Below are 288,358 nucleotides of genomic sequence, written 5' to 3'. Positions count from 1 at the left end.
CCTAAATATTACTTCTGATATGGTTCACTAAAGCAAATGGAATGAGCTTTCTCTCCCCCCCCCATCCCCCCATCTCTCTCTCTCTCTGTCTCTCTTTCCCCCCTTTCTCTTTTTCTCTTACTCTCTCTCTAATATATAAAATATAATATGATTTAATATATTACATATATATATTTTATATACTTATTTATACTTTACAAATCATATATTTATAAATTTATATCTTATTATTATAATTTATAAATTTATAAATAATATATTACATATATACATTTTATATATTATATATATAAATACATATATATATAGAGTGCTCATTCCAGTTGCTTTAGTGAATCATATCAGAAGTAATATTTAGGCAATGAAAGTAGCTTATATATAAATATATTTATAAAAATGTATATATAAATAGATGCTTATAAAATATATATTTTGTTTTTTGAATATCTCTGCCCAGGATGAAGGAGCGATCAGTTCTTAGGTTAAATGTTTTCACTAGCTATTCCATTATAAGATGCGCATCTGCTTTGGGTCACCAAACGGATCATGTTAAATGCCTGTGTAGCCTCTTTGGAAAACCCAAATTTTAAAAAAGTTCCAGATTCATCTGTTATAGTTATGTGTGCATGTTTGGTTTTGTTTTTACATTTTCAGAGCTCCTATGGATATGGGGACCTGTTCAGTGAGACTTGGAAGGCATTCACCGATTATGATGTCATCCATTTGAAAGCCTATGATTCAAAAACGGTACTTGACATGCCATATGTATCATGGACATATGAATAACTATGAGATAAGAGCATGTAATTATCCTTGGTATAGATCACTATTTTATCATTATAATTTAAAAATTGAACATTTCCTCTTATTGGTTATTAAAAAATGTAACTTTTAGGAAGTGTCAGTTTTTTTTAACTTTATAACATCCACTTTCACAGAAATATGAAACGATCACAATCCCCACCCCTGTCTCTGATTCTTCTGCAGAACTGGGGAGCAGAATTATATATAATTTTGATTTTTTTTAATGTATTGATTGGTTTTATTGACTTTTTTTTCTTTTTCCCATTTAACCAAAAATTCTTTGTTAGAGGGACTAGCTGTCTAGAAGGGGGAAGGAGAAGAGCTACAGTAGGAAAAAAGTGATTAAAAAAACAAAAGAAATCAATAAAATCTATTAAAAATGTCATCTGGAGGGTTGGACAGAAATCTTGGGAGACAGATGGCTGTCATTGAAAGGGACCTAAATCTGGAGTCAAGAGGACATGGGTTCAAATTCTGGTACTACCATGTAATGCTTTTATGAGCTTGCATAAATAATTTTAACCTCTAGATCCAACTTCCTAGGGAAGGAGTTGAACTAGATGTTCTCTGAAATCTCCTTAAGCTCCAGGCCTATGATTCTATGTACCTTTAGAATAAAATTCTAATTTCTCTCCCACAAAACATTTACATATAAGCATATTATATAGGCACATATAGTCCTACATTTGTATATCTATCTCATATATACATGCATATACATAAATACACAGGTATGGATGTATGTACATTGATACTATACACACATAATGTATGCATGCAAATATAGGGTATATACACACCTACATTATGCTAATTTTTTTAGTTCTATTTCCCCCCATTATACACAGAAACAATTTTTAATGCTTGTTTTGAGTTCTAAATTTTCTCCCTCTCTTTTTCCATTCTCTCCCCCCATCCCGAGATGGTAAGCAATTTGATACAGAGTATATGTGTGCTCTCATGCAATATATATTTCTATTCTAGACATCATGTTGAACAAAATAAATACTAATACATTGCAACATAGGTAATGTTACTTTGTAGTTTTCTAAACCACTAAGCCTATAAGGCTTGATACCATTTTTTCTACCAACCACTTTCTCTAGGTGTGTTTCAAGGAAGCTATCTTTTCCTTACTTCCTCGCATGAGATATGGATTGTTTTACAATACACCACTGGTGAGTATTTTTGAATAATTGGGTATATTTATTCATACCATAAAGACTTGGTTCTTGGCACCTTTCATGACGGAGGTTATGGGCCCACAAAAACGGCTTCTAGGAGGGGGACTGAGCTTGGTTGTGACAGTTGTGACTTTGATTTCAGATCTCTGGCTGCCAAAATACAGGGTTATTTCGAGCATTTTCCCAGCACGTGTTGCACAGGCTGAACATCACATGGGATGGACCAAAGGTGATCTATATACTGTGTGTCCCGAGCTTGACCTTTCCCTTTGCTGCCAAGTAAAAACCAATAAAGAAGAAAATCTCTATTGCTTTTTTCTGACCTGAGAGGGTTGAGTTCATATGAGTTTGTGGAACGGTGAGCCACCATGATGTGTTTTGGAGAGAAGAAAGCAATTTCTCCTCTAATTAGCCTCCCTTCCTTCTCTGCCTGTTGCCCAAACCAAAAAACAAAAACCAAAACAAAAACAAAAAACCAGACAGGAACAATGAAAAGGAAGGGAGAATGCAAACTCCTGTTACGATTTAAACCTCTTTAGGATAGGATGGTTTTTTTTCTTTTTTTTTAAACATTATTTTATTTGGTCATTTCCAAACATTATTCACTGGAAACAAAGATCATTTTCTTTTCCTCCCCCACCCCCCGCCACCTTTCCCTCTCCCATAGCCGACGCACGATTCCACTGGTTATCACATGTGTTCCTGTTTCTAACCCATTTCCATGTTGTTGGTATTTGCATTAGAGTGTTCATTTAGAGTCTCTCCTCAGTCCTATCACCTCCACCCCTGTAGTCAGGCGATAGGATGGTTTTGACCTTACCTTTTGTAGTCAACCTAACTAAATTCCTGTGGAATGCACATGCTCTGTCCCTTGGCTATGGCGGATGTCTTTTGTGTTCATCATGGAACCTGGAGAATTCATTGGTTGACTAATGAATTGTTTGGTAGATGAAAGGAATGCTTGAGGAATCCTGATCAAAAGAATTTTTGGAATCATTTCTAATATAATAAGTTTCTTTACGAAGAACAGGCTGTAAGTTATTATAGGCAATGTCCCCAAAGTCCGAGATACTAAAGATTAAAATGGCACTAGCGCTTTTGGGACACACTGTGCATCTGGTCAGTATTGAAGTCTAATTTTCCTTTTCTGTTTGAATGCAGGATGGAAAAATTCGTGTTACCATCCTTGCCCGCAGTACAGAATATCGGAAGATATTAAACCAGAATGAGGTTGGTTTTTCTGAATATTTTCATTATTGTCATATAAAATTTACTTTGTAGTTTCTTTTCATGTAACATTTTAATGCATAATACATACATATTCATAGTCCTATTAGAAAAGTTTAAATCAGCAGCTTTTACAAGCACAATAGAATATCTTTGCCAAGAAAACCCCAAAATTAAGGTCATAAAAAGTGAGACAAGATTGAAATGACTGAACAACCTTCCCCATCAACAATTCCTGAATTGGGCATGTCTAAAAATTATGACTCAGTCTGTACTGACTGAGCCCATCACCCCTCTGTCAGGAGACGGGTATCCTTTTATCATGGATCCTCTGGAAGCGCACTTGGTCATTTTACTGATCATATTTCTTAAATCTTTCAAAGTTGTCTTTCTTTAGAATGTTTTTCTTTTAGCAGAAATTGTTCTCTTGGTTCTGCTTACTTCATTTTACATCAGTTCATACAAGTCTTTTTTGGGAACGTAGTTGCTGGTGAATGGTGCCTGAATGGCGCCAAATCCTGGACTGAGAGAAAAGAATGTAAAATCTCTTTTGTATTGTATGACTATTGGATTGGCTCATCTGCTTTCTTCCAGATCATTTTCATGGGGATCAGCTCACATGCCATGTTTAACATCACAATGAGAAGTAGAGTTGCCCTTCGTGAGATACTGGAGTTTAGATGATCCGGGTGATGCTCTGATGCTCTGAGCATCTCTTCTCTGCTGGGCACATGCTTGCCCATGGATCATGGCTTCTGCCTAAAGGACCATGAGCATTACAGCTAAGATAGATTTGAGAAATGTTGTCATCAAATAATAGAGTAGTCGGGTGGCTCAGTGGGTAGAGAGCCAGACCTGGAATCAGGAGGACCTGGGTTCAAACCTGGCCTCAGATACTTCCTAGCTATATAACCCTGGGCAAGTTGCCTTAGAACTGATATTTAATATTAATTATAAGATAAAAGGTAAGAAGTTTTTAAAAAAATAATAGAGTAGCATGGGCAACTTCCCAACAGCAGATATGCCAGCAGCTTGGCCCTTGACATTTAGAAACAAAATGGCCCTTCTTTTGGAGCAACTCCATAAGCTAGAGGTGGAATGGAGGAAGCACCAGGCTACTGGAAAGAAGTGAAGAGCTGAATATTGTACCAAAGAATATAAGAACCTGTGCCAAGTTTTTTTTTCTTATTTTACAATTATGTATCCCTCTTCTTCTTCCCTACCTAATGGGCCATTCCTTGTAATAAGAAAAGAGAGACAAGAAAGAAAATCCAGAGGTAGAGGGACAAGATTGCTGGATTTGAGTCAAAGGATTTGGGTCTGAATTCCAACTTTGTCCCTTGCTACTTCTGTGATCCTGAGCAAGTAATCTTTTTGGGTCTCAATTCCTAATCCATAAAATGAGGGGTTTTAAGCTAGAAACTATAAACTTATTTTTAAAAAATATATTTTGATAATTATTTCATTAGAATTTCTTTCCTTTGTAATTTTATATATATCTTATTTTATGCATTTAAAATATTATTTTGAGAAGTTTATGACACACACACAAAAGATTAAGAGCCCCTGGCTTGTATGACTTCAAGATTTCCTTCCATCTCTAATCAGTGATTTTATCATCCCATGATGTCTGATTTTGTGAAAACAGTACAGTGAGACTAACCAATATATCAGGCCATTCTGACAGCATAAGCATGTTCCAAACCCTTAGGCAGCCCCATCTTGGACATGTAATAAGTGATTATTTGAATGATAAATGAGAACTAAAGATCAGATCTGCTAATCTCCTCCCTTCCTCCCTCTTTCCCTTCAACTCCTGGTTACCTCCCTCCTCCCTTCTTGTCCCTCCTTGTCCCTCCTCCCTTCCCCCCTCCTATTTCCCATTGATTTTTCAGTTGGTTTCTCTCAATCAACTCAGAGTGGTGTATCAAATAAATCACTTTTTTCTCTTCTCTAAGATAAGTAAGGGATTTATTGGGAGAAAGGTAAAGATAAGAAGATGGAGGGAAAGAGGGTTTGGAGTTACCCCAATACTAGGATAGTTCCTAGTTAGGAGGATCATGGAATATAGTTCAGATTGGGAAAATGGGTTAACAGGTCTGGAAATTCAGTCACTGTAACACAGCAGAGAAATCAGAGAGAGCTGGACTTCTGTCCTTTCTTTCTGTCCCCTCACCAAGAGACCCCTTTTCCTTTCTGTCTCCAAGGCAAAGAGACCAAGAATTTTAGGTTGACTTCTTCTTAATTGTCTTTTCCAGTCCTCATTCCAAATAGAATATTCTCCTTGATTGACGTTCTGGAGTCTTTGCTTTTCCAGCCCTGTTGCAGGCTTTTCAAATTCTCTCCTCCACAGACACCAACATTTTCAGATGCATTCATCTTCATCCATAGTTCAAGGCTGGGTGTTGTTCTTTTGCCTGTAGAATTTATGTTCTATAAGATGCAAACATATTCCTTTTAAGGAATGGACTTTATGAAAAGCTAGCTGGTCAGTACTGAAGAAATGACTTTCACTCATAATTGGGTTTATAAATCAATTATAAAATCTACATATATTAATCAAATTATTTTTAATGAAATTGTATCCTTCCTCAGAATTTAGAGAATATTGGAAAGGATATATTTTTGATGATAGCCTCAATGGTACGATTGGAACATCAGATTGTAGGATCACAGGGCTAAAGTTGGAAGGGAGCCTAGAAGTCATGTGGCCCAACCTCCTTATATTGCAGATAAGGAAATTAAAGTCCACTGGGGCTAGAAGTCTCCCTGAGGTTCCAGAAGTTGTAAGTGGCAGCAAGGGAATTTTAAATGAAGGACCCATATCTCTAAATTTGGTGTGTTTTCTAGGGACATTCTATTTTTCAAACAAGTACATTTCCAGTTGGATGTTCTACAGTGCTGGTGAACCTTTTCCAAGTTTGAGTGCCCAAAGGGCAAATTCAAGCTGTCTGTGATCCCTTGCCTTATTGAAGAAAGTTGAAGAGGGAGGAAGTGCTTGCTTTGGATGGCTGGACAGAGGAGTAGGGCATACCAAAAATGTCTTCAGGCTCTGGGAAGAGGGGGAATGGAGTAGCTCCCCATGTGTTGGCACTGCACGTCTGACATGACGATTGTAGGACCTGACAGTTTCTTATAAGTTGGCATCTTTGATCTAGAGCTCAAACCTGATTAATTATGCTATAGAAAAGGAAACTCATTCCCCAACTTATTTTGTCTTCTTTCATCTTTGATGGAATGGTACATTCATGAAAATCTTGGAGCTGTCCAGGAAGGAAAATTCTCTTATGAGCATTTTGAGGAAAATAATTTCTGATCCTGTTTTTATCATATATACAATCTTGAAATATGTTATAAAAAATCTTCTAGTTAAGGGCTTTTGTCATTCACTATTACCGGATGATAAGTGATTTCTAAATCAAGACAATATGACTGGTCTTAGTGGAATGAGACATGTTGGCTTCCTTTTGTTAATGGAGAGAGTGTTTCAGTCTAAAAAAGCTTTCAGAGGGTCTCCTTAGCAAAGAATGACCTTGGCTTGCTTTTTCAAATAAGAGATTGACATTTCTAGTATCAGGCAAAGGTACACAGCTCACTGGTAGCTGTTAAGACATTAAACCCTGAAATAGGACCATCCTGAATCCCAGCCCCTTTTTTGTGTTCTTGTTGAAATTGAGGTGAGGAAATTTTTTTCCACTTAATGATACAATTTATGATTTTAGACTTGATAAGGTTTTGGGACGGTGAGAAAGAAGATGGGAGAAGGAATTCCCAATTTAAATGTTTCTTTTTCTTCCTAGCTTGTAAATGCACTGAAAACTGTGTCTGCCTTTGAGGTCCAAATAGTAGATTACAAATACAAGTAAGTACAGAGCCATCCCTGGTGCCTATGCTGACTTTTTCTTAAATCTCATTAATGGGGAGCCAAAGCTTTTTAGACTGATATCTCCTGGCCCATTTTAGACAGAAAACCATTGATTTTTCAAGTGTTCATGGAAAACAGATTTGAATTGGGATTTTAAATCCATCTTATTCACAGTCTAAAGAACTTCAGTCTTAGTTCCTGCCTATCACACACACGTTAGTGGATACCACTAGAATGGGGTTTTACCATTCTGAGGCTAGAAATATGTGGGTGCTGCTTTAACAATAATTTAAAAAAATCCAGGTATTTATTATGCACTTACTGTGTGCCAGACACTGAAGACACAAAAGACAAAATGGAAAATAGGTCCCTGTCCTCAAAGAGTGAACATTCAACTTGGGATCAGGTACCAGACGAGGTCCTTACTTATTGTGAGTGAGACATTACTCATCAAAGGAAAAAATAGTAAGGATGTACATATTTGGCACTGAGGATACAAAAACAAAAATGAAATGATCCCTGCCCTCGAGGGGACAACTAAGCGGTGTGGTGGATAGAATATTGGATCTGGGGTCCGGAAGATGTAGGTTCCTATCCTGTCACTGACATGTATTGGCTGTGAGAACCTGAGCTAGTCACTTGATGCCTTAGTGCTCCAGGAGACTCTCTAAGACTTTGGGGATTCTTTTCCTGTAGGAGTTGGCCTAGAGGGATGTGGAGGTCCCTTCCTACTCTTCAATTCTATGATTTAAAAAACATTTTATTTTTTAAATTAAAAATTTTTTCCCCATGGTTCCATGATTCATATTTTCTCCCTCCACTCATCCCTACCCACCTCCTGGAGTTGACAAGCATTCCAATAGATTGTACCAATTCTATGATTTTTGTGACTGAGTTGTGGAGCAGGCATCATGTTGCATTAATTTTCCATATTGGGAGTTCCTCATACCAGTAAACTCATGAATTGGGCTTAAACTTAAAACCAGACTTGAAGGTAGCTACACTATCCCCTACCCCACTTCAGAGACTCTTTCCTAAGCTAAAGTAGAGGGACCTTTTAGGTAATGATTGCTCTATGACAGTGATGGTGAACCTTTTAAAGATGGAGTATCAGGCCCTGCCCTCAATCCAACCCCCAGACTGACAGTCCCTGCTCCCCCCACATGCTCAGTAACTCCCCCCCCCCACCTTTGCCCCACACAGGCGAGGGAGAAAGCACTCTCATTGGGCTGCTGGATGGAGGGGTGGTAAAGTGAGGAATGTCCTCAGTGAGTGCAGAGTAGAAGGGAAGTGGCCCAAGTGCTCTGCTTTTTTTCAGCTCTGCTGCCTGTGAGCTGGTCACCTTACCTCCTGTGCTTTCCCATTGGGTTGCTGGGCAGGGGGTAGGGGGGAGCAGGTGACATAAAAAATGTCATTAGCCACAATGGAGAGGGGGAGAGGCGCAGTTCCACTCGAGTCCCTCTGCCTTTTTATAATGAGCTTGGGGAGGGGTGTGGGGAGGAAGGATGGCCGAGTGCTCATAGAGAGTGCTCTGCATGCCATCTTTGGCACCCGTGCCATAGGTTCGCCATTACTGCTCTAGGACCTATCCTAGGATGGTGGCATGGAAATAGAAGGAATAGGGCAGATTTAAGAGAGATTTTGGTGGTGGAAATGGCACTACTTGGCAGCTCATTGAGAGTTAGCAGGGAGGAGAAGTCGAGGAGAATGACTCTTTATTCTATGATATGGGCTTATTATGTTTTATTAAATTTGAAAGTTTCTCATATTCAAGATCTAACTGAAATCTTCCTTTCCCCCTCCCTACATTTTTCTTGTATTGTTCCTCCTATTTGCAGGGAGATGGGGTTTTTGGAACAATTGAGAATCACGCACAACACAGACATTTTTATCGGCATGCATGGAGCTGGTCTGACCCACTTGCTTTTTCTCCCAGACTGGGCTGTGATCTTTGAACTGTAAGTTGGAGGGAGGGACAGACTACTCGGTTGGATCCAGTCTTCGTTTCTTACATGGGGTCTGAGTGTTGTTACGTATTGTCATCCCACGGAGATGTGTCAGGTCACTAATGAATGCCTTTTACCTAGATGAGTTGAGAAACTCAATGGTGGCCCATGGAGAACACTTTTTTCTAAGCTCACCCAGTGAGTCAATAGTGAGGAAGATGAAGGCTTCAGGGCTTTTTATAACACTGTTGCCTTTTGCTTAATGTTATTCTTATAGTTTCTCCCCCTTGGTTTCACAGAGGCATCCTGATATAGAGGATAGAATGTTGAACCTAGGGGCAGCTAGGTGGCTCAGTGGATAGAATGCCAGTCTTGGAGTTGGGAGGGAGGCCATGAGTTCATATATGCCTCAGGCACTTCCTAGTTTTGTGACCCTGGGCAAGTCACTTAACCTCAGTTTCCTAGCCCTTAACATTCTGCCTTGGAACCAATACTCAGCATTGATTCCAAGACAGAAAGTAAGGGCTTTAAACAAATCCCCAAACAATATTGAACTAGAATCAGGAAACCTTGCACTCAGATCCCACTTCTGACACTTATTAGCTGGAGGATCCTAGAAGAGCCATTTCCATGTGTCTCAGTTTTCAAATCTATAAAATGAGGGGATTTCCTAGGTCTGGGATTATATTAGGAATTTTTTTTTGGAATAATTACAGTCAGCAGTTGGGAGGCAAATTATTAAAGGGAAAAATACTATGGATTGTCAGCGGTTAGATTCTAGTACAAGTTATTCTATCTGTTCCTTGAATCTTACACTTGAGTTAGATTAGCTATGTCATTATTATTGGGTCTTCGGATCAGAATTCTAGAGCTGGAATAGACCCCAGAAAAGACTTTTAGTCCAACTCTCTCATTTTTCAAAGGAGTGACCTGAGACCCATGGAGTTTGTGCCCCATCCAAGGTGCAGTAATTACACCTTCCAACCATTTGTAGAGCTATTGACATCTTGGTGAAGTGTCTAGATAATTCAAGCAGATTGATTATCGGGATCACAATTATCTGGCTCATTGCCTCTGCTCTTTATTTCTCTGCTAGGGCTTGATAATGATCACAATAACTGGTATATGTAGAGTTCTTTCAGACTTACAAAGTACTTTTTACAAATATGATTTCATTTAAACTTAAAAACAGCCCCATGAGGTAGGTAGTAAAGGAATTATTCTCCATTTACAGGTGAGGAAGCTGAGACTGAGAGAGTTCGACAGACATGCCCAAGGTCACAAAGCTAAATTAGTGTTGGAAGCAGGATCTGAACCCAAGTCTTCCTAACCCCAAGGGCAACTAGTGTAAAGATTAAAATGAATGATTGGACGATGATTATATGAAATTATGTGGTCTCCAGTATTTCTTATATCTTGAGTCAGAAACTTATTTACAAATATTTACAAATAGAGAGGAAACAATAAAGAAGAGAAATGTAAGGGGAATAGAGAAGTTATCTATCCTGTCAACCTAAATGTTTTGCTCTGGGTCTGCTTAATCCAGGCAGAGATTAATTAGCTCTCAACCAGGAAGGCTGGTAGTGAGTAACAATGCCGCCTCCTCCAAGATGGAAGCTAGTTTCTCCAGAAGATAGGAAAGGGTCAGTCTTTCACTCACCCAACAAAGTAATCCAAGAGTCAGAGTCCAAATAGAAGCCGAGCTCCAAGCCACAGTCTCCAATTAAGCTCCCTAAAAGACTATCCAAGAATCTCTTTAGACTATCTTCTCCAAGACAATCTCCCCTGAAGGAGTTTGGGGTTTGCTTTTATGGTGTCTTTTTGTCCCTTCCCCTATTCACAGGAGCCAATTACAGTTTCCAAATTGTTTAGCACTGCCCAGGGGGAAGTGTCTGTGGGATCAACTTATTACCTTCTGGAGATTAAGTTCTCCTCAAAAAGATTCACAGATTCCCATCTGCTAAGGGTGTGAAATTCTCTAAGTATCTTGCTAGCTTTTCACCTAGCACTAAGTAGGGTGTTTAATCTTTAGTTGATTCAATTTAAAAGTAGAAAAAGGGGAGTTAATCCTGTCTTCAGTCTAGTGAGGTACTAAGTAGGGGTACTTAAATTAGTGTTAACTCAGGATAGACAGTAAAGTATTTTCTTTCACACTAGGTAGCATTGTAAAAAGAGCACTTTACTCACCCGGAATGAGGAAGACTCATCTTTATGAGTTCAAATGTGGCCTCAGATACTTATTAACTGGGCAAGTCACTTAACTCTGCCTCAATTACCTCATCTGTAAAATGATTTGGAGGAGGAAATGGCAAACCACTCTGATATCTTTGCCAAGAAAACTCCAAATAGGATCATGAAGAATTGGACATGACTGAAATGACTGTCATTTGCTACCCCCAAGTCTAGTCTTCTGTCTAGTACTCCAGGACTCATCTCTTAATAAATATGGCTCCAGTAGTTTTTAAAAAGTATCTTTACCTTAAATATAATTCAAACAATCCATTTCTGGTGACCTTTCAAGAATGATTTCCCTTTTCCTTAATGTTATAGATGAAAATATATTTGGGCTCAAAAAGTTATCTTCATCAGGTTGGATTTTAATTTTCTTAGGAATTATTTTTGTGTTATTGGATGATAAAGAAAGATTTTATGGGGACTTAATTGATGAAAATCTTTGTGTCTTCAGGTACAACTGTGAGGATGAACGCTGTTATCTAGACTTAGCCAGACTGAGAGGGATTCATTATGTCACCTGGAAGAAAAAGAGCAAGGTCCTCCCTCAAGATAAGGTAAATCCTGCCCATCTCATATTCCTGTTTTTAATTTTACCAAAATGTTAGGTTCTTCCCCCATCAAAAAGAGAAGGGGAAGGGAATATACATTTATTGATATAATTGTATATCAATATTACATATTCTTATATAAGATATATTCAGAATAATAAAATATATAATATTTTAGATAATATGATTTTATACATTAATGTTATATATCTAATAACAATTTACTAAAGTGCCAGGCACTGTGCTAAGAGCTTTACAAATATTATCTCATTTGAGCTTCAAAATAATCCTGGGAGATAGATACTATAATTAGCCCCATTTTTACAATTAAGGAAACTGAGGCAGACAGCTGTCAAGTGACATGCCCAGGGTCACACAGCTGGTAGGTAATTTCCTGACTCCAAACCCATTGAACCACCTAGATGCTTCAATCATAACTTCTTTTTCTCTTCTGCTAAAAGTTTTCTTGCCACAGCCCTCCGAGGTGGGTAGGAAAAGTCATGTTCATGCATGAAAAGCCTTATGTACTTTATTACGATATACTTTAATTAAGTTTATTTATTAAATTAAATACTCATGTACTTTAGCCCAAATAAAATTTCCTCTTCTTTTTGGTGACATATTTTGTCTTAAAGGCTAAAGGGGAAAGAGCTAAAACAAGGAAGTCTTACTAGTTTCATAGTTCAGCAGAAAGGGAAGCTCTTAGAGGTCAGGGCAAACGAAATACTTGGCATTTACTTATCTTGGTTCTGGTATCCCTATTGTATTTCCATTGAAGAGAATGTAAACTTCTTGAGGGTGGAGACTATTATTGTATTTATTTAACTGTATTTGAGCTATTTTTCCCCCCTGGTTCAACACCCTCTTCCCTTCCCCCCTCAGGGCAGGCTCCCAAAGGTTAGGCAAAATTTTGTTTCTGTGTATCTGGATGGAGGAAAGTGTGTACTAACTCCCCAACTCTCTACCTCTCTGCTTTCTCTCTTCCTGGGCACTAACCCTATTGGTACCTACTCTGGTAGGTTGGAATGGTGCCCCAGAACGGGGTAGTCATCTGCGCTCTCAGAGTTTTAGAGGTTATTCTATTGTGGGAGAAAGATATATTAAAATTGTAACTCCTGAGCCCCTACTGGTGTGTTTCCCATTTAAAAACTAGTCACAATTGTATCATTAAATTTTAAAAAAGAATTTTTATCGATATTTTATGTTTTCATATATCTTAAGTTTCCCTTTGTTACCTCCCTCTCACTCCCACAGGACTATTCCATATGACAAAAGAATTACCCCATTAGGACTTAAGTATCTTGAGAGCTAGGTCTAGAGATGCAAGGTCCTGGATCTGGCCTCAAACACTTCCTAGCTGTGTAACCCTGGACTAGTCACTTAACTCTCTCACTGCTTAGCCCATACCACTCTCCTGCCTTGGAACCAATACACAGTATTGATTCTGATGGAAAATAAGGGTTTAAAAAAAAGGACTTAAACGTGAAACATTACTAAATAAGAAGGAAAAAGTAATAGATAATAATTAATAATTAATAAATAAGTAAATAACAAACACATAAATAATAAATAAGAAGGCAAAAGTAATAGATAACGAATACATAATAAGTAAACAATAAACAAACAAATAATAAACAAGAAGTCAAAAGTAATAGATAATAAGTAAATAATAAACAAGTAAATAAACACATGAATAAATAATAAATAAGAAGGCAAAAGTAATAGATAATAACAAATAAATGATAAACAAGTAAACAATAAACAAACATATAAATAATAAATAAGAATGCAAAAGTAATAGATAATAAATAATAAGTAAACAAACACAGTAATAGATAATAATAAGTAAATAATAAACAAACACATAGATAATAAATAAGAAGGCAAAAGTAATAGATAATAACAAATAAATAAACAATAAACAATAAACAAATACAAATACAAATAAATAATAAACAAGAAGGCAAAAGTAATAGATAATAACAAATAAATGATAAATAAGTAAACAATAAACAAACAAATAATAAGAAGGCAAAATTAATAGATAATAAATAAATAATAAATAAGTAAACAATAAACAAACACAAATAATAAATAAGGCAAAAGTAATAGATAAGTAAATAATAAACAAACACATAAATAATAAATAAGAAGGGAGAAGTAATGGATAATAACAAATAAATAATAAATAATTACCAATAAACAAACAAATAATAAACAAGAAGGCAAAAGTAATAGATAATAAAAATAAATGACAAATAAGTAAACAATAAACAAACACATAAATAAATAAAATAAACAATAAATAAGAGGACAAAAGAATAACCACAAGTAACATTTACTCAGTGGAGGGATAATGAAACTAAGAGTCCACTTGTCACCCTGGGCCACCATTCTTCCACAGTGTCCCTGAGGAAAAAAAGTAAGCACCAATTCTGAGGAACCTAGCACTGAGACATATGAGGAGGGAGTTCCATGTTTTCTAGATGGCAGCTCTTGTTATCTGTGATCTCTTTAGGGGATAGACTGTGCCATACCACGCATGGCTGAGACCATTCCTGTTCTGAGCCTTTCTTTCTTCCTGGATGAAATGGGACTCATTGACTCCTCGTTCAAGAGTTCCTGTGCTCTGTCACCTGCTGCCTTGACTTCTTTTCTCCTCATCTTCTCTGCTCTTCTCAGCTTCTCTGGCTGCTGAGTCCTGAGTAGACTTCTGATTTCTAACCTCATTCGGACTCTCTTCACGAATAGCGAGTGATCCTTCTCTCACTTAGCTCCAGAAATTCAAATTCCACCAGATGACACCCAAGCTATTATATAATAGGCTCAGAGTCCCGGAACAGATCTTTGAGCCAGAATTTTCCAGCAATAAACATCAGAGTCCCAAAAAGTTAGGTTCAAAATAGCTGACGGGAAATGAATGCGCTGGGGCCAACTTCACAGCCAATCAGCGCTTTTGTCTTTGAAGAGTCCTGTTTTCATCCCGTTTTCTCAGAACTCTGTATCTCCCCTCAGTAACACCCCCTCCCCATTTTTCCCTGAAGTGCTGCTTTTCCTCTCTGGCTATTTCAGCACAGACTGTATTTCTCTGTGCTTCACACAAAATGTCCTTTTCCCCCATTTTGCTCCTTTTCAGCCAATCAAATGTCCACTTCAGAAAGGAGCAGTGCCTATCCTTGGACTTTGTCTCCCTAAAACTTAGTCTTCTCCTTCACCTAGCCTTGATAAATGTGTGTGAGTTATGTAATTAGAATCAAGCCTGGCCCGGAATAGGGGAAATGAGGATTTACCTCTTTCCCTTCTTTGCAGAAGTAGGGCACTATGGGTATATGGAGCATTGTATGAAAACAGTCAGACTTGGTTGGCGTTTAGGTTAGCTTTTCTAAATTGCTTTCTTTTTAACCTTAACCCTAAAATAGAATGTGAACTATACTTTAAATGACAAAAAAGAAAACTTTAGTCAGAAAATAGCAATATTTTACTTAAATTTTCTCTCCACAAAGAAACAAAACATGGTTATTTTAAAAGTAATTTGGGCTCCCTTGTATCCTACTCTTTGAGTAGTATAAGGATGATATTCGAAATTAGGTCTTGTTATATTAGTTTAGAGATAAGAAGTAGAGAAGCTGGCTTGATAAGGAATTGGAGTTTCAAACAGAGCTGAGAAAGAGTGTATGTAACTGCTGTATTAATTTTACAGTTGGCCATTTATTTTTATAGTAGGGGAGGGAGGAAAGCTTTATTGGACAAGGAAGATAATATAAAAACAAAGATATCAATAATATAAAAACAGCCCCTTGCCTTCTGTTTTAGAATTGATATTAAGTATTGGTTCCAAGGAAGAAGAAAGATAAAGGCTGGGCAGTGGAGTTAAGTGACTTGCCCAGAATCACACAGCTTGGAAGTATCTGAGGTAAAATTTGAACCCAGGATCTCCTGTCTCAGGCCTGGCTTTCAATCTATTAGCTTCCCCTCCCAATTACATTTTAATCTAGTTCAAGCTACCCTTTCATTGGGCTCTGGCAATGGATTTGATATCTTTGTCTTAGAGAATTGACTAAAACATGTGCTGGAACTAGATTCACATGTAATTGGAAAATATTTAATAAGATCAATAAAAATAGAGCACATCATTGATGATATTAATTTTGGCTTTTCTAAGCCAATATGTGAGCTGCATGGATCATTTCTATTTGAGTTTGCTTAGAGCACTGGAATGTTAAGTGACTATCTCAGGGTCACAAATGTATTAGAGATTCTTTATTCATAATGCCAAGTATAGGGGCAGCTGGATGGCTCAGTGGGTAGAAAGTCAGGTCTAAAGGTCCTGGATTCAAATGTGATTTCAGATACTTCCCAGCTATATGTCCCTGGACAAGTCACTTAACCTCCATTGCCTAGCCCTTATTGCTCTTCTGTCTTAGAACCACTACATAATATTAATTCTAAGATGGAAGGTGAGGGTTTAAACATATATATATATATATATATATATATATATATATATATATGAATAAATATATATTTACATGTATATAAAAATATATATTCTTCTATGTATATATTTGTAAATGAAGCCAATAAATAACCAAACAAATGTTTGTTGGATTGAAGTTTATCTCCATGACAGGTAATCGTCTTTCTGGAACTGCTACTTAGAAAGCCATAAATTACATCGATCAACGAATGAAAATTGCCAGTGACAGAACTGCATAGCTTCTTTCCTACAGGGGAAGCAAAGGTCCAGGGAACATGAGTTGTTGACAGATGTTTTCTGTTTCTGCAGGGTCACCATCCAACTCTAGGAGAGCACCCCAAATTTACAAACTACTCTTTCGATGTAGAAGAATTTATGTCTATCGTCCTTCTGGCTGCAGATCACGTATCTCAACATCCAAAGTGGCCATTTAAGAAAAAGCATGATGAGCTCTGAAAAAGAAGTGTTCATTTCCACCCCCCCCATCAATTTCACTATAGTGAAATGGAAACTAACAGGGTCTCCATAATCGAGCACCAAGCTCATGATGACTTATCTACAATTTTTCTAAACCAAAAAGTGCCATATTTATACCAAAATGCACATCTAGGATGTCGAAGTAGTTGGAGTATGGTCTTTCTTGACCATTCTTTGCAATTTCTTTGTTTGTTACTATTTATCAACACTGTTTAAGACTTTTTGCACTGATCATTTGAATTTTCCCATTTTTCTGACTGTTTTAAGGCTCATGGGAATTGTCCATTTTTGGGGCTAGTGGTAATGCAAGTTTCATGGATGAGTTACTGAGCATTCTGGCCTAAGAATCTTTAAAGATCTTTTGGGGTCATTATTTTCAGGTTTATGATATGACAGTGATTGTAATTTTAATCATCACTTTAGCTTATTTCTGACATATTTGGATTTATAGGACCATAAAGCTAGAGCCTAAAGGAATCTTAGAGGTTGTAGGATTAGAGGAGCATAAATTCTGAGCTGGAAGGAAACTTTAAGTCTAACCCATGAGAGCTAGGACACTTTGAGAGAAGAAATACAGGAGAAAAGGACACTTGGAGTCGAACTTTCATCTAAGAATGAGAATTAATTCATGAGAGAGGCTAATTCAATTTACGAAAGAGGAAATGAAGACCCAGTGAGGCTACACGAATTGCTCAGGATAAACAACTAATAAAGGTCTAGGGAAAAATTTGAACCCAGTGCTTAATGAATCCAAGTCCAAAACTCTAGCCACCACACCTTTAACAAAGAACTTGCTCTTATTCTCATGTGTTAACCGTAACACATTTGGGGATGTGAAATAAAATAGGATTTAATGTATAATAAGCCGGTGGTCCCTTCAGTTATAGTCTGATTTTTCCATCCCCCAGTGGAGTCAAGTCTCCTAAGATTAAATGGCATCTTCTACAATTGTGATATGATATAAACAACTGATAGCAGTCAACTTTTAATGTGAACTGTGCTTTGTATGGCAATTTAATTTTTTTCTGGCTAAGTAGCAGTATTTTTGTTAGTTTTTCCTTTCAGTGAGGAACCCCATTGCCCCTTCTGATTTGCAAAGTATTTCTTTTTAAAATGGTTTAAGTTCTCTCATTGGAGTTGATAAGCCCCGATTTCTGTAGCTTACCACCCCAATGGAAAGATCCAAGGTTTATGTCTTCATGTATTTTTGTTCACCCCGATCGTCAATGTGAAGAGTATATATTTTTTATAAATGAAAGAGGAAACAGTTTATTAGGCTAGAAAGATGCCATTATGAAAACAGAAAAGATCTTACTGAACTATATCTATACATGGAAAAAGTATTACGATCGACTTTGCTCTTTGTGCCCTTCGAGGACGCTTGCTTTCTGGCATTAGAATTCATTCTGCTGCAAAATGAGAAGTTTACAACTATATAAACACTTGCAGGGTTTAATTTTAGAGCCTCTTGATTGCCTTTTGTTCAATAACTGTAAGTGATTTCCTAGAGGTTAGGCCTATTTATTATATTGCCTGGGAAAGTCCAGATGAATGACTGTATAGCACTGACCAATTCACAGGTGGGTTTGGGGCCCTAGAAAAATCACATCCTCAAGAAACTCAGCCTATTGCTGCAGACTCTCCAGTTGTGCTTGTTGCTGCTTTTCTATGTGCAGAATACCGAGTAATTATCAGGAAAACATGCTTTACTCAAGAGGGAAAAGAACAAAAAACAAAGTCGCACTTTGGGGCTGGATCAACATTTCTGAGTGCAGTATTTCTGTATTTGTGTTATTACCTCATTTTACAGAAGTGTCTAGGACAGTGCTGTTTTGCAAAGTAGCACAGAATTCAGAATATTTAGCTTTTTTTTAGAGGAAAGCTATATTTATTATAATTTGCACATATTTTAGAAAGAGGGGTAAAATTTATAGAAACAGAATGCATCAGATAATTATGTTATTAACTTATCAGGCTTAAAAAAAGCAACTGAAGGAGCTGTTGTATCATTTGAATTTTTTTCAATTTTAACATGCGAAGCTTGCTACTTTTATTGATCCAAAATGTTGAGATTAACCTGTAAAAAGCCTGTGATGTCTTTTGCCATTTTGGGAGGAGGGACATGCCTTTGAAATAAATATTTTTTGGTATCTTATTTTGAATGCCTGATTTATTTATTTTGTAATTATTTCTCTGGTTGGATATTATGAGCTCATTTCCTTGAGAGTCTTGTTTAACTGGTTTATCCCACATAAACATTTCCTTGCTCAAGAGACCATGGCATGAACACTTAGCAGAGGAAAATAAGACTTTCTCATTGTTGTTGTGAAGTTAGAAGAATACATGAAATCTGGGTCCATTTTCTTTTCTATTATTGTTCCAATGGGATATTATTGTTGGGATATTGGAAAGATGGAATAATTCCCTCTTATATCACATCTTTTGTATTTAGCTTTCCTAAGGGTTGAATTCTGACTACAGTTGAATTCTGATTTTTACCTTCAGCTGCTTGTAGCTCTCCTCTCCTCTCCTCTCCTCTCCTCTCCTCTCCTCTCCTCTCCTCTCCTCTCCTCTCCTCTCCTCTCCTCTCCTCTCCTCTCCTCTCCTCTCCCCTCCCCTCCCCTCCCCTCCCCTCCCCTCCCCTCCCCTCCCCTCCCCTCCCCTCCCCTCCCCTCTCCTCTCCTCTCCTCTCCTCTCCTCTCCTCTCCTCTCCTCTCCTCTCCTCTCCTCTCCTCTCCTCTCCTCTCCTCTCCTCTCCTCTCCTCTCCTCTCCTCTCCTCTCCTCTCCTCTCCTCTCCTCTCCTCTCCTCCCCTCCCCTCTCCTCTCCTCTCCTCTCCTCTCCTCTCCTCTCCTCTCCTCTCCTCTCCTCTCCTCTCCTCTCCTCTCCTCTCCTCTCCTCTCCTCTCCTCTCCTCTCCTCTCCTCTCTCTCCTCTTTTTTTACTTTTTGTCTTAGAATCAATACGGTGTATTGGTTCCAAGCCAGAAGAGTAGTAAAGGCTAGGCAATAAGGATCAAGTGACGTGCTCAGGGTCAGCTAGGAAGTGTCTGAGGCCAGATTTGAACCTGGGACCTCTTATCTCTATACTTGGCTCTCAATCCACCCAGTGACCTACTTGCCCCTGCCCCAGATGGTTTTCTAAGACTGATGGGTAAAATGATTTCTGTATCTGAAACTCCCAGAGATACAACAAGAAAATCACAAGTCTGGCCCCTATCCACTATCCCTTGTTACTGATTAAAAGAAAGAATAAAGTTTCTATGTGTTAGAGGCAGCTTGGCATGGTAGATGGTAGGCTGGCTTTAGGAAGACCTAGGTTTAGTTCCCACTTCTGACACATAATGGCTCATGTCACTTAACTTTCCAGTGACCCAGGGAATTTTCTAAGCCTTTAAGTACAGATGAGCTGCTGCAGGTCTGTCCAGGAGGAAGGGTTTTCCATTTCCATCCTGGGAGTCCACTATACTAAGATGGTAACAGGTCCACATGCCTCTCTTGCCTCATAAAACAAAAATAAAATATGATAAAAACATAGAAAATGACAGATAATTTTTTCCTGCACTTTACTAGATAAATATTATTCAATGAAAAGTTTTACAAGAACCAGAGTCCCACTTAGGTTGTATTTTCATGATGATGCTTCAGAAATTCTACAGTAGTCTTCATAGTCTACTTCTGCAAAAGGGTAGTAGTAGTAATAGATTATTATTCACAGTAGACTATGAATGACTCTCTTGCCCTACTGATGATGGTTTTCCCCCATTCGTATTAGTCACCACCCTTTGATTCCCTTCTTATCATATGTGATTCTTTCCCATATTCTGTCATAATTTCTAGAGATCTGCCTAATGTATTGGGAGCCTTCGTCTAGTTCTTTTAATATTTCCTGTGTACCAGAGGAGATTGAGTTGAAGAAGGGACGTTTCTTCCTTAGTTCATCTATCTGTTATGCCATGTTTTTGTTACATGTAGCAGTCCATCCCCTTTTCTGATCACATTTCCTGGGTTTCTATTGGACAATGGATACATTTGTATTGAATCCCCATATAGAGTATCCCCAAAGTTAAAATTTATATCTGCACTAAGGATCCTGGGTATCACTCCATTTTATTAAATATGCTAATAAAAAGTTTCATTAAATTTTCTTTTTTATTCTGTTTGACAAACATCATCCAATAGGAACATTTCCCTTTTCAAAGAAAAGAAGAAAAAAGATTAGATATGAAATGGAAACTATTACATATAGCTTGTTTTATAAAGTATTGGTATTAGATATGTTATTATCAAATATTAATGAAAATATTAAATTTAACAGGGTAATGCTAACATTTCTCTGTCTCTTGAATTTCTTTTGGCTCTATTCTGTGCATTTTAAAATTGTTTCATTGACTTTTTCTTCATTTTTTTGATCTTACTATCATTGTCTTCTTTTTTCCCATAAAGATTTTTTCCATTCCAAAAAGAAAAACCCTCCCTCAAAATAAAGAAGCAGAGTCAGGCCAAATTGAATGTGTCTGAAAATGACAGGTCTAATAGTGGTTTTGCTGGATCAGAGAGTATACCCAGTTGTGTGACTTTTTGGCTAGAGCTCCAAATTGCTTTTTGGACCAATTCACAGCTTCTCCCAACATCCCTCTCACAATTGTCAATTTACCTTTTTTAGGTCAGCTTTGCTAAAATGATGTGTGTGAGATATGGAGCTTCAAGATTTGTTTTAATTTGAATTTGCCTTTTTATTATTGATTTGGAATTTTCCCCCCTAAGGTTATTGGTAGTTCCCATTTCTTCTTGCATATCCTTTAATTTTCTAAAGATTAATGGTTTCTTTTGGACAATGAATCCATTTGTATTGAATCCCTATATAGGGTATCCCCAAAGTTAAAGCTTAAAGCTGCACTAAGACTTTTGGGACTGCCTGTATATTTTTGGTATGTCTATTTCCAGAAAACTTGCTGCAGTGATGTTCCACCCCACCAGTTAGCTGTTTTCCTTTTGTTTTTCAAAATGATCCTACATGACTTCAATCTTGAAACAAGACTGTCTCAGAAAGATCAATGGAGAGAAGCATAGTAGGTGTTAGGAGACACAAGCGTATTTTCAACAAAAATCTACACTCACAGAGTGAAGCAGTGTCACATAAAGAAATTATAGGGGCAGCTGGGTAGCTCTGTGGATTGAGAGCCAGGCCTAGAGATGGGAGGTCCTAGGTTCAAATCTAGCCTCAGATACTTCTTAGCTGTGTGACCCTGGGCAAGTCACTAAAACCCTATTGCCTAGCCCTTACTGCTTTTCTGACTTGAAACCAACACACAGTATTGAAGTTAAGGGTTTTAAAAAAGAAAAATACATTAGAGGAGATGAGAAAGCAACACCTCTTACAACTATTCACAGGGAGAAGAATTCTTAGCCAAATGAGGGATAAAGAAGATCATAGGAAATAAAATCAGCAATTTCAATAGTATTAAATTGAAAAGGTTTTGCACAAATAAAGCCAATGCAGTTAAAGAGTTAACAGGGGAAACAGTCTTTTCAGGCAAAATTTTTCAGATAAGAGTCTTACATCCACAATACGGAGGACATTGGTACAAATTGTTTGCTGTTCATCCTTTGTTTCAAAGAGGACTGGTGACAACAGGATATTGTTTTGACTTGTGAGTGAAATGGATTTAAGTAAGGCTGAGTCGTGAAAAGTTGTCAGCCTTTTTCTTCCAGTGTTTTCAAAGCCCAATGTGAGGGCAAAAGTTAAATATGTAAGTAGAAATAAATAAGAATGAGACTCTTCCTCAAAAGAAGAAATGCAAGTTCTCAGATACTAAGTTACATGAACCTGGGCAAATTATGTAGCCTCTTTCCTCAGTTTGCTCATGTACAAAATGGGGATAATAGCCCAGGGTTGTGGTGAGGATCAATACAGTAATACTTGTAAAATAAAAAGAGTGGAGGCCAGTCTGCCTTGATCTCAATGCAGAAGGGGATTAATTTCCAATGTACCTGGAAAGATAGCATGAAAACTTTAGAAGCTCAAGAGGAATCTCTACTTTATTCTTTTTTGTCTTAAATCTCTACCTTCTGTCTTAGAATCAATACTGTGTATTGGTTCCCAGGCAGAAAAATGATAAGATCTAGGCAATGGGGGTTAAATGACTTGCCCAGGGTCACATAGCTAGGAAGTGATGGAGTCTAGATTTGAACCAGGACCTCCTATCTCTAAGCCAGGCTTTTCATCCACTGAGTCCACCTAGTTGCCTTGTTTATTTAATTCCAGTGAGTTTTTCTCATAGTGTCAGTTGATTCATTACTCTTCAGTAGGTTACTGGGAGTTGACAAAACTTATTAGGAGAGCTCTTGTAGAAAACAAACAAACTTGTGGTTTTGGGAGCAGGTTATTTAAGAGAATGAGCTCACTTGATTCTTTTCTCATGGTCAGTTTGAACAAATGAAAGGACAGCTCCTGAAAGTAATTCAGTATTCCGTCACTAGGTGTCAGTGGAAGCCTTTCAAATCTCTGCAAGGTCCTTTGGAATACTCAAGTCTTTCTCTGGGAATTCAGAGCATTTCATAGAGCAAATACTGCTTGCTTTCTCTTCCTTCCTTCCTTCCTTCCTTCCTTCCTTCCTTCCTTCCTTCCTTCCTTCCTTCCTTCCTTCCTTCCTTCCTTCCTTCCTTCCTTCCTTCCCTCCTTCCTTCCTTCCTTCCTTCCTTCCTTCCTTCCTTCCTTCCTTCCTTCCTTCCCTCCTTCCCTCCTTCCCTCCTTCCTTCCTTCCCTCCTTCCCTCCTTCCCTCCCTCCTTCCTTCCTTCCTTCCTTCCTTCCTTCCTTCCTTCCTTCCTTCCTTCCTTCCTTCCTTCCTTCCTTCCTTCCTTCCTTCCTTCCCTCCTTCCCTCCTTCCCTCCTTCCCTCCTTCCCTCCTTCCTTCCTTCCTTCCCTCCCTCCTTCCCTCCTTCCTTCCCTCCTTCCTTCCTTCCCTCCTTCCTTCCTTCCTTCCTTCCTTCCTTCCTTCCTTCCTTCCTTCCTTCCTTCCTTCCTTCCTTCCTTCCTTCCTTCCTTCCTTCCTTCCTTCCTCATCTGTCAAATGCTCTGGAGAAGGAAATGGTAAACAACTGTAGTAACTTTGCCAAGAAAACCCCAGATGGAATCATGGAGAGTCAGACATCCTCCTCATAGTACATCTTTTTTCCCTTATAATTCTAAAATACATTCTCCTTTCTTCCTAACTTCCTTATCCATAAAAACTTTATTTCTCACTCATGCTCTTCTCATCAACTAGTCAATGGGAGCAATGCGCCAATCAACAGGTATTTATTAAGTACATCCTATGTGCCAGGTTGGGGTAGCTAGGTGGTGCAGTGTGTAGAGTGCTGGGCCTGGAGTCAGGAAGACTCGCCTTGTTGAGTTCAAATCTGACCTCAGACATTTACTAGCTGTGTAATCCTGGGCAAGTCCTTTAACCATTTCCCCCCTCAGTTTCTTCATCTATGTGAACTGCAGAAGAAAACAGCAAACCTTTGCATTATTTTTGCCAAGAAAACCCCAAATGGAGTCATTGAGAATCTGAGATGATTGAACAACAGTGATAGCTTCTGACTCAAAATTCATGACTTTTTTCCTGTATGGAATGAAAAAGAGAAGACCCAAAGCCAAAGACTACCATCACAGACTCCAGAAGAAAATGCACAAAGTGGTCACAACATAGAGAAGTTTGATCATATTGAAATAGTTGATGAATAAAATAAGAAAAATAACAGGACACGTTAGACTGTGGGACAACAAAGGAGCTCAGAGGCAAAGACTGAAACTGATATTTACAAATGAAATGATCACCAAAAAAACTGGAAAGACTTCTATGAAGTGATGCAAAGTGAAGCACTCAGGACCAGAAGAATGTTATACACAGTAGCAACAATAATGTGTGATGATCAACTGTGAATGACTTAACTATCAATAAGGCAAGGATCCAAGTCAACACCAAGGGACTCATGACGAATGAGGCTATCCACTACCATGGAAGAGACAAACAGAGTCTAAATGCAGATTGAACCATGCCATTCTTCACTTTATTTTCTCCATGAATTTTTCTCTAGGGTAAGCAATATGGGTGTTCTTTCACAATAGGACAACCATGGGAATATTTATTATATAATAACACATGTACAACCTATATCATATTACCTGCCATTTTGGGAAGAGGTTGACTTGGAAGGGATGGAAAAAAAGAATGAGACAGATTTTTGGATTGGTTAATGTGAGAATTTGTTTCTTGTGAATATGGATATTTATGATAATTTATTATATATTTATAACAAATCATACATATGCTATTATTGCTCTCTTACATATTATATTGGGTTATAGATAAAAATGACAACAAAGAAAGATAGAGGATTGAAAAGTCATCAGGTGATGAGAATAACGTTCATAGATAGGAAGCTGTATCAACACTGGATGGCAGCAACCATTCAATTCTGTAGACCCAAAGGAAAATAAGCAAAGAGAAAATCATCAGTTTACAGTGTATGGGTCAGCTGGGTTGAGATGAGGAAAACCCAAGTCCCAGAGAAAAAAAGGCTTTGGAGCCACATCAGCTATTCGAAAGTAGAGACCAGCTAGTACTTTCTTACAAACCATGGATAATTTTCAGAGAGAGGACATTTACAGAGTATTTGACAGGAAATAAAGCCAGATTCATAGTCCTCCTCATAGAAACACTAGCAAGCAAACAAGTCATGGGAAATTTTTTAACACTGTTTTTTTGTGGGGGCGATTGAAGGGCTTAAAGCATTGGCTTAGAGGTGAAGGATTATGGGTATAGATCATCAGTGTTAGTTCTGCTGAACCAATTTAAAGAATCTTTTGTAATTAAAAAGATATTTTGTTAAAATCCTAAAAAATATTTTTAGGGGGATGTCTTCCTGTGTAGAAGAGGTAGGTATGATATATTCAGAAAGGAAGATGATAGAAAAACAAAAGATATCAATAAAAAATTTTAAAATCTGCATAGTATCCTCATAAGACTTAAAAAATTGTTTCTAAGATTGACTTTTGGGACAGTATATTAGGAATCTCAATGTAAGTAAATTGCCTTTAAAAGATAAGCTCATAATATGATCATATTTACTTTTTACTGGATTATATGTTCTTAAATATTCTGAATTTTGCAATTCAAATAACAGTATATTGGAGGAAAAGTTTTATGGCTGCTACCGCTTCTTGTGCAAGCAGTAAATCTTTGGGACAGGAAATAAAAAAATAAGCCCAGAGAAAGGGCCCCATTCGTTTCTTTATGGCTGTGATCTCAGATTATTGAGCGAGCTAGTACCTGGGAAAGCTGTTTCATTTGGCCTTTATTGTTCTTTTACTTGCTTTTCATTTACTTTAATATTACTATGGAAGGAGTCAAGACCATAAAATCTGGAGATGTCCCCTTTCTTCCATAGAATTGAATGAGATGGTTTGTTCAAGGTAGCCTTAGTAGCAGCTCCCTCTGGCTGACCTCAGCCCATTCCCATGAGGGTGGAACAGAATTGTGGAACTGTGTTATCTTTTTATCAAAAAAATAATTTTTGACATATATTGTTTTTATATCAAATTCATTTCTGAAAATATCCCTTTCTCCGCCCCAGGGAGCCAGAGAGAGAGGGATAGAGATAGAGAGAGATAAATGGTCAGAGATAGGCAGAGAGAAAGAGAGAGACAGATAGACAGACAGAGACACACATACACACACAGAGGGAGAGGGAGAGGCAAGGGGGAAGAGAGAAAGATATGAGAGGAGAAAAAAAGGAGAAATAGAGAAGGGGAGATAGAGAAAGGAGAAGAGAAAAAGGGAGGGAGAGAGCAAAAAGAAAGAAAATTTTAGCAAACTTAAACAATACATTGACTGTCTGATAGCCTATGTAATGTTCCACACCCACAGTCCCTTTGTCTCTTTGAAAAATAGGGGCATTTTCTCACCTTTGGGAATAAGCTTTATCATTACTTGTATACAACATTATTTTTTTTCACTTATATTATTGTAGTCATTATGCATATTGTTCCCTGGTTCTTCTTACTTTGCTCTGCATCAGTTTGTATAAATTTTCCTACAATTCTCTACATTCATTATTTTCATCTTTTCTTACGATAAATTCAGTAATATTCCATTATAATCATGGACACAGATTGTTTAGTCATTTCCCAATCAAGTAGTATTTACTCTGTTTCCAATTATTTGCTACCATAAAAAAGAGCCACTATGATTGTTTTGACATGTGGGGGATCCTCTGTGTGTGTGTGTGTGTGTGTGTGTGTGTGTGTGTGTGTGTGTGTGTGTGTGTGTTTGTCTCCTTGGGGGCATATGCCTAGGAGTGAGATCTCACAATGGAAGGTTGTAGACATTTTAGTCATCCTGATTCTGTGAAAATGTGCAGCGCAGTGAAGGGCAGATATCAAACTGTAGCAGCCAGTTCCCTAGAGCATTTCAAAGTAGGTTCAAAGACATAGAGGTGAGATGTATTAGGGCAAGCAACAGTGGAAAGATAGTTCTCTCTGAACAATCCCTGACCAATGGACATCCAGATTTTAAAGGCAAGTGATAACTCATCCTGAAAACTTAGTTTTAGTAGAATGGGCAGGTCCAACTAGATGGTCCCTGGGCTCTTTCTTGCTCCCAAAACTTATGATCTTAGTATAGCCTCAGAGGGCTGAGGCACTATTCCCTCTCTCTTTCACTGTAAGGAGTCTTATTGCTCTAGATGACTGCACACAGTGACTGGACTCAGCTCTAGGGGAGCCTGACTTCCTTTCATCAGATTTCTTGGCTTGTTTTGCCCCTATCCTGGCACTCAGATTTTGGATCCTCTCTAGTGTCCTCAAAGCGGGTAGGTTAAAGGTACTCACTGTCAATGTCAGTCGGGCATGTGATAGATATTTGTTTATCTCCACAAAAGGACAGCTGAACTCAAAAGACTCAGAAATATGTGTTGATCAGAGTGAAGCAATAAGTAACTTAAAACCTATTGTTGTATTCTTTGAGGAGTCTGAGACTTAAATATCAGAACATGAAGGTATTTGTGGGACTTTTGAGCAGTTTTTTTTTTTTACATTTTGGTTAATTACTGACCAAACAATATCCCTTAGATTCATGTATTTTGGCAGACAAGGTCAGGAGCTCTTTTCTCTTCTGCCAGTCAGCTCTTACAAATGGGCTTAGGACATCTAGATCTCTCAAAGTCTCAAGAGTTTTCCTAGCCTGGATTCGTCTATTTTGTTATCAATTTTGTTTGTGCGTTTGTTCTATTCATCTATTTTGTTATCTCCCCTGCTCAAGAAAGGGAACTAGTAAAGGAGATGTGACAGAACTTTGTGATCCAGTCTATAGCTCTTCTAGGCTAGAATATGTCCTGGACGCCATATGTAAGTAATTCACCATTTAATGATAGGGAAGTTTGGGAAAAGGGCAATCTTTCTCCTCTTCTCCATTCCCCTCTCCCTTCAGAGACAGAGACAGAGACAGGCATAGAGAGAGACAGATAAGTAGAAAGAGAGAGAGAGACAAGAAGGAGAGGGAGGAGAGGAAAAGGGAAGATACTTCTTGCCATGTAGAAAGGCAAAGGAAGAGCAAGAAAGATACAGAGGTGAAGTCACTATTTTTTTTTTGAGTCCTTACTATCCACCTTGGTATCAACACTAAGCATTGGTTCCAAGGCAGAAGAGCAGTAAGGACTAAGTTATTGGGGCTGAGTGACTTGCCCAGGGTCACAAATCTGGGAAACGTTTGAATCCAGATTTAAATCTCGGATCTCTTGTTTCTAGATCTGGCTCTCAAGTCATTGAGTCCTCTAGCTGCCCCATTGTCTGCTTTACATTTTTAAAGGTTCGCTGAGTCATTGTTCTTCCTGATCAATGGCCAATAAATAAGATGAACTCTTCACTGTCCCCAAAGCTTCCAAAACTTTCAGTGCTACAGCATACATGGTGGTCCTGAAGCAATTAAGGGTTCATTATGTGCATGTAGATGTAGTTGGATTATAGTGGAAGGAAGAGCATCGAAAGTAGGGGCAGATGACCTGAGTTTGGATTTGAGCTCCACTACTTGTTGTCTGGGTAACTTTGGGTAAGTCACTTTACTTTTCCTTTGCCTTGGTTGTCCAACATCAACACTTCAGGGATGCACTTGGAACTCATCCTCATTTTTTCATGTTGTTAATGTAATGATTTAATGTAATGAACTATGTTATTCTATGAACTTGAGGGGACAATTTCTCCTTTTAATTATTCATAGAATTTAGGTGCACATGTCTGTGTGAATGGGGAAAAACATGCATCTTGCATTTATTACATTAAATATGCAACTTTTAACCAAGTTAATGCCTCAATACAGCAGGGAGCAAAATGATGCTTCTTAAATAGGAGCATAACCAACTTTATCTATTCTGTCCCAATGTAAAAATATTGGATGGAAACAGCACCCTGAAATATCATACCTCTATGTATGATTTGTAACACTTGATACTGCTATAGCTTGCTTGAAAATGTGGGCCATCTAAGGGCACTCGAGTGTATCCATAAAGACAAATTCAGAGAAGGAAAACACATTCTCTCCCATATATTCTGGATTCTGTAGTAGGTGAGTAATGTGTTCACTGGTATAGTGAAGGAGGAAGATTCAACTAAATTTAGTTCAACCAGCATTTGTTCAATGCCTACTGTGTGTGCGCCAGGCACTGTGCTCAGCTCTGGGGATACAAAGACAAATCAGAACAGACTATGGCCACAAGGAGTTTAAAATTTTACTGGTGTGAGTGTGTGGGATATACAAGAGTAAGCCAACACAAAGAATATACAGATAAGCTCCTAGAGTAAGGGAACACTTTTTAAATAAGATATTTCATTTCCCCAATTACATGTAATAATAATTTTCAACATTCATTTTCCACAATTATCAAGTACAAACTGTCTTCCTCTCTCACTTGTTTCCTCCCACTCAGAGATGGTAAACCATTTGATTTGGGTCATAAATGTATTATCATGCAAAACATACTTCCATATTGGTCATTGCTGTAAGAGAATACTCATAGAAAATCAAAACCGCAAAATAAAACTGTAAATAAACTCATGTGAAAGATAGTGTGCTTTGATTTGTGTCCAACTCCAACAGTGCTTGAAAACATTCTCTGCTATAAGTGTTTCAAAATTGTCCTAGATCATTACATTGCTGAGAGTAGCTAAGTCTTCCAGAATTGATCATCCCACAATATTGCTGTTACTGTATACAGTGTTCTCCTGGTTCTGCTTATTTCACTCTGCATCAGTTCACAAAGGTCTTTCCAGTTCTTCCGGAAATCATCCTGTTCATTATTTCTCATAGCACAGTAGTATTGCATCACCAACACATACCACAATTTGTTCAGTCATTTCTCAATTGATGGACATCCCCTCTATTTCCAATTATTTGCTATCACAAAAGGGTTGCTATAAATCTTTTTTGTATGAATAAATTATTTCCTCTTTTTAAAAAAATCCCATTGGGATACAGACCCAATAGTGCTATTATAGGATCAAAGGGTATATATAATTTTATGGCCCTTTGGGCATAGTTCCAAATTGCCCTCCAGGATGGTTGGATCAATTTGCAACTCCACCAATAATGCATTAGGGTCAATTTTGCCACATCCCTTCAATATTTATCCCTTTCTTTTACCATTATGTTGGTTGGTGTGATAGAACTGAGGTGGTACCTCAGTGTTGTTTTAATTTGCATTTCTAAGAGAGCTCTCTTAAAAATAAATATCACAAGAGGGCAATGACTTGGTAGATATAAGCAGGCTGCCCAGAATTTTGATGAAGGGTCAATGAGGGGCAGCAGAAAAAGTGTGGGTTCTGAAGTCACAGGATCTACGTTCAAATCCCACATCTGATTAAAGTTTATGGAACCTTGGCAAATCACTTTATGTCTCTGGGCCTCAGTTTCCTTATTTGTAAAATGAAGAGGGTGGATTGGTCTCTTAGATACCTTCTTGCTCCAGATTCATGACTCTTTATCACTTGGGAAATCTATGATTGAAAAAAGAGAAAATATATTGGTCTCATGGCAAGGGGGTGAGATAAATGGCTAGCAGAACTTTCTGTTAATATGCTCAGGAGATGAAAAAATGAGGAAGACTCAGGTTTTTGAGTAGGACTCCCGATGCTGAATTTATGGGAGGACACTGACAAGGGCATGAAGGTAGGCATGGACTGGAAGAGTCTTCAAAACTGATTGGTCACAGAGCCATTTGTATGTTGGAATATCAGCAGCACTTAGCATACTGGTATATAGTGTGTGATTATAAATGTCTTTTAATTGGGTCATAGGAGTGAAGCATGTGGACTGATAAGTAAATATAATTGAGTAAATGACATGATCAGATCTGTTTGGGGGGGTAATAATTTAGCAGTTGCTTGGAGGATGGATTGGAGAAGAGAGAGAGACTGGAGATGGAGGGATCAATGAAGGAGGTAATTGCAATAGTCTGGGCAACAGCTTTATGAAGGCGTGAACTAGAGAAGAAGAGAATTGATGAAGAGAGAAGATGGATATAAGAGATACCTACTGGGAAGATATGATCAAGAAGGCTGGGCAACAGATTGAATTACGTGTTGAAAGATATGAAGAATCAAGGATGACTTCAAGATTTTTAGAAAGGACAATGATATCAACTATGGAAAGAGGCAGTTTGGAAGAGGGATGGATGGGTTTGAGGGGAATTGCAAGTACCCTTTGGACATGTTAAATTTGAGATTTCTATGGGACCTCCAGTTGGAGATGTTCAACAGGCAGACTAGAATTCAAGAGAGAGATTGCTGATCAATATGTGAGCCTGACTAAATAAGGTCTGAAGAAAGGAATAATGCATTCCTACTTCTTTGTTGTACTTCATTTACTACAGTCTTGTCTGACTCTTTGTGATCCCATTTTGGAGTTTCCTTGAAAAATGCTACCAGAGTGGTTTACCATTTTCTTCTCCAGCTCATTTTACAGATGAAGAAACCGAGGCAAACAGGGTTAAGTGCTTTACCCAACAAGTAAATGTCTGAAGCCAGATTTAAATTCATGAAGACGAGTCTTCCTGACTCCAGGCCTGGCACTCTATCCACTCTGTTGCCTAGCCTAAATGAATTCCTGTTGAGGGGCATTTGGTTTCATCCTGGGGCATGGACAAAGATTCTGATGAAATAGGAGGTGAGTTCAAAGAAATCCCAATCTTTTGTTCTTGTCTTATATGTGAGATGGAGACTTGAAGTAGGGATGAGGGGATAGGAAAGCATGAGTATGGGCAGGTGCCTCTATCTGTTGCTTACAGTCCCAACTTAGAGAGTTTTGAGTCCCTGGGAGGGAGGCTGAGAATACGGTCACAAGGGGAGAAGAGGAGAGAAGATCCTGGCTCTAAGATTGTTTTTTCTTTGGAGGGTGTATTGGGGTCTGAGCCTACAATTTTATTGGTGTAGGAAACTGTAGATTTTTAACTGGAAGGGATCTTATAGGCCATCCCCTTAATTATTAGAACCCCCCCCCCAAACAAAACAAAAGCAAAAACTAAGGTCCCTAAAGATTAAAGAACTTGCCCAGTTATTACAACCACTTCACTCATAGAATCATAGGTCTTGAGCCTGTGGACCTTAGAAGCCATTCATTCATCCAGTCATTTTATAGATGAACCAAAAACCTGTAAGTGTAAGTGACTTGTCTAAGGTCATTCAGGTCAAAAGAGACAGTCTTGGGATGTGAGTGCAGCTTCTCTGACTCTAAAACCAGCATGTCCCCCCACTCTGCCATTCTGCTTTCCTCAAGTATTTAATAAATATGGCTCTCGGTGGGAAAGCTTGTATATGGATCATAGATAAGTCAATAACTGAAGGTAGTTTGGAGACCACTGACGAACATTTTGTAGAAATATTTTTACTTTTTAAAATTGTAGCAGCCTGAATGGATCACAGGATAAAGACTGGAAGTATATGAAAAAGAATACTGAAAAGTGTGTTCATATCATTTAAGCATTATTAAATAAAATATTATTAAAATATTCATTCAGATTGAGTATGTTATGGCCAGGAAGTTAGCAAAAGTCATTCATCAGGTTGCAAGTCTGAAATAATACACAAAGTTGTTTGATGGTGGGCAAGGAAATGAGGAAATGTGATGAAGGATATATGTATAAATTAAATGTATAAGATTATTAAATGTATTTAAATTATTAAATTAAATGTATTTTAAAAGATTAAATGTATAAAAAATTGAGAGATGGAAGGATTTCAGTGACCGCGTATCTTTGTTGTTCAGTCATTTTTCCGTCGTGTCCTGTTTTTTATGACTCCACTTGGGGTTTTCTTGGCAAAGATACAAAGTGGTTTGCCTTTTCCTTCTCCAACTATCTACTTAGTCCAACCCATATTGAAAAAGAATTCCCATTATAACATACCTTCCATTATCATATAAACTGTTTGAGATTTCAGATCTCTAATTTTATAGATGAGGAAATAGACACAGAAAGACTCTGCTTATGGGGGTCTTCCTGACACCCAGGACAATGTCCCACCCACTGCACCCTACAGCCTGTTCACACATCCTACAGAGAAGGGAATGTACAAGATGATCATGAAGAAATGTATAATGAAAAATTTTATGTGTGCTGCAAATTGAACTAATAATAGCACATTTATTTTCTCCTTGTAATAAATATATATAGTCAAACAAAACAAATTGCCTCATTGGCTGTACACACACAGACACACACTTAATTCTATTCTCTAAAAGTTCATTCACTTCCTCTGTGTCGTCAGTAGCACAGTTCATCATTAGCTTTTTACAATCATTCATGGTCTTTGTAATGATTTTAATTTCTAGGGCTTTCAAAGTGTTGTCATTATTGTATAAATTGCTCTGATTTTGTTTATTTAATTCTTCATCAAACTATAAACATCTTCAGAATTGTTCCTTTTTTATATTATTGTCATTATAGTATCAATTGTATGTTTGTTTGTTTTTGGTTCTTCTTACTTCACTCTGTATCAATTCACATAAAACTTCCCATGACTTTCTGAAATCATGCATCTCCTCATTTCTTACCTATAGTAGTATTCTATCACATTCATTTACCACATTTATTCAGCCATTCCGTTATTGTTGGACAGGCTTTTAGTTTCCAGTTTTTTTCCCACCGCAAAAGAATTGGTATAAATATTTTTGTACATATAGGACCTTCGCTTCTTTCTTTGATCTTTTAGGGATATGGGTCTAACAGTGGTATGCCACACATCAAAGATCGTGAAATGTTTACTAACTTTGTTTATAATTCCAAATTGCTCTCCAGAATGGCTATAGCCAGTCATAACTCTACCAGCAGGGTATCAATGTACCTGTTTTCCTACAGCCTGTCCAACATTGATCATTTTTCCTTTTATGTCATCTTTGTCACTTTGGTGTGAGGTAGAAACTTAGAAATGTTTTAATTTGCATTTCTCTAGTAGTGATTTGGAGCATTTTTTAAAATATGGCTATAGATAGCCTGGAAAATAACCCACATTTACAAAGAACTTCAATGTTGACAAAACACTTTCCCCCAGAACAACTGTATGATGTAGATAATGAATTATTATTATTCTAATTTTATTGAGGAATCAGAGACTGAGAGATTAAGTGACTGCTGTTCCAATGGCCATACAACTAGTCAATATCAGAGTTGGGTTTTTTCATTCTCCAATTCTCCAATTCTCTCTCTCTCTCTCTCTCTCTCTCTCTCTCTCTCTCTCTCTCTCTCTCTCTCTCTCTCTCTCTCTCTCTCTCTCTCTCTTTCTCTCTCTCTCTTTCTCTCTCTCTCTCTCTCTCTCTCTTTCTCTCTCTCTCTCTCTCTCTCTTTCTCTCTCTCTCTCTCTCTCTCTCTCTCTCTCTCTCTTTCTCTCTCTCTCTCTCTCTCTCTCTCTCTCTCTCTCTCTCTCTCTCTCTCTCTGTCTCCCTCTGACTGTCTCTAATCCCTCTTTTCCTGTCTCTCAGATTCCCTTACTATTGATCTATTCTTCTCAGAGATTCTCTCTATTGACAGTGTTGTTTTTCTTGGCCCTGATTCAGGATTTCAGTATGGTAGAGGAGAAACTGTGCTAGATTTGGAATCAAAGGACCCAAGTTCATATCCTGGCTTGACCACTTATGACCTATGTGACCTTAGAAAAGTCACTTAACCTCTTTGGATTTTGTTTCTCTTCTACAGAATGAAGGAGTTCAACTCTAGGGTCCCTTCTAGTTCTGTCTGTAATGCTTGGGGAGAAGTTGATGGCAACAGCAGGAATGTATTTCCAACACAAAAGGTGCCTCCCCCTTTTCCAGCTAGGTCTCCATTGTTCATTTGCAACCCCATCACTCAGTCAAGGTATTGCCTTTGGGAGTGGGACACACACCTGGCTAGTCCTAGGATTTAAATAATGTTTCTGCAGTTAATATTTGGGTCAAGAGGACAAACCTTCTAGTTTTATACACTACAAAGAGATAACTGTATTGTTCATCACTCCCGAGATACACTCGATGGAGACTGAGGGGTTGTCTGCTCCAGGGATGTCAGTGGGAACAATTCATTACTCCATCAAGCACTTGGCATGTCAATCAATGCAAAAAAAATATGCTTTAGGTCTGACAGCTCCAAATAGGCTCTTCACCAATTGTGGTGCCAAAAATCTTGATAGAATAATGAATTATTCTTTATACCTATCATTTCATCCCATCAAACTGCCCATATAGCCATATTTGTTTGGACTGCATTATTAAAGTATACAAAATTGTAAATATAATAACTTGACAACAGAGAGACTAGAGGCATGAGGCACAGACTCAAAATGAACATTTTTCAAGAAAGATATTGAAGCTGGCACAAAAACACACAATTCAAAATGGCATGAGAAAGTTGATAGATTGTTTTGAAGCCAGCTGAAAGAATAGAATTGAAGACTGAGCACTTATTAAGCACCTACTTTTTGCAAGGTGCTGACCCAGGAACTGAGGATACAAAGATGAAAAAAGAGACAGTGACTGCCCTTTGGGAGCCTACGTCCTACCTGGAGGTCTTTCTATTCTATTTAGAGGTGAAGGAACCTGAAAGGACACTGAATTCAATCATCTCATTTCACATATGAGGAAACAGAAAATTTCTTCAACCACCTTCAGGATGTTAATCCTATTTTTTAAAAATGATATAGGAGATTGGGGGTAGCTAGGTAGCTCAATGGATGGACAGTCAGGTCTAGAGATGGGAGATTTGGGGTTCAAATTTGCTCTCAGACATTTCCTAGCTGTGTGACCTTGGGCAAGTCACTTAATGCCCATTCCGTAGCCCTTATCACTCTTCTGTCTTGGAACCAATAAAGAGTATCACTTCTGAGATAGAGGTAAGGGTCTAAAAAACTGTTAAAGGAGCTAAAAGCTTGGACTGTTAAAATATCAAATGTGGCAAACAAAACGCGAGTGATTTGCGTTCTTGTATGTGCCAGTGGGACGATACGGAACGTGATTAATTCAGGACACACAGGTGTTTCTGATTTTCTCAAACACTGTGGGCAGTGAGGCTTCGGATTCTGTTGGAAGAGAATTTTTAGTAGGGTAAATCTTCCCAATGATGGCTTTTCCCACACTTGATGCATATTTTCTTAGAATCTCATGTGTGCTAATTAATCCCACTCCTTCTGGTACTTGACCTCTTCAAAGAACCGTGCCAATAGCATCTCCCTGGAGCCCTCTGTAACCAGGGTGAGCGAATGTACGGGGTCCAGGGTCTCGCAGGGTCTCACAGGGAATAGTTCACATGGTGGCACGCATGTGGGGAAGCTTTTGTACATGGCACAAGGCATGTTTGGGCTTCAGCCGGTCAGACTGTTTTCCTCTAAAAAATACCGGATTTATTTCTAGGAACTGCAGTTGCCATTTTATTTTGTGGAACTCATTGGAATTGCTTTGTTGAAAGGGTTATTTTCAGACCTGTTAAATAATGCTGAGATACTAAGGCAATGGACATTCCGAATGCCATTTGAAAAAAATTATACACACACACATACAGTTAGACTAATTTGTTCTCAAAATTGGGTCTTAATTATTCCCCCATTGTTTAAAAACAGAGGGCTGTAGCATCAATCTACTGCAGAATATTAAACATTTCATTAAAATATTGCCTGTAAAGGACAGCTTCTTCAAACCTCCTTCATGTGCCCTTGGCTGCTAGCAATATTATCTATTTTGCATTTTTAACTATGCACCCAAAGAAAAATCTGGGCAGACGAGACCTTTTAATTTGGGCTTCAAAGAAAACATTTCTTAATGTTATGTAATAAATCAATCATTACTTGCCTAATAATCTTAATGCATCCCTTTGAAGTCAGAAATCCACAGGAGAGGCAGGGATTTTTAAAAATTGACAACTTTCTGGTCATTTGATGTAAACTGTGTTTTATTGATCAGATGGGAAACAGCATTTGATATTAACGGAATCCAAAGATGTCACAGGTTCATGGGGAAAAATGAAAAATGAGAGAAGTATCTTCTGTCCCCAAAGCCCCATCTTCCAGGAAAAGTAACTTACGAGAATTTGGGAGTTCCTGAAATTGTACCAACTTTGTCCTTGAGTCTGTTATGCCTTTACTTCACAGCTTAGGAGAAACAAACCTTGGAACATATTTTTTTAAAGCTTCAATCTTTAAGGTCATCTTTTTTTAAAATTCCTTACTTTTGTCTTAGTAACAATTCTAAGACAAAAGAACAGCAAGGGCTAGGCAATTGTGGGTAATGATTCTGATGGAAGAGAATTTTTAGTAGGGGAAATGTTCACAAGGATGGGTTTTCCCTCCCCAAAGAGGTTTGGTGACTTGCCTAAGGTCACACAGCTGGGAACAGTAAGCCCATTTTGCTGGAACCATTCTTGTATGTCTTTTCAGTCTATTTGCTATCAAGCCTTCTGTATTTTTTTTTTGTTGTTTGTTTATTTCATTCTCTTTTCCCAAATTTTATTAAACTTGGGAGCTGGAAGGGATCTCGGAGGCTATCTCACCCAATCTCCATTTTTCATGGAAAAGGAAACCAACGATGAGGTTGGTTGTGACTTATCTGCTGTTGTACTAGTAATAAGCAACAAAGGTGAATCCTGAGTGTTCTCCTCACTGCCTCAAATTGCTCCCTTTAAAAAATTATTGACTTACTAAGCCCACCCCTAATGCATTCTACATTTCAGCAAAACTGGCCCATTGCCTATTTCTTGTACTTAACAGCTTACGTCTGCCCCTCCTTCATCAACATGGCTTTCCGTAAGTCCCCATGCCCTACTTCCATTTCTTGGAACCCTTCAAGTTCATCTCAAGCCACCCCTTCAAGTGGCCATCCTCTCCCAATTGCTAGTGGCTTAGCTCCCTGCCAGGCTGAAATGATGCATTTTTTTTATAATTATAGTTTTTTGTAATTGCTTCTCTGTGTCTGTGTGGCTTCCCTCAGATAAACAAAATGGAAGCTCCTGAAGGGGAGGCATTTATTACTTTTTGTCTTTATATTCCCCGGTACCTAACATAGCATCTGATAGGGAGCAGTAATGGAAAAAATACTTACTGATTGAATAGAATACAGAGCTATTCAACAATGTATTTTTAAAAACCTTTTCCTTCTGTCTTAGAATCAAATTGGTTCTAGAGCAGAAAAGTAGTTAGGGCTAGGCAATGGGGGTTAAGTGACTTGCCCAGGGTCACACAGCTAAGAAGGGTCTGAGGTCAGACTTGAACCCAGGACCTCCCATCTCTGGGACTGGCTCTCAATCCACTGAGCCACCCAGCTGCCCCCTCGACACAGTATTTTTAGGACTTCGATTATCATCATTTATTATTAATGAAACTCTTTAACAAAAAAAATTCTTACTTTTTGTGTGAAATATGAGATGCTGACTCCATATCAGATTCACTACAGTTTGAATGATCTTGATTCAGTGAGCCCAGATAGTTTGAAGTTTACATGAAAGATACTAACATGAAGCTGATTGGTTATTAGTAAACAGGGAAATTCACCCAAACGGAGCAGATCTCTTCACTCTAGATTGCTTATTAGAATAATGTAGAATGAAAAAAGGGCACCTTTGGCTCTTGAAACTGCCCATTTAGTTAATTTCTTTGGCATATTTGCCAACTCTGGGTTGTGTAGACCTTTCTAATGTCAACATGGAATCTCAAAACCCCCAAATTGTAGCCTAGTAAGATCTGATGAACTCCAAGTTTTTGGACTAGTTTGTAAGTTGGAGACCCCAAAGCTTGCACTTGTTCCCTGTTCCCAAGAGAATGAACTCTGAAGGAAATCTAAGGATAGCAGTTTCAGACTGAATAATGGACCCTAAAGTAAAGACCATCCCAGCTAGGTGGGGCTAAATAAAGGCTGAGTGCCTTCTTCACACAGTAGGTAGCACCTCAGTCTCATAAGCTGAAGGTCCTGAGTTCGAGTCTCAAAAGGGGAATGTGGTACAATGGGAGAAGCTTCTAAAGCAAAAAGAGGCACTCAGTTTTTACTTAGCCCCACCTTACGGGGATGGTCTTTACTTTATGGTCCATTATTCAGTCTGAAACTGCTAGCCTGAGATTCTCTTCAGGGTGGATTCTCACAGGAACAGGGAACAGGTACACGCTTTGGGGTCTCCAACTTACATGCTAGTCTTAAAACTTGGGGTTCATCAGATCTTACTAGGCTACAAATTTGGGGTTGGCACTGAGGCACATTGTGAGAGTTGGCATTTACGTATCTTCTAGATGATGGGTATGATGCCCTCTAATGGCATGATATTGTTTCTGAGCCTGAAATAGGGTTAACTGGTAAGGTACATTCTCGAGAAACTGATAAGTTTTTTCTAGGAAATGCTGACTTAATGTGTTTGACCTACAATTTAGGTAGTTATTGTAGGTGGACAATGTTTCCAATAAAGGTAGTGACCCATAAGGCAAAGGGCCTGCCTCATGATCATGCCATTTGAGGATTAGTTGAAGGAACAAGAATTTTTAGTACAGAGAAGAGTATTCTTATTCAGGGAGAACAGGATTGTTGTCTTTAAGTATTTGAAAGACTTCTGTGCACAACTTAACCCTGTTTCCCTCAGTTCCTCATCCGTAAAATGAGCTGGAGAAAGAAATGACAAACCACTCTAGTATCTTTGCCAAGAAAACCCCAAATGAGACCACAGTTGGATATGATTGAACAACATATGCAAATAGGATTATATTTCTTCTATTTTATCTCAGAAGGCAGAAGTAATGGATACAGACATTCAAGTTTTGGTCTGATATAATGAAAAGCTTCTTAATCACTAGAATTGCCCCAAATGACCACCTCACATCTGTCAGATTGGCTAATATGAAAGTTTAGGAAAATGATAAATGTTGGAGGAGATGTAAAAAATCGGGACACTAATGCACTGTTGGTGGAGTTGTGAACTGATCCAACCATTCCAGAAAGCAAGTTGGAACTATGCTGAAAGGGCTATAAAAATTGTGCATACCTTTTGGTCTAGAAACACCACTACTAAGACTATATCCCAAAAAGATTTTTTAAAAAAGGGAAAAGGAACTAATTTTTGTGGCAGAGAACTGGAAATTGCTTTCTGTGTGTGTGTGTCAAGGAATTGGAAATTGAAGGGATGCCAATCATCTAGGGAATGGCTGAACCAGTTATGGGTTATGATCGTAATGGAATCTTTTTTTGATTTTTATAGCCATTTTTTACTTTTTAAAGGAAAGGATGCATGAAACTACAAACATACTTGACTGACAGTTATGTAATAGAATCCTAATATTTTATAAGAAATGCTTAGCAGAATGATTTCAGAACAACCTGGAAAGACTTACATGAACGGATGCAGAGTGACGTGAGCAGAATCAGGAGAATGATGTACTCTGAAACAACAATATGGTATGATGATCAACTGTGAATGACTTAGCTCATCTCAACAATACAAAGATCCAAGACAGTTCCAATGGACTTATGATGAAAAATGCTATCCATCTCCAGAGAGAGACCTGCTGGAATCTGAATGTAGATCAGAGCATACTTTTTTCATTTTAGTTTCTTCAGGGTTTTTTTTTTTACATCACATATACATCCCCTCCCTCCCACAACATGACCAATGTGGAAATCAGTTTAGCATGAGCACACTGATATAAGCTAGATAAAATTGTTTGCTGTCTTAGAGAAAAGGAAGAAATGGGGGAGGAAGGGAGAGATTTCATATCTCAAAAATTTGGAAAACAAATGTAAAAATGTTTTTGGATGTAATTGGGAAAAATAAAATATTATAAAAAAAGAATTGCTCAAAAATGTAATGGGCTCTGTAAGGAGATATTTGGTTCTCTATCCCTGGAGGTTGTTAAGCAGAGGTCTCTTGTTGGGGTTGTTGTAGAGTGAATTTCTGTCCAGAAATGAGTTTCATTTTTTGGTCATTCAGTCATTTCAAATGTGACTCTTTGTGATCCCATTTGGAGTTTTCTTGTCAAAAATACTGGACTGCTTTGCCATTTCCTTCTCCAACTCATTGTTTACACATGAATAAACTGAGGCAGAGAGGGGTAAGTTACTTGTCTAGGGTCACAGAGCTACTAAGTATCTGTGGCTACATTTGAACTCAGGTCTTCCTACCTCCAGGTCTGGTGCTCTAACCACTATATCACCTAGAGGGCTTCTAAGTTTCCAACTCTGAGATACTGTTATTCTATAATGTAGGTCCAGCAGGTGAATGTATTATAAAGTTGGCTAATTGAGACTAAAAAGAGGTAGAACATGATCTGACTATTTGTTTGCCTTTTTCTAGGCAATATTTTCTTATTAAAATAACAGTATCGATTTATTAACTAGTAGTTACCTATATTAATATATTAACTTAGAACTATGCTCTAAAGTGAGAGTGAAAAAAATACCACTTAGGCATAGAGAAGCTCTCTAATTTCAAACATTATGGGTTCTTACTTCACCAACTCCAGCCTTGTCTAGAATCCAAAATAGAATCACAAGAATCATAGATTTAGGACTGGAAGGGAACTGAGAAAACATCTAGTGTGAACTCTTAACTTTACAGAAAAGGAGACCGAGGTGAGGTGACTTGCCCAAGGTCACCCAAGTAATAAGTAGAACTGAGCCAGGATTTGAACTCTAATTCTCTTGTTCTGCTCTCCCCCCTCTGCCATTCTCTGATCCCATACTCTGATCTCTGATCTTCTTTGGGTAAAAAGCCCTCTTACTATATTCATTCTTGACCTTGCTTTGATGGTGCTTCAGAGTGACTCTGGCTTAGAGAGCTCTTTCTGGTTTTTTTTTTTTCTCTGAGGCTCACAGCTTCTGTTTGCCCCCGTGGCCACCAGAGAGTGATGAGATTCCTCTTCCTTGGGTTCCTTCACACTCTTGCGAGCATCCAGTTTCGAATCACTAGTTGACTTTAATTTCTCTCCCCTTTAATTACAAGGGAAAACTTAATTGCCGAGCATAGCAATTTCTACTCCAAAAATTGGTCTTTTGAAAACTACCTTCAGTCTGGCTCTCTCTTTTTCTAGTCAAAATCCAGATACTCAGGATCCATAATGGCCTGCAGAGATCTGTGCTCAGTTCTACCATGTATCTCCTTTTTGCTCCTTTATATAACGGCTCAATTCTTCTTTCTTTCTAATGAATAGTTAATTACCATTGGATAGGTGCATATTTGTAATTTACGCATTTATATTGCATACACTATTATTTTAATGGCTTCAGACCCCAACGTTGGATCATCTTTTTTTTCCTTCATGCATGCTTTAATCTCATATATAAAATAACAAATTAATAGTTAATAGGTTGATATATTGGAAAAGGCTCAGAATTGTGTGTTAGAAGTGCCAGGTTTGGTCCCCAGCTTTGCCTCTTTCTAGACACATGAGCAATATCTTTTGAGAAAATCATTTGACTTCTCGGCCTCAGTTTCCTTATCTGAAAATGGAAGATAACACTTGGATAGTTACTTCATTGGACTGTGTGAAGAAAGTATTTTATAAACTGCAAATCACTACATAATCCATGATTATAATGAACATAACTAAATGGAAATTAGCCACCGTTCCAGAGAGAGAGTACAGCTTTGTAACTGGAGAGTTGTGTTTGATTTAATAGACTTGATAGAAAGAGCAGTGAGCATTATTCAGATCACTACCTAAGTGGTTGTCAGGACTCAAACTGGGTTAAATAAAAAAGGATACATGGGCTAATTAAAAGATAACACCATGCAGTTGAACACAGTGCCTGGATAATCATTTCTTCCTCTAAGATAAGTAAATTGCAGACTAAAAAATATTAAACAAACAAACTCCCAACCAAAAGCCCCAAACTTGGGATAAGACAAGAGATCTATTTTAAGAACTAGAATGCCTTCTCAACATCATTGTGTATAATTATATCATCATCACATGGAATTAGCTCATTGATGGTTCTTCAATTTAATCTCTTCATTGCTGTTGGATGGAAAAGACGAATTTTGATGAACTGGACCAATAGATTTCTTTTTCTAATTTATCCCTATAAAACAGTTATGAATATAGACTTTGTTGGAAGATACTGTGTGGGCAAACCAAAGAAGATGAATTGTAAGGAGCCTGGTTCTAGTTTGAGGAAGGTGGTTCAAGTAGAGAGCTATGGAGCAGGTAGGTGGATCCTAGAAAAGATGAGTAGAATGGGAGCATCAGCAGAAGGAAGTATCTTTTAACTCAGGGCTCTAGAGGGGTCTTTTCTGGATTGGGCTGATACTATCTTCATGCTTTCACTTCTCACCTGTGGTGGTCAAGGTTGGGAAGGTCAAGTGCTGAAGAAAGAAATATTGGAGGGTTTCCCACTTTACTATAGTTTTCTTTTTTAAATTTAATTTTTTTAATGAACAAAATCTCTTTTTGATCCATTCCTTCTCTCATTGGATAAAAAATAAAAATAAAACCCTTACAACAAATAAATTCCCTCATTGTCTGTGTCCATGTCTCTGTGTATGTATGTATGTATGTATGTATGTGTGTGTGTGTGTGTGTGTGTGTGTGTCCGAGTTCTATATTTGACACAATGAAATTCTAGTTCAACTGGATGTAGAAAAGTCCCTTAAGGAAGAGGAATAAAGGGGAACACTTCAAGGTCCTAAGCTCAGGAGAGAGTCTGTGCTATTTGATGGAAAGACGAGGACTCCAGGAGGCAGCCAGTGTTAACAAGAGATCTGAATTTCTCAGTCATCTTGTAAACCTCACGAAGACAAAAGAATGCTTTCCTTCCGGCCCTTCTGCACTGCATTTCACTTTCCAACTTGTCTTTTGGTGAGTTATTTTTCCCCTTCAAAGCTTTCCTTGTGCTCTTTATTTGGTCTGTGCAAGAATACCTGCACCCTCCATCCTCTTGCCAGTGATGGCTTTAGGTCCCACTCACACTGAAAGATGCTCTGGATTATGATGAGACCAAAGAGATGAAAACTATTAGTGGATTTGTTTGTTGAGAGTCATAGAGCCGCAGCTGGAAGAAATCTAAGAGATCATTAGGTCCATGTGGGAGAGGGATTAGATATATTTTGCTTAACCCCAGAGGATAGACCAAGAAGCAATGGGTGGACTTTTCAAAGAGGAAAATTGAGGCGTGGGGGAAGAACTTCCCAATGCCCGGAATTTTTCCAAAATGGAAGAGGATACCTGAGAAAGGCATGGCTTCCTTCTTATTGGAGGTCTTCGAGCAAAAACGGAGTGAGTACTTGTTGGGTATAATGCAGAGAAGATTTTTGTTTGGGTGTAGATGGACTGAGTCGGCCATCTCTGAGATGCTGTGAAAAGTTAAATATGCTGGAGCCTTCCTTCTGTCTCTTGCTTGGTTCTAGCTACTGCTGACTTCAGCTCTTTAAAATTTGTCACATTACATATTTAGTAAATCAAATTACTCAATTAGCAGGAGCTGGCCAGCAATCTGGTTATCTGGTACCAGTTTTCTTCAATGTAATTGAATTAATTTGTGTAATTGAAATGAAAATAATTATGATATTTTTCCATCACTGGGCCTTTGAAAAACAGAGTGGATGGAGAGCTAGAATTAAATTGTACTGTTTGCTATAAAGAGAGAGACTTTATATAGTAACAATACTTAGGCATTAATCACGTTTCTAGGATCTAATGGCAAAATCAGACAACATGGAAGGCTGGGGTTTGTAGGATGAACAAATGTGGTTCCAAAAAATCTTTTCCTCCCAGTATTGACTTTTGTAAGTCTCTGTTTATTAATCATATCTCTGATAGTATTTTTCTGGGCTATGATCTCTTGTTTATCTCCTTGTTATTGACCATGAACTAGCCCCCTTTCATTTCGGTCCTCTCAGAGACTGACATCTGCATTTGAAGGTGATTTTTTAAAGAAGCCAGCCTTTAAAAGGTCATAAAACACTTGGCATTAGGTTCTCAGAGTGTGTGATGAATATTTTAATAGTTAAAAATGTAGCCAGGCAGCAAAGAAATGATTTAACGTTGTAAATAAATCTCTTTGTGGGATTTAATGTGCAAAAATGGACAGCAATGGCTTTAAAAAATCATTCCCTGAATGCTGAGATCTATACAATAGCACACTTTGTATGTTGGATCCATATCAGGAGGGAGTTCATTATATCTTTTTTAGATATTGTAGGAAGACGCCAAAATCATTCTCCCCTCTAGGACTTCCATCTGTCTTCTCAAAACAAGAAACCCGTCAAGTGGACTTTCTGGGAAATATCACGGATACCTGATTCCTGAAGGGGGTGTAGCATTTATCAAACTCCTTTAGAGACGGTGAACTTCAAATACACTAATTCAAGCCATTGAGTGGAAAAAGGAAAAACATTCCTTGATTCACCTCTGTTTATTTGTTATATTATGGCTCAATCCAGGCTTCTCTCTGATTTCCATGACTACTGAGAAGAGATCAAAGACTCTAAGATCAGAATGGTGAACAGGCACGTCCACTGGGTGGTTGTACGTATTCCATTCATGGAGTCCAAGGATGAGGGTTTATCATGTACCTTTCATCCTGGTTTCCCAACATGTATATGTGGTTCCTCTGAAGTGCCCTTGTCTCTGGGGACGCCTGAGCTATGAGGCCAATAACTGGTTTCCTGCAGTAAGCAGAAGAGAAAGGGCGGAGAAAATGTCAAGGACATGAAGATAATTTCTAGGTCTGCTATAATTGAACTTTTAATGCCTATGTAGAGCAGTTAGGAACTTTTTTTTTAAAAAAAATATCTCATCCAAAAGTCCCTGCCCAGATTTGGCTGTGTGTGGTATTCAATTTATCCATTTCAGAAGATGAAAGGTAGAGTTGTCTGCCAGAATTTTACTTTCAGTCCCTCCGTATCATTGTATTTCTAATCTGATGCTTGGATCGTGATGCCAGTCCCTCTGCCATCAAGACCATTTCCTTTTTTGTGATGTTGGTTAAAAGGCTCTCGGTGTGGAGAGGTTTCAAACAACATCCATCACAGTCAGCTCTGAAATTGCAACCCTTAATTTTTATTTTATTCCTTTGGAGTTTAATCTCACTTTCCTCCACCTCTCCCTAAATCCCAGGGGGTGGGTGGGGACAGGGAAAGAGGTGAATCAAAGCACTGATGAAAAAAGGAAGGGAAAAGAAGAGTAAAAAGGAAAATATTCATTATTGTGCCTTGGTAAATTTATAATTATTCTGTAGTAATGCCTTCTAATTCTTTAGATTTTTTTTTGAATCACAAGCCAAGCTTTTATTTTTGCTGCAGGTTTAGCTCACTCTCCCCATTTCTCCCCCATTTTGATGTAGACAACTGTTTTTGGGTCCCATAAGAATAAATGGTACTTAGCCCTATAAATAGTTGATGTCAGAAAGGTAATCTTTATATTCAGGTCTTACTTCATTATAGACACTGTACTGATTTACAATTAAATAAGAGGAAAGAGAGTTAGAAAAAATGGAATATATTTAATACATATTTTCCAGAGCTTGCTGGGAGAGTAATATTATAACGATAAGAAATATTACATTAAAATAAACATTCATTGGTTGGTATCATACATCATGTCTCCAATACAGATTTCAAGTCTCCGATATGAATATTTCAAGATCAAGTTGCTTTCATCATTCTCTCCCTTGCAAGAAGGAAGATTGGAAGCAATCTTCCTTAAAGTAAGCAGCTTTAATCATTCGGTTTCTAAATCAACTGAACTATGGTAGGAAAAAAAAGAAGATGGAAGAATCCTATAATCCCTGGTTTAGTTGTAATGAAATTGTTCAGGATGAGAGGGAAACAGATGGATTCTGATTAATTTCTTACTAAGACCAGGAAATATAAACTTTAGTGTTCTTGGTAAATTTGCTAGAGTAAATAGTGTCTATACTAGAGGAGATGAAAAAAAAATGGCGAGATCAAGATGAATTTCCTCTGGTTGCCGGACATCAAAAGCATATCAAGATCTCATGTTTCTATAGTGCTTGAAGGTTTATAAAGCACTTTATATACATTTCATTATGTTTGGGAACACCATGCTCAGCAATATCTTTGAAATCCCCAATATAGAGTGTTTTCGCAGATTGACCCAGTGGCCTATCCAGACTTGTTTTCTAAAAATGGCAATAATTATCATAGCTTGCTCTGGTTGGGGCTCGTTCCGGTGAACCCAATATCAGTCAAAGGCATTTCTCTGCAAATCGCCCCGCTGGTAAATAGGATGCAAACCAAGAGGATGCAATCCCGAAGTTTGAATTCCTCTCCTTCCTCCTCGACACTGACTATTCTAAGACCCCAATTGAAAACAAAGATGAACTTTAGGAAGATGTAATTTGGAATGAATGTGGATTCCTGAGTGGTCACAGTTCATCGGTTTTACGGCTGCTATTTAGGGGGCTTGAAAGATCTGTGGGGCAGCTTCCTGGCTGCCTCTCTTGCCCTTTAAAGTACCTTTTCACTGCTCTAAGCCCCTGGTGGACCTACTTCAAGTCACTCTAAGGCAGCAACTGAGTAGGGAGGAGGAATGCGGAAAGTTGGGAGGCGAGAGATGTACCTTTGGTGTTAACCTTGAAACTGAAATGAGAAATTCAAAATAGGCGAGGAAAGAAAGTGGAACTCGGCCGAGTCCCACAATGTCACTGGACTTCAGACATCCTCCTACCTCAAAAGGAAAATCAATAGTTCCTTGCTCCAAACTTAAAAATACTCCAGTTGCCAACCTTTGCCTTCTTCTGAGGAAAATGCTATTCTTTCTCTGTGTTTGTAGTTTATCTGCTAGGTGAACAGAGCCCATGGAGCCTGGTGAATGGCAATCATGGTTAACTGAACTTTGAGCCTCATCGTGAATAAACTCAAGCCACGAATGACAAATTTCAAATGGCCAAACAATCTAAATGTATGTATTTTTTTTTAAAGGGGGAGGGATGAGGGGAAAGGTTTCCATTTTAATCTGGGCAGAGAAGAGATTCGCTGTTAGAAAAATAGTTCTAAATGATCTGTCATTCAAGCCTACAAGAGCAGAGCCTTTGTTGGGAAGGGGTTATGGAGCGGTTAATAAAATATATAATAACCTGCACCTTCTGCCCTTGGAATGTGGTGAGAAGTGTATCCATTGTTGGTGATTTAACACTGGAAACAAAACATCATGGGTTATTATCTTGTCATGGCGGCTGTGACTTGGAAACCACTTCCTCTTTGGGGTCACAGTTGCTCACTTTAATGGAAAGGTACTGTTTGTGAAATCTGACCCAGAAGATCAAGTCAATTTTAGCTCGCTATCGGGATGACGTTTTTGAGGCTTTTTCACGTAGGGAATGACACTTCTTTTATTGACTCCCTTTCTCTGGATTTTGTAACTGAGCCTCGCTCTCCCTGCCACTCAAGATGGACAGGCTCTACGTAGACCTTGGGGAATGAGGGGAGTAATGAACTCTGTTAACCATAGGGGCTGTCCAGTCATCTCTTCTTCTGATCTGTTAGGAACTTATTTAGGTAAATATGAAAAAGTGAAGAAAAGGTCAGATTTCATATTGTAGTTAAGTGTATTACTTAATTAAAATCAGTTAAATCAGGTTTTTTTTTACCATTGGCATCAGAAAAATTCTTAAAAAATTTTTTTGACATTTAAAAAACGTACTTATTCTTATATTACTAGATACATAATATTCATAATTCAATAATTATTCATATTACATACATTAATATCTATTAGTACTATAATTTATCAAATACATGGGTATTCTTAATATATGTCATAGAACCAATTGGTTCGAAGGCATTAAAGTGGTAAGGGCTAGGCAATAGCTTTCTATTTTCAGGGATTAAGTGATTTGCTCAGGGTGACACAGGTAGGAAATATAGCCACCTAGCTGCCCCCAAATGCATTTTAATTTTATATATTTTAATATATATATTTAATATCATTGGCTTTTAAATATATTTTAATGTATTTGAATTTATAATTTTATTATATTTATATACAATAGATTATATATAATTTTAATAATTTAATATACTTGGTTTCTTTTGTAATTCTTATATTTTATTTTATACATGAAAAAATTATTCTGAAAAGAGATCCCTAGGCTCCACAACACTGCCAAGAGTCCAAGAGACAAAAAATGTTCCCCCCCAATTAAATAAACTTTTATTTAGCACCAACTCTGTGCTCTGGGCACACCAAGATGAAAAAACAACACAGGCCATCATCTCGAGGAGTTTACATGCTACTGTGACATGTATTTACATGTAAATAAAATTCTAGTAGAGTATCATATGGGTCAAGGAGGGATCCAAAGTATTTTAGGAAAATAAGAGAAAGGAGACAATGTTTTTGGCCAACGGGGACCAAGGGAGACTTCATGGAGTGGGTTGAGATGGTGGCCATGGCTAGTGGAAGAGCTCATATTTCAGTTGGGCTGCAATGTAAAGTGGGTGGTATTAGGCAGGAAGGTGGGTCGGATAAAGAGAATGGAAAGGCTGAAAGGAAAGATTAAGGAGTTGTATTTGATCCTAGAGGCATTTGGGGAGCAGAGAAGTTTTTGGAGGAGAGTGACTTGAGGAAGAGTATTTGATAACTCTGTGAAAGAAGAATTGAGTAGGGGAGAAATGTTTGGCAGGGAGATCTCTTAGTAGGTTATTACAGTAGAGGGTCTAGGGTGGTGGCCATAAGTATGGTGGAAGGGATTGCTTGAACAGATAGAATCAAAAGGCTTTGGTAGTTGAGTGGATGTAGGCTGAGGGAGAGGAAAGAGCCAAAGATGATTCTGAAACCCATGTGACCAGGAGGGTGGTGATGCCTTCAAAATGCAGTGAAGTTAGGAGGAAAGTCTGATTTTAGGGGGAGGGTGAGTTCGTTCTGAATGTCTTGAGTTTGAATCGACAATGAAAAATCCAGATGGATATGACAGGATTATATATTGAGAATTGGAAGGGGTTTAGAGGTCATCAAATCCAATCTCCTTATTATCTTCCAGATAAGAAAATGGATCCCCAGAGAGGGTAAGTGATTTTTTCAGGGTCCCTCAGCCCAATGTGTTTGAAGTGGGATTTGAACTCAGATTTTATGACTTCAAGTTCAGTATTATAGTCGCTATACCATATGGCCTCTATGTCCAGCAAGCTTGAAGCTGTGGTATATTCTTCTTCTAGAATAAAAACTCCACGGGGCAGGACCTTTATCTAATTTCAGCTAAATATCTTCAGTGCCTAGCAGAGTCCTCTACACATAGTAGGGTTTAATAAATGCTGGTGTAACTGAATAAATGAATGACAATAGATCATTCTGATGGTTTGTTAAAGCTATACCAAGATATTTTTGAGTTCAATGTAAAATATGAAATTGTATATTTGGGGCTCCTCTTAGATGTAGAATTCTAGGAAAAATGAACCTCATATTTGATCCAGCCTGGCACTCCCCATTTCCATATGTCCCACTGAGGCAAAGTCAAAGGAAACTGTTGTCTAGGCTGGGGTAGGACCAAGCAGGGCAGACCTCTAGTGAGCCTGATCTTTCACTGATTCTTGGAAGTGGACTAGAGTGATTTTTGACTCCCTTTCATTGGACTTCCCTTTTGGTGATCAGGAACCAGGATGACAAGGGAACAATAAAGGTGCCATGGGAAGAAAAGGGTAAAGGTTAACCTCTCTCCTCTTCATTGTCACTTTTACCCTAGATCTAAAGAGAGATCTTTGGGCAGTGGAATGGATGCATTCCCTAGAATTAGAGGATCAGAGTTCAAATCCTTTCTTTGATGTTTATTCCCCATATAATATTTTGGTTTCTTCATCTCTAAAATGAGGGGGGTAAAATTGGATCAGCTTCTTTCTCAGAGGCGAGCCAGGTATCTGTCCCAGTTGACTCAGCAGTTGGAGGACAGGGACCGTCTAGTTTTTGCCTTTGCATCCATAGAGTCTCATATAATGCTTTCCATATAGTAGTTTGTCGACGAATGTTTGTGGAATTGAAATGGAACATTTTTCCTATCGTTATTCTTTGCCTTTCCCTAACATTCATATAAAACACTTGATTGTAGGGTCAGCTCTACTCAAGTTCCACTTTCATGTCTCTCTGAGGAGTGTAGGCAGTCTTTGCTGCTCAAAGTCCAATGGAGGTCAAACTGGAAAGGTTTCAAATAGAGTCCAGTGATGAGCTTTAATAGGTCTGGGGTCTGTGGATCAGCCTGGCTAAGTTCAGAGAGATACATCAGCAGGAAGATACAGGGAGAGGAATTTTCTGGCTGCAACGACTGCTGAAGATCATCTATCAAGTGACGCAGGAGTTGTGCTTGGTGTTGGTGGGAGTAATTGCCCCTAAAAGTCCCAGATCCTTAAAGAAATGAAATAATAAATGAAGCCTAATAGAATCTTGGGATACAATTCAGTAAATTGTATCATCTAAGATCTACCTAGTATGTATCTTGAAGTTATTGGCTTATGGTAAAGTACCTAATAAATGTTCCATCTATGTAACTATATATCTATGTATGCATCCATGAATGTGTATATATATATGTATATATTTATATATATTTGTATGTTAGCTACTTGCCTCTCTGCCATTAGAATGTGAGCCCTGCTGGGCAGGGACAACTTGTGCCTTTATTTGCATTCCAGCACTTGGCACGGTATTCAGCACCTGATAAAACACCTAATAATAACTGTTTATTGATTATTTGATCGTATGAGATCTGGGGACATGAGCAGGCTGCAAGCTTACCATGATGACAATGTGCAATGGCGTCTGAGAAAACCAATGTGATTTTGGGCTACATAAAGTGAGGCGCAGCTTCCAGAAAGGAAGAGGTGGGAGTCCCATTCTTCTTTGCCTCGGTCAGACTCCGTTTGGAATACGAGGTTCAATTCTAGATGCTGTCGTTTAGGAAGGTCATTGACAAACTGAAGGACATTCAGAAAGGGGCAACATTGGGAGTTTTTAGGTCCATTCCATAGAGGCATCCATTGAAGGAAGTGGAGGGTTCAACTTGGAGCAGAGAAGAGTCAGGTGGGGCAGGATAACTCAGTTCCTGTATACTTATACATTGAATCAGAACAATTTACAGCTTCTTTTATGGCAAAAGATATGGCAGTAGCCTTATTATATCATCTTATTTTGCAAAAATAGCACAGTCTCAATGGTAGTTACTGGATGGTATCCAAAAGCTAATTTCTTTATAATGACCCCCATTTGTTAATAGTCTTGCTTCCATACTTAAAACAAAAGGCACTAATCACTGTTTCTGTAATCATCCTTGAGAGCCCCCGAGTCTTGAGTTTATGGATTTATGGAACAGATCCTAATGGCTGGTACATAAAGATTCTACCACCATTAAGATCTGATCGGCTGGAAGCTCCTGGAGGTCAGGGACTGTTTCATTTTTGGCTTTATACTCTCGGACCTGCACACTGACAATCACACACTTATTGGTTGCCTAGTCACTGGACTGATTGGCAAGGTCACAGCTATTGTTTATATATGGTATTTTCTACTTTAGAATGGCTATCATGGAATGTCAGTGCCCCCCAACCCCTATTTTACAGGTGAGGGAACTGAACCCCAAATAAGAGCACTGAGGTCCTCAAGGCAATGCAGCTATCGAGGTGAAGACCAGGACTGAGACCCTCTGCTTATCATGCTCTCTCCTTTATAGCCAGTGCTGATGAATCTTTGCCCTGTGACTGCTCTTATTTTTCCATCCTAAAGTTTCGGGTCATGTCTAGTACACATCTAAAAAGTCTAGTTTGTCTAAAGACTTACTGTAGGACAGTCCCAGAGCTCTGTAAAATTGAATTTTCCTAACATGTCTGAGTGAGTAGATGCCATCTGAAGTAGTATGTTGGATTTGGAGTCAAGAAACATCGGGTTCAAATCCTGGTCCAGACATATACTAGCTGAGTCACCCTGGGAAAGTCCTTTTAACTTTCTGTGCCTCAATTTTTTTATCTGCAAAAAGGACTTGAACTTGATGGCGTCTCTCCAAGTTCCCTTCCTGTTCTAAGTTTATGATCCTGCGATTTTTTCCAATGACACCATGACTTGGTAGAATAGTTGGAGTACCCAAGATTGGCTAGAAAATGAATTCAGAAATCATCTATGAATGAGTAAAACAGCAAGAAACTCTGAGATCTTATTAAATGCAGCTTGGAGGGATGTAAGCGTAGGATGTTGGCTTAAACTTATTTCTCAGTTGTTAGAAGGGAGAGGCCTTTTGTAGGGGCCAGTATCACAGATTAAAGGAAGACTAAGACTCTGAAGCACCAGTAAACATTCAGGAAACTTTTATAAAAATGAGAGTACCTAAAAAAAGATATATATTGAACAGTTCATTAAAAAAAATGACTATTTCCAGAAAGAACTAATTAGTTGGAGAGATGGATTATATAAAACAGGGTTCTAGGAAATAAAGAAACCATATGATGTCAAATTTACTCATTTTCTAGGTATTATGAGAACTGAGAGAGATTGGTTCAAGGTTTTCCCAGAGCCCTAAAGCCTGATACCCAAATCAGAGTGTGTCAATTATTCCTACAAATGCAGTGAAGATGTTCGCTTATTATTAACTGGTAGTGTAATGGATCCTTGGGAGGGTAAGCTAACTGGAGGTTATGAGTTCTGTCTGCAAGGACAATTTAGTTATTTTCATAAGTATATTTCAAGCCCAAGATTTCTCTGTATCTAATCAACTGGTTCCATTTTCCTTTGCATTTGATGAGGGCATTCATTAACATTCCACAGGATCAGAGAAGGTTGGCTCAGAATGAAATAGTGCCTATAAGATGTTGCAATATCATGTTTCTGCAGTCCACTTAAGCCATTATTAAGCACCGTGGATTTTTTTTTCTGAAGGGGGGGGGAGGAATTTATTTACTCTCATTAAAACTTTGTATCTAAGCAGTGAAGGCAATTTCCTTTTTTATAAATCAAAATATAAGACAAACATGGATTTTGAGATAATGAATGTCATCTGCAATTCACAATCCGAGAGTTCAGACTTTAAGTAATGTAAAATATTTAGTTGCAATAGACAAAATATTTGTAATGGTTTGGCTGTTTCTCCTCAGTAAGAAATTAGCTAGTAATAAATCTGTGTTAGACTCTAACTGAGAGTAAAACCAGACTGTGCAAACCTAATTTGACTTCGAGAAAGAGAAAGGAGCTGATGAGGAATTAGTATCCTTGGATATTAACCCTGCACTTGTGGTCCAGCCCAAGATGGAATTCTGCATCCCTAACTAAGCAAGCATTTGACCATAAATCTGGTGGCTCTGAATGTGCACTGGCTGTAGCCGAAAAATACTAGATAAGGAATCTAGTTAGAGGAATGGATGCGGGACTGTCTATCCATAGTCTTCTGCCAGTCCCTTGGTGACCAACGGCACATTTCTGAGTTGGTGGCTCATATGAAGAGTGTACTCTGTGGCTATCTGTGTAAGAGAGTGAAGCCAAGGGGGCCACAAGGAACTTGAACCTGTGACTTTGGCTTTATGCATTTGATGTCTTTCTCCTTTAATATACAGCATCCCTTCACAACTAGGACTTTAAAAATCTTCCTCAGGTTCAAGGCACATTTACTGTGGGTCAGCATATAGCTCACAAGCCCCCACTGATGTATTTCTTTTACTAGGCATCCAAAATACAGATTAATTATAAAACAAAAGACATCTAATTAAAGAGCATAGCAAAATAAGTACAAGAAAGGTTTCCTCTTACCCTCCCTCCCCATATAAACAGGGTAACCATTCATAGGTTATAACACAACAAACGGAGAAGGGAGACATAGATATTTTTCTGTACTCTGATACTTTTTTCCTACTTGGCTACTTATTGGAATGATTTTTTAAAAAATATCAATTTGGGTTTTTTCTCCCTTGACTTCTAACCAATCAAATAACCTTTAAAGGATCAAAGTATGTAAAAACACCTATGTATTCCCTCTCTATTGGTGCTGTGGCAACTTTTGGGCATTGGCTTTGTGTGTATCTATGTGTACCCATGGACATCTTTCTTGTCATTTTGCTATACTAATTCCCCGAAGCCTTGTAGTCCTTTGTGATTCTTGTTCGTGTTGACAAAAAAGCACCACGTGGAAGTTCCACTCGTTGTAACAGAAACTTCCCTCTTATTCTTTTAGTATCTTGGGGATGTCAAGGGAGCTCTGAAACTGAACATCAGTTGCATCTCATTCTTGCTCACTTTCTTTTCTGCTCATGTATATCCTTGATGTACTTTAAGTATACACCTACCTTACAAGTCACTATTGATAATATTCTTCAGGCTAATTGCATTTACTATACAGCTTTCCATGATTATTTATTTAAAACATTGTTTTTTCATAAATTATTGTCCCAATATTTATGGCCAAATAGTATGCTTAGAAGAATATTGCTGTGAAAAGTGATTTTTTTAATAGTGAAAAAGAGTTTGGGATTATTGAAAGCACCGTGTAATTTCTCTAATACCCTATATAGTCTGATTTTCTCCACCTGCTCAGTTTCAGGCTCAGCTCATGACTCACCTAGAGGACTTGACCAAGATAGATAGATTGATGAAATTACTCAATGGTTACCCATTTAACAATCTTCCGTAAAATGAACCGTGTTTTTCATCCACTTAGTTTTTCCAGAATGTAGATTTAAACTTGTTAATTTCTCATTACTTTGTCCTGGATGTCCCCCATGACTATTATGGTGCACTCATGTGGAGAGCCTTAGTTTCCTTCAAAACTTATGTTCTATTTTCTACTTGAAATTTTTCTTGATCTAGGCAGTCACTCATTTCTTTTCTCCTAAACTACTGTGCATTTATGCTGAATAATATTTCTTTGTGTTTTAAAATTTTGTTATTTATTATGCTTTATTAATTTATTTGTTTTATTTATTATAATTATAACATTATGATGTTGTAAACTATTTCTGTTGTAAATATTTATAAACCTTGTTTCATCTGATATAATGTAAACCCTCTGAGGGCAGAGACTTCAAATTTTGTCTTAGTATCCTCAGTGGCTGACATATGATAGGGGTTTGATAAATGTTTGTTGTTATGATATAAGCTCCTTGAGGTCAGGGACTGGTTCATTTTTGTTTTCATTTCTTGAGGGCCCAATTTAATTCCTATAATATGATAGTAGATACATAATAAATATTTTTGGTTGATTCATTGATTTCACTAAGGAAGTTTTTTTTTTTTTTGCTTTGGAGCCAAATGCAATTAGTCAAATGTCATCTGGGAAAATGTCCAAGCATATGGAGACTCTCACCAGTTATCAGAAATCCTTCCTTTGTTTGGCCTCATTTAAGGCATTGTCTGAGGCACTGGCAAACAGTTTTGATGAACATATATGTAATTTCCTGCTTATCTGAATGGATGTCAATAACCATGTGAAACATGCAATAAAGTTCTCTTAATTGTTTGGTTTTTCATGGACTCTTGCATAATACTGCCATGTATGAGTGACAGCTTGTCTGAGAAAACACTTCAAGCTACAGTTTTTCTGGGTCGAGTCAAATGCTCTTTTCCACAAATAAAAAAGAGAGACACCTTATATTTTCCATCTCTCTCATTCAGTAATGAGCTGACAAAAATGGGGGCCACTGGAAAATTGTCTGGAAACCCCCCCTCTTCTCTCTCTGTGTTTTCATTGAAGATTATGCATAGGCTACTTTCATTTTCCAAAGATAAGAAAGAAGGCATGTAGATTGGTGGCTGGAAAAATCTTCTTTTCTGCTCTTTTTCAAGCAACATGGAGAGGTAGCATCCATCGTGTAGTGAGTAGAGGGCTGAACTTGGAGTAAGGAAGAGCCGAGTTCAGATCCTATCTCAGAGATACTTTATGCATGGCCCCGGGGAAGTCATTGAGTTGCAGTTTCTTCATTGGTAAATTGAAAGACTTAGATTTGATTTCCTCTAATGTTTCTTTCTGCTCTAAATCATAACTTCTACCATTATTTTGGAATTTTTCTCACTTTGGCCTGTCTTGAGAATTAAACTCTCCAATGCTTTTTTGTACTTCGTGTACTGATTTCTTTCATTTGTATTTGGTTAGGACAAACTGCTTTACTTGACTTCACATAAATGAACACACATGCCCAAAGACTTTCGGAATTGGAAGGAAACTCATAAGCCACAGCTGAACCCATCCATGAACCATTGTGCACCAACCAGGGGACATCAAGCTAGAATCCCTTCTACGACTAACTTGGTCTTTGCTTGAGGTAACAGCTCAGTGGACTATTAAACAAAATTATCTCCAGTCAAATCTGTAAGAGTCTTGTATAAATTTAACATATTAATGGGTTGAGGAGAGCCATCAAGAATACATTTTGTTCTACCCAGTCAGATGCTTTTAAAAGAAATCAATAAATAATAGACACAGTGGGATCTTTCTTAAGTGCCATTGCATTACCATTTCATCACATAAGGAGATGGGTGCAGAGGTGGTAGAATCCCAATTTGGCAATTCTACTTTGGTTGCCTTTGAGAATAGATTGTTCCAAAAATACTGGTAGGTCCATTCCATTTGTGTCCACTTTTAAAAATCCTTCCTATGCTTTCTTCAATAAATCCTTTCAGAACTCTGGTTTTACGGATTCTCTTGAGGTTTATTTTCTATCAATTGCCTTTTGCAAGCTTACAAAGCAAACAATCAGCTATCAGTAATTAATTAAAGGTCTGCTGTATGTCAGATATAGGGGAGAAAAGCTACTGCTTATAAGATACTCTGCATACTGAACACCACCGTGCCCACATGCCGTATGTTCCTATATTCCTCCAAACACTTCCATGGTGTTTTGCAAATGAACTTTTATCATGTTATTCAGTATTTGCCAAGTCATTTTCTGGGCTCTTTGGATCACTTTGTTAATGGGGACTTTAATCTACTCTAGGAAGTGGTAATAGAGTTCATAGGATCTTTGAATTAAGAGGATAAGAGACCTAAGAGTCCTTCAGGTCCAACCCCTCCTTTTACACCTGATATAATTGAAGTTTATAGAGGTTCAGTATCTTATCCAAGGTCACACAGCTAGTAAGTGTCTGGGACAGGATTTGAACTCAGGGTATTTCTGTTTGCAAATCCAGTGGTTAATCCTCTGTACCATCTAGTGGTTTGAGGGTTTTGTTTTTATTCTTTTTCCCATGATTGCATTCACTGTCTTCTCATCTTTGTTGTTCCTGTTTCTACAGAGTTTACCTTGATTTTTGGTATAACCATCCAACAAGCTTCCCACTCAGGCTGCTTATTCAAAAATTCCTCCTTCTGCAAGCATTTCATTTTAGACACAATGCTGTCAAAAGTCTACTTCCCTTTCCTATATTTATCAGGATCCTGACCATAAGATATCTAGATTCAAATGACAGTGAACTCCAATAATCTGACAAGATAGAGCATTAGCTGTCATTTTACATATTTATTAAGAGCTTTGTTAGAATGAATAAGGGCAATGATCAATCCAACCCAAAGCAGACCCATTTGGTAAGATACAGACTTTACAATGATAAAAATAACCAGATTGTATATAGTGTTTAGTAATAAAGATACTTATAATATCTGGTTTTATGTAGTGCTTTAAGGTTTGCTACAAATATTATCCCATTTTAGCCTCTTCAGAACCCTGGAAAGCAAGTTCTATTATTCCCATTTTATGGTAAGGAAACTGAGGCAGGGGGTGATTAAATGCTCTATCCAGGATCACAAAGCTAGTAAATGTCAGAGACTGGATTTGAACTCAGGTATTCCAGATTCCAGGTTCAATGTTCTGTGCAATACATCACTAGTAGTAAAAACACTTTTCACGAATTATCTCATTTGACCATTATGACAACCCCGTGGGATAGGTACTATGGGGTTTTATTATCCTCATTTTGTAACTGAGGAAACTGAGGCTAAGAGAAATTAAGTGACTTGATTGTCATCACCCAGCCATTAAATGTCAGAGGCAGGATTTGAACTTAATCTTTATGATAGAATTTTGATTCAGGCTTAATATTTGTGTTACTGGCTGAGAATCTCTAGAATATAGAGCTGATTTTTTTAAAAGTATATATAACCTCACACCTAGCAGACTGGACAATATGACAATAAAGAAAATAATAAGTTGGAGGGGGTGTGGCAAAATTGGGACATTAATGCATCGCTGGTGGAGTTGTGAATTGATCTAACCACTCTGGAAAGCAATTTGGAACTATGCCCGAAGAGCTTTAAAAGACTACCTGCCCTTTGTTCCAGCTATACCACTGCTACCCCAAGGAGATAATAAGGAAAAATATGTGTACAAAAATATTTATAGCTGCATTCTTTGTAGTGGCAAAAATTGGAAAATGAGGGGATGCCCTTTAATTGGGGAACAAATTGTGGTATATGATGGTTATGGAATACTATTGTGCTATATGGAATGATGAATTGATGGACTTCTATAAGAACTGGAAAGACCTCAATGAACTGATGTAGAGTGAAATGAGCAGAACCAGGACATTGTACAAAGAAACTGAAACATTATGGAATGATCAAATGTAATAGACTCTGCTACTAATAGCAGTGCAATAATCCAAGACAATCCAGAGGGACTTATGAAAAAGAACACTATCCACACTGAGAGAAAGAATTGTAGAAGTAGAAATGCAGAAGAAAAACATGATTTATCACTTGTTTATATGGTTATATGATTTAGGGTTTTGGTTTTAAAAGGTCACTCTATTACAAAAGTGAATAATATGGAAATAGGTAATGAGTGATAATACATGTATAACCCAGTGGAATTACTTTTCATCTCTGGGGTGTGGGTGGGAGGCAAGAGGGGAGGGAATGAACATGAATCATGTAACCACAGAAAAATACCTAAAAACAAACAAACAAATAAATAAATATTTTAAAAAGTATATATAAATGAGGGGCAGCTAGATGGCGAAGTGGATAGATTCCTAAGCCTGGAGGCAGGAGATCCCAAGTTCAAATATGACCTCAGACACTTTCAACCTGTATGATCCTGGGCAAGTCACTTAATTCCAATTTCCTAGCCCTTACCTTTCTTCTGACTTGGAATTGATAATTAGTATCAATTCTAAGAAAGAAGGTAAGGTTAAAAAAATGATATATAAAAATGCAATATGGTAGTTTCAGAGCTTTTTTGCTTGTTTGGGTTTTTGAACTTCATGTACTTGTCTGTGAATTTTAAAGTATTTTGTTAGCTCTTAATTTTTTTTTAAACAATGCTCTCAGGATCTCAGCTCCATCTACCAGAATCCCTGCCCCACCCCGACAAAGAAGGATCATCAAACAAAACAAATCCACAAGTTAGCCATGTCCTTAAAATGTGGGACTCATTCTCTGCCTCTAATACATTGCCCTTCATCAGGAGGTCTGTTCCATGTTTCATTGTCTGTTCTCTGTAGGTGTCATTCATTACTGAACTAATCACTAATCAGAGTTCTTAAATCTTTCATAGTTTGTTTTTGTTAGTTGTTGTAGCCATTGTCTACATTGTTCTTTGGATCTGATCACTTCATTGTATCAGTTCATATAAGTCTTCCTAGTTTTTTTGGAATCTGATCCTTTCCTTATATTTCACTGCATAATTTTCTTCTAATATATTAATATATCATATTTAATTCAGTCATCTCAACTGATGGGTGCTTTTAAAATTTCTTTTGTTCAGTCTTTTTTCAGCCATGTCTGATTCATTGGGACTTCATTTGGCATTTTCTTGGCAGAGATACAGGAGAGGTTTACCATTTTATTTTTATTTCCAGTGTTTTCCCTCCATAAAAAGGGCTATTATAAATATTTGTACAATGGATCTTTTCCCTCCAAGACATTTGCTTAGTAGTAGTAAAAATGAGTCCAAGAGTATACAGAGTTTGTTGACCTTTTGGATATAGTTCCAAATTACTTTCTGGAATGGCACAGGTCCATGGTTCCATAGTATATTTTCCTTCCTGCTCTCCTCCAAAATTGTTTTCTATTTTTGTCTTCTTTCCAAATCTGATGTATGTGGGGTGGAACCTAGTTGCTTTCATTTGATTTTTTCCTGTGTATCAGTGAGTTTGAACAATTTTTCATGCAGTTGATGATAGCTTGGATTTCTTTCCTTAAGAATTGTGTGTTCTTATTATTTGAACATTTTTCTTTTGAGGAATGGCTCTTGTTCTTACACTAATTGAATCATGTACCTTGTTCTTATATTTGATTCCCTATCTGATCTTTAACAGGGGAACTTCTTATAAAGATTTTTTCCTGTTAATTATTTTTCTTTGTATTTTACTTGCATTGAGTGTGTGTGTGTGTGTGTGTGTGTGTGTGTGTGTGTGTGTGTGTGTTTGCTGAAACTTGAGAAACTGAGACAAACAGGGTTAAGTGACTTGGCCAGGGTCACACAACTAGTCAGATTTGAACTCATAAAGATGAATTTTCCAAATTCAAAGCTCAGTGCTTTATCCTTTATATCCTTTTTTCAGCTATACTCTAGGTGATCGGGCAGAGAAGAGTACTGGACCTAGATTTAGGAAGACATCTCTTTGAGTTCAAATGTGGCCTCAGAAACTTACTGGCTGTGACCCTTGTTAGTCATTTAATCTTATTTGCCTCAATCTCCTTACTTATAAAATGAGCTGGAGAAGGGAATGGCAAACTACTCTAGTATCCTTGGCAAGAAAACCCAAATGGTGTCAGAAAGAGTCAGACATAACTGAATAAAAACATCCTAGCTTTTCTGGAAGTACCTCTTGTTTGGGGCTTTCTGGTACAGGCTTCTGTCTTGTCTTTGTTTTTTAGTTCAGTTTTGGCTTGGATGAAGGTGATGATGGAAGTGCTTTTCCTTTAGATTTCATGATCGTTATTCAGTCTGGTGATCTTGTTAGGTCTTCGCTGGAATATGTGTATATGACTGGGGTTTCTCTGTGATCATTCATCCACATAGCCTTCTTAATCAGAAGTACACACTGCCTTTATTAATGGAGCTTATAATCACAATAGCTTTCTGGGCTGCCACATCCCAGTGTTGATGCATAGAAAACTTGCAGTAATTAAGACTCTCAGATCTTTTTTGGATTTATTTTACCTCCATCATCTTGAACTATGCCTGATTGTTTTAACCCAACAAATTATAGAACCTATTATTTCCCAGAAACTTATTCTCTTGCCTATTACCCCAAGAAATATCTTCATTACATACCATGCACTTCCTTCTACCTTTCTGGGTCACCACACATTATAGGAATTTAATGATAGCTATATTATTTTGATCTGCTCAAAAAGAAATAGAATAGGGGAAGCAAGATGGCTAAGTGGACAGAGAGCTAGGTCTAGAGATAGGAAAACCTCTGTTTAAATTTGGTCTCTGACACTCCCTAGCTATGTGACCCTGGGCAAGTCACTTAACCCCCATTACCTAGCCCTTACTGCTCTTCTGCCTTGGAACCAACACTATTGATTCTAAGACAATCGTATATGTCTGAACCATTAAACAGGATGATCATCAAGACCAACCTTTTGGTGCTAGTGGTATTAATTTTCATTTTGTTGAAGCTTTGAGTAAGGGTGGGGTAGATGAAAGTTAAGACCCTGAGTTAAGAGGGAGACCTCAAAGGAGATGGGACATTGTGCACAGAATTACTTTTTACCATGGAATTAAAAATCATGGTAAATTTGGAGAGATTGTGGGGTCAGTAGGAAGAGGAGTATAGTAGGAATAAGCTAAAAAATAAATCTACCAGTTAAGATCTTGAATTCCTAGTGCCATATTTTGGCAAGGACACTTAAAATAAGTGTGTCCAGAGGAAGGCAGCCAAAATGGGGTAGATCATCAGGTTTATGCCCTATAAGGACACGGATATTTAGATTGGGGAAGAGAAACTCAAGGGGATGTGTTAGGTATTTTTAAGGGTTTAGAGTGAAAGAAAGTTTAGATTGTTCTTCTTGGGCAGAACCAGAAGGTCAAAAGTTGTGGAGATTCTGATTTAGGCTTGCTCTAAGGAGAAATTTCCTAACAATTAGAATTATCCTAAAGTGAGATGAGTTGTTTCAAAACATAATGGGGTCACCGTTATGGTAGGTTGTCCAGAGGAGGTTGGAAATTTGTTGGTAATGTCAGAGGATTCCTGTTCCTAGACTAGAGACCTCTGAAGTCCCTTTCCCAGTTCTGTGAGTCTGTGATACTAATCTGAGATCCAGGATCAAGGTTGTTACCAATATGAGACATACAACTTGGAGACCACTAAGTATTCTTAGGACATTGGAACATTGATGGATACTCTCAGAAGAGGTTTAAAACCCCCTACCTCTGTTTTAGAATTGATAAACTTATCAGTTGCAAGATCTGTAAGGGCTAGGCAATTGGAATTAAGTGACTTGCTTAGGTAGGAATGTCTGAGGTGGGATTCCAAAAGAGAGTTTCCACCATCTCCAGGTTATAGGTTTATTTTACATAAAATTTGCATTTTTAATCCAGTACCATAATACCAAACTACCCATTAATAGAAGGTTTGAAATAACTCTGCTGCAAAAGGATATGGGCCCACATAACTACAACCAAGAGAAATCAGAGAGCAGAGCTTAAAAGAGATTAAAGTTCTTTCCTTCCTGGTTGCCTACTATGGATCCTTTTCAGCTTATCAACTTTTCTCTTTCATAGCCCAGAGGATTTGTGTTGGAGAGGGAGGAAGGAAGCATTCAGAATATATTTGCTTTTTGGATTTAGGTGCTCAGGTTTCCTTGCCTCAGTGCAATGGGACTATCTAATGGAGAAGGATGTGGTATTAGTGAGTTGATACCAGGACTGGTACATAGTGGGATAGGGAAGATCTTACTTCTGCTAAATAGATTTTTTGTTAACTTTCTTAGTCCTCACTTCATCTCTAATAGCCTGCTACAAAGACTGATATTCTCACCATCAGGAAATATCCTTTGGATTAAGTCTCCGGTCTCTAGGAGACCCTTTTCATTCAGCCATTTAATTGAATTAATTTATAAAATGCCTATAAAAACCCAACCCTTACCTGCTGTCCTGGAATCAATATGAATTATAGATTCCAAAGCGGAAGAGCAATAAGTTCAAGGCAAATAGGCTTAAGTGATTTTCCCAGGTCACACAATTAGGAAATGTCTGAGATCAGATTTGAATCCAGGACCTTCAGACTCCAGATCTGGCACTCTACTTACCTACCCCTAAATGGCTATCATTTATCGGGCAATGTGCAAGATACTAGAGACACAAAGACAAACATGAAATAGTCACTATTCTTGAAGACTTTGATTATCTGTGTATAAATATACAAAATTTAGTCAATCAGTTAATGGGCATTTATTAAATTCCTACTGGACTGCATTAAGCATAGATTATGTCCTCTAGAATTTCACTGTCTCAAAAATGCCTGAAATGAATATGAGGCAATTTTGGTGAAGAGACTCTAGTTTGGGGGAAGATTGGAAAAGGCAGGGTTTGAGGAAACCTGGGATTTTAAGAAGGGAGTGGAAGAACTTCCTGAGTTGGAATGGTAAGTGCAAGCAACTGGCAAGATGGCCAATCCAGCTGCACCATGGAGAGCTCCCAGGAAGGGCTACCAGGTTGACATTCATTAACTTCGACAAATTGATCAGAGTAACTGCTTTTACCTATCTGACCCACAGTAAGCATGCTTGTTGCCTGACTGACCCATTGACAGATTGCCATGCCTTGAGAAGATGGGAATATTTCAATGGAGGGGAAGGAAAAAAGGAAAAGTCTGAGCATAGAATGCAGGATAGACCCAAATGAAGCAAAATGACTGGGTTTTTGGCAGCTAGAGAGCAACTTGAGAATGCTGAACAACTGTAGATGGTATAGGGGGAGTTGCAGAGAGGATGCCCACATGGGAGATGAGGTGTATGGAAGATAAGCTGTCTACTTCATAATTTTGCCTAGGGCTCACTATGGCTGGAATCCATCTTTGAGGTTGTTTCCATTGTATAATCAGTAAAAAAATGTTCTTCCACTGTGGTTTCATATATTCTTATTATGCTAATTTGCTCTGAAGTAGTGCTCTCATATACCCTATAAATTATTAAAGTGGTGTGGTCAGGAACAGGAAGGATGGCTACACCCACCCAAGCCTTCCTCCCAAAGATAATGGCCAAACCTTGTTTGATTTCCAGAATTTTAAAACAATGTGGACCATCCTTCAATGTAGGAAATAATAAAGAGGCTAAAAGGCTGCCCACTTCCTGGTTAAAACGGGAATCCTGGGCTAGGCAGAATAAGCTAATGGGTTTGGTTTCATATCTTTTCACTGCTACAAGTTCCCTGGTTTTCCTTCTGACCAGCACCATGGGGAACCAACCAGAATAGAATCTGATACACATAGCACAGATGCTGCTGTGTTTAGATCTGCATTCTCATTGCAAGATGGTTTATCCTTCTTTTTGTAAAGCAGCCAGTGCTCAGATCCAGCACAGAGTTAGGTCAGACAACCTATTGGAGAAAGGGGAAAAGGCTTCTTCATTCTCTATTATACTGTAGAAGTATTGCTGTAAGTCAATGAATAATCTTGCTCTGGGAAGGGCCAATACCATTCCTCTGAGCACAAGGAATGGACGAGGAAACCAGACTAAGTCAGTTGTTCCATTTATTAGAACAATTCCAGGTCTCACTCTAAGACAAGAGAAAGTAGAGCAAAAGAAAAATGGGTCTTCAAGTCTGGATATTTGCAAAGTAAACAAAGTATTGAATGAAGAACAAGTGGTTCAATTCTTACAATAAGCTATGGAGCAGTTACAAGGTATAGTGCATAGAGCAGCAGGCCTGGAGTCAGGAAGACCTCATTTCAAATTCAGCCTTAGACACTAGTTATGTGACCTTGGTCACTTAACCCTGTTTGCCTCCTTTTCCTTATCCGTAAAATGGGCTGGAGAAGGACATGGTAAACCACTCCAGTGTCCCTGCCAAGAAAACCCCAAGTGGGGTCATGAAGAATTGGATGTGACTGAAACAATTGAACAAGAATAGCTTAATAAACTATATGAAAATAATATATTATCATGTAAGGGGGGCAGGGATCTTGCCATCTCACAGTGGCAGACTATTTTGGCATACTATTGGAGCATGGGCTAGAATCTCCCCCTCTAATATTTTTTGCTACTCTCTGGAGGTTTCAGGGTGCCTGGTAGAAGTTGGAAGGACAAACAAAATTATATAATCTATATAAACATAATAAATCTATATAGCTACATATCTATATTTATATACTTATGTAAAGTCTCAGAAATATTTATCAGGAGGTACTCTTTTTGGGATCTGCTTATGCATTGAGTTGGGAAAAGGGGGAATAAAATCAAATTTCCCTAACTGAAATAGGAATGAATAATGGGAAGTCTCACATGTGTCTTTTTTGTCCCAATAGCAAAAGTTTGAAGGTTGCTCATAGATGTCTCTGGGAGAATATGACTGGTATATTGGACCTTAAGAAAACAATGCTCCCTGGAGCAATAATAGTGGAAGGGCAGCTAAGGGCCAGGTATAACCAGCAGATAGCAGCAGGTTTGTAGATGATAAGTATCAGCAGAAAGCAGATTTTCAGCAGGTAACATCTATATCAGTTGAATATAGTAGTAGACTAGTTTGATTTCCAGCCTTGTCTAGAGTGGCTACTGGATAGACCCCAAAAAGAAGCATCATTGGATAAGGCAAAGAGTGTAGAGCATAGAACAGATTTAGACAAGAGAAGTTTTCTAGCTTCAGTGACTTCCAGGGAGGTCTTCTTTCTTTACCAGCTTCTGATTTTGTAGGAAATTGTACCTATTTGTGTGTGTGTGTGTGTGTGTGTGTGTGTGTGTGTGTGTGTGTGTGTATGATGGTGAGAGTTATTGGATTGCTTGGTCTTCCCATGTTACTTATTTAATTTGCAATTAAGAATTTTATTTGATTTATGCTTCCTGTATAGTCTATTGGTAAAGAATAAGAATGGGGGCTTGAGCCAAATATCTTTTCCCCACTTTGAATCCAGATTCTGGTAGGAGCTTAGAGTTGAGTGAGAGATCCATTACAACTGTTATGTTATATAAGTGCATTTGTCTTCTCTAGTTTTTATTTGGTTATTTCTGATAGCCTACAAATGAAGAATTATGCCAGAGTAAGAAAGGAATTGGTAAAGCTCTTCTGTATTTCACTTTGTGGTAACAGGATTTTGTCAGTAGGATAGGAAAACTGGAATTATTTTCTTCACAAACACAAGCAAATCATAATGGGATGGATTAAATGCCTGGACATCCATGGGACTGAATGGGATGTTGTTATGGGAACAAATGAATAGAAATAATTCTCATTTTCTTGAAGTTTACAATAGAAAATCCAATATCAGTATGGATGAACAGGTAGAGAATACTCAAATGGAGATCTAGTTGTGAGGCATTTTTTGAAACTTCTGTGTCTCCTGCCTTTCTGTGTCCTTTTTTACATGGAAAGATGGAGAATTGGAGCCATCTCTAAAGACATTGATATGCTCAGTTTCAATGTAGCTTAGGCTGGCAGAGGGCTCCAGAGTGACTAAAAGGAACCTTTCAAAGAGGAAAGATTAATATAATGAGCCTTCCTCATCTCCTCCTTTCATTCACTCTCACTCCCAAACTGTTGAAATCTTTCCCTTCTAATAAGGCCTATCTCAGATGCCCACAAGTTTTCCCGATTCATGCCCCCACAGAGTAATGTCACCTTTCTGAAGTCTCCTCATACTGGCTATTTGTGTCTGGTCTGTGGTAGAGCCTTCTAAGCTTCTATTGGTCTAATCAGCCACAGTCTGACATACTGTGCATTGACTCTGACACAGTGATGACAATTTGGTTCTCTTCAAGTATAAAGAACAAAAACCAACCAACCAACCAACCAACCATTCAGCCAATCAACCAACCAATCAAAAAATTTGGCACTTCTCCCTTATACTTATTTTATTCTTATATTTATCTAGTTATTTATGTCTGACATATCTTCTACTAGACTGTAAACTCCCCAAGGGCAGGGGCTTTGTCATTCATCTTTGTATCCAAAGTTAAGCATAGTGATCACACATAGCAAGAGTTTGTTTAAATGTTTGTTGAAAGAATGAATGAAATTTTATTAGGACACTATGATAAAATATGAATCTTCCCATCCTGGATTATTTTAAATGCTTTGGTCTAAAAAATTCAATTTATCTGATTATTTTGGTACAAGGAACTGGCAAATCAGTGGAAACTGGTGGGTATTCTACATCAAGGCTGTTAGTGAAATATACTGCTCATATCTCCCACTCCACGATATTATCCCAGAAATAGTCTGAAGACAATATTCAAGGTAGGATAGTTTTCTCAGAGCGAGATGCAGAAAAGATCTTTAATGCTAGCTTATTGGAAAGATATCTTTTTCCTTTTCAGAAAATCCCAATATGATTTTCCTTTTCTGAATGAAAAAAGGAAACCCAAGAGATGGAAAGCTGGGGAAATAAGATTGCTCCTTGCTTCAAAGGATACCCCAAATCTCTGAGGATGTGAGACTGCTAGGATTTTTCTGAGTTTCTAAAAACAAGTACATCCACTGTAAGTATTTATCAAGTACTTACAACATGTATATACTATATGCCAGGGTTATAAGAAGAAAGAATGAAACATCCAGTATGTATAAGATATGTACAATACAAAGATAGAATTAATAAATACAATGTGCAGAAAATATAGAAGATAGTTTGGAGGGGGTACACCTGTAGTTGGGGACAGGGACAGATCCTTAAAGGCTTTTTAAAAACAGAAGCTGGTGTTTGGTTTCATCTTAAAGGAAGCGGACTCTAATGAGGTAGAGGTAAGATGAGAGTGCATTTCCTGCATGGGAGATGAAGTGTCAAGAGTGAGGACCAGAGAAAAGCCTAGTTTGGCCCGCTGGGGATGTTGTATCAGATTGGAAAGAGAGGTAGGGGCCGGTGTAAGAAAGCTTTTGAAAGGTCATCAGAGGAGTTTATATTTTCTCTTAGAGGTTCTAGGAAGCCACTAGATATGGCCCCGAAGGATAGCTCAGTGCAGAAGACTCTATAGTTTCCAGTCACGTTGCAGTCGTTCCCTTTTGGTAAAATGGGGAGGATGAATTCCTCTTAAAAGTTTTGCAGTTCGACGTCAGCTTGGCGACACTGCAGTCTTGGGCTCTGGTGGCCCACTTTTCCGGTGGAAGAGCTTCAGGCTTAAGTGTGAAAACATGATCAAAATAATATGACCAGAGTATGTGGTGAGCGCAGCTGAGAGGCCAAAGGTGCTTGGCATGAAACTCATTATCTCAGTGCAGGGGGCAATGGAGGAGGGCCAACCAGGCTTCGGGGCACTTCTCGGTCGAGGGTCTAGGAGACACGGCTATTTTTTTTTTTTAACGTGCAAGAAGGTTACATAACGACATGAATTATATATGCATGCACTTCTTGCTGCTGTGTATACTAATGCTTATTTGTAAACTGCTGGAAGGCCCAGGGCTGGCGAGGGCGTGATGTTTGCTCATCTTAAGTTCAGCTACCAGGGGCTGCCTCCAAGGGTTTTTTCCCAGCTTGAGGTAGGGAGATCGAAGATGACGCTGCCCCAGGAGGCCTCCCTCACTGTCCTTCCCCTCCTCCCCCCCCCCCCCCCCCCCCCCGGCCAGACCCTCCGGATCGTTTCCTCTCCACCCCTAGCCTGCACCAGCTCACTCTCCAGAATGAGGCTCTGTGCAGAAGGGGAGGACAGAGCAGAGGCAGGGAGGTGGGAGTGGGGAGATGAGCAAGCGGGTGGGGGCGGTGAGTGACACTACCCACGTGGACAGCTGCCGAGAGGCTGGGGGTGGGGTGGGGGGAGGTGATAGTGTCCAGCTAGGCCCTGGCCAATCAGGTGGGCCCGCCAAGGGGGCCGGCTCCAGGCAGTGCTCGCTCGGTTCTCTCCCGGCTCTAGAGTGCTCTGGCTGAGTGGCTGGGGATCTCACCAGTTCTGTTGTGTGTGTCCTCGACGGGGAGGCCGACTGCGAAGGAGGACACTCGTACCCTGGACATCCCCCTTTCGCCCCCGCGTTCTCCCAACTTGCTTTTCTCTGTGGTTTTTTACCTCACAGTCCCGCAGGAGTCGGGGATTCCCACTTCTCCAACAAGACTTGAGAACTTCTGTCTTTTTCGCGCCTCTGGTCGGGGGAGGCAGAAGATGGCAGAGCATTCTCAGGCCCCCAGTGAGGCAGTTTTCCTGGCCATTAAGCTCTCCTTCTACCTCACTCTTCCTCTATAGTCCCCGGGCTGGCATTAGGGGCTGTTCTCCCCGTTCCCTTCCAAAGTAGGGGAGTCCTGGCCACAGCGCTCCCTCTCCCGGGACAAAGCTTGCTGCCTCCCTCTTCACTGGCTGAAGTCATGTAAACAGAAGTGGCAGAGAGCGAAGGGGCTGGCAGGCAGCCAGACAGGCAGAGGCTGTGGTTGGTGGTGAGTCGTGCAGCTGTTGGTCCCGACCTTCCCTGCTACGGTCCCAGCCGGTCCGCGGCTGCTTTTCCTCTCTCAGGTAAGGAAGTACTGGACCAGGGGCTTAGAGCAGAGCGGGTGTGCGAGGCCAGTTATTGTTGGTTTGGTAGAAGGAGTCTGCTTGTCTGGAGCTGGAACGTAGGCAGAAAGGTTCCCTTCCTCCCCCCCGAATCTGGAAAGAGTATTTCTCTTCCTCCAGCGGGGTAGAGAAATTAGATCGGGTGCGGGGCTAAGAGAAGCAGCCGCGGCCAGTGGGGCGCCCCGAGCCGGCGCGCCGAGTCTTTGCAGAGGCTCTGTTGGGAAAGCTGGATGAACTGGCCAGAGAGTGGAGGGGGAACTGTGTCGTTCGTTTTGGGGAGTAGAGGTTCATCTAGCCTGCCAAGTCGCCGCGGTTCGAGTTGACTGCTCTTTGCCCTGGCGCTGGGAGAAAATCGAGGCAAGAGTGAGGAGACCTGGACAGGAGGACGATGCCCACTCCGTGCCTGGCAAAATCGTTGGGGTATGCTCCCGGATGTAGCAGGATGCACCGTCTCAGCTATTCCTGAAAAGAGGAGTCTGGGGTCGGTTTGCTGGCCTTGATCCTACATTCGTAGCCGGGGCACCCAGGGGAGCACCTGAGCTTGGGGAGAGACGCTGAGGCAGTGGTGCTGGAGATGCGGGGCCGAGCGGCAGTGGTCCTCTGTAGAATCCCCGCAGGGCTAACCCAGTTTCCCCAACTTCCCAGTTGGCACCTCAGTCCCGGAGGAAAAGCTGGACCCAAGTTGGCGCAGTTACCAGTCCCGCACCGAGCCTCTGCCAATCTCCATAACTCTCTAGCCTTCTCCCCAATCTCAGGGCGCTCCCAGAGACATTGGTTTGAGGACGATTCTGAACGAAATCCAGAGGTAGACCCCTCGCAGCTGCATTCCCTGGTCTCCCCGCTCTCCTCCTGCTCCTCCTCCTCCTTCTCTTTTATTCCCAGCTCATTCAGCGCGAACAGTTTGCTTGCTGTGTTCTCTCGCTTCCCCCCTTCTGTGCCTTCTTACTTCATAACTTTGAGACTTGTAGAATCCGAGGGAGACACACGGAGCGCCGCTTGCTTTTGGTAGAAAAGAACTTCAGCAGGCAGCTGCTGGAGGGGCTAACAATGATCCGATATAGCCCTGGCAGGGGAAGGAATGAACACGGGGGAGGAGGAGAAAGAGGAAGCTGGACGAGGGAAAGAGGGGGAGTGGAGGTCAATATACTAGGCAAGTGTGGAGGAGGGGAAGAGGATTCTGGAAGGCGATGGTGGGGTAAGTTGCCACTAGCATTTACCAGGAGTTTAATCTTTTCTGCTTCCAGTCTTTCCCTTTCGACCTTTAAGATGCTGGAAGCATCCATCTCTCCAGTCCTGTTGTGGCTGATTTGATTTGACAGGCAAAGATGCGCCGCTGGGATGGATGGATCCGATCTTTTATCCCTTGCCTGATGGCTGTGTCATATCCTGGGTAGAGTGGCTGAAGACAATAGCTTGTGCCCCCCTCGCAAACCCCAGCCCCTCCGACTTGCACAAATGAATAGCTCAGCTTTCCGATCACACAGTCTAGATTGGGTTAGACCCCCCAGACGACTAGCCCTAGGAGCGATTTGTCTGGGTGGCTATGTGAGCAGAGGTGTCATAGGGACCCGCTTGAAAGTATGTTTTCGAACCTTCTCTGTCTGTGGAACTCCCGGTGGAATGAGAATGTCAGAATGTCAGAAGCGACTACAACCTCGTAGCGCTAGCGGAGCATTCTCCCAGCCGCCCACGGGCCAAAGGCATTACAATATGGACCACGCAGGGTTTGTAAGAATAAATCACTGGGCAAGCATGCACGCCTTCAATAGGAAAACAACGCTCCATAGCAGCAGTGACTTATTTATGAGAGCAGTTTTCAGACTCATTAGAAATAATGATGACTTAGATGCTTTAAACTGACCCCAGGAGTGGGCTTGGCTGGCGCTTCTCACTTGGCTCAAAGCTTTTTCTTGGCTGCGTCTTAATTTACCAATCAGAATCCGGGGAGACCGCGAGCTTCAGCCAGGGTTTAAGTGCAGGTGGGGAACTCTTCGGCTTTGCATTAGCTGGCCAGACCTTTCCTGGTCTTCACTCCACTTATCTTTTCTCCTCTCCCTGGGCCTTCATGCGAGCCCAAATCGTAGCCTATTGCTATTGCATTGGTGCGAAGACTTTAAGTGGCCCTTGGACTGTTTGCTCCTGCAGACAGCCGCCCCATTCAGAGAAGCACTTGCTGCGCTTTTGTCTGAGTTGAGTTAGAGTTTGCAAACATACAAATAACTCGGTGGGGTTTTTAATTGCTTTCATCTGCGCCAATCTGTGGGCTTAAAAAACCACCTCCGAACAATGGGGAGGTTCTCTGGCCTCTTGTGTTTCAGATGTTTATAATCAGCTCTTTTTAGAAAGGTGTATTGTTGCATGACCTAGATCTACTGAATTTCATAATGACTATTTGCTTGCCTCTCTTTCCGACTTCCATAGCCCTTCTCAGCTGGTTGCTTTATCTATTCACTCACTCATTTAATACAGTATTTTCTTATGTAAATGATGTGTTGATGCATAAGATATTAAAACTGCATTTGTGGAGATTAACACATGAGTATGACATCATCACCAGCCAATCCTGTGACTGTCTTGAGCAAACATTGACAAAAGTCACATTATCATACAAGCAAGGGAGTCCCAGCTACTCCTAAGTAGGAAAATGGGGAAAAGTCATTATTGTAGCACTCCGTTCTTAATTAAGGGCCGAGGTGGGGAATTTCTGCATCAATGATGCAGTTTCACAATTGTGGCCTTGCAAATATAGAATGGACTTGCGGGAGTGTACTTTTCCTGTCTTTATTCAACCTCTCCCCCTTTTGCCAAGTTCCACCTCCCCTCAGTCTATGTTTGAGTCTCTTGCCCCAAAACTATTTTGATAAATGGGCCAACTCTTTGATATTGTGTCCATAGGACAGATGCAGATATTTAGTGTTATATAAATGTCATACCAGGTGCAGTGGAATTACTTTTAGCTCTAAAGACACCGTCAAGGAGGCATGCACTTATTCAATAGGTAATCAAGAAGTAAGCCTTTATTAAAATGCCTACTGTGTGCCAGGCACTGTTCTAGGTTTGATGTAACATCTTCTGGGAGAGGGTCTGATTGAGCACAGAAGTCTTATAAAGGGATTTGTGAAATTGTCTTCCACAGGTTAGCCATTCTAGCAGTTCTCTGTAATGACAATGTTTGAGAAGAAGAGCCCGGATCTGAAATGCATGCCACCCCTGATGAAGCCATGGCTGAAACTGTAGCATGTGGATATGGCCCATTGTTGCAACCTGCCTCCTGTGACGTCTAAAATCCCCCTCAAAAAATGATGCCTATATCACCTGATAATAACCATTTGGGTTAAATTAAGTCAATGCTCTCCTCTTTCTCCTCTCCTTACTCCCCAACTCACTTCAACTTCCCTTTTCTAATATAAAATAGTAACAGCTCACATATAGGGCTTTAAGGTTTGCAAACTGGATTTTGTAGATTATCTCATATGATAGTTAAATTTTTTCTTTTCTGATTTGAAGTAAGTCTGGTTTAAGGATCCAATCGTAGTTCTATAGAAGGTAGAAAGGGGCTGAGAGATCATCTACGCTAACCTTTTTATTTTGCAATGGAGGAGACTGCAGTCACAAAGAAAATGAGTAAGAGAAACAGGACTCGTGTGCAAGTCTCCTTCTTTTGCCCAATGTATTTTTCCAGTAAGAACTGTGGAGATGACACTGTTAGGAAGCTAAGAGAGTCCGTCCCTTTGGTTATGTCTATGGCACAAACCAGTTTGAATTCCTTGCCTTATGTTGCTGCTCATTCAATTACAGACAGTCATCATGGTCTTGCTTCTCTCTCTGTGGATGTTGACATTTTAATAGATTTCAGAGGCAACTATGGTATTGTGAAAGATGTTCCAGAGCTAGAAAGAGGTGAGTCGTAGGCAGTCTCAGCTCTGACACTTAGGATTTCTGAGCCTTAGTTTCCTCACCTTTAAAATGAAGATTCAATTCAATGGAATGAGCTTTTATTAAGTGAGTTCTAAATGCCTGACCCTGTGCTGGATGCAGGGGATTTAAATGCAAAGACAAAATACTTTATTTTCTATTTCAGCGTTGCTACTTATATAATCTACCTCAGTGGGTTCCTGTGAGAAAAGCACTTTGTAAACCTTAAAACCTTATGAAAATGTAAACTGTTATCACCAATTATATTAATTATTAATAATGATAACAGCAACCTAGATTTATGTTGTCCCTTAAGGTATGCAAAGCATTTTACATACATTATCTTATTTGAGTCTCACAACAACACTGGAAAGGAGTTGCTATTTATTTGTTATTTATTATTATTATTTATCTCCATTTTACAGATGGAGAAATTGAGGCTTATAAAAATTAAGCCTATCATCTAGGTCACATAGCTAATAAGAATCTGAGGTAGAACTCTAGTCCATTTTTTGGTTCCAAGTCCAGCATTATGCTGTGTTGGTAAGACTGGAATCTGTGCTTAATGGTGCAGCTTTTTTAATATAAATGTATTGCCATTGGGGAAAAGATGATAGTATTTCAGTACTGTCATTTTTGTATAGGAAGGTCAGAACCTAATATTTTAGTGTAACTTTCTTTCGTTTTCTTTCCATATTCCTTTTAATTCTGATTTTGAAAAAAGAAAACCAGAGAAGAGATCTTACACATTCACCTATGTCACTTGGCATGGCTGGGAATAATAGTAACTGACATTTATCTAAGGCTTTGGAGTTTTAGAAGTCCAAGCATCTATCGTTCCACTGGAGCCCTGCCACCATCTTGTGCTAGAGGAATGATTAGCTCCATTGTGTCTATGAGGAAATAGCCTTAGAGAGGCTAAATAATGTAACCACGACCACATATCTAGTGAGCGTCAGAGACAGAATTTGCATTCAAGCCTTCTCAACTTCAAGTCCAATATTTTCTCTATTATAGCATGTCACTTGCTGTCTCTGCACCACTGGACAGGTTGCTTACTGTCTCTGAGCTGAAGCTTCCTTATATGTAAAAGGAGGGAGTTGGATTTGATGGTCTTCTTTCTTTAGATCTGATTCTTTTATTCACTGTTCAGTATTCTGACTAATAGAGAGTTATCGTATATGCAATGCATGGATTGCTAATTTGCAAAAAGTCAGAATAATAAAATCAGAGGGAGCATAATTTATTATTTTTTGATGCTTCAGAAAGCACTCTTGAATCCTGTAGTGCCTCTGGGCCATGCTAGTCTGAGCATCAACTGTTGTTGCTCTGTAGAATGTGATAGTCTTGGTTGGTGGAGAATTCTGGGTAACTGAATATCCTCTGATAAAGAAAATAAACACTCTATCTAAACTGTGAAATACAAGAGTGCAGTTTGTATCTTCTGCTGAGATTATAGATGCTATTTCTAATACTCCAGATTAAACTTTTTCTTTGAAGGTAAAATATGGAGGCTCTCTCTCTCTCTCTCTCTTTTTTTTTGTGAAAACAAATTGATAAGGTCATCCAGTTTTTATTTGCAAAATAAAAAAGGTAACAATGAGCAACTCAGTGTTTAATTTTGGCCATAACCTCACAGGAAATAAGGAGGGCTATTGTAGGTTTATTAGAACAGTTTCCTGCCTTCCAGTTGGAGAGTCATGCAAATAGAGTCATCACTAGAGAGACTGGTGAGTATCCATGAGTGTAGTATCTGACCCTACAGGAATTCTATCACTCTTTGGAAGTAACCTTATCTTCTTTCTCATACATGGGTGTGTTGTAAAAGACTCTGACTCCCTTTGTCCACCTCAATGTAAAATCACATAGCTCCTAAGCCAGTGATGGCGAACCTTTTAGAGATGGAGTGCTGGGTCCTGCCCCACTCCCCAGGCTAAATGCCATGCCCCCCACTCCCTGAGACTTAATGTGATGTTCACTTCCCTCTAGCTCTGCTCCCCTCCAGCTATGTGCCACACTGTGAGCTATGCTCCCTTCAAACCTAGCTCTTTTCCAATCCCACCATAGGAATCACTTTCACCAGACTGGACAGGCTGCTGTTTGTGCTGCCTGCTCATGCAGCATTTGATCACCACCCCCTTACCCCCACCACCATACCCCAGACAGGGGAGGGAGAAAGCACTTTCACTGGGGTGTTGGGCAGATGGGCAGGTGAAGTGAGGAATGTTTTCAGGCACATGGAGAGGGGGAGGGGAACAGCTCTCTGGGTACCTCTGACTTTCTAGTAATGAACTCTGATAGGTGCCTACAGAGAGGGCTCTGGGCAAATGTGTCATAGGTTTGCCATCATTGCCCTAAGCCATGTGTGGACCACCCAGTAATTAGGCTGGAAGGAGTAGATCTTGGAAGGGTTACACCTTGGGGCTCATATTCCTTAGCCAGACAAGAAATAGGATCCATCTGGTGGTAGTAAGGTGGGACGAGTGATACTCATCTTTCTCATAACCTTCTTATATGAATGAGTAGGTTCATGTGATTTATGAATTTTTCAATAAACTCCATGATTAATTTAAGGTAATCTGCTACTTGAAATCCATCACTAAAACAAAAACAAGGAATGTTTAAGGAAAATTTAAAATAACTTAATGACAGGTATGTAATTAGGAGAATGCCTTATCAGGAGAAACTGATAGAATTATGACTTACCACAACAACTTTATTACATAGACAAAACATTTATTAAGTACTTATCATACTCTAGGTACTCTGATAAGCACTGAGGACAGAAATACAAGCAAAAACAGTTCCTACCCTCAAGAAAACTACATTCTAATAGAGGAAGACAACAAATAAGGGGGGGCAGGGATATGGGGAGAAGGTACTCATTTTGGGGCAAAGGGGTGGAGAAATCTGGAAAGTGAGTTGAGCTGGGAATAAAGTATTACTGGAACTTCTCATGAAATTGTTGTTCACACTAATAACTCATCAACTGACTACCGAGACCTGAAAGAGTAGGTCTCTGTATAAACTTCATTTAGTTTCTTAACAATGGGATATGGTAGATTACCCTTTCCTGGAAATTCTACTTTGTCAATCAGGCAGTCAACAAGCATTTATTAAGAGCAGACTATTTGCCAGACACTATACTAACTGCTTATTTAAAGAAAGGCAAAATCATGATCCCTCAAAGACCTTCTATTCTAAAAGTGAAATTTCATGCTTTTTTCTTCTACTTTTCTGTCTTCTTGGCTATAAAATCATAGATAAAGAGCTGAAAGAGACCCAAGAGGCTATCTAGTGTGATCCCTTATTTTACAGATGAAGTCTGTTAGTCTGAGAGGGAGAAAGTGACAGAACTTAGACTAGAACCCAAATATAACTCCTAACTAGGGCCAATGGCTTTTCCATATCATTCTTTTAATGATGAATTATTAGAATCACCAGTAGTCTTTGATCTATCTTCCTAAGAAATTTTGGCTTTATAGTCTCAGAATTCTTCAGCTACAACTGAGAGATGGATAGTACTGTAATGATTATCTGGTCTATTCTTTTCATTTTATAGATGAGAAAACTCAAGTCTTTGAGTAGTGAAGAGATTTTCCCAAGGCAGCACAGCTGTTTAGTGTGGGATCCAGGTTATGTGACCCCTGGTTGAGCCTTATTTCTATTCTAGCATGTTGAATTTGAGAAGGTTCAGCTCAATAATCTTTATCAATGACATTTGAAGGCAGAGACTTGGTTCTTCATCTTGAATTTTGAAAATAAATATAATCTTTTCTTCCTTCCTTCCTTCCTTCCTTCCTTCCTTCCTTCCTTCCTTCCTTCCTTCCTTCCTTCCTTCCTTCCTTCCTTCCTTCCTTCCTTCCTTCCTTCCTTCCTTCCTTCCTTCCTTCCTTCCTTCCTTCCTTCCTTCCTTCCTTCTTTCTCTAGTAATCTTAAGGTTCCAAATTCTGCATTTTTTGCTGGTGCACCACCTCCTCCTTTTAGATCATATGAAGTTCCTTGAAGCCCAGTGTATTTTGCACACTTCAGTGCTTAAGGGATGTAACTGGCTGATGCTGACTAGGACCGACTTCTTTCTATTCTATCTAGGGCAACAAATGAAGAGGACTCGAAGTTGGGTTACTATTTCAGCCATTTGGCAGCTCTTACAGCAACAGCCAGATTGTAATATAAACATCTGTTACCTTTTCTCTGCTTTCAGAACTCATTATGCAGCCCAGTTTCACATTGCAGACACTCCGCTTCCTTCATCTATATTTTTGGATTAATTCCTTCTCAACGCACACACATGCACAGAGACAAATCAAAAGAGCCATAAAATTGGTTACCATGGGCTCAATTCTCCCAGGGCAAAGCCCATCTCGCTCGGCACCTTTCAGATTGCTCTTTTCCAGCCTTACAGACCAGCTTGGAGCGTGGATCTCCATTAAGCAAAGAGGAGGATATGAGTCTAGTCCCTTGGTGCTAATCTCTTCTTCCATGTGTGTGCTGAATTTCCATCAACTACATATTGGAGGAAGAGATGTACAGTCTAAGAGCTTCAGAAAACTCACTGGTTAAAGTTTAGGGGATTTTTTTTTCTTTTTAAAGGCAGAAGGATGCTTTTTTCCCTCACTTCCAACTCCTACTCCCTGAAAAAATAAGGTAGAGACCCCAAATTTTTGTATTCTAGGGATTTTTAAAACTCAGGTCTATAAACTTTATAAAATATTTTAAATTACTGTCTTTCAATATAATTGGTTCCCTTTATAATCCTATGTATTTTATTTCATGGATTTAAAAACATTATTCTGAGAAAGAGACCTTCATACAGAAAAAGTTAAGAATCCCCATTTTAATGAAATTAGACTTAAAACAGTGAATTTAACAAATAAAGTGTTATTAAACATATTAGATTATTATTTTGACCTGCTGATTCAGCAGTTGGTAAGTCCTGGGTTCAAGTTCTGACTCTTATCCTCTCTAGCTATGGGACCCTGAACAAGTGAGCTACATTTTCAGTGCCCCAGGTTACAGTCTAAGGCTCCACATTGGTAATAGGTTGCGGATCTACCACAGTGGGAGGAGTTTCCATGAACAAGATCACAGATATCTACCTTTTTCTCTGTCTTTCCCTCCTCTTGTCCAAGAAATGAAAGCCCAGCTACAATGCTCCTGCCTTTACTATATAGTAATTACTCCAACAGCCAGGCAGACCATGATTTTTTAAATGTCAAGACAATTTTTGCTTGAGATGAAAAAATAACAGGGAAATAATTAAGATGAAAGATAAGCCGTAAATTTGGTCCAAACTCTGATTGAGTTATTACTCAAAAAGGAGTAGATGACTGGAGGACCTGGGCATGGTTACTAGCCAATGGAGCTTGATTTAGCCATTGCAAGTGAGGACACGTTTCAGTCCTTTTACAGAATTAACAAAAAATCAGCATCATATTGCGCTAGGGCCTATTGTAATCACTGTATGTTTATTCATGATAGTAATTACACCATGGAAGCGTCTCTGCTAAGATGATGGTTTGGAGTCAAGCAGACTTGGATTCAGATCTCTCCTCTGGCATTTATTAGCTGTGTGACCTTAGGCAAGTCACTTAACCTCTATACCTAGGAGGCAACTAGGTGGCTCAGTGGATGGAAGACCTGAAATCAAATCCAGTCTCAGATGCTGCTTATTAGAGTGACTGTGGGCAAATCACTTGATCTTTGATTGTCTGATGAAGGCAATTCACCTGAGAAGGAAATGTCAAAACAACTCCAGATTCCTTGCCAAGAAAACCCCATGGTAGCTATGATGTTTATGTGGTAATTGTGTATCCTTTGGACTTCATCTCCCAGTATTCTTTCCTCATCCCAAAATTCCCTTTTCCCTTTCTGTTTACAAGTGTCCTTTTTATTATGGTTTTTAAGCTATGGGTATGCCTCCCTCCTCTTTTCCATGTGGAAAGCTGATGAGCTCTCTCAGTTTCTCTAGCCTTTTACTTTCTCTTTGCTTCAAGTTAAATATTAATAAATATTATTAAATATAATACTTGGAGTATTGAATATAAATTTTGAAAATTGACAATGGTACATAGGATCACAAAGAGTTGGATATGACTGACCAACTAAATACCACCACCACCACCACCAACACAACACTATCACCAATAAAGACAAGAAAAAAATGAGGGACTGCATTAGGGTGGTGGTTCTATGAGTGGAGAGAAGGGAACATATATCACAAAAGATGTGAAGGTAGAAAAATAAGATCTGATAACAAATTGGTTCTATGTGCTGAGTTGAGGTGAAGAGTCAAAGATGACACCAAGGTCATAAATGATGGTTCTCTTGAGAGTAATAGGAAAATTGGGAAGAGGGGAAGCTTTGGGTTGGGGAAAATAAAAATATAAAGTTCAGCTTTGGACATGTTGAATTTGAGAAACCTACCAGATAGTCAAGATCTTCCAAAGCTCGTTGACAATGCAAGAATGGAAGTCAGGAGAGAAACTAGGGCTGAATAGATCTATCTGGGAGTCATCTGCATAGAGATGATAAGAAAATTGATTTTTGAAATTAAAACAGTGTTGTGATACAAATTTATCTCCTGTGAGCTCGCCAAAAACTTCTAGACAACTCCAGTCACAGTCAGGACAATGGGATACTATGTCCAGCCTCTTATTTCCATTCACTATAATTTGGCTCTGTTTGGTAAGTCTATGCTTTGAGGGATTTTTAATTTGGAGGTTTATGAATGCTTGGTATGGTGATGTCAATCAATTGATCAGCTAGCATTTATTAAGCAGCCTCTATATGCCAGGCATTGTTGCAGGTACCAGGGACAGAATAGTAATGTTTAGCATTTTATAGAATATTAATTTGTCATTATTTAGGAAATGAGAATTCTTAGCAAATGAAAAGAATGAAACAACCTCTAATCTCAAAGAGCTCATAGGAGTAACAAGAGACATAAAGGTATGTGTGTGTGTGTATATATATATATATATATATACATATGTATATATACTTATGTGTTTTTGTATATATATATGTATTTATATATATGATGACTTACTGTTAGGAGAAAAAATCCAAATGAATACAAAATAGTTAATTAAGTACACTGGAGTTTGGGGAAGAGGGAGGGCACTAGTAGTTGGGGGGGTCAGAAAAAGTTTCATATAGAAGGTCATATGTGATCTACATTTGGATGGAAGTGAGGGATTCTTTGAAACGCAGGTGAGGAGGGAGTGCATTCTAGGCAGAGGCAATGGCCACTTCAAAAGCATGGACCCAGTAGATGGAATATTGCTTGTGTAAGTGGGGGCCAATTTGTTGGATTGCCGAGAATGATACGAGGCTGAAAGCTAGGTGGGTGCAAAAATGTGAAGGACTTTAAAAGCTAAACAGAAGGGTTTCTTTTTTTGTCCTAGAGACAATAGGGAATTACAAGAGTTCATTAAATAGAGGAGTAATGATAGATTTTCATTTAAGGAAATCCACTTTGACAGTAGTGGGTAATGTGCATTGGAATGGGGAGAGAGACCAACTAGGAGGCTGTTGCAGTCATTTAGGCAGGCAGGTGGAGCCTGCAATGGAGAGAGAGAAGGGGCTGGATAGAAGAAAGATAGTGGAGATAGAAACAGCAAGATTAAAAAACTTATTGGATCTAGGGGATATGGAGAGTGGGGGATCAAAGATAACATGACGTTATGACCTTAGGAGATTGGAAGAATATACTTTCGATGGAGATAGAAGTTTGGAAGAAGGATGGATTTGGGGCTAAAGATTGTAAGTTCTTTTCTAGATACATGGAGTTTGAGACCTTACTGAAATGTACTGTAACATTTAAATTTGGTTTCTCTGCTAAAAGTATTATATTTTTAGAGGTTTATTAAAGATTAAGAAATAAAGAAAATATAAAATAAAAAAGCACGTGCAACCTACATTTTGCCAGCTAGGTAGAGAGCCACCTGTCCCTAGAAGTGGAAGCAGAGAGAGAGAGAGACCTGAAGTACGTGGAGAGTCAGCTTCAATACATTTTCTGTTCTCAGCCCAGGTGAGGACCTCACCTGGGATTATGGGGAACTCTGGGAGCTACCAAGGACTTCTGGGAATTGGAGTCTGGGGTTCAAATCTCCATTTTTACAGTAGGGCTTGAAATGACCCATACTCAATTAATTGGTGATGCAATACTGAAACTCAGGGGGTAAGACTGATTCTGAATAAATAGACTGAGAAATGACATACAAAGAGATGACTAGGTCTATGGGAGCTGATGAAGTCACTTAGGAAGAGGAGGAGAGGGGCCAAGATAGGACCTTGGATAGCATTTTTAGGTAGAAGTGTGTTATGGATGATGATTTGGTGAAGGAGACTGATGCATGTAGGAGTAAAACCAAGGCAGATTAGTGTAAAGAAAACAAAAGGAAGAGGAAGGGACAGCCAATAGTATCAAATCTAACAAAGAAGTCGAGAAGGAGGACTGAGAAGAGACAATCAGATCTAAGTGTTTGAGAATGGGATGAGAAATAGGAGTAGGAATGGTAGAATTTAGTGAAATTAAAAAAAAATCTTTTAATAAAAGGGAGATGGCATGTTTGAAAGTAGTCAGGAAGGAACTAATAAATAGGGAGAAAGCAAATATTTGAGGGGGGGAATGATTGAAGTTTCAATCTATTGGAGAATTGGGAAGGGATAAGAATCAAAGGTATAGCCTTGGTAAGGAGAAAGGTCGCCTCATCGTTCTAGCCCAGGTGAAAGGACGAGAGTGGGGAACTGATGTCAAGGGATTTGGAGATGAAGACAAAGGGAGAAGAGGAAGTCTAGTTGGATGACCTCAATTTTCCCAGTAAATTAAGAGATAATTATTAAAAACAGCCTTCTTAAAGTTGTGTGGGTCATCGTTAAACCCAGGGGATTGTGGGTGATAGTTTTTCTGTAATCAATATCATTATCATGGACATCTAATACTATAATGAGTAATACGAAATACCAAGGAAGGAGACCTACTGCAGGGTTTTGTATGACTGACTCTTTTTGTATGGAGGGGATTCTTAGAAACACTGGCTCACCTGAATTTCATTTTGACTCCGTATCCTGATTTGGTTCTAAGCATTTCCAGCTGCCATTCCATTGAGTTGGCTCTATGCAGTGGGAAGGCGTTTGTAATTTTCAGATGGGCTCATGGCCTTTGTAATTTTTTCTATCTCATCTTCGCTAGCTGAAGTTAGACACATTCTTTGTGAATCACTTTAATGAGCTGCGGTGGGAAGGAATCAAAAATACCACTCTCTTATTGACTTTTCTCCCAGTTTATTTGTTAACCCTTTTAAATCAATGCTAGGGTGAGTGCCAATGTTCTTGATAGCAGAGGGGGAAAAATCACCAATTGGCTTTTCCTGATGCCCACACAAACACATTCCTCTAATTATCTTCCTTATTCCGAAAATGAAGAATTAATCAGGAAAGGAAGCCCTTTCCTGGGCCTGAAAGCTAAGGTCACCCTGAGAAAGAGGCCTGGCAAGATTCCTAGAAAACACTTGTTTCACGAAGACCATTTTTTTGAGTCAAAGTTTACTCCCTTCGCATTTATAAAGACTGGCAGATCCCAAGTGTAAATTCAGATTTGGTTTTGATGTGCAAATATTTCTAAACCAAAGCATAAATAATAGGCATGAAGTTACTAGTGTTTGACTCCAGCTATATATTAGTTTCACTGTCTTCATTTGCTTAGGGGTGTAACAAGTAGTGGCTGACACTGTATACGCGACTTGAAACAATATTTATTTTCAGCCAGTTCGGTGTTCTCCGGAGTCCCCGGGTTGGATCTATTTCACCTTGTCAATCTTGTCAAGGGTACTTGCCTTCAAACTCTTCCATCCCTGCCATTCTTTACACAATCTTTTGGATTTCAGCATGGAAATGTGCCCAGCCAAATATTGTTTGGCTTGGTCGGAAGAATTATTAGGGTTTTTTTTTTTTTTTACATAGGGGAGTAGAGTTCTCATCTTCTAGTCCATTGATAAACTGGTCTGTAGCACATTCATTCTAAAAATCTTTATGTTTTTTAATTGTGAAATCGATGATTCATTTTCATACAGTGAATTGTGGCATCGTACATGGACTGCTGCACTCAGAGTCAAGAATCCTGGGTTCACAGTGGAATTGCTTGTTGCCTACGGGAGAGGGGAGGGAAAGAACATGAATTCTGGAACCACTGAAAAATATTCTAAATTAATTAAATAAATAAATTTAAAAAAATAATAAAAAAATTTGTTAAATTAAACAAACAAAGAATCCTGGGTTCAAATCCCAACTCTGTTACTTAACCAGTGAGTGACCAGTGACTGTTATTTGAGTGACCGTGGCAAATCACTTAAACTCTGAGTCTCAAATTCATCATCTGTAAAATGGGGTCGAATGGCACTCATGCTAGCTATCTCATGACATTCTTGTGAAGAAATTGCTTTATAAATCTTAAAGAAATTTCTTATGAATCTTAAATGTGAATTGATTGAAGAAAAGGAGCCCTGAGAGAAGCATTTGTTACTTCAGTTTATCTGTCCAACTTAGATCATTCTAGAGCTGAAAGAGACTGCAGATGTAATCTAGTACAACCACCTGATTTTTTATACATGAAGACATTGAGGCCCACAGAGATAAATAATTTATCTATGGCCACAGAGGTAGAAAGAAGATGATTGGATCATAGAATTAGACCTGGCACGGACCTTAGTGACAATTGAATCGAATCCCCTTGTTGTACAGATGAGAAAACTGAAGTTCTAGGATCACAGAGCCAGTATCTGTGATAGGATTTGCCTTCTGGTTTTTGTGACTGCAGGCTCAGAACTTTATCATGGTGCCGCCTTGAACCCAAGTCTTCTAACTCCAGAACCAGTGTCCTTTTCAATAGAGTCCCATTTTAAAGCAATTCTTAAATAATAAAAAAAAACAACTTATATTTATATAGGACCTTAAAATTTCCATAGTGCCTTTTTCACAATTCTGTGAGGTAAGTAGATAATTAGTGCAAATATTATTCCAGTGTTACAGATGAAGAAATGGGCTCAGTAAGATAGGCTGATTTGTTCATGGTGACAAAATGTCAGAGGAGGGACTTGAACTCTGATCTTCTGATGCCAGGTCTGTTCTTTGGGCAACACCATTCTGCTCCTTTCAGAGTTTTATTTTTGCTCAGTAGTTTAAGTCATATTTGACATTTTGTGACCCCATTTCAAGTTTTCTTGGCAAAGATACCAGAGTGGTTTGCCATCTTTTCATTTCATAATTGAGGAAACTGAGGCAAACAGGGTTAAACGACTTGTCCAGGGTCACACAGCTAGTAAGTGTCTTAGACTTATTTGAACTCAGGAAGAAGAGTCTTCCTGACTCTGGGTCTGGTGCTCAAACCATTGTGCCAACTAGTTTATTTCTTCCTTGATGTCTAGCACAGTGCTGTCCACAGAGCAGAGCATACTTAATAACTATCAAACTGAATTTCATGCATGATATTTTCTGCTACTCTTAAAGATATTTAAACACTAGGACATTTTGCTATGTGTCTTGTTTATAGTTTTGAAAACATGAAGGTCTGATCTTTCTCTTCTGACTCTAATAGATCAGATATGTAATTTGCTTACCTGCTATTTCTACAGTTCTTGCCTTGCTAAGTTGGGTCTATTGGTACCCATAGCAGACTTTTGGGTTAAGTCTCATCCTGGACAATTAGTCGCAGGCAGGCCACTTCACCTTTCTCAGACTGAATTTCCCCATCTGCGAAATGGGAATGCCAAGATCTATAGAACTGACCTCACAGGGTTGTTATGAGGACAAAATGCGAAAGGCTATGTAAAAACTCTGCCTAAATATCAGGGACTGCTATTCCTGTTGCTAGCCGGCACCAGCACTAACCAGAACTAACACCAGCACCAACCCCTCCAAAGCCACCACCACATATTTATATTTTTTAGATTATAATCTCTTTGGGCAGGCACGATGGCTGCTTCTGACTTGGGATCAGTTATCATTAAGGCCATCATGGCATAATGGATGGAAAGCCTCAGAGTTAGGACAACTTGGGTTCCAGTTCCACCTCTGATACATATGGACTGTGTAATCTGGAGCTATAGGTAGCTGGGTGGTGTAGTGGATAGAATTTCTAGTCCTGGAGTCAAGAAGATGAGTTCAAATCCAGCCTCAGACTCTTACTGGCTATGTGACCCTGGGCAAGTCACTTAAACCTATTTGCCTCAGTTTCCTCATTTGTAAAATGAGCCAAAGAAGGAATTGGGAAACTATTCTCTTCTCTTTGTCAAGAAAACCCCATATGGGATCATAAAGAGTCAGACACAACTAAAAGGACTGAACAATAAAACAATCTAGGCAAGTCACTAAACCCAAGGCAAGTTTCTGAGATGAAAGGTTGCAGAGCAGAGATGATCTATATTTGTAGAGGGGATTTCCTTCCTGGGATTTCTCTGTGCTAATGAAATAATGGGTCTGCTCCCCAATAGTGAAGACAGAGAAAACATTAAAAGTTGGTGGTGTAAATTTCCATCTAGTCTGAGAATGGTCTGATATAAAAGATCTGAAGATGTCTCTCTCCTGCTGAAGAAGCTTCAATGGCTCCCTAAATGCCAGAAGGTGCTGCCCTTATCTTAGACTCTTGTGGCACTTGAAGTCCTTTCACAATCTGGCTCCAACTTGTCTTTCAGACTGTTTTTCCTATCTCTCATTCCAAATATATTGCTTACATGCGGTTCCCAAGAGACTAGGCTGGATTTGCTCTTTCTTTCGCTTTGCATAGGTTGTCTGTTCCATGTGCTCTCTCTCCTCATTTCTGCATCTTGGAATTCTAGCTCCCACCAAGGCTCCAACTTCATGTCTTATATCAGGCCTTTCCTTATCTCCTTAATTATTGGAGATCTTCTTGCCAAATGGCTTTCCATTCACTTGGTTCAGATTTTGTGTTTACTTAACTGTAGATATGATATTTCCCTGAAAGAATGTAAGTTCCTAGAGGGCAGGGACTGAGTTTCATTTTTGCCTTCCCCCCCAGCACCTAGCCTCTGCCACATAGTAGGTACTTAAGAACTGCTTAGAGAATGGGAGTTTTAAAGACTAGGATTTAGGAGAGTAGATGAACTTCTAGGACTTAAGGGTGAAAGGAGATTTTATGGGTCTAGCCAAAGCATTGACCTTTCCCCAATTTCCAGAGTTAACACTTTCCTCTGAGTTTGGAAATAAAAATGTCTCTTCTGGCAGGCTAGTCCTTATTGCCTTTAACGAGGTTTGCATTAATAACAGATGTTTTGGAAACCCTTAGCAATTTTTTTTTATCCAACTGGCTTTGCCTTCAGATGGCTACACCCCACCAACCAGACACAAGACAGCCATTTCCCTTTGGCCCAACCTATTCTGTCTGACCCCATTCTGAATCCTACAGCGCTGAGACTTTTGGAGGATGAATCTGTTGATTTCAGTGGTGTTCTAGAGTGGTATTTCCCAACGTGAACGATGGGGCAGAATGGCAAAGCATCCCATTTCTCTACCTCCTATTCAGCTTCTGCCCTATGGAACTTGGTGGCAGCTGGTCTGAAATGAAGAGAGAGCCAGTAATGGAATGCAGGAAGAAAGTCTATTTTTAAAAGTCTGTATATTTAAAAGAGTTGATAGTTAAGATTATGTGGCTCTCTAAAAAAGTTTTCATGGAATGGACTGGCCGTTGAGAGACAGCCTATAATATGTAGAGATGATATACATCGTTTAATTTCTTAGCTTTTTTTGGTCAAAAATATTTTATTTTCCCAGTTACATGTAATGATAATTTTCTATATATATTTTCCAAAATTATAAGATACAAACCGTCTCCCTCCCTCCCCTCTCTCCCCCCACCCAAAATGGTAACCAATTTGGTCTGGGCCATACATATATTAACATTTTGCTTTTTAAAAAAAAGTTTATTAATACTATTTAGCTTTTATATCACAGTCATTCTCTAGTATACAGCACTCTTCCTCCATTGTATCCTACCTTGTGACAAAGAAAAGAAGCATCTAGATAAAACCAACATATCTGCCTATTTTTGCAATATTCCCCACTCTAGCTATTTCCTCACTTCTTTTGGCAGTGTATTACAATGGAAGAATACTGGGAGATGCTCTGAAATGATTTGCTCAAGATCATACATTCCCCTATTGCCCTTCAAAAATAAGGACCAAAGATGGTGTTGGAAGAAAACCTTAGTGGTTATCTGGTCCAACTTCCTCACTGGAAACTGTCAGAGGACCTGGATTCAATTCCTGACTCAGACATTCCCCCCATTTGTGTGATTCTTGGGTAAATCACTTAACTTCTTTGCTCAGTTTCCTTATCTCCAAATGAGGGACTAGGTGGCTTCTAATAGCCTTTCCAATTCTATATAGGCTCTTCTTGAGAAGAGTGTATCTTTCATCTTCTGTTCTGCAATCAATACTGGTCATAGCCATCAGTCTCTGCCATGCTGCTGCTGAAACATTTGAGAAGTAATGGAGGGAAATAAAGGTGTAATCAGTGGTGTGGTGATTGGGATGCCCAAAAGCCTTTTTAAAAAATAGATTTATTTATCTTTTGTTACATTTTGAGTTCTGAGTAGTTTCCCTCCTTGAGTTGTTTCCAACTCCACATTAGAGAAGGCCAACATTTGATATAGATAAATGTGTAGACCCATACAATACATACGTCTATATATCAGTTCTTACTCTGGAGGTAGATAGCATTTTCCTTTATGAATCCTTTGTAATTGACCTCGATATTCATATTACCCATATTAGCCCAGTCATTCACAGTTACTCTTTAGACAATATTGTTACTGGGTACAACATTCTCTTGGTTCTGCTTGTTTCACTCAGTATTATTATGCAAATCTTTCCATGTGTGTGTTTTTTTTTAAATCAATGTGCTCCATAGTATTCCATCACAATCATGGGCTACAACTTATTCAGTAATTCCCTAGTTGATGGGTATCCTCCCAATTTCTAGTTCTTTGCCATCACAAAGAGAGCTGCTATAAATATTTCAGAGCATATAGGTCCTTTTCTTTTTTTCCTGATCATCTAAGGAGACAGAACTAATAGTGCTATTCTTGGATCAAAGATATACAGTTTTATAACCCTTTGGGCATAATTCCAGGTTGCTCTCCAAAGTGGTTGGCTCAGTTTACAGGTCCACCAACAGTGTATTAGTGTCCCTGTTTTTCTATACCCTTCATGCCCAAAAAATTTAAGCAGAAAACATGGGATTGAATAGTGTTAAGACAACCAAAACCAACTTGACCAGTTCTGTAGGGCTTTGCCACTGGTGCCTGACCTCCGAAGCTTTCTATTGGATTGGCCAGTGGATAGAACTGATTGACAGATGTGGTGAGCCCCACTGGGGCAGTTCTTTGTAAAGTGAATTGATGGCTATGTAAATATAGCCATTAACCTTAAGCACCCCAGGCTGCTCCATCAGGCTAGGCAATTTACTTGCCCTTGAAAATGTTTTTGTTGTCTGCTGGATGCCAGGGATCCTTCCCCCCACTCCAAGTAAGCTGGTTAAATTTATGGAGCTGTATAGACACAGCCAATCACTCACTCATTTATTCACTAGATCAGTATTTACTGAGCACTTTATCATGGCCACACCCCAATGCTAGGCTCCCTTGGAGTCTGGATCCCTGTTACTTTCTGGTATTAAACATCACTTGATATTAGAAATATCTCCCTAAAGTTGTAAATAAACCAAGTTTTTATAAATTGAATGTATATAGTAGAAAAAATAGTCCTGGAATTGTAGTCACAGGATCATAGGTCATAAGCTTGGAGCTGGAAAGGTCCTTTAAGCCTAAAGAGTCCAGAACTCACATTATACAGATCAGGAAACTGAGGTTTAGGGAAGTTAAGGGACTTGCTCTAGGCCATAAAGGTAGTAAGAATCAGAGCATGTGGGTCTCACACCTTGAAATTTATTGCTTGTGTGACCTTGGTCAAATGATGCTTAATTTCCTCACCTATAAAATGAGGTGGTTGGACTAGATAGCATCTAAAGCAGGGGGTCTTAATTTTAGAGATTCTGTCAACTTGAAAGAGGGAAAAAAGACATCTTTAATTTCCTTAACCTTTAACTGAAATTTGGCATTTCCTTCAATTATTTAAAAATGATTCATTGTTGTTCAGTCGTGTCTGGGGTTAGGGGGTGACTCACATGCATGTGAGGGTGCAGTTTGGGCACTCATCTCTAAAAGGTTTGCCCCACTGATCTAGGGTTTCCTTTTAGCTCTATGGATCCTTCTTCTGAAGGAATACTTCTAACACTTAAGCACAGTACCTGTTCATAGTAGGTGCTTAATAAATGTTTATTGACTAACTGTCTGAAGGCATTAGGGGCAACTTGCATGACCTTAGAAAAAGGATCTATCCTCTTGAAGTCTCATATTCCTCACTTGTAAAATGTTGAGTTTGGTTAGGTTTCATTTCCATTCTAAGCTTTATTCTTACTGTGTGATCCTCTGAACTCTATTTAAAGAAAACTAGGCAAATCTATTTATAAAAGAAATAGTCACCCCTATTAAAATATTGGAATAGAACAGGACGTGAGAATTTGTCTCTTTTGGGTAAGCATATTTATTATAATTTATTACATATTTGTAACAAATAGATGTATTATATTGTTATATATAAAATAAAAATAAATGGAACCTTAAAAAGTAAATGCATAAAATAAAATGTATGGGATTAGAAAGACAAAAAGCAATAGCCACTCCTCAACTTAACTTACCCACTAAGTCTGAATTTTTCTAAACCATTTTTCTTCAGTTAGGCATATCTAGACTTTGGTAAAATCATCCATTTGCTACAGAAATCTTTAGGATGAGTTGGGAAGGGAGAAGTAAAGAAAATCCTATTGCCCAGTTAAAAATTCAATTGGATCTGATGTCATTAACCAGTCATTGGAGTTGAGGATAAGTAAACTATCAAGTCACTTCATTTGGGGAGGACTCCAAATATTAACAGAACATTTAGGTAACACTTTAAGGTTTGCAAAGACTTTCTTTTTAAAAGCCCTTTAAGATATTTGGTCTGGTTTTATTTTCTCCTTTTTCCAGTTGAAGAAGAGGCGCCAAGGTTGAGTAGACTATTTCCATGATACCACGCTGACTCACAAACCATTCTGCTACCTGCCAACATTGAGTGAAAAAAAGAGAACATTCTACTTCTCTATTTTTCCTACTGTAATGCTACGCTATCAATTCTTTCATTTACCTTTAATTTAAAATGTTGATTACATAAGGATTATTATGGGAAAGAAATAAAATCTCATCATTTTAGCAGGTGTCATCAAGGAACTGCCACCACTGGAGATCCCACAGCCGAATTCCCATCCCTTGCAATGTGGTCATGTTTCTTAGGAGCTGAACATTGGGGGGAAAATTCCTGAGGTGCAATGAGAAGATTTAGCGTAAAATTTTCTAGGCAAATCCCATAGGCTCCCTATATCCTGGGCTGCTTCTGTGTTAACATTGACCCATAGAAAGTCTTGAACCTGATGTGTCCTTGGACAAGATGGAAGTGGCTGATGGTAAAGTGAAACTTTGAAATGCAAAATTGAATTTGGACTAAGGTGAAGTCTCCAAAACCACCTATCATTTTATCTAAGGAGAATACCAAGCAATGACTGCCTAAATCCTATGTGAGTGGGCATTCATCCAGGAGCCAATACAAATATCGACTTTCTGTCGGAGGTGATAGAATCTTTCATTAGGTGAAAAAAGTACCACTATAGGGAATTTCCCAGTTTTTTTTGTTCATTTGTTTATTTGATTCAATTTGTTTATTTTTTATTCCTCTGTGTGTCTATACTTATAGAAATCAATTTGAATTAATTTAAAACTGTATGATACCCAGGGCATCTAGATGGCTCAGTATATAGAGAGCCAAACTTAGGGACAAGAGGTCCTAGGGTCAAATCTGATTTTAGACACTTCTTACTAGGGTGACCCTGGGTAAGTCACTCACCCCAATTGCCTAGCCCTTGTCATTCTCTGCCTTGAAATCAATGCTTAGTATTGATTCTAAGACAGGAGAAGGTAAGGGTTTAAAAAAGTAAACTTTATGAAACTTATATGTTATAACAATTAAGATATTTTATGTCTAATATTTTCTTTTTTGAGGGTAGAATGGAAGATTCTAATTCTGCGGCAAAGCCAGATATTTGCAGAGATTTGATGGGTGGTGTTAGAAGGAGCAGCTGTAGCAGAATCATTTACTTTCTAGATTCTGTGTGGTGGCAGAGATCAGGGATCTGCTCATTCATTCATTCATTCATTCATTCATATACCACATATTTGTTGAACATCTAGGATAATCTTACAATCAATATAAAGGTGACCAAATATAATCCTTGCCCCCTTATGATCTAGTAGAATATAACTAACTCTAATAGGCTCACAATTGCCCCCACCCCAAACCCCACGTTGGAAGTATTGACATCCTGAGCAATGTGCCTAATGTCAATACCTCTTGGTTGGAGGGCAGGCACCATGGTGATCATAATGATACCTACATGGCAAGCTGCTGCTGGAGAGAATGAAATAATTATAATAGCCAGTAAGGAAACCCTGGAGTCTGGAAGTAAGAAGTGAAAAGAATTGTTAAAAGCCATCTGAGAATTCGTGGAATATTAAAACATACTTAGGATTCTCTTAAGCAAATTGATGTGTGATTTATTTGATATGATTTGACAGGAAATGTATTTTTACCACCTGAAATCACTCCATTTGTTGAGCTGTAAGCTTCAATATTTCATAAACGATTAAGATTAGATAGAAACTGTAGGAAACTGTTTTCTTAAACAACATCCCACAAGGAAGAATCCTCCTCATCTATGCCAGATCTTTTTTTGGTAATTTCACAAGTTCATCGCTACTCTACTAGGTTTCAAATGTCTCTTTCTAAAATTATTATTGCTTACAATGTTCCAGGCCAATTCTGAGGACGTAGGACAAAGAAGGCTCTCCACCTCCAGAGAAAGAACTGTTGGAGTCAAAATGCAGATGAAAGTAGATGATTTTTCACTTGTTTATTTGGATTTGTGTTTTGGGGTTTTGGCTTTATAAGATTACTCACTTATAAAAATGAACAATATGGAAATATGTTTTGCAGGATAATACTTGTACAATCCTGATCAAATTGCCTGCCAGCACCGGGATTGGGGAGGGAAAGAAGGAAGGGAGATAAGTTTGATCGTAGAATTTGGGAAACTTATGTGGAAATTTGTTATTGCATGTAATTGGTAAAAAAAATCCATAAAATTGTTATTGCTTTCACTGATAGAGGGATAGATAGCATACTGGGCTAGGAGTCGAAAGACTTGGGATTAATCAGTTGTGGCTTTGATGCTTATTTTATTTTATTTTTTAGTCAATGAATTTTGCTTTTTTTATTGTTTTATTGATGTCTTTTTTCACCCCCAATATCTATACATGCTTGTTATTGTGCCTTTTCTCACAACAGAGGAAATATTTAAATAGATCCGACTGTCACAATCATTGTGCCTGACAGCATTTGCCACATTTCAAACCAAAAGCCCCTTACCTGTCTACTGAGAGGAAGGAGAGGTGTTTCATTAATGCTTTCTTATATTAGTTATGTGACTACAGGCAAATCATTTCACTTTTCTGCGCCTAAAGGTCCTCTCTTTTATGACGTGAATAATGATAATTATATTACCTCAAACCTATGCAATTATTGAGAGGGAAGTGTGTGGTAAACTGTAAATTGTTATAGAAATACAAGCTATTAGTAATCTAAAGGCATAAAAAGTCTCAATGCAAAGTCACGTTTTGCATTGGCTAATTAATAATAGCATATTATATCTGGAATCAATGGAAGAAACTAATGATATTTAACCCAGAGAAGAAAATGCTTAAATATTTGTTGAATCAACTTGAGTTAGGGAGGACATTGTCTTCAAATATTTTGAGGATGGTCCCATAGAAGAGAGATCAGATTTTAGTGTCCAGGATGAAGGCCAATCCTATAAGTTATGGGGAAGCAAGTTTGATTCAACATTAGGAATGACTTTTTAATAATTAGAGCTATTCAGAGAGAGAATAAAGGGGAAGAAGAATGGAAATAATGGAAGAAAAGAAGAAAGAAAGAGGAAGGAAGAAAAAGTTGTGGATAACAATGACTTATTTTTCTCACCTGTCATTGGAAGTTTTCAAATGGATGTCCTTTATAATCAAACTGTTGGTTGATTCTAGAAGAGATCCACAAATCAGTTTGGGAGGTGTAATAGATGGCTTTGGAATCTCTTCCAAAAAAGATGTAGTGGCCAGAAACCTCCATTTGATTGGTCAGAATTATTCATCGATCAGTTACAGCTGTAGTTCTCTTGGTAAATTATGGATGATGCTTTCTCTTCTGTCTTCAAATTTCAACAAAGTGACCCTACTTTTAAAGGCTGTATTGATAGCATGACAGTTTATAAAAGAGCTTGTCTTTCAATCAGTTTAGGAGTTTATGATAGGATCAGGAAGCGTATGTTAGAAAAAAAGGAAATATTTGTATGTGACCTGATATTCCAGTTGTGGTCTATTCTTGCTGTGATCCCATGATAGCTGCCCTTATTCTTCTGTAATAATCTGGTCAGCACTCATTTGGTTTTGTAATCTGAGCATTGGATGACTAATCATCAAAGTCTGGTCTTTATTCAATCAGATGGAAATGGGTACAGGAAGCTCCTCCCAGATGTGTAGGACCTGTAATTTAATATGATTTCCTTGGTTTGGAAACTTCCTTCATTAAGCCTGCTGCAAGCCATTCCCACTATAGCAGGTGTGTCTTGTGGAGTTGCCTAGGAGAAATTAGGTGATTTGCCCATAGATCCATAGTCAATCTTAGAGTCAGGATTTGGTCCCAGGTCTTAAGTCCAAGTTCATCTCCCTATATAACTACCTTTGAGATGGGCTTCTAATGAAAAAAAAAAGACATATCCATAAAATATTGAAAACAAAAAAAAAGATTTAAGGATTTAACAAATGAGATGGCCTCATGTATTAGATTTTGAGAAGATTCATTGGAGAAAAGGACTTATTTTCTAACTGCAGTGAGAAGCAACATGGCTGACTAACAGAGTTCTTTGGTTCCTTCATTTGCCAGTCTTAGAGCCTACTCCATATTGAAGTGAAATTGTTGGGAAGGAGGTGAAGCCCATTTCTAGGATTTTTCACTTTCTCTTTCAGTAGTCCTTTCCCCACTTTTTTGGCATCCCTTGTCCCCATCCTCATTGCCCTTATATTGCTCTTTATTTTGGTGCTGTGCATAGATAGCCCCTCTTCCTGAGCAATAAATTGACTCCAGGATTCGCTCTTTCTTCCTAGTTAAAACTTGACAATTCCATCTCTCAGTTGGATATTTTATTCTGCAAAGAGCTGGTCTCTCCTGGCTGACAATTGGATAGGCTTTTGCAAACTCAGACATCCTATGGAGCTAAGGATCAACTAGAAATCAGCTCAATTCAAGAGGCAGCTGGGTGGCACAGTGGATTGAGTGTTGATCCTAGAATCAGGAATATCTGAGTTCAAATCCATCCGCAGGTACTTACCAACTGTGTGACCCTGGGCCAGTTACTTAAACCTCTGTCTCAGTTTCCTCAGTTGTAAAATGAGGATAATATCAACATCTATTTTGAAGTAAGGATCAAATAAGTCCAGTGACTGGTGCATAAAAGTTGATCAGTAAATGCATGTTTCCTTCCCTTCCCTAATTCACCAATATTTGTTAGATGCCTAATATGTGGCAAGTATCACACGAGGCAATGGGAATCCAACAACAAAAATTAAGCAGTTCTAGTCCTACCTGGGGAGATCAAGACTTTTGAGTTCAAATCCTGGTTAAGTTGGCAAGTGGACAGACAACAAGATTTGGAGTCATAAAGACATGAGTTCCAATCCAGCCTCAAAAACATATTAGCTGTATGATCCTAGGTGAGTCACTTAACCTCTGTTTACTTCAGTTTCTTCATCTTTAAAATAGTGATGATAATAGCATCTACCTTCTAGGGTTGTTGTGAGGATCAGATGAGAGAATATTTGTAAAGCACTTTGAAAATCTTAATGTAAATGCCAGCTTTTATTTGATCCTGTGGCTAGGGTTGGAGAGCAGGAATGACTTTATTCAGTAGGTGGCACTTGAGCTAAGATGTTACCCTGCCTTCAAGTATTCAGATTTGTATAGAGGAGAATGTAACAGGTACGAGACCTCATTTCTGTATTTGTATCCCCAGGGCTTAGCATGTAAGAAATGTTTGCCAGTTGATTGATTTTAACTTTTGTTAATAGCTTAAAGGCTGGGACTTCTAAGGGTAGCTTTTTAGCCATTAACCACAGGTTGTGGGGGGTATTTTTAGGTGAGGGGGTCTTCCTGTCTCCTCAAACACTCAAAATGGTGATCGCTTCCTTTGGCATAAGGCTAGCTCAACTTAACTTTCCAATAATTAATTTATTAAATAAATAATAAAAAATATATTAAAAAATAAAAAAAAATAAATTTCCAATAATGACTCGTTAGTGTCATCCCAACTCATATTGGTCTGATCAGCCATGGCCAAACTCAGACACTGTGATGTCATTGGTCTTCTGCGAAAGAAAAGGACCCAAAACAACAAGCTCGGCTTAGATCTAGAGTAAGGAAACTGCATCCCCTCATAGCAAGGTGGAACCCATCCCCTCCATTTGTTTGCCACACCAATTCATAAAAAAATGGTTGAGAACCCCAAACTTCTTCCTTGACCTGCGTTGGTCCTGGGTGTCCTCCCTGGGTTTCCAAGCAGCACCAGAGAGAAAGGTTTCCCTTTGCTTTTCCAACTCGATTCTGTTGAAAGAGAAGAGCCACATTGCTAGGAATACATAAACAGGTGCCAACAGCACCTCGGTCCTCCCGATTTCCAGCTAAACCCTTTATTAATTCTCTTTGAATGCAGTGGCACACGCTGATGAGTGAAGATTTGATTAACGGCAGGCTGGCTGCTTGCTAATCTTGACCAAGATGCTCTCAAATGCCGGCGGGGCTGAAATGGTGGGGGGCTGGGGTGGGGTGGGATGCTCTCATTTTACAGCAAAAATAAAAACCTAATAAACTGTCTTCCATATCCCATTTTGCATTCATGTTTCTGTTTTGCATTTAATTAGTGGCCAGTAGTTAAGTCAAGCATCTAACAGATTTCAGCTGTGTCCTTGAGCCGAAGGGCTCTTTTAATCATGGGGCTGTTCCCTCCCCCATTTTTAATATAGAATATTGCAAATAAGCCAAAGGACCCTGAATAAAGGGGGTGGACTAAAATGAGGGGAGCTTGGATCCCAGCTTTCCCTTTGTGGCCTCAGTGATGAAGGAGACCCAGGCGCACAGGAAAGGTGGGGGATTGTCTATTTTACTCTTGAAAAGTTTAATTTTCATTAACGCCCATGGAGAGATGTCTAGAAAAGTGAAGAATCACTATGTGGAAAAATGCAAACCCAATAAGTGCTCTAAATGAGGGATGAATTGTATCGGGTGAAGGTAGAAATCAGGGCAAAAATAACTCTTTCTCGGCTTGTTCAGCACATTCCTTTTGGCCCTGGACTCTTCCTCGGGACATAACAGATGAAGCCCAGCTCTTAAGGGATTTGTCACAGGTGAACAGTCTCACCAGACACAAGATGGGGAGAATTGAAACCATAATTTCACAGGCCTTTGTGCTGATCCGTTTGGAAACATCTGTCTTGGGACTTGTGCTTTGCTCTCTCTTCAGTGCCTACTACATAGTAGGTACCTAATAAATGCTTTTGGGATTGGATTGGAATTGGACTAATCATGGTATTTCCTCTGAGTTTTAGCCAGTCTCCCTTCTCACAGGCGATCTGAGGGATATTTTGGTTTGATGGTTTTCTTCTTTTCATTTTCATTTTAAATCATATACATATAAACGTTCTCTCTTTTTCTCTCTCATACTTACGTGTACACACAATTCACATGCACACACACAAAAACATACACATGCCACTACTTTGATTCAATGATACAATGGAAAGAGTATTGGTTTTGGCATCAGAGAGCTAGACTTGGCTGTGTCATAATATCTAAGTGGCTTTGAGTGAATCATACATACTCTCTGTGCCTCAGTTATCTCATCTGTAATAATAATATGATGGTAAGCTTTTTTTTGATAACATTTTATCCTCAAAATAATCCTGTGAAATAGGGGCTATTATTCTCCTCATTTTATAGAAGAGGGAATTGAGACAGATAAAGGTTAATGATTATGTAGGGCCACACAGCTAGTAAGTGTCAGGCTAGATATGAATTCAGATCTTACTGACCATAGGTCTGATGCTCTATCCACTGTATCACCCATCTGCCAAAAGAAATTGTGGGTCTAGATAACCCTAAGGGTCTTTCCAGCTCTATTTTTGAAATCCATTCCACTGTGATACCAGAAAAGAAAAAAAATGAATAAATATTGTTCTCCAGAATCATCTGAAATTAAGCTGTGAAATTGTGCCCCTCCATCTGGTAGGAAGATCATTAGACTTAGAGTCTTGGGTTTAAATCCTGCCTTTGACTCTTATAAATTGTGTAGCCCTCGGTAAGTCACCTAATTTTAATGGCTTTTGAGCCTTAGTTTCTTTATCTTTAAAATGGGAATAATCCTACATTTTACTAAAGCATGGTTATGACGGATCAAGAGAAATTATATATGTAGAGAACCCTGTCAACTTTCACATTTTATGCAAATATCATGAGTTATTACTAAATCCTAGATCCTAAAGTCTGTTGGTCATCAGATGTCCTTGTGGAGTCCTCATTATCAAGACTAAACATTCAGAGACTTGAGCAACACAAGACCCAAGGGCTTTCCATTTGGCATGTCGCCATAGAAGGATAGAAGGGCATTAGGCCTTATATTTGTATTCAGGATTTGGATTTGTGACTACCCAATAAGCTTAAGTCTGAGGGAAAAGTAACCTTTTGAGGAAAGCTTTTTCAGCATCTAATTGGACACAACACCTTTTTGTGGAGAAGATATTTTTTCCTTGTCTTATGAGAAGGTGCTGCTGCCGATCCGTAAACAGGGGAGCCTCAGTTGGACCCAGATTTCTGTGAAAGAACTTGTCCCTGGAGAATGCATTGGATCTCAGTGGGTTAATCCTTCCAGTTCCATTCATCAACTGGTCTAGCAGATTTACTGCGCGGTATATTCTTAGGAGTCTTTGACTTTCAACAAAAGCGACAAAGTTCGCAGTGATGTTAGCATGTTTTTTTGGACAACAGTTATTGAAATGCAAAATCGGGCAAGGTGAAAGATCCAGTGTTTTATCAGGTTATAATGAACTTTCTTTTAAAAGGCACTAACATTTCAGCATCGACCTGTCATCTAATTTTTCCTCTTTCATTTACATACGACAACTTTGCAGTTTCCCTCCTCAGAAGCAAGGGCATGTTTCATTTGAGGGTTGGAGGCATTCTCCAAACCCTAAACCAGATAGAATAGAGATTCTTGACCTTTTGTGTGTCATCAACATCGTTAGCAGTCTGGTGAAGCCCGTGTTTATTATTGAAGGAAATGTTTGAAATGAATGAAAATTGATTGAGTTTTTTTCTCATTCAAATTCATCTCTCCCCTAAAATCTATCCACAGACTCCTGAAATGGGACAATTAAGAAAGGGAGATGATAGATTTCTTTGCCTTCCTCTTCTTTTTAGATCATCAAAGTTTAGAGCTTTAGTCTTTAAAAAAATAAAAAAAATATAATAATATGTCTTTAATTGGGACAAGGAGATTATAATGGAGAAAACCACAGAGTTGTATGTAGCCCTGGGAGTATAATCTGAGAAGACACACAGCACTGAAGCACTAGAACTTCTTGGAACTATAGTCTTTAAGATCTTTAGGATAAATATTAGAGGATCATAGTTCTAAATCAAGAAGTCTTACAGGGCCATTCATTTCAAACTTATTTTCCAGATGGGGAAACTGAGGCCCATGGAGTTTGAGTGATTTATTCAAAAGTTACTCAGGTAGTAAGAGTTGATTGTTGTTTGCTACTAAATATCCTCTTTTTTCTCTTCTGTAGTCTCATTTAAGTGCAGCGCTTTTCATTCATAGTGCTTCAAGAATGCTAGACATCTTGTTTTGAAATAAAAACCAAGTCCCAGAGAAAAAAACAACAAATAGTGCATTCTGAATATTATTATATCTGTAAATATAATTTCCCAGGTTGAATTTAAGCTCTTTGATCATAGGGATTATTTCATTTTTTGTATGTTTCCCTAGCTTCTGATACATAATAAGTGTTGAATAAATTGGTATTGCTTGTTGATAGACTGTTGTTCTGTTCTAAAGATCACAAGACTCAAGCTTTGAACACTGAAAATCAGAAGATTTTCTTGTAATAATAATCCAAGAATATCAATTCAGATTTGGAAAGGAATCTGAGAGAGTATCACAGATCACATTCTCATTTTACAAATGGGGCTTCTCATTCAAGGTTACTTAGATACTCGATGGAAGAGCTGGGATTTAAACTGAGGTCCTCAGATTCCAAACTGAGTGGCACTTGTCCCACTACATCATAGCAAAGGAGTTAATGCACACAGTCAGATGCTCTTTGAAAAAAGGGGATTTTGTTAATTTCTTTTGTTGTATTGTCATTTTAAAATTGTGTCTAATTCTTTGTGATTCCATTTTTTTGTGTAATGGAAAAATGACTAAACTATTTTATACATAGTTTTTATTTTCTTTTAATACTTGGCAGAGGGGGGAGCTGGGTAACTCAATGGATTGAGAGTCAGGCCTGGAGATGAGAGTACTGGGTTCAAATCTGGCCTCACATACTTCCTAGCTGTATGATCTTGGGCAAGTCACTTAACTCCCATTGCCTAGCCCTTACTGCTCTTCTGCCTTGGAATCAATACACAGTATTGATTCTAAGACAGAAGGTAAGAACTGAAAAAATAATTTGCAGAAATAATGAAGTGGTTTGCCATTTCCTTCTCCTTTTGCAGATGAGGAAACAGAGGCAAACAAGGTTAAATGACTTGCCCAACATCACACAGCTAGAAAGTATCTGAGGCTGGATTTGAACTTGGGAAGATGAGTTTTTCTGACTTCAGGCCCTACATTCTATCCACTGCCCCATCTAGCTGCTTCTTATTTTGTTTTATACTGTCTAGAGTTTCCCCTTCCCTCTCTATGGAAGCCATCTCTTATGATAAAGAATTAAAAGAAATCTGATTAAAAAACCAGCAAAATCAATCAACAGAATCACAGACTCATAAGAGTTGATTTTTGGTGCCAAGTTCAACTTCTGTTTGAAACATGAATTCTCTTTTAAGATCCTCACTGAGTGGTCACCTGGACTCTGCTCAAAGGTCTCTAGTAATGGGGAACAGTGCCTGTCGAGTAATCTAAGTCCATTTCTTTTTTTCAGACAATTCAAATGGTTAGAAATCCCTCCTTATATTGAATTGAAATCTGCCCCTCTATAACTTCCATTTGTCCTGGTTCTTCCCTCTGGGGCACAGTGGAATAAGTCTAATCCCTCAGGAAGAATAGATGGTATCCATAATTGATGTTCCATTAGACCAAAAAAAATTAATCATGTCCGTGTGTGTGTGTGTGTGTGAGGAGAGAGATACACACACACACACACACACACACACACACACACAGAGAGAGAGAGAGAGAGAGAGAGAGAGAGAGAGAGAGAGAGAGAGAGAGAGAGAGAGAGGCAGAGAGAAACAGAGAGAGACAGAGAGAGACATACACACAGGGGAAAAGGGGAGAGAGAGAGAGAGAGAGAGAGAGAGAGAGAGAGAGTTAAATGGAGACAGAAAGACAAAGACAGAGAAACACACACAAAGGAAAAGAAAGACACACACACACAGAGAAAGAGACAAAGAAATACACCCTTAGAGAGAGAGGTAGAAGGAGAGGGAGATGGAGAGAGAGAGAGAGAGAGAGAGAGAGAGAGAGAGAGAGAGAGAGAGAGAGAGAGAGAGAGAGAGAATCAGTCAGTCAGTCATGTTAGGCACCACAGCTAGTTATTCTTAGCCTAATATTTGAATTCAAGAACATCCTTCCATTCCTTTTCTTCTTTTTCTTTGTGGATAACATAACTCAACAACAACAATAATTAGGCACTGTATTGGAGTGTGGGGGTACAAAGACATAAAGGCAAGAGTCTTTGCCTTTAAGGAACTAATCCTGTGTGATCTATTTTCATAAATTTCTCACAGAGGAAGTCATTGGATAGAGCAATGATCTTCCTCTGGTTCTTTTTTGATGATTTGCATTCAATAAATGCTACTTCTTATCCTTATGGCTCTATGGATCATTCCTTTCTGGGTTTCTGGGTTCTCTGCTATGGGACCATAAACAACTGGTGTTTTCATACATCTTTAACTTTAAATCCTGGAAAATCCCATGGAGAACTGTAACAAGTGGCAATCAGAGTTGTGATTAGGATAATTGTAATGGATTGGTAAAATGGATGTGTTGAGTAATAGACATGGCAAGTTGTTTACTTGTACTGTGTGATTCATATCTTGAACATCTGGCCCATGGAAAATGAATTTCCTTGTACTTGCTGGCACCAAAGTCTGCTGGCTCCAGTGGCCAGTCTTTCATTTTGTCTACTAAACCGATTTAGAAAAACCCATGCATTCATAGTTTGCAATCATAGGAGCATACTTCTAGGGCTGGAAGGGATCTTATAGGCCACCTAGTGTAACATCCTCAATTTACAGATGAGGAAAATGAGTCTCAAAGGGGCATCTCCCCTAATGTCACATAGATAGTAAATGGCAAAGCTGGAATTTGAACTTGTCTTGTGGCTCCAAGTTCAGTAGCTTTTCCATGGTACTCTACCGTGTCTTCATAATAAGAAGTAGGGAATTGATATGATTGTCTAACTTGCTTAAAGGAATAAAAAACCACACTTTTGACGGGAACGCCTATCTTGGCCTGAATCATCCATATTGGCCTTTAATTTTTATTCTTATGTTCTGATGGATCTGTAATTTCACATTTGTAGATAGTCCTCCCATTGAGATAGATTGCAAATTTTCTATCAGTCAATCATTGGTAGTAGTCTCTCCGTAACTGAGGATGATGATTGTCTTTGTGCGTTTTTGTGCATAAAGACACTTGTGCATGAAGGAGATTTAAGTGGAAAAGTCAGTGCACAGGGACAGTCCCACTCTCTCGGCGTTGGAAGCCTGGGTCCAGTGGCATGAAAAAATCATTACACCTGGAGACTTCCTCAGCTGCATTGGATGGCCGTGTTGTCTTTTGTGCTCCAACATGCCCTAAGCACTCCACAGTGCTTTGCTGCGTCGCCATCTCAGCCGTTGAACCTTCTTATTGGTTTCTTCCGCCTGTTCCGCCGAAGCAGTCTTCACATGCTGGGTGAGCAAAGCCCTGGTTCACCAGGGGTCCACGACGACCCGATGGCTACCCTCACAAGGTTTAGCTGGCCTGTCGAAGCTGTTGCCCAGGGTGTGGCCACTGCCGCATGCTAGCAGCTACTGGGAGCCACAAGTGAGAGCTGGGTGTCAGGTGGGGGACAGAGGCTGGAGAGCTGCCCTAGGAGGGCACTACAAGCCCTCCATACCAGAGATACTACCCCTCCCTGAGCAGTCAATCATTAAGTATTTATTAAATGCCTACTACATGATAGGTGGTGCAGTGGATAGAGTGCCAGGCCTGGTGTCAGAAAGACTCATCTTCTCTAGTTCAAATCTGGACTCAAACATTTACTAGTTGTGTGACCCTGGGCAAGAAGGAAAAATCTTTCTTCTTTCTTTCTTTCTTTCTTTCTTTCTTTCTTTCTTTCTTTCTTTCTTTCTTTCTTTCTTTCTTTCTTCTTTCTTTCTTCTTTCTTTCTTTCTTTCTTTCTTTCTCTCTTTCTCTCTTTCTCTCTTTCTCTCTTTCTCTCTTTCTCTCTTCTCTCTCTTTCTCTCTTTCTCTCTTCTCTCTTCTCTTCTCTCTTTCTCTCTTTCTCTCTTTCTCCTCTTTCTCTCTTTCTCTCTTTCTCTCTTTCTCTCTTTCTCTCTTTCTCTCTTTCTCTCTTTCTCTCTTTCTCTCTTTCTCTCTTTCTCTCTTTCTCTCTCTCTCTCTCTCTCTCTCTCTCTCTCTCTCTCTTTCTCTCTTTCTCTCTTTCTCTCTTTCTCTCTTTCTTTCTCTCTCTCTCTCTCTCTCTTTCTCTCTCTCTCTCTCTCTTCCTCTCTTCCTCTCTTCCTCTCTCTCCCTTCCTCCCTCCTTCCCTTCCTCTCTCCCTCCTTTCCTCCCTCCCTCCTTTCCTTCCTCCCTCCTTCCCTCCCTCCCTTTTTTCCTTCCTTCCTTCCTTCCTTCCTTCCTTCCTTCCTTCCTTCCTTCCTTCCTTCCTTCCTTCCTTCCTTCCTTCCTTCCTTCCTTCCTTCCTTCCTTCCTTCCTTCCTTCCTTCCTTCCTTCCTTCCTTCCTTCCTTCCTTCCTTCCTTCCTCCCTCCCTCCCTCCCTCCCTCCCTTCCTTTCTTTGTCAAGAGCACAAAATTAAAAAATACAAAGGCATTAAAATGCTTCTAACATTTGAGAAAACATGTTCAAATGATTATTCGGGGTTTATTTTTGAGTAACTCATTTCTGTGCATGAACCCTGCATCACATGAATCTTGCTATATATTAAGTGACTGGGCAAGTCACTTAACCCTGTTTTGCCTCGGTTTCCTCATCTGTAAACTAACTGGCAAACCATTCCAGTATTTTTGTAAAGAAAACCCTAAATGACACTTCCTAGCTGTGTGACCCTGGGCAAGTCACTTAACACCCATTGGCCTAGCTCTTACCACTCTTCTGCCTTAGAACCAATATCCAGTATTGATTCTAAGACAGAAGGTAAGGCCCTAAATGGGGTCACAGAGTTGGACGTGACTGAGATGACACAACAAGAGCAATACACAAAGACATAAATGCAACAGCCTTTGACCTTAAGGAACTAATCCCATGCGATTTGTTATCCAGAAATCTTCCACAGCAATTAGATAGAGAAATGGTCCTTCTGGGGTTCTTTTTTTAATATCTTGGAAGCTAACAGTACAACACATAAGCTTTTCATGTTCGTTCTCCTTCTCATTCCATAACCACAACAACTGCCACTTACATTTGTATACTATTTTTAAGGCTTGTAAATGCTCTATATACATTTATCTCAGCTGAGTCTCCCAAGAGCTATATGAGGTTGGAGCTTTTTATATCCATTTTAAAGATGAAGAAACTGGGGCAGACAGAAGTTAAGTGACTTGCCCCTCCCCTACTCACACAGCCGGGCAGTTCCTGAGGAAGGATTTGAACCCAGGTTCTTCTTACTTTTAGGTCTAGAGCTTTATCCACTAGACCTGTACATGACTGGCTCGTCTCCTTTCCCAGTTAGACATTAATGTCATTATTGTCTTCCATGCCACTTCTTATATACAAGCCATTTTGACATTATGCTGAAGCCTCCTTCCCCCACCCCCTGCCATTGCCCTTTGGGTTATTCATAAATGTCCAATGACATTGACCAAATTCATCAGATAATTGCTCCATCTTTCCACTTCACTTAGTTGGTGCTTCAGGCATAAATCCAGAGATCATTTTGTTGACTGCTCTAAATTCTATTTCCTTATGTTTGTCGGCTCAGATATTTCAGTCCTTGAAGGGAAGGCACAGACTTATCCCTTTGAGCTTCTGACACCTGTTGTCTCAGCCCAGAGATGAGAGGACTTCCTTTCTGTTTCCCCCTTTCTTAGAGCAGTCCACCAAGGCAACTGGCTTTCATTTTCCTCCTCAAGATAGTCCGCCATCGCCCGCCTAGCCCACGTGCATTTAGAGCACGAGTTTTTAACATTGCGAGAGAGCTTTCAGAAATGCTTCTTTCGAAATAGACTTTTTAAAGGAGCTGTGTAAGAATAATGAAGCCACTGCCGCACTTGTGAGATGGAATACATTACAGGAAGTCAGTTGTAAGAGCCAGTTGAGAATGTGGTACTTCTCTATGAAACAAATTGAGTTTTTTTTTAACCTTCTAAGAATCATATTGCATCTTGATGGGCATCACATTGTGGCACTGTTGTGAATCATTTGTCCTGCTGAGTAGAAGGTCTTCCATATTGCCTTTTCCTTCTCCCCCCACACCCCCCAGATGACTCACTGTGTCTGTCAGCAGAGGATGAGTTAATAGATGGCAAGCTTCTCTTATCATGGGGGATGAAGGAGAATGTGAAGGAAGGCAAAAGCTGCAGTGATATTTCATATCTGGGTCTTGTCAACTGTTGGGAATTGCTGGATCTCTTGGGAAGCTGGTGGTCCCACAAAGGGATGTCACCATTTTGGTTGGTGGATGGCCAACATCTCTCCAGTGGGTCTTTGCCAACTTTAATCCCTTCCTAGCTAGACAATCACCCTACAAGTAGAAGTCTTTTAGTCAAGACCTCTTTATTTCTTTATTTTTTAAAAACCCTTACCTTCCATCTTAGAATCTGTGTATTGGTTCCAAGGCAGAAGAACTGGAAGGGTTAGGCAATGGGGGTTAAATGACTTACCCAAGATCACAGAGCTAGGAAGTGTCTAAAGCCAGATTTAAACCCACGACATCCTCTCTATTGGTCTGGTTCTCAATCCACTGGGCCACCTATCTCCCCGCCCCCTTCCCCCTTATGGTGTTGGTGATGATGGTATATTGGCTTTCAGCTTTTCTGCTTCTTTACCTTACTTTGTATAGAACTCTAAAGTTTTCTAATTGCTTGAAATATAGTAATTCCTCTAATCCTCACAACACTCCTGGGAGACAGGTGCTATTATTATCTCCATTTTACAGATGGGAAACTTGTCGCATATCTAGGACATAGGGTTAGAAGCTAGAGCTTTCCTACTCCCAAACCCTGTGCACTATCTACTCCGCCACTTAGATGTCTCATAATACACCAACGATGCCCAAATAATGCTTTCCCACTATAGCGAGGTCCTGATTAGTGCTAAAAATGAATTCTGGGGGCAGCTAGGTGGCTCAGTGTATACAATACTGTGTATTGATTCCAAGATGGAAGGTAAGGGTTTAAAAAATGAATTCTGGATCACATATATTCAATTCATTCTATTGAAAATTATAATTATGAGGGCAAGTAGGTGGCTCAGTGAATTGAGAGTCAGGCCAAGAGTTGGGAGATCTTGGGTTCAAATTTGCCTTCAGACATTTCATAGCTATATGTGCTTGGGCAAATCATTTAACTTCCATTGCCTAGCCCTTACCACTCTTCTGCCTTGGAACCAATACACTGTATTGAATCTAAGAAGGAAGGTAAGCATTTAAAAATATAATTTTTTAAATTTTTTATATATATATATATAAAATTATATAAAAATATAATAAAAAAATTACATAAAATATAGTTAACCTATCTATAAAAGCAGAGGGGAAGAAGAAAGGGACAGAATTTGGAACTAAAATTTTAAAAAATGTTAAAATTGTTTTTACGTGTAATTGGAAAAATAAAATATTTTATAAAAGCAAAATGTATATTAAATCTAAAAATAGTATTTATTCCAGGCTAATGGAAATATGTGGTTTGAATTAGAATAATGCTACCTTCTTCATGGAATTAATTATTCATACTAATTAGAATTTAGCTATATAGTTATAAAGGTTATTATTGGTTCAAAGGATAATCACTTTTCATAGATTTTTTCAAGCTAGCGGGGACCTCAGATTCAACTTAGACCTATATTCAGACTGGTTAGAATCTCCTGCTCCTCTGGATATAGAATTCCAATCTAAGATCTCCTCATATGGGATGGAAAAGCCTGTTGAGTTACAAACACTAATCTGAGAGTAATATTAGGGATGTGAAAAATTCAAGAGCCTACAAGATGGTGACTAGTTGTTAGCGTGTTGTAGAGTAGAGCTCTACTTTATCTAGGGTTTGCAGATCATTGAATGCTTTCCTTTCTGCAGATTGTCTCTTGTTCATCCCCCTCACCCCCTCAAGGTCTTCAGGGCAGCCTCAGAGCAGGGGTCCTTAACCTATTTTTGTTTCAGGGCCCTCTTTGGCAATCTGTGGAAACCTATACAAATAATGTATTTAACTGCAGAACATAAAATTCAACGGATCACAAAGGGAATCAGTTATATTAGAAGAGAATTAATAGACCCATTGAATCTACTCAGGTTAAGACTCCTTGATCCAGAAAGAGGGCAGGGAAGACAGGGAGAAGAAGAGAAATTCAGATCAGTTAATCTCTAGTTTTGATGCTGAGATCAAAGGCTTTGTGGGAAAGAAGGTCAGCCTTAGTGACTTAATTGAAGGGTTCAGATTTTCACGGTTTTTATTGCTTCTGCTACCTCTTTCCCCAATTACCAAGGATATTTCTCTCTTTACTGATGCTTTTTGTTTTTATCATCATATCTGATTTCTGAACCTATCATAATTCCCCCTCTCCTGTGCAGCAACTCTTCACTTGTACCAAAGATTAAAAAAGAAGAAAAAGTTCATCAAAGTCAGTGAATACATTGAGTCTGTGTCATAGGATATTTCATATTCCAATTCATTCATTCATTTATTCTCTTTTACCTCTACATTGAAGGGAGGGAGGTGCTTTCCCTCAATTCTTCTCCAGTGCCATACTGGGTCATTATAATTAAGAAAAGTGTCTCATGGGAAACAAAATGAAACACAGTTCTTTGTAACAGTAATGATTGATGATTACATAGGGATGTAAACTTTACAAAAAAGCTTTCTCTAAGGTGCCTCATTTGATTCTTATAAGGACCTCGTGAAGTGGGCACTACGGATACTATCATCTCCATTTTACATATGAGGAAACTGATGCTCAGAGTAGTTCAATGATGTTGTCCATGGTCAGCTTGCCTATGACATAGCTTTGCTCATGAACAGCTAGCAGGTATCAGAGGTGGATTTGAACTCAGGTCCAGGATTCTAGACCCAGCACTCTCAGCAAGGCTCCATAGTACTTTCAGAACACCTGCCTTCTAAGCAGCTTAATTTCATATTGTTTTCTGCCAGATCTTCCTCTTTGAAGTGGGTTGTTGACTCCTTTTGGCTCTATGGATGGGGATGACTAATAGCCCTCCCTCTTTTCCTGCTTTTGAGTTTATATATAGTTGCTTTTAGCCTTGAGAATAGTCTCTTAAGGCACAAAGTTCATCTCTTGCACAATGAAATTGTGGAGTCCTGACTTCCCATTTTTCTTAGCGGTAGTATTGTGAAATTATTTTGTATTTAATATGTATATTTTTGGTTTTATGTATCTATTTGTGTATTGTTTCCCTGAGTAGAATGTCAGCTCTTTGAGAGCAGGAACTTGTTCTTCCTTCATAAAAGGAGGCAATACGGTTCAGTGAAACAAGCACAATTCCATCATTTGGTGTTACAAGATCTGAAGTCAGATCTTGCTTCTCTGAATTTGGACAAGTGGTTTGACCTCCCTGGGTCTCTGTTTCTTTTTCTATAAAATGAAGACTCTCCAACATTGCTTCCAGCTCTAAATCTATAATCCCTGTGCCTTGCATAGAGTAGGCATTTAATAAATGCATGTTGAATTTTTGGACTTGGAGTCAAGAAGGCTCCTAGCATAAAAATATCATTAGAATTATTCCTATTCTCATCATAATATATAGAAGATCCAGCTCTCTAATGGGCAACTGCTAGGTGAATCCAAGTGTTAATTGATGCTAATAATGACATTTAATATATAGCACATAAGTCTTAGTACAGGAATCCAAAGGACTTTTAATGTTAATTCTTTTTATACAATAATGAAGAGCTGATTTGAGCATTGGGAATACATTCTGATGGTCTTAGATATTGATAAGGTCTAAACAAAATAGCTTAGCTCTATGGGGTGGCCATGGTTTCACTGGCATCACCTGAATTAAAGATAAAAATAAGCTACAGAAACAGTGTGGGTACCATGGCCAGCTCAGCAACTTGTTACCAGCTTTGGCTTAAACCTGTGTAGTTCAATTTATGTGACCTACCCCATTCTCCGGGAGAACATCATAGCAAGACTTGAGAAGACAAGGAGATCCTTCTGCAGAACAGAGGTAGAGAGTGCTTTCTGCATCTGGAATTGGTTTGAATTGGGGTGTAGATTTTGTATTTATTCTACATCCTGCGCTCAAACCACCATTTCTAAGTTCTCTTGGCTTTCTGCTTACAAACTCTGGTTCCCAGCCAAGATTTATTAGAACTTAGAATTTGTGGCTGGATAGCACATCTTTTGTTGCCAGAATATCTAAATTCTGTCTTTTCCTTTTTCCTCCTTTTTCTTCCTTTCCCCTCCTTTTCTTCCTCTATCATCTCTGCAATTTGTAGAAAACTTTAAGGTTCACAACATGCTTTATATTACCTCATCTTACCCAACCTCAAGGTCTTTCTCATCCTCTCATTTGACCCTCACAACAATTTTCTCAAGGAGGTACTTTGGGCATTATTAGCTCCATTTTATAGTTGAGGAGATGGAAGCTGAGAGACTTATCTGAAGTCATGTAACTAGAAGTTATCAGGGCTAGTATTACATCTAGAGCTCTCTTGACCTCAAGCCACTGTATGATCAAGAGATCCAGAACCAATAGGGAATGCAGAGGCCCACTACATCCAGCCAAAGCCAGCCACACTTCACTCTGTGTCCTTTGTGAAGTGGCGTATTGGCTCCTTTTGAGTCAGTGGGTAGGGATGACTAAAAGCCCTCTCTCTTTTTCTACTTATGCATTTATATACATTTTCTTTTATCCCTTAGACATTCTTAAGGCACAAAGTTCTAGTTTATGCCTTCATTTTGTACATGAGGAAATGGAGGCCTCCAAAGGTCAAACCAAGTCTACTTCAGAGGTAGAATTTGAACTCAAGGCCTTGCCTGTGTTCTTTCCACTCTATTGTGATTGAATTTGCAGAGAAGTATTGCCTTCTCATTTCCACCCAATATTCATTCTACCAACTATTTCTTCTTGGATTTTTCAAATGGCAATTAACTCAACAGTCAAGTCATTTTTGCACCTGCAGCTTCAGCTATCCTTAGTTAATACTATGAAGGAGGGAAAATTTCCCTTCAGTGAATGAATGAATGAAAACACATTTATTACATGCCTACTATATGCTAAGTAATGCATTAAGCGCTGGGGCTATAAATACTAAATTGAAACCATCTGCCCATTAGGAGCTTATATTCTAATTAGGGAAGACAGTGCACATAGGGGAATGGTGGATGAGAAGGGGGTTTTGGTTCACTGGATGTTGAATGATGCCAGAGGAAACTTAATCAACACACTCTTTCCAGAAGCAATGACAGTATTAATTTGATGGTTCCAGAGCTAGAAAAGGGTGGGGAGTTGGAGTAAGGTCTGAATGGTGGCAGGTGAGAAGATGGAGAGGACATAGAGTGAAGTGTGCCTGGCTTTGGCTACATGGGGTGGGATGTGAGAGGCACATCTGATAAGTGGGTCCATGAAGAGAATTCAAGGTCTCTGAGGACTGAGACCTCCAGGGCATGGTCTTTTGTTAGACCGAGGGTTCCGAAATAGAATGGCAAACAAGAAAATGGCCACCTTTTCTTTTTCCTTTGGCTCCCTCTGTTCAGTCTTCACCGTGGTGTCTTCCCTACGTCACCGGAACCTTAGTCACTTGTTCTCCTGAACCATGCTCTGAAGAATGTCTCTATGCTAAATCCTCTGTCTATTCCCCTGGGGCCCAATTTTCTGCTGGGGAACTGAGGGATGGATTCAACTGTTAAAGGATGCTAATATTTCTTGCCTCCCTGTTCACATTTTAACTGGGCTCTTCTGGAGACCCTTCAGCCCATTCATTCATGGAAGCATACATTCATTTAATAACCATTCTAGGAATATGCATTAAGTGTCTCCTTCCTTGCAAGTAGATGTCGGAGGAGATGTATAGGTATACAAGCCTGGGGCTCAGTTCTCTAGGAGATTACCATGGGTAGGACAGAATATATACATGCAAACGAATGCCACACAAGGTAGACTGTGATAAGTGCTGGAGAGCAACAAAGGACTAAGGGAGCTTAGGGGAGGCGCCCAAGGGTGCATTCACTGGATGACTAGTTCTGAAAAGGTGGTGTTTGAGCTGGCCCGCCGAGGCCAGGGAGTTTTCATCAGGTGAATAGGGCAGGGATGGCATTCGTGTAGATGAAGTTATGTGATCAAAAGCATGAGAATGTACATGGAGGATGACAAATCAGTCATTTTTCTGAGGATACAGATTATGTGAGGGAGACAGGAAGGTACAGTGGGGAGAGCACTAAACCTTGTGTTAGGCTGAGGACATGGCAGAGGGTCTCCCTCTCCTCCCTGTGCACCTCAGAAATTGGGTTGTCTTAGTCTTTAGAGGGAAAAGAATCCTTGAGTCAGCTTTTGGACTAACAGTGTAATTGAACAAAAGACCGGTTTTATTTTACCAGACAAAAGGCAAATCAGAAAGAACTGCTCCCAGAGCCTAGGAACCTTTCTCTTTTTCTTGTGCTTGGCCCCTTCATCTTGCCCTGGGGTTGAGAACCCCTGAAAAAAAGGCGAAGGGTCTTGGAATCCCTAGAATGGACCCCTCTGCTTCCAGAGAGTTCTACCTCTCCAAGGACCATTGCCATTTTCAAGACATTTCTTTGTAGGTAATATTCTCATATTTTTAAATGAAATTCCTTCCACCTTTAAATCAACACAGACCACCATCTAATACAGATGACAGCTAAACAATGCAACCAAGAACAGCTCAAAACAAAAGGCCCTTTGGGGATCCTAAGGGAGACACCTGATTATTGAATCCAGATGGAATAGAGTAGGAGGAATAAAACACTTGTTTAAACACAGTCCTCTTTGCTTTGCATGCTTCAGATGTATTCATCTAGCAGCTTTTTGAAGCCCTGCTTTGAAACAGCAGCTATCCTCTATTAATGAGCTTTTCCTGAGCAAGGGAGAGATGCTTGATGCTTGCCTCATAGTAAGAGCTTAGGAAATGCTTGCTGCGTGATGGATCAAGTGGTGGACTTCAGGCAGAAAATTCGAGAAAAAGACTTCTAGGACAAGGGTTTTGTTAACATGGGATCCATGAACTGGTATAAAGAATATTTCCATGACTTTATTTCCTTGGTAATCCTACATACTTCATTTTATGCATTTAAAAACATTATTCTGAAAAGGGGTTTTTCGGCTTCACCAAGGTTGCATGTGACACCAAAAAAATGTAAAAATCCCCTTCTCTAGCAGTGGGAGATTAATTGGAAACTACAGACATGAATTACCTAGGGCGTCAGGTTGCCTAGTGAATAGGGGAGTGGATTTGGATTCAGGAAGACCTGAGTTCAGATTCCATTTTTGAAGCTTGCTGTTGAGTGACTTTGGGTAAGTCATTTACTCTCTGGGCTTCACCTTCCTCATTTGTAAAATAAGGGGCTTGAGATCAATAGCCTCAAAGGTCATTTACACTTCCCCATTTACTATCCTACCATATTGCAACTTCAGACCTACCTTCATGATGGCACAAGGGATATCATTAAAGAAATGATGAATGGGAAAAAGAGGTGAGTTAGACCAGTCAAGTGTTAAGAGCAAGGATTGGTTGCTGCCCCTGACATCTGAGACATATACTAAGTGTAAGAGGAAGAACACCAGCATATTGGCTACTTCTCAATGGTGAAAGGATTATTGGGAATCTCACAGAATGGAAAGAAATGGATGGATTGGGATTTGGCCAGTGAGGGAGGGAATGCCCATATGTAGGAGATCATGCAGCCATGGAAATATCTATTTCTATAGAATTTCCTATAGATTCCTATAGAATCTATTTCTATAGAATTCTATAGAATATAGAATCTATAGAATATCTATTTCTATAGAATATCTATTCTAGAATTGTCTGAGCACCTGCCCTGCTGTGGTCTTAGGACCCTGTGGAATGACAAGGCTACCTACACCCCTGACCTGTTTGGAGAAGAAAACTAATACCCACAGAACAAATAAACAAATAATACAAGGGAATACAGTGCTAATAGGATCCATGATTTGGTATGACTAGTGGATAGAGAAGTGGATTTGGATCGCAGTGCAAGTTCAGAGAAGGTGGAAAATCTTTGAAAGCTGGAGTGAGTAGAAGCAAGTAGACTCTTGAGTAAGGAAGACCTGAGTTTGAATTTTGACATTTAATAGTTGTGAAGCCCTGGGCAAGTCACTTAACCTTTGTCTACCTCAGTTTTCTCATCTGTAAAATGGGGATCATAATTGCACTTACCTCGCCAAGGAAGAAATGAGACCATATTTGTAAAGCACTTTGCAAACTTCAATATAATTGCTAGTTATTTATTATTATTAATCACTTTGGCAATAGGGTAAAGTCTACAGTGCCTTTTTCAGAAATTAAAAAAAAAGCATAATTGAAAGAAATGCTATCTTTCATTTAGAGGCTAGTGAAGACGAAGGTGTTATTTTTTTTCTAATCTAAATTATGGAACTCCCAGAAATATATTCCCCTCTAACCCTAAATTCGTCCTTGCAGTATAGAGGGAAGGCTTCAGAGGAGCCTGTTCAAAATTAATTCCTTGCTAAGAAAAGCATTTTTTAACCTGGATCCTCCTGAATATACTCTCTAAAACAATAATCAAAGGCATATAAACCGCTTATATTGCCTATGTGAGATGCATTAGTTAATTTAACTATATGTGCATACCTACATGTATAAATACACACATAAATCCATTCAATAAGGTAGATTCAAAGTGGGTTGATTTTGGTCTCTTAGGATCTGAGTTTGAATCTTGACTCCCGTGTGACTTTCTGGTGTGAACCTAGGCAAGCCCGTTCCTGTCTCATATATAAATTGTGAGGACTGGATTTAGGTCCCTAATTCAGTTCCCAGTTTGCATCCTTTGCAGCCCATGGCCATGTGTGTGAAGCCCACAGGAGGGCACTGTTGCCACATGAATGTTTCAAACTTTACAACTGAAAATTACAGTTTTGGCAGCGTATAAGCTCCTCAATGACAGAACACAGAAGATTGTTCAAGACAGGAATGAGATTTCTCCCTCACACTAACTAAGCTACGGTTATGGTGTGTGTGTGTGTGTGTGTGTGTGTGTGTGTGTGTGTGTGTGTGTGTGTGTGTGTGCATGTGCCAGATTGCACACCAGTCTGATACCCTCTTCTTTTTCTTGTCTGACAATATTGTATGAAATGAGATTTATGAAGCTTCAAAGAAAGGCTAAAACCTGTACTTAGTACCATATAGTTTTTATTTAAAAAATATTTTCTGATCTCATAGTTGATCTTAATAATAGAAATTAAATTATCGTTTTCCTCTTTTCCCCCCTTCCTCAAATTCCCCACTAAAATCTAATGAACTTTATTTAAGGAAAGTCCATTTGTTTGGGGCTGGGTCAAAGATCTCCCCCACCCCAAATATTGTGTACATTCAGTGTAATTTTCTGTAAAATACTTGTGACACTCTGTTTTGATTACATGAAAAATTAGAAATGAGAGGAAAATTCCAATTAAAAACTGGTCTAATTAAAAAAAAAAACCTGCTGCAGTCAAGATAATTGGGCCTTTAGAGATTTATGGCTAAATAGCCATTACAGTTCCCATTTGTTAAACCCAACAACTGGGCACTTGCATTTGGACGACAAGCTGTGGGGCAGCAGTTAGTGTTGCTGAATTTGGTAAGTATTCTTTAATTTTATGGCTCCTCTTCTGCTCTTTCCTGAATTCTAGGTTGAATGGCTTTCTGTAAACCGCGATTTCGTAGTGATGATAGCTTTGTACTGTCTTTGGTTACTCATAGATTGGAGTTTGTCTTCATTATTAAAATGTTGATGTGTTCAGGAGCAGCGTCTTCTCCCCTGCCTATATAGTTATTAGAAAAAAGTCATGTTTCACTCCGTTTAAATAAAGATGCTCTGTCATTGCCTGTAATCCCTCCAGTTCTAAAGATGAGAAATCGTGAACCTTATCAGCAACACGGCACGTCTTTTTCATGTATTTCAGGGATCTGAGACTGGAACAGTCTTTTAAGAAGTCCACCATCTCATTGAAATGAGGCGGGATTGGTTAACACTTGAAATTAAAATGCCACTTATACAATTCTTTAATATTTAATAGATGCCGTTGTATTCTTTAATAGCTTATTATAAAGCATGTTGTAAAATGCACCAATAGTAAAGTCTTTATAGATGTTTTTAGGCAAGCTGTAAAAATGCATTTTATAATGTGTATATAGTTTATATTGGCAGAAAAATGGGGCTTTCTTTAACACAGAACCATAAGCATGCTGTAAATTACTAAGTAATTGCATACATTATAAAATACTTATAAATGATAGCTCGGCATAAACATTGACTACATATTAGGGCTGAAAATAGTCAAACAAGGCACGGTAACCTACTTAATGCTATTTTCCTTGCATCAGCATTGCCCTTAAGAATAAAAAGCTCACTAAACAGCCTGTCTTGTTGCAGAATTGTCATCTGTGAATAGGTTATCTCTAGCTCTGTTATCCTTGGTGGGGAAAGCATTTAAAATGCCAGAAAAGATTTGGGAGTGATTCTATTATTTAGACCAACTGAAAAAGCCAACATCTCTCCTCATTCCAGGTTAGAGAAATATTGGGCTCTTTTATATAGACGAATCTTGGTTGCTTAATATAACCACCAGTCATGGGAAGAGATGTCTCTCAGATCTCTCCATGGGTTCTTGGTTAGGAAATTATTCTGAAAGCAAGCAAGCAAACAAACAAACACCCTAGACAACGATCTCCCTTCCCATGAAAATGCCTATAAAATCTCTCATTTCCTGAATATTAAGGATGATGCTGAGGAGGCAGTGTGGTTGTTTGAAAAGAGCCAGAGTACTGTATTCTGATCCTATCCTTGTTATTTACTTCTAGTAAAACTTTAGGCAAGTTCCTTCAATCCCTGGTGCCTCAGTTTCCTTATCTGTAAAACAAGAGGGTCAGAGTTGATGGCCTCTGAGCTCTCTGAGTTTCTGCCTTTTGCCACTTTTTAAAAAAAATTCGGTTTTTTTTTTGGAGATAAATGAATAGGAAAATTTGTGCAGAAGTGGAGGGAATGACTGGTCATTGCTTTGGGCTCTCCAGGGTTTTCTGTTTGACTCTACCAGGAACAAATGTTATTATTTACCAGGACTTCCCAGTAGGCTCCAGTAGTTCCCCACCTGGGAAGGTCAAAAGTGAGCTGATTCTTTGTTAAGTCTCTAAATAGCTCATTATTTAGCCATCTCCACTTGGGATGATGCAAGAGTGAGTATAGAAATTGCCAAGGTGAATGGCCATCCGGGAAAAGGATGATCTAGACCTTGGACTTTTAAAATCGTTTTTGAAATGAACTCATCTTTTTTTAAATATTTTGCTAAAATACCTTTGAATTGTGGTTTTTAAGGCAGTGTACTGAAACAGATCTATAGAAGGGAACCTTTTCTGTCTTGGTGACAGATCCTTCCCTCGATAGGTCATCAGGCTTGGTTTTTGTAACCAAAAGTTTAGTTTCACTATCTGTTATATGTAGAGTAACCATCTTGTTTAGCCAGAACCCAAATCATGATTATTATCCTAATTATCACCCCGCAGTTACCCCTGGATTTTTCTTCTTTGGTGCTCAGCTTTTCACAGAATAAGGAAAATATTTTATTAATGTTCTAGTCAAGTAAACAGTCTGAGCATTATGGGGTCCATATATGGTGAGACCAATGGTCCCTACATCCATAATCCTGTAAAATGAAAATTTATGCTCAGAATGATGATTTTAAGACAAAATCAAGACAAAAAAATTTAAGACAAAAAAGACAAAAAAAAAGACAAAAAATACTTTGCAACATTACAGAAAAGAGGCAGCAAGGCATAATGGCTAGAGCACTGGTCTTGAGATTAGGAAACACCTTGGTTTAAGTTTTATCTCTGATCCATACTATTCAAGTGGCCATGAAGAAACAATTCTTTGTGTTAGGTTAACTCTCTAAGAAGCTACATAACAGAGGAGATGCTGATGTATATCAGTGTAGGATTCCCCTCTTGTATTGGAATCACAGGCTATAAGATCATAGCTATAGAGCTGGAATAGACTTTGGAAGTCATCTAGTCTAATCCTCTCATTTTATAGATGAGAAACTGAGTCCCAGAAGTGAAATGATTTGCTTAAGGTCTCACAGGAAGCAGACGTGAGATGTTGGATATGAATCTAGATTCTATTCTCTAGCTTTAGTATCCTTTTTTATTACAACACAAATTTGAGCCAAAAAAGTTATGATAATAAAGTGAAATAGCTCATTTAGACATATTTCTTTTTTTAGTGACATGAAAAAAATTTTTAATATTCATTAAAAATTTTTGAGTTCCAAATTTTCTCTCCTTCCTTCCCATTCTCCCTTGTTTAGAAGGGAAGCAATTTTATATAGATTATACATGTGTAGTCATACAAAACATTTACATATTAGCCCTGTTTCAGAAGAAAATACAGATAAAAAATCCCTGCCCCCAAAATAATAAAGTTAAAAAAAAAACCTCTTCTTCAGTCTACATCCAGAGTCCATCGGTTCTTTCTCTGGTAGCAGATAGCATTTTTTGCCATAAGTCCTTTGAAATTGTCTTGGATCATTGTATTTCTGAGAATAGTTAGGTTGTTCACAGTTGTTCATCATACAATATTGCTATCACTGTGTCCAATATTCTTCTGGTTCTTTTCCTTTTACTTTGTATCTGCATACATAAATCTCTGCAGATTTTTCTGAAGCATCCTGCATATCATTTCTTATAGCATAGTAGTATTCTATCATTATCATATGCTACCCAGATGATGAGTATCCCCTCAATTTCCAATTCTTTGCCACCACAAAAAGAGCTACTATAAATATTTTTGCCCATAGAGTACCATTTCCTTTTTCTTGATCTCTTTGGGGACCAGACCTAGTAGTAGTATTCCCGGGTCAAAGGGTATGACCAGTTTTATAGCCCTTTGGATATAGTTCCAAATTGCTCTCTAGAATGGTCGAACCAGTTCACAACTCCACCAACAGTGCATATTAGTGTCCCTATTTTCCAACATTTCCTCCAATGTTTGACATTTTTCCTATCATCTTAGCCAGTCTGATAGGTATGAGGTGGTACTTCAGGGTTGCTTTAATTTGCATTTACTTTAGAAAGGTTTTCAACAAAAGTTGGAACAGAAAAGTATCTTTAGAAAAGCCATTGTGTCATAATGTTCCATGACATTTCATTCCTTGAACCTTGTAGTTCACAGTTTTTTATTACATTCAGATGATATCCTAAATAATTTTGTTTCTTTTAAACTGATGCTTTAAGAAGACTGGTTCTTTCACCTCCTTTTGTTTGGAAGGAATTAGAAGTAATAGATTTTAGTATGTAAACATAGTGCAAAACCATTCACTGTTGCAAAGATGAAAATGTTTAGGGGTAATGACAGTAGCAAATATCAGAACTTTTTGTTATTACAATTATGTTATATATTTGGTTGAAAAAGACAGGTATATTGCATATGAAGAATGAGGGATAATTGATAGATTTCAGGATGCCCCATTGACATACAATATGAGGATGCTGGGAGGCATTTATGGGAGGACGTAGATTAAAGTTGCAAAATATGGTTTGTCATGGATCCGAGAATTATAGAAATCTCAGACTCATGTTTTTAAATGCATAAGATAAAATACAAAAGATTCCAAAGGAAACAAGAACTAGTGAAAGGAAATATGGAATTTCTTTTTCTCATCAAAGTTTTCAGACCTTGAAAAGACATATTAATACTTAAAGCTTCTGCCCTCTAGAGTTGCTACTTCTAAAACTAGTGCTCTTTCCTCTGTCCCACAGTACTTCCCATGAATAGAGTGAATAGATGAGGTGGGATCTAGGTTGCTGGAGGGAATACCAACATTGGTGAGGTCACAGATGCATTGTGAGAATATCGGAGCATGCTGTAGCCACATATCAACTCTAATGGGTCAGAGAGACAAAGAAAATTGGGACAATCCCTCTTGCTACCTGCGGGACTAACCCAAGAGTTCCAAGATATTTTATTTCAGTTGTCCTGGGCTCAACATTTCTGAAGAACCTTTTGTCATGCCTTGTATTCTCAAAGTTTACAGGCTCAGGGAAAAAAATAATCCAATGTTTTCTGATGAAAATGATCTGTGTCTACACAGCAGTAAATCATCAGGTGACAAGTATAATCCATCATTCAGCTGATCAGTCTTCATGGTATCAAATAACTGGGTGCAGAAATTGGCTGGTTTTTCTACATTTAATGTCGCTCCAGACAAAGGAAATAGCTTAAATGACTGAGAATCTCTGGGAATATGGTAAACGTCTGAATCCAATCTATGGAAACTAACATTTTGACTACTTTATATTAGGAGAAAACCAGAGGTGGAACAATGAAAAGACTTTTGTAACATCATATGTAATTTAGTTAATAAATTTATAAACTATCTATGATGTGTCAGACACATGTGATTTCTCAGTGGCAAATCTGTGAGTTAGAAGTCAACTTTATTTCCCCCTGGCTATTTACATATTGTAAATTGATATGGAAAACTAAATATTAAACATGTCCAGTGGCGATATTATTTTTACAACCCATAAAAGCTTCACTTATATTTCACTAAGCTAATAATAATCATCATTATTGTGCTTTAAAATTTGCAAAGCACTTTACAAATGTTATCTCATTTGAGTTTCATTATAGCCCTGGCAGAGAGGTACTATTATTATCCCCATTTTACAGATGAAGAAATTGAGTCATGAAGAGATTAACTGGCTTGTCCAGGATCACATAGCTAGTAAGTATCTGAGACTCGGTGGTTAGATCTTCCTATTCAGGTCTAGCTCTTGAACCATCACACTACTCAGTTGCCTAGAAAAAGGGACCAAGTCTCCTAAAGGATAACCAAGCAGAACCAACACTAATTGGAAGACTCACATTCTAATCCCAGTTCAGCCACTACGTATATGACTGAACACAATGTAATGAATCCAGACTGGCACCAAGTCTTTGTGTTCTTATAGATATGAAGCGAAAATAGAGAATCAACTTTTTTTTTGGTTATTATTTCCATCTCAGATCATAGGATTCTTGACTTGAGCCTCAGCTCCACAACTTACTATCTATTTTATCTTGAGCAAGCCATTTTGTCTCTCTATGCCTCAGTTTCTTCATCTGTCAAATGAAGGGATTGGATTGAATGCCCTCTGAGTTCCATTTAGCTCTGCATTTGTAATCTTATGACTTTGGTCTTCAAGGTTACTATCCTTAATTACATCCCCTCCCTCTCCCTTTCTTTTATTCCTCCACAATCCTTTTCTTCCTCCTCCTCTAATTTTCAACCCTTTTTTCTTTATTCAAAGATATTTTATTTTGCCAATTAATATGTAATAACAATTTTCAACAAAAATTCTGAAATTACAAGATCCAAGACAAGGGTCTCCCTCCCTCCCGTCCCTTCCCTTTCTTGGAGACAGTAAGTAATTTGACCAGTGCTATACGTGTCTTATCATGCCAGAGATACTTCCATATTGATCATTGTTGTAAATCTTTTCCTTCTACCTGTTGCCTGCTGTTTACAAACATGCTCAAGTGTTTCCATTTAAAAAACAACCCAAACACTCAAAGCATCCACCAGTCCCTCAGGCTATTATCCTAACTCTTTCCCTGTTCCTAGCCAAACCTTTGGAAAAGCTGTCTATACTCACTGACTTAATTTCCCCTCTTCTAATTCATATCTTCAATAAGCATTAATTGCTTGTGAATAAGGGCTAGAGATGCAAAGAAAGTCAAAAAACAAAACAAAAAAATGGGTCTTTGCCTTCAAGAAGCTTATCATCTAATGAGGGAGATGAGATACAAATGACTGAGGGCTATGAAATAGGAATGGGAGGGGATCTCAGGCAGAAGGGGCTGCTAATGGGAGGAGGGGACCAAGAAAAACCTCATGCAGAAAGTTGGCTTTGAGTTGCATCTTGAAGGAGGCAGAGTCCCAGGTGAGAAAGGGGAACATTTCAGGCCTTGGGGCCAAAGTTTGAAAAAGCAGAGAGTTAGGAAGGAGAGGGTCTTGTGTGAGGAACAGCAAAAAATCTGGTCTAGCTGGTTTATAAAATATAAAGGAAGGGAACCCCCCGCCCCCCGACTTCTCAACCCCTAGAAGTCTTGCGTCTAACCTCATAAGTGAACCATTTTGGGTATTAAACCAAAAAAGATGCCCACAAAGTGCCAGTTTAGTTCCTCAAACCTCTCTGACTGTTGGCGGATATTCTCGCTGACCCTAGACTTTCTGTCAATAACAACAACAAAAACATCACTTGGTGACCAAGACTCCAAGGACAGGGTTCTCTGGACTGGGATAGTCTTTGCAAGACACACAATCTACTTGATGGGTGGTTTGTGAAGTTTTTTCAGTTCAGTTGGACTTGCTGGAGCATCTGCAGGATTGCCAGAGTATTCAAGGACCCAGAGTCACCTCCTCGCCACAATGAGACATTGAAATAGGACTCGGGGGAGGCATCAGTTACTAAATGTTTAAAAGTGATGTGAAAGAATGAACCTTTCAAAGAAATTGCCTAATAGGCAGGCTGGGACAATTTGATTGAATGAAGCTTGGAAAGGACTGAAATTAAACTGCTGGCACCTCCTGGTCTGGGGTTCAAACCATTTGACCACATTTCTTTTTACTGATGGATCCATTTTTTCCCTAACAAATTAAAAAAAGAATTCCTAGCGGTTTCCTTAGTATGATGAAAACAAGACAAATATTAGCAAGAAAAGGTCACTTTAGTCTCTGAGAAGTGAAGAGTTCATTATGGCTGTGTAAGATGAATTGTCCTGTGCATTTCATTTTGGGTAGTAGAAGGTCAAGTTGTGCCCTTGGGTGGAAGGAAGGACAAACATCAAGAATAAAGGAAGAGGGCCAGGGAGCTGAAAGTTTGCAGGATGTGTCCCGGCAGAGCCCATAGGACTCTTTTTGGTTTGTTTTAAATTTTACAGTTTTATTTTCTGTTTCAAGTTTTCTCCTTCCAGAGGGCCACCCCCTTCCTCCCCAAATGACATTTCCCTTTTGTTGTTTCTGAGCCGGTCATTACTCAAGGATGGCAAGCTCTTTGAAAGGGGGTGGGTGGTCGTACTGCTCAGTGGGTTGGCTCTTCTGCAAGAAAGTATTCTGTGGCAAACTTCTTAAATCACTTCTTAAATCACCTTCAGGTGTTCTGAAAGAAGAGCCTATCCTAATGGTTCTGGGGAGTGGATTTGGGATGTGTTCAGTGGGATTCCAAAGTAATTAAAATGTGTTGTAAAGGCTAATTCCTGATCACATTTGGAATTTTAATATGCATGGCTGCAAGTCATTATTTCTTTCAAATCTCTACCACTAAAAGGATGGATGTAAATCAGCAACAGGAAAAATAAGACACTTTCCTTTTTTTACTTCTCAAGGAGGCTACAACAGATACTATTTGGGGGCCACTTTAAAAAATGTCCTTTATAAATTAAAAGTTGTGCAAAGACCATCTACAAGTATTTTGTGACTTGATGTTATCTAATGGGAAGCAATGTGATATGGTGAAATGAATATTGACACTGGAGACAGAGGATCCGAGTTCAAATTCAAACTTGGATATTGACTACCTGGATATTGACCTTCCCAATTTCCTTATCTGTAAAATGATAGGATTGGATGAGGTTAAAACTCATCTCTAGTTCTAAGCTCTAGATCTGAGATAACAGTGACTTTTATATGTCAGGTTGTTGTAAAAGTAAGATTTTTTTCCTCCCTTCTTTAAAAATTTTTTTTTTGATTTTTAAATTCTTTATTTCATTAGTGTAATATAATAATGCAAAATCTTACAGACTATTGAAATTCTTCTTGATTATTCCAAATGTGAGATAGTGATGATTTATTTTTAATCAGCCAAATGCAATTTGTCTAGTATACACATACAATTAGTCAAATATACATTTATACATTTGGCCTCTCAGTTTATTGAAGAATTCAGAACATTATTTCTTGAATATGGTAAAATATAAAAAAAATTTAATCAAAAGAAAATCATTCCATAAATTAAAAAAATTTAAATAATAAGAGCATACAATTGAGCAAATCTTATCTATTTCATACCTACTGGACTGGGAGTCAGGATACCTGGGTTCTGAGTCACTGGACAAAGACTTAGGAAGACATGAATTCGTGGACAAGTTATCCAAAGTTTCCTCTTCAGCAAAATGGGGATAATAATAGTACCTTCCCTGTAGGGCTACTGTAAGAATTAAATAAATCAATAAGTATAAAGCATTGTGTAAATTATAAAGTGCTCTATTGTAGTGGACTTTTATTTCTTGATGGGGAAGTTAAGAAGTTTGAATGAGATAGCTACTGATTTAGAAGGAACTGTGAGGTTCTTTATTTAACAGGTGAGGAAACAAGACAAAGAGAAGTTGAGAGTTGCTTAAAATCACACTAATATAAATTAATGGAGAATGGATTTGAACCCGTCTTCTGACTCCAAATCCTATCTATTTTCTATCGTACCACACTGTGTCCCTTTAGCATTATATGTTTCTATGTTGGCGTGAACAAAATTATAACATAGTATACATTTTGCTTTGGATTTATTCCCATCAATTGTGTTGCCATAATCCTATATCTTAGGACTCTTTTTGGTTGGGAGGAGCTCAGCTAATTTCACACCATATAGTTCTTATTTAGCTAATATGATGTGGTTTTAAAATGCAATCTTATGGCTTTCTGTGTGTTAGACCAGTTTTCCCACCCAGGAGTGCCCTGCTGTCCAGACTGACTTGCTTAGAACAGGAGGTAGCATCATAAAACAATTACTTTGCTAATAGAAATCTGTTTCATATCAACATTAAAAATTCTAATTGCTGTCTATCTGGGTTTCCTTAATAGGTAATCGTCTCTCAAGCGAAAAGGAATTTGTGAATCGCAGCAATGGTTGAGTCTAGCTGCAAATGGAAATTTGGAGCTGCTCTGAAACACTTTCTGGAATAATTGTGTTTGACTGGAATCCAATTCTTGTGAAGTCCCCAAGGTAAGATGACTTTTAACAGTGACATAGAGATGGCACTTTCTAAACACTAGAATCCGGCAGATGGGCAGGTTTCTGGGGCTCTGCTCATCTTTTCTAAAGGTCTCCTTCTTATCTGGGATTCTGGGGGTTTGGGGCTCATGCTTTTTATTTTGGGTTCTAATCTTTTAGACTCAGTTTACAAAGAGTTGTAAAGAGATAGAAGTTGTAAAGACCTGGGATTCTAGCTAAACAACGTCATTTTAACATGATGCAAGAAGAACCGTTTCGGGAGAGCATTTTTTTCCCATCTGAAAATTGAAATCTTGTGTCAGATAAGGTCAGGGGTTTACTACAGTCAGCCTGTGCTGGTTCAAGAGAACCGATTGTTCCATTTCACACCTTGGAAATCCACAAATGCTGTCAATTAAGACTTGATTTGTTGATTGCTTAAAGATAACATGATCACCCGAGAAAATGTTTACGATGTTAACAAAAGTTAAAAGGGCATTGTGTGGTGGCAGCTAGGTGGGTCAGTGTATTGAGAGCCAGGCAGGAAGTCCTGGGTTCAAATTTGGCCTCTTATACTTCTAACTGTGTGATTGTGTATACATTTCCAACTCCCTCCCAGGGAATTCTTAAATATTTACTAGCACACTGCTGGATAGGCTGGTTCAAAAGCCACAAAATAATGAACTCATATTATCTAGCATCACAGACTGTTGTGAGAGACGGCTACAGCTGTCTAGTCCAACCCATACTTGATAACATATCCGCCAAGTTGTCATCCATCCTCTGCTTAAAGATGTCTGAGGAGAGAGAACTCAGTGCCTCCTGAGTCAGCCCATACCACTTTGGGAGAGCTCTAATTGTTAGCAAGTTTTTCCTGCTATTTAACCTATAATGGCCTTTTCACAGCTCCTAACCGTTGTTCCTGGTTATGTACTCTGGGGCGAAACAGAGCAAATCTAATCTCTCTTCTGTATGACAGCTCTTGAAAAACTTGAAGACATTATCCTGTTTCCAGCCCTTTACCTTTAACACACACACACACACACACACACACACACACACACATACACATTTTAATATTCTTATTTTTCTCTCTTAGAATCAACACTATGTATTGGTTCCAAAGAAGAATGGTTGGGACTAGGCAATGGACGGGGGAGGTGGTTAAGTGACTTGCCCAAGGTCATATTGCTAGGAATTGTCTGATGCCAGATTTGAATCCCAACTCTCCTCTTTAGACTTGGCTCTCAGTCTGCTGAGCCACCAACCCATACTTTAAAGACAAGCTGATAATGAAGAGGATATCCAGGTAATGAATAGTCTGGCACCTTTTCAATAAAGTTCCTTCACCTAAGTGTTTGAAAGTCCAAAGGGATGCTAGTTATAGGACTGGCATTTGATGGTTTTATGAGGTGGGGAATCGCGTCTGGGGCCATTTTGTACTTTCCCCAAGCTAAAAATGGCGCTGTATGGATGGAGCACCAGATTTCCTGGATGTATTTTCAGAGAATCCAATGGCTTCATCCGGAGTGTTGTTCACCATTGGAGTCAGACCCAGCCATTGTGCCATCTTGATAGTGTCCTCTAATGACTTTTTATGAACTCAGTAGCCCCAAGTGTTCCCTTAGATTACCTGAGGAGTTCAGTAGGGGAAAATATAAAATACTCTAAGGCAATTGCCAACAGGGGCAGTGTGGGGCAGTGTAAAGAGAACCTAGATTTGGTATAAGCCAACCTAATTCCAGAGCAATCTTACTATGGCATCTTAAAGAAACACTTTCACTTAGTACTGGTTGGAGTAGATGGCATCTGAAGTAGTTTCCAACTCTTAGGGCTCTGTGACTATGAGAAGGATCTGTGAATTTGGTAGTCAGTGACCTCCAAAAAGGCAGATTCCCAATGGAAGAGTCATGTCTATGTCTTACTAGATCCGTCCTACAGAATTTCCCAAGGTACATAGAGTTGAAGTGCATTTGACCAGGGCAACACAGCTAAATGAGCTTCAGAGATCCGGGTCTTCCTGATTTCAAGGTCAATGCCCTCTTCTCTCCTCCTCTGCCCTCCCAGGTTTTGTGGAACTCAGAGAAAATAAGTTTTCTGGCCTTTGGATTAGTATTTTTTATTTTTCTTTGACGTAAGTAGACCAGACCAGCACGAATGATCTCTGAAGTTTTATTTGCTACACTGGACATACATAAAATTTAATGAATTCAGTAGCCACCACTTTAGTTTACTTGCTGAAGCCATCAAATGCTTAACTGTCCCACAACACCTGAGGGCCTGTTCAATAAAATTATGTCCATAGTTCTAGACCAGCCCTTCTTCATTCACAGGTGCTTGGCTTGGGAGGGTGTTCAGCATTTCCTCAGATTAAAAAAAATATGGAAACTCTGTGTGTTTTTTAAATGAAACAACTTTGAAGCATGTAGCTTTCTTAATTCATTGTTTAAAAATAATTTAAACCGAATATGATTATCAGGCTATTGAATCGAATCACAAGAAAACAAGGCTGATCTTACTCATACCTAAGCATGGAATTCACTTTTGAAACTCTTAATTCTAAAATGGATTTATCAGAAATGGAGTCAAATCAAGCACAAATTAGATTTGTTCCTTAAAGAAAAAGCTATCATCGCTGAATACCCCTCTGCCCCAGGGTAATTTTAGACTAGTCTTTTTCTGCTTTCTCCTGCCTCCATAGTATTGTCTGGCTCAGAGCCCGTTAAAGTATTGCTTCTTTATTGAACTTCATTGAACTTCCTTTCTGCCTTTAGGATGAGATTCTCTGCCAAATCAGTGCTGCTGTCTCATTGGCTCCTCCTGGTCTCCCTGCTAATGGTATGCAGTAAACTGTTGTCCGCCTCTAGCCATCATCTCCGGGGACACCCAGGTAGGAGCTTTAAACTCATTAGACACTACTGAGATCAATTAATCACACTCCTCCAACGTCAGAGCCCACTTTTTAGCCCCTGGTAATTGACCAAGCTGTGGATGGTGTCTAATAACGGGCAAAAGACTGCAAAAATATCAGTATCGTGTTTTGAAGTGCCACGAGTTGTCGTTCTTGACATTTTTCAGGGATTTGTTTGCATTTTCTCTTCTTAAAAGCTTCTGTTTATATAGTGCCTTCCCCCAAAAGGTTCATAGAACAAAAAAGCAGCTCATTTTCATTCATTCTCCTAGCTTCTCTCTAAAGTAGATTGAAGTTATCAGCTGGTCTGTATTGAAAAATATTTAGGTGCCTACTGTGTGCCAAGTGCCAGAATACTACTGGGTATTAGAAAGAGAAAAATTATGAATACAACTCTTAAGTGTATGAAAGAAAGTTGGCAAATTAAGACACAATCATGAATTATCATCTTGATGGTAATGATAATGATGAATCACAAAGTAGAAAGAACAATGACTCTGACAACCTGAGTTCAAATTTCAATTCTGATATTTACTTAAGCTGTGCCATATATGGCAAACCTCTTCACCATCATGGGCCTCAGTTTCCCCATCTGTAAAATGAGGAGGTTGTATTAACTCTGAGATCTGTTGCAACTTAATATCTTTGATCCAATAAATATTAATAACTTCACAAAGGGGTTGAGTGAAAGCTAAGCAATTTGATTAACACTAAAACAAAATTCAAAACATTTTGTTTAGTTTAAAGTGAGGAAAAACTATTAGAATTGTCTAAAAATCGTCTAGAAGTATAATAGGTTGCTTTGGGGATGTGTGGGCTCCTCCTCAAAAGACTTCGATTAAAATTAGATGTTTGTTCTTTGGGGGTCTGGGTTAGATAAGAGTCTCTGAGGGTGGAACTCTGAGAGTCAATGACTCTGAAAGGCAAGCAATTCTGATCTTTTCCATGGTAGCCTGGGTTTGTGATTTTGCTATTTCTGGAGTGAGGTCCACAGGCTTTGGATCATCAGTGGCCCTTTCTTTTTTTCATTCCCCTTCCTTCTCTTGTTTCAGAAATACACATGTGTGCTCACACACGCAAACACCATACGCCACTTTAATCACCACTTAGAGTGACCTACATTGAGATACTCCCCAAAGATTTGTGTTTTTTCCACCATAATTCATGGTTGTCAGCAGACTGACTGCCAAACAATTAATCCAGGTCCTGAGATACTGCAATTTACAACATGGCAGTCAGAGAAATTCTTAGGCTTCTGGATGAAAGACTTTAGCTTGAGTCCTAAGCTGTGCTGTCTGTCAACTTAAAAATTGTAATGTATAACCTGGAAAAGGCTTTCCTGTGGTTTAGGGATGCTAAACATTTTTATTCCCCATCCGGTTGCTGTTTTTCACTACATAACACTCGAATTCTAAGGTCATAAATCATTTTTGACTCAAGTTCATTTTTTTGAAATCCTCTAAAACTCATTTTCCCCCTCTAGCTACACATTTTGATGAAGATCAAGCCAAATCATGATGGAAGTTTGAGAAAATCAGCATAAAATCAATACCATCCGGCTGTTCCAAAATGCCGACAGCCAGCAGCTTAGCTTACCCCACCATGTATATCTCGAGATGACTTCCTTCTGGAAGACAAAGTGTTTTAAGTCATTAGCCTTATCTGATTAGTCCACATCGCTTTTCCTGGGTGGAGGTCGACAGACATGCTTGTCATCAGGCAAAGAAAACATTGCAGCCAGGCAGGTTATTAACAGCAGATTTTCAGATTTCAGAGGGCTAAGCTCGAGGGACAATGTTGAAAGGTTATTAAAACTTGAAGGAAACCGAGGACAAGGCAGAGGCTTCAGTTGATTGGGGTCAAATTCTTGCTTTGTTGCTTAGCCTTTGAATGGGGAAAATGTGTCATTTCAGGGACAAATTTGGATGGGGATGACAGTGGGTTTGAGTAGGCAAATAACAGTAATGAAGGAGGCAGTGTGGGACAGTGGAAAGAATAAAAGCCGTAGAGATTTATTTAATTAGTGCCCTTTTAGGGAGAAAAAAAAAAACAGACTCACTTGCTTTTCCTCGACACCTCTATACTCAGTCCCAGGTGCTACTGAGTTACAAAACTACCTCACTGATGTTGGAGTTATAAATACAATCTTTGATACTTAGTGAGGTAACTTTAGCTTAATCATCCTCCTCTCTGGAGCCTCAGTTTCTTTAGCTGTGAAGTGGAAGATTTGGACAAGATGACCTGCTCAGCTCTAGATCTAGGATTCTGAAGAAATGATGAAATGATACCTTCCACTTTCTCCATAGACAAGTGCCTTGTGAGAGGCCTGAGTAGTCTTAGGCTAGCATTAAAGAGCATGCTGAATAATGGCAGGAAGGAAGCAAGCCTTATTAAGCACTAACTCTAACTAAGTTCTCTCTCTCTGTCTCTCTCTGTCTCTCTCTGTCTCTGTCTCTCTGTTTCTCTCTGTCTCTGTCTCTCTCTGTCTCTCTCTCTCTCCTCCCTCTGTCTCTCTCTTTCTCTCTCTGTCTCTCTCTCTCTCCCCTTCTCTCTGTCTTTGTCTCTCTCTCTGTCTCTCTCTCCCCACCCTCTCTCTATGTCTCTCTCTCTCTCTCTCTCTCTCTCTCTCTCTCTCTCTCTCTCTCTCTCTCTCTCTCTCACTATGTATCTACTTATGTCTATTTCTCTCTCTCTCTCTTTATCTATCATCTCTCTATCATCTATCTCTCTGTCTCCCTCTCTGTCTATCTCTCTCTCTGGCTATCTATCTATCTGTCTATCTCTCTATCTATCTATTGATCTCTCTGTCTGTCTGTCTGTCTGTCTGTCTGTCTGTCTGTCTCTGTTTCTTTCTCTCCCTCTGCTCTCTCTCTCTCTGGGTCTGCCTTTCCCTTCTCTCTCTCTCTCTCTCTCTCTCTCTCTCTCTCTCTCTCTCTCTCTCTCTTTCTCTCTCTCTCTCTCTCTCTTTCTCTCTCTCTCTCTCTCTCTCTCTCTCTCTCTCTCTCTCTCACCAGACATTGTGCTAAGCATTCTACAAATATCTCAAGACAGCTCTGGGAAGTAGGCACTATTATTATGACCATTTTACAGTTGAGGAAACTGAGGCAGATAGAGGTTGTGACTCTCCCAGAGTTATATGGCTAGTAAGTGACTGAAGCCTGACTCCAGGTCCTCTGCTCTTTCCACTATATTTCCTAGCTGCCTCAAAAGCTAAACTGATGCTATAGTTTATATTTTAAAACCTGGAGTTTTGGCACAATATTCTCAGTTTATGACTTTTCTTTCTCTGTGGAAGAAAATTCCCAACATTAAAAGACTAATTTAGGCTTTACCACTTTACACCTAGACAATTAGAATAATCTAATTCTTCCCTAATACTATGTAAACTTGGAATAATCTTTTAACCTCTCTTGGCCTTAGTTTTCTTAGCTGTAAAATGAGGTCTTTGGACTAGATGGCTTATCGAGGTCCCTTCCAGCTTGAAGTCTATGATCCTGAATCCAAACTCTTTCTCTTACTCACTCTAACAGTCCTCTAAATCGATCTTGTGTAAGTAATCCACTATGATTGATTGTGACATTTCCATGATCAAAAAATCTTCATTGAGGGGGCAGTTATGTGGTTCAGTGGATTGAGAGCCAGGTCTAGAGATGGAAAGTCCTGGGTTCAAATTTAGCCCCAGACATTTCCTTGCTGTGTGATCCCTGGGCAAGTCATATAACCTCCACTGCCAAGCCCTTACTGCTTTTCTGCCTTGGAACCAGCACACAGGATCAATTTTAAGATGGATGGTAAGGTTTTAAAAAAAAAATCTGCATTGTCTACTCAAAAAACCAAGTCAAAGCCATCCCCCATTTAGCCCCAACCTACCTTATTTCCCCCCTAATTATTTCTAGTCTTGACTATTAGACATCACTTTGTTTCTGGGATGGAGAGGTATTTCCTACACTTGGAATTTGTGTTTTTCTTTGGTCTTCCTTTCCTTGCCCCCAAATGGATGAGCGCTAACTCTGGAGGCAGAGGACCTGAGTTCAAATTCTAGCTTTCTCCTTTTTTTATCTCTACAATCTTAGGCAAGTCTCTTCATTTCTCTGGATCCCAGTTTCTTCATCTATAGGAAAGGAGTTAGCTTGCATGGTCTTTGCTATCTCTTCCAGCTTTAGAGTAGAGTCCTATGGTCCTGTAGACAGATTTTTAAAGATCCATGCCAACTATAATCCCTGCCATGATGGCTTCCCTTGTTACCTAGTCAGGAATATTCTTTTTCCTGGACTCCTCCATATAACATTTAGTTTGTATTTCTCATGAGGCATTCATCCTATAGGGTTTTGTGGTGGAGATATTTATATATTGTTCTTAGATTGTAGACTCTTTGAGGGCAGGATCTGCGTTTTGTCCTGCTTTGTATCTTGAGTGGTGCCGAGCCAAGTGCCCTCCCCATAGAAGATGATTAATACATATTTGTTGAAGGAATGAATCATAACCACATGGTGATTTTAAAAACCGCAAAACTGCCTAGGAGTGACCAAATTGCCCAGTGTACATAACAGAATATCTCATGGAGACATAGATGAAATTTTGGACTTGGAATCTGGGTTGGAATTCCACCTCAGACACTTACTAGCTGGGCAACTCTGAGAAAATCATGCAGCCTTTCTAGGCTGGAAAACGAGGGAGTTGGACTTAATGACCTTAATTAATAATAATGATGATAATAATAACGAGCATTTGTAAAGATCTTTCAAATTTGACAAATGCTTTGCCTGCAATATTATTTGATTTTCACAGTCACCTGGGAAGTACTATTATAACCAGATTGAAAATGAGGGAATTGAGGCAAATGGGGAGAAGTGACTTGCCCAGGGTTACTGAGCTAGTAAGTACCTGAGTTTGGATTTGAATTCAGGTCTTGATGATTCCAAGTCTGGTACTCTATTCACTGCTCCACATAGCTTCCCTGTAGTCCTTTTTGATTATCAATTTCTAATTAAGCTTGAATAGCTTAAACCCACACTAAGACTTTGGGGACACCCTGTATATAGAACAGATGTAAAATGAAGTAAACAGAGCCGGGAAAGTCATATGATGGAATGACTAAAGTAAGTCGCGTAATTGAACACAAAAATGAAGCTGGATGCTCCTGGCCAGCCTTGGAGAGGAGGAGAGACAGTGCCTTCCTTTCATTGGGGCACAATGGATAGGGAATTTTTCATGTGCTGTAAGGCACGAGATTGTGTCTGTTGATTTTGCCTAATTCTTTTTATCTGTCTCAAGAGAAGGCTCCCTGGGTCGGAGAGAGGTTTACTTAGAAATGATTGTGATGTATAAACAAAAGTAGAAATGAAAATGGAAGGAAAAAGTAAATATGTGAGACAGAGATATATAAACATATACATAATTGTATATTTACCTAATATACCAAAATAGATATACACACATACCCATGGATCTCCCTCTCCCCATATACATCTCCATTTCTATCTTCATCTCTAGCTTCGTATTTATATCCACGTTCACATATCTATACCATTATCATCTATATCTATATATCCTGTCAGGGAAGCCTTGAAATCCCAATCAATTTTGGAAAGGAGTAACTACATTAATTATGGGCAGCTAGATGGTACAGTGGATTGAGTGCCAGATCTGAAATCCTGCAAAGCTGAATTCAAATCTGGCACTATCTAGACAAGTGTCTTAACCCTGTTTAACTTGGTTTCCTCAAAAGGAAATGGCAAATCACTCTGGTATATTTGCCAAGAAAACATCAACTGCAACGCTGAATTCAAATCTGGCACTTTCTAGATAAGTGTCTTAACCCTGTTTGACTCGGTTTCCTTAAAAGGAAATGGCAAACCACTCTGGTATATTTGCCAAGAAAACATCAAATGGGTTCACAAAGAGTCAGATTCAGATGCAACTGAAAATGACTGAATGACAGTAACATTAATTGTAGTTGGTAGGACACTTGACCCCTTGAATGGATCCATTCCATATTAGTTTAGTTCTTCGTTCCTGGCTTCTCCCATGAATGCTCTCTTGAATTGTGTGGGTACCAGCTTAGTCCTCAAGGGATCTGCTGATTGCCCATGGCTCTCCACCTTCTTTTTTGATCCTAAATTTCCTGGCTGATATTTCTTGTGCCCCTTCTGGTACAGAAACCATTGGTAGAAAGGTGATGCTATAAATTAGAAACAGCATTGTAAAGAGGACTCAGCACCTGCATCCTAGCCTAGAGAGCCGAGGAAGGTTTCACCTTCTTGATTATTAGCAAAACCTTTATAGGACAGATTCTGATATAATTCTCTGTCCCGATGAGCCTGGAACCCATCTACATGACTGTCATCAAAATTCTTTTTTTTTCCTTTCTGACTTCACAGCTTTTTTCCCCTTTCATAGAAGGAAAGACAGAATTCCCAGAGTGGCAACAATTCACTGCTGAGCACTGAAACACTCAGACAACCACCAAATCCAACTATTTAATGAAATCCAACAAACATTTAATAAATATCCATAATGTGCGACCATTGTAATAGGTGCTGGGGATACAAAGGCAAAAATGAACCAATCCCTCTATTCTAAGAGCTTTGATTTTACAGAGGGTGGGAGAGATTTGCCACTTGTCTACAAATAAATACAAGCAAGATAGTTCAAGGCGAAAGAAGACAATAATAACTTTATAACGAATACTTCATCTAGCGCAGGGCTTCTTAATTTTTATATTTTTGTGAACACAGTCCTAGAAGTCAGTGAATGATGCCACCAATTTGTTTGAAAATGTTTGTCTTACTGTATTTTATTGTTTTTTGCATTTATTTTATACATTAAAAAACACGATTCTGAGAAGAGGTCCATTTGCTGTTGTTGAGTCATTTCAGTCGTGTTCAACTCTTTATGGCCCTCTTTGGGGTTTTCTTGACAAAGATACTGGAATCGTTTTCCATTTCTTTATTCAGGTGATTTTACAGATGAAGAAACTGAGGTAAATAGGGTTAAGTGGCTCTCCCATAGTGACATAGCTGGATTTGAACTCAGGAAGATGAGTCTTCCTGACTCTAGACCTGGCACTCCATTCACTGGGCTGCCTAGCTTCCCTGAAGTGATCCATAGTCTTTATCAGATTATGAAAGGGGGCCATGCCAGAAAATTTAATATCCTTTGATCTAGGGGTAGGTACTTATGTTGAATCCTGAATGATGAGGAGTCTTACAGGTGAATGTGAGAAATTATATATCCTAGGCATGGGGGAGTCTTTATGCAGGAGAGTAGGGAGTGGGCGGGCCATGGAATGCCCAGCTTACAGAAGAGGTCAGTTTGTCTGGAATGTAGAGGTTATGAAAGGGAGTAATATGGAGTAAGTCTGCAAAGATAGGATGGAGCCAAATCATAGAAGGCTTCAAATATCTGCCCAAATAGTTTTTTTTTAAATCCTAGAGACAATTGGGAGCTGTTAAAGATTTCTGATTGGAAAAGTGATTTTGTCAGAGCTTAGGGTGGTTTTTTTGACATACATGTGGACAATATATTGGTCAGTCAGCCAACAATCATTTATTTAGAGTTTAGCAGAGAATGAAAGCAGGGGAACCCAATAGGAAGCTCTTAAAACAGTCCAAGTGAAAGACAATAAGGGCAACAACAAGGGTGATAGGAGTAGAGAGAAAAGATGGATTCCAGTCCTTTTTATCCATCAAGCCACAACCCTTGTTCAGGCCCTTTTCACCTCTTATCTAGATTATGGAAATAGCCTTCTTGTTTCTCTCCCTGCATCAAGACTCTCACCACTCAGAATCTATCTTCCACTTAGTTGACAAGGTGATTTCTCTAAAGCAAAGACTCCTTACCCTTAAAGAGGGTTAGGATTACCTTCCCCCCTGCTCAGTGAGCTCCCATGGCTCCCTATTACTCCAGGATCCTCCTTTGTCCGACATTGAAGGCTCTTTATGAGCTGTTATCTTCCTGCCTTTCTAGTTTTAAAGGTTCCTCACGTCCATGTTCTCTCTGATCCAGCTACCCTAGCCTTTGAGGCAGCTCAAGATTTTAGCAACATGTCCTTCCCTGAACTCGACACTCCATCTCCCATCTCCATGGCTGCCCTGGCTAACCCTGGCTAGTCTTTATTTTTGAAATAGTCTGCTTTTTTTAACCTTTATCTCTAGGTTTCCCTTATTTTTTCTAGATTTAGCTCAGATTCCACCTTCTCCTTTCCCTCAGTCAGTAGAGCCTCCCCTTTTCAGAATGACTTCCCATATCTTCTTTATATTTCTTGTATGTACCCAGTCATTTCTGTATTTTATTCCTCATTCAAATGTAAGCTTCCTGAGGACAGGTTGAGTTTTGGGGGTTTTTTTTGCCTCTTTTTTTATCCCAATAATAGTATAGTGCCTGGCGCATTTGTTGTTGTTCAGTCATTTCATTCATGTCTGACTCTTTGTGAACCCATTTAGGGTTTTCTTGGCAAAAATACTGGAGTGGTTTGCCCTTTCCTTCTCTAGTTTATTTGACAGGTGAGAAACTGAGGCAAATAGGGTTAAGTGGCTTGCCCAAGGTCACATAGCTAGTAAGGGTCTGAGACCATATTTGAAGTTAGGAAGAAGAGTCTTCTTGACTTTAGGACCGGCTCTCAATCTACTGCACCTTCTAGGTGCCCCAAAGGTAAGACTTCAAAAGTGCTCATTATTGTCATCATTGGATTAGAGAGGTAGGATTGACCTGGTGACTGACTGAACATGAGAGTTGATGGAAAGAGAAGAATCAAAGACGATTCTGTACTTTGGAACCTGGGTGTTCTCAAACAAAAGGGGAGACAGCTCCTGGGCAAGAGGGTGAGTTCTCTTCTGGACCAGGGAGGGACTTGAGATCTCCCTACTCCAGAAATGAGAGCTCTCACTTGTGGCTCCCAGTAGCTTCTAGCATGCAGCAGCGGCCACACCCCAGGCAACGGCTTCGACAGGCCGGCCAAACCTTGTGAGGGTAGCCATTGGGTCGTCGACCCCTGGTGAACCAGGGCTTTGCTCACCCAGTATGTGAAGACTGCTTCGGCAGAACAGGCGGAAGAAACCAACAAGAAGGTTCAATGGCTGAGATGGCGACGCAGCAAAGCACTGTGGAGTGCTTAGAGCGTGTTGGAGCACAAAGGACAACACAGCCATCCAGTGCAGCTGAGGAAGTCTCCAGGTGTAACGACTTTTCGTGCCACTGGACCCAGGCTTCCAACGCTGAGAGAGTGGGACTGTCTCTGTGCATCGACTTTTCTACTTAAATCTCCTTGCACCCGGTCAGCACACCACAGCTGGTGGGTCATCCCTTTAAGCGGTCGAAATCAAAGAAAAAACACAAAGAAACTCCTACTAGGAACATGGAACATCAGGACATTACTTGACAGAGAGAATACCTCAAGACCTGAGAGAAGAACAGCTCTAATCGGTAAAGAACTGACGCGATATAACATCGACATCGCAGCCCTAAGCGAAACACGCTTACCAGAAGAGGGATCATTCAGCGAACCCACCACTGGATACACCTTCTTCTGGAAAGGTAGAGATTCAAATGAAGACAGAATCCACGGTGTTGGCCTGGCCATCAAGACCAGTTTGCTCAAACAGCTGCCAGACTTTCATGTGGGCATCAGCGAGAGGCTCATGAAAATCCATTTGCCTCTCAGCAAAGACCGGTATGCCACAATCATCAGCGCATATGCCCCAACACTGACCAGCACAGAGGAGACCATCGAGCAGTTCTACTCTGACCTGAGTGCCGTCCTGCACTCAGTGCCCACAAATGACAAGCTGATACTACTGGGAGACTTCAATGCCCACGTTAGCCAGGACCATGAAAGATGGAAAGGAGTGCTCGGCAAACACGGCATGGGCAAAATGAACAACAATGGCCTACTGCTACTCAGCAAATGCTCAGTTTGAACTCACCATCACGAACACTGTGTTCAGAATGGTGAACAAATATAAAACAACGTGGATGCACCCAAGATCAAAACAGTGGCATCTCATTGACTACATCATTGTATGCTGGCGAGACATCCAGGATGTACAGATCACCAGAGCCATGAGAGGAGCTGAATGCTGGACAGACCACCAATTGGTTAGAGTGACTCTACAAATGCGCACTGCGCCTCGCCATCCAAAACGCGCCCAGACAGTTCGCGCATTTTACAATGTGAGTCGTCTTAGACATCCATCTTATTTGCAAACATTCCAATCCTGCCTGGATGACAAGCTGTCTGCCAAGGGACCACTCACTGGAAGCTCAACTGAGAAATGGAACCAGTTCAGAGATGCAGTGAAGGAAACATCAAAGGCAGTCCTAGGCCCCAAACAATGCAACCACCAGGACTGGTTCGACGAAAACAACACTGCTATTGAAGACCTATTGAGCAAAAAGAAAAATGCTTTTATGGAGTGGCAAAATAACCCAAACTCTGCTCCTAAAAAGGACAGATTCAAGTCTCTCCAAGCCACGGCGCAATGTGAAATCAGGAAGATATGAGACCGATGGTGGGAAAAAAAGGCAGAAGAAATCCAGTGCTTTGCTGATTTAAAAAACTACAAACAAATTTTCAGTGCCCTCAAGACTGTCTATGGGCCATCAAAACCCACCACCACTCCCTTGCTATCCTCTGACGGTGACACTCTCATAAACGATAAAAAAGGCATCAGCAACAGGTGGAAAGAACACTTCAGTCAGCTTCTCAACTGACATTCTTCAGTCGACCAAAGTGCCCTTGACCAGATCCCCCAAAATCTCTCCATTGAACAACTTGACGTCCCTCCTTCAATAGAGGAAGTCCAAAAAGCCATTCAACAAATGAGTACAGGCAAGGCATCCCGTAAAGACGGGATCCCAACCGAGGTGTACAAGGCCTTAAAGGGAAAGGCGCTCCAGGTATTCCACATAGTGCTGACCAGCATATGGGAAGAGGAAGACATGCCCCCAGAACTCAGAGATGCCTCCATCGTAGCCCTATACAAGAACAAAGGCTCATGAGCAGCCTGTGACAACTACAGAGGCATCTCACTACTCTCCACTGCTGGAAAGATCCTCGCCCATGTTATACTCAACAGACTCCTGTCATCTGTTTCAGAGCAGAACCTGCCTGAATCACAATGTGGCTTCTGACCAGATCACAGCACCATCGACATGGTCTTCACAGTGAGGCAAATGCAGGAAAAATGCCTTGAGCAGAACCTGAGTCTCTACATTGTCTTCATAGACCTGACAAAGGCGTTTGATACAGTGAACAGGGACGCATTGTGGGTGATCCTCAGCAAGCTTGGTTGCCCATCAAAATTCGTTAAACTGATCCAGCTCTTACATGTCGACATGACAGGGGAAGTCCTATCTGGTGGAGAGACTTCAGATCGCTTCAACATCTCCAATGGCATGAAACAAGGCTGTGTCCTCGCTCTGGTACTATTCAACCTATTTTTCACCCAAGTATTACGACATGCTGTGATGGATCTAGACCTGGGCGTCTACATGAAATATCGACTGGATGGCTCACTATTTGACCTTCGCCACCTGACTGCAAAAACAAAGACAACAGAGAGACTCATCCTGGAAGCTCTCTTCGCAGATGACTGTGCTCTCATGGCCCACCAAGAAAATCATCTCCAAACCATTGTGGACAGGTTCTCCACCGCAACAGAACTGTTTGGCCTGACTATCAGCCTCAGCAAAACAGAGGTGCTGTTCCAACCTGCACCAGGGAGGCCAACGAACCAGCCGTGCATTACAATCGACGGCACGCAGCTTTCTAATGTCAACACTTTCAAGTACCTGGGCAGCACCATCGCCAACGACGGGTCCCTAGACCACGAGATCAATGCCAGGATCCAAAAGGCCATCCAGGCACTCGGGCGGCTGCTCTCCAAAGTCCTCCAACACAGCGGTGTAAGCACTGCGATGAAGCTCAAAGTGTACAACGCAGCGGTCCTCAGCTCGCTCCTGTACGGTGTGAGACATGGACACTGTACCGGAAGCACATGAAACAGCTGGAGCAATTCCACCAACGCTCCCTCCGGTCAATCATGAGGATCCGATGGCAGGACCGAATCACCAACCAGGAAGTCCTCGACAGAGCCAACTCCACCAGCATCGAAGTCCTGGTCCTCCAAACCCAGCTACGATGGTCTGGACACGTCATCCGCATGGACCCACAGCGAATACCAAGACAGTATTCTATGGTGAACTGTCAGCTGGACTCAGGAAACAAGGCTGACCAAAGAGAAGATTCAGGGATCAGCTAAAGTCAAGCTTGAAGTGGGCTGACATGACACCAAAGCAACTAGAACTCGCTGCCTCTGACAGAAGCAGCTGGCGAACCCACATTCACCAGGCCGCCGCCACCTTTGAAGATGAGCGACGTCGACGTCTTGCCACTGCGCATGAACGCCGACACCAGGCCACAACCGCACCTCCCGTAACAACTGGCGTCCCAGGCCCCGTGTGCCACAAACTGTGCGCCTCAGCCTTTGGACTCCAAAGCCACAGGAGGGTACACCATAGATGAAACTGCACAAAGACAATAGTCATTCTCAATCACCGAGAGACTACCACTACTCCAGAAGAAAGTCGTCAAGGATTAGTTATAACTGTGTATGAGGTAAATCCACGGCAGTATCACAAAGGCTTTGCAATCCATGGGGGAACTGAAGCCAAACTATGATACTAAGAGATCTCTCTCTTTTTGGAGAAGATTGCTGGAGAATTTTAGTCTCCTGAGTTGGGAGATCAATGCTGTATCATTTTATCTGTGGAAAATTAGACATTTTTAACATTTATGACCAAGAGAATTTTTTTGCTTGTTGTTGTTGAATTGTTTTCAGGTATGTCTGACTCTTCTTGACCCCATTTGGAGTTTTCTTGGCAAAGGTATGGGAATGGCTTATCATTTTATTCTCTGGCTCATTTTGCAAATGAGAAATCTGAGGCAAAAAAGGATAAGTGACTTGCCCAGTGTCCCACAGCTAGGAAGTGTCTGAAGCCAGATTTGAACTCGGGAAAATAATCTTCCTCCTGATGATTCCTCACCCAGTGCTCTACCCTCTGTACCATCTAGCTCTGACTCCTAAATGATAGCAATCAAGGAAGGGACCTTAGTTTTGAAGCTGGTGGTATTGGATGGTCCTAATCCTAATAATGACAATAGATGGCATTTATAGATTTGCTTTAAGGTTTGCAAAGAGCATCCCATACATTTCATCATTTGATAGGACACATATAATTTGTCCAGTTGAAAAATACATCCCATTTCATCCTGGGTTTAGGGGAAACTGTTTAAAAAGCATCAGTTTCCAAAGAAGAGGTACAGCAATTTTATTTTTTGCCCTCCTGTCTAGGCGTTTGTTATTTTACATAAAACAACAATTTAACACCTGAATAAGGGTGCAGGACTAGGAGATCTTTGGCATGAAGCTCCCAGAAGGTCAAAAGCTAAGGTGCAGACCTTGTTTTGGATGGGTGCTGGGGCCAGCTGGGGGGTGGGAGAGCCAAGGATGAGTTCCTAAAGCTTTTTGAATAGCTTCTGTTTGGCTTTTTATAGGGAATGTGTACCACTAGGTATCTATCACTAGAGGGAAGCAAACATCACCCAAATCTGAACCAGCCGCCCATGTAGCAGAATGAAAAGGCTTATAAGGCTTGCAGAACTGGCCATTTAAGAACAGACTTTCAAAAAATGTTCAATTGAAAAGAGACTCAATGAGGCTAGAAATATTTAGAAATCTTTCCGCCACCCCTTCCCCATTATCCTGTATTTATTTTGTTTTTTAGTTCTATTTCTATTTCATGTTATATTTATATTTCTTTTGTTTGTACTTACATATGTATGAGTTGTTTCTACTCTTTGAATGTAAACGTACTAAGGACAGGTGCTACTTTTTGAATCCTTAGCCTCTAGCAGAGGGCCTCAAACATAGTGGGGGATTAAGAAAATATTTGCTGATTTTTGATGAAATGATGGAAAAGGTCTGTATCTGTCCCTGGCAAAAGCAGAATCATTTCAAAACCAGAAACTTCAGACACTACTTAACTGAATTCATCTTAGTTACTGACTGCCTTGTGCTAATTACATTTCTGTTTCCACTAAGACTATTTTTACTTCATTTTAAAAGAGGGAGCAGCTGAAATGGTGGCAAATTAACTTCATAGGACTTAAAGGCTTGGGTTCAAGTCACCTCTAAGTCCTTGGGCCTCTGTAAAATGAGAAGGTCCGACCAGATCAATCATAAGGGCTCTTCTAACTGGAGACAGTTTTTTAAACCCTTGCCTTCCATCTTAGAATCAATACTGTGTATTGGTTCCAAGGCAGAAGAGTGGTCACGGCTGGACAATGAGGGGTTAAGTGACTTAACACGGCTAGGAAGTATCTGAGGTCACATTTAATCCCAGGACCTAGCTATCCACTGAGCTACTCACTGCCCTGTTCCATTGATTTTAAGGGTTCCTAGGAACTAAGGAGCCCTATAGGATTTTGAATGGCTTTGTTATTGTAGCTATTCAATCATTTTTCAGTCATCTTACTCTTTGTGACTCCATTTGGGATTTTCTTGGAAGAGATCCTCTAAGGGTTTAGCATTTCCTTCTCCAACTCATTTTATAGATGAGGAAACTGAGGCCAACAGAATTAAATGACTTGCCTAGGGTGATACAGCTAGTAAATGTCTGAGGTCAGATTTGAACTCAGGGAGATGAGTCTTCCTAACTCTAGACCCAGTACAAGCTGCTCTAATAAAAGATATTAGAAACCATCCATTTCAACCTTCTCACTTTGTAATGGAAGAAACTGTGGTACAGAGAACAAATGACTTATTCATTGATCCATAGCTAATGAGTGACCAACATAGAATTTGAATCCAGTTCTCCTTTGTCCAAGATGTCGGCTCTACCCACTATGATTCCTCTAATGACTAAAGCTATAACTTCTTGCTTTCCATTAATTTCTTTCTTCCTACCCTGCAGTGGATAAGGATGGAAGTCCCCATAAAACAAATCTAAGCTTGAGGTAAGGAAGCATTTCCCAAACAGTAGAGCTCTCTCAAAGTGGACTGGGCTGCCTCAAAAGGGAATGGTATAGGGGACTGCTAGGTGGCTCAGTAGATAGAGATCCAGGCCTGGAGATGAGCTGTCCTAGGTTCAAATCTGGTCTCAGACACTTCCTAGCTGTGTGGCCTTGGGTAAATCACTTAGCCACCATTATTCAGCCCTTACTATTCTGCCTTGGAACTGGTATACAATATTGATTCTAAGACAGAAGGTAAGGGTTGTTGTCATTTTTTTTAGAGAGGGAAGAGAAGTGAATTCAGCTCAATTTAAGAAGCATTAATTAAACATCTATTATATTCTAGGTGCAAAGACAAAACCTTAAAAGTCCTTGAATCCTGCATCAGACATTTGTTAGATATGTAGCTTTGTTGCCTTGTTTGTACCTTAATTTTCTCCTCTGCAAAAATGGAGATAATAATAGCACCTACTTCACAAGGTTTTTATGAAGACCCTATTAAGTAATTTAATCATTGTATCCCCTTTAAGACCACTTCCCAACTCTTAATCACCCTGGCACAATCTTAGAGAGCAATTATCACTCCTCTGTGGGTCTGAAGGGTTATTCTGAGGAACTATAGTTTCTACTACTATTGCTCACAAGCCCCCACTGGCATATTCCTTATTACAAATCAAAATTAGTTAAATTCATTTAATTTTGGGAAAAGGGATTTACTGAGTAGTGATATCAGTGATATTCCTTCCAAAGCTAGTATGTTCCCTTTCCTTGTATGTATGTGGTCATTGGGGAGATTGGGCTCAAACTTAGAGTGAAATGGTAGAAAGGTGCATGGAGAGAGAAGGTTGATTTCAAAGGGTGACCACTTGACTCCCAGTCCTGGAAGTCCTTTTCTCTCTTTGTAGAGTTCTCATTAAGTCCATCTTGGGTATAGCTAGGCAGTTACCTAGGCTGCAAGGGTCAGTGCCTATGTTTGTCTGCAGCTGGCACTTCTCTCTGCAATGTGGGGTCTCATTCTGGAAAAAATTGGAAGCTATTTTTCCATATGTGCACTTCTTCTATTGTCTATCACTGCTACTGTGGTGCCCATTGCTCCATCTCTGGTAGGACTGCTGGATTTCCTAAATCAGGCCATCTGGAAATTGCACCTTTGAAGAAGTATTTAATTTGGTAAAGAAGAAACACAAATGAAATAAAGGTCTTTGACCTGGGCTTATATGTAGTCCCTTTCCGCCCCAGAAGCTTAAAGATTAAGGTAGCCCTTCTTACTCAAAGCCAAGGAAAGAAACCGAGATAGAGGAGGTGTCTCTTTTGTTTAGATATTCAGTTTCAGTTCAACACTTCTTCAGGCATTGGTTCTTCTTTCTCTACAGCTAATTAGAAGGCTTTGCATCCTCACACAACAACAATTCTTGGGCCATTCATGGCTGAAAGTATAATCTCATCAAAGTTTCTTTGTGGCTGTGTTGAAAGGGAGAGATTATCTGCATATGCTCTAAGTGCTTGGGCTTCATTAGCCAGTCTTCCTCGCCCCTTTATATGTGGAAAGCACTTTGATAACCCCAAGTGGTATAAAAATATAAGAAGACTAATTATCATGAGTAATTTATATATTGTGAGAAATAGCACACATAGAGAGAAATAAATGCAACGTACATAAAAAATAAATAGGACTTTTTTGGGGTAAAGAGTGGAGAGAGGGAAGGAACACTAAGAAGAAGGATAAACAAGAAAGGTCTTGCAAGAAGTGATGCTTCTTGAGCTAAGCTTGGAAGGGAACTGGAAATTCCAAGAGGCAAGGGGAAGGTGAAGCATTCCAATTGTAGGGGACAGCCTGGCCAAAGGAATAGAGATGAAAGATGTAACATCATACATAGGCATCAACGAATGGGTCAGTTTGGTTGGACAGTGGAGTGCATGAATCAGGTGTAACTAGCCTTGTCCTAAAGGTTTCTGGCTCATTGGATATCATCAAGCAAAGGTTAGGAATGTTAGAGAGGGAATTTCTTTTCATGTCTGGATTGGACTAGACTGGAACTCTCGATCATTTTTGCATATCATGGACCCTCTTGGCAATCTGGTGAAGCCTAGAGATCCACGTTTGTTGCTTTATTCATAAATAAAGTAAATGATAAATTTCAGTAAAGGTTTATTAAAAGGAGGATATGATATCTTTTCCCTGTCCAAGTTCATGGACTTCCCATGAAATCTATCCATAGACCTCTTGGGGTCTGTCTCAGTAAAGAATCCTCAGGTGGCTGCTGAAGACCCTTTTAACTGTGATTCTGTGATCTGGGGTTATTTTTGGTTTAATTGGGCTAGCTGTGTGGCTTAAATTAACTGGATAATTGTCTAGATCTTTACCATGTATTTTGCTCCTGTAATGCTGAGATATTAGGGGCCACACTGAGTGAGGCTTTATTTGCAGAAACGTATTAACCTTGTTAAATGGTTTTGTTTTAAAGAAATGTTGTAAGGATTATTTAGAGTAAAACAATTAGTTGGACAACTTGGGATATGTTGAAGGGAAAACAAGGACTCTTCAATTTGGGATATTGCTTTGAGATTTTTTTGTGTGTGTTTATATCTTTGACTGTCAAGTGGAAGACTCAGGCATCAAAGGATCAGCCATTATTTAACTTTCTTTAAGGCCCTGCTTGCCTTCTGCCACACTCCTCTTCATCCTTCTGTTTACTCATGTCTCTGGGCTGTCTTCTGCCTCATTCTTGGGGCAGGAAAAAAACGATGTTTATTTTAAACTAGCTTGTAAAGAAGTCCTGGTCAGGCCTTTCCTGAATGCATTTTTCTATGTTTCAGTTTTCTTGCTCACCCTAGAAGGAAATTCTATTCAGGGAGTAGGAACTGAGTCCAGGAGAGGTGTTGAATTCAGCTGCACTAAAGAATGGAAATGGTTGAGGAGGATCTGCCTAAATGTGGCAGGGAGAATGGGAGATGAAATTGAATCATCTAGGACTAAAACCCATAGAGAAAGTCTCAGGCTCATAAAGCTAGACCTAGAATGGATGTAAAAGACCACTGAGCCTGATTTCTTCATTTTACAGATGAGGAAACTGAGGCATAGTATGGCCATTTGACTTACATTTATAGGGTCAAATAGCTATTAAGTGTCTGAGGCAGAATTTGAATCTAACTCTTTTTTTACGTCAGTCAGGCACTCCATCTTTAATATCACACTGCTCCTTCATTATTTCAATAGATTAGTGTTTAGTCTCTTTTTCGGTGTAACTGATAATCTTGTTATCAGATCCGCAGCCAATTATCAAGCATTTATTCACTGGCTACAGTATATATGAGATGCTAAGTATACAAAGGAAAGTCCTTCCCCTGAAGGAGCTTAGAGTCTGTTAATCAACCAACAGAGAAATCCATTAAAAGACAAAAATGAAAAGTCCCAGTCCTCAAGGAGCTTATATTCAGATGAGGAAACGGAGTCCATGAAACTTGCCCAGAAGATCAGAAGAATCTGAAGTGGAATTTGAACCCAGGTTTTCTTTACTCCATGGCCATTGATTTATTATGCCATTATACTCATTAGTTATTCATGCCATTATGTATGTTAACATTATTCAAAGAGTAATATAGAGCGATATAAATGAATTAAGAAAGGGATGAGGCAAATTTGTGAATGACAGAGCCTTCTAGTAAAGCTTCTAGTAAAAATGGGGATATACCCAATGATTAAGAGGGAAACCAGGAAGGATGACCCCACTTTTCCTTGAAACTTGTGATGGTAAATGATGTATTAGGTGGTTGATCCTTTAAGGATTATGGTAATGAGGAATCGGATCTGCCTCCACTTCAGTTAATATAGATCTGATTGAGAATAGGGATTCCCGTATTTTTCATGCCAATCCCATCAGTGAAAAAGTCTCAGTGGGTCATCCTCTATCTGGGTCTCCATATAATATGGTAATTGTAATGTCCTTGAGATCAGAGTCTATGTCTTGTGTTTAAATGATAATTTTAATATCCTCATCGAATTCAGTGCACTTAGTGCCTTACAAGAAGGTGCTCAATATTTTCAATGAATGCACGTGAAGTTTCCCTTCAGGTGAGGAGCTCCTTTAAGGCAGGAACTCATATTGCTTTTTATTGTACCTCCATTACTTAACACAGTGCGTGGAACTTAGCAGGTGGTTACTAGATACCTGTTGACTTAACTTGTCGTGAAAGACCATGGTATTATGGATTTAGAGCTGAAAGGGACCTTGACTCCCATCTAGTCCAACATCCCCATTTTATCAATGAGGAAATTATAGCTAGGAGACACCTTTAATTCATTTTCTCTTGACTCTGAGGAAACAGAAGCTGCTTGAGGGCAGCATTAGTTTTATCTTTGTAATCCTGAAGCCCAGGGTAGTGCCTAGAACCTCTCAGTCTCTTAATGCTGGCTGATGAGCAAAGAGAGATAGAGAGACTTGTTGGAAATAATTTAGGAAGGAAATGACAGAACTGCTCATTTGAACCCAGACTCTTCAACTCAGAATCCAGTGCATTCTCATCCCACTTCAGACACTTCTCCATGGTATGACTTTGCTAGCTCCTGCCCTTCCCTCCCATCTCTGCTTAGTTTTAGCTCAGGAGTCATGGGCCACTTAGGCAGTCTGGACCTCTTTTCATAATAATGATTCAAAATAGATAGCATCCAATACATCAGATTCCAAAGGAAACTAGTTCTATTGATATACATTTATCAAAATATACAGAGAAGTTCATATATCCCAGGTTAAGAAATCTCTTTTCTGGACTCACATTCCAGATCTACTCCTTTAACACAATACCAATCCAGGCTTATATTTTCATGATTACAGTGGGCATACGAAGTGATACAGTGATATATATTTTTAATACACATTTTCCTTAAAGTATCAGTGGCCTTTTTCTTGTAGCCTCAACCCAAACAGACAGGACACAGTCCATTTGTTTGGATACTAGGGAGACTCATTCACTTTGCTAAATGGTCACCCAAGCTCAGGAAGAGGCCCCCAACTCTTTGGAATGTGGCCCCTCTTTCCAGCAGCAGCCACTGATCCTTAGATCAGAATGATCATTGTTCTTGGGGAAGAAATGCTCCCTTTTATATATACTCTTTGAGTTCCACTAGAGGGCTCTGCAAGGCAAAGAATCTCTGCATGCTGGAGGCGATTAGACAGGCACGAAGCTTGTTGTCTAATGATGCAAGTCATAACTGTGCATTTTGCTAATTAGAATTATGAGTCCTTTGTCTTTTCCTGGGTCAGACGTGGTTAGTGCACAATATGTTTTATCCCTTTGTTCCACTCAACTCCTTTTTATGTCTTAATGTTTTATTCAGTGTATTATTTACGTCTTTTACAACTTGGTTTCTAAATATAGGGGGAACCACAACATAAAGTTCTGGCTGGAATGTCAAGCAGTAAAGAGTGGGGAAGGTAACTCAGATCCAGAAATAGGATTGCCTTCAGAGGAAAAGTCCTCTGCACAAAGGATTTTTTGACAGAAGGGATATGGGGGGAACATCCTGCTGGTTTGGCGATAACTTTGGCTATTAACTCCGAAAGTTTCCAATTGCCAGGCTTGTTTCGACAAATAATTAGATTTGGCACACTCCCACTGGAGTGAATCTGATGTTAATTTGGTATTTTGTGCTGGAAAATGCAGCTCCTGGTGAGATGTGTTTTCTCCCTGCTATGAATGAATGTTCATTTTCACAGTGTAGGATGTGATCACCCAGGAATAGATATTGTTGCTATATTTCAGGAGCAAGAAGCAGGAAAGATTTACGGATTAATTTACAGGGCTTACAGTCCTTTTCAAGCATGATTCTTTATGGGCTAAAAGGGTTTGGCTTTTGAATTCCTAAATTATGTCCTTTTTTTTTTTAAAGCCAGTGGTGAAACCTTCTAACCTGAATCTATGCATTGCCTTGCATGAGGCACAGTTTGAAATTGAGAGTCTTAATATAGAAATTCATAGCCACAAGGGACCCTTTGAATTCATCAGGTTCAAATCTCTCATATTATTTTTGGGGAAACAGAGGCTCAGAGGAAGAGATAGGATTGGAACCCAGATCCCTTTGTATCTAGCCATGATCAATGCTCTTTCTACTGACAAAGTGGCCTCTCTCAACTGTGAAAAAAAAAAGACTGATGGAATCATTTTGCACTGTCATTGCCATTCCTTTCTGGGCTTGAAAGGGACTCATGGTACCTTTCTTCATTTATATTTTGCTTCATTTTCCCCTATATCATCTTCATAAAATAATCTTAACTTGGAACATTGGTACAATTACCTAAACTTTCTTTGTAACTAGATGCATTTAAATTAAACAAACAGGGAGAATGCTAAGCTTCTTGAAATCAGGAACAATCTTACTTTAGTGCCTGTGTCTCTGTCGCTTAGCACTGGAAGGCAACAAATATTTGTTGATAAATGAATTTTAGTGTACAAAGTAAATCTAAGATATTTATAGGCTCACATATCAGAGACTTAAGAGATGGAAGGGACTTTAGAAACCATTGAGTTCAACCTCATTTTATAGATGAGGAAATTGAGGCATAGATTGCTTATGGGACTTGCCTAGGGGCACATCTAAAGAAGAATTTGAACCCAGGATCTCAGTGAACCTAGGTCAACTGTTATATTCACAAGATGTCACCAAGATTCTTTGTCCATTCATTTTGTGATTTAATTATGTATTTCATTTTTTTCTGATTTTGCTTTTTAAAAAGCTAGAATATGAAAATCTTTCCAAGATTGTTTGTATAATTTTCATACTTGTTGGTCTTAATTGCAGTATAATATTCTTTTACATTAATGGGCATTACAATATATTTCTCTCTTCCCTAATTGTTAGACATTTAGGTTGTTCTCAGTTTTTGTACTTCTCTGTTATGTTTTTATGAAAATCCATAAATGGAGCTCTCTCACATTATGTGTCTTTGTATCTACCATTCCCAATTACAATTGTTAGGTATGATTTTTTGAATAACTCTTACTGTGTCCTGCTATATTGTTTCCTCCCAAACATTCTAAGCATCTGCAATACCACCAGAAATGAATCAGTGCTCCTATTCATCTCCTACATCATTGACTCTAAAATATTTTGTTGCTTTTAATCACTTTTATCAATTTGATTGGTGAGAGGTGTTATAATAGAGTTATTTTCATTTCCATCTCTTTGGGAACTGTTGACATTGAATATTAATGTGATTATTAACAATTGGCATTTATTCTTTTGGAAATAGTTTATTCCTATTCTTTAGATCATTATAGATGGGTAATAGTCACTATGACTTTTGCCCAGGTCCATTGCTCAGACTGAAAGACCTTCACAAAAGAAGTAGATGGGCCAGTCAGAGATGAATGTTACAGGCCATTTTATTTGTAAGATTAAGGGAAGGATTAAAAGGGAAGGTCATGGAGGCTTAATTGGAGATATTCAAATGAACTCATACTACCATAGCTTCCAGACCCCTCACTTTGGGGCAGTTTGTTGTCTCTACAACAAGACTGGGAAAGGGAAAAGATACAAAATGAAGGATATTGCCAGGAAGCTTCAGATGCAATGGTCTTTAGTCAATGGCAGGAGGAGGCAATCTTCTTAAACTGAAAGCCTATTCTTTGGATTCTGTTCATGACTATACTCAAATCTTGTTGGTTTCCTATAATCATGAAATCATAGATCTAGGGATCTCAGATAATCTAGTCCAAACCCCTCATTAACAATTTTGTGTTTCCTCTTTTGAAAATTGCTCATTTATTAATGAGGACACTGAAATCCATAAGGTTAAACAACTTTCCCAAGTTCTTCTAGGTAGTAAATGTTGGAGGAGGGATTTGAACATAGGTTCCCTGACTTGATAACCAGTGCTCTCATTCTTGATTCCTGGCCTCATTGCTTTAGAGTTTAGGCAGTTCTGAGGTCAAGAAAGTTCAGGTATTTTACAGATTGGAGTGGTGACTTATTTAGATGAGTTTGATTGGTTTCCCAACTCTTAAGTCACAAAGAGGAAGATACCAATATGCTCAGAAATGGACTTTTTTAGCCTGGAAATTTCCAAGCATAGGGGTTCTAGCCTATGGGGGTGGGGGTGGCTGGGTCCAGAAAAAGGGCAGGGAAGGGAGTTGGTGGATGAGGGTAATAATATCAAACTCTAACTCAAAATAAAGACCTCACAGACTTAGAAAATCACATATACACTTTCCAAGTTTTATTTTCTTTGTATATTTCCCAACTGTTTAATGTGGTTCAGAGTGTTGTGGCTGAAGGTGGAGCCTTTCATCCCATTAGGCTAGGGCATAGATAGCCTATTGGATGGAGGAAGACTTGACCAGAAAAGCCAGATATTTTCCTAGGTGATTAAAAAGATTCTAAGAGTTCTTTTGATAGTTTATGCCAGAATTTCACCTGTCATGTTTGCTGTAAATATTTCCCCCAATGTTTTTCTTATAATTATATGTTTTGAATTGCATAGAAATTTATTTTCATGTAGTTGAGAACTTCTGTCTTGTCCCTAATAATTCCTTCTTTTTTGCATAGCAAACATTAATTCCCCTCTAAAACTGAAATCGTTTATTTCATTTTCTTACATTGTTTATAGTTTTTTTATGTTTTTGTCTCCCATTCAAATATATTTTCCTTCGCCAATGTCCTCTTAATGATATTATCATAATTTTTTGTTTATTAAGAAAGTAAAGGAGAGGAGTGAGAATACTAATATCTGTGTTCTCCTTTCTCCTTACTTTTCAAATTCAAATTCAGATCCTAATGGGAAGGTCAGATTTCCAGAATAGTAGTCTGTAGACCACTTGCAGAATAGCTTTTCAATAGGAGGGAGGATTAATTCACTGAAAGATGCCCAGAGGATTCTAGGCCACTTAAATAAATTCCATAGATCCCACTGGCTGGTAAATTGGACAGTCTTCATAGAATTCAAGCATCTATTGATGATTCTTTGAGTAGTTGATTGTTGAAGGAATTTTTGATCTAGTTCTCTGCAGTGGAAGTTCCCTTCTCTCTTTAAGAAGTTTTTTTCTTAATTATAAACACAATATCAATGACAACAAACATTTCAATATGCAATGATCAGAAAAGATCATACATGAAACAGTAAACTATAATATACATTTAAAAAGTAATATTAAATTTAATGATATTTTTAAAAAAACACCCTCTACATATCCCCTGATCTGAACTTTTTTTCCTCTCTTTTCTGTGAAAATTTTGGTCACTTCTCTGCCAAGAAGTGGGAAGCATGGCTCATTATCAGTCTTTGGAAGTCATGATTGGTCACTGCTGCCTTGATCAGTCCTGAAATCTTTCACAAATATTTTTATTCATGTTATTGTGGGTTTTTTGTAAGGTGCTCTCAGGTTTCTGCTTTCTTTATTCTTCTTTGGTCAGTCTTCGTTTTCTATGAATTTGTCCTATTTGCCATTTTTACTGTGTAATAACATTGTTACATTCATATAACAATTTGTTGATTCATTTCTTAAATGATAAGTTCTCACTTTGTTTCTAGTTCTTTGCTACAAGAATAATTGTCATACATATTTTTGTGTATGTAGTTCCTTTTCCTCTGTCTTTGACCTCTTTAGGATATATGCCTAGTAGTAGTATTCCTGGGTCAGAGGGTGTACATCCTTTAGTGACTTTTGAGATATGATATAAAATTGCTTTCCAGAATGGTTGGACTATTCAAAGCTTCCACAATAGAATGTTAGTGTACTTGTCTTTCCACAGCCCATTCTTATCATGTTTCTAATATGATGTTTGATAGATCCCTTCCAACATGAAGTTGCCTTTACACTCCTGCATTTGGATAGCTGAGCTTTGACCTTGTCTTGCCCAGAACTAGGACTCTAGCACTTTTTGCCCATTTCCAAAGTATGCCAATGCAATCTTTCCTTCTCCCTTTCCTTTCTAGGTCCTTTTAATATTTTGTCTTCTCCCATTAGAATAGAATGTAAGCTCCTTGAGGAAAGGACTATCTTGCTTGTATTTATATTTCTAGAGTTTAGTACATTGTTGACACATAATAGAGCTTAATAAATGTTTTTTTATCATTTGTTCATTGATTGCTGGTAAAACCTTTTAGGGATGGTTATTTGAAGCAAAGGGTCTTTGGTAATTTGTCTATTTTTCACCTATTGCTTATTTTCTGACTCCTTCCCCTGGTTTTTCTTGGAGGTAATCCTCAAAGTTTTCTCAGCCTCTTTCCACTTTTGGCAAGCCATGTTTTTTTTTTTTACTCCAGTCTCTTTCCCATATGATTTCTGTGAGGATAAAACTTGTTCCACATTTACATTGGGTTTTTTCCCTCAGGCTTAATGGAATGTCTCAGAGACACACATATGCCCCAGCTCCCTTTATTTTTCAGTTGTCTGTTTGAGTTCCGTTGCAGCACAGGGTGTGAGTGTCCCAGCCCAAGCTAACTTCTGCCTTTTGTTTTTCTCTGATGCTTAAAAGAGGGTTATAGGGAGGGGTGAGGGGGAAGCTTCAGCTGAGGTTTATTATAACTGGTAGATCATCTTTATTGCTCAATTGGGGAAATAGATGAGGAGAGATAGAGTTAGGGGCTAGGGATTAGTGCATCAGATTATTACTTCGTTAAGGTTCTTGGTGTTCTAGAACAGAGGCATCAAATGTGTAGCCCATAGCTACCCACAACAGTGTGCAGTGCAGTTTGATTCAGCTTAAAATAAAATTGGAAAGTATTAAAAATAAATAAAAATGCAATTGAACATATGTTAATATGTGGTTTTTCTAAGTCAATGTGATGCCTTCAGGGATAGATATGCAATTTTGGTGGCCCAAGTTTCTATTTTAGTTTGATTGACTTGGTCTAGATCACTGAGGATGTTGAAAATCCTTCATCTTTTGTATACAATTGGTATGAGAGGTAGTGAATATCAGAGCAAATGTCTAGATCTCCATCTTGTTGATCACATGAATGAGGGATCCTACTCTTTTTATGAGACTCAAAGCAAGATGAGTCACAGTTTCTTTACCTGTAAAAAGAAGGACTAGACAATTGAGCTGGAAGACTTTTAGCTCTGGACCTTATGAAATGATGGTAAGTTCTGGGCACAAAGTTGTTGCTTAATAAAAGCTCATTGATTGATTCATTTATTCTATTCTTTCACTCTGATCAGTTGCAAGGATGATAGTAAGAGAATAGTGGTAACTGGAAGAGAAGGGGCAATGGACTTGGTTTTCTATTAAAATTAAAATAGGAGTGACTTATGAGGCTCTGGAACATGTCTTAAAAGCCCAGGACAAACAGCTGGATGAGTTCTATAAACAGATAAACAAATCAATAAAACGGGAACAGAAGGGGGGGGGAGATTGAAATGACTAAAACCAGTGTGTTTCAAATAATCATCCCTATGATGTTTTATGGGAGAGGGCAACTGGAAATGAATAAATGATAAAAAACACTTATAAAGCTTTATTATTTGCCAGGCAATGTGCTAAATATACAAATACAAGTATTTTTTTCTATTTAACAGAACACACTGTTGGTTTTTTTTGGGGGGGGGCAAGCTCTTACCTTTCATCTTAGAATCAATACTATGTATTGGTTCCAAGGCAAAAGAGTGGTAAGGACTTGGGCTAGTTAAGTGACTTGCCCAGGGTCACACAGCTAGGAAGTATCTGAGTCCAGATTGAACTTGCCTTTAGGCTGGCTATCAATCATTTGAGCCATCTACCTGGTCCCCCTCTCCCTCAACTCCCAACATACATTTTTATGGCAGCCCTGATGGTGTCCTTAGATTGGAGTCAGGAAGACCTGAGTTCAAATCCTTCCTTAGGCATTAATTAGCTGTATGATTTGGACAAGTCACTTGATCTCTCAGTCTCAGTTTCCTAATATGTAAAGTGGGGTATGATAGTAATAGCACTTATATCCAAGAGTTATTATGAGGATCAATCACAATGATTTTTGTAAAGTGCTTTGCAAACCTTAATGTATAATCTAAATGCTAGCTAATATTATAGAATGTGTAAGTTTTCTTTCATAGCCTCATAGGAAAGGGTCAAAAATAAATGTTGAACAGTAGGAAAATTAGTATGGACTCCAGGCTGAGTCTGAGTCTGAGTTATTGAGAGGAGAGCAAAGGGGCACAGCCTCTTCCCAGCAGACGAACCCAATTATGGACTTGATTATTTCACAAGCTTGCAGGAGGGTGAGGAGAGGGGTGTTTATTTCAAGTGTTGCTCTTAGAACATCATCTGAACTCAAGCTTGAAAAGCTGAAATGTAGCTGTCGAGTTTTCTACTTTACTGCAGTCATCTCACATCCTTTGAAGAAAGTGACAACCAATGGAGGGCAGTGAATGCTAAGTGGGGATATTAAACATGTCTTGTTGGTGGTGGCAGGCTAATCTCTTCTCATCAGACTGGAAATGATACCCATCTGCAAAGGAGAGGCAACATCTAACATTCATTATATTTTTTGATAGCAGTCTCTGGGGGGAAAAATTATATGTACAGAATGTGATGATCAACATTTCACTTTTTTTGACATCTTCTTTAAGAAATCATTTGAGAGGGACTTCCCTCCTCCCCTGCCACTCTAGGAAAGAGCATACACCCAGTGCTGGATCATACTAAGCCTGGGAATCATATTGTCTCTGCCATTGCCTATTGTCCGAGTGCCAGTGACTTCTGGCTTTTGAGTTAAAGGACCCTAGTTTGACTCTCAGATGCGCTACTTAGCAGCCATGGGACCTCGGCTGTCTCTTACCTTTCCCTTGTCTCAGTTCTCTCCTCTGTAAAAGGAGAGGGTTGTACTAGATGGTTTTTAAGTTTGCTTCCAACACAAACCATGCAGACTTTTGTGATCCTAGTTGTGAAACCAATTAAATCATTTTTTCTGTCCCAAAATGTAGAAGCCATTAAAGCAGGGGGAAAATGAAAAATGAAAAGAATACTGATACTCTTTTTAAAATTCAACTTTACTGGGTCTCATTGCTTAATTGTCTTCTGCGCCAAGAAGAGGTATGAGATTGAATTTTGTTTTTTATGAATTGTTGATTTTTTACTTGCATCTCTGGATGGGTTGAATGGGAAAGAGAGTTACATCTTTATTTCATTATAATTGATTTGTTTGTACTTTGTTTTCTGCATTTAAAACGACTTCTGAGAAGGGGTCTGTCACCTCCCCAGATGGGCAAAGGGGTCCCTGACATGAAGTAGAAGAGACTCTGCTTTTGTTTGTCCTTAGTGCATTGGATCTCTTACCCTCATCCAGTTAGCTCACATTTCATAACAGCTTATAGTTTCACAACACTTTATTTTTTATTCATTTTATTTAATTAAAAAATTAATTTTTTTTTATGGGAAATGATTTTATTATTTTTTTTTTAATTTTTTCCCTCCACTCCCCCAACACCCCTCCCATAGTCGACTTGCAATTCCACTGGGTTTTTCATGTTTCACAACACTTTAAAGTTTGCAAAATACTCTGTCCACATGACCTAATTTGAGATTCATTTGAACAACCTTGTGAGACAAGCAAATGCTTCAGGAATTATTATCCCCATTTCACAGGTAAGGAAACTGAGCATTAGTGAAAAGAAGTAATCTGCTTAGGGCACATAACAAATGGATTCCACTGTGACTTATGGTCATATATTAATTATGTACCACCTTGTGTTTATGACTTATTTCATGCTTGTATAAAATTATGTTATATTAAGTTATGCTATATATCAGAATTTGATACTATAATTTGAAGTAGGGCTTCCTGATTCCATGACAATGCCAAGTCTATTAAGTTTATCCTGTTGCCTCATAGTGCTTACCATTGGGTAGAATGGGGATTGAGCTGGATCACTACAACTCCTGCATGATAGCCTGGAAAAACACTTCAAACCTATGGCTCTGACCAATGACCAACAGGCCAGTCAACGTATCATCTTGATCTATGAAGATAAGCATAACATTTTACTATGGTCTCTGGTATTTCTATCTGGAATGTTTACTTGCAGTGAGAAGAAAACAAATGACCTCATTTTAAGTTGCTCACATGTGAGTTTCTGGTCCAATTTCGACCTTGACCCCAGGGTCCTCTTTGGTAAACCTAATGTGCCAATTTTTAGCTTCTTGACTTCATTCTGAGTGCCTCTCTCTCCTTTTAGTTTTATCTTTTACCAATTACATGTAATATTAAATTTCCACACAACTTTCCCCAAGTTACAGGATTGAACCTTATCTCCCTCCTTCCCTTCCCTTCCCCCTCCCAGTGCTGGCAGGTGATTTGATCTGGGTTATACATGTATTATCACTTAAAACATATTTCCATATTGTTCATGTTTGTAAGTGAGTAATTTTATAAAACCCAAACCCCCAAACCCAAATAAACAAGTGAAAAATCCTGTGCTTTCATTTGCATTTTGACTCTAACAGTTCTTTCTCTGGAGGTGGAGAGCCTTCTTTGTCCTAAATCCTTTAGAGTTGTCCTGGATCTTTGTATTACTGACAGTAACTAAGTCTCTCACATTTGATCATTCCACAGTGTTTCAGTTACTGTGTACAATGTTCTGGATCTGCTTATTTCACTCTGCATCAGTCCATGTAGGTCTTTCCAGCTCTTTCTGAATTCATCCGGTTCATTATTCCTTAAAGCACAATAGTATTTCATCCCCATCATATACCACAATTTTTTCAGCCATTCCCCAATTAAGGGACATCCCTTTAATTTCCAATTCTTTGCCACCACAGAAGAAGCAGCCATAAATATTTTCATACAAGCAGGTCCTTCCCCCTTCCCCCCCCCTTTTTTATCTCTCTGGGATAGACCTAATAGTAGTATGGCTGGATCAAAAGGTATACATTGTTTTATAGCCCTTAGGGCATAATTCCAACTTGCCCTCCAGAATGGTTGGTCAGTTTCACAGCTCTTAGAGCAATGCACTGGTGTCCCAGTTTTGCCACATCCATTCCGACATTTGTCATTTTCCTTTACTGTCATATTGGCTGATCTGCTAGATATGAGGTGGTACCTCAGAGTTTGTTGTTTTAATTTGCATTTCTCTAATCAAGAGGGATTTAGAAAATCTTTTCATATGATTATTAATAGCTTTGACTTTTTCCATCTGAAACCTCTCCTTTCTTTAAAGAGGGCAAATAGGATGTTGCAAGGAGCACCATATACAAAATTAGGAAATCCCATTTCAAATGTTGTCTCTGGCTTCCAGTGACTAGGACTAGCCTAGCTGAGCCTCATTGTCCCTATTACAGAATGGGAACGGTAACCTTTGCACTCTCACTTCTGGCGGGGAAGTGCTTTGAAACCTCAGGAAGACATCAGAAATCTTCAGCCAGAGGTTTCACTTGTTGGTGATGTATAGACTTTGAGACCTGGATTTATAGACTCTCAGAACTAGGGAATTAGAAAGGACCTCAGGAGTTATCTAAGTCCTACTCATGCTGGAAAGGAGCCCACACTATCACCTGCTTAACAAATGGTCCCCTAGATTCTTTCTAAGGAGAAGGGACTCTTCTCCCCTTCATGTAGCCTGCTTAGGACAGCTTTAATGGTTCGGAAGATTTTCCTGCTATTAAGCCTAAATCTGCCTCTTGGGACTTCTACTCGTGGCTTCTAACTACTCTCTGGGCTTCTAAATCTTCCCTGTCTGGAGTTGTTAGTTCACCCAAGGAACATTCTGGCCATTTGGACAAAGTATGGGGAAAAGCACATGACGAGACTTTGGTGTTTATCTGGAGCCATGGGACAGTAAGTAGGCATTCAGTTAAGTGGTGTAAAAAGGGCACTCAGCAAGGGTTGTTTTCTGTGGGTGATGTCAACTGTCCCCAAAGTGAAAACTGAGCAAATCATGTCTGGAACCATTCTGCTTTGTAAATGCCAAGAAATAGCCGGTTTACCAAATAGAGGCATGTTTCCCAGGAAGAGTCTTATCTCAGAGGGAGCCTGGAATCTACTCCTTTCCGAATGAGATGAGTTGATCAACCTTCCAACAGTCTGAAGAGACCATATAACTGATCAGTCAATAATCAAAGAGGATTTATAAAGCACCTCCTTTGTGCCAAACGATAATCAAGGCAGTAGTGATGGAGAGTTGACCTTGGAGCCAAGAAGAACACCTGGGATCACCTCCTACTTTTCATATATTGATATATAGTTATGGTCAAATAGCTTTACCTCTAAGAAATTGCAGAGAAGGTGTTTCTCTATTTTCTATACTTTTCTCACTTTTATCATCTAAATCAAATCTTTATCTCTTTCCCTACTATGTACCAGATGCCATGCTAGGAGCTGGGAATACAAAGATGAAATTTAATCAATTCTTGCCCAGAAGTAGCCATTAAAGTCTTAGGTCTTCTCAAGTAAACATTTGCAGTAAAAATTTCTCCCTCATTCAATTAAATCTAAATCAATTCAACAATGAAGCCCTACTCTGGCACATTTTCACAGAGGAAGAGAGAATGAGAAGAAGAAGAATAGGAAGATAAAACATTTGTTAGCTCTTTAGCTTTGCGTTGTTTCCTTTTTTTCTTTTGGAACAAATGTAGAGGACATCCAGAGAATCTGGTGTGGCATAGGGGACAGTGCCGTCAATAATTAACAAGCATTTAGTAAAGTGTCCACTTTGTACCAACATGCAACCATGCAGTAATAGATCAAGAACTGATTTTGGAGTCTGGATATTCTGGATTCAAGTTCCAACTTGCACATCTATTGGCTATATGACTCCAGGGAAGTCAGTTACCTTCTAAGTGCCCAGAGAAGTTTTCTAAGTCTACAAATTGCCAGGATGCCACATATCTGTGTGGGTGAGGGAGTTTGCTCATTGGAGCTTGCCTTTTATACTGACAGTCACAGGAGGTGACTCGCCAAAACTTACTGAACCACGAGATGCTCTTCTGATGTAGGAAAGCACATTCTGAAGCCAAGGTATGGAAGAGATCTTGATTATGAGTTAGATATTCTGATAAAACTCCCGAGGAAGGAAAGGGGCATTTCTTTTTTCTTATTGAACTCATGTGAATCAACTATTTGTGTCAATTAAATAAAATAATTTCCTAGGTAATCTGCCAAACTGCTTTGATCAGTTGTCATCCTAGCATACCCTGCTTGACTGCACCAAAGTAATTAAATTCAGGGTTGACAAATGCATGGTAAGTTCTCTGACTAAATGTTTCCTATGCCTCGGTCCATTACCAAACTTGGTCAAAAAGGCCATGAAAAGAAATGGCATTCTTGAAATATTATCAGCATTTTTTAGTGGCCGTTAACTACTGTCTATTTACAGGTGATTAACTCTTGCTCTGTGTACTTTATTCCAGATTATGGCAGGGATTTCTAGACTGTGTTCTGTTAAATAATAAATGGCATTAGCAAGGTCATTTTCTACCTGACCAAGGGAAAACTTTGCAGTGTAAAGCCATGAATTAAAAAATAGGATCAATACAAATGAAAAATAGGTGGCAAGTTTTCCAGGGTTTCTTAATCAGGTGTTTCTGATAAAAAAAAGAAACCTACAGGGATTAAGGCTATTTGCTAATTGCTCCTGCTTTTCTATGATTTCAGGAGAGATGGGAGGCTGTATGGTACAATGGAAAGTGTGCTGGATTTGAAGTTGGTGAGCCTGAATTCAAATCATGGCTTTATCGTTTACTACTACTATAACCCTAGGTTTGTTAATTGACTTTGCCTAAAGAATGCATTGGTATTCTAATCTGTAAAAAAAAAGAGGGTCCTAGTGGCAAGGTGGATAGAAAACTGGAAGACCAGAATTTAGATACTGCCTCAAACACTTACAAGCTATATGACTCTAGGCAAGTCACTTAACTTCTTGTTGCCTCAGTTTCCTTATCAGTAAAATGGGGTTAATTATAGAACCACTTACAGGATTGTTGTGAAGATCAAATGAAATGATATGTCAAATTCTTTGCAAGCCTCAAAGTGCTATATATGTTTGTCATCATTATCAATATTATTATTGGTAATAATAATGATAAAAAGTGATAGGGTAGGTAGGTAACTTATCTATGGCCCTTGCCAGCTCTAAATTGATGAATCCATGATATGAAGCCAAATTTGACTAAATAAAGGCACATATTCAAACATGCAATTGTGGATTTCATATGTGACACTCCACATCTGATTGGATGCTAAAAAAGCTTTGGATTTGAAAGAAGAAAAATTTCTAATACTGCGTTGACTGTCTTAGAATAGTAAGCTTAAGTAGTAAACAGTAAAGTAATTTATAAATAGTATATATATATAAATAGTAATAGTAAAGTATTATATATATAATTATTATATATTATATATTATATTAAAATATTATAGATTTATAATATCTATTATATTATTAATTAATTAATATTAAAATTATATATAATATATAATATATAAATAGTAATAGTAAAGTAAAACATTTATAAATAGTAATAGTAAAATAATTTAGAGCTAAAAATGAACCTATAAGTCATCTAGCCCAACCCTCTCATTTTAGAGGTGAAGAAATGGAGCTCAAAAGAATTGAAATAACTTGTCTATATTCATTCAGGTAGGGAGGAGAAAAGTCAGGATTCAAATTCATGCCTTCCCAGTGCTCAATATGGTATCCTCAGTATAACAACCACAGCTTTGCTTTCCTCAGATACATTTCAAGAAACCTTTAAAGTTTGTAAATTTCTTTATATATGATATCTCATTTGATCCCTATAATAACCCATCAGCGTAGGGGCTATTATTAACCCCATTTTATAGATGACAAAACTGAAACTGAGTGTGCTTAAGTGACTTGCTCAGAGTCACATAGATTGAATTATAACAGTTCTTCTTACTCCAGGTCCAATTACAGCACCACCTAATTGCCTTGTTAGTATTGTGTCAAATGGATATGGCACCAATCAATTTGTTAACCTCACTTTCTTGTGAGTGGGAAAATGTGGAATGTGATTCCTACAACAAGAGAATCAGGAAGACTATTATATCCTTCAGAATTTGCTTGATATGACCCGGACAATTGAATCCTGGATGAAATGGCCAAGTGTATAGAATACAAAAGCCACAAAGGGAGTGAATGAAAAACAAAACAAAACAACAACAACCCATAAATCTGATGACTTAAAATTTCCTGTCTTGAAGCAGAGGTAACATTAGCTACATTGATAAAAAGAACATACACACAACAGTCTGTAAAATAGGGGCAAAAAGCAAGATTGTTCTTGGTGAAGAAGGGATCTTGTGATGTCATCTTAGAGCTTGGTAAGCAGGATGAGGATCTGGAATCGGATTTTAATTGCTGCCTGAGGAAATGAGATGGAGAGAATTTGGTCTTTTGTTGTATCCTTTACTAGGATCAGAGATTTCATAATATATTGTATTTCTTTAGCTAATATGGTGTATGTGTGCATGTGTGTGTGTGTGTGTGTGTGTGTGTCTTTCTGTGTGCATGTGGCTATGCTGCTGATTACCAAGCAGCATCAAATTAAAATGGCTTGAAAATATGCCAAAGTTCTGATTATCCATTTTCTGTCCCATCTCATTCCTAAGAATATTAATCTTTAACTATTAATTTGTTGATATTTTATCTGGAGAAAATTAATTCCTAGGCTAGGGATAAATGAATACATAGTCACACAATATGAGAAAAAATTCTCTAAAATTAAAGTTAGTTGAATCTCAAAGTTATTACAAATCATTAAGCAAAAAAAGTTTAGGTGATTAGAGGTTGCCTAATTAGCTGTCTTCTGACATGATTTCCTGTTTATCCTATTTTCCAATTAGCCCATTTCCTTAGGGGCAGAAACATTGTTTTCTGGTATTTGTAAAGATCTGTGTATAGGGAATGTGTTCAGTGAAGTGACAGACTAGAATATTGCATTAAGAAGAGAGGATACTTACTAGCAGAGAGAAATAGTTAAGATGGTACCATGTTGAGCTTATGTCACAACAGGGAGGGATGGCTAAACCATCATTTGGAATCCATCTGCACTGGAAATGTCATTTGATGTTCCAATTTTTCCACTCCCAAAAGGGTGCTAGAATAGGAAGTCTTAAGAAGAACAACTTAAGTGCTCCTCATGGGATGTCGGACCAGTCTTTTCACTGCTCTAGTCTACATCTTCATATCTGTAAAGTAGGATGTTGGGTAAACTGACCACTAAGGTCCCTCCAGACTGAAATTCTGTGATTATTAAAGGGGCTTGTGAAGAGAGCTGAAGACCATAGAAATTAGTAAAATGAAGAGGTAGCTGGGTATAGTGGGGAAAAGTGTTGAAAGTAGAGTAGGGGAATCTTCATTCAAATCCTGAATCTTCCATGTTCTAAGTGCATGATGTTGGATAAAACTATTTGCATCCCTGGGCTTTAGGTGCTAGTCCTCCCTGAATACCCCAAATCTGAGGATAACTGACAGGTCACAAACCCATTGTTAAGTTGGGGGGGGGGGTTGTCCACTCCAAGCCTGTGAAATCTTTCCTTGGTAAAAGGCGTAGATGAGAACAGTTTGTTCCAATGGCTATGAAGGTAGCTGAAGCAGGCTGGGGAGTGCTGAAAGTGTGGTCAGTCATTGAAGACACCAAGGTCATCCATTGCATCCCAGTTGTCCTGACTTTCATCTTGCACTAGACTTTGACTCTAGAAGAGATATTGAAGTTGATGACTCGCAGCAACTCTGCTTTACTTAAATCCGATTCATGCACAAGTCAAGACAATGTCATCAGTCTTCTTTGAAAATGAAGGATGCACAGGCTGTGTAGTACATGCCCTTCATACTGCCACGTTTTGTAATTATCTAGTGTACACACATCCAGACACAGACACATACTTCATTTTTCTTTACAAGAATGTTCACTCTTTGAGGGCAGGTACTATTTTTGAGTCACTGATATTAGCATGAAGTTGCACTCCACTAATTTGATTAAATAAATTACAGAACAAGGGGCTAATAATATGATAAGGTGTTGATTACATGATACAGATGGCAAATTAAGAAAAGGATTTTGGAGATGAACATGGGATGGAATTCTCCTGGAAGGTTTTAAAGAAGAGCTAGGACTTGGACCTTGAAATATAGGTGCCATATAGACAGGTGGAGAGAAGCAGTGGGAAGTTGATTAGTAAAGGTTGTTGAGTCATCCAGTTGTGTCCAGGGCCTCCTATCCTCCACTGTGTCCCAGAGCCTCTCCATTGTTTCTATGACACTATTTATCTCACCCTCTGTCATCCCCTTCTTGTTTTGCCTTTAATCTTTCTCAACATCAGGGTCTTTTCCATTGAGTCCCATCTTCTCACTATGTGGTCAAAGTATTTAAGCTTCAGTTTCAGTATTTGACCTTCCAATGAATAGTCTGAATTAATTTCTTTAAGTGTTGACTGATCTGATCTCCTCACTGGCCCTTAAGAGCCTTCCCCACAGCACCACAATTCGAAAATGTTGATTCTGTGGGGCACAGATTTCCTTATAGCAAAAGTACAGAGGAAGAATTGTGCATGGCGGGGAGTAGAACATTCACAAGTTAAGGCTTAGACTTAGAAGTCTGGGATGGGTAATGAGGTTGGGTTGCTCTGATGAATCCTGAAGGTGCTGGATGAAGCCATGAGAAGAAGGTAATGTCTCCACGGCAGTGAATATAGACAGAGAAGAATAGTCAAGGGTTAAAGACCAAGCTGACTTTTGTAAATTTCCTCGAGAGGCCAAAATTATTCTTTTGGTGGTCATTACCTTGCTATAATAAAAACCATTTAGCTACAATTTTATAAGGCAATCAGTCAAAGGATATTGCCAAAGAGTGTCTGAGTTTGGGATCAGTTGATTTAAAAGCAAAGAAACCAAAAATCCCCTGCCCCATGGTTTATTTCTTTTTATTGCGGACAAATATCATTTTATAGAAGCAGCTGGTAGTGTAATGGATAGGCTGTTGGGCCTGGAGTCAGGAAGACCTGAGTTCCAATCTAGCCTCAAATCTTAATGTATGATGCTGGGCAAGCTACTTAACATGTTTGACTCAGTTTCCACAATTATAAAATAGGGTTAATAATAGCACCTACCTTTCAGGGTTGTTGTGAGGATAAAATGAGATGATATTTGTAAAAAGCACTCATCACAGTGTTTAACACATAATAGGTGCTATGTATATACTCATTACCTTTCTTTTCTCTTTAGAAATCTGCCTCTAAGGCCTCATCATAAGTTTGAAATCTCAAAAATTAGACAGTGGTCAATTCTGTTCAATCTGAAAAGCATTTATTAAATGCTTACTGTAAGCCAAGTTAGAAAGGGTATGAGTCAAAGACTTGGCCACAGTTAGAATCCTAGCCTAGCTTGGTACAGAGACACTCATTGTTAATATGGTGGCCATTATGATCATACAGTTAGAACTGGAAAGGGCATTTGAGGATATCTGGTTCAATTTCCTTACAGATGAGGAAACTAAGAACTAGGGAGATCAAATGTCTTGGCCAGGGTCACAGAGAAAGTAGCTCCGGATTCATGAAGTTCACGTAGTTTGTGCTGTAATTCCTGTATATGGGAAGCAATAGTAGTATCTCCCCCTAATAGTGATGTATATGCAGGGGAAAAAGGTTTAGCCTATATAAGCGGATGTCCAAAAAGCATCTCAAATGGTGAGATGTGTAGATCTCCTCTAGACCTGCTTCTAAGATAAAATAGGGCCAGAGGGAGAATTTCAGTCCATTTTAAATGTGTCTCAGTGCATAATTGTCCAATCATAGTTTTAAGTTCTTTGTTCATTCTTTCCTACTATTTGGAGGGGAGACAAAACTGAAAAAGGTTAATTAATATCAATAAAATCAATAGAGTCTAAGAAGAACCACCTTCATTATATTTGGGATGTTCCTTGGGCACCCCCTGAAGGGCACCCTCCCGAGGGGCATTAGCACCTTGAGTATTTTTTGGACGAGCACCATTTTTTATGTATTGTTGTTGGGTATTATCATTTTCTTCATTTGGAGCACTGTCATTATTTTCCTAATTCCTATTTCTAAAATTTTGGTTTCTAAATTTCTTATTTCTATAGTCATTATCGTTATTTCCATAATTTCTAAAATTCTGGTTTCTATGATTATCATCATTTCTATAGTTATTATCTCTAAAGTTGTTATTAAACTGTGTATTCCTTCTAATAATCTTGAGAAAAGTTCTACATTCTATCATTCTGTGGTCCTTCTTCCCACAGAAGTGGCAGGTTATTGATTTATCCGTGGATTCCTGCAAAGGGGCTATGGTTTCTCCCTTATTTTTCAATTGTCTCTTTAACATTTCAATTTCTTTCTTTAAGTCTTCCACTAACTTATTGTGTTCCTCAGGTCTTTTTACACAACCCTTATAAACTTAGGTTGCTACTCTCCTCAATTCTTCAAGGTCCATATAGTCCCAGTTAGGACAGCTAGTTTTAAAGTAGTCTTTTACCACTGAACAACAATTCTCAACAAATTGCCTATGTATTTGCCTAATGTCCCTTTCTCTGGATAAATCAAGGTCCATATATGTATTTCCTACGTCAATAAGTCTGTCCATAAACTGGGAGGGGATCTCTTCAATTTCTTGTTGGATTCTTTCAAATTTTAACCATTTTCAGGTCTATCTGAACAAGCTCTCATGGCTGTCAATAATGCTTCTCTGGCCTGGTTTAGTTTTGTGTGATCTAGTTCAACATTGGGGTTCCAATGTGGATCTTCAGTTGGCCAACAATGTCCTCTTTTACCTTGTTTCTGATTAGCCAGAGAGATGATATTATTTTTTTTCTCTTTTTGTTAAAAATGTTTCTAACAAATTCTCAACATCCATCCAAGTGGGGTCAAAAGTTCTGAATATGTTCTCTAATTTTTTTAATAATTAATATTGGTTCTTCCTCAAATGATGGAATATCTTCCTTAAATTTATTTAAATCTTCAGGGTTAAAAGGTGTGTGATGTCTTACAGATACCAAGTTTCCATCTTTATTAAAAGTGGGTACTTCCTTTAAAGGAAACAACCTATCTTAATTATTTGGTACTCCTGTTTCTGTTTCTAGGCTTCTTAATCCATTCTCCATGGGGTAGGTATGAGAAAAAGAAGGGTTGGGCACACTGAGGGAGAGGGTTTGTTGTTGTCCCATAGTGCCAGAAAGATCAGAGGTAGGAAGGATATGGGAATTGAATTGGGAAGGGTGGGAAGGAGGGGCAAAAGAAGAAGGGTCATTAGCTGAGGGGAAGGATACAGAGGTGTTAGGGTTGCATGAATGAGTAGGGTGTGAACTTAAGGTGGAGACATTAGGATAGTCAGTATGGGTGGGGTGTGAACTTAGAGTGGAGGGTGTGGGATCAGAAGCATGGGCAGGGGGAAGGGTGGGTTGTTTAGGAGGGTTAATGTCCAGAGCAAGTTGGGACAGAGATCCTGACAATGTTCTTAACTCTCTTTTAATGTTTCTCATAAAAGCTATGATCTCCCCCTGACTTTCCTCTATAAGCTCAAGCCGAGTATTTATTTCTGCATTTTGTTGAGTAGTAGAAGGAACACTCAGTTCGTTTGACTGAGAAGTGAGTTTTGTAAGGAAATACAATATTACAGCTATAACAATCAAAATCCTAAGGGGGAGTAGCGTGTTGATTATACTTTGCCATAAACTCCATGGTATGAGAAATTTCAGAGAGGCAACAAATGCGAATTGTACAAGTTTGGTCATGTTGCTGAATAGCCAGTTGTTAAGTATGTTGTGAACTGACTATATCCACATATTTCTAAAGTAAACACATGGGGAGCAGGACAAGGCCAAAAGCTTTTCCTAGGTTTCCCTTAATCCTAATTTAGGCAGTTGTTCCCTAAAGGAAGGAGATTTAGAAACAGCTCTCCTAGCCAAGACCTTAGGGCCCTGTTGCTAAGATTTAAAAGAGCTGTGTTCTATTTAATTTAAGGAGAAATCAAAATGTTTTTACTCACCCACTCTTGCAGCTGTGTTTTGAAGCTGAGTTAGCACATTTAAAAAGACTGACTGACAGAGCAAATAATAAAGAGAGAAAGGAAAGAGATTTCACAGAAATTTTTGAGGGTTTTAGTCACAACCTTCGTGGTCAGCCATAAACTGTGACCGTGAAAATGTGGGTTTCAAGACTGTGAATTGCCAAAACCGTAAAGATGATTTTTAGTGTCTTGATTTATATAAAAAATAAGTGGTCGCCATGGGAAAATTCCCAAATATGAAAATACCCAAGTCAGCTGGGTTTTTATGGAGATTTTAATTAATACAAATGAAGGAATTAAGGGAAGGGAGAGAGACAGAGTAAGAGTAAATAGTAGGAAGGGGCCTAGGCCATGCTTTAAGAGATACTAGTCAGTCTTTTATCCACTCACCACAAGATTTTGTCACAAGCAAAACTCCAACTAAGTTCAGAGAGCCAGCTCCTCCAAACTAAACTTCAAACTCCATGACTGCGAAAATTCCCTGAACTGATTTCAGACAGCTCCTTTTAAAGAGAAATTTCTCTTATGTCACCTCCCCTAAATTTTCACAACTACCAATCACAGTAGATGTTTTCCACAGGACTGTTCATTATTAGTTCACATCTTCTTTTGTTATCACTTTCTCTGGGTAGACTAAAACTTCACACCTCTTTTGTTAAGCTTGCCTTTTGTAAGTTGCTTGACCTTTTAGTGATTAATTTAACCTTCATAGGTTTAGCACCCTTTTGTATTAGATCTAAAAATAGACCACCTAGCTTAGGGTTTTTGCTCCACTCCTTCATTGTTCAGTAAGGAATTTTACAACTTTATCTTCCCCTAAAGTATGCCCAAGTATGGGTGGAGTAATGTTAAAATTCTTAATACATTCCTGGTCAAGTACCTCCATTAGTTACAATAAGGGAGTAGCTTAACCAAATCTTCTAAGGTACAATATGAGCAGTTTTAAGATTCACAAGTGGCAGGACTATTATTTGAGCCAGGTTCTCTCTAATTCCACATTCAGTATTCTTTCCTTTATGTGTATTGCCATCCTATTAGGCAGTATTCTTTGACCATGACCAACCTTGACTGAGATAGGAAATTATGAAATGACCCTCAGTCCTTTCTGGACTTCTTGCTTCCACAGCAAATCAATGATTACGAATCCAAATATAAGATCTTTGTGGAGCCACCAGTAAGTAAGTTGATAATACTCCTAGAGGAATGGAATTCCATTAGGATGAACATTCTGGAATTAATATGAAGACACAAAGAAGTTGGCCTTTGAGGGAAGGCTGGCTCAATGGTCCACTTCAAAGAGGCAAGTGAGAGATGGAAGGAGCTGGTTTCATTGTATTCCCCAAGACAAACAAGTGAGGCATTTCATGGGGCATTTGTTCTTCTGCCCTTGTAAGATAAGGTTAAGTAGAATAGCAGAGCAGTTAGGTGAACAGTGGAGAGAGTGCCAGACCTAGAGCCAAGAAAACTCATCTTTTTGGGTTCAAATCTAGCCTCAGGGTCACTTTACGTGACCCTGGGCAAGCCACTTAACTCTGTTTGCCTCAGTTTCCTTGTATGCAAAATGACCTGGAGAAGGAAATCACAAACAACTCCAGTATTTTTGCCAAGAAAACCCCAAATGAGGTCACAAAGTCTTGGACACCTCTGAAAACAACTGAACAACACTGGTTGGAAGTAGTAGGAAAATAGTTTCTACCTGTCCACCAATATGTGTTGTAAAGAATGAAGTAGAAATTCAATGGAGAACTTTACAAGATTCCCCCAGCCAAGTCAACTTGTAGCCTTGGTTCTAAAAGACTTTAGTGGTAGAGTGGGTATGGAAAAGAGAGATGGAAGGTGAGAACAATGTAGAAAATATGTTTTAGAATTAATAAATGAGACTGAAGGCTTGTGGACTAGAAATTTTATGCTTGTATATCATGAATACATTCTTCAAGAAGAGAGCTCAAAGGCCCTAGACATGAAGAGAACTGGTGTCATAAAAACTACTGCTTTGATTGATCACTGTCATGGAGGCCTGTCTAAATACATCCAGATCACAGATTAAAACAAAGGCTAAACAACCCCAGAATTAGAAGAAAGGAAGAGGTTAATAACAAGTAATATTTATATAGTATTTTGCAAAACTTTAAAAATGTTTTGTGTTCATTATTTCATTTGAGCCTTCCAGCAATCCTACAAGTATTACATACATAGTTGTTCCTATTTTACAGATAAGGAAATTGAGGCATAGTGATGTTAAGTGATTATCTACCCTTGGTTACCTAGAGGAGGATGTTAAACCCAAATGGAAATGGGGTCCACTAAACCTTTCATAAGAATCCTTGCAGGCTGCATATTGACTTAGAAAACCATATGTTAACATTATCTATGTTCTACTGCATTTTCATTTGTTTTTTAAGTCTTACCCAATTACATTAAAAAACAAACACCTTATCTATCAGTTCTATGGCAGAAGAGTGGTAAGGGCTAAGCATTGGGGTCAAGTGACTTGCCCAGGGTCATCTAGCTAGGAAAAGTCTGAGACCAGATTTGAACCCCATGATTTTACATCTTTAGACCTGGCTCTTTGTCCACTGAGCCACCTACCTACCACCTTACCTGCTTTCCTCCCCCCTTTACAGTTTGATCTACTTTGGGTCCTACTCAGCAGAGTTGCTAGTGCCTTGTGGGAAGAGTTTTGAATACCTGACTTAGAGCTAAGATCTGATGAGTTAACATATCTAAAGTGCTTTGTAAACCTTAAAGTGCCATATAAATGCTAGCTATTGTTATTAGTAGAAGTAGTCAGCATCAGTGATGAGATGTGAAGAGAGGTCTAACCAATTCCAAGATAAAAATATCAATAATGAAAATTTCTGAGAACTAAAGTAATCATGCAATTATATGAACCATCTGGGAGCTTATGAACACAATTAATCTTGTGTGAGGATGGATCCTTTGGGAGAAGTTGCCCAGGTGATAAATAGTGAATGAGTAAGTGATGGGCAAGATGATGGATTTTGGGAAGAGGACTAGACACTACCCCTAGCAAAAACAGGTAAACACACTGGCAAAAAGGCATTTCAGAGTTGTCAAAAGAAGAGCATTGAATCCAACAATGTATTCAATTCATTCATTCATTCATTCATTTATTTGGCATCTGGAAATTCTCCGAAGTCAGGTTATGACAACATATGCAATAGCCAAATTAATCTTGTTGACATTCCTTTCTCAAAAGGAATTCCCCAGGCAAGCTTTCTGGGTGGAATTCTTGACAATGGGGTAGGTGGAATTTGGAATGTGGCTTTTTTTCCAGTTGACATGCTTCATTGTTAGAACATCCCCATGCATCAAAGTTAATGTTTGTCAGATAATCTAATGAGATGGAACTGAAAACAGTCAGGCATGCTGAGTGCAGCTCAAGAAGGAATGTTTGCTGGTGGAGGCATCCGTGTCTGTGAACCTGGCAGGGGTTGTCAACCGACTCTTGGGGGAAATGGGACAGGCTTCATTATGTCTCGATGCCCCTTAGGCTAAGAGGAAGCATTACTTGTTGAATCTATGTGGGCTTGGAAAGGGTTGGTAGTAGGTGGTGGGAAGCAATGAGTGGCATCAGTGGAAGGAGGTAGAAGATTTGCTCTATTGGCCAGCAGCTGCCCTTAAACTATATGTACACTTGTTAGTCCTTATCAGAGTGAATGGAGCAAAAGCTGTCCTGACTGATGTTCAAGGCTCTTCCTCTTATGTGGCTTCTTCATCCAATCTTTCCAGTTTTACCTTAAAGACTACGTTCTCTCATGAGATTAAATCCAAATCAATACAACAAGCATTTAATGAGCCCTACTAGGTGCCAGACTCTGTAAATATAAAGAAAAAAAGATGAAGTCTATCCTCAAGGAACTTATATTATTCTCAGAAGGGACAGCTATGCAAATACAAAATATACAACCAAATTAATTCAGAATATGAGGTGGATGAGTATCCCCCTCCCCGCTCCTCCCTTCCCCCTTGGCAGGTTTTACTACTGACAGATATGCATAATAATGGCAGTAAAATATAGAGAAGAGTGCCCTTGCCTCCTTAGCTAATCTTTTTTGTTTATTTGGGTTCATTGACTTAGGCCACAGAATAGTATTTTTAAATGTATAAACAATACACACAGAATTATATAGAAAATAAATTATATTGAAATACAATTGCCAAAATATTAAAAAAAAATGTATCTCAGGTGAATGGCCCTGCATAGGATTATAAGTTATATAGAAGGATAGGAAGAAGGAATCTCCAGGAATTCCTTATATCAGTGAATTCACAGGGCTAGGACTTTTTATCTTATTTGGAATCACAGAATTCTCAAATTTAGAGCTCAAAGGGATGTGAGATGTCACTTTCTTGGGTAAGTCACTTCAGCTCAGCCTGCCTCAGTTTTCTCATCTGTAAAATGAAGGCAATAATAACATCTCCCTTCTAGGGTTATTGTGAGGATAAAATGAACTAATATTTATAAAGTATTTCATAAGCCTTAAAAAGGTACAGAAATTCTTATCATCTCCAACATTCATCTTTTACACAAGAACTCTGGTGTGGCAAAGCGACTTGCCAAGGGTTCTGTAGGAAGTGTGTGTTTTTTTTTGGGTCGCTCGATGCCCTGATGTGAGCTTTTTTTCACCCCTTATTGCCCCTACCTAGATAGTAATCTGCTTGAGGGTAAGGGTGGTTTCTTAACCTTTGAACTCCCCCAGCACAGGAGTCTGCACGGGCTGCAATATTTCATCAAATTGTGGATTTCAGCCATGATCAATATCGTTCATTAACAGTTGGCCAACCTTCTGGGGCTGAATCTATCTTGCCTGGCTTAGCTTGGCTGAACCTTGGAGAGGAGAATGTAACTGGGTCTGGGTGCCAAGTCTTTTCAGTTTGGTGGAATCTGTCAGAGCTTATGCTGTGCTGGCATACATAGCTTTTGAGAATCCAGAGTCATGTCTGTGACTGGAGGAGGCAGATAATTAGAGTTAGAATAGTATTAATTATTATTAATAATTAGTAATATGTAATAATTATATAACAAATATAATCATTATTAGTATTACTGTTATCATTAGTAATCATAATAATAGATGGAATGCTAGATTTGGAGGCAGAGGACCTAGGTTCAAATTCTGGCCTTGATCTATATTAAGTCATTTAATTTCTCTGGGTTTCAGTTTCTTCACCTTGAAAAGGAGGGGATTGGACTAGATGGTCTCAAAATCTATGATTCTTTGGGCTTAGTACAAGTCAATTAAATGCTCAGTGCCTCAGTTTCCTTGTCTGTAAAATTAATGATCTCTAAGGTCCCTTTCAGCTCTAAATCTGTGATCTTGCCCTCTGAATGACAGGTTTACATAATACATTTATAGGACCTGCTCTCTTGGGGAAGGCTCTCATTGGTACCAATCTGTCTTTGAAAGCATGAGCCATATTTGGTGTGTAGCTGCCTTTTGCTAAGAGCATGTAAAAGTAAGACAAGAGTCAGAAGTTCCACTTAAACATGGACAGCTCTGCCTTCTTCTTTGTAAATATTGCTCACTTGTTACTAGGTAAAGATATTGAAAACATGCGCCAAGAAAATAGAAGCAGATCTTAGAATTATGGGATCTCTTGATTCCTTGCTGGAGAATGCTCACACATACTGACTTAATGTCCTGTGTGAGCCCCTTTCCCCTCCAAACCCCATAATTAATCAGTAGGAGGTGACAGGAGTGAATTCTTTCCTGCCATGTTTGTTTACACCCTCTGATTGAGCTGTGGGGCTTGGAGCCTTCTGCTGTCAGTGAAGGTCAGCATGAATGAGTACAAGACAATTCAGCAATTACAGAGATTTAATGTAATTAAACTGTGTCTTTAGCTTTTTTAACTGCTCAAGATTTAGTCCTAAAAAGAAACAAAGGAATCTTCAGCATTTGGGCCATTTTGAAATGTCCCTAATCATTAGAATATCCAATAGTTCCTGTGTGGTAAGCAGCAGTGGGGTGACTACAGAGTAAGGAAGGTCTATCCCTTCCATCTCTTTCTCCACTCCTTTGCATGGACTGTTTCTTGTATATGGAATGCATTTCCTCCTCTCACCTTCTCCTTGGATTCTTTAGCTTCTTTCAGGGATTCGATGGAGAGTCTTGTCCTGCATAGTCTTGTCTTCTTCTACTGGTTAGTGCATTCTTTCTTATCTGAGAAAACTTTGAGAATCAGTAAAGGGTAAAGGATGGAGAGCTGTTTAGGACCTAGGGTCATGGGACCACAGATTGAGGGCTGGACAGTTCCTTGGAAGTCATCTATTCCACCACTCACCAACTTTCACTCATCTGTGGCTCCAAGAAGCGATAGCATGCACAGTTGCTGCACCTCATCAAACCATCTTGGCAGACAGGCTAAACCAGGTTTAGGGTATCTGGCAGATCTAAAATCCATTGGCGAGTTAGGAGGATGTCCACCCCAAACATATGAAGACTTCCCTCAGTGGAATGGGTGGATGAGAACAATTTGTCCCAATGACAGCTTGAAGCAGGTACTGTGAAATACTTAAAGCTTGATCAGACATTGGAAGACACCAGGGTCATTCGCTGCATCCTGGGCCATCACCGGTTGTCCTGACTTTGGTCTTGCCACTGGTCTTAAATGACTCTGGGAGAGAGAGTGAGGCTAATGATTTTGTGCGATTCTGCCTCATGTAAATTCAGTCCAGGATGTCATTGGTCTCTTCAGAACCAAAGATAAGCAAGTAAGTAAGCCTAGCACTATGCCTAGTATGTAGTGGTGCTTAATAAATGCCTGTTGAATGATGAATGAAAGGTTCTTCTAATTTCCTATGGCATTTATATAGTACTTTGCCATTTGTAAGGTGCTAATATGTGAACTCATATGTGAACTCGTTTGATGTAAAGACAACTTTCCAAGGTTGCGGTGTGACAGAATTCTGGGAAACAAGACCAGGACCTAGGCTGCCCTGGTAGACAATAGCTATGGTTTGAAGATCTGCCTCCTAAGCTTCATGAGAACAGGGATCTCTGCTTCACTTATCTTTTTATTTCCAGTGACTAACAAAGTAATCAGCATTTAGAAAGTGCTTAATAAATATTCTAAAAATTGTTACTATGATTTAATTGATCCTTTAAAAATATTGATTAAGGAGATTAATAGTAGTGAGGTGGATAGAGGGTTAGTTAGGTTTAGGGTACAGGGCAGGTGCAGTAGAAATATAAGGGGGCAGGTTTTCAATTCAATTCATTTCAATAAACATTTATTAAGTGCCTACTATGTGCCAGGCAGGTAAGTAGATGGGAACAGTAGATAGAATGGTAGTCCTGAAGTCAGGAAGATTCATCTTTATGAATTTAATTCAGGCCTTAGACCCTTACTAGCTGGTTGACCTTGGGCAAGTTTCTTTACCTTATTTACCTCAGTTTCATCATCTGTAAAATGGGTTGGAAAAGAAGATGGCAAACCATTTCAGTATCTTTGCCAAGAAAACCCCAAATAAGGTCATGAAAAGTTAACATATTAGCCATGTTGCAAAAATAAAATAAAAAGAATAAAAAGCAACAAAAACAAAGTGAAAAAGTGCTTTACTCAGCACTCAGAGTTCATCAGTTCCCTTGTTGGGGGTGGATAGCATTTTTCATCATTAGTTCTTTGGAATTGTAATGAGTCCTTGTACTGATGAGAGTTTCTAGGTCTTTCACAGTTACATCATTACAATATTGCCATCACTGTGAATAGTGCTCTCCTGGTTCTGCTCACTTTGTTTTGCTTCAGTTCATATAAGTCTTCCCAGTTTTTTCTGAATGAGCTGTAATTTATAAAGAATTGCTGAAAAGCTCCCCTTTCTCTTTACCTCTCCAAATCCTCTTCACCTAAGACAGGAGGGAACAAATATGACAGAGATGAAGGCATTAGCAGAGCTGTGTGTTTATGACTTCATCTCTACCTCAGTGGGTAGACAGGAGAGAATAGGTGTGAGTGAGCTCTTTCCCCGCCTAGAGGCTTACTAGAAATGATTGCCTCCTCAAATACAGCCAGGGATTGAATAGATAGAGTTGGCCTCATAAAAATCATTTGTCTGCATACTCAATTCTAGCCAGCAGTTAACTGATGAGGACTGCAACTAGTGGTAGAATACTTGTGCAGGTTCCTAAGTAAAACATAGCTCCTCCATTATGAGATAAGAGCTCATCAAACATCCACGTGGGGATTGTATCAGATCTAGCACACTGAGCATACTTCTAATTCTAAGCTGGGTTTCTTTATCCATTCCCCGTGAAATTATCCTTAATGAGATCTCTGAAATATTGGGAACAATAAAAAAATGAATTTGTGGAATCATTGCCCTTGGATTTAAAACAATGAGTTCTATTGAAATCTCGAGCACATCCCAGGACTTCAAATTAATCAGCAATATTAGTGCAATAGTCCTGGTGAGAAGTGACGAGGACCTGAGGCAGGGTGATGGCCATGTGAGGGAAGGGAATGTCTGAGATAAATGTTGTGGAAGAAGGAATAACAATACTTGGAAACTGATTGCATTTGTGGAATGAAGGCTAGAGGCAGATGTGAGGATGATTCTTCTGTTGTAAGCCTGGGTGACTGCTTGAAGGGTTGTGGTACCCTCAATAGAAATAAGAAAATTAAGAAGAGGGGGAAAGAGATGAATTCTGTTTGGGAAATGAATGTTAGTTGGAGATGCCTATGGGATATCCAGTTAGAAGTATTTGAATGAGTGATCGAAATCAAGAGAATAAAAAGAGTTTGGGATTTGTGGGTTATGAGGAGTGCCAAAGAGGCACTCAGAAAGTGAAGGAATTCTGTGGTTCTATTTAGAATCTTGGGCTCTTTGTGCCTTCCCTGATTCCCTCTCCTAGGTGAATTTTATGGATTGTTATAGTAGCTAGGAATGGTCAACAATAGCTCAACAGACATTTATTATGTGTTTATTATGTATCAGGTACTATGCTACATGCTGGAGAAAAAAAGGCAAAATCTATCCCTGCCCTTGAGGAATTTACAGGCTAATGAGGGAGATGATATGCAAACAGCTCTGTATATAGGAGATATATGTAGGGTAAATTGAAGATAATCTCAGAAGGAAGCCACTGGCATATGAAGGTATGAGGAAAGGCATCTAGCAGAAGATGGGATTTTAACAGAGACTTGAAGAAAGCCAAGGAATGGTGGCAGAAAGGAGATGGAGGTAGGGGTCATAGAAACACAGAATTTGAAAGTTGAAAGATATCTGTGAAGAAATTTATTCAGTTAGAGCAGAGAAACTCAGTGCAGATTAAACAAAAATCCTTTGAAAATGCAGGAGACTGGAGCTATTTTATTTTTTAAATTCTACTTTCTTTTCAGTTTATTGGAGGTGGCTTCCTTACCTTGTTGTTTAGCCATTTCAGTTGTGCCGAATTCTTTGTGACCCATTTTGGGGTTTTCTTGGTAAAGATACTGGAGTAATTTGCCATTTCCTTCTCCAGCTCGTTTTACAGATGAGAAAACGGAGGCAAACAGGTGATTTCCCCAGAGTCCTAAGGGTCCGAGTCTGGATTCGAACTCATATCCTTCTGATTCCAGGCCAGGTACTCTACCTACTGCATCATCTGGCTGCTGGGCCTCACCTTAGGTCCTGCCTTAGTACATCAGTACTTATTTTCATAAGATCAGAGAGCTCGAAGGGCCTTTAGACATCATCTCCTCCAATCTTTTTCAGGAATCTTAAATCCCTTCAATAGTATTCCCAATAAATGGTCATCCAGTGTATCCTTCAACCACTGAGAGTGCATTTAGATCACACTAGTGACAAAAAATCACTTTACTTACTGAAATAGCCCATCTCATTTTTCTTGATTGCCCCTAATTGTTAGGAACTTAAACCTTCTTGTAACTTCTCATTGGAAAGAAGTTAGATGACCTTGTTTGCCTCCCTTGACTTGCCCATCAAGTCTGCCCTGCACATATCTCAGCACCATTGCCTTTCTTGGGCTATAGCTAACACACTGTCAGGTCTCTTAACTCTATGCTAAGCCCATGGAGCTGCTTACTTTAGTCTTTCCCTTTTAATTGTACCCCAAAGACGGAAAAAGCCTTTGAAAAATGCCTCTGCATAGAAAGGATCAACTGATCTCAATGTCAACACTTCTAACAGAGATTGGAAAGCAGGGCCTGGGGCCATTGGGAAGAGAAAGAAGAAACCAGTGATGCATTTTAAAAGTTAGAGCAACATTTTTCAATATGAAAGGGTTGTGGATCAGATTTGGGTAGGAATGAAAGCTTGAGGAGGTCCTGACTGGGAAATTATTTCACTCATTTCTATTTGCATATATTAAGAGAAGTAGCGCATACTTCAACTATTGAGTGGTCCATATTCTTGCCATTTGGGAATGACTTTGGGTGTGCCAATGATGAATGATTTCAAATGTCATTAAATATCACTGTGATATTGTTTTATTAATTATGGATGTCATAATTAATGACTGGTTCTAAATGCCATTAACTAGCATTATACTATTAATAGTTTTTTGTGACATTTGCAATGGGTTGTTAATGATCATATCCATAATTAATGAAATATAGTCAAAATAATATGTTGTCATAATTTAAGATGGACCTAACTTACTGACCAAAGAATTCTGTGCTCATACTGTGTTGTAGTTATTTTTTTTTTGTATTCCTCTCCCTCCATCCCTGACAATAGAAGATAGAAGGTGTCTCATATTCATCCTTTTGTGCCTTCTACTTGATCATTAAGGGTATTACACAAATGCCACTTGGATTTAAATTCTAAATTAATCTCTTGGAGAATGAAAACTACATTTTCTAAGTTTCTTTGTAAATCTGTTTAGTGCCAACTGTGGGCTATGAAGAGTTTGGTTCAATAAATATGTGTCAGTTGATTGATTTATTGGGTTAGATCACTGGCTTTAGCATCTCTTTCTAGATTGAGTTTACATTATTGTCTACATATCCTGCTTTCCAGCCAAGTTGGCCTACTTGCTGTTCCCATATATAGGACGTGGCACTCCCTTTCTCATATCCTTTGCAGAGAGGCCACCCCCTCCCATGCCTGGGTGCTCTCTCGTCGTTCGTATTTCTTGGAAACTTCTAACTTCTTTCAGTGTTAAGTTTCAGGATCACCCACTATATTCAGCCTTTCCTCCTTTCAGTTCAATTTAACAGTCACTTATAAAGCACCTGCTATGGGATAGGAACCAGTCTACCCATTTGCTAGTGGACTTCTCTCTCATTGTATTTATTTTGTATATACTTTTGTCTTTTTTTAACTGCCTGCATATTATTTTCTTCCAGTGAATATAAGCTCTTAGAGGCAGGGATTGCTTCATTTTTTGTCTTTGTATCCTTGTGCCTAGTACCATCGCTGATACATAGCAGATGCTTAATGAATGCCTATAACAGGGCAGCTAGATGGCTCAGGAGAGAGAGAGAGGAGAGAGAGAAATGAGAGAGAGAGAGACAGAGACAGAGACAGACAGACAGACAGACAGACACACACACACACACACACACACACACACACACACAGAGAGAGAGAGAGAGAGAGAGAGAGAGAGAGAGAGAGATGGGAGGTCCTGGGTCCAAATCTGCCTTCAGATATTTCCTAGCTATGTGAATTTGTCACTTAACCCCAATTGCCTAGCCCTTCCATCTCTACTACTTTGGAATCAATACTTAGCATTTCCTCTAAACCAGAAAGTAGGGTTTAGAGAAATGTCCCTAGCATTGAATTGATTTGAAGCACACCAGCTATTTGAATCTCAGTTTTCTCATCTGTAGAATGGTTAGGCGAATAGCAAAAGCATGTCTGTCCCTTAATCAATTTCTGTGAGGATCAAATGAGATCAGGTATATATGAAGGAAAAAATGAATGAAGGGAAAAGGATTTATTACGCATCTACGGTGGGTCAAACACATTGCTAAGTGCTAGGGGTTACAAAAAAGGTAAAAATAAATGAGCAAGTTTGGCTCTACCCATTATGCTGTCAACATGTAATCTAGAAACCCCAAACTTGTAGCCTAGTAAGATCTGATGAACCCCAAGTTTTAGGACTAGCTGGTAAGTTGGAGACCCCAAAGCTTGTGCATGTTCCTTGTTCCTGTGAGAATCCACCCTGAAGGGAATCTCAGGCTAGCAGTTTCAGACTGAATGATGGACCTGAAGGTAAAAAACAATCCACTTTAGGTGGGGACCAAGCCAAAGCCCAAGCCAAGTGACTCTTCTTATCTCCAGAAGCCTCTCCCACTATCTCCATCCTCCTTCAGAGGATGGAAGTTGGGACCTTCAGCTTTCAAGACTAACAAGCTGCCTACTGCACTGAAGAGCCACTTGGCTTGGGCTTTGGCTTATGCAGAGGTGGGCACTACTGAACCACAACAGCAACCTGAAGGCAAGGCCAACCAGACTGGTTGGGATTTAGACTTGTTTGAAGGGAAGGAGACTGGGCTATTGAAGACCAGTACATCCATCCTGGGGGACCACTATGGCCTCTCCAGGTAATATTTACAGATGAATAATCTTCCTCTTGATTTGAACTAAATTATTCCTTAGTCATTAAAGACAGACTATGACATTTATGAGCTAATGGCATAATAGAATAGAAAATACACTAGATTTTCAGTGAGAGGACATGTGTTCAAATTCAGTTTCTGACCTTGATCTTAATCTCTCTGAACATTGGTTCCCTTGTGGCCCACATATCAAAATGTGTAAGAGAGGTTGTAGTAATACATGTTTTCTCTAATATCCCTTCCACTTCTAAAGTAAAGATCCTATGTTATCATGACACCAAAGGAGAGAATAGTTCACTTCCCTTTCAGCCTCAGTATGGTGTTTGTCACAGTGGTTGGGGCTTCAGAGATGTTAATTGACTGACTGACAGACATTAGAAGTTAATAGAGCTTTGGTGAGCACTCAGGGTGATTTGAGAATTCCAACAGAAATATTGTTTGAAGAATGACTTGTGTATGCCCACCTCCAGAGAGAGACCTGATAAATAGAAATAAGTAAGACATAGTTTTATATATAATATATCTTTTTGTCAAATGATGCCTTCTCTAATGGGATGGGGAGAGAGGTAGTTAACTGGGTATTTAAAAGTAACTATCAACTAAGTAAATAACTAAAATTTAAAAAGAGTCACTCTTCTGGTGTTTGAAATCTAACAAAGCTTTGGGTTTCTAAGTATAAGGAGTTCATTTACATTGAATCAATAACTGGATTTTTATGCAGGAAACTAGATTGAGAGAAGGCCTTGAGTCAGAACATACAACTTCTTTTTATCACTTTCTATTGTTTCTCATTTCTGATATGCTTAGGTGAAACATTGGGTTATGGTGGGGAATCTCCAGGATTCCCAGGTTTGAACCTGTCAAGAAATATCCTTTTGTGTTTGCCATATTTTGATACAATAATGAGGCAATTTACTTTGGGGGATTCTTAGATCAATTGTATAAGATACTGCATTTACAGGTTTGTTGAACAGAAATACAGTATTTCAGCAGATCTGTCATTTTTAATTGGTGCCATTCCCACCCTCATGCCTTCTCATTCAAATGTAAAGGGTTGCCAAGTTTTGTTGACTATTGCATTTGTCTCCTTTGCTCTACTTCTATGGTCACCATCTTGATTCAGAATCTCCTCATTGTCTCTTCCTTGAACGATGCCTATATGTAACATATTATTTGGGTCTCTCTGCCTCTACACTCTCCCTTTTCCAGTGCATCCTCGACATAGCTAGCTACCAAATGGGTTTTCCCAAAGCATGGATCTGATTATGCCATTCCCTTATCTAAGAAGTTTTCATGACTCCCTACTGCCTTGAAGATAAAATACAAACTCTATTGTTTGGCTTTGAAATCCTTCAACCATATTTTCAGGCTGATCTCGCATTGTTCTCCCTTATGTGCTCTTTTCTAGAAAAACCATCCTATATTCTGTTCCCCAGAGATGACATTTTGTCTCTTGCTTCTCTTTAGCAAGCTGATCCTCATTCCTGAAATGGTCTCATTTCTCATCTTTTTTTTTTTTTGTAGATGTCTTAAGTTTCCTTTCCTTTTCTTTTTATTGTTTGTGTAATCGCTCTCATCTTTTGAGATCCTTACCTCTATTCAGGGTTTACCTGAATTTTTCAGTTTCCTACAAGTGTCCGTCCACTCTACTCGCATTACTCTATATTTACTTATTTGAAATATTTATTTACTTTTCAGCATACATTTTTTTCTTCCGGTAGAATCTCAACTCCTTGAGGGCAGGGATTATTTCTTTTTTGTTTTTGTATCCCTCATGACAAATTTTGACCAAATATGGAATCATTTGTGAAATACCACAGAAAAAATTAACAGAAGTTTTTGAGGAAAATAAGCTTACAAAATAGAAGTAGCTGGATGGTACAGTGGAAACAGCTCTGGTCTTGGATTCAGGAAGACCTGAGGTCAAATCTAGCCTCAGACAATTACTGACTTCATGACCCAGAGCCGGTAGCACTTAACCCACTTCAGCATCAGTTCCCCATTAATTAAGTTGGGATAATGATAGCACCTACCTTCAGGGTTGTTGTGAGGATAAAATGAGAGAATATTTGTAGACTTTTGCACACCTTTAAGTGCTAACTTTAAGCTATAAATGCTAGCTAAGGCAGTAAAAATAGTTTTGGGGGGAGGCAACAGTAAACTCTTACACAGCTTTGTGTGAGACCTAACATTTTATCCTTAGATCATTTGTGGGTTGGAATAAAAACAAATTGGTGTGAAACAAAAAAAGTCTGCTTGTGTTTATATAGTCATCTGCTTATTTAATGACAATATTGAAATTATCACATTTGAATTTGATCACCTCTGTATCATATGCTATCAATGGAAGTAGATGACATGTAAGAAGGTGATCTAGTAAAGACAGGAACTATCCAAACTCTGAACAAATCGGTGCTGGAGGAAACACAATTTTAAAGTCATTCAGGAATCGATTTTTTAAAATTTTATAATATTTTATTTGATCGTCTCCAAGCATTATTCATTAAAGACAAAGATCATTTTCTTTTCCTCCCCTCCATCCCCCATAACCAAAGCGTGATTCCACTGGGTATCACATGTGTTCTTGATTCGAACCCATTGCCATGTTGTTAATATTTGCATTAGAGTGTTTGTTTAGAGTCTCTCCTCTGTCATGTCCCCTCAACCGCTGTAGTCAGGCAGTTGCTTTTCCTCGGTGTTTCTACTCCCACAGTTTGTCCTCTGCTTATGAATAGTGTTTTTTCTCCTACATCCCTGCAGATTGTTCAGGGACATTACACCACCACCAATGGAGAAGTCCATTACATTCGATTATACCACAGTGTATTAGTCTCTGTGTACAATGTTCTCCTGGTTCTGCTCCTCTCGCTCTGCATCACTTCCTGGAGGTCGTTCCAGTCTCCATGGAATTCCTCCACTTTATTATTCCTTTTAGCACAATAGTATTCCATCACCAACATATACCACAATTTGTTCAGCCATTCCCCAATTGATGGACATCCCCTCGTTTTCCAATTTTTGGCCACCACAAAGAGCGCAGCTATGAATATTTTTGTACAAGTCTTTTTGTCCATTATCTCTTTGGGGTACAGACCCAGCAGTGCTATGGCTGGATCAAAGGGTAGATATTCTTTTGTCGCCCTTTGGGCATAGTTCCAAATTGCCCTCCAGAATAGTTGGATCAATTCACAACTCCACCAGCAATGAATTAGTGTCCCCACTTTGCCACATCCCCTCCAGCATTCATTACTTTCCATAGCTGTCATGTTAGCCAATCTGCTAGGTGTGAGGTGATACCTCAGAGTTGTTTTGATGTTCATTTCTCTGATTATAAGAGATTTAGAACACTTCTTCATGTGCTTATTAATAGTTTTGATTTCTTTATCTTTTATCCTTTTATCCTATCCATGTCCCTTGCCCATTTATCAATTGGAGAATGGCTTGATTTTTTGTACAATTGATTTAGCTCTTTATAAATTTGAGTAATTAAACCTTTGTCAGAGGTTTCTATGAAGATTTTTTCCCAATTTGTTGTTTCCCTTCTGATTTTAGTTACATTGGTTTTGTTTGTACAAAAGCTTTTTAATTTGATGTAGTCAAAATTATTTATTTTACATTTTGTGATTCTTTCTATGTCTTGCTTGGTTTTAAAGTCTTTGCCCTCCCAAAGGTCTGACATGTATACTATTCTGTGTTTACCCAATTTACTTATGGTTTCCTTCTTTATGTTTAAGTCATTCACCCATTTTGAATTTATCTTGGTGTAGGGTGTGAGATGTTGATCTATTCCTAATCTCTCTGACACTGTCTTCCAATTTTCCCAGCAGTTTTTATCGAATAGTGAATTTTTGTCCCAAAAGCTGGGACCTTTGGGTTTATCGTATACTGTCTTGCTGAGGTCGCTTGCCCCCAGTCTATTCCATTGATCCTCCTTTCTGTCTCTTAGCCAGTACCAAATTGTTTTGATGACTGCTGCTTTGTAATATAGTTTAAGGTTTGGGATCGATTTTTTATAAAAAAGATATTTCAAAAAATGATTTCAAGAGAATTTAAAAGCCCACACATGGTACTCTTTTTTGCTAAAACTTTTATGAGAATGGTTTATGTTTACATCAAGGGTATCCTTGATGAAAACATGAGAAGGGAATAGATAGACTTTTACAATGACTTTCTATAGCAAATTGCATCTTTCTGTACTATTGACTGAGGGGCACAGAAAAGGTTAAGACCCTACTGTGTCTATCATTTGTATGTTTCAAGAAAGCATTTGAATCAGGAGTACAAAATATAGTTTTCAAGGCTCTTTCAGCAGGGTGCAACTGATTAGATCTATTAAATTATACTTATTAAATTATGTTATTGTTATATTTTTATATCCATTCAATTATGTCAGAGTCTAAAATAGATGGGGCCAAAGAACTAACAAGTCAGTATTCTCATGATAATCAATATTAATTAATGTAGAATAGGTAGATGTCTGTTCTTCTAAGCTATACCAGCATGATTGTGGACCTCTATCCTGCACAGAATCCAAAAGGAACCTGATAGAAGACGAGGAGTTATAACAATGCACTACAAAGTAATTTTCAAAAGAGAAAAACAATTTATGTAAACAAAGCCTTGAGAAGCTGAATCAGATAACTGTTGGATAAGGTAATTTACTAAAATGAGTGCACTACCTGATGCCTCCAAGTCTTCTGAACCTTTAGGAGGCAAGAGGGAAAAATCGAGCTCTTGCAACCTGCAGAAGTCTAACTTGAGACGCCTTATAGATTTCTTTTTCTATCAGTTCTAAGTATTCTTGCCCCCAGTGACCTCATTATGTCACCTGTGAGCTGTAGCACTTTGTACTTAGGCAACATTGCCATGAGGCATCTGGGCTTTGTAGTGGAAATTCTCACAAATTGGATTTCACTCCCTTCCTCAAGAAGTTAACTTTGCCAGTTTACTTAAGGCAAGAAAAAAATAAAAAGGAAATCTCTTTCCAACCTCCCCCTCCATCAGTTGTGAAATGATAAAACCCTCCTGTGTTTGTAATATGCTCCTGATAAGGGGAAATATGAGGCTTAGTTCATGAGTTTGCCTTGCATTGTGTGTATATGTACGTATGCAGGTATGTTGTTGTTGGTGGGATCATAAGAGGATGGATCCAGAGGTGGGAGGGTCTGTAGAAGTGATTTCCTCTCATCTCTTTATTTGACAATTGAGGAACCCAAAGACTAATTATGTGAAGTGACTAAATGGGAAAAGTTGCAAGGCTAGAAGAGTAGAGAGAAGGAAAAAGGGAACAAATGATATGGAAGTTCATTTTCCTTTGGCCAAATTCTCTTTTTTTATACTGTAACCTTCTATTACCTCACCCTTCATCCATCTTTTCCTCCCCCCTTCAAAAGGCAATGTATTTTATTTTTGCATGCAAACATTTACAGATTGCTCTCTCTTTGTGAGAAGTCTCTTGAAACAAAGTAAAACAGTTAGGTAAAACTAACAATATAATGACATCTTCTGAAAGTGAATGCAACATTTAACATCTGTAGTATCTCTTCCTACCTTTCTATTAAGAAATAGAAATCTATTTTCTCTCTCTCCAACCCCCTATCCCAATGAAAAAAAGGTAAGAAAAGAAACAAAATTCTTGTAACAATTATGCATTGTAAAACAAAACAAATTCCCACAATGGATTTTCTCTCTCCCTCTCTCCCTCTCTCTCTTCCCCTTTCTTCTCTCTCCTTTCCCCTCTCCCTCTCCCCCTCTTGTGTCTCTCTCGGTCTCTCCCCACCCTGTATCTATATCTAACTATCATTCAATACAGTGAGCATGATTTCAGAGAAGCAATGATGAAATATGGCATTCATTACAGAAAGATGCAGCATTTAAAGTGTGAGAATGTTGTGTGTGCGTATAGATAAATAACACATACACATCCATCCAGCTGTCAATCTACCTTTCACTTTTCTATCCATCCATCTATAATTTATCTATCAACCTATCTGTCAACTGTATTGTATGCTAAATCTTCATCCTAATTCCTTCATTATAATGAATACTATATTTCATCACTGCTTTTCTGGAATCATGGTTGTTGCATTGATCATAGTTCTGAAGGTTTCAAAATTATTTCTATAGTGTTGAATAAATTGTTCTCCTGATTCTCTCCATTTCATTCATTATTTTAAAATTCATTCATCATTCATTCATTATTTTTAAAAAGTCTTCACGATTGTTCAGTTTTATAATGTTGATGTTATAAGTTATTCTTGTGGTTCTCTTTACTTTACTCTGTGTCAGCTCATGTAAATCTTCCTATATAGTTTTGAAATCTGTTAGTTCTTTATTTCTTATAGCACAGTCATTCTCCATCACATCAAAAGACCACAACTTATTCAACCATTCCTTAAATTTTGGACATTTGAACCATCTTGTTTGGACATTTGAAACACCTCACTTTCCAGGTTTTTGCCACCACAAAAAGAGCTGCTATAAATATTTTTGTATATAAAAAGCTCTTTCTTCTTTCTTATCTCTTTTGTGCATAGGTCTAGCAGTGGTATAGCTAGGTTAAAGGGTCCATACTTTTTTCGTATATAATTCCAAATTGCTTTCCAGAACAGTTGTCTCTATTTGCAGGTCCACTAACAGATCATTATATATCCCCATATCCTCTCCAACATTTATCATTTTCTTTTTTTTGCCATTTTGGCCACTCTGATGATTACGAGGTGGAGCCCAAGTTGTGGTATGTGATTGTGATAGAATACTACTGCACCGTAAGAAATGATGAGCAGGTTAATTACAAAAAAAAACCCCATGGAAATATCTACATGAAATTACGAATTGTGAACAAGTTGAACCAAGAGAACATTATATTCAGCAACAGAACTATTCTTTGAACAATGACTTGTATATCTACCTCCAGAGAAAGAATTGATAAACACAAACAAGTCACAGAAAAAAAATATATGTACGTGTGTGTGCATAACACATATATACACAAATACATACATACATATACCTTTTATTTTTGTCAAATGACCTCTAGTGTGAGGAAGGGAGGGAGAGAGGGAATTACTTGGGAATTTTAGTATTACAAATAAATAACTTTAAAATTTTAAAGAGCTAGCTACCAAAAAATGGATCGCTGTTTAATTTGCATTGAAGTGTGGTACATTATTTTCATTATATATGTATATAGATAGATAGATAACTTGAGTTTCTTTAATTGAGAATAATCTTTTGATATCCTTAGACCTTTTTTGAGTGTGGCTCTTTTTTCTTATAAAGGTCAATCAGTTTCTTATAGAATGAGACTTTTATCAGAGAAACTTGCTGTAAGTGCTGTAAGGGAGGAGAATGATGAATGAAAACAACCTCTCAACATACTCAAATGTGTTATTGTTATAAGGGAAGAGTCTTTCCTTTTGTTGGACAAATTCATCATTGAAATGGCCAATACATTTCAAGAGTTGATAGAACCTTAGAAAGGCAGTTGCATTATGGTGGAATTCTGGATTTAAAGTCTGCCTGCCTTGCTGTGTTAGCTCTGTGATCATTGAGATGTCCCTTCCTCTCTCTCTGCTTCTGTTTTTTCCCCCTTTCTTTCTGTAAAATGAATTGATTGATCTTTAAGGTCATTATAAACTAACTCTAACTGATATGATTATTTTGCCAAGCCTTATCATTTTATAGATGAGAAAAGACTGTGACTTTTTGGAGAGTGTAGACGTAATAAGTGATAGAGCTAGGTTTGGGTTTTCATAATTCCTGACCAGCCCTCTTTCAAACACCCTGCATTGTTCCAGAATGGAAGTTCTTCATAGAACCCAAGCTCCTTGAGGGCAGAGAATGCTTTACTTTTGTTTTCTAATATCCAGGACCTAACACAGTGCCAGGCACCCAGTAAGTGCTTACTAAATATTTGTGGTTTGATTGATTTTAGTTTGCATTTTCATTGCTGATGGTCTGAGTTCCTAAACTCTTCAAAATTATTGTTGGAGATCTTATTTTCTGGCCTTATGCTGAGGCTTTAGCAGATACCTAGGGCATAGATAGGCTGTCTATTTCTCTAATACAGTCAATTGAGAACAAACCCTCAAACCTAAAGTGGTTTTTAGAAATAAACTCAAGTTGGTTCAATAGAAGAAAGTGTTCCAAGAGGTCTGGGTCCCCCTCTCAGCCTTTTTGAATTTTACATTATATATAGAGTTCAGACAAAGGCATAAGGACAACCAGCTGGTTGGCCAGTATGTAGTTTCCAGAAAAGGCCAATTTCCAGGTTAGGTTGCTTGAGCTGTATAGCAGCGGGTCAGGATTAAAATTCTTTACAATTTAGGCAAAGGCAAAATGTATACTATTGGAGTATAGATTTAAGAGCTGGATGGACCCAAAACAAGTACTCTGGCTTCCCTGGAGAGTCTCTGAGGTCATTATGACATACCCTTTCAGGTTAGATAATTTCTAGCCACATAAAGCTAGGTTCAAATAATATTAATAAACAATAAAGTATTTTCCCTGTCAACTCCAAGCCATTTGGTCTTCTGTATCTCCATGTGTATCTCTTTGTTGCAGTGATAATATTTGTAATGTATTGTATATAATCACATTTAAAAATTTATTTATCTTTTAAGGTACAAGTAATTAAAAAAAACTTTGAAAACTCAGAAGGAATTTTGAATTTCTCTTTCTCTTGCGAGCCATTATTATATCTCAGTTTCAGCATTCCGGAATGTGTTTTTAAAAATTCATTGATTCTCTTTCACTAAAATTTCATTTTCTTCAAATGAATCCTTAGAAGTAGACATTGGTACTTGCCTTAATGTCTTTCTTTCTTCATTTTCAAATTTTATATTTTACTTCTTATCCCTTTTCTGTCATAGAAGGCTAATATAAACAGTAAAGGAGTTGATAAGTAGAACAAAGCGTACTTCTTTTTTCTGACTTTTTCCTGACGTGCATAAAGAAAGGTTAATGGTGAAATGACAAAACAAGGACCTCAAGTCAATCAATAGAATTCAATTGCACAGACATAAGCTCCTATCATATGGAGATCACCATGGGAGAGTTTTGCAGTTGAGATAAGATATAATTTTAACTCAAAAACCCATATGGAATATGACAAGACTTTCCCTGGCTCTCCCTCTCTCCTCTATGTGGGCCTCTCAGAATACTATTATAGAGTTGAGGCATACTGAGGATATGGGCCATCACTGCTTTGAAGCTAAGGCCCACCAGGACTCTGTGACATGGTTCTTTTAGCAGTCGATGGGAGGATCTATGAGTTTTTAGGCAAAAGACATTTAATTAAATAGCATAGCAAGCTAAATGGCAAGCAGGTCCCTTATATGCCAAGGGTATACTCTCTTAAAGGCCATCACATCACCATTAATGAGGGGGCAGGGATGGGAAACACACAGGCACCACCTAGGACCAGGGATCACAAAAGCAGAGGCACACACATAAGAACCATATGGGCCAGGGCACCTACTTGGTGGGGGTATAACTCACAGCTCTGATGCTTTGGTGCTCCTTTGGTGAGATCATCGGACAAGTTGTGACTCTCAGTGAGTTTGAAAGGCTTGGACTGGCTGCCTTGGGAGGAGATCTGCATTACTAAAAACTTGGAGTTGTACTTCTTCCCTGCTTGGAAAGAAAGCAAGCTAATAGGAGGTCTCTCCTGGCAGGTGGGATTTTCTGCTACAGCACGTTTTAAGATTCTCTTTCTCAAAAGAAGGAAAACACAGGGAAGAATTAGGTGAGGATGGAGGGGGGTTTCCCTTTCCTCCCCAATACATGTGGAGCAACAGCATGACTGCATCATTAGCAATGGCAGTTCTCTTGCTCAAACCCATGCCTCCAAGGGAGATATGAGAGGTATGAGAGATAAACGCCAAAGAAGCCAGAAGCATGGTAGGAGCCATTTTTTTTAAACCCTGGGGGGTTCACTTGAGTGGACAGATTGTTGATGAAAAAAGTCACAGGGGAACTGGTGTCCCTTATCATCTTCCTTACCTTTCTTCATCTGGGTGGGTCCAACTGGTACTCATTTCTAATTGTGCCCTCTTATTCTGTTAAAGACTGCATCTGGCCGAGAATCTTGCAACAGCTAGTGATAGCTCTGGAAGAGCTATTAAGGTTGATCTTGACCTTTGCATTTCCCTGTGTTTATGGCATGAAAGTTTGGGACGGCTCTGGGAGCTACTGAGGAGTGAATGACCTTTCCTGGTACAGGTTTGTCTGGGATCCCAACCACAACACATTGTTAGTTGGGGGAATCATCATGAACCATTCATGTTTCATACCTATGATTCAAAAGCAGAACTATGAACTTAGACCCTTTAAATGTTCCACATGAGTCCATGGATCTTAAACCTGCTACAGCCTTTAGTGGTTACATCCTTTTGAAAAATGGGGCAGAACTGGAAATTGAAGGGATGCCTATCAGTTGGGGAATGGCTAAACAAATTGTGGTCTATGATTGTTGTGGAATAATCCTGCAGCATAAGAGACATAAAACAAAAGCAGATTAATTAAAAAAACTTGGAAATAATTACCAGAGATAACAAAGAGCGAAAGGAGTAGAATCAAGAACACCTTATAGTTTTGTATTTAATATTTGAAGAGTAACTGATGAGTGTTCACTTCTAAAGAATTAACTGAAAAATGGAAAACATGAAAGACATACTCTATATATCCATGTCTGTTTATGGGATGATGCCTTCTATGGTGTGGGAAGGAAAGTGAGGGGCTGAGATATCTGGAAATGAATTCTATTAATAAAAAAATTCAATGAGGCTAATAAGACCTGAAATACATAGTGTTGTTTTGGGGCTCAAATAAGATAATGTTTGTAAAGAATTTTGTGAACCTTGAAATATACATAAATGCTACTATTACTGCAACTATTATTGTTGTTCCAGAATGTTAGAGAGAAGTAACACAGTATGGTAAGCAGAGAGATGGCCTCCAAGTTAGAAAAAAAAATAAAATGGTATAGCTGGAAGGTACCTGATGGATCCTCTCATCCAACCACCTAATTTTATAATCAATCAAAGTTAGAGTGTTGTCTTGATTTGGTATTGGCATAAGTGTAGCACCAGCAGGATTTTAACTAAAATTTTCTGTAATACTCTAACAATCAAATTTTCTAGATGGAGAAAGCAAGGCCCAAGATGTCCAATGTCACACAACTGTTTTAATGACAGGTTGAGGTCTACTGTGCTACAAGTGTATAAACTGGAGCAAATATTATCTTCTTCCTGGTACGTTAAGAAAGAGAAGAAATAGGAATTGGCTAAGTTGAGACTCTAAGGGCACCACCATTCAGGGAAACCCTTTTTGTAAGGATTTTGTGAGTTTCTTTTGGTGGGGAGAGGGGGAGGAAAAATATTTAAAAGACTAGTGGAGTAAAGAAATAAATGACTTGGGAAAATAGTTCAATCTTCTATTAGTATAACACAAATCCAAGAATTGGTTGATATTACAAAAAAAGTATCTCAGATCCTTGATCTTCCTCCTCCTCCTTCTGTCCTATGAGTCCTTATCAGTATAATCTTTTAAATTGCATAATATACAGTCAACAAAATTGCAAAGGAAACAAATTATATAGATATAATGAGGTATTTTTTTCCTAGCAAAGTATAGAGACCCTTGAAATGTATTCCTAGATCCTTTGGATGGTCTGTGGATGCTAAGTTAAGTACCCTTGCCTTGGAGAATGCCTAGAGAACTTAGTGAGCTGTCCAGAATCCCAGAATATACATTGGAGATGGCATTTAAACCTGGGTGTTCTAGAGTCCAAGGCCAGCCATCTAATCACAAATCTATGGTATGTCTTTTCTATTATTTTGTGTCTTTTTTGGATTTGTGTGTCTGTGCTTTCCTCTACTAAGCTTATTGAGGACAAGCAAAGCATCCATTCTGTATTTGGTGCTCTAGTGCTGGGGAAATTGCTTAGCAGGGTTTCTTGAACTGAATTCAACTAAATTTTATTCTTATCATGTAATGGCAGAGCATAAGGGAAGTAACTCGAATAAGAAAGAACAGGTCAGTCCCTCCAAGAACCTATTTACTGAGTGTTCAACACTGGGATAATTTGGGAATATTAATAATAATATCATCAGAATCTATGTCTGGAATGCACTCTCTCCCCTCTGTTGCCTTTTGGAATCCCTGGCCAAATTTAACCCAAATGCCTGCCTTCTACGTGAAGCCCTTCCTAATCCCCAGCCTCTAGTAGCCTTTTCCCCAAACTACTTTATATTCAGGTTGTATATATTTGATATCTATTTAGATATGTGCTCATTTTCTCCACCATTTGAACATAAACTCAATGTCAGGGACCATTCGACTTTTGTATTTGTATCTTCAGTGCCTAGGAATGTGTCCAGCACATTGTAGAAGACTAATAAGTGCCTGCCAATGGACCAATTCCTAGACTAAACCATGTCCACAAATATTAGCACAAAATAATCTATGATAAATGTTCTATAGGAGGCCTGGATTGAAGTGAAATCTTTTCTGTCTGGATGAAAAATAAGGAACTTTAATCAGAGTGTTTATAACGTGGTATTTAAAAACTTAACTGGTAGGACTGTCAGTTTACAGTACTGGGATGCTGGCTAGTAGCTATTTACATCTCATTATGTATTTGGAGAGGGTTTTTGAAAAAGACAGAGCTTGCTTTCCAATTGATAATTAAGAAAGACAGTTATAGCAACCACAAATAAACAGGACGCCTTTCGAGGCTGTCGATAACTGCCATGTAAAAAAAGCAAGTATAGTTTTTTAAATCACGTTAACATGGAAACTCAATAGAATTGCAGAATTAATTCCAGCAGAAGCTTTCTGCCCTCTCTATTTTTTATCCTAGAGTTACTGTAAGAAGTTCTTCAGAATACCTTTCTAAGTGATGGATTTGACAGGAGCATCTTTAAATAGAAGACAGAATGCTGTTGGCTACTTTTTATGCTTTAGACTTGTCAATATTTTCTTATTTGTGTTTTAGACAAAGACATTAACCAAAAGTGAGATATCTGAATAAAATGTAATTATTTTAAATTGTCCCAACGTGACCTGTTATCAGGCCATTTTATCTCATAAGTCAAGTGAGAAAAAATGGATGGCTAGCATAGGTTCTCCATTTCAAAAAAAGCTGCCAGTATGTCAAGTGAATCTTCTTTGGAAGATATATGGGAGGACATGGGCAAGAGTCTTCCAGGATGGGCAGTCATGGAAGGGTGGCTCTCCGTATCAGTGACATCATGAAAGCATTGGAGTGCTAGAGTGTTTTATATTATCAACAACAATTTCCATCACTGGCAAAATGAGTATGATACATTTCCTATTATGATAGATTTCAGGAGAGGTTTGTTGTTGTTCAGTCATGTCCAAATCTTAGTGATCCTATTTGAGGTATTTTTTTGTCAAAGATACCAATGTGACTTGTCCATTTTTTCTTCATTTCATTTTACAGATGAAGAAACTGAGGAAAACAGGGTTAATTGACTTGCCCAGGGTCTCACAGCTTAAGTGTCTGAGACTGGATTTGAACTTGGGAAGATTAGTCTTTCTGACTTCAGGGTTGACTATTTGTTGTACCACCTAGCTGCCATTGGCACCCAATTCCTTTTGCTGAACTCAAATTTCATCACAATGAACATTAATCAACATGCACTAAAAACATCTGTAATGATTCAGTGTTTTACTACTTCAATGTGCAGATGACATTTGCTGCTATAGAGCTTTTGCCTTTCCATATCTCAGCAGACTCATTAGATTTTGTGAGTTACACATAGTTATTACCTGGTGATATCACCTGCTTCTGATGTCTAGATAGAAAAAAAGCATTTGTTATATACTTATTATATGTCAGAAACCATGCTATACTCAAGGAATATGAGAGAGAGAGACAGACAGACAGAGACAGAGAGAGAGAGAGAGAGAGAGAGAGAGAGAGAGAGAGAGAGAGAGAGAGAGAGAGAGAGAGAGAGAGAGAGAGAGAGAGAGAATGAGTCCCTATGTTTAAAGAGCTTACATTCTTTTTTTGATTTGGAAAATTTTATTTAATTAATTTAGAATATTTTTCCATGGTTACAGGATTCATGCTCTTTCCCTCCCCTCACCCCAACCCCTCCCATTGTCAATGCTCAATTTCACTGGGTTTTACATGTGTCATTGATCAAGACCTACTTCCATATTATTGATAATTGCACTAGGGTAATCGTTTAGAGTCTCCATATCCAATCGTGTCTCCGTCGACCCATGTGATCAAGCAGTTGTTTTTCTTCTGTGTTTCTATTCCCACAGTTCTTCTGAATATGGACAGTGTTCTTTCTCAAAAGTCCCTCAGAAATGTTTTGGATCATTGCATTGCTGCTAGTAGAGAAGTCCATTACGTTTGATTATACCACAGTGTATTTGTCTCTGTGTACATAGTTTTCCTGGTTCTGCTCCTCTCACTCTGCATCACTTCCTGGAGGTTGTTCCAGTCTCCATGGAATTTCTCCACTTTATTATTCCTTTGAGCACAATAGTATTCCATCACCAACAGATACCACAATTTGTTCAGCCATTCCCCATTTGGAGGACATCCCCTCATTTCCCAATTTTTTGCCATCACAAATAGTGTGGCTATAAATATTTTTATACAAGTTAAAGAGCTTCCATTGTAATGGAGGAAGGTAATACATAAAAGAGATGGGAAATGGGTGTAGGCGCACTGTATGGTGTTAAGGTGTAAAAGTTCAGAGAATTAATAGTATAGCGGGGAGAAAAATGAGAATGGATGACCTAGACATTTCCTGAAATAGCAGTACTACAAATGAGCTCAGTGAAGGAAAGGGTTACAGGGGACAGGCTTCTTCAGGATGAGAAGGTTGCTGGCACAGAGGTAGAAATATCTGTAGAGTGAGGAGCAATGGAACCTTGGATTTATTCATCCAGATGTAGCCAGGCAGGAGACATCTAGGCTGTTACTGTGATCTATGACCCAAGAACTCTAGACCACCTTTAGGCTGCTGTGACACTATCCAGGAGGCTATTAGTGGAAGAATGACAATTTAAAAGAAATGCTGTCTTTTCTGATTAACCATGCTTAGTTAGATGGTTAACTTAATTGACTATACCTTCTTTGACACAGGCTATATTTAGAAATAGTGAAAGGGTTAGAAAATAAAAATCAATTTCCTCATTTATAAAATGAACTGGAAAAGGAAACAGCCAATCACTCCAGTATCTTTGCAAGAAAATCACAAATAGGATCATGAAGAGTTGGACATGACTGAAATAACTGAACAATAACACATGGCAATGACAAGATCTGGAGCATTTCTTTCACTGAGGTGTGAAGCTTGAATAAGAGAATATCTGTAAAGTGCTTTTCAAATTTTAAGATGCCATATAAATATCAAATGTTATTACCATTCCTCTTATTAGACTGTTGCGGGTGACCTCAACTTTCCCCATAGATAGTCCAAGAAGTCTTTGTTTCTCTCCTAATTCATTGCCTGATTTTTTTCTTCTTTCCCTTCTTAAAATAAAAAGAGACAAGAAAATATTAATTATCTTGAAATTTTTCATGGTATTGAATTCATTGTGATTAGAGTTGCTGATTGTCCAGGGTCAGGGAATAAATTCCTGTAGGCTAAAATTCTTGTCATAATATTTTTACAAAGTTATTTTACATGTCACTGGAAGTATACATTAGCAGTCAAGGACTGAATATGCACTACACACATTTAGGAATGTGTATGTATATGTGTATATACATAGACTGTTCTATATGTGGCCACTTGTCCATCCATCTGGGAAAAAGAAAATAGAGGAGAAATACATATTGTATAAATTTAGACATACAGCTGAATGCATGGCTTGTGGAGTTAGTCCATAAGTACTCATATCTTGAAGAGTTTTTGGAGATGGACAATGGAATAGGCCAGGATTGAATAGTGAGTCAATGAGCTATCATTTCTTAAGCTTCTACTATGTGTAGCACTGGGCTAAGAGCTCTGGATACAAAGAAGGCAAAAGCCAGTTCCTTCTCTTATGGAGTTTTCAGTCTGATGAGGGAGACAATATATGTAAATAACTAGGTACAAACAAGAAAAAGGGGCAATTGGATACAACCAATAATGGAGGTGACTAGAATTAAGAGGGAGCAGCAGGAAAGGCTTCTAGAAAAAGGTGGAATTTCAGCTGAGACTTGATAGAAAACTAGGAAATTTATGAGGCAGAAAGAACTCCAAGCACCGAGGTCTGATTAGAGTTTTCTCAATGAGTCCAAGCTTCTCCATGTTACAAAATTACATCTTTTAAAAAAAAAAATCCTTACCTTCCACCTTAGAATCAGTATTACATATTGGTTCAAAGGTAGAAGAATGATAAGGGTTAGACAATGGGGGTTAAGTGACTTGCCCAGGGTTACACAGCTAGGAGGTGTCTGAGGTCAGATTCGAACCTAGGACCTCCCATCTTTAGGCCTGGCTCTCCATCCACTGAGCTACCCAACTGCCCCTAAATGCCATCTTTTAACAGATCAATTCTTTTCTGATACACACACACACATACGTGTGTATGTATATATATATACTTGAGCATGAATTGGATTTTAGTGAGACAAATGAAGGAATCACCCTGTAATGTCTTTGGCTCTCTTTGAAAATGAAGAACAAGCAACATTAACATGTATACATACACACATATATATGCACATATATTTGTGTACATAAGTATTATTAAAAGTTATGCTGATTCAGTCACCCATTGTTTCTAGTCCTATTTGCCACTATGTGTTGGGGAGGATGTGTTACCCAGCCTGCAACTTTGTGTTCCTTGAGATTTGTCATGTACAAAGTTACCCCTTCCTGCTTATATCTCTGGGAAAGTCCTGAGATGAAAGGGTTCAACCGCTTACCTGAGCTTACCTGAAGTGTCTTTATCTCATTCCAAAAGTAATGAATGAAAGCTGTTCCATCTTTAAAAAAATTAATTATTACATTAAAAGACATAGTTAACTCCCTGTCTCCCCACTCCCATTAGAGAAGGCATCATTTGACAAAAAAAGACATATGATTGTATAAAACGATGTCTTATTTCTGTTTATAAGTTCTTTCTCTGGACTTCGAACAATATTTCTGTTTTTGTATATTCTTTTGGTTCTGCTCACTTCATTCCTCAGAATTTCATGTAGATTTTTCCATGTTTCTCCCAAATTAATCTGCTTACCATTTCTTATGACATAGTAGTATTCCATCACAATCATATGCCACAACTTCTTCATCCATTTTCCAATTGATGAGCATCCCCTCAATATCCTGTTCTTTGTCACCACAAAAAGAGCTGCCATAACTCTTTCAGAACACATAGGATTTTTTCCCCTTTTCCCCTGATCACCTTAGGAAACAAACTAATAGTGGTATTGTCAGGTCAAAAGATAGACACAGTTTTCTAACTGAGCATAATTGCAGATTGCTCTCCAAAATGGTTGGATCAGTTCACAGTTCCACCAACAATATATTAGTAACCCCCTTTTCCCACATCGCCTCTAACATTTGTTATTTTGTCCTTTTATCATTTTAGCCAATCTGGGAGGTATGAGATGATATCTGAGTTGTTTTAATTTGTATTTCTCTTAACAAAATATCAAGGATATCAAGGGAATTTATGAAAAAGTGTAAAGGAATAATATTATAAAACAATAACTATCAAAATTATCTGGTACTGGCTAATAAATAGAAGAGTATAACAGCAAAACAGAACAGAAATACAACAAACAGTTGTAAAAATTATAGTAACCTTGTGTTCGAAAAAAGTAAAGATCCAAGTTTTTGGAATAAGAATTCACAATTTAATAAAAATTATTGGGAAAACTGAAAAACAATCTGGTAGAAACTAGATATAGACCAATATTTTATACCACTTGCCAAGATAAAATCAAAATGGATGCATGACCTAGGCATAAAGGGAGATATAATAAGCATATTGGAAGAACAGAGAACATATTACCAGCTTTATGGATAAGAGAATTCGTAAATAAAGTTGACCCATCTTGAAGTCATTTCCTGATCTCCAAGGATCAGTCCATCAATATATTTCTATCTTGACTTCTAATAAACTTGTTTAATTTCTCTTTGTCCTGAATTTTGTCTCCTTAGTCAAAGTGGAAGCCCAAATATTTTTTATTTCAACAATATGTACATATTTGCATATGCACATATGTATATATACTATTATGTTATATATATATATGACCTTTGCTGACGGAGGATACACTTATACTGATAGAGATCCCAGATCCCAGTACCTAGCAATTGCTGTATCATTGAACATATATTGGGGTGTAATATTTATTGGGAAAGGAAATGGGGAGCATATGAAAAACGGGGGATAAAGGGATGGTCCGTATGGGGTATGGGGAGTTAAGGGAGAGAGGGAATATTGCTCAGTGAAGCAAAGGAGGGTGATGCCCCCTGCTGTGATGAAACAGCAGGGGTCCGACAAGGACTGTTTGTCCTGGAATGACTGAACTGAAGTTCAGCTCCCTTTATGACCAGAAAAGATAATCCACTTATCTGACTGTGAATTCAGATAATATAAAGTTTAATAACCAGTTGGGATTGGAGTGTTTTCCTTAGCTTCAGAGTTCGGCCAGGCCCCAGGGGCTGGTGGAGGGTTCTCCCACTCCCGTCTACTCTATATCAGTCCAGTTTTGTCTAATTCACAATCTTAGCAGTAGACAGAAAGCAAACAAGAACAGTTCTGACCTTCAGAAGCCAGTGTCTTTGGGCTGAACCAAGAAGAGCATGCCACACCAGACTGGGCTGAACAAGCTCCTCTCTCCTCCAATGCCAGGAAGGAAGACCAACTGGGCAGGAAGGAAGTGCTAGTCACCAGACCCAACTGCCACTCCCAGTTGCCCTTTCCCCCACCAACTGTCAGTCTAGTTTCCTTTCCACAGGGGTAGTTAGGTAGTGTAGTGGATAGTGTGCTGAGTCAGGACTCAGGAGAAACTGGGTCTCAGACATTTACTTGTTCTGTGACCTATGATGAGTCACTTAACCTTGTTTGCTTCATTTTCCTCATCTATAAAATGATCTGGAGAAGGAAATGACAAGCCATTCCAGAATCTTTGCCAAGAAAACCACAAGTAGACTCACAATGACTTTCCTAAAGCAATGGAACAACAATACCATCTACTATTATCCTTATGATCATTATTAATATTAACAAATTAGTATTGACAAATATTCACCTATATAGCCCTTTCAGGCTTGCAAAATACTTTACATATATTATCTCTTCTGAAAGAATATTAGGTGCCTACTGTCGGCCAGGAACAAGGCTGGATCCTGTGGATTCAAAGATATGCAAGCATGAACTAGTCCTTTTAATTGAGGAATTTTTAACCTAGCCAGGGGAGACAGACAGACAACCTACACACACATTCATGCAAAATACAAGTCTATTTTTAAAAAATATGTACACACAGCTAGCCAGGAAGCTAGGAAGATTAGAAAGACTTCCTGCTGATTGTGGAAGAGAGCTCTTGATTCTGAGTCTTGAAAAAAATTAGGGATTCTCAGAGGTGAAAGTGATAAGGGATTACATCCTAGCCTGAGGTCATTCCTTTCACAGAGGAGACATTTAATAAATGTTGAGTGAATGAATGAAGTAAGAGTCATCTTCTTTTCAGAGGGATGAATGAGTGAATGAAAAAAATGAAGAAGTTCTTACTATGTGCCAGACATTATGTAAGAACTGGGGAAACAAACACAAAGTTCAAGATGCTTCTTACCCATAGGATGCTTACTTAGAGGTAGGTAGACCTGGAGTCAAGGAGACCTGAATTCCAACTTTACCTGACACTTAATAACTATATGACCATGGGCAAGTCACTTTACCTGGATTCCTCAGTTTCCTCATCTGTAAAATGGAAATGATAATAATAGCACCTCCCTCCCAGAGTTATTGTGAGATAAAATTTGTAAAAGTACTTTGTAACTCTTAAAGCACTATATACATGTTAATTATTTTTTAAAGAGGAGAATAGACAGGAATGGTGACTAGGGAGGCATGTTTTATTCTGGGAATTCACAGAGATGATGAATGGAGTCATAAGGAATTGACTGATTGATTTTCTTCAGGAATGCTTGTGTAAATTCGACTAGAAGTAAAAATGAAAGAGAAAGGTTGGCATGGCATGAAGGTGAAGAGGAGGCAGAGTGAAACTACTGTGGCCATTTTTTATTGCAAAAGTTGAGAGGATAAATGGTAGAATGGGGTCTAAGAGAGGAGAGGAGATAGATGGGAGATTAGGAGGTAGGATGATCAGGGTTGGTGACTAGAAGCAAAAGGCTATATAGTCTTAGATCAGCCTTTCTGGCAACACACCCAGTCCTTTAAGATTTCAGACATTTTCCATTGGTAAAATAGAAGTATTGGGAGAATTGGCCAAGACTCTCAAAGTCCCTTTCCAGTTTGAACATTCTGGGATTTACTGACATCACTGAATGAGGCTGAGACTTGGCAGTAGTTGGCAGGTGGGGAGGAGGAAAGACTACTTATAAATTGCCTATCCCTTCTCCCTTAAGGAGGAACAGGAGACAGCTAAGTGGTACAGTGGTTGGAATGCCAGGATTGGAATCAGGAAAAAGAGTTCAAATTTGGTTTCAAACACTTACTAACTATGTGACCCAGGGCAAGTCACTTAACCATGTTTGCCTCAGTTTCCTTATTTGTAAAATGACCTGGGGAAGGAAATGTCAAACCATTCCTGTATCTCTGCCAAGAAAATCCCAAATGATGCTATGAAGAGTCAGATATGACTGAAAAACTACTGGAAAACCAAAAAACGTTCTTAATCTCACAATTCTTTCCCCTTGGTCTGGAACTACCTTAGGGAAAGGTGAAAAATAGGAATAGGTTGGGGAACAGTGAATGAAGGAGGAAGGGGAAAAGGGTAGGTGATGTTTTTACATGTAAGGAGATGTATATGATGTATGTGTAAGTATGTGTGTAGGTATATGTGGGACTATATTCAATTTCTGTTAAGTGTAATAAACAACTTTAAAGGATATTTATGGTCCTTTATGGTGCTTTAAGCTTTGCAAAGCACTTATATACAATATATTCATTCTCTCAACAACCCTCCATAGTAATTACTTCCATCTCCATTTAACAGATGAGAAAACTGAGGCTGAGCAGTATGGTGATTTGTGCATGGTCATGTGAGCTCATAAGAGTTAGAGTCTAGATTAGAAACCTTTCCTCCCTTGATTCTATACTCAGTGTTCTCACTCCTGTCCCACTGGCTACTCGAGGGGACTTGATTTAATAAACATCGGGACTATAAACACAAAAAAGGGAATATTCACTGTCCTCAAGGGACTGCTTGGTTAAAGCAAATATGAGTTGGGTTGACTAAAATATCTCTACCCTGAATCTGATTATCTGAGACCCAATGAACATCAAGACATAAATCTGTGAATTAAAATGCTGCCAATATCCCCAGGTGCCTCAAAATCAGTATCTAATGGATGCTCTAATAGATATAAAATGCCTTCAAGTACTCTGGTAGCTCTAAATTGGAGATAAAACACACTCACAATTCTTGTTTTCAACTTCTGCTTCCAGTTTTGAGGTCCAGGAGAACATTTTCCATAATGTGTTCACCAGCACACAGTATTTGTCATTTGCTTGTTATAGAATTTCTGTCTGTTGAAGGGTTGGCTAATTGGGCAGCAATCTAAATAGGCTTGAGAGTCAGAGGACCCAAATTCAAATCCTGCTTCTGATGCTTATTACCTGTGTGACCTTGGGGAAATTACTCCTTTGGGTCATACTTCATTCAGTAAATAAGGGAGTTACTTTTACTAGAAAATCTTGGAAGCAGAGAGATGGTACAATGGATAGTGTGCTAGACTCAGAAGACCCAACTTTGTAATCCTCCCTTAGGCATTTACTACCTTTGTGACCCTGGACAAGTTCATCTCCTTCAACTTCAGTTTTGTAGTGTATAAAATTGGGATAATAATAGCACCTAATTCATGGTGTTTGGTTGTTGTGAAGACCAAATGAGACCACAGATTTAAAGCTTCTTTACAAACCTTAGAGTATTATATACATATTTGTGTGGGCAGCTAGGTGGTGTAGTGGATAAAGTGCTAGACAGGTAACCAGGAAAACCTGCATTCAAATCTGTCCTCAGATTCTTACTAGCTGTGTGACCCTAGGCAAGTCACTTACTTCCATTTGCCTCAGTTTCTTCATCTATAAAGAGATTTGGAGAAGAAAATGGCAAACCACTCTAGTATTTATGCCATGAAAGTCCCAAATGGGGTCATGAAGAGTTGGACACAAATAAACAACAACCTTCTAATGGACTGGTTTGGTGAGTGGAGCCTGCCGGATATGCCCTTCAGTGCTTCTAATGATTGCTGATGCCCTCAGTCTGTGGCTACTTGCTACAAATATGGGCTCTTCCGTGTCTTTAGGAGATGATTACCTGAATTACTGGGAGGGAAAAGTATACAACCTGGGGGTCCTGCTGCCTTCTGGTGATGAATCTCTTCCCAAAGGAGCTGGGCTGAGGCCCAGATGATGGACCCAGAATCTATTGATTGTCTAGCTAATTCTTGGGGATTGTCTGCAAACCTTACTCCCATTGTCCTCTCCTTTGCAACAACAATAATGAAAGATGGTTAAATAAAATCACATGATGCAGAGACCTCACCTGGTAGAGTATGCAATATCTGGGCATTCGTGGTACACCACCTGTTTGTTGAGAAAGAAGTATGTTCCAGCCTTGGCTGTCTGAATCACTATGGATCATCACCTCTGTTCTGAAGTCTGTATAATGGATTTCTTTTTTTTTTTGTGGAGAGAGACAGAGACAGAGAGACACAGAGAGACAGAGAGACAGACAGATGGACAGACAGAGAGACAGAGAAACAGAGACAGAGACAAAGAGAGGCAGAGACAGAGAGAGCTGTAATTTTGTCAAAATGTCATTCTAAGTGTAGAAATGCCCTTCATCAAATTAGCTATCCAGTGCACTTAAAACATTTAGTCTTAGAGACTGGTATAAAGGACAGATGGCTGGAGTTATAGAAGCTGGCTTCAAATCCTACCTTTGATGCTTCCTCTGATATAACCTTAGCTAAATCACTTTACCTTTAAGAGCCTGCTCTGTAAATTGAGGGGGTTGGATTAGATGAGCTTTAAGGTCTTTCTTATTTGAATCCAGATTTATGTGTTGCAGTGCTGCTAGATTAAGTGACCTCCTTGCATATAGGCACACAGGTTACATTTGTGGGAGAAAGAACTTGAACTCGGGTCTTTCTACTCCAAGGCTGGCTCCTCAAACACAGAACTGTGCTTTCATTCCCTTTTGATATAGCCAATTTATCAACATGCATTTATTAAACACTTAAATATGATATTAATAGTATTTACATGGTACTTTAAGGTTTACAAAGTACTTTACAAATCTCTTTTTAAAAAAATCCAAAAAACCCAAAGGTAGAAGCTGGTAATATCCCCATTTTATAGATAGGGAAACCAAGGCTGAGAATTTCAGTGACTCATCAATGCTCACCCTTTCTAGTCTTTCTAATTCTAGGACTAGTGCTCTAACCACTGCCTAGCCTAGAGAGCTAGAAGAAACCTTAGAGATCATCAAAATATAATTTAACATCACAAAGAGAGGGATTAGTTCATTTTGTCCTATTTTTTCATTGAACACTCTAGCCACTGCACTATCCACTTATCTATCAGAATCAATAAGCATTTATTAAGTCCCTACTATGTGCAAGGTGTCATTTTTCAGTTTCTCAATTAGTCAGTGCAGAGGGATGACAAACCGTCTCTTTGCCCTGGAGAAATCATGGCAGGAAGCACCAGTGTGCCAATTCCATTTGTCTTCTCATTGTGCTCTTCATTCTCATAGCAAGCTTGGTTTTTGACAGCAAATTTCCATGGAAGAAAGCCCTTGAAGATCCATTTGGAATTCCAAATTATGAAAATGTAATAATTTAATTGAAAGAAAAGGCTAACTTCTTTGACACATAACCTTTTCAAAATGGCACAACTCCATTCTTTAACGCCAAGGAAAGAAGCGGGTGACTTCCTGATTTGCTACTATGCTTCCAAAACTCACTGTATGGGGGGAAAAAGCACACAACAAAAAACTTCTGGCTTTTGCATCAGATGTACCCCTTCCCCCACTCCACAATTGCTCTGCATTGTTCAACTATTTTTTTTTTTTGGCTGCATTTCAACCAAGTGAACTTGGATGGCTTACATATTTATGATAACTTCAGGCCATCTGCTGATCTGCTTCTGATCAAGAGAATGAAGAAAAATATGAGGTTTAAACAAAGCCAGGCTTATCATGGGCAAGCACTCAGCACAATATTTATCCTCCAGCGCCCTGGACTTGCTCGTCCTAAATTCAAATTGAATTATTCTTCACTGGGTTTTTGTTCAGAATTGTTTTCTTACCAGGGAGAGTAGCAGAATGTCAGCCCTCGTTTCTTCTGGTTAACATGCAGTGCATTTGAAAAAAAATCACCAAGATTCATTTTGACCTTCTCATGGAGCATGTGAATTAGAGGGGCTGTTCAGAGCTCTAAAAGCTCTGACTTTTTTCCAGTTCATGTGTAATGCCAACAGATTGGTATGTATGAAAATGGGACACTTAGAAGCAGATACCATTTATAAAACGACAACTGGAGTAGACAAAAAAGCCTATAAAAGTTATTTAACCGGTGATTTTAATTAGAACGATGTGTCGTCTGTTGCTTAATGCTGCCGTTATCATTTTGCACTAGATTAAAAATATAATATAACCTTCGTTTGGTGTTATATGTTAAATAAAACCCCGGGAGCAGAGACATCTCTTAATATCTTTCCTTGTGTTTGCTTACAAATTTAATCGGCGGAGATACCAATGAGCAGTATGGACTATGAAAGCATATCCATCCCTAAGCTCAGAGACACAAAAGAATGGATATTCAACTCATCAGTGGGGTTAGGAGACCTCTTTAAAATTCAGATTATGTCCAGAATAGTCTGTGATCCCTTTATTGGTTTGGATCACAAACTATCTATGGAAGGAAGGAAACAAGCATTTTAAAGCACCCACGATGTGCTAAGCATGGTGATAATTGCTTTACAAATATCTCATTTGATCCTCACAATGATCCTGGGAGGCAGATGCTATTATTATCCCCATTTCACAGATGAAGAAATGAGAAAAACAACATTAAGTGACTTTTTCAGGGTCACATAGCTAATAAAAGTCTGAGGATGGATTTGAACTCAGACTTTCTTGACTCTAGGATTGATGCTTTATCCACTGAGCTACCTAGAGAGTTAGAGGAAACCTTAAAGTCATCTTGATATACAGAATACCTCCGACTGCTGCAGTAAAGCAAATAAGGTAATAAAGTGAGTCACTAATTTTTTGGTTTCCTAGTGCATATAAGAGTTATAATATACTATACTATAGTCTATTGCCTGTGTTTTATGTCTACAATGTAATTGCATTAATTAAAAATACATTTTTTTTGCTAAAAAATGCTAACCATCACCTTAGCCTTGAGTGAGTTATAATTTTTTTTTGCTTGGGGGATGCTTACCCCAAGCATATGAAGACTTCCCCTAGAGGAATGGACAGTAGGAGAACAATTTGTTCCAATAGCCAGGAAGGCAACTGAAGCAAGTGCTGCAGAGTGCTTAGAGCTTGGTCAAACATTGAGGAAGCCAAGGTCATTCACTGCAGCACAAACCAGCACCAGTTGTCCTGACTTTTGCCTTGCCACTGAATTTTGATTTCTCTGAAAGAGAAAATGAGGCCGTTGACTTCTCGCAGCTTTGCTTCACTTAAATCCAATTGAACCGCAAGTCAAGCGATCTCCCTATGATGTCACCAGTCCTTTTTGAAAACGAAGGAGGAACAACAACCACATTTTTTTCTGATGTGTAAAAATTAAATTATATCTCTAATAATACAAATATTATATTTTATATGGTTTATTAAGGATCATTAGAAATCAAGGAATAAAGAGGATACAAAATAAAAACCACATGCTCATGGCTGATGAGCCCACTTAAAATCCCTGCACTTAACTTGATGCATCATTTCAAAAGAAGAGAGCGGAGGAGGCGTTACTGCCAGTTAAATACCAATAACATGATCTCACCAATTTGGAGACTCAGGAGAGATTATAGGGAATTCTGGGAAATACAAAGGACTTCTGGGGAATGAAGTCTAGGGTTCAAATCTCCATTTATACAGGTGGAGGGTCTTTTCTTGATGTTGATGGCTGCTGCTCAGAAGGATGGGTGCTGAAAATTGAGGTGGTTGTGACAATTTCTGAAAATAAGGCAATAATGAAGTTTCATAGTTCTATTGATGCTTCCTTTCACTCGAACCCTTAGATGCCATTTTAGGGTTATTAATTGGCCTAATTTCAATATTGTTGTATTTCAGGGAATAAAGAGGTCAGAGGGGAGAGGGAGATGGGGGAATGGCTAGTTGGTGGAGCAGTCAGAATACATACAACATTTACTGATTATGTTTGTTGTCTTATATGGGTATGGCTTTTTGTGCCCCCAAAGAATTATAGTAAGAACAAAAGAGATCATCATGAAAGATAAAATAGTGAAAAAGCATGAAATATTGTGAGAATTATCAAAATGTGATGCCGAGCCATGATATGAGCACATGCTGTTGGAAAAACAGTGCCAAAAGACTTGCTTGATGCAGAGTTACCACCATAGACCTTCAATTTGCAAAAAAAAAAAATATGCAATATTTGTGAAGCCCAAATGAAATGAGGTACAATGTATTGCAGGCTTCTTAAAGTATAGCCTAGCACAAAGTAGCCACTTAATAAATGTTCAGTTAGTCAAGTACCCAGAAAGGTAATTTGCCTCATCACACCAGAATTTTATGACAGCTGAGACTTCAGTTTAGTTTCGTTCCAGTCCAGCTCCCTTTCCTTTTCAGAGAATTGACTTACTTAGCTACTGTTAGAGGTGGGATCTGAACCTGTGGATTTCCAATTCTAATATCCATTAGTCTATCTATTTTCCTACATTGCCCCTAAAAGTCAGGTTATTGGCCCATTGTTTGCACTGAGAAAATGATGCTTAAATGTTTTTGGGTCATGGTAAGAAGTACTATTTATGGGCAAGGACTGCTTGATAGAATGAAGAAGATGAGTTTGTGGCTCGTGTCCATTTCCAGAGGACAGATGTTAACAGTAGCAAATGGCTCTCCTGCATTTATGCTCTGATTGGAGCCTATTCAGAGGCTAAGTAGCTTCTTCATCTTGGCCTTTCACATAAGACACTGAACAGCCATCAGGTGAAATAGCTTTTGGTCATTACCAGCATGGACTATATTTCTTCTCTCTCTCTGCTTCTCCCCTCCCCCTCAAAACAACAACAAAAATCCATGCTTCCTTCCTTCCAGGCAGCTAAATGCACAGTGATTCAAGCGATCAGTCATTCCAGTAACAAGAAGATAGTAAATTAGGCAGCCACAATCAGAAAGTTTCTTAAAAGACTTGGTCATCCCTTGGAAAACTTGGCTGTGTTTGAATGACTTTGTTTGGGAGCACACGTCAATGAAAACCTAGATGACTGCTTCTCATTAAGTGAGCATCTCTGGGAAAAGGTAATAAAAGGAATGAGTGGCATATCTATTCATCTCTTAGCACTTATCAGAAGGGGCACTTCTTAGATAGGCCCTCAGCAAGTCATATAGCCAAGCATAGATAAGTTAATGGTGTACCCTCCACTGTCCTAGAGGCACTACTATCCTCTTGGAAGTGGTGATCCAATGGATTGGATCAATGGTGATCCAATCTGCTCCTTGCCTTTGTGGTTTGCTTTACATTGCTAACCACCATTAAAAACTGAAGGGCCGCCATTTTGATCTTACCCCTCTACTCTTTGGTTCATTTTTCATTCAGTGTCTCCTTAGTGTTAACTTGATTTCCTTTCTTTATGTGCTTATGCTCTCATTAAGTTGGTCAAAAATGCACCTGGCTGAGAACCTGGCTTCTTTCCCTCATTCCCATCCTCTTTAAGTTTGACAGGCTTTCTAATGTGACTTAGTGAATTGCTTAGAAAGGAGTCAGTGACTGCTGGGCTGGTACTGCCCTCAGAGGAGGAGAGCAAGAGCAAAATATCCTCCCTGATTTCTTTCAGAGATATAGCCCGCCATGATGGAAGGAGGAACACTAAGCTGGAAGTCCTGCTTCTAGCCTAAACTCTGCCACTAACCAGCTTAGTTTCTTCTACACTGGTTTCAGTATCAGAGGACCTGGGCTCAAATTCTACCTTTGTTCACTTTTTTTTTGTGTTCTTGGGGAAGTCATGGATCTTAGTTTCCTAAGACATGGAGTAGATCTCTGAAACCTTTTTTGTTCCAATTTGAAGCCTATGAGATTATGCTAATTATCTAGTAAAAAAAGCTCTCTGATAAGGAATTTATGCTGATGTAAGTTGGCATCTTCTCTCCAACCTGTAGGCTTAGAAAGCTGCTGAGATCATTGAGAGATAATATGATTTTTCTTATGGTTATGTAGCTAGTTAAAGATGAGGGCAGCTAGGTGGTCCAGTGGAACAGAACTCTAGGTATAGATTTAGGAAGATCTGATTTTAAATACAGCCTCAATCACTCACGAGCTGTGTGACTTTGGGAAACTCCTTTAGCTTTGTTTCAGTTTCCTCATCTGTAAAATCATCTGTTGAAGGAGGTGGCAAACCACTTCAATATCTCTGCTGTAGAAAATTAAAATTAAATCTCAATAATAAAAATAATATATTTTAAGAGATTTATTAATGATCTTCTAAATTAGAAGTAAAGGAATAAAAAGGTAACAAAATAAAACTAACCACGTGCCCATGGCCAATCATCCTCTTTAATATTCCGCTTAGCACTGCCAAGGTCGCCAATAGGAAGCCAAAGAGGTGAGGCCTGGAATGCCCACTAAATTTATCCCTTGTCTACAGGAAGTATGTAATGACAGGAAGTCAGTAGGCTCCCAGGAAATATAGTTCTTTAGGGTAATTACACAGCCCCCCATGATCATTTTTGGGGGCTAGTCTCCCCAATTTGATCATTTAATATAATCAACTTTTAAATTACAGTAATTTGGGGATAAAACAGAAAAAAACAAAACCAATGATTGGTAGGCACATTGACAAAAAGCCATTTAGGGACCAGAACCCTTTGGCTTAAGAGTATACATACAAAACAAATGCATAAAACCTCACACAGTTCAAATCACCACTCCCAAAGTTTACTCTGGATCTTCTGGTGCAGCATGTTGTCTGTGGAAGCATCTTCATGGTGCCTTCTCCAAACACTTCACTTTCTGGATTTGGAGAGGTAGCATGTTTCTTATCCTAAAATTGCTCTCAAAAGAATTTAAACTTTGTATTTTAGAATAATAATGCATTCCCCCATAAAGAGGTTGTTGAAAAACATAGGGATCACTTAGGAATGCATGGCTGAGTTATGAGGTATATGAATCAAGTGGTAAGAGAAATAAAAAACATCAAAAAAATCCAAATAAAAGAGAAAAGATAACTTCTGGATGAAATATAGAATATCAAAGTGTTATGTGTAAAAATTCTAAGTAAAGGAAAATAAACCTATAACAGGTCCTTGAATCAGGGCCCAATTAAAGCTATTTAAGCAATTATGCATCTACCCAATCAATAGCCAGGACTACAGGAAGTTTGCCACACTATGAAAGTCAGAAATGGGACTAGATTATAGGAGCAAATGGGAGCCAGGATGGAGCCAGAATAATTGATGTGTATTTTATATAGAGTGTGTGGTAAAAGAAAGACCTGCATTTAACACATGTTAAATAGCTGCAACCTCGAGTCTACACATGATCAAGTCCTTGTGCTCTTTGAGCAGAATGTCATCAATCCATGTAGGATTTGTTTGGTCTCTTTGACCTTGTGCTCTATTGGCACTATGCAAGTAGCTTTGTGCTTCTTTGGCACTGTGCAATGTTCTTTTTGTATTTCCTTCTTCTGGAATCAGACTGAATCATTAAGCAAAGTCCCATAATTTAAAAATGGCATCATTTTTATAGTTTAAAGCTTTTTGGGTATGCTTTGTACATTAGGGCAAATATATTTTAAATATTGCAAGATTAAAACAAGTTAAAGAAAATCTTCTTAATACTGGTGACATGAACTTCAAATACAAAAAAGGAGAGAAAAAAATAAAATTGAAATAGTATATTGCACATGCAAGCAAAACCAACAATAAAAAAGTTTTAAAAATAAAAAAAATATAGATTCTAATAATAGACACACTGTGTCATCTAAGAAAAGGTAGAATACAAAGGTTTCTCACCCCCAAAATGAGATCCATTTCCTTTTCAAACTTGGCCATGATCCACTGTGTGAGTGCAAATGATTTTTTAAAAAAGTAACAGTTTTTGTAAAGAACAGTAGTACAAGTAATGCACATCCAATAAGTATCAAAATCCCCAAAGTTATAATAGCGCATTTAATGACAATAGCAAACAGACCCACTATCAGTAGGATTCACATGTGTCTGCTGTATGACATTAAAAAAAAACCTTAGAAGCTAATGGATACTTGTCACAAGTTTTTCAGGTATAGCAATCTTTCAACCTTGGCTGAGATTTAAAAAAAATCTATTACTACTATTATTACAAAAATGTGGTAGAGGAGTCTAGAAAAGACCAAAGCTCTGTACTGTTGATGTTGGGTCTAAAAAATGTCACCAAAACTCTAGATCATTCTGGTGGAAGGGTAGAGTAAGCAGAAGAGTTACAAATGGGAGATGCTCCCTCTTGGGAGGCATTCAGGGGTACCATGCCCCCCTCTCTCTGTCTTTCTCTGTCTCTCTCTCCAAGCCACTTTTTTCTTTCTAAGTCCCACCTCCATTCTCCCATTCACCCAGAATGGCAACTTAGGTATCATCCTTGACTTTTCCCGTTTTTCCCCAGCATATACAAACTGTTGTTGAGTCATGTTTATAGAGCCTTTGCATCAACTCTCATAGACTCCTGTCTTGGCTCTGACATAGCCACCATCAGATGGAGACCTTCATCACCTAATGTCTGAGTAATTGTAATAGCTGCTGGTTTGTCTCCCTGTTTCAAATCCTTCCTCACCCTAATCCATCTTCATTTGTCAAACTGATCTTTGGAAAACTCCATCTGGGGGTCTGCTAAATGGCTTGTCATCAAGGTCTGGGCCACAAATGAAGGCACAGAACTATGTAAAATTAGTGAGACAAGACAAGTATAACTATATTCTTTTATTTGTCCATTTAGGATGTTATTTGGCTTTCACTATGTGCAGTGCACATTGGTACCGCAAATGCAACAATAACTTACTTTCATAAAGCCGACTGCAGTGGTTTTTGGCACTTTTTGTTCCATGAACCCCTTTCCACAACAACAAAAAATGTGTTGTTATCTCCCAGGGTAACTCAATAAGCTATTCATAATATTTTGCAATTATTTACTGCTTAAGACACAATTAAATAATTTTTTGGTAAGAACTGTTGGAATATTATGACTATCCCTCAAGGGATTTGCAAACCATTAAATGAGAACCAGTGGCCAACTGCATTGTGCTCATTAAATTTATGTCAATACAAGTGTGTAGACTACTAGAGACTACTAGAAAACATCTACACAATTGAATTTTGTCCTTTGCCCTTTTTGGATGTTAGAGCATCATTATCAGAGCTAGACATAGGACCCATAGCAATACTTAAAAAAACTCTTAGAATTGATACTAAATATTGATTCTAAGGGAGAAGAAAGGTGAGGGCTAGACAACTGAGGTTAAATGAGTTGTCCAGGGTCATACAGCTAGGAAGCATCTGAGGCTAGATTTGAGCCCAGGTCCTCTCAACTCCAGGCATGGTACTCCATCCACTGTGTGACCTACTTACTTCCTAACAGCAATACTTTTTATAAACAAATAACAGGTTTATTAGTTGCCAAGGTCTTAAATGGATAGCCTATTGGATTACTTCTAATATGTACGTAAAACTGTGTGACTGCAGGCAAGTCACTTAATCTCTGATCCTCTTTTTCTTTGCCCATAAAAGGGGGCAGAGAATACTTGTGGTACCTATACCTCACCCAATTGTTGTGAGGCTCAGATGAGATGATGATAATAATAATAATAAAAATAACTAGGCAATGATGGCCTGGAGTCAGGAAGACTTGAATTCAAATCTGGCCTAAAATCTTTACTAGCTATGTGACCTTGGGCAAGTAACTTAATCCTGTTTGCCTCAGTTTCCTCATCTCTAATATGAGTTGGAAAAGGAAATGGCAAACCACTCTAGTATTTCTACCAAGATAATCCGAAATGGAGTCTCAAAGGGTTGGACATGACTGAAATGATTCAACAACAATGACAACATTTATATAGTGTTTACTATGTGTCAGACAGTATCCTAAACTTTTATAATTATTATCTTTTTTGATTCTCATGACAGTTCTTTGAGATAGTTGATATTATTATCCCTATTTTACAGATGAGGAAACAGGGAAATAAAGGGTAAGCGGCTTGTGCAAGATCACACAGCTAATGTCTTTGGGAGAATCTGACCTCAGGTCTTCTAAGACTGGTCCTCTATTCACTGCATTGAAATGATGTATGAAGAGTGCTTTGGAGAGCTGAAAGTGCTATTTAACCCTTATTATTATTGAATTAGGAGTTTAATTTGATGATTTGTAGAATGTGGCATGTAATTAGAATGATATGATCATAGGGTTATATCTGGAAAGAACTGGGGAGATCCATAGATCAAACAGTTCATTTAATAGGTCAAAGACTGAAGCTCAAATGTCCTGGTTCATATAGATGAGTAAAGTGATAAAGTCTAGATTTGAACTCAGGTTCTTTGACTGAATTCTACATGCCTTTCATTGGATTATATTTTCTCTCTCCAGTCCTTCTTTGTCTACTTCATCTTTCTAGACAGGTGTTTGTCCTGCCTTGGTTGAAATCTGATAGTGTCATCTGTGGAGAATAGCATCACAGATATCAGAGGCTATCAAGTTGAACTCCATCAATTTATACATGACAGAACTAAGGCTCAGGGAAGTTGTGACTTGTCCATACTCTTTCAATAAACAAGCCTCAGAATTCAAACTCTGTTCTTCCTGTGTAAAAATTAAAATAAATCTCAATAATAACAATATTATATTTTAAGAGATTTATTAATGATCATTAGAAGTAAAGGAATAAAAAGGTAACAAAAAACATGCCCATGGATAATCAGCCTGTTCAAAACCCCCATGCTTACCACCACCATGCTTGTAACAGGAAGCCAAAGAGCCAGACCAGGAATACCCACTGCATAATATCTCCTGTCTACAGGAAGTACATAATGACAGGAAATCAGTGGACTCCTGGTAAATGTAGGATTTCGGGTAACAGATTTCTAATTATATACCTGCTTAGTCTTTCTTTCTATACACTATGCTATTCTGCCTCAATAAAACATGAGCAAGAATTGTTCAGGGTGAGAGAGCGTTGGGACACTTTTTTTAAAGTAGTAGGTGGAATCTCCAAACCAAATTATTGATTCACCATTATAGTATATTTTAAGTACTTTCCTAAATGGCAAGTAAAGCAGAATCAATTACAGAAATTAAATGTGTTTCAACCATCATTAGATGATGTTAAAAAAACAACAACAAAGTTTAAAATTTGAACAATATTAAGACAAGATTTTGTATGAAATCTTTTACATTTTATTTTATACCTCTGCCTTTCCTCCACATGTTTTGTGGTTTATTTTCTGAGTATGCCACTTCCCACTTACATATGTGACCTACCTTTGGGTGGAGGGCATTGATTATCAAAACAAATTGAATCAAGAATAAATGGATAGGTCTTATCAAAGTATTGAGGATATGGAATTGTTCCTGAAGTTTTTATTTATTAATTTAAATTAATTAGTTAATTAATTAAAAATCCTTTACCTTCCTTCTTAGAATCAATACTGTGTATTGGTTCTAAGGCAGAAGAGCAGTAAGGGCTAGGCAATGGGTGTTAAGTGACTTGCCCATGGATCACCCAGCTAGGAAGTATCTGAGGCCAGATTTGAGCCCAAGACCTCCCGTTCTGGACCTGACTCTCAATCCACTAAGCCACCTAGCTGCCCCCTTCCTGAAGTCTTAAATGTGACCGTGATGGTTTTTTTTCTTCTCACAATTGATTGAGGTAATGTAGGCACAAGATACATGCTGTGGTGGCAGTCAGATCTTCTCAAATGACAGTGCTGGGAGTTAGGGGTGAAGGCAGAGATAATAGTTATGTGTCACCAGCAAGAAGACCCAGACCGAGATAATTGGCCAGGTCAGAATTTTGACCTGGGGAATTGGGTTGGGTAATTGGTATGTATGTTCTACTTCTACACTCGAGTCATCCTTATTACACTAACCTTTAGTAAAAGGCTCTGAGCTCTTACTGCTATGCTAGCAACTATGCAGACAAATTCCACTCTCAGGAAACTTACATTCTACAATGGACAGTTCCAGGTGGATATGCCTACAGTCCTGGGGAGGAAAGAAGAAAAGGAAGGAGAGCTGGTAGGCAGGAAGTGAAAGTAAATGAAATCACCAGAGAGAAGTGAAGAAAAAAGATGTATTGAGAGGAAGAAAGGAATGGGTGGCAGTAAAAAAGGCAGAAATTTAAGAAGGGATTGGGAAAAGTGAGGGTTTATCTGATACTACACATTTATAAAACAGCATCTACTAATATCCTTCCCACATAGGCTAGGCTAGTTGTTCCTTAAAAAGCAATGAGACATCTATGTGACCCTGGGAAAGTCACTTACCTCCCATTGCCTAGCCTTTATAATTCTTCTTCCTTGGAACCAAAAATAGTATTGATTCTAAGGTAGAAAGTAAGCATTTAAAAGAAAAAGCAACGAGACAAAAACAGGGAGAGGGGAACCTAGGCGACTTAGTAGAGAGGGAGTCAAACTTAGAGATGGGAAGTCCTGGGTTCAAATATGGCCCCAGAAACTTCCTCACTGTGTGAACCTGGGCAAATCCTTTAATCCACATTGACTAGCTCTTACCACTCTTCTGCCTTGTAATCAAAATACAATATTTATTCTAAGACAGATGGTAAGGGTTGGGGTAAAAAGCAATGAGACTATCCTTGAAACTTTGGGAGATAAGTGCATTTTGTTGGCCATTTTACATATGAGGAAACCAAGACAGACACAAGTGAAGTGACTTGCCTAGGTCACACAACCGGTAAATGTCTAAGGCTAGATTTGAACCCAGGTATTCCCAACTCCAGGCCCAGATCTTCATCTATTGTGCCACTTAGCTGCCTAGAAATGGAAAGGGTATCAGATATGAACTTAAAGGACGTGGCCCATAGTTAGTCCTTTGACAAATGGTTATTTCCTTCCTTTTTGTACCATATTGTCTCCTCACTTCAATTCAAGAAGCATTCATGTTTCAAGTGCCAGCAACTGAAAGCACAAAACCGAAAAAATGGAATCAGTCCCTATCCTCGAGAAGCTTCCATTCCATCTACTCCATGATAATGCCTCTTGTTCATTCCATATGCCTGTTAAAGTTTGGATGGAGGGGCTGGCAGGAATAAAAAATAACTAAGACTAGGAGAAAATGTGTTAGTCAATGAGTTCATTTGTACTAGATAGTGAGGGGAAACACACTAAAATTGGTTAATATCTTCTTCCCTAAGCGAGGAAAGGTGGACCTGATTAGAAATATATTAAGTTCTACGTTCACTCTAAGGGCAGAGTAGCGCCCTTCTATGCTCACCGGAGCCTGGTAAATAATGTTTTAATTCCTGGAGATCTACGTCTCATTCCACAGAAAGAGAGGTTTGAAAATTGAGGGTCGGAGAGGTCAAGATGGGGAGTTACTTCAGAGCGAATGGAAGGTGTTTATATTCCATTGTGTCTGGAGGCAGCACCCGTCCCAATGAGTCATTCTTTGGTGAGTGGAAATGGGGAGAGCCACCCAGTGTCAGAGGCCCGCCATCATTTTTGATTAGACTATTAAGCACCATAAGCTTATGCCATGAATTCCAATGTAGGCAGGCATTGGCGTGATGGCGTTTTCAGAATCCCACTTTGTCAGATTGGGGACCTTTCTCTAAGCAGCCTCGTTTGATTCATTGTTACTGAGAGGATTACTCCTCTGTGCAAGATGCCGCTTTTAAGGCCCATAAGTCAAGGGTGGCCGTAAAGATGGCAGCTCCTTTTTTCCTTATGCTTGTAACCTCGCTCCCTCATTTAGGAAAGATCATAATTATTGTAATCTGTGACATTCCACTCAGGGAGTCGCACCAATGAGAACACCCTTGCATACTAAATGTTGCTAATTTCTCCTTACTCAGATTTAAATTCAGAATTAAAAAAAAAAAAGCATTTGGGCCATTTAGCTTTTGTGACTGATTAATGGGGGGAGTGGCAATATGGTCTTTCAGCTGGGTTACGGATTATATCTTTGATGTCACATACTAATAGCTAGCATTTATATAATGCTTACGATTTACAAAGCACTTTATATATATATATATATATATATTATCTCATTTGGTACAATGATTCTACAAAGTAAATGCTATTATTATCATTCCCATTTTATAGATGGGGAAATGGCCTGAGTGATGTTAAGTGATTTGCCCATTTGCCCATGGTCAAACAGCTAGTCTGAGGCAGGATTTGAACTGATGTTTTCTTAACTCCAAATCCAGAGCTCTCTCCATTATGCTATGTAGTTTTAGTCTGAGATGAAATAGGTCCACTAGTAATGTCTTGTATCAATGTTATCCATAACTTAATGGATGGAGAGCCATCCTTAGAAGCAGGAAAACCTGGGTTCAAGATCTGCCTCTGAAACCTCCTTGCTGTGTGAGTCTGAACAAATCAGGATTCCTTCAATCACTGAATGTCAGTGTTCCAGGCAGCCCTCTTATAATTTGTGGAGTAGGTAGGCGTGAAACCTGGTCAGTTCCTACACTTTAAAGAAGGGTCCAGGACATGCATACTCACTTTTTCATCTCTCTGGGTTTTCTTCTTGACTCTCTAGACTTCTTTTCTCAATAGACTTCTCACTTTGGAAGATGCCTTTGGCCATGAATCTCCAGCAGCATTCTTGCCCTTGAACTATGTTGGCAAGCCTATGGTGTGCCATAGGAGGCTGCTCCTCTCCCCTTCTCCACCATGCCTGAGGACATTTTTCACTTCATCTCCCCAGCAAACCAATGGGAGGGCTTCCTTCCTCCCCTGTCTGGGGTAAGGGGGAGGCTCACATGTGGCATGCAAATTAATTTTGGGTACTTGGTCTCTAAAAGGTTCACCATCACTGACCTAGAAGATCCTTCTACCTTTGTAGTCTTCTCAGTCTAGATGATTCTTCTATCCTGTGAACCCTTCCTCTGACTAATCAGTTCCTCTAAGGGCTGCCACATTTATTCCTTCATTCCTTTTTGGTCTCAGTTCTCATTTCTTTGTATTTCTTTCTCTACAGATCCCCATATGGAAACCTCCTCTTTCTTCTCCACACCCCACTTTTTTCTATTAAAATATAAGCTTCTTAAAGGCAGGTATCATCTTTCTTTTTGCTTTTATTTTTATTACTGGTGTCTGGCACATGGTGAGTGCTTAATAAATATTTGATGATGATGATGATAAGGTAGCTTCCTCCTCAGGAGTTCCCTATATCAAAGAAAGAACATGTTTCCCCTCCCCTTAATGATCTTATATTCAGGTTCAAAAATCAGCTCCACAGGTACAAGGTTGGGGAGCTGTGGCTAGATAGCACTTTATGTCAACAGAGATGTAAGAATTTTATTGTATTGCGAGAAAGCACCATATGAGTTAAAACTATTTTATGGAAGACAAGATAGCTAATGAGGTCTGAGGGTACTTTCAGAGAGCTTCCAGGAAGAAGGAAGTCATGGCCCTCTCTCTTCCACCCTTTCCAGGATATACCAGAAAGACTGAATTCCATTCTGGGTACCACATTTTTGGGAAGACGCTGATAAACTAAAGAGTATCCAGGGAAGGGCCATCAGAATGGAAAGAGACTTAGAGATCAGGTCATATGAGGTGGTTGAAAGAACTGGAGATATTTAAGCTGAAGAAGAGAGAGAGGCAGGATGATAGCTGTTTAAAAATATTTGAAGGATTAACATGTTGAAAAGGGCTTAGACTTTTGTTACTTGGTCTAAGAGGACAGAAATAGGAATAATGGGAGAAGGAGAAGACACAGACTTGGGACTGATGAAAGGAAGACATTCTTAATATTTAGTGCTATCTAAAATTGGAATGGACAGCTAGGTTGTTCAATGGCTAGAGCACTGAGCTTGTTATCATCTTCATGAGCTCAAATCCAGCCTCAGACTCCTGCTAACTGTGTGACCTTGAGCAAGTCATTTTACCCTGTTTGCCTCAGTTTTCTCATCTAGAAAATGAATTGAAGACTGAAATAGTCAACCACTCTAGTACCTTTTCCAAGAAAACCCCACATGGGGTCATAAAGATTCAGCAACTACTCAGTAGCAATAAAATCAGAATAAGCAGCCTCAGGAGGTAGCTGGCTTCCTCCCAGTGGAAGGGAAATCTTCGAGGAAAGGTTGAATGACCACTTGCCAGACCTTTAGCAGTGGGGATTCCTGCTTAGTTATAAGTTGGGTTAGATGGCCACTGAAGTGTCTTCCAAATATGAGGTTGGGTGAAGCACTCAGAAACATATTATGTATCATCACTTAAACAGAGGGTGTTTTCACGGAATAATGACCAGCAGAGTAAAATTGTTGGCTGGATGGTCTGTTCCATTTGCAAACTAGGTACTCCATGAAAAGGCTCACGCTAATGCATAATCATGAAATGGTGTTTACCTTGGGTTTTTTGAAAGTGTTGCCAGGAAAGCACAAGCTTTTGGAAAGCTGGTATATCCATTCTCGCGAGCCAGAGAGAATTCAGATATGATTTCTAGTGAGGATGGGCTATGCCTTTGTCATCCAAGGATTAGCCTCGCTATACTCAGAGATTCATCATCAGAAAGGTGGCACCTACATGAGAGACTTTTCACCCAAATCAATCCCTGAAAAAGAATAATTATGGAGGTGGAGGACTGAAACCACCCTGCTCCATTTTAGACTTAATACTGTAGTAGGGCGAGAACAGGTCTCAACCAATCAGTCCTCCAAAGAGCTTAGACTAGAATGATATTACACACAAGAAAATGTTTGGGGAGGCTGAGGACATTTGGACACACCCAGGGATCATCTACAAATTATCAAGAGAATTGAGAAGGGTTTGAATTTCAGAATCTGGAGCAAGTGTGACTTTCTAGCACACCCCTTAGGAAGGAGCAATGACAAGGGGATGGAGAGAGGAGAGGTCTAGATGTTAGTTATTATCTTTTGGCCTGGAGGATAAACTTTTAATAGTCTGGTAGTTTTGGACTTTTTTATCTGGCCTCTGGTGTCTGATTAGCATCTCCAGGTCATTTGGTGGAAATGCCTGCTCTGGGACCTAAGGGACTCATGGACATGAATTCACCATAGGGATGATCTTGAATCCTCCATATATGGGAGAAAAGGAGTTGCGAATTACTCCTTTGCTACACGTGCCATCTAAATCTGAGCCCACTTTTCCCTATATTTTTTAGGTACTTAAGGAAAAGGTTCAAAAATTATTTTGGGGGAAGCTTTATATCAACCATTCTTACTGTATTACCTTCATAAAAGTCATTTTCTAAAAAATTACTTAAGACTGGATGACCAATTTCTCAGCTCAGTTCAATAAACATTTATTAAGCACCTACTATGTGCCAGGCACTATGCTAAGCACTGGGGATAAAAAGAAAAATAGTGCCTGATCTCAAGGAGCTTACAATATAATTGGGGGAGATAATGTACAAAATTACTTGATGAGGACGGGCCATCTGAGGAGTTGAGACTGGGTAGACGTAGAATAGAGTAAGTTTGAAGCTCAATTTCTGCCTTCTATAAAGGACGGTTTGGGGAGGAATATAGTACTCTATCCTCCAATCTTGGAATCAGAGGAGAGAGTTGGGAAGGCTTCTGAATAGTCTGAATTAGGACCATAGTGATCAGATTACAAGTGACCTGCTTATCCTGGGAGGAACATCTTATTTGATCCTCACAACCACCCTGTGAGATAAGCCCTATTTTTATCCCCATTTTACAGATTAGTAAACTGAGGCATACTGATTCAATGACTTGCCCAGGTTCACTCAGCCAGAAAGTATCTAAGGCCACATTTGGAATGGCATCTTTTTGACTCCATGTCCAGTGGTCTGTGCTCTGATCTTTCTATTGCACCCCTTAGATGTCTCTTCTCCTAGTTATGGATATAGTAGATCAGAGATCAGAGGATGCTTAAAGGAAAGCTGCTTTAGGAAGTCAAGCATAATACAATTAGAAATGCAGAAAGCAATTTAATCTCAGCATTGAGACAATATTCCTTCTTGAGCTCTTCCAAGTCAACTCTGCTATAGCATGATAATGAACAGAATGAATCAGGGTTGCTTTTCCCCCCTCTCCTTGTAGACAGCCATCCATTTAACAGATATCTGAAAGTAACAAACTCATTTCACTTAGCACTTTAGCTTCCTCTTGGATTTGAGATGAAAGGACTGATTTTCATTACAAATGAAGAGAAAGTTTTGTTTCCCTCTTCATTGAACATTTTGTTTACTCTAAGTGGCATTCAACTTAATCTAGTTAATTCAAAAATGTCTTGGATGAAAATTATTTCTGCATGAGATACAGTAATTGAAAAACTCCATGAATGACATTGGAGCAGTTTTTGAAACACAAAAGTTTTGAATCAGCCAAAGCAGGGCAATAAACTCAATAAATGGATCTACCCTCAAAAGTCTGAAAGCCTTAAGTAATGTCTTTAGAGCATGTCAGCATCATATCTTTAAATATTTTAGATTAAGATAGAGTGGAGCCTTACTGTGAATATGGGGAATCAAGAATGAACTAATAGGATTTTAATTTGATTTCAAGTTTCAGCATTGATTTTAACTGTTTCCCTTGTAGCATAGAATTAGCTAATCAGAAAAATTAGGTGGTAAAAGTAGGTGTTAGGGGAAGCTCAGTGGCACAATAGGTAGAGCTACTGAGTCTAGAGTCAGGAAGACCCAATTTTAAATCCAGTCTCAGACATACCGTAGCTGTGTGATCTTGGGGAAGTCACTTAACACGGTTTACCTCAGTTTCCTCATCTCTAAAATGAGCTGGAAAAGGAAATGGCAACCCATTCCAGTATCTTTGCCAAGAAAACCCTAAATCGGGTCACAAAGAATCAGATATGTATGAAGCAACTCTATAGCAACAAAAAGTAGTTGTTGGTCACTGGCATTTGAATCACCATCCATGGTATTTTCTCAGAAGTGTAGTCTATTGGAGTAACATGGCAGGGGGTGGGTAGCCATTCTGTCCTAGAGTTTTTGTTATATGCACATGAATAAATAGAGAACTGGACAAGGATATACCTACCTATATCAGAACACCCTTTTGTAACTTGCACCAGACTTACATGTTCCACTAAAATCATAGAGATTGTCCTGATCCGCATAAATAGAGAATGTTTCCTGATTAAGGAGTACATGATATCAACAAAATCACAAATCTAATTTCCATTTCTTTCTGTTAGGAAAGATTAAAAAATGAGAAAAAGACAGTTTTTGTCTTGTCCCTTTGTGAATCGAAGTATATACTTTGTTTGTTCTGGACCTATGATAGATTTAGTTCAGCATACTCCCAGAAGAGGAAACACTCTCTGTTAATATAGATTAGAAACTCATCTCTATTATCAAATGAGTCAACATATCTAAAATGCTTTGTGAACCTGAAGAAAGTGCTATACAGATGATAGCTAGTATTATGGATAATTATTGTTATTTTATTAATATTAATTATTATATCATATGATAATATATGAAAGTAAAATGTAGAATTAATCTATTAATATTAGTAATTATTATTATCACACTTCCCCATGCCTGGAACTCTATCCCTCTTATCTCTGTCTTTTGGTTTTCTTGGCTTCCTTCCAGTCCCAGCTAAAATTCCACCATGTACAAGAAACCTTTCCCGATCCCCCTTAATTCTGGTGCTTTCCCTCTGTTGATTATCTCCATTTATTCTTTTGATATCTCATTTGTACATTGATGTTTGCAAGTTGTCTCCTTCATTAGACTGTGAGCTCCTTGAGAACAGGGACTATTTTTTTTTCTGTTTGCCCTAGTGCTTAGTGTAGTGCCTGGCATATAGTAGATACAGGTTTCCTTTCCACATTGTGACTTTCCCCATAGAGATTTTTATATGTTATGGGTTGGCATAAGAAAATAAATGTGTGTGTGTGTGTGTGTGTGTGTGTGTGTGTGAGAGAGAGAGAGGGGGGGAGAGAGAGAGAAAGAGAGAGAGAGAGAGAACTAGGTGTCTTAGTAGATTGAGAGTCAGGCGAAGAGAGAAGCTACTGGGTTCAAATTTGATCTTACACACTTCCTAACTGTGTGACCCTGGGCAAGTCATTTGATGCCCTTCATTTCCTATTCCTTACTGCTCTTTTGCTTTGGAACCACTATACATTATTGATTCTAAGACAGAGGGCAAGGGCTTATGAACCAATAAAAATAAAAGCAATTAAATAAGGAATTTCTGGAGAGTTTTGAGGAAGCTGCAGACAACACACAAAGGCCAGCAGGTGACACAGAAAAAAGTTTAGAAACTCACAAATGCACAAAATATATATATAGTACTGTAGCATATCATCATACTACCACAAATATACACAGATTGATTATTTTTTGAAGTTAAAATAAGTAAAAAGTTAAAGTTTGTGAAAAGAACATGAAAGCCAGCAGACAATACACAAAGGCTAGAAATGTTAATATTGACCTACATATTGTTTACAACGAAATACTTAACCCAAATCTTACAATAAGGCACTGTAAACACCCATGAAAGAAAAAAAAAATTTAGACTTCTCTGGTATGAAGGGAGAGCCAACAAATTGGATGTGGATTTTCCATATTCTGGGGATGGTGTGCCCTTTATCCACCTAATGTGGAAGGGATACCTGTACTTGCTAAATGCATATTGGCTTGACTGTAACTCAAAGTTGTAGCATATCACTTGGGGGAGTGGTGGGGAGATATCCTGAGATGTTACGTACTTGCTCATATTTATACTCCTATTGCATGTCAAAGGCAGAATTCAGATTTAGGTCTTCCTGGGTCAGCTGGGTGACTCAGTGGATTGAGAACCAAGTCTAGAGATGGGAAGTCCTGGGTTCAAATGTGGTCCAAGATTCTTCCTAGTTGTGTGACCCTGGGCAAGTCACTTAACCCCAATTCCTTAGCTCTTATCTCTCTTCTGCCTTGGAACCAAAATTAAGGATAAAACAAAAAATAGGTCTTCCTGACTCTAATCATTTAAGAAACCCTTTTTATGAAGTTACTAGTTTGCGAGTTTGCATAATGAAGAGACTATCAAGCCAGATGTTAATCTACTACTTCATGCTGAGCATATTAATAGACGGTATTCCTTCTTGCTCCCTTCTGCTTCCCCACTTCCCAATACTTGTTAGGAAGAAAGAACAATGACTACAAGTCTGCATCAAAAATAAAAATCATCTGTGCCTCATACAGACATAAATTTCATTCTAATAGGGCAAAAGAAAAAGAAATAGAAGATCAGACTTCAAAGAAATGTAGTAGCATGAATGGAAACTACTCAATGAACTCCCCAGATACCACATCCCCCCCCCCCCATCCATTCAAACAGAAATGCTCTAGACATATCCTGCCATCACTAATGACACTGAGTTTCAGAGTCTTTCATTAGCTACTGTCCCTGGAGAATAATATGATTGGGTCAGTGCCAGCCCAGCACTGAGTTTTATGAATGAGTGAAAGGGAACAGACAAAGAAGAGCCCTGAATGCATGTGGATCAGATTAGAGAAGATGCTGAAATTATCCTACAGGTGAAAAGAACCAGCCCAGTTTTCAAGTCTTCTCAATACTGTTAGAATTGTCCTCAGCTATATCCTTCTACTGGGCTATGCTATGGAGATACTTTTTCCCCAAATAACAATATCTCCATTCTTTTCAAAGCTCCTCTTCTTCAAAAGATTCAGTGTCAAACCTGCAATAACTGTGCTTGGGAACTCGTTAGAACGTCCAACCCAGAACGGACCTTGATCCTTTCTTTGAAAGGGATGCCATGGCACCCTCGGTGATAGAATAGCCCATCTTTTAATTTTCCACCACTTCCAGGTTGCCCACCACTCTCTTCTTTCCCCTTCCCCACTCCCATTTGCTGGACTTAGTTCCATTTTAATGTTGTGTTCCTTGGTGGAATCTCAGAGCTTGTGTCTCACAGAAGGTCACTTGTACTAATTGCTGTAGAAGACTTTAATCTCCTTATGGATGTCACCTATGACCCTTTAACCAAAGAATTCATTGTTCATCGTGGTTCACTCAGCTTACTCGGCATGTTCATCCTCCCCCAGATGGGAAGTTTCTAGTTTTTCTTTAGTTAACTCATGGGCAATGTCATTATTAAGGTGGGAAGGGATGCTCTATGTTTCCAAGAGATTTCTTTTTGTGTTTTAGGTTTGCTGATAAAGTCAGCTTTTCCTATGAGCTAGATGATGCTGTCACTTTTATTCTGGAAAAACACGAGGACAGGCTAGCATCTCTACAGTACAACTGATTGCAGTTACATACCTGACAATGAGCTTTGGGCATCTCCTTTGTCTATTTTTGTCTTTGCTATATGTAGCGCACATGCAGGTTTTATCACTGAATTCTAAGGCAGCAGGGCAGAGCCTTCAAGTTGGGAAGAAGCACAATCATTAGCACAAACTTAGATACACACTAGCTTTGTGACCCTGAATGAGTCTCATAACCTCTCGCTCCCTCAGGCAGCTCTCTTTATAATGTAGAGAGAAATTGCTGGTCTTCACTGGTGGAGGGAATTTATATGTTTGGAGTCCTTCACACTACTAAAAATCACAGAACCACAGTTTGGGCCCATGTTGGTGAACCTATGGCATGCATGCTGGAGGGGTGGCTTTCTTCCCTTTCTCTACTGCACCAGAGGACATTTTTTACATCACCACCTCTCTGCTCAGGAGACCAATGGGGGTGCTTCCTCCCTTCCCTATCTGGGATCAGGGGGCAGCTCACATGTAATTTGAGGGTGCAATTTGGGTCCTTGGTCTCTAAAAGGTTCACCATCACTGGGTCAGACCTCTTCGCCTTACCCTCCCCAATCTCAGAGACACTGGAAAAAAATGGATTCCTTTATTATTTCATGCTCTACTTCAATGGGGAACCTTTTTGATTCATATTTTGATGATGTCTAATTTTTACATTGTGGAATTGAGAACTGACAATACAACTGCCTGATCTCCCTTCCTACCCTGAAATAAATTGATTCCTTGAACACTCACCTTTGCAATAATTTTACACATTTACATACAGCTTTTGAATGATTAATGATCTTGAATTCATGCTTGGCAAATGGCTTGCTTGGAAATTGTTTCTGAGACTCGGGGGGAAAAAAGAGAGCATAGTGAATTTATGTCTACATGAAACCTTTGTGATGTTCTCAACTGCTAGTGCCTTTCTTTCCCCACCCTCCCCATTACCTTGTTAGGATTTCGTATATACTTATGTATGTACATGTTTTTTCCTCTGATACATTGTAAAATCCTTGAGGATGGACCATTTCAGTTTGATCTTTTCATCCTTCACACCTTGGACAGTGCCCAGCATGTAGTAGGCACTGAATAAATGCTTGTTGATTGATTTATCTTCAGCTTGTATTTGTAGCTTGGTATGAGCTGTCCATTTTGAAAACTGGGTTACACTAACATTGACTTTTGTGATCAACTTATCAGAAATGGACATCATCTAATATCCAGTCTTTTTGAAAAAAAAAAAAGATGCAAAAACTTCTTATCTGACATGTGGTTGCATTTGGATTTGAATTTGTTAAAGCTTTATCATTCTAAGGACTTTCTAGCAATGTATGCGTGTCAGGAGTTCTTTATCTTATCATACTTACTCATATCCTTTCTTCTTTCTGAGTAATAAAAGTAGCAGAATCCATAGATTCAGGTTCAATGTATGCCTCGTGGTGAGGACGTGGGGAGAGGCAGTGTGGTATTATGGATAGGGAGACAGCTTTGGAGTCAAAAAGCCCTGGTTAAAAATCTCACTAATGCTTTCCTTGGGAAAAGGATCACTTAACTTCTCACTGCCTCCAGGTCATTCTCTAAAACTATAAATTGCAATATAGGGGCCATTCTGAATGGATAAAGGAAAGACTTAAATTGAGGAAGGGCTGTTCACTTGGAGAAAAGATAAGAAGTCTGCCTGGCTGCAGAGGGCAGAATTAACAGCAATGGTGGAAATTGAAGACAGATTCCTTTTTTTTAAACATTATTTTATTTGGTTATTTTCATACATTATTCATTGGAAACTGATCATTTTCTTCCCCCCCCCCACCCCCGCCACCCCTTCCCTAGCCAAAGCACGATTCATCTGGGTATCACATGTGTCCTTGCTCTGAACCCATTTCCTCGTTGTTGGTATTTGCATTAGGGTGCTCATTTGACAGATTCCTTAAAAAGCTTGGTTTAAGAAATTAGTATGGCTGTCCCAAAGCAAAATGGGAAGTCTTGAGAACTAGTGAGCTCCCTGTGATGGAAGGCTCTCAAATAGAGGCTGGGTAGCTATCTGTCTTAGTAAAGATGGGATTCTTTTAAGATTAAAAAATATCTTTCTTTTAAAAATTTCATATATAGACTTATTTTTAGCATTCATTTAAAAAAGTGTAAGTAACATATTCTCCCTCCCTCTAACTTCTCCGTAACCATCAGGAAATCATGGATAGGATATCAATTATAGATGTGAAATCATGCAAAACACAATTCCATATTAGCCATGTTGCAAAAAAGAGAGCAAGAAATGTAAAGAAAGTGAAAAAAATTAGATTTTATTTAGCACTAAGAGTTCATCAGTTTTCTTTCTGGATGTGGATAATATTTTTTCATCATGGATCCTCTGGAGTTTTTGGATCTTTGGATTTTTCATCATGGGTCATGGATCATTGTATTTATCAGAGTAGCTAAGTCACAGTTGATTGTTGCTGCACTATTGCTATTACTGTGTACAATATTTTCCTTGTTCTACTCTATTTACTTTTAATCATTTCATAAAAGTCTTCCCAGGGTGTTCTTTTTCTGAAATCATCTTGCCTGTCATTTCTTATATCACAATCATGTATCTCAACTTGTCCATCCATTCTTCAATTGATGGGCATTCCATCAATTTCCATTTCCTTGCCACCACAAAAAGAGCTGGATAAATATTTTGGTGTAGAGTTGCTTTTAATTTGGATTTCTCTAATGACCAGTGAGGTAGGCTTTTTTTCATGTAATTATAGATAACTTTGGTTTCTTCTGAAAATTGTCTTTTCATATCCTTTTTTCTGTTTATGAAATGCTTGTATTTTTATAAATATGTAAATTAGACTCAGTTCTAAAACATTTTGAGTCTGGCTCAAATTGTTTAGATCTGTCTTTATTCATGTGAAAAGTGTTCTGTAAATGTTTCATATTGTCCCTATGTTTGTCTTGACAGTAGACTCTCAAGTATTTATTTTGTCTGCAATTATTTAGCATGAATTTCTCTTTCTCTCTTCCTGTTGAATTTTGTTGTTAGTTCATAGAAATGCTGATGATTTTTGTGGGGTTAATTTTCTATCCTGCAACTATTCTAAAGTTGCTAATTGTTTCAATTAATTTTTTAGTCAATTCTCTCATTCATCATATCATCTGCAAAGAGTGATAGTTTTATTTCCTCTTTTAATCTCCTTTTCTTGTTTTACTGCTATAGCTAGCATTTCTAATACAACGAAGAATGGTTCTTGCTTTGCCAGCACATATACACTATTGTATAATGCTGTTGTTAATGGACATCCTTGCCTAATCTCTGATTTTACTTCTAGCTTATCCCCATTACATATGCTTGCTCTTGGTTACTGATATATACTACTTATCATTTGAAGAAAGATTACATTTATTCCTGCGAGTTCTAGTGTTTTTTTTTAGTGGGAATATATTCTGTCCAAAATTCTTGCTGTATTGTATTATTTTGTATTATATTATATCATTGATATAATCCTATGATTTTTGTTGTTTTTATTATTATGGTCAGTTATGCTTATATCTTCCTTAATATTGAACTAGACCTGAATTTCTGTTATAAATCCCAATTAGTCATAGTGTAGATTTTTGTAATATATTACTGTAATATTCTTATTACTATTTTATTTAGCTTTTCTATATCAATATTCATTAGGGAAATTGACCTATGGTTTTTATCTATTTTTGACCTCCCTGGTTTAGTAATATACTGTATTTGTGTGATTAAAGGAATTAGGTTGGAATTCTTCTTTGCCTATTTTCCCAAATAGCTTATAGAGAATCATAATTAATTTTTCTTTAAATAATTGGTAGAATTCACTTGTGAATTTATCTGGCCCTGGGGATAGTTTTATTAGGACACTTATTGATCTCTTGTTCATTTCTTTTCCCAATATATGGTTAAAGATTCTAATTCCATTTATATTGATCTGGGGTGTTTGTATTTTTATAAATATTCATCCACTTCACGTATTAATTTTGTTTAGAGAAAGTTGTGGTCCACCAATATAATTTCAGCATTTCCTCCTGTAATTCATTTAACTTTTAATTTATTAATTTGGATGCTATGTCATTTGATGCCTATGTTTAGTATTGATATTACTTCAATATCAAGATGTAGTTTCCCTGCTTATCCCTTTTAATTAGATTTATTTTTGCTTTTTTTTGGTCTGAGATCATGATTTCTACCCATGCCTTTTTTATTTTAACTGAAGCATAATAATATTATGCTCCAGTTTTTTCTTTTAACCCTTGTGTATACCTCTCTTTTTCACCTGTGTTCCTTTTAAGTAACATATGTTTAGATTCTGGTTTCGAATTCATTCTGATGTCTGCTTCTATTTTATGGGTGAATTCATTTCATTCTCATTCACAGTTAGTATTGCTAACTGTGCATTTCCCTCCATCTTTCCCCCCACCCCTATTTATTCTCTCCCTTTTTATTCTTTAAAAGTCTGTATTGCTGCTGATTACTTCCTCTCTTAATCTGCTCTCCTTTTTGTCCTCATCCTTCTCTTATCTCCTTCCTTTTCTCCTTCTCCCTGAAGTTGACTTGGATTGGAAAAATTTCTTATTGTAAACTTTTTTTTTTTTGCTCTCTCACACCTGAATTTGATTTGAGGCATTATTTCAAAATTATATGGAAGAGACTGTTGGGAGAGCTTGGTTGCTTTCTTTATTCCACCATCTTGGCTCTACCTCTGAAAGTTTTTGTTTCCTTTTGAGTCTGTGTCTTGATTTTCTCCATCACTATAGTCGATTTTTATGGTCAGGTTCTTTTGTTGTTGCTGCTGCTAATTTTGCAGCCTATTTCTTGACTTTGAACTTAGTGTTTAAGTTAGATTCTGTTCCTCTGACTGATAGGGCACTATCCTAAGCTTCAGGCTTTTTCACTCTTATTTTTAGTCAGTTTGGGTTTTTAGAACTTTTTTGTGCTTCCAAGGAGGTGTGATCCAGGGAAATATATGGTTACTGATTTCCTGGTCTGCCCTCTAGTTCGTAGCCAGGAAGGGCTCCTATTTTCTTTTGACCAAAAGCACAATGAGTCCTCGGGGACCCAACTCCCTTGTGACTGTTTCTTCTCAACCCTGGAACTATGATTGGGAAGTCAGCATGAGCAATGGAATTGCCAAAGAGCACCCTGACCTAACCCTAGTGCTAGCTCCAGTGTGTGCTATAATTTCCTTCTGGCAGGTGTGCAGTCCCTTTATTTCTCTGGGCTAAGAGCTCCCGAGGCTCCTGCCACCATCAAGTCTAAAAGCTGGTGTTGTCACCAACTATACTCTAGGCCAATTCCCCATCCTAGTGCTACAGCCCTCTCCTGACCATCGAAGTTTTCTTGTACTGGAAAAATGTCTCACTCCAACCTTTTAGTGGCTTTGCCACTCCAGAATTTGAATTGAGGCATTATTTTAAACCTGTTTTGAGGGGAATGTTGGGAGAGCTCAGATATAGTGCTTCCTCTACTCTGTCATCTCTGCCTCTACCCCCAAGATGGGATTTTTGTTGAAGTTTGTTTTGTATTTAGTGGCCACTGGGGCCCTTTCCAACTCTGAAATTCTCTGGGGAGTCACCCCCCTGGAAAGGGTATTGTAGAATATAGCTTTAGACCTCCTAATATGAGAACTATGTGCCTCTAGTGTCTTTTCTTGTGAGATCATGAAGAAAAGAACTTGAAGAATTAATTTTTTATCACTAGATTTAATGCCAAAGAAGAAAAATCAGAGCAAAACCCCCTTTGACTCAGGATTTCATTGTAATCTCTTAACTCTGGCATTAGATGCCTTCATGAAATGACCGAACCTGCCAGTAAACACCATAGATATGAGAAGAGAGATTTTATCCTGCACTCAACATCATTTTCATGTCTTGATAAATTGCATCACACAGTTTCTGCTGTAGAATATTTACTTAGATGGATAGTTCTTTTCCTCTAGGGAAAAATGCTACCTATTTTATTTTTCATCTTTAACATACAGGTGGAATATCATCTTTCTAATTTCCATGTAACATAAATATTATTATTTCTGACTGTTGACTTTTCCTGTGTAAATGTTTGGCAAATGAGGAAATATGAAATATATCTAATTATGAAGGCAATGATGAAATTATAAAGATATTAAAAGAAGCATATACAAATTTACAAAGGAGGATTATGGATTTACAATTGGAATGTTATCTAGAGTCAGGACCAAAGAGTAGAATGGCAACCAAATACAATAGAGATAGGATATCTGGTGGAAGATGTGGGATTTGAACCAAGATATTGTGACCCCACATCCCATACATTTTCCACTATTCCACACCATCTCTCAAAGATATGGACCTTTTTTCTAATCTCAGAAGTTTTTCCTTTCTGACAACCACAAAATATCCATAAAAGTTCCTTTTGAAATTCCAAATAATTAATTTTCTCATGTATGCCATCTCCTTTCCCATTAAACAATACCAAACATATTTATCTCCCTGGTCCCTAGGAACAGAGGTTTTAGGAGGCCATGCTATGAGAGACTGCTTTAAAAGGAGGTGTCACTTTGGTAGTGTAAACCTTAAAATTTCTTAGACTTATGAATGTTGGAAATTTCCCCATTTCCAACATTAGGTAGGGAGGGTCCCTCTCCTCCCTACCTAAGACTACTTTAGTACAGAAACCTTTTGCTGAACAATGGAAAGGGTTTTGACCTATGCTTAAGCATAGAACAGGAAGTTCTTTGAGTCATGATTGATTTTAGAATTGATACAATAGAGATACTTGGAATGACAGAACCAGGTCTTGGAAAATACAATTTCCACCCTACTCAGTCCTAACAGGATTTAGGAAGGGCTGCAGCATAGATCAAAATTTAATTATTTGAGAATATGACCTTCAACAGACATGTGCAAAGCCACAGACCTCTGGGCGGTCCTTGGTTAAGCTAGAGCCACCATTGGCACAGGGAAGACATGGACAGTGATTGGTAGATGTGAGAACTGAGGGGAGGGAACTTGGATGGTTTCCTTAAAGATAGGGGGTGTCTGAGGACTAGTTGGTTGGTTGGGTGGTTGGTTGGAGAGGTTTTGCTCAGAGAGGTGGTGCTCTGAGAAGCTTGCTCTGAAGGAAGATGGAGGTGGAGGCCCCTGAGACTGTTTCTCCATTTTGGTCACGTGAGTGATAGGGACTGATCTCTTTTCTTTGCCTCAGCTATCTAAGGGCTTGGGCCTTTTGGCCCAGCCTAAACAGAGGGGGTATTTAAGCCCTATTCCCTTCTCCCCTTTCTCTCTCTCTCTCTCTCTCTCTCTCTCTCTCTCTCTCTCTCTCTCTCTCTCTCTCTCTAAAATACCTTTCTTCCTCCTGTTTGTAATTAAACTCCATAAAAGGTTGACTGCTGACTTGAGTTTTCATTTAGGAATTACATAGCTGAATTCCTTGGTGACCTTAAATTAATATATATCAGTCTTTTAAAGTGATTTCCTTGTCACAGTAGGGAGAAGAGGTGACTGACAAAGCATAGCTTAGATATTTCTTGGTCTTGAGTAGCTCTGTAGAAATACAAAAATAGTCTAACTTCCACCAAGTTAGAGGAACTATCACACTCCATCTCCTGGGAATTGCCAAGTATTCTTTTCTCCAGGTAGTCAGAGGTGTTCCTGAAATGTTAAGGAAACTCTTTTCCCCTTTTCTCTCTGGCCTGCATTTTCAGGGTTGGACTTCTAGGTCCAAAGTCCTTTCCATTTTGACATTTAATTAATGTCTTGTTTCTCAAGAAGCATTTATTGAGCATCGGTTGGGGGTATATGTAAATACACACACAGTGTTTATAGTTTATATATATATATATATACTATATATATATATATATATATAGTTTATAGTGTTTATAGTACTATATAGTATAGCACTTTATAGTACATAGGATTGTTCTAGGCCCTTAAATAAAAAGGCAAAACAGGAGTCTGCACCTCAAGGGATCTTATATTCTACTGGGATAGGATGAGGGGAAGAGAAGAATGCACCACACACAAGAAAAAGATGGTCCCATGAAACTGATTATATGAGAATGGTCAACCAATAGGATTAGTGTGCAACATGGAAGAGATGATGCATTTGAGTTGAGCCTTGATTGAAGAAAGTGTTTTGAGAAGCAAAGATGAGGAGGAAACATGCCTCAGGCATGGAGGTATCCAGAGAAGGAAATGAAATGTCAAATTTGGGGAATAGTCAATTTTGGCTGCAGTGTAGCATTATTGAAGAGTAGTGTATCTGAAGGGGGAATGACTCTGGGGTATCTTCCCAGTGCCAAAAGAATGAGAGGAAAGCTCTTGGTTCATTGGGTATATCCCATGTGGTGAACTCATGGGAGGACATGAACAAGAGTGGCACAGGATGGACTGCTGCCTACATCAATGGGGACAGTACAATCAATGACAGCATAGACTCAATGAAAAATTGTCTTTTATCTGATCCCAGATCATCCCACTTCAACATCTGTGCTGAAATAAGTCAGATTCTGTAGGCATGATTATTCATTATGCCTTCATTGGTTATTTGAGTGATTTTGCATGTGCCCTTCATTAAAAAGCCTGGAAACAATTTATTTGTTTCTCAGATCCATGAAAATTTAATACAAACATGAGTAGTAACATGAGGCTTCTTTGGGTTATTTAAAAAATGCTTAAATGATTTGCCTTACATAATACTGAACTCAAATAAAATCAATTAAACTTGCTTTGTGGCTATTTACATTTAAATAAAACCCCAAGTGGGATAATATATGCAAAGTGCCATATAAATGTCAGCCTTTATTATTACTATCATTATTATTATTATTATTTAAAAAAGGAAATTTAGCCACCCAAATGTCATAACTTTTCAGTTTCTTCCTCTAAGTCTCTATCTAGATTCTATTTTCTTTGTTTCTCCCCATTCACTTTTCTTTTTTTCTGGGTAATTAGGGTTACTCAGTTCTTCTGTTTCTACATTTCCCCTTCTTTATTTTACACATATCTTTCCATATTTCCCTATATTCTGACTCCTTTTTGGTATTAATGACCATCATATTCCATTATATACCAACTACTCTTGCATTGTTAGATATTTAGGTTGCTTCTATTTTTTTCATTTATATATAATGTTTCTGTGAAATCTTTGAACAGATGAATTTTTTTTGTTGGTGATAACATTTCCAGGTCATATTTCCAACAATGGAACTTGTGGGTAAAATGGGATTATTTTTGTAGCCTTTATAGCCTACTGTCAGAGAGGTAGCTCTCTAAAGAGAGTCAAGTTTGCAATTCAGCCAGCAATGAATGAGTGTACTTGTTTCTCTCCATTCCTCACAGCCTTGAACTTTGTTGCCTTTATCTCTGTTTGGCCTATTTCTTAACAAGCCAAATCTTTCCCATGTATTAGTTCATACCTTTATGTAACATATACTTTAGGGGGAAATGTTTAACTTTTTGGACCACTGTCATCAAGTGACTTTATGGGAGTGGTATAAGAATATGCGGTATTGTGGTGCGTGGTCCACTGTGAAGTTGGAAATGTCATAGTCTTATTTGAAAATCCATATCCATTAAACCATCATTGGTTATGAGAGTGCATTGGTTAATTTTAGTTATTTTATAGTCAAGAATTATTTATATCAACATCTATTCTGTGAGCATTTAGATAAATGTTAACTTTAATGCTTCAGTACTTTAAATTTTTTTCTAAGGTGCTTCATATGATTCAAGGCATTTGTTTATGATGCTATTTATTGGTAAACAAATAAAAATGAAGATACAGTCTCTATAAAATTCCTTAAAATGTAGTAGAAAATCTTTGGGGCAGAATCAAGAGAAAGGTGATATGACTTTCAAGAGTTGTTGGAAGCTGGCCGCATGGGAGATTTTAGATGTTTAAAACAAATCAGATATTGATAGGTAATAGATGGTTTTGAAAGGATTTTTTTGGAAGTTAGTAAAATAGAATGGGGTGTTCAGGGAAGTCTAGTACCTCTTGTATAAAGGCATGCTGAATCTTTTTCAGAACTGCTTTTCTCCTTTGGTGTCCACCTGCCACTCAGCTCTCATCTGTGGGTCCAAGATGCTGTAGCTTATACAGAAGCTTTTTCTTTCTCTTCCTTTCCTTCCCTTGCCTTCTTGTCCCTTCCATATTGGTTTGTCACTCACCAAAAAGGATTGTGGATAACCATTAAAATTACTCAGTGTAAGCAACATGTTTCTTGCTTCATACCATGAAGACAGGGAAATACATATTATATGATAATATATTTATAACTGATATCATATTACATGCTTTTGGGAGGGAAGATGGGAGGCAAAGAACAGGGAATGCAAAATGTCAGAAAATGAATTTTAAAAGTATATCAACATATAAACGGGAAAATTAATAGTAAAAGAATACTATCTGTAGTATAAATTACTCTATTGGTAATAATTTTTCTTTGTGAGATTGGTGGCTGATTACAGTGAATGGCTTCTTCCAAAGAGAAATATTATTATCAGAGAATAATGACATAAGAAACAGTCTCTGAAATAAAGCAACTTAGTGCCTTTGAAATGATATCAAGATGGCGGATTCTCAAAGCAAAAACTGGTGGCAAGGTTCCTATTGCACTTTCCCTCTTGGATTCTTTTTCTTTGGTTGAATAATATAATGATTAAATTAGTATGGTGCTTTCTTCACAAAAATTGATAAGTGCATCTTGGAGGTAGAAAGAAATATCAGGATTATTATTTCCATTTTATAAATGAGGAAACTGAGTCTTTGGGAATTTCAGTGACTTGACCTATGTTGCCTACCTAGTAAGTCTAAGTGGTGTCTCTCAAACTCTAATTTTCTCATAGATGAGGTTCTTTCTGTAAGGTGCCAATGTGATAAATATACAGAATGAACAGTTGGATTGACTCAGATGTTAACTCTTACATGAGACCTTCCCTAAATGCTAATGCCTTCTCCTACTCTCCCTTCCAATTATCTTGTATTTACTTTGTATAATTTTGTACATTCTTAGGCATACACATAGTGATTTTCTTGATAGAATATAAGCTTCTTGAGGGTGGGGATTGTTTCATTTTTGTCTGGGTATTCTCATTGCTTAGTAGAGTGTCTGGCATATAGGAGGTGTACGGGGTGTTATGGGAAGACTAACACCTTTGGTGTGAGGGGTTGCTTTTCAGAGATGTTCCTTTGCCTTTGGTGTTTGCCTTTTATCCCTCTCTCTCACGTAGCTCCAAAGAGCTGTAACATGCACAGCAGCCATACCCTAGTAAATCCATCCTAGCAGACAGGCTAAGTCAGGTTGAGAGTAACTACTAGACCTCAAACTCATCAATAACTTAGGCAGAAATCTACCCCGACATGTGAAGACTTCCCCTAGTGGAAAGGGCAGATGAGAACAACTTGTCCAGTGGTCAAGAGGGCACCTGAAGCAGGCATGTCAGAGCTTAGATCTCAAAGAAGCCAAGGTCATTACTACATCCTGGGCCATTACTAGTTGTCATGACATTTATCTTTCCACTGGACTTGGATGACTTTGGTAGAGAGAGGCCAAAGACTGTGCAACTCTGCCTCACTTTAAATTCATTTCAGAGAAAGTCAAGACATCACCCCATGACGTTACTGATCCTCTTCAAATATGAAGGACAAACAACAAGGTCCTGAATGAATTTTTGTTGATTGATAGATTCATTGATTGACTTCAGGCTCATTTGAAGTTACTCAGTTAGTTTTCTGAGTGTGGTTATATTTATTTCTCCAACAGATGGGTTGATTATTCACAGTACAATCATAGAGTCCCCCGGATGCTGAATCTGGAAGGGACCTCAGAGACCACAGAGCCCAACCCTCTCATTTTCCTGATGAAGAAACTGAGAATAGGAGGCTCACAGTTGAAATAAAAAATTCCCTTAGAGTTTTCAGATGAGACACATTAATAGTCTATTTGATAACATTTTTCTTCATACTTTAAAAATTAGTGGCCCTTTTGAAGAGCCTTTTGACTGTTACAAGAATTCATTAGCGCATATTTCTCCCATTTTGTGTAACAGGCTCAGAGATAACTCTTCCTTCATTTGCTGACCCTCTTGTGTCATTTAGTAATCTAATTAAAGCCTAATGGCCAACAGGGAGGGCATTTCCTGACAGATAATTGAGGAGTTAATTCATCTTGGCCCCTCTACACAGCTAGTCACCAGTTGCCAGAAAATGCTTGACCTCTAGGTCATTCTTGCTATTATGAACCTAATTGAGCATTTCCCCCATTTCTATGCCTGTTGACACAAGCTCTACATGTTTTTGCTGCCAACATTTTTTTTATTATGAACTTGGCCTTTATGTTTTGTAAATGTGTTTAAGCTATTGATGAGTGGTGGGAAATCAGAATCACACAATCATAGCATCTCAGAGGTAGAGGGATCTTGGTGACTGTATACTACAACCTGAACTTGATTGAAGATCCCCTTTATAATTTATTCAGTGAGTGGTCATCCAACCTTTACTTGAAGACCTTCAATGAGGGGTAAATCCAGTGTCCTCCAGAGACAGCTCTCATTATAATTATTGTTATTTAAAATATTTTATATATCCCCCCACACAATTATATGTAAAACAATTGACATTCATTTCCTAAAATTCTGAGTTCCAAATTATTTTCTTCTCTCTCTTTCCTTCCCCCATCCCTGAGATGGTAATACCTCCTTCTTTCTCCCTTTTCCCCTCCCTCCCTTCATAATCTCTTCTCTCTCTCTCTCTCTCTCTCTCTCTCTCTCTCTCTCTCTCTCTCATGGAAAAATTATATTTCCATATTGGTCATATTGTGGAAGAAGACACATATCAAAAAAGACTTTGTAATAATGAAAACAAAGACCCAACAAAGACAGCTCTCATTATCTCATTATTAAGAAGCTTTTCCTGATAGCAAGCCTAAGTAGACTCCTATCAATTTCCTCCGCCTCCCCCTTTCTCCTCTGGATGTTCAGCACTCTGGGTCAGAAGTCATGTCCTCTGGTCCCCTTATGGTACATGGTCTAGACTCTTCGTTGCCTTTCCTACCCTTCTCCAGATACTTGCTACCATGTCAATGTCTAGATCAGTAGTAAATTGATACTTTTGATCCTTTCATTCCCATTTGTCTTTTCTGTGGAGTATTCACAATTTCCATTCTGTTTGGTTATACCACCTTCACGGCGACTGGTTATTGTCCTTTGTGCTCAAAGAGGACCAAGATGACATCACTGGAGATTTCTTTTGATTCACACAGAAACTGGATTGAAGTGAGTCAGAGTTGCACAAAATCATCGGCCTCATTCTATCTTCCAGAGTCATTCAATGCTGATGGCAGGACCAAAGTCAGGACCACTGGTGATGGTTTGGAATGCAGGGGATGCTCCTTCTGTGTCTAACCAAGTCCTGAGCTCTCCACAAGGCCTGCTTCTGCTTCCTTAGTAGCCATTGGAACAAGTTGCACTTATCTGCCCATTTTCCTGGGGGAAGTTGTCATTCCATCTAAACCATTGACAGCTTTTGGGCCCGTTTGTTACCCTCACCTTTATGTAGGCTAGTAAGGGAAGCTGCTGCAGGGGGCCAAGGTACATTTAAACAGATAAGTAAACTTCATATAATTTGAGGTGAGAAAAAGCATTAACTGGAGAAAAACAGGAAAGGCTTCCTGTGAGAGGTGTACATGAGTTGAGCCAGGAAAGAAATTGAGGATTCAAAGATGCTGGAGGTGAAGAGCAAAGACATTCTGGGCACTTGGGACAGATTAGATAAATACCTAAAGTCCTTTCTAGACCTAAATTCTGTTAGGACCAGGTATGTTCCCCTACTCAGTGATAACAGCCAAGTACTACTTGTCTTTGTGCAAGTCACTTATCTTGGGCCTGTCTGCTCAGTGGTGAAATGAGGAAGTTGGACTAGTTGGCCTCTGAACTCTTTCCTAGATCAACATCTATGATCTCGGCAGGTATCAGAAGCAAATTCTCCTTTCCTGAGGCCACTTTACAGTCCACTGCATCAAGATGTCTCCTATGTAATAGGACATACATCTTTTCATTTTTTAAAAACCTGCACTTACTTTCTTAGAATTGATACGAAGTGTTGCTTCTAAGGCAGAAGAGCAGTAAGGGCTAGGGACTTGCCCAGGGTCACTTGACTAGGAAGTGCCTGAAGTCCGATTTGAACCCAGGACCTCCTGTCTCTAGGCTTGGCTCTCAATCTACTGAGTCACCTAGCTGCCCCCAACATACATCTTAACTGTAATGTTTTAAGAGGGATAAAAATGAAAATGGCAACCAGTAAAGCCTTGGAACCCAGGAATTCTTCCTAGACAAGGTCAACTAAAAGTTTTTTTTGGTCTCTTTGATAAAAACATGAGTACAAAGAAAAGAGTTTGGGTGCCCAGATGAAAATCTCCTAACCCCTCTGGCTTAGGAGTGGGCAAAGTTGACTCTTTAAAGGAGTTCAGATGGTTGAGTTATGGAGTTCTCAGTGGGATCCTAGCCTGAGGAATCTACCCACTGCTTCTTCTCCATCACTACTCCAAACATGAGAAATGTAAAGGATGTAGGTTATGTCTGTTCTCTTTTTACACCAATGAATGGCAGGGAAGGGATGTCCACAGGCATGATCAGCTTAGAACTTTCTGCCTCCTCTGATGTCTAGCAGGTGTAAACCTTAAAATTTCTTAGACTTATGAATGTCGGATTTGTAAATCTTAAAATTTCTTAGACTTATGAATGTTGGAATCCAACATTCATAAGTCTAAGAAATTTTAAGGTTTACACAGGAATAATGTGCAAGAGTTCCTACCCCAATACCATCAACTCTTGTTTCTTCTTCTCTTTCCCTTGTTCTTAAACCTTTATCTTCATTCTTAGAATCAATAATAAGTGTTGGTTACAAGGCAGAAGAGCATGAAGGGTTAGGCAGCTGGGGTTAAGTGACTTGTCCAGTATATAGCTCGGAAGTGTCTGAGGTCAGATTTGAACCCAGGACCTTCTGTCTTCAGGCTTGGCTCTCTACCACTGAGTCACCTAGCTGTCACCCTTTTTACTTCTTGAAAACAACCCTAGCAGACATTGATTTTATTACTTTTTGCTGGATTAAGCCTGACTCTGCTATTCATTGACTCACCCTCCTTATTTTGTGGGAAGGTAGAATATGAAGCTGATGGAAGTTTAGGACTAGGTTGCTGACTCTTGAGGCTTGCTTCACAGTTCCTACTCTGAAGACAGTGTAAGGAGAGAGTTATTTATGAAAGAATACAGTATAACATGTATGAAGATATTCTGAAGTTTGTTCTCACTGACATTTTAATCATCCCCCTCCTCAATTTCTTAGGGTTATTTCTAGGAATAACTTTTAGCCCATCCTTACTTGTCAAAGGTTTTCAATCAGTGGAGTCTGAATTAACAAAGTTGTTTTTTTTTTTTAAACTCTCTTACCATCTATCTTAGAATCAATGCTATGTATTGGTTCTAAGGCAGAAGAAAAGTAAGGGTTAGGCAATGGCAATGGGGTTAAGTGACTTGCCCAGGGTCACACAGTTAGAAGACACTGAGGTCAGATTTGAACCCAGGACCTACCATGTCTTTTTATCCACGGAGCCACCTAGCTGCCCCCAAATGTACTAATAGCCTCTCTCTCTCTCTCTCTCTCTCTCTCTCTCTCTCTCTCTCTCTCTGCCTCAGTCTCTGACTCGTGTCTCTCCACTGAATCACCAAGCTGGTCCAGGATTTTCTTTTGCTAGGAAATATTTAACAAGTGATTCTGAAAAGAATTGCATACGCAATGCACTTTTAAGTTCAATCTACAATATTGGCACTTTTCCATCACTTACCTAATTCTAGGCAAAACAAGAAATCAAACCAAAGTTTGTAGTATTTGTCAGTTTTTGAGGTTTAAATTCTCATACTACATAACCTGGTTCTCATGACCTGCGTAAACTGACTGCAACACCTCTTAGTTTATGTATTTATTTTGCTTTTGACCAGTAGTTTCATTGCTAATTAAAACTCCTGGGATCAGCAGCTAGGTGGTACAGTGGATGGAGTGTCAGGCTCAGAGTCAGAAAGATTCCTTTTCCCAAGTTCAAATGTGACCTCAGATACTTTCTAGCTATGTGACCCTGGGCAAGTCACTTAACCTTGTTTGCTTCAGTTTCCTTACCTGTAAAATGAGCTGGAGAAGAAAATGGCAAACCATTCCAGTATCTTTTCCTAGAAAACCCTAAATGGGGTCATGAAGGGCTGGACATGATTGAAAAACAACTAAACAATAATAACACTCCTCCTGCTAATGATGCTTGTTATCTTCTCTTTATTTTTATTAATTAATTTATCTAATTAATTACCTAGATAATTAATTAATTAATTAATTTTAGATTGAGGCAGAGAGAGAACTTTTATTATGTACTTACTATGTGGTAGGCACTTTGATTTCAAAAACAAGCAAGACAATCCTTTCCCTCGGGATACTTTTTTTTTAAATGAAAGAAGACTGTGCATAAAAATAATTTAAGTGTTGGTATTTATCTTCTCTTTATCTTATAGTATTAGAGCCCTCATACCGTGAGAGGTTGTCAGTTGTCCAATGTTACAGAGCCATTATGATCAGGTAGGACTTGAACACAGGTTTTTCTGGCTCTAAGGGCTGGCTCTTTATCTTCCGTACCATCCTACGTCTAAGTATACATGGCATTACTGTATTTAAAAAATAGTGGGGGGCAGCTCGGTGGCTACTGGATTGAGAGCCAGGTCTAGAATAAATTTGGCCCCGACGCTTCCTAGCTGTGTGACCCTGGGGAAGTCTCCTAACCCCTACTGCCTAACTTGTGCTGCTCTTCTGCCTTGGAACCGATATACAATATTGATTTCAAAGTGGAAGGTAAGGATTAAAAAAAAATTGGGGTACTACAAATGGCAACATAGCCTCATTCTTGGCCATTGCAAGGCTAAATGCCTTTGTGTATTTTTTTTTTGTCCATGCATGTCTCAGGCCACCATCAGGTCAAGCAAGGGACGTGTGAAGTGGTTGCCGTGCACCGCTGCTGCAATAAGAACAGGATTGAGGAGCGATCCCAGACTGTCAAGTGCTCTTGCTTCCCGGGGCAAGTTGCTGGTACGACAAGGGCTCAACCTTCCTGTGTTGAAGGTAAGTAATTCTAATTGATGCCCCCAAGATCTCAGTGAGACTGGAAGAACTTAACCTCCTTCCCTTGCTTGTTGACTTTTTTTTGGCTGCCTGGGATGTATAATCCTTCCTTTTGATCATCAGTGTGTGTTGATGGTGATGAATATATCACGGCATAATGAAGTCTTTTAATGGATGTGGTGATGCATCTCCTGTCTTTGCCAGCAGTATTTGAGACTCTCAGCCTTCTCCTCAGACTGGGGTACTTAGGAAGCAAATCTCCAACAAGCCTTTCTGACTTCTGGTTGGATATGGAACAAAACCATTTAATGATCAGATTATCAGTTAGATTGAGAGAGACAGCATAGTGCAGTGGCCAGGGCTGGCCTGACATGTTAGCTATGGGATGCTGGCAAATCACAGAAGTCTCTTTCTTTTTTCTTTATTATTATTATTATTGATGTTGTTTCTTGTCTCCTAACTTCATTTTCTCACCTATAAAATAAGCAGGTTGAGTCTGATGGATGACAGAAAGAAGAAAAGCCATTTATTAAATGGCTATGCTCTAAATACCAGTCTTCAGAACTGGGTATACAAATACAAATACAAGGGATGATTGTTTTGGCTCTGAAAGAGCCCACATTTGATGCTGTCCAGTTGTTTGATCCTTTCTAGGCATGCCTGACTCTTTGTGATCCTATTTGGGATATTCTTGGCAATGAAACTCGGGTAAGACGATATACAGAAGGCCTTGGTTGGTAAGGATGGTCATAGGATCATGGGATCATGAGGTGAGGACCTCAGAGGCCATCTAATATGATTTTACAGTTGAGGAAACTAAATGATTTGCCTAAAATCACAGAGACTACATGTTAGGGTTTGAATCTGTGTCCCCTGGCTACAGAGTTCTGGAGCTGAAATGATTGAATTTCCCACGATGTGGGCAGTAAGGCTAAGATTTCCTAAATTGATGACGTTATGGATGATCCTCTTGGAAAAAGCCCTGTTGGTTCATCTGCCCTTGCAGGAAGGTGTAGGGGAGAGAGCCATGGACCTGCTGTCAAAATGGGCATTGGGTCCTACTTCTGCTTCTTTCCAAATGCCTTGTCTCCAAATCTCAGTGTCTTCATCTGTAAAATGAAGGAGGTTGGACTAAAAGACCTTTGAGATCCTTTCCTGGTCTAAATCTAGAACCTGTCGTCTGCCATAATTCAGAGTTGCTCAATTAAAAACAATATGTTCAAGTGATTCTGGAGACTAGTAGTAGCATGAAGTAGGTGGCTTAGGGGATAGAGTGCTGGTCCTAGAGTCAGGAAGACCTGTGTTCAAATCTAGCCTCAGACACTTACTAGCTTTTTGTGACCCAGATCAAGTCTCCTAACTTTTTTTGCCTTAATCCACTGGAGAAGGAATTGGTAAACCATTTCCTTATCTTTGCCAGGAAAACGCCATGGACGGTATTGGTGTGATGTGACCCACCGGGTCACGAAGAGTCCAACATAACTGAATAAAAAGTAGTAGGAGACCATCCAGAAAAATCAAGGATAATGAACCTGCAAATCTGATGCTAGTAGAAATCTCCCAGGCTCAATTTTGAGCGCTTAGAGCACAGAGAATTGACTGCCAAGAACTGGTTAGAGAACACGGCTCTCAGCACAAAATAGGGAGCACCAGGCTTGCTTTATGTCAGGGTTACGAATGAGGTTTTGTGATCACAGAGACAGGAATCTGCCCAGTTCCAAAACCTTGGAGGAGATTTCAGCACACTGAGAAACGCTCAATATCACTGGCCACCTCTAAGGGACAGGCAGGTCTTCCTGCCTCCAGGCCCAGCTCTCCACCCCCCTGGCTCCTTTTTACATAGTACTTTACCTATATCTCATTTTGTCCTTGGGTCAACCATAGGAGGGAGATGCTTCAATTATTTTTACCTCCATTTTATAGATGAGAAGACTAGAGCTTCAAGAGCCTTGCCTTGGAGAGGTCATATTATCACCATCATGGCCTTTATTATACATGCGGCCAAGTGGCTAAAGCATTGGGTTGGGAACCAAAAAGACCTGAGTTCAAATCCTGCCTCAAACACTTACCAGTGTGTTTGAGTCTGGGCAGGTCATATAACCTTGCTTTTGCCTCAGTTTCCTCATCTGGAAAAAGGGGATAATAATAGCACCTACCTTACAGAGTTGTTGTGAGGATCAAATGACAAAATATTTTTAAGTTCTTAGAGCAGTTCCTGGAAAATAGTGTATCTATCATAAATGCTTGCTCCTTTCATTTTAGAGATGAAGAATTTGAGGTTTTGAGTGTCTTCCTCAGAGACTCTTAATTAGTAAATGGTAGAGTTGATCCAAGGTTTCCTCCTGTGAAGTTCACCCCAAAAAAGTGTACATTTTTTAAAGATGCAAACAGTCTAAATGTTGGACCCATGAGTATATAAAAGAAATCATAATACAGATACAGACTAACTTCGGTAGATCAGGAAATATGGGTTCAAAAACTGCCTCTGCCATATCAATTTGCTGGTGACCCTGGGGAAGACCCTTTACCTCTCTGAGTTTCCATTTTTTCTCTCTATTTTTCTCTCTTTTTCTTTCTCTTCCCCCCCCCCCTCTATATTTCTTTTTTCTCTCTATCTATGGTCATAGCAGAACCTAAATCAAGAGGTTATAGCGAGGTTCAAAGGCGACGATGAACCACAAATGCTTTGTACACTTACAAACACTGGATAAATACAAATGAAGGTTGGTCTTCCCTCAGTCTCTTACAATAATGCTGCTGCTCCTGGCTTAGCTTGCCTCTGGTTTCCTGGGCTGGCAAAGTTCCTTCAGGCATTTTAGTCTCTTCTCAGTCATTTATCCCATAATAATTATGCAGGGCTCTGCTATTAGCAGATCTTCCAGAGATTTATCCTTCACTGGCAAGATACAGTCTGATCTTAGTTGTCAATAAGGATGGGAAGGATCTCAAGTAAAGGAGATTCGTTTGGAATTTACATTTAAATTGAAATAAGGGCCCTTAAAATGGTGCCCAAAAGAAGTAATTAATGGCCACACAGAAATCAGCATGTCCCTCTAGAGTTTGGTTAATCCACAAGGAAGGTTCTTATCGAATGTTTTCCTTGCTTTTCACATAAAATCATGACTTCTTTAAAGTTAAACAGGAGGTATTCCTGCTGCTAGATTTGGTTTTTCTTCCCCTTGTGGGTTTTGATAATCTTGTGAAATACCCATAGGTCTTTGCCACGGATCATGTGTTGACTTAGCTACTGTCTTAGGCAATGTTTTTGGGGAAATGATCATTTTCATTGAGCTGCCTGGGCCCATGCTAATCTGAGAAGATTTTGGTTTGAGAGAATATTTAGAATTTGGGAACACACACCCAAAATAACCACAGCTTCTGAAAATCCTGTGTCCTTCCTTTCATCTTCATGATGTAAGTGTTAGCCTTCTTGACCATTTTTCCAAATGGAGTCCCTTTGACCACTTCCTCTTTGTGGATTTTCTCTCCATGCTGGCTTCAGAAGCACTACGTAAATAAACAGCAGGATGATACAATGCAAGCAGGGGCTCAGGAGTAGAATGTAGGCTCCCTGTAAATAGAGGAAGGATTTTTTTTTTCTTTTTTTGGTCTCTAGTGACTAGCACAGTGCCTGGAACACAGTAGGTGCTTAATAAATGCTTGTCAAATAATCCCAGCTCTATTTAACCTTAGAGAAGCCACAGTCTCTTTGGGCCTCAGTTTCCTCATCTGCCAAATGAGAGGCTGTAGTGAATCACTTCTGAGATCCCTTCCCACTCTAAATCTATGATCTTATGATTTGTCTGCCTTTCTAACTATTCCATTGTTACTCTTTCCTTCTTTCCTGACCCTTAAAAGTGAATGTTTCTCAAGGCTTCTTCCTCAGCACCTCTTCCTTATGGTCCCCTTTTCTTTTCTTCATCTCCCCCTCCCTCTACTCTCCCTTGACAGTCTCATCTATCCCAGCAGTGCTTTAATCCTCCTCTCTGCAGATAGTCCCTGAATCTGGGTCTTGAGGAATGGATTGTTCCCAAACTCCAGATTTGTCTCCTAATTATCTACAGGACATCTCTGACTGGCACCTAATCCCTTACTCACCTGAACATGTTTGAATCAAACCTGTGATAGGATCCTTGATTTTTAGAGCTGGAAGGAAACTTAGAGATCAGATAGTTCTACCCTTCCCACACTATTTCCCATTTTACAGATGAGAAAACTGAGATCTAGAGGAGTTAAATTGTCTTGTTGAAATTCACACAGGAAGTAAGTAGTACAGTGGGTCTATCTGGGTAAACCCACGCCTTCTTTTAACTTCACTCTTTCTGCTAGTGGCATAAGAAGCACCCAGCTGCCTGTGCTTTAAACTTGTTTTCTCAGTTTTGTAATTCATTAGTGCATAAATCTCTTATCTCACCTCATACCAAATCTTGTCAATTCTCTCTTCTTGATAAGACTTCCATTCATCCCTTCCTCTGTTTCAGCTGCTGCCACCCTACTACTCCCATTGTTTCAATAGCTCCCCAATAGGACTCCTGGCTTCCATTGTCTTCCCATTCTAGCTTAAGGGATCTCTCACTATGCTGCTCAATTACCCTTCCTCAGGGAAGATCTGCTCCCATGATTCCTTTGCTTAGAAATCTTCAGTAGCTTCCTGTAGTCCATTGAGTCAAATATAAAACTTTTCTCTCTGACAGTTGTTTTGCTAAATTGAACCCTGACTCCAACTTCCTATAGGACATCTCCATCTATGTGTCCCCGCGACAGCTCAGACTCTCCATGTCCACAGCTATGCTTGCTTATTATTTTCTGTCCTCTTCCTGATCTCACTGTTTCTGTCAGTGGCACTAACTTCACCCTGATCCCCAGGTATGCAAACTTGAGGTCTTCTTTCTTCCTCATCTCTCATAGTCAATCAGTTGAGCCCATCTCTGCCACAGCTCTCACCTTCATCTACTCCTTTCTCTTCCCACGGTTACTACCCTACTCTAAAAACCTTATTACAACCAGCTTGGCTTCTCATCATAGCTACTTTTCTTTTCTTCTCTTCTCAACTTGCCACACTCTCTTATACTCCAAACTGTGTATCACTGTCAGAATAATCCTTCTACCATGCAGCTCTGGTTCCAGCATTCTTCCATGCTCAAAAACCTTCACTGACTCCCTATTGCCTCCTATTTCCTTGGCATTTACAATCAAGGCTTTCTACAATCAGGTGACACCCACTATTTCCAAAGTACTCCCATCCTTTCTCCACTCCAGCTAAACTGGGTTATCCTCTATCTCCAAAGCAGAGTTGCAGCTCTTCCACCTTTCCTCATGTTGTTTCTCGTGTCTGCAACTATTCCCACCTAAACTTTAAAGACCAACTCCAGGGTCCCGTTTTCCATAAAGTTTTCTGTGATTTGCCCAGGCAAGATCATGTGCTCCTTGGCACTCACTTCATAGTTTCTTTTGAAATTCATTATGTAGTGCATCAATCATCTAGTATCGGTGTCTGTGCTCTATCCCTTACTAGGTTAGCAGCTCTCTCAGTGCAGGGCCATGGGTTCAGGGACCGTATCCTCTCTAAACTTCATCGCTCCCTCAGACACTTAATACAGTTCTCCACACACAGTGGCAAATGAATAAACAACTGTTGAGTTTGATTGAATGTCAAAGCATGTGCCGTCAATTCTCCTCTTTGTGGTAGGAAATGAATTCTAGACATTTATCAAAATACGAGTCTACCTAGATAACAGTGAATGGCCCCATGATAAAATGGAATAATTACTGGATGCAATATGAGCTTAATTCATTTGATCAAAATGAATGCTGAGTGAAATATGTTTTCTTTTGTTATGAATACTTGAGTTGTTTTTAAGACGAGATTACTAAGGTAGTCCATGGATGTAAGAACTGAACGGGTATTTTTAACAGCACATTTTTTCTTTCTTTCTAATGATTACCAGTTTTTATACTCTGAAGGCTTTTAGACTTACTTTAGTTAAGAATATAGTTTGCTGTGTGTGGCAAGGACAATTAATGATTATGCCAAATTCATGGAGAAACTAAGAATTGATTGGTATCTCTTCAAATCTTATTATTATGGTAACTAGTTGGCTCAGTGGAGTGAGAGCCATGCCTGGAGGTGGGAGGTCCTGAATTCAAGTTTGGCATGACCCTACTTATATGACCTTGGGCAAGTCACATAATCTCCATTGCTTGGCCCCATACCACTCTTCTGCCTTGGAACAGATATTTAGTATCAATTCTAAGACTGAAGGTAAAGTTTTTTTTTTTTAACTCTTACCTTCCATCTTAGAATCAATACTATGTATCAGTTCCTAGGCAGACAAATGCTAAGGGCTAGGCAATGGGGGTTGTGACTTGTGTAGAGTCACATATCTAGGAAGTGTCTGAGATCACATTTGAACCCAGGACATCTCATCTCTGGTCCTGGATCTCAATCCACTGAGCCACCTAGTTATCCTCACAGTAAATGTTTTGATCAGGACTAAATACAACTTCTATATGATTTGATGTTATATCTCTCAGGGGAAGCCCCAGAATGAATTAATTCTCTTATTTGTCACATTACAGAGCTCACAAGTTCACAGACCTAGAGCTGGAAAGGACATTAGACATCATCAAGTCATCTTTTAATTTTACTGATGTGGAATCTGAGGGCCGTAGAGATAAGAGATGACTTGTTCAACATCCCCAAAGTCAAACAGACCAGAGAGACAGGATGTGAACTCAGTGCCCCGACTCCAAATTCATAACTCTTTCCTTTGTACTATGATGTCTCTGTTTTCTCATTTTGAGACCTTTTACCTTCAGATCTTCTTTCAGATGAACTGAAGTGTAGCCACATCTCTTCCATCTTGTACTTGTGTCATTGATTTTTTAAAATAGAAGCATGAGGCTTTACATTGAATCCCCCTTTCCCATTACATTTCATCTTATTATATTAAATTCATTGTATCAGGCCGAGATCCTTTGGGATCCAGATTCTTCATCATTTCTATTTTTGTGTCACTCGAGTAGTACTGGGAGGCCCCATCATCTTTCTTTTTTTTTTAAGCCATTTTTCAAAAGTTACCTTTTTCTTAACCATTTTTATCCACATCCCTTTTCATCTTCCTAAAAACTCTGTGAGGTTCCAGCTTCTCCTTTTATGAGTAAAGGAATTATACTGAATGATTTGTCAAAATTCACCCAGCTGGTGAATATCAGAGGAGGGATTTGAATGCAGAACTTCCCTGACCCCAGGATCATACTATATCCATTTCCCACACCATTTCCCTTTTTCTTCTTATAATAAAGTGTAATGTAATTTGCAGAACTTTCTCCCTACTTGCCTCTTTGGTTAATAAATAGCTCAATAGGTGAAACTTGTAGTAACTGTGGTCAGGGCAATAATAATAATAAAACAGAAAATACATGGACATATAAGAATGTATTTCTGCAACTGTTCCTGCTTCCATGGGAAATCTATGCCGTTTAGATATCACTTAATCTTCCTGCCTGTATTTTCAGTGTAAAAAGGTAATTTTTAGTTATGCCCTAGCTCCATGTAAATGAAATTAGGCTAAATCAGCATTTGAGAAACTAAATCTTTAGTTGTGAAGTTGTTCTTATTTAGGCTAATTTAAAAGTATAACTACCCCAACGACCCCAGGAAATACGTAATTTTTTCCCTACTGGGTTATATGTTAGGAACAAGGAATAAAGGAGACAACAATGAGGAATGCAAACGGACCAGACCAAAACCAATTCGTATTTTACCTGGAAAATATTGGCCCAGGATGCCGTACCAAGGAGCAGGCTCTCCACAAGTTATGTAGAATTCATGGAGTTTTTGGGATCTGAGGCTTGTCAAAGAGGAAGTTCATTATAATGTGGCAGCACGAGTTGCCAGGCAAGGCGTACTCTCCCTCCGTGCCCCGAATTTTTATGTCGGGCAGCTGTAGTGACTTTGTAAAATTAAGAACTTCTTTATGGTTAACGGAGGCATTTTTAGAATAGAAACTAATAGATGTCCTCATTTGGAGCACTGTGCAGCATTTTGTAAAAGGAGAGAAAAGTGTATCTCCTACGCATTAATTTTCCTGTAGAGAAGAGTGTGTTAAGGAGCCATATGTTCTTCATGGTCATTAGAATAGATTTCCGCTTCTGTTCCATTGTTTCAGCTCATAGCCCTGCTCTGACTCCCATAGCTTAAACTTCTGAACTGCCAAAGCTCCTTCTTTGAGGGAAGGTCAAACAGCCCATTCCTGCTCCAGCAGAAAACTCGGCTTCTAACTCTTGCTGATGAGAAGAATTTATTTTTCTGGCGGTGCTGGTGGGCTTTCTTGGGTCTCTGTCTTTCCACAGGGGCAGTTTTGCTAGTGAAATCTTTTCTAGTTGAGCTCTTCCATTGATTGAAGCCCAGGTGTTTTCTACTTTAGTTCTAATGTGTCCTGTTTGTCCCCCAGAGGGTAAACTAGGAGCAAGGGGTGGAAATAGAAGAAACAAATTTAGACCCGATGCAAACAAATTTCCTAATCATTAGAGGTATGTAAAAATGAAAAGGGTTGCCCAGTTAGAGGTATGGTGTGTTCTGTTGTACTGCTCCCCCATTAGATTGTAAACTCCTTGTGGGCAGGACCTTTTCCATTTCTTTGTATACCTGGTGTATCCCCGGACAATCTTGACTTTTGCCTTTGGTGACTCTGGAAGAGAGAGTGAAGCCAAGGACTTTAACAACTCTACCTCACCTAAATCTAAATGATTTGTGAGGCTAAAAACATCCCCCAGTGATATTGTTTGGGTCCTTTTCCAGTATGAAAGATAGCAACAACGGCTCAGCACAAAATGTTTATTAATTATCTGATTGATTTATTCTTCCTTGCTGGAGGTCTCCAGGCACAGATTTGTTGACTACTTGTTGGATTCCTGTTCAGGCATGGACCAAACCAGGTAGCCTCTAGTCACAGAAGCAGATTCACAGATTTAGAGGTGGAAAGAACATAGAGGCCATTTAGTCCAATCTACTCATTTGACAGATGAAGAAACTGAGGCCCAACGAGTAATATGCTCAAGGTTTCATAGCAAGTGATAGATATGAGACTTGATTATAGGCCCTCTGATTCCAAGTTGACTTTATGTTCCACCCTGTCACATTACCTCTCAAGTTCCTTCCAACTCTGGAAGCCTGTATTCCCGAAAAGACATGTAAATCAAACTCATGGAAATTAAAATGCCATTTACTTTTTTATTTCTTTTGTTTTCACATTGCCTATATATCTCCCGCTTCCCCACCATATATCTTCTCTTCCCTCTTCCCAGAGAAACATCTTTTATAACAAAGAACTTAAACAATGGTACATACTTATAATTCCTTCTTTGGGGGAGGCTAAGGCTGGTGGATTGCCAGAGCTTGGGAGATCAGTACATTAAACCAATTGAGTATCTGCACTAAATGTAGGACCAATATGGTAAGTTCCTGAAGGTGGAGGTGGGGTAGTGCCAGCCTGCTTAAGGAAGCCCAGATTAGCCTAGCTGGAAAGAGCAGGACAAAGTTTCAACCATGCTCATCAGCAGTGTATTTGCCCATGAGTGGCTACTCTACTTCCAGCCTGGGTGACATAGGGAGATCTAGTCTCTCCAAAACAAATAAAGCAAAAAAAAAAATACAAAGAAAAGAATTAAAAAATAAAACCAATCAATATATTGAAAAAATCTGATGTTTATTTTTTTGTGTTGTTTCATACCTTTGACCTTGTATTAAAGCAGAGCAGCATCTGCTTCTGCAATTCAGATTCTTAGAGAGTTTCTTGGGAACATTTAAGTGACTTATTCAGGGTCAAACTACCTGCAGGTATCAAAGCATTCCAGAGGCTAATTCTCTACACATTGTTTGGGGTTATTTGCCATAACAAATAGTTTTCACTCCAAATTCATCAATATTTTTTAAAAAAAGGGGTGAGGACTTATTTGTACAAAAATATTTATAGCAGCCCTTTTTGAGGTGGCAAAGAATTAGAAATTGATAGGATGTTCATCAGTTGGGGATGGCTGAATAAACTGTAGAATATGAAGGCATTGGAATACTATTGTGCTATAAGAAACAATGAACAGGATTATTTCAGAAAAAGCTGGAAAGACCTACATGAACTGATGCAGAATGAAATAAGCAGAACCAGGACAACATTGTAATATTGAATGATGATCAGTTGTGAAAGGCTTCGCTACTCTCAGCAATACAATGATCCAGGACAATCCTAAAGGACTTTTGACAAAGGATGCTTTTGATTTCCAGAGAAAGAAGTATTGGTGATTTGTTACTTTAGCTTATTTGGGTTTTTGGTTTTATATGAGTATTCTCTTACAAAAATGAACAATATGTAAATTGGTTTTGCATGATACTATGTATAACCAAGATCAAATTGTTTACCATTTCTGGGAAGGGGGGGAGGGAAGGAAGAAAGACATATAGCTTCAGGAAGTGTATGTGGGAAATTATTACTACATGCAATTGGCAAAATAAAATGTCTATACAAAAATTAATCAATATTCCAAATCTGATAGAATATAAGATATTTGAGTCCAGGGACTGCTTTATTTTTGCATTTTATCTCCAACTTCTATCATAATGCTGTTTATAAAGTAAGCATTTGGTAAATACTAGTTGAATTTGTTGACTCTGGATTTTGTGGATCAAATTTATATGGAAGAAGAAATAATTATTTGTGCCAGGGAGAGGGTACTGAAATAACTATGCTGAATTAACATATATAAATATAAATAAAACTAAAATGATAGTTTATTTTAGGATAAGGAAGGGATGGGAAGGGAGTTGGGATGATCTCTCTAAAACCAAAATTCAAGTTGTTAATTTATACTATCTAACACTTTTCTGCCTATAAATCGATCTCTTACAACTAGTTAAATTTCCACCCCCCATTAGTTAATATATAAAGTGGGAAGGAAATGAAGATAGCAGGAACAGGGTTCAGAAGAAAGTCTCACTGACAGTTATCCTCTGGAGTCTTGAGCACCTCTGTTGGAAATCATTCTGCAGCAGCAGCAGGGAGAGGCTGAATCACAAAGAAAGCCACAGGAGAGAGAATATCTGGCTCTTTAGGTCCACCCCAGAAGAACCAGATGAAAAACCCTCCTGGCTGCTTAACTTCCAGAAGAAGAAACTGCCTCTCCCTTCTCCAAAGTTCTGGAATCTTGCCCTTGCTTCTGCCCTGCAGGATTTCCTGTTCCTGGTTTGTAGCATTGCTCTTGCTCCTACTCATTTCCCTTTAACAGTCCAAAGGTAAAACTAAGCCTACCAGGGGATTGGCTTCCCAGGAGGATCTTGGTCTGCCATCTTTTTTTGTGGGGGGAGATGACAATCCTCAGAGCTGAGGCTCCCAGTAGAGCAAATCTGGAATGGGTTTGCCAGCCTTAGGGTAAGAATCCTTGTTCTTCCTGAAAGAGCGCAGCTGAAGACTTGGGTTGGAGAAAGGAAGACCACACAAGCTGAATAGCATGGAGAAAGTGGAAGGGGCATCAGTATTCCAGGAGTGTGGCTGTTTGGGCCATCTGAGAGGGCCCAGGAAGTGTCAGGAAAGATGATGTATTGATGAAGCTCTGAATTTCAGGGTGTCTAAGCAGTAATTCTGTTATTTCCTTTAATGAAGCCCAAACCCGTTCCTTCTGAGCATGGAGAAAGTCTGCTTATCTTTATTTTAAATGGTCACTAGATCTTTATAAATATTGCTAACTGCATGTACTTAGTAGAAATGTAGTTGAGAAGAAGCAGCTGAACATTCTCAGAGAGAAAAGAAATAGATTTAACTCTGATATGCTTTGTCAGAGAATTGTGTCTGGAGATCGAGAGCTGTAGAGAGAGACAGAGAGAGACAGAGAGAGAAAGATAGACAGAGATGAGAGAAAGAGACAGAGATAGACAGAGATGAGAGAGAGACAGTGAGACAGAAGTAGAGAAAGAGAGAGAAAGAGAGGCAGACAGAGACAGAGATAGACAGAGATGAGAGACAGTGAGACAGAAGTAGAGACAGAGATAGAGAAAGAGAGGCAGAGACAGAGATAGACAGAGATGAGAGACAGTGAGACAGAAGTAGAGACAGAGACAGAGAAAGAGAGGCAGACAGAGACAGAGATAGACAGAGATGAGAGACAGTGAGACAGAAGTAGAGACAGAGACAGAGAAAGAGAGGCAGACAGAGACAGAGATAGACAGAGATGAGAGACAGTGAGACAGAAGTAGAGACAGAGACAGAGAAAGAGAGGCAGACAGAGACAGAGATAGACAGAGATGAGAGACAGTGAGACAGAAGTAGAGACAGAGAGACAGAGAAAGAGAGGCAGACAGAGACAGAGATAGACAGAGATGAGAGACAGTGAGACAGAAGTAGAGACAGAGAGTCAGAGAAAGAGAGGCAGACAGAGACAGAGAGACAGAGATAGAGATGGAGAGAGAGGGAAAAACAAAGAAAGACGCAGAGAGACTGAGATGGAGAAACAAAGAGACAGTCAATGAGAGAATTATACTTTCCTTTCTACAACTCCCTGAGCTAAGAATGAACATTTATATGAGGAAATCTATATAGACCATAAGTCAATAGTAGGGCAAATATCAATAGTTGTGACCAAACAAGTTGGCTCACCACTCTACCTCCCCTCTGCGACAGAAATGTCATGAAGGACTTCATTACTTGAAGAATTGATTTTTTAATGTGATTACTCCCTTTACTGAGGGCCATTGAAGAGTGTGCTGGTAAATGTTTAACAACTAGCTGTCTAAGAAAAAGATTGTACCCGTGATGTACTAATAAGTAGGATCCATGTTATCAATATTTTCTTAAGTCGTGGTGATCAGTAAAACAATAAATCAATTCCTGATTTGTTGCTTTTGCCAATTCCCCAAGTAAAAGTGATCCTCTTGAACTTTTAACAATCAGTTCTCTTAGGCTTGTTCAAAGCACACAGTGGGGTGTGTGTGTGTGTGTGTGTGTGTGTGTGTGTGTGTGTGTGTGTGTGTGTGTTCCATCTTACTCTTGTTCCCTCACAAACTTTCATCTTTGAGAGTTCCTGTAGGGAAAATGCATCCCCTTATTTGTCTCCTTTGAAATGAGGCTTCTTTAAGCCTAGGCTGACCTTTGGATGATAAACAGCTTTCCAGAAAGGCAGGAACCCCCAGATCTTAGCGTCCAGTAGTAGGACATCCAGGATCCACTTAGAAAGCATAATAGGAGAATTTTAATGGCTGTAAAAACTTGAAACAATTGCTCATTTCAGTCAATGAGCAGCTCAGTAGCAGGCTGCATTTTTTGATTAAATTCAGTGTCTGTATTGGCACTTATTAGGATATGAACATAGTCAAAAAGAAATTTTACCATATTTGTGATTTCATTAGTATAGAGGGCTCTCAGTGACCAAGTCCATCTACCAACACAGTACAGGTGAACTTATAGTCTGGGAGAAATGAGGCCTCTGAAAAGTTAAATGATTTGCCTAGGGTCATTACTTAGGACATGTCAGAGGCAAGATTTGAACCCAGGTCTCTGATGGAATCTCCATACCCACCAAGCAACACTGCCTTTCAAAAAAGAAGGGATTATTTCCGCTAGATATCCTTTTTCTCTGGAGATAAAAAGGTTTTAGTTGCCCTTCTAAGCTCTGATCTACAGATTTTACTCATTATCTTGTGGTTTTCTGAATGAAGAACTTTATATCCATGACAATTTCCCTCTGTAGTTAGAAAGCAGAGCTGCTCATTGTCACAAATCTTTAGTTCTTTATCCATAATAGTGCAGTGGAAAGAAGTTAGGAAATGGAGCCAGGGGCTCCCAGTTCAAAACTTTGGCTGAGCTCTTACCTCTGTGGCCTTGGGCAACTTACCTCAGTGAGCCTCAGTTTCTTCTTCTGAAAAATGAAGAGATTGGACTAAATGGTCTGTAGTTTTCCTTCTAGCTTTAGGTCCGAGCTCTTAGGATCTTTTATTAAATTTCTCTTTCCTGAGAATCTGCCACCCAACTTAAACATGAGAAAAACAAAGCATCAATATTTGTACTAGGATGTAACCAAACACACTTGGGCTACTTTTTATGTACAAATAAGTTTGACTGAATCCTCTTGAAACCATTGAATTGAACCAAACTTGGAAAATTTTTTCCAGGAGGTTGGGAGGGGTAAGAAAAACGGGGATGAATAATAGGCTTGACTGAATTTCCCCCTTCTCATTGAAGCAGTTAGGTGGTGCAAAACATAGGACTTAAGTTAAGATGACCTGAGTTTGAATCTTGCCATATTCCAAGCTGGGTGACCCTGGGTGAGTCCTTTAGCTCTGTGCCTCAGTTTTCCCACTTAAAAAATGACACCAACTTTTCAGGGTTGTTGTGAGGGTCAAATGATGTAATATATGTAGTTGATCTGTGAACTTTCAAGAGTTACATAAAACTATTAGTTATTATTATTTTAATTATTACTCATGGTCCATAGATTTAGAATTAAAAAGGATTTAGATGTCCTATTCTAGGCTCCTCACTTTACAAATGAAGGATTTGGGAAGACTCACAGAGGTTCAGTGACTTGCTCAAAGTTAACATAGCTGCTAAGAGGTAAAGTTGAGATTTGAACCCGAGTCCTCTGATTCCAAACAGGTTTTTGCATGGTACCGCAGGTTTGGACAACATCCCAGAGAGAGAGCCTCTCTTGTCCAAGCACGGGATATGTGGGTGATAAATCTTGCTCTATTTCCTGCTTTGTAGGTTGAAAATACAAATCATTTCATTAGCAGGTCCTCCTGGTTGCCAGCTGGGTAGTTGGTGAGGCAAGTCTAAGGGAGAATTCTGCAGGTGAGCTAATTAGCACAAGGCAACTGGAAAGCCAGCCAGTGCCAGGCATCCCTCTCTTCATTTGTTTGGAGTGTTTCTGTGCAATAATTGACTTCAAGTGGCACCTCAGTGATCAGAATTAGGGCAGAGAGGCTGGATGGGCTCTGTTTTATTCAGATGGCTGAACAGCAAGTGAAACGTGAAGATAGGATGGAATTTTTTAATGTGTTTTTGTCTTTGCACTTCAGAAATGAGTTTGCTGCTGGGCCCAGGTGCTTCGTGGAGTTGACTCTGCTCAGCTCACCCTGGAATGTTAATTTTGGTTGTTTTTATTCAGGCAGATGAATCTTCCCTGTCTTCCTGGCTACTGTAGTGGTTACTGGTAGCAAAAGGAAGGGAAGGATGGATGCTCACCACCTTTAATACAAAGTCTCACCAACACACTTTGGCATCACTTATCTTTCAGTCATGGAAGAGTGGACCGAGCACCAAGACTGAGTCTAAATACCTGGCAATGAGCCTCAGCTCTGCTGCATATGAACAGTGTTAATGGCTAATCACTTGGATGGCATCATAGAATCTTAGAGAGGGAAGGGACTTTTGTGACCCAAACCTAGCCAAGGAATGCAGCTACCATTTCCTTCCAACACCCAAATCTTCTCTTCTCCTGGCTCAATATTCTCAGTTCCTTCAACTACCTTTTGTCTTTCTGGGGACATTTTTTAGGTCATCCTTCAAAAGCAAAACTTCAAAGCAACTCATTAGGATTTAGTTCCCTACTCTGACAAAATCATGGCTCCTTCAGAGCATTCCCACATTTTGCAATGGGATACTTGATTCAAATTCTAAGAGAGAAAATGGATGAGTAAGCATTGGGCACATTATAGTAGAGATCACCTTTGGGTATAGACTGAAATGGAAGGTTGTTGAGGACCTTTCAGCTCTCAGATTCTGTGATTCTGTGAGAAGGTGGTGGAGAAATGGACAATTTATTCACTTTTTTGATAGTCATAGATTTGAAAGTAGATGGAACTCAAAGGTCAGTTACTTATTTCCTTCCTTCCTTCCTTCCTTCCTTCCTTCCTTCCTTCCTTCCTTCCTTCCTTCCTTCCTTCCTTCCTTCCTTCCTTCCTTCCTTCCTTCCTTCCTTCCTTCCTTCCTTCCTTCCTTCCTTCCTTCCTTCCTCCCTTCCTCCCTTCCTCCCTTCCTCCCTTCCTCCCTTCCTCCCTTCCTTCCTTCCTTCCTTCCTTCCTTCCTTCCTTCCTTCCTTCCTTCCTTCCTTCCTTCCTTCCTTCCTTCCTTCCTTCCTTCCTTCCTCCCTTCCTCCCTTCCTCCCTTCCTCCCTTCCTCCCTTCCTCCCTTCCTCCCTTCCTCCCTTCCTCCCTTCCTCCCTCCCTCCCTCCCTCCCTCCCTTCCTCCCTTCCTCCCTTCCTCCCTTCCTCCCTTCCTCCCTTCCTCCCTTCCTCCCTTCCTTCCTTCCTTCCTTCCTTCCTTCCTTCCTTCCTTCCTTCCTTCCTTCCTTCCTTCCTTCCTTCCTTCCTTCCTTCCTCCCTCCCTCCCTCCCTCCCTCCCTCTCTCCCTCCCTCTCTCCCTCCCTCCTGATTATGAGAGTAATTATGAATGAAGACATTTCACATTTGTTTACCAGTTGCGTTCATGTAAACCAATCGTGAATGCAGGTATTGTCCCTCCCTCTGCCCCCCCCCCCCCCAGCACTCTTTCATGCCTATGACTTGTGTTCTCTCTTCCAGCCTCCATTGTCCTACAGAAATGGTGGTGTCACATGAACCCATGCCTGGAAGGAGAGGATTGTAAGGTGCTTCCAGATTATTCTGGCTGGTCTTGCAGCAGTGGCAACAAAGTCAAAACCACCAAGGTAAGTATAGGAAAACAATGTCCTGAACAGAATCAATGGCTGTGGCCAGTTATTAATGATGTTTACTTTTCATGGTTTTCTAATTTAGACATTGAGAGAACTGTATTTCAGGTTGATCAAGCTGATTGTTCTTCTGCCACCCCATGGTTTGGCCTTTACTAAAAGGAGATTTCCCAGCATCCTCCTTCATGCCAGGTTTTATGGAGCTATGATTTGGTGGAGTAGCTCGTTTTTTAGTCAGTGATACTAAATTTATTTTACTTCTTTTGTGAGCCTGATTTAAAGCAGAGGTTCTCTAGATGACAGGCTAATGTATCAAAACACTACGGCAAATATCCTCATACAGATCCCTGAAATAGAAATGCCCCTTAAAAAGAAAATCATGGTTTATCTGATTGAAAATCTGATTCAAGCAATAGAAGGCAATGTTTTTAATTTATGGAAGGTAGGGAGGGGTATGGAGATTTTTAACAAGTCACATCTCCAGTCCCTGGACCTCCGAGTCTCCTCTATAAAATGAGGTTGTTGGACTACATGGCCTTTAAGGTCTCATTCTTGTTCTGAATCTAGGATCCTACTGGTGCATATTATTACTAGGTGAGATTAAATGTTTGATGATACTAGTAAATTAGAAATCTAAAAAAAATCTTTAAATGCTCATCTCTCTAGTGTCTTAATGGGAAGTTAGGTGGTGCAGTGGATAGAGTGCCAGACCTGGAATAAAGTCATCTACAATAATACAATTAATTAATCTTTGTGAGTTCAAATCTGGCCTCAGACACTAGCTGTGTGATCCTGGGCTAGTCACTTAATGGTGGTGGCTTCAATTTCTTCTATAAAGTGATCTGGAGAAGGAAATGACAAACCACTCTAGTATCTTTGCCAAGAAAACCCCACATGGGGTAATAAAAGAGTCATGAAAATGTTTGATCAACAAAAACTTAGTGTCTTACACTCACATGTCAGTGCTAAACATTGTGGCAAATTTTGGGATAGGATAGCACTTTTAGTGATCGTTCATAAAAGCAAAAACAAGGTAATGAATATAGGCCAAATGCATTCTGGAGATTAAGATTAATGAGTAACTCCGCCTCTTTGAAGATCGTCAGGTCAAGAAGCATTGGCAATATGTACTATGAGAATTAAAAAATTAATATTCAATAACTCAAGTATTGACATTTATAAAATTTATTAAAATAAAAACTAGAGTTAAAAGGGAGCTAACTTAAGCAGCAGTCTCAATAAAGAAGAGAAAGAGGGAGGAGTCCCAGCAATATAGTAACAATGCAAACGTGAGGATGCAAGGAAAGGGATGCTGACAAGAGGAATTCTGGGGAACAGAGTCCTGGGCTTCAAGATTTTCCAACTATACAACTCCTTAGCATTATTAGGACCCCACGTGCTAGGAATTGAGGCTTACTTTTATGAAACTTATTCTGTGGCAGTGGCATTTCATTGAGTATTTTCAAAAAGTTGTGATCCCATCATTCTGCTCCCTAAGTCATTGTGATCCCAAGAATGTTTTGTGGTAGTGGGACACTGGAGAATCATCCTGAAATCACAAAACTTTGTTTCCTTTATTAATCCAAGGAAGTGTGACTTGGACTGTATAAAACATTTTATGTTTTTTTAATAGAGTTTTTGCACATCTAGGAAATTTATTTGTAGAGATGTGCCTATCTTCTAGGCCCAGGTTACTGTGTGCTGAAGAAACTCCTTGTCATCTACCCAGATGCTTTAGTTTAGGTGTTCCATCTGACCTAAGACATATTTACTGCGAAGAAAAGTCAGCTATTGACCAGTTGATTTTTTCAATTAATCAATAAACATTTATTAAGCATCTACTATGTACCAGGCATTATGCTAAGTGCTAGGGATAGAAAAAAAAGGGAAAAAGAAACTTCCAGCTTTCCAGGAACTTATAATTTAATGAATGAGGAAGCATGCAACAGATATATTCAAAGTAATCAATACATCGAGCAATTAGGAAGTAATTGATAAAGAGAAGGTGCTGGAATTAAGAAAGGTTGAGGAAGGCTTTCTAAAGAGGTTGGAATTATAGTTAGGGCTTATAAGAAGATAGGGTGGTAAGTAGTCAGAGTTGAGCAGAGAGACTGTTCCAGGTATGGAGGACAAACATAGAAGATACTTGGAGCTGTTAGATGGAATATCTTGTGGTAGGACAGCCAAGAGGTGCCACATGATCAAAAAGTACATTTTGGGGAGTAAGGCGTAAGGAGATCGGAGAGGTAGGAGCGAACTAGATTATGAAGGTTTTTGAATACCAAGCAGAGCATTTTGAATTTGTTCCTGGAGGCCAAAGGGTGTGTGTGTGTGTGTGTGTGTGTGTGTGTGTGTGTGTGTGTGTGTGTGTATGGAGTTGGGTGGCTCAGTAAATTGAGAGCCAGGCCTGGAGACAGGAGGTCCTAGGTTCAAATCTGGCTTCAGACACTTCTTAGATGTGTGACCCTGGATATGTCACTTAATTCCCATTGTCTAGTCCATAAAGCTCTTCTGCCTTGGAACCCATACGTAGCATTGATTCTAAGATGGAAGGTAAAAAAATTTTTTTTTAAGTGTATCAGAATTTGGCATAAAAGATTTTTTTTTTATCAAATCATAAAGTTCTAAAAAGTTAAATTCTAATGTAAAGTAAGGATTCTTCTAGCCCTAAATTTCTAGTTCAATAACCTTACTTTGAAGCAAAATTTTCCAAAAGACCCAATTAGGCTACCAAGTATGAGAAAGTAATAGTTTCTCAATAGTGTCTTGAGGGCTGGAAGGAAAATGAATGTAATGAAAGATAAAAAGGCATCAAAACAAATAAAGGGAAAAAAATAGAGTCATTCTCAGAAGTTCCCTAGGGAAACTTGTTAAATACTAAAGAAGAAAGGGAAGTAATATATGAACTGATGCAGAGGGAAGAAAGCAAAACCAAGAAAGCAAAAATTAACAATGTCTCCAACAGTGTGAATAGAAAGTATATACATGTGCATGCATGGTGCTCGTGTGCACACACACACACAAATACGAGCAAGATACATGATCAAACAAGCTCTAGGAAAATGACAAATGACTTTGGTGACTGAATGGAGAATGGAGTGGAGTGGGGAGACATTGGGGGTAGGCAGATCCACCAGAAGGCTATTTCAGTCCTCCAGATGTGATGTGATGAAGAGAACTGTCAGACTCAGAAGAGAGAAGAGGATATATTTGATTGATCTCTTTTGCAAAAGCTTGGCTATAGCAGGGTGAGACTGTGGAAAGGAAAACTGAATCAAGCTTTGGGCCTTCCTGCCACTGAGGTGGAACAGACAGCATTTGGAATGTTGGAGTGAAGATATAGACTATGATGACAGTGGGTGGAGGGAGGGGCAACTTGGAGAGTGACAGTTGGTCTTGGGACTCTCTTTCCTGGCCCTCTGACCTGAAGGAGCTCTTGCTCCCTGTCTTGGGATAGAAGTACCTCTATTCCTGGATTTCCCCAACTGTGTGCTCTACCTGGATTCCTGTGATTGTGTCATCAAACAAAGGGGTTTAAGGGAGTGGTTTGAACTGTAAGGCTGGTTTTAAGGGGAGTCAACCCGAAGAGACAGGCCCAATCAGCTCTGAAAGTCAGAACCTTTTCTTCCTCTTTCTGTCTACTGCTAAAAACTTTGAACTTAAGAAAACTAGCACAGTTTAGCAGAGATAAGAATAAGAGAAACCCTCCACCAGCTCAAAAGCTGAGAGAGACTCAACCCAATCTGTGGCAAAGTATAGGGCAATCCTTATTCCCTCTACCCTGATATGTTTCCCAATTTGAACTTGTTATTAAATTCATCTTGAGTTAAATAACCTGCAGTCAGATAAGAGGACTGTCATCTCAGGGGGACATAGAGGGAACAGAACCTAAGGACAGTCATTCAACCGTAAACGGCCCTTATTAGACCCCTGCCTGGCAACCTTGGTCTAGGGGGAAGCTTGTCCCTCAGGGAAGCCTGTGCTTACCTGATCTGGGGTATCTTCAACATCAATCAATAGAGAAGACATCCCCTCAGGCAATAATAGTTGGCCCATTTCTCAGGGACCCCATTTTTCTAAGCCAGCCTCTCAGCAGGGGGTATCTCTTTCCTGTTACCTCACCAGCATCCATATTCCCTCTATCCCTTCAACTCCTCCATTCCCTGTTACAAACCCTTCCTTATCCCCTGTACCTCTTCAATCCTCAACAATTCCTTTGACTATTATAAGACAGAAAGAAATCCAGGATCACTCCCAAGTTGTAAATCTGAGGAACTGTGAAGAATGTGTTGTCTTCTCTGCAGTAACAGGGAAGGTGTGGGTAAAGGGGAATGAAGTAGGGTGAAAGAAAGAATAATACATTCAGCCTAGAACTGAAATGTCCTAAGGAGGAATGAAGGGCGATTTTCAACAAGGAGCTTCCCAGGTTGGAACTTGATCCTGAATTTAAATAGAAATGTGAAAAAGGTATGCAGTCATGACAAAGTCATGGTAATTAGACAGAGGTGTGGTAATTAGATGTGGGGTCATCTCTTTCATCTAAGTGTAGACAAAGGTTGCTTTCTTAGAACATTCTTTTAGAAATAGTTAATTATTTTTTAAATTCTGAATGTAATACACACCAAATAAAATGAGTATTGCCAAATATAAAGTAGGACAGAAAAAGAGAGTCTCTATTACATAGAGCTTTCCTTTTCCTCTCCTGCCTATGAGAAAGTCAACATGAAACTTTCAAAGCTATCCTACTTGTCTGTGATCCCTCCTGTCCTCCTTTCTGTTCTCTTCTGTGCAGATGCTTTGATAACCCTCTTTATTTTTTCCTTTTTGGAAACCCAATTGCTAGTCTTCCTTTTCCTCTCATCTTCATCAACTTTCCCTCCAAAATTTTTGAAAAAGCCCCCCCAAACCCAAATATGCATAATCTTGTAACCATCATGCATAATCAAGTGAAGAAGCATTTTCACATCAGCCACAACCAAGAATATGTTGTCTCCTGCTTGGTGAGGCTCTCACCTCTCTCTGTCAGGGTAGCTTGCTTTATCATTAGTGTTACAGAATCCTGGTTTGTCATTGCACCACTCAAAGTTCTTCAATACTTTTTATTTTCTTTATGGTGTTGGTATTGAAGACATAGTTCTTCTGTTTCTGCTCATTTCACTTTGAACTGGTATACACAACTTTCCCCAGCTTTTTCTGAAGCTATTCTTTTTATCACTTCTTATGGCTCTGAAGTATTCCATTCCATTTATATAACATCATTTGTCCAGTCATTTTCCAATTGATGGACACACTTTATTTTCTAGTTCTTTTCTAGCATATTCATTCTAGTGTTTTGCTTATCTTATTTTAAGTGTCCCTAGAAAAATAGCATATGCCACTTTTCCTTGGGATGAAGGTCTGGGACCTGCACCTCTCTGTTGGCTGAGTAGATGATGTAACTTTCTCCTTTTCAAAATTTAACCCCAGATTTCCCAATGAATTCCTAGATAACCTGGGGCAAGGCACTCACCTCTGGGCCTCAATTTCCTCCCCTTGAAAGTGAAGGTATTGGACTAAGTGGCCTCTAAGGTCCCTTGGTGTTCTCCATTTTGGAACCCACAGATATATGATTCTCCATTTTATTGCCTTGATCATGTTGGATCATTGTCCATTCATGGTATTTTATTAACTGAGTCATGAATCAATGGAGAAATTTGTTCTTTTAAAAAAATAGTTCTTTATGAACAGAGCTAAAAAAAGATTAGTATAAGACCAACTGCACTATTTGGTGTAAAACAATGGTGTTTTCACTAAATAATTTGTATTGTTGTATGACATTTTTCTGGAGGTAGATGGATTCAAGTAAAATCTTCATTTCTTGCTTTCACTGCCTAACTTGAATACATTAATTCATTGAATTTTTGCCTTAGAAGTGGCCCAATGGCCTTCTGAGTCATCAGAAATCCAATTCCATCTTTGTTGGAAGACCTTCAGTGATGAAGGAACCCATTAGGTGGTGCGTTAAATAGAATATCAAGTCTGGGGTAAGGAAGACACAAGTTTAAATCTGGCCTCAGATTTAAACACTTGTTAGTTATGTGACCCTGGGCAAGTCACTTCATCTCTGCTGATATCAGTTTCTTCATAATAGCACCTTATAAGATTTTGTTAGGATCAAACGAGATAATGTTATAAAGTCCTTAGTACAGTGCCTGGCACATAGTAAGCACTATATAAATGTTAACTATTATGATTGTAGGTTTTAAAGGAGACCTAGATACAAAATGTATAGGTTTTATGCAATGTTTATTTAAAGTTTAGTTAACTATTCTGAATAATAAAAGAAAAGCCAGCAATTACCTTTTAATGGTCTTATTTTGTTAGCAAAGCCAGAGGTTTTCCAAAAGAAACTCTTAAAAAAATGAATGTTGATTGCTTTAAAAGCCCAAGGCAGAGCAACATTATTTTACTCTCTTGAACTACCTATACTTTATCATTTTAATCAAAAATTATGAGAACCATTTTTGGAGGAATTAATTTAACTTGGGATGAATAAAATCATTTGATGAGCTATGAGTGTCTGTAATCTAGAAAAGCTTAAAACTTCTTTACAGCACACAAATACAGTGTTGATGATTTTGTTGTGGGAGTTCCAAGCCTGTATAAGAACATTCAGACCAAACAATGAACATAAATGTAGTCTTGGAGAGAGAAGAAATTTGGAATAATTTGAAAATATAATAATAGTTTAAATATGAATTTTAATGATCAATTATTAAAAATTAAATAATTAAAATGTTAAACATTAATATGAAATAGAAATAATTTGGAAAATTTGGGGAAAAAAGCCAGTCATCTGGACTGGAGGCAAAAGTCTGCATTTAAATCCTGATTCTGCCCCTTACTACCCTAGTGGCCTTGATCAAGCCACTTCTTTTGGGGATTGAGTTTCATCACATATAAAATAAAGTGGGAGAGTAGGATTAGATAACCTCTAAGACCCCTGTAAACTCTAGAACTATGATCCCAGCACCACAATTGGGGGGGGCACAAAAGTTACAATCTGATAGGTTTGAACACTCACTAGGTGTCTTTGGATGGCCTTTTATGAAACCAATTACACTTTCTTTGGTTCCTTGGAAGGTCTGTGATATCATTAGTGTGTGTATTACTGTGATAACCCCTCCATGACTTTGTAATTAGACCAGTAGAATATAAGCTCCTTGAGGGTGGACCTGGCACACAATAAATGGTTAATACATGGTTGGTGGATTGGTTTGGATTCATGATTTGCTTAAATGGTTAATACATGATTGGTGGATTGGTTTGTATTCATGATTTGCCAAGGGTGTCTTTCTGGTGAAGGCTCTCCTAAAGATGGCAGCCTTTTCATCACCAGATTCATTTTTGAAAACCTTTACAACTGAATGTTTTTCTTCTTGAATTCTCCCAAGTCCTTTGTCCCAGACTCATTCTAACCTGTATTATACCTATCTGTGTATGCCATAGAGTTTCTCATAGACCTTAGGGTCCTGGAGGAGAGACACTGCAGTATTTAAATTTTATATCTATAGTGCCTAGCATAGTTTATGCACAATAAATGTTGAATTGAATTTCCTAGGTATGGAACTTGCCCAGTTTTATACTCTGTTGTCATGATCTTCAGGAACCCATACTATCTACTTTTCCTAGTGTTAAGCTTAGGTGTTTCCATATTTTTATATTGTAAATACTGTGAACACTTCTAAAATTTAGTGCCCAGGCACAAAAGTCCAATGGCTCCCCATCCTAAGTATAGTTCAATGCTTGTGTTATGGTCCTGCTTTAATAATTGCTGTGGTCTCTTCCAGGGTGAGTTTTAGATGCATAGTTAGTACTTTGAGACACTCACTGCCTTTTCATTTCCTTTGTTGTAGGTCACTCGATAGCCTGGAATTACCTGTGCTTTATTGTTGGTGAGAAGAGCACGTGTGTCAACATGGTCCCACAGATGACGACAGAGACCTTTTGAGTGAATGAAGATTCTCTTGGACTTGAGGAATTTGAGATTTTGAATGGACATCACGGATGGCAGCATTTCGTACCTGCTCTAGCAACACTTGCTTTTTAGGATGCCTCCTACTTGGCATCATGCAGATTTAAGGAAACTGAACTTATCTCCTGAATAACCCATTCTGATTTTTCAAGGATTACATTTTGGAGAATCACCTAAAATGGGTCAAACTTAAGGGAGTTTTGAAAGCAAATTGATTCTTTCAAAAAAAGTGATTATTTTGATTTTCAAGGAGAAATGATTGAGTTTGAAACAATCCACAGCTGTCCATTATATATATAGTATACCCTTTCCCATCCAGTATACAGTGCATTGGATTGGGCCAAAATTTGCCCAAATGCCCAATAGACATAAAGGGAGATGCTAGGAAAGCATGTTGTCAGTGAGTTTTATGGATATGGTTCAATGAAAAAGAGGAAGTGAATTTTAGGAACCTTTAGCTTCAGTGAACTCTATATTTTGGTTACAATATGTGCAATTTCCCTCATCATTTCAGATTTTGACTTGTTGGGAATAGACTGTTTTTAGTAACTTTGTTAGATAGACAAATAATTGAATTTGAATTATTCTTCAGGTGTTGACTTCTGAATGTGAAATAGCTAGGCATTAGTGCAACATGTCTATTCCTATATTTTGTTAATGATCCCTATTAAGGGCAGATTTACAAAGAGAGAAAGTTTTGTCTAGATTTTCAGGCCTTCAATTATATTTGAAGAAGCTATTTAAAATTCAAAAATGTCTCTGTTCTAGATGAAAAAGAATAATCTCTCCTTGATCCAGTTTATGGTAGTTTATGGTAATTATAAGGATTCTGCATTCAATTCTTTAACTGAATCAATTGTTTAAAATACTCATTTTGGAGAGGAAGATAATGAATTTCCCATCACCTTAGATATTTTTTCTATTGTTTCCCCCATCAGTGCATTATTCATCTTGTTTCTGGAAATGTATCTGTTAAAGGACCTGAAACCTGAGTTCCTTTTCTCCTACCTTTATTATTTTGAAATTCAGATGCCTCAGACCTATCAAAATACAGTGATGTAAATTTGCCAATGAATGGCTGTTGACTCAGATGCCAAATGCATAATGATTATGAATATATACACACTATTCTAATACCATGCGATTGATTTTTTTATAACTTCAGAAATGCCAAAAACGTAGACTTTGTTGCACTAATTTAGTCCATTGTGCACATTCTTTCTAGTTTATAAGCAGTTCTACCAATATTGGAATGCTGTTTATAGCAGTTACAATTAAATTTCTATTTTACTCCTGTAGAATGATCAAAGTCGATTGCAGAGAACCAGCTGTGTGGATTCATTATTTGATTTTTAGGAGTTTGTATTTTAATTTTATAAATGACTACTTTTAGGATCCTGGTAGATACTGTATTAGTTAATAAGTAAAAGAAAACCTGCTGAGATTTGGAGGTTGTGTAATTATTCTAGACTGGATATGAGTGTACATGTTCTTAAACCTCATAGGCTTTGCATTTTTAAAAAAAGATTGAGTTTCACTATCTTGCTCAAGCTGGAAGTACAGGGTTTACTCCCAGACCCATCCTGTTATTGATTGACATGAAAACTTTGATCTTCTCTGCTGGGCTGATTCACCCTTCCTTAGGTAACCTGGACCTCCTCCCTCTCCCTACCTCCTGGGATCTCACCATCTTAATGCCAAACTTACTGCAGGCATAGTCTGCTGAAGCTCAGAATTCCTCATTTTGAGATCTGCCCATCTCCTATTCCTGGCAAGATTGGATCATAGATGTGTTTCACCAGTTCTAGCTTTGGGTATTTGATGAACAGGTAAAAAGAGAGCAAAACCTTCCAACCTAGAGCAACCATGCTTTTGAGAAAGATAAAAAATTTCAATTTACCAATGATAAAAAGTAGATTCATTAAAATGTACAAATACCAATCGTGTGCTTTTTCATAGAATATTTTATTCTTGATCTTCTCCATCCCCTCCAAGATAAAGCTTTCTTGGTATCATGGGAGCATAGACTTGGAACTAAAAGCAGCATTAGCAACTATTTAGTCCAACCCTCTCATGTGACATATGAAGAAACTGAGGCTGAGAAATGATATGCACCAAATCACATAGGTTGTCATAAAAGGAGGATTTTGCTATGCATACCTGTATGTAAAGGACCTACAACTTCTATTGTAGGAGAGCTCCTTGACCAAAGCCCATTGCAGTGCATCTGCCCCTTACAGTTCCAGTGAGTTTGCTTAGCCAAGTGAAATTGAGCCACATATGGTCACCCAGCTAGTAAGTATCAAATGTGGGTCCATTTGAGTCCATGGCTATGTGATTCCAAGTCCAGCACAATTGACTATGCTAGTCTACCTTTCATGATTTCAATATCATTGCCATTAATTTTTCTCTCAGAATATGGTGCCATGGACTATCTCTTGTAACTTTTCTTTGTTTAATATAAGTCCTTAATCCTTGCCACCATCCCTTCCATAGAACATTTTCAAGAAGTATTTTTCCTCTTTCTCCTGTTTCCTCTGTCTCCCAACTTCTCAGTTTTTTGAAATGGTTCACATTACTCTTTGTCAATGATTTAAGACTCAATGATCTATATCAGGTGGGTGGCTTCATTATTTGATTTTTAGGAGTTTGTATTTTAATTTTATAGATGACTACTTTCAAAAAGAATTGGGGGCATCAAACTGGACATAAGGATCTCTGTGGACAGCATATCGTCTTGTTAACATTACCTAGGTTCTAGTGTATTTCTGTTTATTTTGTCAAATATGTCTCAATTTTGATTAAATCTTAGCACTGGGGAGTTTTGAGGGCAGAAGGTTTGACAAGCTTTTGCTTTACACCTACAAGTTATGTTTTAAAAAATAAATGAGATTTAAATAAAATTTTAATTAAAATTTTAAAAAGTTAAAATAATTCAATTTAAATTAAACTAATTTAATTGTGCCAAAACATATGAATCAACATGAATCAGTCCCAAACAGGTAATATATGGAGAGGCATAGTAAGTATCTGGGAATATAATGATAAAAAAACAACAACTACTACATTGTACTCTGCTCTGGCCAGGTAGTCCTGGGTGCAATATTTTAGACAGGACATTTGTGAAGTGAAAGAGTTCCCAGAAGAAGGCAACCACCATGATGAATGATTTAGAAGTTATGTCATATGAGGACCAGTTGGAAACACTAGAGATGTTTAGCCTGGAGAAGAGAAGGTTCAGGGAAACATGATCCCTTGCTTTAAGTATTCGAAGAGTTGTTTCATGGAAGAAGAATTTGACTTGTTCTGTTTGGCACCAAAGATCAGAAGTCAGTGTGATGGATGGAAGACACAACATGATCAATTTAATCTTGACATGAAGAAAAACTTCCTTTCAGGTAGAGCTAATTGAGAATGGAAAGGGCTGTCTTGGATCCCCCTTACTGGAGATCTTCAACCAAAGGTTATGTGAACACTGGTAAAAGTATGGTTTGGGCTCGATGACCCTTGGGGTATCTTCCAATTCTGAGATTCTGTGGTAATCAGACTTATCCATTTCTTAAGTTTTTTTAATTTATTTTTTTAATTGAAAAATTATAATTAATTAATTAAGAATATTTTTCTATGGTTACATGATTCATGTTCTTTCCTTCCCTTCCTTCCTCTCTCAACATTTATTTAGGAACTATGTATACAAATGCATTTTTATTTAGGGAAAAGTATGAGCCATTAATTCAAAAGGGAGTTGTTTGGATTATGGGAGATACTTTTAAGTATGTCCCAAGACTTTTTAAAAGAAACCATACTTTTCTCTCATTCATTAGAATATTTTGGGTCAAAATACTGGTGTCCTAAGTTATCATGAATCTGCCTCAGTTTCCCCTGGATAACTATAGCTTCTGTGTAAATTTTTTGTTTTATGAATTTAGTTAATTTTCCCAAGATAAGTAAAATTCTCTGCTCAGGAAGGAATAGTCCACTAAGAGGAATCTTGCAGACTTCAAATAGATATTGCTTTCATGTGGGAAAGAATTTACACAAAAATAGAATTTATTGGTTCTAAGAAATCTTATGACTCATAAAGGACTAGGCAAAATGATAATATTTTATGGGATTTTTTTTGGGGTGGAAAACACTCTTATGGAATAAATTGCCCACTTGGGAAAGTGCCAGCTGACAGCCTCCATTGAGTAAATTATCACTCTGGGGTAGGTGTCCCCTTTTACCTAGTTTGCTAACACTGGGTTCTATTATGCCTTCACCTTTGAAAATGTATTTTGTAGCCATCATCCCCATTGTTTTTCTGTTGGGGATTAAGATAGAAACATATTTCTGTGGCTGAATTGGAATTTGAAACTGAGCCATAAATTCATGAATAAGATGCAGCACATTCTTGTGAGCAAGAATAGGTAAGTTTTAGTGTTGTGACTTTTGGTCATATCCTCTCTTTCCTATAAATATAGTATTCCAAAAAATCTTACCTTCTTCTTGGAATCAATACTATGTATTGGTTCCATGGCAGTAGAGTGGTAAGGGCTAGGCAATGGAGGTTAAGTGACATGCCCAGGGTCACACAGCTGGGAAGTGTCTGAAGCCACATTTGAACCCAGAATCTCTTGTTTCTAAGCTTAGCTCTCAATCCACTGAGCCACCGAGTTGCTCCCCTAAACATAATATTTGTTTAATGTCTTACAAGTACTTGTATTTTCAGTTTTGGAAATGATGGTGAGACACCATAGCACAGTTAGTTGGTCTCCAATATTGGGGACAAGGTCTTGTGGAAGGTCTTAGCACGATCCCAAGAAGTGTATGATCAATGCCAGTAAGAACATGGATGATAGGTCATAGCCTACTCTGCCCATGATAGTTGACTGTGAGGCTTCTCAATATCTGCCATTATTTCCCAACATTTCCCAACTCTATCCTTTTTCCTGGCTGTTTAAGTTTCCAGTTGCCCTTATTCTAGTTAGGTGTTGACCACACAGGGCAATCATAACCTAACTACTATCCAGGATCCCAGAATGCCTACTTTCTGCTCTTAGAGCACTGGGTGGCTGTCATTTGATATTGGGCTCTGAGCTCTGGGACAGGGATCCTTTATGAGCTAGAGCCCCAGCTTTTCCATCTTTTTTTGGGGGGGATGGGGTAGAATGAGTCTCATAGGATGAGCACATTTGGATGTTTTAGGGGACGTATGTCTTAACTCATTACATTATCTTTTCTGCCAAACCTGTTCTTTATTGGAACTTCCCTATTTCCATCAAGGGCACCATCTGCTTTCCAGCCACCTAACTTAATAATCAATAATCAATATAATAATCAAACATGCCATTCTCAGCTTTTTACCCTGGACATCCATTCACTTGTCACATTTTGTCATCTTTTGCAGTGCCCTCTTATCTCTACTTACCTTCACCATTTGAATTCAGACCCTCGTCACCTCTTACCTAGACAGTTGGCAGAGATCTCCTCATTGGTTTGCCTGCCTCGAGTCTCTCCCCCTTTTCAACCCATCTTCCACATAGGGATTTCCACCTCAAAATATTTTTCCTAGAGCAAATAGATGATGATGTCACTCCTCTACTCAATAAAGTTCAGTTCAGAAGAAAATATTATTTCATTTTTTGGTCAACTTTTAAAGTTTGTAATACTAACATGTTTTGTCATTACACAATTATTACTATAATACTGGTATATGACTAATAAATAAGTAGATAGATTTTTGGTGGGTGTGCATGTTAAATTTTTTTCTGATAGGGATGTACTATTCAAAAATAGAGTGGATGAAAAGGTAACCCTGTAACCCTGAAGCCAGGAAGACTTGCATCCATTAGCCCCAGACGCTGCATTTGACATTTAAGATTTGTATAACCAGTGATGGGGCAATCAGATGGTACCACAAATAGAGCACTGGACCGGGAGTCATGAAGACTTCTCTTCCTGATGTCAAGCCTGGCCACAGACACTTAGCTGTGTGAACCTGGGTAAGTCATTTAGCCCTGTTTGCTGCAGTTTCCCCATCTGTAAAATGATCTGGAAAAGAAAATTTTTAACTCCTCCAATATCTTTGCCAAGAAAACATTAAATGGGGTCAACAAGAGTCAGACATGACTAAAATGACTGAACAACAATAAACAGTCAATATTTCTGAATCTCAGTTTTCTCTTCTAAAAGGCAAGGATTATAATACCTATAGCCACTACCTCACAGCATTCTTTAAGGCTCAAATGTAACTAATTGTACAAAGCCCTTAGCAAACCTAAAGGTGTTCCCCACTAAAATAGATGTCTGTATGTATATTGTTAGCTATGATCAGTCTCATTTCATGAATGTGATATAAATATTTATTATCTCATTTCTTCATAAAGATTCCAAGACAATTCATAGCCATTAAACTATCCAGAAGAAATACATAATAGTTTTTTTCTTGCCCAAACAGTCTTGTATATACAGTTAAAAATCTATTTAAAATAGAATTAAAATACTTTTATTAATATCTTTTGTTTTGACAGCATCTATATTTCCCTCATTAGTTCCTTTCTTCACTTCTTCCCAGAGAGCCAGCCTTCATAACAAAGAGTGAAAAAAGAGGTGTGTATGTGTGTGGGGATCAGCCAAATCAATTAATGTGTTAAAAATTCTGATGTATGTAATGTTCCACACTCATGACTCCTCTCCTCTGCAAGGGAGTGTATTTGGGGGCATCTTCTGGTAGCCCTTGTCTGTGGCCAAACTTGGCCATAAAATTTTGCAACACTTTGAATTTCAATGATTGATAATAATAACTAACATTATATAATGCTTTCTATGTGCCAGATACTATGCCAAGAACTTTATAATGATCTAATTTGAGATTCCTGGAGGTATGGAATAGTGGTTGTGTTTTTCCATTTACATTTTTGTAGTCTTGTGTACATTGTTATTTTTTTTTGTTCTAATTATGCATGAATTAGTTCATATAAAAATATTTCCACATTTTTCTAGATTTATCATGTTCATTGTTCATTTTTTATATTCATTATTTCTTCTAGTACAATAATATTCCATTACAATCATGTGCCCCAATTTGTTTTTGCATCCTACAATAAATGAATATCTCTCTTGGTTCCTTGTCTTTGGTCTCACAAAAAGGGCTGCTAGAAATACTTTGTTTCATTCAGATCCTTGATATATATAACTATCAGGGGAAATTTTTGGTTACAAGGGAGTTTTAGTCATCCTGTTTGAAAATTCCAAGCTGATTTTCAGAATGGTTGTACCATCTTTAGCTCAACCAGCAATACACTTATTTATCTTTCCACAACCAATGTTGCATGGAGCATTCCTATCTTTTGTCATCTTGCCAATTTTCTTGGTATGAAGTAAAATCATAGCATTGTTTTGATTTGCATCTTGCATTTTATTAGTGATCTGGTCCACCCTTTCATAGGGATGGTAATAACCTTCAGTTTTTTTGAGAACTATTTGTCTGTATCATTTAAGATTTTGTTAGGAATGGCTTTTGGTCTCATATAGTTCTATTACTTTTTTAAATGTTTTGGATATGAGACTTTTAAAAGAAGTATTCAATACACAAATTTCCCCTTTTCCAAGATGCATTAATTTTGTTTATCCAAAATATTTCATCATGTAATCAAAATTATCCATTTTATCCTTTGCAATGATCTCTATCCCTTGTTAAGAATTTACCTTTCATGCTTGGCTATGAAAAGATATATGATCTATGGTCTGCTCATTTTTTTATGATATAATCTTTAATATTTAGGTCACCCATCTATATTGAATTTATTGGGGAACATGTTGTTCTAATCCTAATTTTTGTTTGACTGCTTTCTAGTTTTCCCAGTAGCTCTTATCAAATAGGAAGTTCTTGGTAATTTATGTTTTAAGATTTATTGAACACTATATTACTGAGTCCAAATAGTTCTAATTCTTATTTTTTTGTTTTCAATTGATTTGTTATCTGTTTTTAATTAATACTAAGTATTTTTGATCATTGCTGCATTATAATAGAGTCTGAGGTCTGGAAGGGTTCTCTCTCCCATAATTTTTATCTTTTTCATTATTTATATTCCTATCTTAGATCTTCTGTTCCCTTAAATAAATTGCATGATTATTTTGTATAACTATCCAGGTATCCCTTGGTAGTTTAATTTGTATTGCACTAGTTCTACAAATGAAATTTGGTATCATTATAATTTTTGTTATATTATATACCACAAATACTGAAGATTTTCCCATTTATCTGAGATACTTTAAATTTCTTTAAGCAACATTTTCTTTGCATGTATACAGTTCATGAATATACTTCAGTATATTGACTTCCAAATATACCTTGCATTTTGTGGTATTTTGGGGACTTCCTCCTCTGGATTTTGTTATTATATAGAAATGCTCTTATTTGATGGCCTGCTACTTTATTGATACTATTGGCTCTCTTAGGTTTTTTGAGAAATCCCCTATGTTTCTTAAGTAAGCCATCATTCCACTAGAAATAATAATAATAATAATAATATATATATATTTGTATTTCCTTTGATCTTTAATTTTTTTCTCATTTTTTATTAACATTTCTAGAAATATGTTAAATAATGGAAATGAAAGAGAGCATCTTTGTTTTATTCCCATACTTATTGGGAAAGTTTTTAGTGTTTTCCCATTAAATATAATGCTTACTTTTAGTTTCACATTTAGTTTAGATTTAAAAAATCATATTAAAAACATCCTTCTCTACCTATTTTTCAAAGGACTTTTAATAAAAATGAGTGCTGTATTTTGTCAAATGCTTTTATTGCATCTTTAGAGTATCTTTTAATTTTGTTTATTATTTTTATGGTCTTTTTAATTTTTGAATTGTGTATTTCACCTTTAATTGTCAGTATCACATCTTTTTTGCTTATTTTGGACTTATTAATTGGATTTATAATATTTAAAAATTCATATTCAATTAAATTACTTCATTTTTCTATTTTGTATATATTTTATATATTTGTTTCAGTGATGTAATTTTTCCCAGGAGGAATTCTTTAGCTTTAACCCAGAAAGTCTGTTACATCCACTCATCATTGTTACTATCTGTTTCATAATTATTTTTTTCTACAATTTGGATATTGACCTACTTAAGATTTCTTAATCTCCTTTTACATGTGTGTCTTTGCTTGTATTATCTGAATTTATTACTATTTTTAATGCTATGGTATGTAATTACATGTTTAGTATTTTTGCTTTTTAACATTTATTTGTAATTCCTTCATACACATGAGGGCATGTCACATTTTTAAAAAATGGTTATGTGATAACATATATGTATATTCTTTAATTCAGAAAGTGCCATAAATCTTTTAGTTCTGTATTTTCAGCTTATATAATTCTGTTTTCCTTCTTTCTCTTATATTTTCAACTCAGGAAGAAACATTAAAATCTCTTACTCTTTTCATGTTTATGTATATATATATATATTGTATATATATGTATATGTATATATATATATGTATAGTTTGGCTACTTTTTACTTACGAATTTTGATGGCTTTCCAATTAGCATACAGGATGTTCCAAGGATCTTAGTGAAAATTTAAATATCCATCTCTTCAGAAGTATACAGGTTACAATAATTTGATATCATCATTTGAAAACTTAATTATTTAGATATTTTTATACCTTTCATTTCATTATACATGCAGTTTTGTGAATTTTCAATAACAAAATTTAATTTTAACAAATTGGAGTACTCTACCATTATTCATTGCTTGTGTAATAATTTTCACATGAGACTTCCTCATTTTCAATGGATAAGTTTAGCAGATCCTCTTGCTTGGCCATCATGGTTCCTTAATCTATCTTCATTAGATATTTTTCTTCTAGAGACAAATCAAAACCATTATGTATTCATCAAAACTTTAAACCCTGGATGATCATAAGGTTCAAATCACTAATGTAATCCTTTAGTAATTTAATATTAATTAATTTATGTCTTCACAAATGACTAAAGCAATGCATAGAACAAGATGGTGGTAATGTTAACTTTTAATAAGAAACATCAGTATTTTTAAGTTCAAATAATTTATCCATTCTGAGTTTATCTTGGTGTAGGGTGTGAGGTGTTGATACAAACCTAATCTTTCCCACACTGTCTTCCAGTTTTCCCAGCAGTTTTTGTCAAATAGTGGATTTTTGTCCCCAAACCTGGGGTCTTTGGGTTTGTCATAGACTGTCTTGTTGAGGTCACTTACCCCAAGTCTGTTCCACTGATCCTCCTTTCTGTCTCTTAGCCAGTACCAAATTGTTTTGATGACTGCTGCTTTATAATATAGTCTGAGATCTGGGACTGCAAGGCCCCCTTCCTTTGTATTTTTTCATTATTTCTCTGGATATCCTTGATCCTTTGTTCTTCCAAATGAACTTTGTTATGGTTTTTTCTAAGTCAGTAAATTTTTTTTGGAAGTTCAATGGGTATGGCACTAAATAGATAAGTTTGGGTAGGATGTTCATTTTCATTATATTGGCTCATCTTACCCATGAGCAGTTAATGTTTTTTTCCAATTGATCAAGTCTAGTTTTAGTTGTGTGGAGAGTGTTTTGTAGTTGTGTCCATATAGTTCCTGTGTTTGTCTTGGGAGATATATTCCTAAGTATTTTATTTTGTCTAAGGTGATTTTGAATGGGATTTCTCTTTCTAATTCTTACTGCTGAGATGTGTTGGAAAAATATAGAAATGCTGATGACTTATGTGGGTTTATTTTGTATCCTTCAACTTTGCTAAAGTTGTTGATTATTTCGACTAACTTTTTTGTTGATTCTCTAGGATTCTTTAAGTAGACCATCATATCATCTGCAAAGAGTGATAACTTGTTCTCCTCATTGCCTATTTTAATGCCTTCAATTTCTTTTTCTTCTCTAATTGCTACTGCTAGTGTTTCTAGTACAATGTTAAATAATAGAGGTGATAATGGGCATCGTTGTTTCATTCCTGATCTGATTGGGAATGCATCTAGTTTATCCCCATTGCAGATGATGATAGCCAATGGTTTTAGATATATACTGTTCATTATTTTTAGGAAAGACCCTTCTATTCCTATGCTTTCCAGTGTTTTTAATAGGAATGGGTGTTGTATTTTATCAAAGGATTTTCTGTGTCTATTGAGATAATCATGTGATTTTTGTTGGTTTGCTTGTTGATATGGTCAGTTATGTGGATGGTTTTCCTAATATTGAACCAACCCTGCATTCCTGGTATAAATCCTACTTGATCATAGTGAATGACCCTCCTAATCACTTGCTGAAGTCTTTTTGCTAGTATCCTGTTTAAGATTTTTGCATCTATATTCATTAGGGAGATTGGTCTGTAGTTTTCTTTCTCTGTTTTTGACCTGCCTGGCTTTGGAATCAGTACCATGTTTGTGTCATAAAAGGAATTTGGTAGAACTCCCTCTTTGCTTATTATGTTAAGTAGTTTGTATAGTATTGGGATTAGTTGTTCTTTGAATGTTTGATAGAATTCACTTGTGAATCCATCAGGCCCTGGGGATTTTTTCTTAGGGAGTTCTTGGCTGGCCTGTCGGATTTATTTTTCTGATATGTGATTATTTAAGAATTCCATTTCCTCTTCTGTTAGTCTAGGCAATTTATATTTTTGTAAATATTCATCCATAGCCTAGATTGGCATACTTATTGCCATATAATTGGGCAAAGAAGTTTTTAATGATTGCATTGAAGGTAAGGTCCCCCTTTTCATCTATGATATGGTTAATTTGCTTTTCTTCTCTCCTTTTTTAAATTAGATTGACCAGTACTTTGTCTATTTTGTTTGTTTTTTAAAGTACCAGCTTCTTGTCTTATTTATTAAATCAATAGTTCTATCACTTTCAATTTTATTAATTTCTCCCTTAATTTTTAGGATCTCAAATTTGGTTTTCTTCTGAGGGTTTTAATTTGTTTGCTTTCAAGTTTTTTGATTTGGATGTCCAATTCATTGATCGTTGCCCTCTCTAATTTGTTAATATATGCACTCAGGGATATGAATTTTCCTCTGAGTACTGCTTTGGCTTCATCCCATAAGGTTTGAAAGGATGTCTCACCATTATCATTTTCTTCAATGAAATTATTAATTGTTTCTATGATTTGTTCTCTAACTAGATGAATTTGGAGCATCATATCTAATTTCCAATTGATTTTTGATTTTGCTTTCCATGTACCTTTACTGATCATTATTTTTATTGCCTTATGATCTGTGTTACAAGGGAATCACTTTAAAAGACTGATATATATTAATTTAAGGTCGCCAAGGAATCAGCTATGTAATTCCTAAATGAAAACTCAAGTCAGCCGTCAGCCTTTTTGGAGTTTAATTACAATAGGAGCAAGAAAGGAATTAGAGATATATATAGAGAGAGAAAGGGGAGAGAAGGGAATAGGGCTTAAATACCCCCTCTGTTTAGGCTGGGCCAAAAGGCCCAAGCCCTTAGATAGCTGGGGCAAAGAAAAGAGATCAGTCCCTATTACTCACGTGTCCAAAATGGAGAAACAGTCTCAGAGGCCCCCACCTTCAGCTTCCTTCAGAGCAAGCTTCCTCAGACCCCAGGAACCACACCGACCCAAAAAATCCACACCCCTCTCAGTCTCCAGACCCTCCTATCTTTAAGGACACCATCCAAGTTGCCTCCCCTCAGTCCTCACATCTACCAATCACTCTTCATCAATTTCCCTGTCAATGGAGGCTCTCGCTTAACCCAGGACCGCCCAGAGGTTTCTGGCTTTTTGCACATGTCTGTTGAAGGTCATATTTTCCAATGATTAAATCTATACTCCTTTGCTACAGCCCTTTCTAAATCCTGTTAACTTGAGTATGGTAGAGATTGGAATAATTAAATTTTGATCTAGGCTGCAGCCCTTACTCAATCTTATTAGGACTGAATAGGGTGGAGATTGATTCCAAGTATCTCCATTGTATCAATTCTAAATCAATCAAGACTCAAAGAAATTCCTGTTCTATGCTTAAGCATAGGTCAAAGTCCTTTCCATTGTTCAGCAAAGGGTTTCTGTCCTAAAGTAATCTTAAGAAGGGAAGAGAAGGAACCTCCCATGCCAATGGAGTTCCCATTCCAATAGACTATCAGTAAGAAATTTTCCAAGTATGAAATATCCCAATGGTGAAATTTTCAACAATTATAAGTCTAAGGAAATTTGAGGTTTACAATCCCCCCTGATGATCATTGGGAGACTAGTCTCCCCATTGATCATTTAACATAATCATTTTGTAGTTCTAAATTCACTTCTAACTAAAGATATACACAATATTCAATTTCTAAGAGAAATTAGAATAGTGAGAGAGGAAATAGAAAAGAAAAGAAAGCAAAACCAATGTTTGCTAGGCGCATTGACAGAAAACCAAATTAGGGGCAGTCCCTTTTGGCATAAATGTTACAATAAATGTTCAATCAAAAGTTCAGTCCAATCAATCACATCCAAAGTTCATTCTTGATCTTCTTGATGAAGTGTAGGTTTTTGGCATCTTTCTGCAACAGTTCATTCTCTGGATATAAAAGTTTCAAGCTTCTTTCTTGAAGATCTTTTCTTGAACAAAATCAAAATCTTTGAATTTTTTATAAAAGTAAAATCTTAAACAAAAGTCTTGGATTTTTATAAAAATAAAATCTCAAACAAAAAAAAAATTCAAAAATTCTTAGATTTTAAATTAAAATACAATCCCCCCTGAAGTAAGTATTAAAAAAAAAATATCAAGTTAAGCTCAGAATGCAATGTTCAGGTATGGGGTTGTATGTGTCAATTACCAAAAAAATAGAAAAATAATCAAAAACATAAGAAAATTTCAAAATAGACCTTGTATAGGTCCAGTTTAAAGTAATTTCTATCCCACAAGTATGTAGGACAGAATGCAGTAATATTTCACTTAGCCATTTGTAGCCAAGACTACAGGAAGTTGCCATAATATAAGAAGAAAAGAATTAGAATTCTATTTTGATGGGGAAATGTCATTCCCTTGTCTGATTTTTTTTCCTTCAGAGATATAGGGAGCCAGCATGATAGTCAAGCTTTGTACTTGTTTGAGTACTTCAAAAGGAGTGTAGATACAAGGAAGTCCTACGACTTAAACATAAGTTAAGCGTCGCAACCTTGAGTCTCACTTTAATATTTCATGTGTGCTCTATTGGCACTATTCAGGTTTAGTCTGTGCTCCTTGTTTTTATCCCTTTTCCTGGAATCAGACACAAACATTAATCACAGTCCTATAATATTTTATCAATAAATGGCAGGTTCCCATAGTTTAAAGCTTTTAGGCATATATTGATATTATAGCAAGAGTATATATATTAACTTGTATTACTGCAGGGAAAAAAAAATATTAATATTAATTATGTGTACCTTCAGTACAAAAAATGAGAAAAAAAAATCAAATATTCTGATAAAAAATAAAAGAAAAGAAATAAGAAAAAATAAGAAAAAAAAATCAGTAATTCAATATATTCTTGAGAGAAAAAAAAACAGCATCCATTTGTCTATGGATTATTATCTCCAATTCTTATGATAAGATAGAGTCACAATTTATATGATAGGATAGAGTCAATCAGTCTCAGCAGAAGATGCTTTCTTCACATGTGAGCAGTGAATCCAAGAGTCTCTTTCTCCAATCTTTATAGATGTTGGAGTAGTTAATAATATTTGGAATGGTCCTTCCCATGAAGGTTCAGTTGCTCCAGTTCGCTTGAAATTCTTGATATAAACTTTATCTCCTGGGTTCAGGTCATGCAGAGAAAAGTCTAATGGTCCAGCTTGTACTGCAGCTCCGGATTCATGAAGTTCACGTAGTTTGTGCTGTAACTCCTGTATATAGGAAGCAATAGTAATATCTCCCCCTAATAGCGATGTATAAGCCGGGGAGAAAGGCTTAGCCTGTATAGGCGGATGTCCAAAAAGCATCTCAAATGGTGAAATATGTAAGTCTCCTCTAGGCCTGCTTCTAAGATAAAATAGGGCCAGAGGGAGAATTTCAGGCCATTTTAAATGGGTCTCAGTGCATAATTTGCCAATCATAGTCTTAAGTTCTTTATTCATCCTCTCCACTTGGCCTGAGCTCTGGGGGTGATATGGAACATGGAATTTTGGAGTTATCCCCAAGCAAGAATATATCTGATTTAGGACAGAATCGGTAAAATGACTCCCTCTATCGGAGTCAATACGTGCTGGTAGGCCAAAACGAGGAATAATTTCTTTTAAAAGTATCTTTGCAACAAAATCTGCTGTGGCTCGGGTCGTAGGAAATGCTTCCGGCCATCTGGTTAGTTGATCTACAATTACTAGACAAAATTTATAACGTCCAGCCTTTGGCATTGTTATGAAATCTATCTGTAGGTGTTCAAAAGGTGTGTAAGCCAGAGGACGTCCCCCAAAGGCTTTTCCACGATATGCATGTTGGTTATATGCCTGGCAAATAGGGCAGGCTGAACATACTTTAGAGGCTACAGTAGTTATACCAGGGGCTATCCATACTCTCTTGACAGAGTCCACGATGCCCTGGGTGCCAAAATGACCATTTTTATGAATAGATTGGCAAATTTGGTTATAGAAACTTCTAGGGAGCAGGGGTTTTCCTTCAGATGACACCCATACTCCATTAATTTGTTTTGCTTTAAAATTTTGTTTCCATTTTTCCACTTCCTTTTCATTATAGGAGAGTGATAAATTTAAATTATCAGTGGTTGTTAATGTTAAAATTAATCCAGGTCCTTCTATGGCTGCTAGTTTTGCAGCGGCATCTGCTCGGTCATTTCCTCTAGAGACAGGGTCAGAGCCACCTGTATGGGCAGAGCAATGAACTACAGCTAGGGCTTTAGGCAGTTTGAGAGCAGAAAGAACTTCATTAATAATTTCTGCATTAGCTATGGATTTTCCAGCTGAGGTTAAAAATCCTCTTTGGAGCCATAGCATCCCGACTGAGTGACAAATGCCGAAAGCATATCTAGAATCTGTATAAATAGTTGCCTTTTTATCCTTGGCAATTATACAAGCTTGTTTTAGAGCTATGAGTTCTGCTCCTTGAGCGCTAATGTTAGAAGGTAGTGAAGCTGACCATTCAGTGGCAAATTCTGAGACTACGGCAGCTCCAGTGTAACGTATGCCATCCCTCATAAAAGAGGAACCATCGGTAAATAAAATCAGATCTGCATTGTCTAAGGGAGTGTCCAAGAGATTATCTCGAGGCTTTTCTGCCATGGACACTAATGTTTCACAGTTATGTAGTGGTTCTCCTGAAGTGGGTAAATCTGGAAGCAAGGTGGCAGGGTTAAGAGTTGAACAGCGTTTCAAGGTAATATTTTCACTATTTAATAAGGTTATTTCATACCTTGTAATTCTCTGATCCGAGAATGCCTGTGTTCTATGTTTTACCAATAATGCTTCAATCTCATGTGGGCACATTATTGTTAATGGACATCCCAATACTAAATCAACGGTTTTTGTTACTAGTAAGGCTGTAGCAGCTACTCCTCTAAGGCATGGTGGTGCTCCTGCTGCTACTGGGTCTAGTTGGGCAGAATAATAAGCAATTGGGCGCTGAGAAGGTCCCAAAGTCTGAGTTAACACACCAGAGGCTACTCCTCTTCGCTCATGCACATATAAAGTAAATGGCTTGTTGTAATCTGGGATGCCTAGAGCAGGGGCAGACATGATAGCCTTTTTCAGATCTGTTAGAGCTGACAAGTGTTCAGGCTCTAATTTGAGGGGTTCAGGAACTGAATCCTTTGTTAATGCTATAAGGGGTTTAGTGATTTCCCCATAGCAAGGAATCCATTGTCTACAAAACCCTGTTGCTCCTAAAATTGCTCTCAGCTGTTTCTTAGTGGTAGGAGCACTCAATTTTTGAATGTTCTCAATTCGTTTTGGAGAAATATAACGAGCACCCGCAGTCAAGATGAATCCCAAATATTCTACTTTTTGGAGACACCATTGAACTTTATCCTTAGAGATTTTATGTCCTCTTTTGTGCAATTCCAAAAGAAGGTGTTTGCTATCTTCTTGACATGTTTCTGCATCTGTTGAAGCCAAGAGTAGATCATCTACATATTTGATTAATTTGCTATTTTTAAATGTTATATTGTCTGTGTCTTGGCTCAAAATTTGCTCAAATAAGCTCGGACTTTCGACATAACCCTGTGGCAGCCGACACCAGGTATATTGTGAGCCCTTCCAGGTGAAAGCAAAAATATGCCTGGAGTTTTCATGTATTGGTATGGAAAAGAAAGCTGAACACAAGTCTACTACTGTAAAGTATGTAGCTGTGCTAGGAATAGATGAAATAATAGTATGTATGTTAGAAACTACGGAGTGTCTCTTTATAACGTGATTATTCACTGCCCTTAGATCCTGTACGAATCTATAGATGTGTTTGCCATCGGGTCCTTTTTTTGGTTTTTTAATTGGCAGGATGGGCGTGTTGTATTCAGATTTGCAAGGGATTATTATTCCCTGTTCTATTAATGAGTTAATAACTGGTGTAATACCCTCAATTGCCTCCTTTGAGAGGGGATACTGAGGGATAGAAGGAGGTGGGCTAGATTTAGTTTTTATCTGCACAGGAACAGCAGATTTGAGTAAGCCTACATCAGAAGAAGATGTGGCCCAAAGAGACTCCGGTATATCTTTAGGTATTTCAAAAATGGAAGGTTCTTTTGCCTCCTGGTTTTCAGAGAGAAGTACAGGGAGTAAATTTAAAGATTCCTCTGGTACTTCTAATGATAATGAGCCATCTGGGGAGCAGGTTATTGTGGCTCTGAGTTTGCATAGAAGGTCCCTCCCCAGCAAATTTAAAGGGGAGTCAGGCATCAAAAGGAAGGAGTGTTGTACCTCCAGGGGTCCTACAGACACCATTCTAGGAGGAAGTCTTTTAACTCTTTGGGTTATTCCTGATACTCCCATTACATTCTCTGAGCCAATAGAATAACATTGTAAATCAGGTGTTCTCTTTAATACAGACCAGGAAGCTCCGGTGTCTAATAGACAATCATAATAGGTGTTACCCACTTTTAAGGTAACATGGGGTTCATTAGTATGGGGAGGGCAGTGGATAGGGACAACGGGTAGTAGGACATCAGGGTCTGGGAAATCAAAGGTTGTATCCTCTGATTCCTGTGCCCCAGCCCCCCCCGGGCACCATCATTGTGTTTGGGATATTCCTTGGGCACCCCCCTGAAGGGCACCTCTCTGAGGGTCATTAGTACCTCGAGTAATTTTTGGACGAGCGCCATTTCTCATATATTGTTGAGTATAATCATTAAAATTTTCTTCAATTTGAGCATTGTCATTAAATTCCCAATTCCTATTTCTATAATTCTGGTTTCTAAAGCTCTTATTTCTATATTCATTATAGTTATTTCCATAGTCATTATTATAATTTCTAGAATTTTGGTTTCTATAACCATTATCATAATTTCTATAGTTATTATTTCTAAAACCATTATTAAACTGTGTATTCCTTCCAAACATCTTAAGAAAGGTTCTACATTCCATCATTTTGTGGCCCTTCTTCTCACAGAAGTGGCAAGTAATGGATTGATAATTGGATTTCTGGAGAGGGGCAATTGTCGTTGGTTCATTATCATGCCCACTTTCTAATTTAGTTATCCTATCTATTACACATCTCATTTTTTTCTTCATTTCCTCCATGTCATCATTATTCTCTTTCTCCTTTTCTTCGTTTCCCTTAAAAACATATATAGCTGTTTTTCGCAATTCTTCAAGGTCCATATCTGACCATCTTGGGCATTGTGTTTTAAAATAATTTTTAATTACTTTGCATGAATTATTTACAAAGATTCTTCTAACTTGTCTTAAACTATTCTCTTTATTTAAGTCCCAATCTAAGTATCTGTCCCCAAACTCGATAATTCTGTCCATAAATCTGGAGGGTGTTTCGTTTTCCTTTTGCTTAATTTTTTCCAGTTCCATCCACTTATCTGTACTGTCCGCACATTCCTTCATGGCTGTGAGGATGGCCTCTCTACAACGGTATAGTTGTAGATAGTCCTCAGGATTATTATAGTCCCATTCGGGATCCTGAGATGGCCAATGTGCTGCATTACGCCCCCGGGTTTTGTTGACATGAGCAATTATTTTATTTTTTTCACGTTCACTTAAAAAAGCCTGTAGTAAGCTCTCAACGTCCTTGTAAGACGGATTATATTGAAAAAATATGTCTCCCATCTTTTTTGTTACTAGAAAAGGATCTTGTTCATATGTGGGGATATTTCGTGTAAATTCATTTATTTCTTGGGGAGTAAACGGTATCCTATGTCTTAAAGTCACCACATCCCCATTTCGTCCTATTTCAGGTACTTCTCTTAGAGGAAACAGGCCTCTAGTTGAATTTTGCACCTGTGGGTCAGTTTGACAAGGACAGGTTTCTCTAGGAGGACAAGATCTCCCTTGCATTGGAATTTGGTTTTCTGTAGGAGAAGGAACATGAGAAGCTGAGATTGCAGGGGAAGGGTTTTGGGGATTAAATTCAGACAAGATTTGCACTGCACGAGAGAAGCAGTCTGTTAACTGGGCTATAGGGAAGGTGTTTTCCATCTCTATTTCAGGGAAGGAAATTTCCTCATTCAAAGGTTCAGAAACAGGTCTGTTTCTGGTAGAGTGGGTGTTTGCCCATTGATCCTGTAAGAAACATTTTAGATCTTCTAATTGGGCTTGCATTTTATCCTCAATTTTTCCTATTTTATCTTCCATATCTCCCATTTTATCCTCAATATTTCCTATTTTATTCTCAATATTTCCTATTTTATCCTCAAGTTTTTCTATTTTATTCTCAATATTTCCTATTTTATCCTCAATTTTTTCTATTGTATCCTCAATTTTTTCTATTGTATCCTCAATTTTTTCTATTTTATCCTCAATATTTTCTATTTTATCCTCAATATTTTCTATTTTATCCTCATTTTTTTCTATTTTATCCTCAACATTTTCTATTTTATCATCTCTAAATATAGTATTGAGGAGTACAAAAATGACAGTACCTATTAATATAAAAATTTGGAGGTATCCTTCATTCCTCAATGCCCCTACTTCTTCAGCTGCCATATAATTGTCAAAGAATGTAGTACTCATTTTTATATGTATATTTTGTAATTTCACAAAACACGTGGGGAGCAGGGCAAAGCAACAAACTTTCCACAGGGTTTTTTTTTTTTTTCTAATCCAGATATCAATTTCCTTAAGGGAAAGGATATTTAGAAACAGTTCTTCCAGCCAGGACTTTAGAGTCCTGTTGCTGAGATTTAAAAACAGCTGTTTTCTGTCTATCAGAGTCACACAGCTGGGAAGTATCTGAGGTCCGATTTGAACACAGGACCTTCTGCCTCTAGGGCTGGCTCTCAATCCGCTGAGCTACCCAGCTGTCCCTTAAGATTAAAGGGAAGAAAAAGAAAAAACTGCTGATTCCAATTTAACTTAAGGAGAAAAGAGAAAAAGTTTTTTATACTCACGTGTTCTAGCAGCTGTGTCTTTAAGCC

General features: G+C 38.6%; 2 protein-coding genes across 2 annotated transcripts in view; both read left to right on the top strand.

Moving 5' to 3' along the window:
• Window positions 1-18,918, top strand: part of EOGT (EGF domain specific O-linked N-acetylglucosamine transferase) — a 50,260-nt gene extending 31,342 nt beyond the window's left edge. Inside the window, 8 exon segments of the mRNA XM_056804403.1 lie at window positions 655-747; window positions 1,911-1,982; window positions 2,131-2,217; window positions 3,150-3,218; window positions 7,016-7,077; window positions 8,919-9,038; window positions 11,713-11,815; window positions 16,596-18,918. Of these exon segments, the coding sequence (XP_056660381.1) occupies window positions 655-747; window positions 1,911-1,982; window positions 2,131-2,217; window positions 3,150-3,218; window positions 7,016-7,077; window positions 8,919-9,038; window positions 11,713-11,815; window positions 16,596-16,742 (753 nt within the window). The 3' untranslated portion in view covers window positions 16,743-18,918.
• Window positions 18,919-70,036: 51,118 nt separating this feature from the next.
• TAFA4 (TAFA chemokine like family member 4) lies at window positions 70,037-269,281 on the top strand. The gene is made up of 6 exons (XM_007500059.2): window positions 70,037-70,730; window positions 125,673-125,814; window positions 128,577-128,692; window positions 242,976-243,131; window positions 259,696-259,820; window positions 267,719-269,281. Exons 2-6 carry the CDS (start codon window positions 125,735-125,737, stop codon window positions 267,728-267,730), a joined length of 489 nt encoding a protein of 162 aa, XP_007500121.1. The 5' UTR covers window positions 70,037-70,730; window positions 125,673-125,734; the 3' UTR covers window positions 267,731-269,281.
• Window positions 269,282-288,358: the final 19,077 nt, after the last annotated feature.

This window comes from Monodelphis domestica, chromosome 7 (assembly GCF_027887165.1).
Source record: "Monodelphis domestica isolate mMonDom1 chromosome 7, mMonDom1.pri, whole genome shotgun sequence".
Classification (NCBI taxonomy): Eukaryota; Metazoa; Chordata; class Mammalia; order Didelphimorphia; family Didelphidae; genus Monodelphis; species Monodelphis domestica.
The sequence above is the reverse complement of the archived record's forward strand: the minus strand, read 5'-3'. Positions and strand labels throughout refer to the sequence as shown.

What these genes read in the sequence shown, in the direction of transcription:
- TAFA4 (XM_007500059.2), top strand. Translation starts at nt 125,735, where the DNA reads ATGGAAATTTGGAGCTGCTCTGAAACACTTTCTGGAATAATTGTGTTT. An exon ending in ATTCTTGTGAAGTCCCCAAG is followed by an intron (nt 125,815 to 128,576) that starts GTAAGATGACTT and finishes TTCTGCCTTTAG; the next exon opens with GATGAGATTCTCTGCCAAAT. An exon ending in TCATCTCCGGGGACACCCAG is followed by an intron (nt 128,693 to 242,975) that starts GTAGGAGCTTTA and finishes TGCATGTCTCAG; the next exon opens with GCCACCATCAGGTCAAGCAA.